This window comes from Vidua macroura, chromosome 3 (genome assembly GCF_024509145.1).
Source record: "Vidua macroura isolate BioBank_ID:100142 chromosome 3, ASM2450914v1, whole genome shotgun sequence".
NCBI lineage: Eukaryota > Metazoa > Chordata > Aves > Passeriformes > Viduidae > Vidua > Vidua macroura.
Window position 1 is genome coordinate 27,276,309 of NC_071573.1, and position 288,358 is coordinate 27,564,666.

A 288,358-nucleotide genomic window follows, 5' to 3' on the forward strand; every position below is an offset into this window, starting at 1 on the left:
CATCAAAAGCACAAAACCTTAATTTGTGATCTCAGTTTTCCTGATCCTCCTTCTAATCTTTTAAGGATTTGAGTATCAAGCTTCCACTTTTGAATAAAAAAATCAGACTGTGATTTACAGTATTCAACCTCAGAATAATTCTATGGGCTTGTCATGGTGTTGTTCAACAAGGATTTGTCAGGGATACCTGGCGAGTTGGTGAGCTGGGAGCCCTCAAGCCGGGGTGAGGTCCCGGCCGGCCCAGCCGCCCGCTTGCTGCTGTCAGAAGAGGGAGACCTTGCCCTCTCTTCCCTGCCCGCCGAGCTGGCTCAGCTCGCCAAGGCAGAACACTATTCCCTCTCTGGGCTAAGTTCCTGCCATTTTGGCGAGCTTCCTGGGAGATCAGCACAGGGGGAGCTGGGGGCCGTGGGGTGGGAAGGGCCAAGGGGGAGCCCTGCAGCAAGTTGGCACGGTGGCTCAGCTGCCTTCGAAACCCCCCAGTGCTTAGGAGCAACACAAAAGCAGCAAATGTCTTACAGTAACTGCCATCACTCTGTCACAGTCTTGTTAGCAATTAATGCATTTTAATTTTTTTCTAAGCGGGGCTGTTTCAGAAATGAAAGAATTACAGAAGTTTAGAAGTGACAGAGGTCTCTGATCATCCTCGTGGTTCATTCCTTTCTGGCACAGAATTGCTGTGTCATTATTTTCCCAAATGCCTTAGTTTTTATTAGAAGGCTTTGCCTTGAATTTGTAGGCTTTCCAAGAAAGACAATGCTGAAGAAAACATACTGTAGCTGTGGTAGGAGGCAACATACTTTTGTTCAATAACTAGAGTCATTAAAATAAAACCACTTCAGACACCTTAAAAAAAATCACATCTATGCAAGTATCTTACTGGTCAAGGTCACAGCAGCCAAAATACAGGTGTTCATCCAGTTTATTGGTTTTAGATGCCTCTTCCCAGGTGGAATTTTGAATTGTGGATGTTATCCTTAAAAAAAAAAATAATAATCAGACTGTAATTATCTGAGTTCATTGAACAAGACTAATGACAGGCTTAGATTTGTTTCAAGGGGGAGCTTTTGAGCCATAAATTGTACTGATGGATTTCAGTTTAAAAGCAAGTTCAGTTTCAGAATGTGACATTCGATATAATGTGGACTTTATATTTGTAATTGAGATTATGGCCTTATTTTCCAGAAAAAATAAAAGCCATTATGGAAATTTCAAGAGATGACAAATCTGCCCTTTGGTACCTGTTGTTTTGGTGTAATTACTGATCCACTCCATGGTTAAATGCTTGACCTTGATTTTTGTTTTCAATTTGTGGGTTTCCCAGCATGAAGTTGCTGGTTCTTTCCTTTCTAAATCAGGTTAGTATCATGTGAATGTCTTGGATTTAGTCAGTCATTTGTCTCTTTCCTTTTAGATGTATAAGACACACTGGAGTCCTACAGGAGAGACACTGGTAGAATAGTTTTAAAAAGCCAAACGCATGTTTTCTGTGATAATATTCCCTGTGCATCAAAAGAGAAGTAGACACAGCTTCCCACAACCTGAGCACACACACAAAAAATACATTCTTATTGGCAATGGGCTTGCTCAGAGAACAACAAATGCATAATTCCACGTTGTCCCTGGAAACATTACCTCTGCTTTGTTTCAAGGTAATGTTAACAACCCTGCTCTTGCCTTGGTGCTCTTGCCTTTCATGTACGTTAGGGTGTGGTGTTTCTCCCTCTTAGGTCCTGTCATCAGAAGGCTCATGACATGGAGAGCTTCCAGGATAAAATAGCTTACCCTCTTCAGTGTCACTTCTGACTCCATCCATTGCAAGTCAGAAAAAATGGCCAAGGGTTGAAATGGAGCTGAATAATTTTTAGTAGAAAAGCATCAGGACCCCAGCTACTGCAAACTACCGTGTATATCCCTTTGTCTACTTCCACCACTCAGGTGAGAAGCAGGCCTGTGTCAGAAGAGCAAAAACCCAGCCTTGCTGGTCCAAGTTGCCTCTTGTCCAGTGAAGTGGCTGCTCTGATTCCAGATATGAGGCAAAGTCATGTATTTCACTGGCAGCCTAATATGATCTCAGACCATGCTGCTGCCATTTGAAAACTAATCCTGGAAGTAAGAGTTTTTAATTTTTTTTTTCTTTCAGCCAGATTGGTTTGCTGATTGCAGAGCATAAGGAATGGTGCAGGAAATGTGCCAAGGAGGGGAGAGGATGAAAGCATGCTGCTTTCATTCAGACTGCTGGTGAAAGCCCTGCTCATAGGGCCCCTCACGACAAGAAAAAAATTGAGGTGCTGGAGCATGTCCAGAGAAGGGCAACAGAGCTGGTGAAGGGTCTGGAGCACAAGTGTTATGAGCAGTAACTGAGGGAACTGGGGTCGTTTAGCCTGGAGAAAAGGAGTCTCAAGGGAGACCTCACCGCTGTCCACAACTACTGGAAAGGAGGCTGTAGCAGGGTGGGGGGGGGTGGTCTCTTTACTCAATTAACAAGCAATGGAACTAGAAGAAATGGCCTCAAGTTGCACCAAGAGAGGTTTAGAATGGGTATTAGGAGAAATTTCTTTATGGAAAGTGTAGTCAAGCATTAGAACAGGTTGCTCAGGGAAGTGGTGGAGTTACCATCCCTGGAGGGATTTAAAAGATGTGCAAGATTTGTTGCTAAGGGAGAGTGGTGGATTTGGTAGTATTAGGTTAATGGTTGAATTCAATGATCTTTTACAACCTGAATGATGCTATGAATCTTTCCATGAATGCTAAAACAAAAGTGAATTGTGATGGCTAAGGTCCTGCTATCCCTTATGCAAGTTACTGCCTCCGGCTACATGGGTTTGCCTCCTGTTTGCACCCCATGCTGACACTACTTCCCCGTGAGCCAGATCACCTCCCAGTGCTGGCAGAAATGTCCTGTCATTTTTTCCCAAAGATAGCTTCACTGAGACAGCCAGACAAGCAATAGAAATGGAGGCAGGACTGTGTGCCTAAAAATGGGATTTACAGCCACACCACTTTAAATTGCCTCTAATTGTCTCAAAGCCACAGCTGCTATCTCTTCTGACAGATAAGGTGCTCTCTAAGAAGGTCAGTCCAGGTAGTGGACAAAAACAAAAGGAAAACTGAAGCTGCACAGCTGTTTGCACTGCAGTCAGCTCTGGAAATCCACAAGCACTAGTTTTCTATCAACATCAACCTCAGGAACATTTTAGCAAAGCTTACAGTTGCCCATCTTTAAGTCAGTCACTGAGCTATTGAGGTGCTCCTTCAGCACAACCTGCAGTAGCTGCTGCACCCCTGGGGCTCTGGCCCAATGCTGGTGGAGCCAGGTGCTGCTGGATGAGGGATCCTCCTGGCAGCTCTTGGTGGGACATGGCTGTGACCTTTCTGCATCTCCCTGCAGCTGGGCACATGGGAGATACAATGCCACTTCACAGGGATGCCCTGAAGCAAATTAAACCATGTAAAGTGTTTAGGAATATTTTGGTAAAGAAATTACAGATAGGCAAGTGAGAAATAGTGATGACTTAAAGACTTTATTTTTCAGTAACACTATTAGTGTTTTGCAACTGTATGTGAGCCCTAGTGAGGAGAAAGAACTAGAGACATTCTTGCTTCATTTGGTTTGTACCAGTTCCCATTCCTCTTGAAAGAGTTGCTTATACGATCATGCTGTCAGCAATAATCTTTGGGCATATACATGTGTGCACAAGAGACACAGTGACATGGGCCATCTTGCAGGATCTTGTCCTAGTGAGCAATGCTCCAGTTTGTGTGGCTTTTTCACATGCCAGAAAAGAGGAAATGTTTTATTTTATACAATACACTGACATATGTATTTGTAAATTTACAAATTTGTTTAATATATACACATTACATAAATTATATTACATGCGTTTGTAAATTATGAGTGCATAAACATATAAAACTGATGTATCTTTATAAAACTAACATGAGTGAAAATATTTTTTAAAATATTTTCCAGATTTTAAGTTGATGGTGTGGTTTGAGCTATTCTGCACTTTAAAACCATTGACTGTGGATCTGAGTTGGGAATACAGTCAGGGGCCAGTAATACTGTCTCCATTTTACGGATGGCTAAAGCAGGGAACAGAGGTGGTCCAGCATCATCCAGGAATGTAGCTGCAGAGATAAAGTATGAAAAATACTCTCCTAGGTCTTTGCACCTTGTTATGTCTTGAAGACTGACCAGTATTGTTCAAGTAAATCTTACGTCCAATTTTGAATGATTGAAGCTTTGGCTGACATGCAAGGAGTTTTATCCCACTGGCTTTGTACGCATGCGCTCCTAGTGGTAACAGCTGAAAACTGCTCTATGAAGAAGCACACCATACTCTAAATCTGCTGCTGTTGTACTGTTGGAAAGAAATACATAGTCCTGTTTGCAGACAAAGTTTCAATTCAATTACACTATTTAATGAAAACTGCCTTTACAGAGGCACCATCAACTTGAAATCCAGTGAAATCCAGTGAAATGACAGATTTAAGGTACTGTCTCCTACTACTTTTGATTAATGCGCTCACTAATCTTTCTGAATTGTTTTAGCTTGGCTTTAAAAATCTGCTATGTGGTAAAATTTATATATAAAAAAGAGGTTTTAGGACGGCTTGCTACAGAGAGCTGTATTAACTTCTGATGTGTTTGTTGAAGAAAAGAAATCCTACTTTTGAGTACAGAAGGAAAAATGAAGCTGATTACAATCAAAAGTTTTCTAAACATAAAAGGTTATAGAAAAGACGTATGATGAGAGTAGAAGGAAGCCTGGCATATTAACTTCCAGTTACAGTTAATCTAAGTAACTTTCTGTAACAGAAGGATAATATCTAAATACAAATATTATTAAGTCACTGTGGTTCTCTATTGCAACACACAATGTGTCTAAGTCCACACTGGCAACTGATATCAAGATTAAAGTTTTATTCCTTTTTCAGAATTTTGTCTGTTGAAAGTGGATGCAATATTGGCAATAGCACACTGCATATGGTATGGAAAAGCACAGACAGTCATCTGTGATCAGAACTGTCCCTGTCATCCCATCACCCTACTTTCAGCCATTTCTGTTTTCTATTTCATATTCCTCAGCACAGAAACAAATTATTTGGTTGATTTAATTCAAAATTGAATGTACCCTGTGTAGGTTTTGTTGAAGGAGTTTTAAACAGCCATCCACATCTTCTGCTCTGAACTTTCCCATTCAGAACTGTAACCTGAATTTTATACAAGTCTTTTATAGTCATTTATACCAGTTACTTCAAGGTCTCACTGTGTCTTACTCATTTGTTTCTTATATATGTGACAGTGGGCAGATATGCATTTAAACTGTAGGGATACAGCTGTCAAGATTTAAAAATGCTATTAACTCACATGGCTAGACTCATACTATATATCCAATATTTATACAGTATATTCTGTTTATAGTGATGTAGGGCACTTTACATCATCAGATAGAAATAAGCTGTACTGTTTCACAATTTTACAGTGATGGGAATGCACTTACAGTAGAAGACAAGCTCCTTTACATTTCTGTGTCACTGTTTTCATCTGGTGGCCCCAAAACACTTGAGGAGGTGAGAGCTGCACAGAAAAACAGAAAGCAGAAAATGCAGTGAAGTTACTGTACATCTGCAGTAAGACAGGGAACTGCAAGGAACCCCTATAAAGCAGGTTAACAAAATTAATAGTAGAGGAAAACCAATTTGCTCTATAGCTGAGAGAGTTTTGCCAGCAGCAGCTGAAGGGCAGCAGATGACAAATCCAGGAATATGTAAACACGTGAAGTCTTTCAGATAGACCAATTTTGCTTCTAAAGAAGAAACTATCTCCATCACATTCAAATGGCCTGTGAATCTCCAAATTAGTATGGAAGTTGGGAAATTAAACAGGGGATCCTCAAAACAATCTCCTGTAGTGCTCCTGGTGCAAGCTTAGGTCTGTTAGACTAAAGTTCTTGGACTTTTGGGTCTACTCTGTTGCAAAAAGAGGTAGTGGTGCAAATTAGGCATGAGATTTTTTTTCAGAGGTGAAAAAGAAGAGACCTTCTTTTGGGTCACAAAAGCATGGAATTTTCCTATAAAAGTCTCCAAAGTTTTCTTCTCGATGTGGGTAGTATGAGCTGGTCCTCCCATATCTGTGAACTCCCTGAGAACCCACCAATAATTACTGGATAACCTAGGGACTAGAAGGCTCATCTTTTAAGTCTGCAGTACCTACAGCATTGCTAGCTTGCTAGAAAAGCTTGAAGAAATATGGGGAGGGAAAAGAGGTTTCTCAAATCAACTTTTGCTTTAGTTGACGTGTTGGTCTGCAGAATCCATTTCACTTTATTCAGAAATTCTAACCACAACAAGGCATACATTTGTGTTTCTCTGGGTGTATATTTTACAGTTTATGTGTCCTCTTATCATGCCAACACATCCTCTAAACCCCTTTGGAAGGACAAGTACAGCTCCGTGGATGAGTCCTATGCCAGTTGACTGACTAATCTAGCTGAAGATTGAAGCACTGATAATTCCTCTGCACCTCAGACAGGGGCAAAGGAGCTAATTATACTTGGATTGTCTATCAGTTGAGGAAATCCCCAGATAAGGAGTTGTGGGTGTATTTCACTTTTCATACATTACTTGAGTGATGCTCTGGGAACAGAGGAGTGCAAAAAATAAATTGAGCCCTAATTACTCATACTGAACTTGTGGCCTTCTTAAACTATGCTCAACTCAAGAAGCAAACCCAGACTTGGGTTAAGACTGTGCCATTAGAGGCTGTTCTCACTGAAGTGTCTGCCAAAAACCTCTTGAGTCTGTGTTTAAGGAGCAGTCCTGAGTGGAGGTCCTTCCCTGGTGGTGTGCCAGTGTTTTTCCCTTCCTATTAGAAGACTATCTGAAGATCTTGGACCAGTTCCACACTTAAACTCCAAGCATCTTTATTGTCTATCTGTCCTTGCAATATGATAGGCCAGAAACTTTTACTGTCTGGCCTTTTGTAAGTCATGTTTCACAATCTGGGTAATATAGATCTCTCAGTTTCCCATCTCCACTTCTGTAATGTTTGTTATATTCAATTGTATGTCTTGGGGTTCATTTCTGCAGCTCCTGCCTATGCTTCATGCAATTTTTCATCTAATCTGCAATTGTCATCTATACTTCCAATCAGCTCATCTCTCTTTATTAGTAATAGATCCAGTCAGTTCTTATGTTTGCATACACTCGAGGATGGTAATGTTTTGTCTTGCCAGCAGACAGAGATTTTAAAGTTGTGATAACATATATGCTTGTCTGAGGGATGTGAAAATAGTGTTATGAATGTTGTTTATGAAAATTGGGGTCTGCAACCTTCAGTTGTTTTCACATACTGTAGCTGACTGCCCCCAAAGAAGTGACAAGCAGAACAGACAGCATTGGCAAGCCCATCTGATCCAAACTAACTAACCAGGAAAATCTTCAGCACTTTGCCTCAGTTACCTCTATGTAGATACCACTTTGAGGACAGTTTTTTAAAAAAATCATTCTACACTTTCTTTGCTCCATTTTAAACTCTGATTATACCTTATTTCCTCTTCCTAATTTTTTCTTCTCCTGACCTCGCACTATGCATAAACATTCTTCATAGGGAAATTAGTGAGCTATTTGTTGTTAATTTTTTATGTCTTAGTTTTTGTGCCCAGTACATAATGATCCACTTACATCTCAACTTGCATGCTCTAACCTCCACTTTTGACTTCTTCTCTTTCCTGCCAACAAATCAAGTTTATTTTCTAATGACTTAAAATACCTCCTTTTATCCTTAACTCTCTAAAGATGCTTTCCTCCTTCTTTGTTAATTAATCCTCTCTGTTTCCAAGGATCCTCTGCCTAGGATTGTGCCTGAATCCTTCTGTGCCATGTTCTGCTCTGAGATGGAAAGCAATAGGTAGGCGCTTCTGTCCCACTCCCATTCCTGAGCATGGCAGTAGAAGGATGCCAGCTTGCCCAAAAGGGGCTCTCGGCCAGTTTTTGAGCAAGTGTTTTGAAAACTAGTTAGGCAGTTTTCCCACTGTAGACAGGCTCGTGGAAGGACCATTAATTACTCACTGCAGGCTTAACTATGGGCAGAAAAAGGGGGCTTTTGTGCAATTGTCAAACCCTCGCCATTATTTCTACATGTTGGTTTTGTATTTAATAGGATTACATGACTTCTTTGCTCTATATGCCAAAATGGATGGTTCCTTTCAGTAATAAAACAAAACCAATAACCTGAAAGGAATCATGGCTCAAAAGCACAAACTTGACCTCTGAGTGACCTTGACATTTACAGACTAAAAAGAACTTTTCTTTGAACAGACAGAAGTCAGGGAGCCAGCAAGAACCAGGAGAAAATGGTTTTGTTGCTTTCTGATTACATTGTTTAAACCAACATACTACATGGTTTACAATACTTCATTACAATGTATTAGGGCCTGGAGGTGATTTAATGTCTGTTTATAACTGAGACTAATCTTGAAATAAACAAATGAATGTTTGGAAAATGGATGAAGCTGTTCTGCCGGAGACAGCGTTAAATGCATCTCTGAAGAGTAAATCATGACTGTAGAGCACTTAAATGCTTTTTATTTCTACCTTCAGTTGTATTTCAGTAGTTTTATCTAACAAAATTAATCATGGTGCAGTAAAAGATTTCTAATTGGTTAGGACTGCCTAGCAGCCATACATTCTATAAGAAATCCACAATTTAAAAACTGTTTAGCCCTTTAAAATCAGGGAAAAAGATAAACTAGAATATAATGTAGCATTATACTAAGCACCATGGTGATCTAAATTAAATCTGTTACAACCTGTTCTAATTTAAAATTGCTCTGTTGTGTGAATGAAGGGGAAAAGAAGAAGAGTTAGTTCACTTGTTAAAAGCATTTTCATATTCCCAGATAAATCTTTCATCCACCCTGCTTTTGCTTGTGAGCTGTATGTTCCCATTTCCTTTGTGCATCCCCTGCATAACTACACACAAATGTGGCTTCAGACAGAGTCAAGAACTCTTTCTCCAGTGGCTTACTATCAGTTCTGGTCTCCATCAGCCTAGAACAAGCACTGTCACCGAGTGTCACCATCGGATGCCCAGCTGCTCCCGACACTCAGAAGCTCCTCTGCTCTGCAGTGCTGTGGCAGAGACCTTGCTACAGGAGGTTGCTCCACTTTCTTCTCCCAAAGGATAACTGCAGCACTCATCCTGCCATACATCTCCGCATGCAACTTCTTGGCCACTTCTGCTTTCTCCCTGTCCGGCCTCTCCTACCACCCAAAGCCCTATTCATGGCCCCCAGGCACTGCACAGCACATTTCTCTTCTTCTAACATCTGACTAATTTCAAAAATGCCTTGAATTTCCCGAACTATCAGCTACTAGGCAGTTAACGCTCGATTTGGGGGGGGGGGGGGGCAATAAAAAAATGAAGTCACATGGCTGCTCCAGCCGCAGCACCCTCCCACACCCTTCCGGTTGCAGGCTGGAGGGAGCGGGAGCTGGGAGCGCAGGCTGGAGCGGCGGGAGAGGGGCGCTCCTGCACCGCCGTGCCCGCGCCGCCTGCCGGCACCTGGCGCCGGCAGCGGGAAGAGGAAGGACAACCGGGCTCTTCCCTTGCCTCTCGCCGGAGGCTCCTGCAGGGAGCCACCACAGCGGGCATGGCTCAGCAGGAGCGCTTAACCTGCCTACCTCACCACACCCTACACCCGGTGGAGCAGCTTTGGGGCCCCGAGCTTTGACAGTGCACTTGCTTGCGCTGCAGTGGATGCTAAACACCGTGACTGCTCTTTCTTCGTGCAAGGGTTCTAAAGGTCTGGTCCTAAGGCCACACAGCGTCAACAGTTGCACTTCATACACTTCATACGGCTGACTGTCTCTCTGTATGCCTTCCTTCGTGCCACTTTGTTTGCCACGCAAACACAAGTGGCAGAAGTCTCAAGAATATTTGAGTTTTTTCAAACTTGAAAAGTAGTCAACCACGTGAAAGAAAGTCCTACGAAGGGGAAGCTTGCCAACATAAGCCTGTACGTTCATTGGCATCCATAAATGCAGGGAGAGGACATTAGCTATACTGAACAAATTTCAAGTGGTTCTTGCACATTCCTAGGTGTTAAAGCTGACCACCTCTGAGCCACAAACATCGACTTTCTTGTTACTGGCTCACAGACTTCTTTGTATCCTAAAATGATAGAATGGTTCAGGTTGGAAGACACTTTTAAAGATCATCTAATTTGAAACCACCTGCTGTTAGCAGGGACACCTTCCTCTAGACCAGGTTGCTTAGAACTCCATCCAACCTGGCCTTAGACACTTCCAGGGATTGGATATCCACAACTTCCCCAGACAATCTGTTCCAGTGCCTCACTACCCTCACAATAAAGCATTTGTTCCTAATACATAACCTGAACCTACTCTCTTTAGTTTGAATCCATTCCCCCTTGTCCTGTCACTACAGGCTCTTGTAAAAAGTGCCTCTCCATCATTCTTGTAGGATCCTTTCAGGTACTGGAAGGCCACAATTAGAGAACTCTGAAGCCTTCTCTTCTCCAGGCTGAACAATCCCAATTCTCTCAGCATTTCCTCCAGGAGAGGTGCTCCATCCCTTTAACCATCTCGGTTGCCTCTTCTGGGCTCCCTCCAACAGGTCCATGTCCTTCCTGTGCTGGAGACCCCAGAGCTGGACACAGCACTGCAGGAGAGGTCTCAGCAGAGGAGTAGAGAGGCAGAATCCCCTTCCTTGGCCTGCTGCCCAGGCTCCTTTTGATGTAGCCCAAAACACATTTGGCTTTCTGGGCTGCCAGTGAACATTGCTGGGTCATGTCCAGCTTTTCATCCACCAGCACCCCCAAGTCCTCACCAGGGCTGCTCTTGATATGTTCATCCCCCAGCCTGTATTAACTGCTATGTCTAAATACACACTAGCAGTGTTCTGAATTTACAGTGAAAACAGATGAGATCAGGCACATTTTTGCATGTGTATTTTTTTTTCTCCTTTGCTCCCATGTTAGTTTTTCCCCCTGTGCAATTCATTAGATACTATTATCTTAGCTCCTGTTAAATCTCTTTTAGAAGTTGATGTTTTAACTTACCAGCTTGAGCTCTAGACTGCTGACAGATTACGCTGCAGAAAGCAGTGAAATTATCATGGACTGAGTTGGCACTGTATTTTTTCTAAGGCACTGCGTGATGAAAATAAATCATGTTGTCCCCCTGACATGATCCACTAATGAAGATGCACATCCTCTTGCCCTGCCTTCTTACTGGATGTGAGAGCCCTTCCTCCGTCTTTTTTCTTCATTTCCACTGTGGAAGAAGCTTTCTAATTCTGCACATCAGTTTGCTTAGCAATATTGCTGTTGCCTAATGCAATAAAAATCAGTTATGTAACAGCCTTTGCTAGACTTGCAGAGAGTGTTCACCAGACGGGAACATGGCCACAGTATCTTTATGCTTTCATTATGCCTCCTATATTTGCTGTTATTATGCAATATGCTCTGCTTTCAGTATATTTTTAAAAATAATTTTCCTTGACATCATGTTTAGAATATTATACACTTATAATCTAAGCTCATGCAAAGACAGAGCGGGGAAAAGAAATAAGCTTATTCGGATTTATTGCTAAAAGGGCTAATATTATAGCACTAGTGCCTCTGAGGAACAAAGAATCGCCTACAGGTTGTCAGACAGTATTTTTAATACTCTAATTCTGAACCAAATTCCTAAAATAACCTGTGTTTGCAGATTACCGTGTGCTCTTTTGTTCTGAATAATGTCTTGCTTAGTGAACTGTGTCTTATCAATCCACCAAGTACTGGGTGTCATTGTTCACCTCATTCACAATTCATCTTTTAATTAACATTATCACAGGAAAAGGTCTATTTTGGTCAGCATAATTTGTCTTTGGAATTGGCAGTACAGAAATAAAAGAATTACCATCTGAATTTATCTGAAGACTATGAAGGAGATGGTGACTACAAACCCACCTCATCTGGTACTGAAGAGGAAGGGAGGGAAACCATGTAAATGATAATATGATAATGGCTTTAAAAATTGTATTTGCTATGTAAAAATTACTACTTTGGTCATTCAGTATCTACTAAGCAAACAGTTTCATCAAAATTACTGTTACTGAAAATACAAACCGGAATTCTGCATTTAGATACATGCTTTTTTTTTTTTTTTTTTTTTTTTTTTTTTTTTTTTTTTTTTTTTTTTTGTGGAAAGGGTTGCTGACTTAGGGAAGATTTAGGAGATACAAATGTCTTTTCAAAGTGATGTTTTTAGATACAGGTATGTAATGTGAACTTCATGCAGCAAAATGCTGATCATTTGCTTTAATAGTTAAACGTCAAATTAAGTTGCAAGTGCATCATTGTTTAGTGAACAGCCACAGAAGTGCCTTTAAAATGTTTTTTAACTGTACCAGGAAACATTTCACAGAGAATTGAAGCATTTCTGAATCCTTGTCACAAGACTCCCCTTTCCTCCATTAAATAGCATGTTGTTTTTCTGAGTCGTCTTTATAGACATTTATCCCTTCAGTCTAGATATGCAGTATTTTTCTATTTACATTCAAATTAATACAGTGATGTCAAATCGATTGCATCTAAGGTACAGTGAACACACCAGCAAATCAGCTGCTTAAAAATTCCCTCCAACATCCCTTTACCTCTTGATTTCATCCTTTTCTAGTTTCAAATGCAACAGGCCCTGAAGATGATCAGGTTCAAGCAGCATTCAGCCAGGATAACAAGAATTATTGCATGCTGAGCCCTCTGGAGTGTGCCCTACTGGAGGTCCTTTCCTCTTTCAAACCAGCTGGGCTTCAGCTTGGCTGCCATAGGTGAGTTCTGGTGCATCGAGAAGCAGTCTTCTAGTGGGTGTTTCATTAGTACCTTCTAAAACAGATTTAAGAAAGGAACCATCAGACTCCCCTGTGACAATTAATATTTCCTCAATTATGCCTATTATGCTGGTTTACGATGGCGTAGAGTTATTTTTCTTCCCAGTGGTTCTCTAGTATGGTGCTCTATTTTGGATTTGTGCTGAACACAGGGTTGATAATATGGAGATGTTTTTTGTTATTGCTGAGAGGGGCTTACACAGAGACAAGGTCTTTTCTGCTTTTTGTGCTGCAACGCTGGTAAGGAGGTTGGGGGTGCAGGGGATATTGGGAGGAGACACAGTTGGGACAGGTGACCTCAACTGACCAAAGGGATATTCCAGACCACAGGACATCATGCTTAGTGTATGAAGTGGGGGACAGAAGGAAGAGGGAGGAACTTCTTGAGTGATGGTGTTTGTCTTTCCAAATAAATGCTACATGTGATCGAGCCCTGCTTTCCTGGAGATGGCTGAACAGCTGCCTGCCCTTGGGAAGCAGTGAATTGATTCCTTGTTTTTATTTGTGCAGCTTTTGCTTTACCCATTAAATTGTCTTTATCTCAAGCCACAAATTTTCTACCTCTTACCCTCCCAATTCTTTCCCCAATCCTACTGGTTGGGGGGGTAAACAGGTGGCTGTGTGGTGCTTGGTTACTGTCTGGGGTTAAACCAGAGCACCTTTTTACACTGTGTTCCTAATGGACATGGCATTTATTAAAAATGCTGGACCTCAATTAAGTTAATTGATCCCCAGTCAAACTACCATTTGGGTTTTGGTTTCTTTTTTTTTTTTTTTTTTTTTTTCCCTTTTAATTTTTAATGGCAGAGGCAAGCAGTGCTTGAACAGACAGGTCAGGAGAAGAAAGAGGTATAGATGACATCTACATCTTTCATAACCATGGTCTGTAGCATTCTATGGGCTATCTTGTGTGTTGAAAGCATGGTGAGACCCAGAAACATCTCAACTAGAGCAGAGAAATGCCACGAAGGTTTACTATTAACCCTGCTGAAACATTAAAATTGCCTCAATTTCTCTTTTTCAGTTTCTATCTGATAATAGACTTGGTAAGAGTTAGGCTTTTTGGCAGAAGATAAAGGCAGTCTCCTCAACCTTAATTATTACTCCTGAGTTTGAATAGTGGCTTTGCTTATGAAGTAAATGACACAGGCTAAATGTTATGGAAAATTCTTCCCAAAGTTGTAAAAAAAAGATACTCAGGAAGCTATGTTCATATTGAAATAATAGCTTTGCAGGCTAATTTCTGTTTGTGTTGCCCACTTTACTAGGTAAAATAAGATGCCTTTCACATTAGTAAACTCCTGGATTTTTCTGACATTTTCTTCATGCAGCCCAGAAAGGGAAACAATTAAGTCATGCAGCTTTCCTTCACCCTGTGCTATTTTCCAAAGAAAATATTATTCCTTAGGCATGCACAGTGCATGAATGAGAAACAGTGTGGGCTTTACTGATCTTCTAAGGAATATATAATTATTTTCCACGTTTTAAGAACAATTACTTAAGAAGTGGCAAAGGAGATAAAAATAAATACAGTAAAATATGTACCCTGCATATAGGAAGGGTACATACAAAAGGAATTTATGCTTATTCTTGGGAAATTTGATACGTAAATTATTAACTGAGGGGAGAATGAGGAGAAGGGAGAGGAAAGGAGATTAAAAAAGGGAAGAAGCAACTATGCATACTCACTATGAGAATGCTTAAAAAGTTTTGAGGAATATAAGATGTGAAGCAGCACTCACTCTCAATGCACAGCTTTGCTGTAACTTAGCACTGTTTGGCAAAGGCAACATTTTAAGGTGCCTTCAGCTGCAGGCACCTGCAGGCAGTTATGACTTGGTCTGCCTTTCCTACCTGTTTATTCCCCTCCCATGCATTGCCTAGATTTGGAAGTGTAAATTCTCCAGAGCAGAGATTTCCTCAGCAGGATTTGCTAGGTTAAGGTCCTGTTGGGTGGGTCCTTATCTCAGCCATGAAGGCTGATAGGACATGCAAGGTAGAAAAAGTACTCAGTTTGTGCACGATGCTTATGTCCATGCAGAAGTTGCCAGCAAGTGAAGGAAGGTGTGTTTTTAAACCTCAGCATGCTCAGGCACCCCGTGGCTGCAGGCACAGTCAGACATGTCAACTTGGTTTGGACCCAGCTGTAATTACAGAGGTGCAAGGCAAGCCCATGGGTACAGCAGTGGTACAACAGGTTTTCAGAAAGGCCTTGTAAGATACTGAGCCTGTATGTGCTGAAAAGGAGTTATGGAGGATAATTGTTTGCTGGGTTTGGTGGTGATGACTTGTTTTTTGAGAGGCAGACCGGCATCCCCACTTGAGTGAGCAAGCCATGCCTCAGTTCGGGTCCTCCCCTGGAAGCTGAGCAACAGAATGTATGGCTTCTGCTATTTAGTAACACTTGTCTTAAAGCCATAGTTGCCATGTTCATATGATTTACGGGTTTATTTTTCTTTCCACCCGCATGGAATATTGGAGGCTTTCAGGAAGCCCTGGCACTGCCCACTGGCAGTGCTGACAAGGGCATTTCAGCTGAGGGGGCACCCAGCTTTGCCAGCCACACTGGAGATGACCCCAGCCCCAGACATCGCTTTGCACTGGGGAAGACTGGTGAACAACAAGCTGGTGGTGCTGCTGTTCAACAAGCTGTCCATGAGCCAGCAGTGTCCTTGTGGGCAAGGCAGCCAACAAAATCCTGGGGTGCATAAGGAAGAGCATTGCCAGCAGGTCAGGGGAGGTGATCAGCCCCTCTATTCAGCTCTGGTGAAGCCTCATCTGGAGTGCTGTGTCCAGTTCTGGGCTCCTCAGTACAAAAGAGATGTGGAGCTTCTGCAGCAGGTCCAGCGGAGAGCAGTGAGGATGACTGAGAGGCTGGGGGATCTCTCTTATGAGGAAAGGCTGAGGGAGCTGGGCCTGTTCAGCCTCAAGGAGAGATGACTGAGAGGTGACCTCGTCAATGTCTATCAGGATGTGAAGAGAGGGTGTCAAGAGGGTGGAGATGGGCTCTTCTCAGTGGTGCTGAGCAATAGGACAAGAGGCAAAGGGTAGAACTGATGCACAGAACTTCCACCTGAACTAGAGAAAGAACTTCTTTACAGTGCAGTGGCTGAGCACTGGAACGGATTGCTCTGAGAGGTTGTGGAATCTCCCTCACTGGAGATACTCAAGAACCGTCGGAAAGAAAACCTGCGCCATGTGCTCTGGGATGACCCTGCTTGAGCAAGGGAGGTTGGACCAGATGTGGTACCTTCCAGCCTGACCTATCCCGTGATCCTGGGATTCCGTGAGGCGAGAAGGGCGGGCGGCCGGCGGAGGCGGCCAGGGGGCGGGTACCGACCGCCGGCCTGGCCTCGCAGGTCCCGCAGCAGGGCTCCGGCCACGGAGTGGGGAAGGACTGCAGCCCCCAGAACGCGGCGCGGCGGCCCCGGTGACGTGCGGGAGGCGGGGCGGAAGTGTGTGTTCCCCGGGCTGGGCGGCCGCCCGGGCCCCGTTCCGGCTGTCCCGGCCTCGGCCTCGGCGGCGCGGGGCAGGGGGCAGGAGGAGGGAGAAGATGGCGGCGGACCTGGAGGCGGAGGTGCAGGCCATTGACAAGAGCCTGCTGGAGTGTTCCGCCGAGGAGATCGCCGTGGTGAGGCGGCGGGCCCGGCGAGGGGAGGGAGCGGGGGCTCGGAGGCCGCGGCAGGCACCGGCCTGGGGAGCCGTTCCCGAGGCCGGGGCGAGGCCGCTCCGCGGGGCGAGCGAGCTCTCCCGGGAGGGGGTGTCCCTGCCGGGGCTGGCTCTGAGGGCACTCCCGGCCGGCAGCGGTGTCCCGCTGTGGCCTCGGCGCGCTGTTGTCGCCAGCGTCGCTGTTGCAGCAGCCGAAGTCCATGGCAGCGATCAGCCAGCTTTTCCTGTTGTGCCGGCTGGCGCAGGTGGCTCCCTGAAAGCCGCCTGGACGTGGCCATCCCCTGCCGGGGGCGGCCGGGCATCTCGCCCCTTCCTTAACTGCTTCCTGAAGTTCCCTTCGTCCGCCTCTGCTGCCCCTTCGCCTCTCTCTGCCGGCAATCGCGCCTAGACCTGAGGAGATCTCCCTATTAATTTAGGTGGATGTCTGACCCCAAATACGCTGTACAGTGTTGACGTGCCATTACAGGATTCTTCCTTCCTCCCCACTATTTAAGATGCAGTTCTGGAAAAGCTTGCAGTAGTTAATCTTGGGATTATTAGAATGGGGCGTTTGTAGGTGAAATAGTAGTAAAATCAGTGTAGCATTTGAAGAAATCTACTTCTGTTTATATACTTTTCCTGCTCTTACAAAGAGTAGTTGAAAGAGGAATGTAGTCTCGAGGGTAAAGTCTTAGGAGGAAGTTTTGTTTCTGACATAAATGTTTGTCCATTTAGACACTTGGGCATTTGAGGAACTGGATGTATGTATTAAAATATTGAGACTGCTCATGTGCATATCAGTAGGATAAAACCTTGAAGAGCTGTCTGTGTGTGTCTCAGTAGGAAACACATTGGCTGCTTTCCAAATGAAAATAAAAGACTGTTATAATTCAGATTATCCTCAGATTATGCTTGTATATCTTCAGTGCAGACAAAGGTATGATTAGATGGGCAAATGTGCATAGTTAGCTATATCCTAGCTAGTTTAGCTCCAGGATTAGTCTTCCTTCTTCTCTACAGCAAACCAAATAATTTCATCAAACATTTACAAAGTAGTCCAAATTGAGCCCCAAATTACCTTGTCTGTGTGAATAGCAGATGGTTTTTTTGGGTCACACTGTAGGTAAACTCAAGGCAATCATGCACCCAGGGCAGTGCATTTAGGAATTTGCTGTAGGTAGCAGTGCTAGCTTAAATGTAGTCAATTCTCATTTTTATTATCTGTCATCACCTGCACAACCTCCAATTCTGAAATCTGTCATTCAAATCTATTGTGGTTTTTCTGCCTCCTTTGCTGATAGGATTACTTTGCTGATAGCCCAGTATTAACGAAACAAATACCATCCCAAAGCAATAGTTGCAGCACTTAAGACTTCAGTTTGTTGTGGCAACAACTTAATGATAAACTTCCAAAGAACAAAAATAATAAAAATACGTTCTCTTTAACATAACATGAGCCTACATTGCAAGTATTTTTTTTGTGTGTTGCTAAAAAACCCATAAACCATAGCTTTTAGCTTTTGAAACAGAGAAGTGAGTAATTTTATGACTTATTAGTATTCTACATTTTGTTCTCCTGGTGTCTCTTACTTAGATGGAAATTTAACAGAAACCGTGATGAACCATTATGTATTTACTTATGTAAGGTGTTTGATCAATACTTTGCACTTTTTTTTTCCCCAGGGCAGTTAAAGTTGTTGCAGGAGAGTAAGTGTGAGGAGGGAGGAAGTGAAGAGGAATACACTTCCATTTTTAATAAAAAACCTCTCTTGGGAGAGTAGAATATTAGCTTTTCTTGCGTGTGGTTTCAGGTTAGAAGATAGACAAATACTAATTGAAACCTTGCCTAAATGCAGAATGCTTTTATGAAAGAGCAAATTCCAAAGTTTTGAGTAGCTTTTCTGGAGTTCAGCGCTCCCCAGGTAGCGATTTAGAAAGACAGTGCAACGTATGTATACCTATGTATATATTCCTATTAACAGTCTTGTACAACAGACCTGTGAGTTGCCTTCCTGGCAGCTCTTAAAGTCACATCTCTTTCCTTGTCCTAGTAGCCTGGATTTCCTTCTGGTATTATTTCATCCAGGATCTGATTTCCAAAACTGTATGCGCAGTTGTGTGTATAGAACTGGCTCCACAAACAGTTTTAGGTGTGATGATGTTCATCATTGCCACACCTAACTCTCAGACAGCTACTCCCAGAATTTTTGGGATGGGAAAGCCATTTACTCGAGGAACAAGAATTTTCTGTGCCTAGGTATTTGTCTGAGCTTGTAGTGTAGCTAGTATGCGCTGTGTATTTTCTAGATAGAAATTAGTAATATACTGCTGAATTAAAAGACTGACGTTAAAGATATTTAGCTGAAAAAATCCTGCAGTTTAATAACTAGCATATGCTATAGAAAAGCTTATTAAATGGAAATCATGGAAAAGATTAAGTCACTGCCACTGTGATTGAGTTGGTTCCTGGCAGTAGTAGCAATTTGGCAAAACTGATGAAAGGAGAGGAAAAGATGAATGAACTGGTGGGAAAAATAAAAAATTTATTTAAAACTTTACTTTTTAATCTTATTTTTCCTATGGTATTCTCTGAATTGTGGTGGGAATGGTGAGATAATCTGTAGACTTCTAGATTCTTGGCTAAGGCTTTTTGGCAACCTCTTCCCATGGACTTCCTTGGGAAAAAACTGGGCTTTGACCATCAAAGCTAGATGAATATAGAAAGATTTAGCACTTCAGTCATGATTCTAAGAAGTCAAACTTAGGAAAAGAGAAGTGAAGAAAGTACCCTGATGAATTAGGGTTTTTTAAAATACGAAGTTCTACTTCACAAAAACATATCTAATAAATGAGACTACTTCAATATATTAAAAAAAGGCAAAAATACAGCCAGTCTGCACAGATGCTCAGCTGACTCTGAATGCCTGTATCCCGAGGAACTTACTACAACTGTATTATCTCAAACATAAGTTCTGTGGAGTGAGTTATAAATAATTCAGAGTAAATCAAGCTCTAACATTTGATCACCAAACCCATTTATTTTGACATAATGAATTCTGCATTTTCATGTACAGTTTTAGGTTGATTTTGAACTCTTTTTTTGAAAGTTGCCAGGGGGTATCTGGTTGTCACATTTACAATGAGAAATGGCATGCTGAGGCTGTTTATGTTACACAAGATTTAATCAGTGGACGCTTGCAGTATCTGCTTGCTCCCGTTTGTTCCTTATAAAAACCTTACAGATTTAACTTACAGCTTAAACCTTTCTAAATTTGTTATCCCCAAGGCAGAAATAAAACTAATGTTATCCTAGAGTATTTTTTTTATTCTGTGTGTATGTACCAGAGGGAAGAAACCAAAGTAGGAGAAGTTGTGAGATTTTAAGTGGTTTAGGGCAGTTCTGTGGTTTGATGCCTTTTAAAAACTGCCAACATTGTTTTTTACCATTGATTGACTAAGAGAATTGTAGTGAGTTGGCCTTGGCTGGGGGCCAAATACCCACCAAAGATGCTCTCTCACTCCCCTCCTCAGCGGGAGAGGGGAGAAAATACAACAAAAGGCTTTTGGTGGAGATAAGGAGTGGGAAAGGTCACTCACCAATTACTGCTATTGGCAAAATAGTCTCGACTAGTGGAAAAATTTATTTCGTTTATCACCAATCGAATCAGAGTAGTGTAATGAGAGACAAAACCAAATTTTAAAAACACCTTCCCCCCATCCTTCTCTTCTTCCCTGGCTCAAGTTTACTTGTGTTTTCCCTACCTCCTCCCCTGAGCAGCACAGGTGAATGCAGAATGGGGGATATGGTCACTTCCTCATGTTGTCTCTGCACTCCTTCCTCCTCAAGGGGAGGACTCCTCACATCCTTCCTTTGCTCCAGTGTGGGGTCCCTCCCATGGGGACAGTCCTCCATGAACTTCTCCAGTGCCAGTCCTTCCCATGGGCTGCAGTTCCTCATGAGCTGCTCCAGCCTGGGTCTCTTACAGGGAGTGCAGTCCTTCCGGAATAGGATGCCCAGTGTGGGTTCCCCGTGGTGTCACCAGTCCTGCCAGCAAACCTGCTCCAGCATGGGTTCCTCTCTCATGGGTTCACAGGTCCTGCCAGGAGCCAGCTCTAGCATTGGCTTCCTACTGTGGAGTCACAGCCTCTTTTGGGTATCCATCTGCTCTATCTAGCATGGGATCCCCCATGGGTTGCCAGGGGATCTCTGTTCCCCACTGGACCTCCATGGGCTGCAGGGGGATTTCTGCTCTGGTGTCTGGAGCACCTCCTGCCCCTCCTTCTGCAGTGATTTTGGGGTCTGCAGAGCTGTTATTCTCCCATATTCTTACTCACATCTCCCAGCTGCTATTGCTCTCTTTTTGCCCCCTTAAATATGCTATTCCCTGTTAAATCTGTTATCTTGGAAGTTGTACTGCTGTCTCAGATGGGCTCAGCCTTGGCCAGTTGTGGGTCCATCTTGGAGCCATCTGGTGTTGGCTTTCTTGGACATGGAGGAGATTCTGGCAGCTTTAATAGAAGCCAGCCTGTAGCCCCCTTGTTACCAAAACCTTGCCTCACAAACCCGGTGCAAGAATTCATGGATCTAACATCACACTTGAAATACTAATTCAGATGAGTTATTTTGGTTGAAGGAGAAACCAAAACTCCCTCATTTTCACAGGTGATTCGTGGAAATTACATGAGACGGGCTGTTACCTAATGCTGTGTTTGCTTTTCTCCATGTACTTTTTGTCTCTGTTCCTTGCCAACTCCAGGCTCCCATTGATCCTGTGTCCCAAGCTGGCAACATCTATCTGTGCTCCAGAGAAATGTGACCAACGTAGTCTAGGCTGTATTCTAAAAATCACTGCCAGCATTTTACTGGAGGAAAATTTTACTGAATTTTTCTCTTAAATCTTCTGTATGTCAAACGGATAAAATGTGTGAGCAAGGAAACAAATTATTAGTTTCCTAACGTCTGTCTTTTGTGATAATTTAGATTTAACACTTAGAAGGAAGCATGACTTCCTAGTTTTGGAATGACATTTTAGATATTTCATGTAGAAATAAAATAACCTAAGTGGCTAGAACTGTGTTTGGTGTCTTTATTAATGAAGAATTTGTGTTCTCATTTCTTCTAATATAAAAGAAATGGCTGCAAGCAAATGACCTTCAAAAAGAAGTCTACCAGCATCTGGCCTATTATGTACCAAAAATTTACTGCAGGGGTCCCAACCCTGCCCCTCAGAGAGAAGATATGCTGGTACAACACGTTTTGCTGGGACCAATGGAATGGTATCTTTGTGGTGAAGATCCTGCATTTGGTTTTCCAAAGCTTGAGCAAGCAAACAAACCTTCCCATCTGTGTGGCCGTGTCTTTAAAGTGGGAGAGCCTACATATTCTTGCAGGTAGTTCAACTTAACATTGTGAACTATTTATGATTTGTGAAATGATGGAACATTTTACAATAAGAATATACTGTCCTAATGAAAAGTTAATAACTGAAATATATTTTTAAAGTAATCTTGAAGTCTTTCATGACAAGTGGGATTGTGGAAAATTAACACTACACATGTATAAATGGAAAAATATTAATTAGTATAATGTAGAGTGTTTTCTGTACAAAAGAAATGCAAGATTAAGAAAGAATTTGGGGTAACCTTTCAGGGTGATTTAAGGGCATTAATCAGAAGTAAGTGGCAAGTGTATGTGTATATATTTTGGGTGTTTAATATCAGCTGTTAGTGTTGATCTTGTCTTTTAGACCTCTTTCTATGACCTGCTAAACCAATCTATCAGATGCTTAAAACAAGCATATCAGCTTCTAGATCGTTCCCTACCTCTGTCTCTAGATATCTCTAAAAATACTTGTACTTGAAAGAGAACAGGAAGTTCCTAACCAATTACAAGTCTTTAAAAGAATCTTCAGTTTTAAGCCATTTTATTACAAGCTGTAGGTTCATTTTCATCTTCTATATTCTGACCTAGTTTAAGTTTTGTTTGTGTCACGAATTCCTGTCATTTTGTGTGGTTTCTACTGAAAAGTGTCTACTGGGACACTTGAACACTTGGTGTGGTGACATGGGGACTGAATGTCTGTCTAATTTCAAGGGTTTATTTGTCTGGGTTTCCATCCCCTTCATTTACAAGGAGAGAATGGTAGTGGAAGAATTTTTCTTTCTAGTGCTCTCCTCTTCTAGAAACCGAAGACCTTACTGGCCTTTGGGTTTGGAAATGCTTTGAGACCTCTTTATAACGAGAGAGATAAGATTAAACTGGTGGGTACTTCAGATTCATTCTGAGTTGTTGGTCTTGAAAAAGCAAGTGTGTTTAGAAGAAAATGACAGAAATCCCAACGTTTTTGTTGCTCCATATGAACAGTGTTTGATCATTAACATACTAATGATGGAGTCCCTCTTTTTTTTTGTTCATCAAGAAACATTTGATTCCTGCTGTGTGTTAATTTTCTGTAACTTATGGCTGGTAATGAAGAATAACGAGAGTTTAATTTAAGCTTTTGTGGAATACAGCAAAGAATTATTTTCTAAGTCCACATTAAAGCAATGGATTTTTCTATGCAGTTTTGCAGCTTCCAGGTCAGCTTCTGCTTTAGGTATAGGCACAGTTACTTGTTTGAGAAATTATTTGACAAACGGTACTGAGTTTTTAAGTATGCTGCCACAAGTTTAGAGCTCTGAAGAGTCAACATTCAATTTTGTAGAACTGATCTACCAAATCCTGCATGCATGTTGTTGCATTAAGTGGCAGTTTTTTAATCTAAAAAAAAATAATGCCATGGACATAAACTATTCTAAAAGAGAAGAGCTTTGTATAATTTTGCTTTGACATTTTCATCTTTAGTGGCTCCTCTGGAGAAAACACATGTGCATCGTAAGTCATGGTTGCCTGATGATCTTCCCATCATTTGTTTTGGTTAAATTAAACTAAGAGAATTTTGATAATGAGATTTTGTGTGATCTCTAGTGTTTTCTTTTAAACAAAATAAGTTGTTTCTCTGAATTCTGGTTTATAATAATCATTGTCATGAGACAGACATTCTCTTGCTATTTATTTTTACATTGCAAAACCCACCTGCCTTAATCTTGAGGTGCCTTGAAGTCAGTTGCATTACATGAGTTCATGCATTTTCAGTGTTTTTCAGGGAGACAGTTAAATATAATGCTTAATTGTCTCATTTGGTTTAGCCCATTTTACTAGAAATATTCCTTCTGTCTAATACAGGAGTGTTTGTAGACAAGACCTTATTATGGTCTCTGATCTCCTGGTTGAGAAAATTGTGTTCTTGCAGCTCATCAGTGAGCTTGTAGGGCTGAACTTGGAAGCAGAGGTTTGATTTAGTCGTTGTGCACGATCTTTCTTCCCAGTGTTCAGTGAAAAATGTCTTCTCTGCTGGAGATCATTAATGCTGGTACTCTGTACTTGAGAGAACTTACTTGGGTTTATTCTGGGTTATGTAATTCATCTGTTTACTTGCCTATATACTTGTCTCACCTTTTTAAGGCAATGTCTGTATTACCCAAACTAGACATACTACCCACACAATATTTTAAAGGCTCTTCTGTTGTGAGAACAGATTTTTTCTATTTAATTTGTTTCCCGACTTTAAAGCCAACCCTTTCCTCTTTCACAGTAATATATACATTAGTTAGAAGGTTGATATTGGTGGTATTTGAAAATTATCTGTTGTAAAATGTGTAAAGGCAAAAGCAAGTGTTTAATGCTTTTTTTTTTTCTTTCTGTTGTTGCTGTTCTCAGAGACTGCGCAGTTGACCCAACTTGTGTGTTGTGCATGGAATGCTTTCTTGGAAGCATTCACAGAGAGCACCGATACAGGGTTAGTGATCCTACAGGATAATGACATACTTATTAGTGATTTTGTGTGTGTGTGTGAAACAGTTTCAAGTTTAAGAATGTATACAGAATTTCCAAATGCTGAATGAAAACAAAGTTCTGAATGTCTGCAGTAATCCTATGTGAACTTGAGTGTTTTCATCTGAGTGTAACTTCTGGAAGTTAACCTTTAAAATATTGAGCAATTAAATTTTATGTGCAACAGTTAAGTTTACAAATGTATGTTACTTCTAACACATGCCCTTTAGTGAATTTTACAGGTTTAGACTTGGGTTTTGAATTGTTCTGACTCTTGTGTTTGACTGTTTTAAAAAGCTATTGAAAAACCTTTATTAAGAAGCCACTTGTGTGTAAAGCTTAAACATAAAAGAGAAAATGAAAACCGTAAATGCTGTTTATTTTAGTAATATACTGTTATTAGTAGTATAGATTAGTTTAAAACATCCTTCAAAGAAATCCAAGAAGGCCTTGGTGTGTTTTTAAACTAAGAAGTGAAGTGAAAACTACCAGTGCAGTCTTTCTGTAAATCTGTTTTTTTCAATACTGCACTGCTGCTAATGTAATTCTGTTTACTGCATGGTTACACTGAGCACTGGGATTCAGGAAAAAACTCCAAGCACAACGACTTTTATCAAGAAACCCAGCCAAATTTGCTGATATCAGCTTACTTCTTGTACACAGGTTTTTACTTTTCGAGCTATTGAATTAACAAGTCTAGGTAACATCCAAAAGTGTAAGAAAATGTTCTTTCAAATGTCCATCTAGTTTTCTTGATACTATAAGATGTGCCTGTATGTATAGAGTATATGAGATATGCCAAAAGTTGGTGAAAGAATTCTTCTATGCATCAGTTAATAGAATCAGTGATTCAAAAAAGATGTATTATTATGCTTATTAACTTGAGGTGGTCTTTAAAATAAATTTTATTCAAACAGTGTAAATACTAAAAAAAAATTAAACCATTAAAATTTTCCAATGCTTTTTTTCTGTGCCTACATATGTGAAAAGTTTAAGTCTCTCAATTCCTTTTGTCATAAAGCACATTTTTCACTCACTGTATAATAGTGCCACGTAAAATGATTTAACTTTGTTCAGATTAAAACTGTGAGATATATATCTGTACATAGTACAGATGCCATGGCAAGTAATAGATTCAGAAAATCTGAAAACTTCAGATGGGGCAGAATGGAGGTGTTTGAAGGTGTTTTGCTGTTCAGGGTTTTTTCTTCTGACATAGGCACACTGATGAGGTAGATAGGCTTTCAGCCGTTGGGTGTTGTCATCATGTTTTTGTAGTACAGCTGTGACTACTCATTTCTTAATGTGCATATATGATATATGTGCATATTCACATAAACTGCTTTGTTTTTAAATAATTTTAGATGACAACATCAGGTGGAGGAGGTTTCTGTGACTGTGGTGATACAGAAGCTTGGAAGGAAGGTCCTTACTGTCAGAAGCATGAACTTAACACTTCAGAAACTGCTGAAGAGGAGGTAATTACAATTGAGGCATCATGTTTCAAAACATGGTTAACTGTGTATATATGTGTGTATATATAAATCCTTCACTTGAGGTTATTTTTATTTAGTATGCAGGTATTTAGTCTGCATGAGAGGCTGTAGGAACTTTAATAGTAATATTTGAACTACAATGTTAGACAAAAATTAATATCTTAAGAAGTTCCTTAACATTTTTTCTACTTAAAGGCTTCATTTTGTATGTTCTTGGTCACCTCTGCAGTTTTAGTTCTACTTGTTTCTCTCTGTATTCCAAGAGGTCAAGGGATTCTGCCACATGCAAAAGAAAATAAGTCTGTATGTAATCATGTGCACCAAGAAGCCAAATTCAGCTGTCTGTGCAACAGATATTCTGATTCTTACCAAAGGGAAATGCACAGATTTTTAAAACTCAAAGTATCTTGCTGTCACAGGAAAGTCATAATGGAGATGTAAGGCAAAGGTCTCTAAAAGACCTTGTTTGGTATGGAGAAGGTAAATAGAGAACACATCTTCACCACAGAATCAGAGCATAACAACTTGGACGTATTAAATGCAAAAAGACATGCCACATCTTACAGGAAGAACTCAAGCTGCTGGACTAACCACTGCAAATACTATTGTTAAAAGTTTATACATGTTTGAAAGGAAATTTAACATGGTTGTGGAAGGAAAAATTACCAATGGCCATTTAAAATTGTAGGTACCATCTTTGGTGTGGGAAGTGTTAGTGTCTTAAGTTGCTAGAGACTAAAGAAGCATTCTGTCTTCTGCTTATAATCTTCTTATCTGTTACTACATCTCAGGAATGAGTGTGGCTAATTGGACTTCTGACCTAGCCACTCACATCTGTTCTTACTTAGTATGACTTCTGTGAGATTTTTTTAAAAGGGAAAATCTAAGGCAAGCACTGGTAGTAGTTTTGTTGATCTGATGGTTTGAGTGAAGCAACTGTAATTGTATTTTCAGTGACAGTGGTCCAATATCTGTTCTCACTCTCTCAGCCCTAAGACTCTAGCACTGTTGCTGGACTCACCACTTGGTCTACATGCCAGTTTACATTAGTCAGCAGCCTTAGGAAACTCTTGTTATGAAATCTTGAGTGGCCTGCTACTTCTGTGCCCAAAGATTCTCACACAGTGAGTGTGCCTGACAGAAAAATCAAGGTTCTGGGCAGGCTTTGTGTTTCTTCCCCATAAACCATGGAGATTGGGATCTCTTATGCAGTGTTGTTTTAGAGGTAGATTAAGGATGGTTTGTTGAGCCTGTTTTCTGCCTTGCCCAGATATGTGAAAATGCTGGGAGTGGAGGGATTGCTGCTGCTTATGGTTTGTGTTTGCTTTTGGTGGCTGATAGTTCTTCATACCCTAGATAATTTTAAAATGAAGGAAAAAAAAAAAAAAAAAAGAAATGGCAGTTCTTACCACTCTTGTAAAGCTTCCAAATGTTCCCAAACAGTCTTGGGGTGGAGGGGATAAACCTTATTAGTACAGGTGAATCACTGACTGTCAAGAGTCTCCTTTAGATCTTTAGATGATGCAGACTTAAGTTGAGAAATTATTATTGTGATCCTTTTTATACAACCTAAGCTGTAGTGAAGCGCAGATTTTAGTATTAGGTAATCCTAAACCAGAAGTTGGGCCACTGTTAAATATTTTAATTGTCTAGTAATTACACATATATCAAAATATCAAATGATGAATTGAGTCGGTGACCCAGTGTATAGTTTATATCCAGGTGACCTGCAGGCCATGCAGCATTCCCTTTCCAGGTTTGTAGAAAAGGAGCTAGTTGTTCTCAAAATTTCAATACAGTAAAAGACAAAAAGAGATGAGGTTTATAATGTTTTCTATTCACCATCCTTTAAATGGACTGTGATGAAATGGCAGTGGTGCCTGCACTATCTAATTCCGAGATGCCAGTGGTTCTCAGTTGCTGCTCCAAAAAGTGGTCCTTTGACTTGGCAGGTCTCCTCTTCCTCCCTCCACATTCCCATTCCCCCACCTGAAGCAGTCTCCATTCTGTTCTAGCGCAGAGAGCAGGACAATTTTGTAGGGGCTGCTGCAGTTGTCAAATGGTGATCACAGAGTGGACGCAAATGGGTGCACGGTCCACAGACAAAAGGGGAGCAGCTCTCTGTGAGCAAGACTGAGATGTGGACAGATCATTATGAAACACCTATTTACATTTCAGCAGTTAATTATTTATATACCACAGCATATAAGAGACGTGCATCATAAATCATGATGCCATTGTGCTGCATGTTGTATAAGCCTGGACAGATAAGACTTATGCCTTTTAATGCATGCTGCATATAAAACAGGACAAGAGATGCATGGTCGTTTGTATTCTGCAGTTTACAAATTTTGATAAGTGGAACAAAAGGTACAGGGATTTGAAATTATGGTTTGGAAGGCATAGCAGAAGAAGCAGTTTTTAATACAGCTGAGGTTAAAGTTCTTCCAAAGAACTATCTTAAAAGGTGTGCAGGAGTGAGAAAAAGGAGAGTGAGAATGGAAGAATGTGTGAAAATGTAAATGAGTGATCAGAGGCAAGTTAACATTCAGGTACTGAATGTTAGATTAGAGCTTTGGTGACTGTCAGTATGGAACTGGAAGAAGAAAACAGGATGATTATTGACTCTGTTCCTTTCAACTGAAAAGTCATTTAAAGATATCATTAAAGGTGCTTACCTCATCTTTGATAAAGAGAGATGCAAGTTTGACAGTTTGTTTTGAATGTAATTTAATTTCTCATTTGCTATTTATATTTACTTTCCAGGATCCTCTGGTGCACTTACCAGAAGATATGGTAGCAAGAGCTTATAATATTTTTGCCATTACATTTAAATACGCAGTAGATATATTAACATGGGAAAAGGAAAATGAATTGCCTGGTCTAGAAATGATGTAAGTATAATACTTGTCTTCTGCCTTTTAAAGGCGTACAGATATATACAGTTGAAAATGGAGGTTCTGATTTTAAAAAACTTTTCTGCCTTTCTTAAAATTGTCAGAAATATTTCGTATACAATAATTGTAGTGGATTTGTATTTCTCATATTTTTTCCTTTGCTCTTGCTTTTACTTTTATCATTGCTTTAAATGACATAAATTCAATCCTTGCTTTGAATGACATAAATTCAATCATTGCTTTGAATGACATAAATTCAATCATTGCTTTGAAGTGAGAAGAATGACACTTACTACTGCATGCTATTTAATGATGAAGTCCATACCTATGAACAAGTTATTTATACTCTTCAGAAGGCTGTCAACTGCACACAGAAGGAAGCCATTGGTTTTGCAACAACAGTAGATAGAGATGTAAGTGAATTGTTAGACGTTTTAATTACCGTGACCTAATGCTTGTTTCATGACAATACTTACTTTAGTCTGTTTTCCCAAAGCATGTGGTTAATGTGAGTCTGTGAGTCCTTTGTGTCATACCACCATAAAATGCCTTAATACGAAATATTAAATGTCTCAGTGCCTAAATACCATTTGGCCAGTCCAAACCAGACCTGATACTGAATATGTTTCAGTGTAAATGTATTCTAGTAGGTCTTGTAAGCGTAAATACCAAGGTGTTTCTCACTCCTCTGTCAAGGACAGGCAGCAGCTTTGGCCCTTCCCTTACTAAACCAAGGAAAGGAGCTGACATTGAAAGAGCCCCTAAATGTGCTCCAAACATAGGAAATGCTTCTCAGAGTAACACCAGTTAAGTGTGAGGGATAAAATCCATAACTGACCGCTTTTGTTCTGGTACTTGTGGAACTATTCATGGTTTGTGGTTTCTTTTTAAAATTTTATTTAATTTTCTTTTTTCATAATTGTCAGATTATAGTGGCAGGAAGAGGTAAAAGCATTTAACACAGTTTTTAGGAGGAACCGTGAGTTCAGAATCACTGCATGCTGAATATAATTGTATCTAGTATTTCAGTTTCAGAAGCACTCTGCCAGCTGTGTTTGTAGTGTGGCTGATATGCATTTTTTTAAAGAAAGTGATACTTCATTGGGTAACTGCATCTTGTTATTTTTGCAATGAACCTGTAAGCAGTTGACATGAAAAAAGTGTCTTTTTTACTTATTGACTTGTGCCTTTTTTGTGGGGGATGGTGTGGGGAAGAAATCTTCCTAAATGGCAATGGGAATGTCATTTTGGGTGGTTGAAGTACTTCAGGGAGGTCAGTGGAGCAGGAAACGTAACCACTTCATATTACTCTAACACTGAAGTAGATTTTGGTTTTTGTGTTACCACTGCTCTATCTTTTGTGATAGTGGTAACCAAAAGATTCACATCTGATCCCTGAATATGAGCTGACCTGAGCATGTGCTTGTGGGATACACTCAGATTTTTAGAAGGATACACTTGTGAGATACACTCAGTGCTTTTTAAAAGGTACTGAAATATCTTCAAGTTATATCAAAACTAATGAACAATGCCTTTGTACTAATGTTTTCAGTATTTTAGTAAGTGTGGTTCTTTTCATTGTTCCTCTTAAGAACAGTGTTATACACAGAAAATTTAATGTAACAGGTAACTGAATATATGATCCAGTTTTATCTTCTTTTAAAAAGTACAGGGTGCATTTGGGAAATCCAAGTGTCTAACTATATATAGTACTTTAAAAAGTGAAAATAGCATGAAAGGCAGAGTAGTTAGCATGCATCTGAAGCTTTTATTGTGTTTTTTTATACTAATGTAAAACACAGAATTGGGACTCCTTGTTTAGGAGCTGGTGGTAATGTTACATCTTTCTGAATTTGCAGGGCCGTAGGTCTGTTCGATATGGAGACTTCCAATACTGTGATCAGGCAAAATCAGTAATAGTGGTAAGTAATGGTGGTAAGGGATGTTATCTCCTTACTTGCCTCATCTTAAGCAAAAGGAGGCTTTGCTACCCAGTTGAGTATGACTCATTATATTTTAACGATACAAAGTGTTGGAGATACTATTTACAATATAGTAGAGGTATCAAAATACTGGTTTATGGGGTTTTTGTTGTTACTGGTCTTTTGTTGGATGTTTTTTTCCTACTATGGCCTACCTGACACCCAAGATAATTTTCTAAAAGGAAGTTTGTAGACAATTTTTTCCTTCATAAAACAGATGTGGCCAGGAACTTTGAATGTATCTTTTAGAATTACATGCTAGTTCAGATCAGTGAAGTTAAATTATTACAGTTTTTCTCCTATAGTGTGAAGTTCCTTATGTCTTTCACAGCAACAGTTATGGAAATTATTACTCATTGAATCCAAGTGTGAAACTGCAAATATTTTTAATTTTGCATCTATGCATTTATATATGTCTATATATTAATATATTGCAAGATTCTTCCATGTAAAAATGGGAGAATAATGTTTTCTTTTAATTTTTTGTTAAATGCTGCAGTGCAGTACTTAATCACATGAAATAAATAATTTATGTATGATACTGCAACCGTTGAAAAACAAATGCTGCAACTAGAATTACTGTTCTTTGACTATTTAAGGTATTTTGAAAGCATTAGCATATTTTTAAAGATAATGTTTTGCAATATTTTTAACTTCCTGCCCATGCAGGCAAAGAACAAATAGCTTTTATGTGTAACATCTAACTATTATGCTTTCTAATACATAGATGAGGGTAAATTCTTTCTTGTTTTAACTCTGTGTATTTAATTTCTATTTTTGAAAATAGTCTATGCTCAGTCAGTTTCCATTATGGGCTGGTGTGTGCCTGTCATGTTGAGAGGGACAAACATGCATGGCTGTCTTGGGTTGAACATGGGATTGCTTATCAGTAAAATGCAGCAGATCAGCGTGAGCATTGATAACAGGCCAAGAGTGGAAAATGGCTTCACCTAAGTATGCTGATATTGCATAAAAAGGTCCTTCAAATATTAATAGGATAAACAAAATTCAGACTTTTTTGTTTTTGCTATGTAGGTGTTAGTAATTAAAATATGTATTAATATTATAAATTATCAAAATTAATCACAGAAATGCTGCATTTCTGTATAGAAGTATATGCCAGTCCTCACTTAAATATGCATTGCCTCCTTTTTCCTTTTCTTTTTAAGAGAAATACCAGTCGTCAGACAAAGCCATTGAAAGTGCAAGTTATGCATTCTTCTATTGTTGCCCATCAGAGCTTTGGTCTGAAGCTCCTAACTTGGCTTGGCAGTGTTATTGGATATTCAGGTGGGCAAAATTGATCTTTTTTAGATAAGTTAGAAAATATTTGTGAGAGGAGCTGATTTTCTGAAGCAATTTTGTCTACTTATTTCAGATACGTAATGTATAAGGCGAAGCTATTAATAACTTGTCAGACTTCATTCTATTTTCTCTTACTGGAGTGCTGTTCTGAATTCTAACTTCCATGTGAAAGTGCTACCAGTCTCATGTAGTCTTTTCTGTTTAGTTGCTGTTGAACAGAAGCTGAGAATTGCTGTCAAATGCAGTGTGCCGAAAAAGCTATTTTTTCAGTCCCTACTTCTTTTTAAATGAATGCTGTAAGCTGAAAATAACCTGTCTGATTAGATAAAACAAAATTATTCAGAAGTAATTTGATCAATGTAGATGAAAGCAATTGCTTCAGATTTTTTGCTAAGTAGAACAGAGAACATGTAAGGAACTGTGGAGGATTTTGGTAAGTATAAAAGCTGACAAAGTCTTAATCAGATTTTTTAAAAGAGGTTTCTTCAAAGGAATCAAGATGCACAGTATCAGATTTTATGGGAATGCTCAGTTTTTGTTTTGACTTTGTTCCCCCTTTGTCCTGGTAGATCATAAGATTGTGAAGATGTAGGGTATGAGAGGAAATAAAAGGAAAAGTGCCAAACTGCTGCTATGGAGAAATGTAGATACAGACACCCTTGCAATTTGTATTTTTTTCATCTGGAAATGTTAGCAAGAAATACTAGTAAAGCACACTCAGCTGTCATATTGCACATATGTTCTGAATAGGTGCATCATTTCTTCAGAGACTGTATGTTTTATTAGACTGATAGTTGTAAAACCAAGATTTCATGCACAGGGTCTTTATAACGTGTTCTTGTTTTTGAAACATAAGTAGTTTGTGTTTAAATTTTAAAGATAAGTAAATCAAACTTTTGAACAAAAGTTATGGTAGCAGTTAGTAAACAATAGGTATTAGGAGAAAGGAGTTATGAAGAAAGTTTCCTTCTATAGGAAATTTTCCTTTCAGTGAAACATGTAGGCAGGCACTGTCTTTCTCATTTTAAGCCCAGTCTTGTGCCACGTCATTTGTGCCAGGTGCCAAAGTCATTAATTTTCAGCACTGAATAACAGTTGCAAAAAAGTAACTTGAATATGTCATTCGTGTTTCATATTGCAGAAGAAAGCGCTGAATTTTGCGTTTGTATGTAGTGTTTTGAAGATCTGAAGAGTTCAGGTTGTTAAGTGCTGAGTTCTTTATTATTCAGAAGGGCAAAAGGCATGTTTGTAAACAGCACACATACATTTTGTCTGTGACCAGTGTGCTCAGTTACTTGAACTGCCTTCCATGTCTTGGGATGCAGTCTTGTACTCTGAGTCTGGTTTTGTGAAATGCACTTTTGAAAGAATTGGTTTCCCTTAGCTTTTTAACAAACACACCTAAACAACTAAATTCTGCTCAGTCTTTTAAACAGTCTGCTACCCTTCATCTGTAACATGGGGTGATAGAGTTGGTGCTTGGGTGGTTACACTGAAATGTCCCCGAACAATGGCTGAGTGACAGGTAGAGGGATCTTCTGCTGTGCCAGAGTTAGGTTGGATGATTGCTGTCAAAGGAATGACAAATTCTTGTCATTAAAAAAAAAAAAAAGCCTGAAGAAACTTCGCTATGGAACTTAGAAGTTTGACCACTACCCTCTGCCTAGCAAATATCCCTTCTTCTGGAATAAGTGTCTGTTTGACAATTGCTGAATGATGCAGTAGTTTTCATTAATTTGTTGTCCTTCATAACAGTAGTTGGAATTGAACTCTGCAAGGCAAAAAGGAATAACCCCAAACTGCTGTAGGGGTTCTCAGAGTGTATATTACTGCACCATGCAGTGTACACAACACTAAGCCACTGCCCATTCTGCCTGAGGAGCTGAGATGCCAAGCAGGGTGTGGAAGTAAGGGCTCTGTAAGTCCCATAGTTCTAAGGGAATAGGCATTACCTGCAGTGCAAAGCCAGATTGAACATTCTTAACAGGAGCATGTCTGGGTTGTGCTGTGTTTCAGATGCAGGCTTGTCTGCAAGCATATGACTTACATGTTCATCTGATTACAGTTATTGCTCCTTTTCATTAGAAGAAAATACGCAGATAAGCCTTAAAATGTTAGCATGAATATACAGGTAATTTCATACATTAATTATATTTCCCTTTTCATAGGAGTCTAATCAGGAAAACTAAACTCTGGGAAATTGGTCTGCTATGTAACTGTTTCTTATTTTAGTAAGCCATTTTTAAGGAACCATATTTTAATTTCATAACTTTAAACCAAATCATTGCGTTTGGTAATTTTCACTATGTTCCATAAGGCTAGCATGAAAATTGCAAGGTGTGAAATATTTGTGTTTGTATCTGCACAGTATGAGTACTGTTATTAAGTTGTCATGAAAAAGGGGGCAGTGTGAGGGCTTCTGTGTTGTATGAAAATTTCAGGATGTCAAAATAACACACGTTTGTGTTTGAGATGTAACAACTTGTACCATTTCTCTTCATTAAGATGGCCTTCGCCGAATATTGTGTCAGGTTGGTTTGCAAGAAGGGCCAGATGGTGAAAATTCTTCTCTTGTAGATAAACTGATGCTGTATGATTCTAAACTGTGGAAAGGTGAGTTTTCTCAAAGCTCTGGAAAATGCTAGAGAATGCTATGCCTAAGTTTTCCTTTTGCTGTATCTGCTAATGTTTGATCATTTTTACTGTGGTGTATTATGGATAATTTTGCCTAATTTGTTATCCATTCCCAAGGGTATTTAAGACAAGAACATACAGAGACCATTTGGAGATGGGGCTGGTTTTAGGTCTAATTTTTCAAAGTGGTCTGAAATTAAAACTGACTTGAATATGGAAATGATAGTGATAGTTAATGGAAATTGAGTAAATGATAGAGAAATTGGGGGTTTGTCTGCTTTAGAGGATCTCAGCATCCATTTCATATCTACCAAAATGCCTATTTTTAAGGGATAAGGCAGAGTCTGCTTTGAATCATGTTTGTGTTCATGAGGTATTCTTAAGTGTTCTGAGAACATTCAGTGAAAATTACTGTTCTGTTGTTTTAGAGCTCTTGAAACCTTGAAAAGCTGTTTGATATAATGGAATTAGCTATAAAAGTTGTAATTTTGAGGAAAGGGAGGTAGTTAATTTCTATTCCATCATTGATTCTCTGTCTGATTTGATATCCTGAAAGAGAGTGTAAGGCGAGGTGTAAGAAAGAGAAGCACAAAGAACAGGTCAGGAATTATGCAATATGTCTGCCTGGGGAACTTCTTGGAGTGGCAATAAAATAAGAAAGAAGTAAGGTGGAAAATGGATGTAGTATGGAGAAAATTATTATTGTAGGTTTTATTTATCTAATACCTTTACCTTGAGAAAGAATTCTGGCACTGCAAGTTTTGTAATGTGAAAAGTACTGCATTTGTGGAGAATTACAACATTTTTAATACAGGTTTTGTTAGGATAATGTCTTTCATGTAAGCAAGGGGTAACTTTTGCATCTCTATTTCGACATCAATATTTGCCTACTTTTTCTCATATTCCATAGTTCTCTGCATTTAGGAAATAGTGTCATGGCTTTTGACTAAAAAGTGATCTACAGAAGAAATTATGCATATATGCATTTGTTTCCAAGCTACATAGAGATTAATATAATTTGTATTGATAATACTTTCTGGGAGGCTGTCCAGACAGATTAGAAATTCAGAGATAGCTTAGCTGATTACTTTATGGAGATATTCCCAACTAGGAAAATTTGTTGCAGTTCCCAGGACTTCTCATAATAGTATTCTCTTCTTTTCCCATCTAAATCCCCTGTTTGTCGTGTAGAGGAACAGAGTTCTATTCTTGTTTTGCTGATTTCCCTTATATTTGATGACATACATTCCCATTCAACAGTGTTATCTTATATAGAAGTAATAAATAATGCCTCTTGAAGAATTTTGATTTGTTATTCTTCTTTATCCTTTGCTACCACCTTACAGACTTAATCAAATCAGCTTCTACTCTGAAATGCACATTTACCTCATTCTGTAGAAGTTTTCTTTTCTAAATGTTTCCATAATACGTTGATAGAAAATAGTGACATGCAATATTTCATTCATTTTTGTTGACAGGAGCTAGAAATGTGTATCACCAGTTATTCATGAGCAGTCTTCTTATGGATTTGAAATACAAGAAACTTTTTGCTATCCGCTTTGCGAGAGTAAGTATCTTTCTTACAAAGAGCCATTAAATGCCAAAACTGTCTAGTGAAGAGAGTCTAGTTAGCATATAGTGATTTAAATGAACTGTTACTTAATTTTTTTTCCTTTTTATGGAAGTGAAAATTTGAAATTAAATGCTGGGAATCTTATTTTACTCTTCAGTATATTAGTTATAATGGCATCTCATCTCTTGGGAAGGAAATGGTCTTTCAGATGCCCCAGAACTAAAGCAGTTCAGATGTTCTTGTCTTCACCATCAGCTATACAGGCTATCACTTCTTAAGAGCTAATCACTGCTCGTTGTTGAGGTGTAAGCTGTTAATAGTACTGCTTAGAAATAGTGCTGAAATTCAGTCATGCTGATTAGTATTTCTGCAGTAACTGGTATTCGAAATGCTTTAAATCAGCACTGCAAAATTCTGCTCACTCTGCTGCAGACTCTTGAGTAGAAAATAAAATAGTAGCCTTTATTGTGAAAATGAGAGTGAATAGATCTCACATGTGAGCAGATTAAGTTGTTGTATTCTTTGTGCAAAATATCATAATAATAATCCATTAGAGCTACTCTTCCCTTTTTCATGGCATTAAAGTTTCCCAGAGCAGACATTTAAGTTAAAAAAACAGGCCAGTGTGGATTAGAGGTGAATTTCCCCTTGTTGTTTAGAATTACCGGCAGTTGCAGAGAGATTATATGGAGGATGATCACGAACGGGCAGTATCGGTGGCTGCTCTGTCTGTCCAACTCTTCACTGTACCTACTCTGGTGAGTAGTGCCTGTCTTTCTTTTAAAAACTGATAGTTGGCACTCCTTGCCTTTTTTTGCCTCCTTCTTAATAGAACTATGAGCGATTGCAGAGTGATTTTATGAAAGATGACCACGACAGAGAGTTCTCAATTGCTGACCTCTCGATACAGATATTCACAGTGCCTTCTCTTGTAAGTACTAAAAGACCAAAAAAGGAAATCTTTATTTGTTAAAAGCCACTCAAGGTTCATAAATCAAGGCTGCAGATTTCTTTAACATTACTGTGGAAATGCAGAACAGTCAGACTGTTTGCATACATTGCATAGAAGTGAAAGCATTTAGCATTGGGAAGTTTCAGACTGGCTTCCCAGAGTGGGCTGGCTGTTTCTGGTTTTTCTTTTTACATTTTTCTTTTACTTTTTTTTTTAGAAAGGTGCTTTCATATTTATTTAGAGATACATATACATAACATTTAAATTCCTCATCATACTGAGCCACACTTACTGTTTGTAGAAGTCTATATTATGGTTTGTATATCATGGTTTCACAGCACCATTCTGGTGCAATTTTATAAGTGATCCACTTTGTGTTAATTTTCCAATCAACACAAGTGCAAGCAAGAATTGTCTCATGATACTCCCTACTTCCTTTGGTACTTTGAGTCTCAAGACAGTGCCTACTTTTAGATTTCCAGTTAACTTTTGTTTTGGTGCTGCAAGCACTGTGACTTCTCCCAGCTCACTAAATCTGCTGGTCCTTCACCAGCTTGTTTGGGAAGCTTTTTTTTTTTTTTTTTTTAAGTCCGTCTTTGCTTGTATTATGAACTAGACAAATTAAGATTTGAAGCTGTACTGGAATAAAAGTCTGATTTTCATACCCAGAATTGTTTAAAAAAATAAATGCTTCTGAATCTTTCCAAATTTAATAAGCTTCATTGAGCTCTTAAATTCAATAGTAGCATGGCATTCACAATACTGAGCAAACTTCTTCAGTTTCTTAGGGATGGATGATATTCATGGGAATTCATCAGGATTTTGTTCCCATGGTTCAGGACAATATTGTATTGCCTCTTTTAATTTTGATGCTTTCAGTAAGAATGTTGCCAATATTCAGACTTACAGTTAGACTTAACCAACTAGTATTCAGATGGTTATGGTATTTTTCCCTTTGGCAGATGGGGTGGAACAATATTACTTTTTGAAAAAGCAATTTCAAACATTTCCCAGGGCAGAGTAATTGCAGTGCCCCTTTTGTATGTGTTCTATTTTAAAAGCATGCAAAAAAAACAAAGCAAATGTGTTTTGACTGTTGTGCAGAATGATAGAATAGACTGATGACATGAAAGTAATTATGATAAGCTTCTATCACATGAACTAAGTATTATTTTTTAATATATTTATAGCCACTCATTCTTAACCAAATGAATAAGTCAAGAGTTTAAAACACCCCACCATCCTCCAGTAACATTTTCAAACTGATCTTAGTAATTGAAGAGTTTGAGCTCTCAAGGAACTGCGGTATTTTGGTTTGAGGGTGGATGGACAGCTCTGCTGGTGATGATTTTTTGGGAGGAAAATGTTAACCATTAGATTATTTTCCCCAACTGCAGTAGCATTTTAGAAGCTATTTTGGATTATCGTTAGCAGCTGCAGAACCTGGAAGTTGTAGTCAAGAGCCACAATGTCATTGTGGTAGATCAGAGTGACCAGTATTGTTGAGTCTACTAGCCAGATCCAAGGATTGCAAGGCTCATCCCATTTAACCTGGAGAGCCAGCAGAATGGGGGAATTGTGGAAATGTTCATGAGTAGGAGCTGGCAGTAACTTAGTGCCCCCTCCTCTCTTGTGAAGTTGGCTTAGGTTAGGCTGGGTGATGAAGACAATCTTTGTCAGACTTTGCTGATCTGTTTCATGCAACACATGGATATATGCAGCAGACCTTGAGGAAAATTAGAGGTTATTTCATGACATTTCCATGTGGAAATTGCATGTGCAGTTCCTTACTGGCTCAGAAGAGGCTCTGCTCACCACAGCTCTTGACAGTTTGTAAACAGAAAACAGAAAAGCTGTCACTCCCCTAAAGGGCCTCAAACTATATGAGAGGAGACAACACATACTTAAAGGGAGGTACAAGTTAATTATAAGACACATAATAATATGTCTTGTGCCATAATTATATAGATTAGCAGGGGCCTTACCATAGACAGACTTCTGTACAAAAAGGATCTGAAAAAAGAAATCTGGCTTATGATGATTTTTGACTAGATTCCTTTTTTTTGTCTTCTGTGATTCTGTGAAAAGAGTGCTTTTCAGTGTTCTGTTCTAATTATTGATGTGATTATTTTGGATTTTAAAAAATGTATTTTATAAACTTCATGGTGCAGTGTGAGAATCTTGTTAGCTGTGTCTGCTAATTACAGCAAATTTCAATGTACTTTGGCATAGGCTCGAATGCTAATAACAGAAGAGAATCTCATGACCACTATCATCAAAACTTTCATGGATCACTTAAGGCACCGGGACATCCAAGGCAGGTTTCAGTTTGAACGTTACACTGCTCTGCAGGCTTTCAAATTCAGGCGTGTCCAGAGCCTTATTTTGGATCTCAAGTAAGTATACCAACTATGTGCTGATTTGAGAAATTGGGAGTTAAAAAAAAAAAAAAAAAAAAGAATGCTTGCATCTTTCTAATCTCCCCAGGTATGTGCTGATAAGTAAGCCGATGGAGTGGTCAGATGAATTGAGATGCAAGTTCCTGGAGGGTTTTGATGCCTTCTTAGAATTACTCAAATGTATGCAGGTACGTAAATCTGTGAATTACAAAATTTAAGCAGGAAGTTAGCTGTTATGATGTTAAAAGAGAAGAAATTTGATCTACTCTTCATTTTATAACTTCAATGCAGTATCACTTTTGGAGCCATTGCATTTTCCTAAAACATAACATTTTGCCTCACTTCTTAAAATGTTGTTGTAGAGGACAATAAAAAGGAAGAGCAGTTCAAAACAAGAAGTGTCATTTGGGGCATATTTTGCACTTGTAGAGGCAGACAAGACAATTAATTCTGTGAGCAAAATCTGGTTCATCTTAAGTGTCAGCAGAGTTGCTCCTTGTATTGAGGAATAAATTGTTCCTGACATACAAATAGACCTCTTCACTTGTGGTTTCATTCCCTTTCATTCCCCCAAGATTCTTTTTACCTGTTGCAGCAGCAATATGTTTATAAGGATAGCTAACCACTGTCTCACATCTCTGCTGTCAGTGTATTTCAGTGACACAGTGATACATTGTTGAAATGTATAATTATTCTTCTAGGGTATGGATCCAATAACTCGACAAGTAGGACAACACATTGAAATGGAACCAGAATGGGAAGCAGCATTTACACTGCAGATGAAATTAACGCTTGTTATTTCAATGATGCAGGACTGGTGTGCATTAGATGTAAGTTCCTTTGGAATTGTTTTTCTTTGTTAAGAGGGATAAAACTCAAATATTAATACATGTAAATACTGACCTAAACACAACTTCACCATAAGCCAAGGGCATCTTCTGTGAGGAAATGCACATCTTTACTTTTTATTTAAACACAAGTGTGGTTTGTACTGACCAGTTCAGAAGAACATGGTTAAAGCTTTTACAAATACTGCAGAGAGTTTTGTCACACATCTGAAGATTGTGATTATCACAAATCTATCTGTTTATAATTTTCAAAGAGGAGGGAATGGAGGAATAGGTCCTGGATCTACCAAATACTGCTTGATTATAAATCATGTTTCTGCTCCCTAAGTGTTTCAGGATTTCAGAACTTGAGCATGGTAAAATATGGCTGTGGAATAAGTAATTCTGGAATACCTGAACTTTCAGATTGGTTTTAATCTGTTACTGGTAGTTAATGTGCAGGTTTTACTAGCCTAGCATGATCATTCCTCAGAAAGTTACTATAACGTCAGTTACAACAAAACCCCAAACCCAAATAACATCCTAGTGGGTACTTTTCTAATCAGACATACCGGTACGAGTTTTGCAGTTTGTGCCCTCCTTAATTTGGCTCTTTTGTTGGATTCCTTATCTTAATTTTTCAGGACTGTCGTTAAAGGTAAAACTCGCAAACCCTTCAGGGTTTATTTTATGTTGTCTGTATTATTTTTCAGACCTGTGGTTTTTTTCATGATCTCTGTAAACTGCAATCTTTCTTTTAGGAAAAAGTATTGATTGAAGCTTACAAGAAATGCCTGACTGTGTTGATGCAGTGTCATAGTGGGTTTACTGATGGAGAACAGCCTATTGTCCTCAGTATGTGTGGACATTCAGTTGAGACCATCAGATACTGCGTTTCTCAGGAAAAAGTTAGCATTCATCTCCCAGTTTCTCGTTTACTTGCAGGTATGAACAGTTAAAAAATATTTTAGGAAATGAGAAATGTTCTATAGGTGTGATTTGCATTTGTGTGTACATGAAGACACACACAAGCATTGTTTAAGGCCTGAATAGGATCAATTTTGGCCATTTTCTAGCTGTTTGGTAGCTTCTAGGCCAGATGTTCTCGATCACTGAAAGGTTGTTATCATTCAGGCTGGGGGAGATTGTCTCGTGCTTCTGGATTTGTATTATAGGCAGCTCCTGCTGCTTTTGCCACTTGAGTGACGCAAAAGAACTGTGACAAAATATGGACAGTGGTTGACTGTTTTGGAATATGTTTAGCTGTCAGCTTGAATGGACTAATCAACATTCTGTTAGAGAACAGATTTATAAAACAGATGTGTCACCAGAAAATTAAGCTATGCCTTTCTCTTCATATTGTGCCTATCTTGTTCAGCTGTGTTGAAAAAAGCTTTGTGAATTTTACTTTACAGAATCAGAAAAAATGTGATAAAAATAAATTCCCAAATAATGAAGTGAAGAAGGTAATTCTTAGGTAAAGAGCCATGCAGCTCAGTGTCAAATGGCTTTGAATATTTGAATCTTTGAGCAAAGTCCTTGTAACTTCAAAAGAAAGCAAACCAGAAAACCTTAGTGTGTTTTGTAGGGGCCTTATTCTAGTTCCTGAGGTATTTTATAAACCCCCCAAGGACTGATAAAAAGGATGCTGTTGATGGTTTGTTCTGACAGACCAAAGACTCTTGGCTCTCACTGTGGGGACATGACAGGGTTCAAAAAAAGGCAAAAATCTCACTTGTACTCCAAGGGTTATACAGATACAAAGGGAAAACTTCAATTATCTTAAATTGTATCCTTTGTAACATGTTTCCTCAGGAAATAACTGTGTAGCTCCAAAGTAATAAATTTGGAGACTTGTTGCTGTGTGCGGAAAAATGGTCTGAGAGTAAATTAAATGACCTCTTTTGTACTGTTTTAATTACCTAAAATATTGTATGTAATATTCTGTATTTTTTTCATGTCTTTTTGTAGGCTTGCATGTTTTGCTGAGTAAAACTGAAGTGGCATATAAGTTTCCAGAGCTGCTACCCCTGGTATGTAATTAAATGTTGTATATTCATGAAATATAATTAATGCTGAACATTAAATTGGTCATGTAAGTGTAGGATGATATTAAATATAACAAAGGGCCTTTGTACTGTGAATTCTACTCAGAGAGAATAACTTTAGTATGTAAAATTACCTCTTAAAAGATTAATATCTAGATATTCATGACTAGAGCATAGGCAGGCAGTATTGCTCTCTAAAGTAATTAAGAATCAGGTTGCATAACCTCCTTTTTGTAATAGAAACTGTTTTTAGGAGCCCCAGGTAGGATCTGATTCCTTCTCCTTGGGCTGGGTTCTAATTTTCTTCCCCAGCTGTTTCTTGCTTTCTGCCTGTTCTTATTGATACGCTGTTTCTTTAAGGGGTAGTCAAAAAAGGTGAAATAAAAGAGGATAAAACCTAGCTGAGAGAAGAAATTTCAGTGTCTTTGGAAAGAAGTAGTACTTAACCTTTGAATGAAATAAATGAAATTACAGTGTTGTTAAATTGCTGCTGTTGATGTTATGAAATATGAAAGCTACTGTCTTTAGGAATAAACTAAAGCCCTTGTGCAGTAGCTGTGTGGAGCAAAGACAGAATGTAAGGGTGATTAATAACAATTTGAAAGATTGTGAATAGGCTCATCTAACTAGTTTGTTGGATTTGCTTGTGTTTTGTAGTGCCCAAATATTTTGATGATCACAAATATCATCTTCCTTCATTTCAGTCCCATTTTCTTTTATTTTCTCTGTATACATCAAAATATTGCATTTTCTTAATGCAGAGTGAGCTTAGCCCACCCATGTTAATAGAACATCCTCTACGATGCCTAGTCCTATGTGCCCAAGTGCATGCAGGGATGTGGAGAAGGAATGGCTTCTCTCTTGTTAATCAGGTAAGTGCACAGTAGCTGTAGAATCACTCTTTTCTGATAGCTCTCTCAGGATAATTTCACAGAGTCAGTTAGGTTGAACAAGACCTCTGAGATCATTGAGTCCAACCCTTGGCTAAACACCATCTTGTGAGCTAGACCACAGCACTAAGGGCCGTGTCCAGTTACTTCTTGAACACCTCCAGGGACAGTGACTCCACCACCTCCCTGGGCAGTCCATTTCAATTTTTAACAACCCTTTCCATGAAGAAATTCTTCCCAATGTCCAACCTGAACCTTCCCTGGCATAACCTGAGGCTGCGCTCTCTTGTCCTGTCGCTGGTTGCCTGGAAGAGCCTCAATGCATTTCTTGAAGTGAAGGGCCCACAGCTGGAGACAGCACTCGAGGTGGGACCTCACCAGTGCCAAGTATGGAGGGAGCTCTTGGTCTTTCAGACTCGAAAACCTTCTGTTTCTGTATTGATTTGAAATTTTACTTAAGTCAGGCTTATGGAAGGCAATGTGAGGTAGGTGTTTTTATCAGCACTGGCATCATTTGAGTATTTTTGCTTTTAAACTGATCTTTGATTTTTTTTTAGTCAGAAGTTGCTTTTTTATTTCAGGACTGCTGCAGTAGCCACTGAACTTAGTGCTTGGTGTGTAGAGTTTTAGTTAATGCAGTCAATGACTCCTAGCTTTTTTACTGTGTACTTGCTGCAGCAGTTGGAAGTGCAGAATTAGATCTGCGCATCCGTGGTAATGCATTCATCACCTCCACATAAAAGTGTCTCAGATATAAAAATATGCAGCATTATGGTATTATGGCTATTTATATTTATAAAGTAGTTGAAATCCGAAGACCCCACAGAAGCATTAGAAGCAGTGTAGAACAAAGTGTTTCTTGGCTTTTAGCTCTAATGCTTCTGGAGACTTTAATTTCTAAACTTATGTTCTCAGTGTTTGTATAAATTAGGTGTTCCAAACATAACAGCTATAAAATGGGTACTGTGGTGTCAGTACCACCCACCAGGGTGATTGTCTCAAGTGATTTTCTCAGCAAGACTTAGATTACAACAGGAATAGGGTTTAATTCTGTGAGGTGTTAACTTGATTTATTTGCAAGAAAATTCCTTCAGTTCCGTCAGCCCTCATGTCCATTAGATAATTGCCATGTATATTTACTAGGAGACTGAATTAAGCTGCTCAAATATATTATATTCTGACACTTCTTGACTCTTGAAGGATCTTTATAAGGTGGTGTCCTTGTTGTCATTACAGCAAAAAGAGCTCTAGTTTTTTACAATTATAGCAGTGCCCATAGTGCTGTAGACACACATCAAATCTGGAATGTCAGACTAGCTTTTGGTAGTGAAATAAGTCTCTGTGTTAATTTCCCCTCGTGGTCAGGATCTTGCAGTTAAGAGCTTCATTTAGTTGAGGTAACATAACTCCCATAGTCTGCAAGTCCTTTCTCTTTACTTTGGCTATGGGGAGAGGTCATGTTCAGCCAGCTCCTTTTGGATCCTTCCCAGATAATAGGAATGGACATCTATATGTGTGGATTATAAGGACAGAGAAGAAAGGGAAGGCATGCCTAGCTGTTGTCATGTAATTCTGGTGGAAATGGTATGTGTCTAGAGGAGACTGTAGCATGCTGAAGATTTTCCAGACCTATGCAGAAACTTGTCAGCCCTATTTATTTTCCCTCTATTGCGGTAGAACCAAACTTTCCCACCTTTCAGTGCCATGCAGTGACTGTGATGCTGCTGCTGCCTGCCTCAGTCCTGTTGAGTTCCTTCCCATGGTTTGGGTTAAGTATAGTTCTGTCACAGTATTAACATTTTGCTGACACTGGCAATTCCTGAAAGATGGTATCTCAAATGATTAAAGAGCAATTCATGGAGCGGAAAAAAAAAACATTTCTCCAACTGTGAATTTCTCTCCTGTGAATTTCAAACAGTTAATTGCTAAACAAATATATTAAAACATAAGCTAAAGAAGCCAAAAAGATTTTTGCTTGTAGGTTTATAAAATTCAGACATTGCATCACTACAACCCAGCCAGCAACTATATGCTTTATAAAAAAGATTTTTGCATACAGATAAAATTGTATAATTTTTTCAAATTACAGATTCATTTTTTGTTTATGAACACAGTATAGCAAAGTTTATTTTTTACAGAAGTAAAATAATTTTAGATAAAATATAAGCTTTGTTAATGATTGTGGTGTGGTGTTTTGGGTATTTTTTTCAGATTTATTACTATCATAATGTGAAGTGCAGGAGGGAGATGTTTGACAAGGACATAGTAATGCTTCAGGTAACCATGTATACCAGTTTGCATTTTTTCAGGTATTTTCAGGATGTTTTCGTGTTTATATTTATCTTCATCAGAACTTTTTTAAGGAAAAAGTGTCTGTTTTTTTGTGGAAGGATTTAAATTTTCTTATTTTATCTACATAATTATGGAATACTTTTAAAAGAAAATAACTATTGTTGTAATACTTGTTTTTTAACTACAATTTGAAAATTGTGGAATTTTCTGTTTAATGTATATATGCCACATCTTCAAGAATGTAATATTTTAATTAATGTACTGGCAGTTGCACGAGTCTGCATGTTGTCAGAAATGCAGTTGGTGTATGTGTTGATTTTTTTTTGTTTTCCTCTTCAGAACGGATTTTGCAAATGTGGCAGTCCATTTAGCTCTATGACAGATGCAATACTTCTACATTGAGAGCAGCACAATCTAAAATTTGCAGCTTGGGATGCATAGTTCACCTGGACAGCAAAATATTTTCTCAGGAAGCCTCAAATCTTAACTAGAGTTTGCAATACCCAATAGGATAAAGATGCCCTGAGATACTTCTGCTTTCAGACATAGTTCCCTAAGGCTTGACCTGCCACTGATTTTTAATGATCATTTTCAGCTGCCCATTTGGGTAGATATCCTAGAGCTTTCTTGGAAATTTATTCTGTTTTAAAGACGGTCCCATTAGCAATAGTTAACTAACAACAAATATTTGTAATTGACAAACATAGATACCTTGTTTAATAAACAGAATAAACTTCAGCCAGTAGTTTTCAGAAATGGAAGTTTCTGAAAGTCAATGTTTGTTCTGCTTTGAAACTTCAGTATTTTTCTTTCCAAGAAGTTTTTGGAAGCTTTGCTCTGCAGTCTTCAGCCTTTCTTTAGAGGATTGGATTTTGTTGTTAAAATCTTCAGTGGTATATACTAAGTAATATTATATTATGCCTGCTAGAAGATAAGCTAGCAGGAACAACATTTTAGAGATAAAAACAACCAAACAAAAGTCTTTCACTGAAGTTTGCTGAGACTGCGTAAGATAGGAGTAACCCTGAATATTTTGCATGATGCCCTTAAAAGGGCCTCAGAAATACTTGATAAAGTATAGGATTCTGCTTGTCAAATAGGCTTACACTTCTGTTCTTGGTGTCCTAAGAGAGTAAACTTAAATGTTAAGTCTTCATCCATAGGATTGAGAGAGGAATTAATTTTATGAAGAATTTACAGTGAACATAATATATAAATATGCAAACATGCTCTGATAACACCCAATCTGCTTTCTCTTTATAATTTTTTTTTTTTCTTTAATAGACAGGTGTGTCTATGATGGATCCAAATCACTTCCTGATGATAATGCTGAGTCGCTTTGAACTTTATCAGATATTTAGTACTCCAGACTATGGCAAAAGATTTAGCACAGAAAATACTAACAAGGTATTTTATGCACTACTGCAATAGAAAGTCTTCAGTTTTGTTTTTCAAAGTGTATCAGATGCTGTTGTATTGAGACAGAGCTATTTCTTGAAAAAAAAGCAAAACTTTTTATTTTAATTTCATTTGGCCAGTTTGAAGTATGCATAAATGTTTTTACCTGTCAAACTGGTAAATGTCAGAAAATGTTGCATTCTTTTTGCACTTATGACTGTATTTCAGCATAGATCTGAAACTTAGTTTGGGAGTACCAAGAGTGAAAATAGGCAATGTTTTGAATCACTGAAAGTATTTTCAGCATATGGAATAATTATTGAAAAATGTAATTTTATTGTTTTATTTCAGGATGTTGTTCAACAAAATAACACTCTTATAGAAGAGATGCTATACCTCATTATAATGATTGTTGGTAAGTTCAAAACATATTTAATTAATTTTTTTCATTTAGGCTTTTTAATGGTCTGAGCAATTTTTTATTGCTATCTCAGGTTCAGTTCTGTTGTGAACATCCTGTAGCTCTCACTTCTTTCCTAGGAGAAAAGCCTTGGAACTGGCTTAGATCAATGTAATGAATCTTTGAACACTGGTGGGTAAACACAAGATCTCACGAAAGCACCCTATTTTTCAGCCTTTAATTTAGAGAAAAAGATTAAAAAATACTTAAAAACAACAGCAAGAAAAAGGTGTATTTTATTTCTACAGGTGAAAGGTTCAGCCCTGGAATAGGACAGGTAAATGCAACAGATGAAATCAAGCGAGAGATCATCCATCAGCTGAGCATCAGGCCAATGGCTCACAGTGAATTGGTAAAGGCACTCCCTGAAGATGTAAGTAACGGGGTGTGGAGGGGGGAACCAACTTCCACTTTATAAGATTGATTGCTGAAAAATTGTCTTACGCAAGTTCATGTCACTTAATGTGGAATGAGAGCAGCATGATTATGCTCAAAGCAAGGTTAGCACGAGTACAGGTTAATAGTTCTCGTGGCAAGGGTAGGAAAGAGGCAAAGAAGGAACAGCATATGAAAGAGGGAGGAGTCTGAGAGCTTCTTCAGCTCCTTTCTCTTTTTAATACTGTTTCTAATCAGGCCATCTGGCCAGTAGTCTCTGCAGGCTGCTTGTACACCCTGAATTAGATGTATGGAAGTGGGTTGTTAGAACTATCCAGAAATATAAGCTGTTATATTTTAAAGCCTAACAATAAGTGAAAAGACATGGAATCAGACACTGTATTATGACTTGTGTAACATAAATGCTTCATTTGCATGAACAGAATAATTTCTCTGAATTCTATTATAAGTACTTCTGTAGGACAGCAAAGCTTGCTTTCCTTTCTCCTTTTAGTATTTTTTGAAGCAATCTTTTAAAAATTATTTTTGAAGACAGTCAGAATTCCAAAGTTAATGTTTTATTGTACTGATAATAATTTTAAGGATAAATTATGAAATATTTTTATTTTTTCTAAATATTTTAAAACTGAAACAATTTGAAAAGTCAGATTTCAAAATTATTTAAGAATAATTTAGGGTTGCATGAAAGAGCAAATTTGATTTAAGCTGGAATTATAAATTATTTGTCAGTCCTAAATACTTTTTCCCTGGCCTGGTAACTGCAGTGAAATATGTATTCGAGGAAGGGGATGGGAATATTGAAAGAAAATTTGTGTGTGAAGTATTGTTACATATTTGAGTTGACGTCTCATGCTGCTTTTTGTGGTTGTTTCAGCATTTTTCAGTAACTAGTCTTTTTAGCTTTCCAGTATTTATTTAAATTTCAAGGCCTAGAAATCAGAAATACTGGCTATGTATTGTAAAAATGTGCTGAGCGAGCTAACTTAAGAGTTTCTTCTGATACTGTTACATCCAAGTTCATTATGACAGGGAAAAGCAGTACAAATGAACCACTTAGAATGGCATGACTTTTTCAAAGAACCTTTTGCAGAGATCGTGTTCCTGAATGTATTTTCATGTTATGTGGATTAGTGTTCTCTTGAGTGCCAGTACAATGACTTTGTACTACATTCACTACTGCATGCTTTCTCTAGTATTGTATGATATTTGAATGTGTTTATTCCAAGAACTACAGTAACACAATGTCTTTCCTTTTCACTCCATGTAGGAGAACAGAGAGACAGGGATGGAAAGTGTGATTGAAGAAGTGGCATGTTTCAAGTATGTTTCCCTTTATTCTAATGATTCAACTTTAGGAATGGAATGTCTCAATTAGTGAAAATGAAAGAATGAAAGAAAGAGGGCTTAGCCATGGTGATTTCCCAAGGCTTTAATCATGTGCAGAATTCTTAATACTGTTACTTAATTTCTACAATGGCTGTTAGGCAGTGTTTGTTAGCTGTTCTAGTTAACTATTTATTCTCAGATGTTAAGAGTCAGTGGACATAAAGTGTTTTGTTTGCTTGGGTTTTTTGTAGGAAACCTGGATTAACAGGCAGAGGGCTGTATGAATTAAAACCAGAATGTGCCAAGAACTTCAATCTGTATTTCTATCACTTTTCAAGGGCAGAGCAATCAAAGGTAACTACTAGTTTAACTTCCTGGGGCTTATTTTGTGCCCTTTTTTTTTTGTTTGTTTGTTTGCCTTTTTCCAAAGCTTACTTCTGTGAAGAAGTATTACCAGCTGGATATTTGAGAATTTGCCCAAGATTTTGCAGTGATTTCTGTGCCACTGGATCCTGTGCCCTATACAGATCTGCTGAAATCAGTGGGCATTCAGGAGCTTGTCTGTGGGTTCCCTTGCATCTTATTTTACTGAAAATATTTAAAACAATCTGTATTTTTCCTTACCTTTATGGAAATTGCCATTTTAGCTCAAACTGGCCTTACAGTTTTATGCTAGGAAAAGAATCCAGGCTGGCTGTAGAGGAAAGATTAATTTTGAAGTTGCATGCCCTACTTTACAAGTAGAACATAAGACTAACTGCAAAGATTTGAAAGCTTTAATGTTTATTTAAGGCTGGGAAAAAACAGTAACAATGTAGTAAAGCGTGAATGCTTTTTTTATTAGTTTCTTTTGGTACAGATTTTGAGTAATGCTGGCAATGTTCTTCTATTTCAGGCAGAGGAAGCACAGAGAAAATTGAAAAGACAGAACAGAGAAGATACAGGTATTTATTTTTGAGAGGAGATGGGAGAAGAGGGAATCACATATCAAGCTGTGTATTGCCCTGACATTTATACCAACTAAGAGCCTATTCCAGGGCTAGAATAGAAGTTGGTTAGAAATAAAGCAATTTCCCTTATGTCTCCCTGGCTATAGCCTGGGATCTGATTTGTCATGGAACCAGCCTTCTGAAGAGCTTATTCCTTTGGCTTTTCTCTTACACACAAGCCATGCTGAATGCTGCAGCCTGTATTGGTAGCACTGTTTATCAAGCAGCTGTGTTCTGCCTTAGCATCATAGAAGGGTTTGGGTTGGAAGAAGGCATAAAGGTCATCTGGTTCCAACCCCCCGCCTTGGGCTGTGCTGTTAAATCAGACATTTTAATTGGGTGTTGCAAATTTTGGAGAAATGTCAAACACATCAATTTCCCTTTCAGCACTTCCACCGCCAGCTCTTCCTCCCTTCTGCCCACTTTTTGCCAGCCTGGTGAATATCCTACAGTCTGATGTCATGCTGTGCATTATGGGAACTATACTGCAGTGGGCAGTGGAACACAATGGCTATGCCTGGTCAGAGTCCATGCTGCAAAGGGTACGGGTTTTTTGATTTAAACTAATGCTTATGCTAATGGAGGAGTGTTCATTAGAACATTTTAGCATGATTTTATAGATTTGAGTTGTTTGCTTGATGTCTTAAATACCCAGAATACTGTGAATAATAAGTGGTATTTCCTGCAAAACTAGGGAAACCCCTCTGCCTCTTGATGCAATTTATTTTTATAATTGATTGGAAGACCCAGGTAAATTTCTAATGGGATGCACATGACAGGGAAGAATTCTGCTTGAATCAGTGGCAGTAATGTTTATTCAGGTAGAGAAGCCATTAATCTGAGTTGTTGCATATTAAGCAGATACTGATTTTTTCTTGGTGTTCCTTTGCTTATTTTCAGTTTAGGCTAAATCACTTTAGGAAAAAACCATGAAAGTGCAGAAAATAATTTTATAACTTGAAAATGTATCTGCTTTGGAAAATTTAACTGAGCTGTTTGTTCCTTGCAATTTATAATGATCTTTAGAAACATGGAAGGTTATTGTAGATTTTGGTGTTGTGACTACCGTTTTCTGAGGTGTGCAGAGATGAGTAGTAAACTGCCATCCAGGGGCTGTTTATATTGCGCAGGGCTGTTGGTTTAAGGTACAATCCAAACTTTTTAAAAGTATTGATGGATTTTTAAATAACATTTTGCAGTGAAACCCCAGTTTTGAAACTGAGTATTAATTTTTTGACATCCAGTCTTATTGAGTGTATATTACCTTTTACAGCTAAGTTTAAATTAACACGAGCAGTTCTGTATAACACAAAAAAAGTTGAAAGTGGAACGATATATTGGTATTATGAATCACAACAATGTAGTTATATTTAGGTAATGTAAGAATGCTAGGTTTTGGAGTAACTTTGAATAAAATTAGTTGGTTAGGTTTTCTTTTTTTGACTGAACTAAAATTCAGCCATTCTCAAAACTGTGAAATTCATTAGGGACCTATCACTTGCTCAGAAACTTGTGGCATTTCTCTGTGATGGTGCCATGCAGTTGTACTGCGTCTTTCCCAAGTCAACCACTTCTGTCTTGGAAGCACTTGAAAAGGTGGATTTGAGACATCTGCAAGAGATGGCACATATCTAGTGAGATCTTGTTAAATAGATGGGATAGACTGAGGAGAAATTAACTGTTGTTTATTAAAACACATTTAAAAAACTTCAAGGTTCTCATCAGGTTTTGCCACTTTTTCTGTAGATACTTGGTCTGTTGCATTCCAGTTGTGTTACAAATTTTTGGGTGATTAGCCTTTCCTTACAGGGGTGTCAGTGTTGATTCCAGGCATCAGTAAACCTTTGTGTCTCGAGCATCCTGCCAATTTCTATAGGGTTGTGAAATGGCTGATGCAGCATGACAGAGTTTGCCACCAAGAATGAAGTATCTCAGCTTCAAAATGCCATTCAGACTATCATGGTGCTAAATAGGGTAACTACATTTTTTAAGTCGAAGGAGATTACAGCTCTTCACTGACCTGAAAATTAACATTATTTTTAAATGTGTTTCTAGAGAGACCAAATTTAACTTAAAAATTTTAATTTTTTGTTGCTAAACTTTGCGTATAAAAAGGACTTAAAGCCTGATTTGTGCATCTTCTGTCCAGAGACTTGCAATAGTAACATGCAGGGGGTAGGGAGAAAGATGAGAAGTATTGACTTCTCACTCACTAGTCAGGACAGCAAACAGAAAGAAGCAAGTATTTAATATGGATTTTATATGGTTTCAAACACTGTTGCTCCTGTGTAATGTAGCTTTGGAATTCTGTATATAGAAATAACTTCAAATATATTTGTAACATATAATTGTATTATATGACTTTCCTGTTTCTTAATGAATTACTTAAACTATATAACAAGATTATATGAACTATGTAAGAAAAGAACTCAAATTTGTGATTTTTACCTAGGTTTTGCATTTGATTGGAATGGCACTACAAGAAGAAAAACAACATCTGGAGAATCTCAGCGAGGAGAATGTTGTAACATTTACCTTCACTCAGAAAATATCAAGTATGCCTTTCTTTTCAAATGTATAGAAAATTTGAAATAACTGGAGATGCCAGGATCTCATATTTTATTATTCTGAAACTGTATTTACCAGAAGAGTATATTTGTTTATCCATCAAAATGTTATCGACTATAGATAATGCTTTTTACTTGTGTAGATTCTATGATGGTATAATACTAAAGGCATTTTGTAGAGGAGAAATCCAGAAGTTTAATAATTCCCTCTAGATCTGATTCTTAATATCTTTAGCATCTCAATAAAGATTGCTGCACGTGATCAGATGCAATTGCAAAAATCATAGTTGTATTCTTAAATAGTCTTTTAATCTTGTCTCCCCTTTGTATCGTCCGACTAATGCCTCTAGTTTTGCTAACATATGAAAGTTCCATTTAAAGTAGTGGGAAATAAAATATTGGAGGTTCCCAAAATGAAAACAGCCAGGGACCACATACAGTGCATTTCTTTTGTAACAAAATACAGTCAGTCAGCAAAACTTTTCAGGATTTAGAGGTTTTTCATGAAAAGGTTTGCAATGGGGGAGAATTAAAAATTACGTATTGTGTCTATTTGTTGAAGGAATTCTTCAGTTGCTGAACAAGCATTGGGGTTTCTTGTTTTTAATAGTAGTGGGTGATTAATTTGCCAGTAATGGTATAATCAATTCTCATTGTAATTTTTCTCTCAGAACCAGGAGAAGCACCCAATAACTCCCCTAGTATACTAGCTATGCTAGAAACACTGCAAAATGCACCTCATCTGGAAGTGCACAAGGACATGATCAGATGGATATTGAAGGTAAATATATTTTATATAAACACTGAAAATAATGGAAATAAGATTTTTGAAACTTCCTAATTACATTGGGATGATTTCCTTGTTTCCCATGTGTATTTGTTGCATCTAGTTTTACTCTTCTGGATTCCAATACTGCACATTGTATAGTCAGGATTATAGCATATACAGTTGAATTCTCATGTACCAAACAAATTAAAGGCTTTTTTTTTTTTCTTACAGACATTTAATACTATTAAAAAGCTAAGAGAAAGCTCTTCTTCAAGTCCTGTGGCCGAGACAGAAGGAAATATTATGGAGGAGGTAAAAACTATCTGTAAGAGCTAATCTAGAACAGATCTGGGTGGTGACTAGCAAAGGACTATATTTCTAATTGTAGCTCTAAATCAAACATGGGAAACAGCAATGACTTCTGAAAATCTGTCTCACAGTTTATAGATCAGACTCGTTTGTTTGAAGAGCCTAAGCTGTGTTTCTTTGTTTCGTATATTGTAGTCTCCAGATCTTTTGCAATTCTACTCCATAGAATTGTGTGCAGTACAGTCACAGCATTAAATGTTTTTGATGTTCCCATAATTTCAGACTCCATGGAAAGTTGCTAAAAAAATGGTTGTCTATATATTCTTACCATGCAGGTCGTTCCAGAAAAGCTCTGCCAATGTGTGTAGCTGGACATGACATTCTAAGTACTGCACACAGGCCTTGGAGCACTGTAGTGCTCCATTGGGGAATGCAGCTGCTGGGGAGGGAGAGCAGCACCAGAGATGAGACATGTCACTCTCTTACCCTTTTATCCTAGGAGTGGTTAAAGGGAAGAGAAATACAAAATATAGTTAAAGGTTGAGGGGAAGAGGTTTCCCTTCTACATCTGCAGTTCTTTTTGGCATGGAACACAAGCTAAGGAAAAGAGGGCACAAAATAACTCTTTGGTAGACTTTACTTTTGTCTTTTCTGAGATTTTCATTGTTTGGAGGTTAGTAGAAGTTCCACATGGCAGTAGCTAAATTAAATAATCTGTTGTAACAAGACTTCAAAAATGACTGAGCGAACAATACGATTTCAGAGTTCACGTGATAAAGACAAAGCTGAGAGGAAGCGAAAAGCTGAGATTGCCAGACTGCGCAGGGAAAAGATCATGGCCCAGATGTCTGAGATGCAACGGCACTTCATTAATGAAAACAAAGAACTCTTTCAGCAAACTCTGGAGGAGCTGGATACTTCAACCTCCGGAGTCCATGAAAATAGGTAAAGGCATCTTGTTTAAATTTTTTTCTCATTAGTGTTTACATCAGATTGTCCTATTGTTACAGCTTTAAAAAGCTCTTTTTTTCCGATCCTGATAGAAAAATATTCATTAGTTTCTGAGACAAAAAACCCAGTAGTAAATTGAACGCTTCCCTCCCCCTCTCTGTCAGAACTGTGGGATAAATAGAAACATAAACAGGCAAATAATTTTTTGTACAAAATCACCCAGTGAATTATTAATAATGCTGAAGAGACTATGCTATTAAACATAGTAAATTGGAAATAGCTGATTATATGTCTGTTGAAGATCTGGAAGAAAATCTGTTTGGTAGTTGGAAATACGAAGTAGAGAACGCTAATTATTTTGTGGGGAAGTGGAGAGTTCAAAATTCATATCAGACACTTAAGGAATGGTGATGATGGAGGGCTGCAGATAGATTCAGTTTCTGTGTTAAACTGGAGTGGGTTATGCTGTTGGGAGGGTTATCAATTTTTTGTAGAAAATACATTCTACTTCTGGGCACATAGGAATTGTTACATAAACGCCAAAGCTATTTTTTTGTCAGGGAGCATTTATCATAAATTTAAAAAACTCACTAAGCACACGCAAGTCATGATCTGAATTATAATGTTTTTCAAATAATTTGCTCACTAATATTCTTTAAATATTCTAGCCCTGTAATTTCAGATGCAAAACTCACAGCCTTGGGTCCAGAGCAAACCAGAGTAGCTGAACCCAGACAGGTTGTTATGTGTATATTGTGCCAGGAGGAGCAAGAAGTTAAAGTGGACAGCAGGGCTATGGTCTTGGCAGCATTTATTCAACGATCAACTGTATTGTCTAAAAATAGAAACAAAATTACTCCAGACCCTGGTAAGTACTGTTCATAGTTGTCTTAAATATTAAGGAGTGTTGGGGTTACTGTGACAACAACATTTTTTCATCTGAGACAGTCACATAGTCTTCTTACATTAACTGTTTGTGAATGGCTTCATTGTAATCAGTGGCAAAACTCTCATATTTGGTGAGGTAGAAATATGTGTGCTGAATAATGTAGATCACAATGTGAGGCATGAGCTCAATGTTCTGCCATTCATTTGTGACAAATTGTTTATAACTGTTGAAAAAACCCTGAAAATCAGAAGTGTTTGTTCTTAAACCATGCCTGTAACATCAGAGAGAGGAGGTGTTAATGTAGTGCTTTAAAAGCAGAAGATGTACATTTTCTTCCTCTCAGCTATATCATCTGAAATGCCTCTTAGTGATAATAAAAAATCTTGGATTTAGGTACTTCATGAAACAGATCAGTGAGCAAGGGCATTGTTACAAAGGTTTCTCTGGGTTCTGTATGTGTAAACAGATAAGAGTGTTTGTGCTGAATTGTTTTGCACTCTCACTCTGAAGATCAATGTCCATTGTTTGATGGCGCTGAACCACCAACACTGCAGGTTGATCTTGGGGATTTGTACCAGGGCCCAACACCGCTGAAAGCTTGGTTTGAAGCCTTTAAGTACAATACTACACTCAATACACTCAAACCAAAGTAAAGTGATACTTTTAAATAATTTAAACAGTTTAGGCTGTTACAGATTAGTAATGTGTTTTATGCTTCACCAAATGAACTACTCTTCTGTGATAAAGTTAAATAATAATGCAAATGTGGCAACATTCATCTGCCATCAAGTCTTTTATAAATGTTTATTTCAAAGTTCTTTGGTTTCTTTTCTTTTAAATACAGAAAAGTATGACCCCTTATTCATGCACCCAGATCTGTCATGTGGAACACACACGGGTAGCTGTGGACATATTATGCATGCTCATTGTTGGCAAAGGTAAAAGGCTATATTTAAGTTTTTAGTTCAAATAACATGTTATGTTATCAGTTTGCCTAATTGCACTAATTTTAATGGCAAAATTCCTACCATGTAGTAAACTTGAAAAGGAATTTCAGGAAGTGATTAAAACAGCTTTCTGTTGGAGAAAAAGGAGTAGAAACCAAATGCTGTAAACATACTCAAAATAATTTTCATTTAATGTCATCTTGGTAAAGAAGAGTCCAAAGCCATACATGGCAGCTTTCATTCCCTTTCCTTGTTTATCCTGATGCATAATTCCCTGTGGTGCACATATATCTGGAGCTCAGATTTTTTGGGGTTTTTTTTGCAGTTCACTGCTAGGCATGCTTTTGCTGCTTCTTCTGCTCTCTGCTGAGGTTTTATATGACAGTGCATCTCTTGCACTCTTAATTCCTCCAACAGATTTAATTTGAAGTAGAGACATCAGTGACCTAGTTTAAGTTCATCTTCAACATAAACTCATTTTTATCCTTTGTTTCCTAGCATTTTAATAGTCTTTTGCAGTTATTTTTTATTCTTTGATTTTGGAGGCAGATAAACATGCTTAGTGCTGTGTGGTGCTAATGCCACGTGACAAATTCAAACCATTCATGCTTCTGACTTTGATTTGCTCCTTGGCATGGCTTCTGAAGTGCCTAATTTCAGATTCTGCCTTGTGTATGAAGAGTGTTAGGAGCTCCCAGAGATTCTGTGGCTATTACCACACACAGGTTTCATTTGTGGTCTTTGATGTCACTGCTCACTGAAGATAGGTTTTTAATCTTCTTGTATAGCTAGTGTACAGTCTTTTGTGGTTACCATAATCTCCTGGAAATGCCTGTAGGTGCCTGTATTCAGATCATTTTGGGGTCATCACTGGGCATGCTTTAAACCACATCAGAGGCTTCTGGAATAGCAGTTACATTTAGCAAAGTGGTGAATTCAGTTCCTTTTTCATAGAGGGTTCAGCCAACAGTTTTTTTGGCTGCTGCTGTTTTGGTTTTGGCCTGTAATAGAAAACACCCAAGGATAATGCTCATGGCATCTTCCTAAAAAATTATGTAAAAATTAGTTGGGTTTTTTGGCTTGGTTTGCATTTTTTATTGGTTTTGTTTGTTTGTTTCTTTATTTCTTAGTGGTTTTTGTTTGTTTGAGGGCCTTTGTTTGCTTGTGGTGTTTTGGGTTTTTTTTGTTTATTGGTTTGCTTTGGTTTTGGTTTTTTAATGCTTCAACTTCTCTCTGCCTCATCCACTTTTCCCTTAAATGTACAGTTCAGAGTTAAACATTATTTTAACAGCCCTGTGAACTTCAGCACTTTAGGGTAGATTTTAGCAGCCAAAAGCACTAATACTTTATCAGACAGAGAGTAGAGGTTTTTCTTTCTGATAATAATCTTATCTATATTTAAGGAAAGGCAAAACTGTGCCTTCCTGAGAATATTTTAATTTCCATGTTCAAGTAATAATAATTTGCCACTAATGTCTTCTCTTTTCTAAAGGTATTTTGATGCAGTCCAAGCAAAAGAGCAACGAAGACAACAAAGATTACGAGTACACACAAGTTATGATGTAGAAAATGGTGAATTCCTTTGCCCACTTTGTGAATGCTTGAGCAACACTGTTATTCCTCTGCTTCCTCCACCAAGGGTTTTGTTTAACAGGTCAGTTTGGTTTATAAATGTAGTCAATAAATGTAAAAAAAAAACAAAGATGCCAAACCGGCTACACCCCAGAAGACCTTCCTGAATGTTTGTTGTCTTCTGTTCTGATAAACTCAAGTGGATTACCTGTCTTCTTATTTTGGTTTTTGGATTTTACTTTGTTATTGTATATTATGAAAGCCTAGGACCTGCAGAAAAAGAACTGAATGTAGAAAAATGCATGGGCAGCAGAGAAAAAGCCCATTGAGAAACAGATGAATGATGTTGGAATGCTTATGAAATACTAATTCTGTCTTACAGATTGTTTTAACAGTTTTTGGGGGTTTTTTTTGACAGGTTAGACTTTTCAAGCCAACCAAACCTAACTCAGTGGATCAAAACAGTATCCCAGCAAGTAAAAGCCCTGCATTTACTACGAAATGAAGACTGTGCAAGTAAGTCTGAAGAAATCTGTACGTTTGTATGCAAAAATGTTATTTATATTCATGGAAAAGATCAAGCATTTTGCTTCTGCCACAACTGAGTCGAAAGATGATGGCATAAGTGGCAAGAACAGCTTGGGATTTCAGTTTCTGGTGATGGAATTTCAGATACTGCTTCCACACCTTTCTATAATGTAGAAAGTACACATGGGTGAATAATCAATGATTTATTACTTTTTGTTTGTACAGGCCATTCTGGTCATTCAGAACAAATGGATCAGCTACAATTACCTGAAGGATTTAGACCCAATTTCAAACTGAAGTATGTATTTACATATTAACATATCATTCATCATGAAATCATAACATGAAAGTAGAATGTAACTTCAATGCTAGAAGGTCTCAATAATTAGGGCAAATATAACAATTTTACTTTAATTAGAAAAGTTAATATTGTTATGATGATGACATTGAAGTCCATCCCAGAAGTCCTAAGTAATTCAGTAGAATTGCAGAAGTGAATAAGCTAAGTCGTTGTGCAGAAACATGCTGCAGTTATATAAATTGCAGCATGAAGATTAAGATTTGTACTACTTGTAGCTGGATGAAGGATTCATCATTATAGCCAGCACAACATGTAAAACATGAAGGAAGACTATGAAATGGAGAGAATGTTAATGTGTAATTTCATCTCTAAAGGTGTATTTGCATTTGGATCCACACTCTCTTCACTTAATGGAAAGTAACAAAACTTGTTACGTGGTGCACACATTGGTTTGCCAGCTGCACACAAAATGCAAGACTCTTATCCCAGCTGATGACAGATTTAGCTTTCAGTCACACACATTTCTTGTAATTTAGCCTTGACTTTATTGTCTTTGAAGACTAGATATTCTTAACTCTAAAAATGAGATTGGTTCCAAACAAAAAATCAAAGAATAATTGGGGATCTGTCACAAAAAAAATGAGGTTACAGAATACCAGATCCAAAGAAGGATATTAGAGTTGTCACTTAAATTTTAAAACTCCGGTAGTTCATCTGTGGGGTGAATGCTTATCATTAGAGGTACTATGCTGCCAGTGGAGGAAAGAATGAATTAGTAATACTTTTTCTTTATTTCAGGAATCCTTATTCTGAGAGCATAAAAGAGATGCTGACAACTTTTGGTACAGCAACTTACAAAGTAGGCTTGAAGGTTCATCCAAATGAGGAAGACCCACGTGTACCTATCATGTGCTGGGGCAGCTGTGCTTACACAATACAGACTATAGGTACTGATCTGTTAATTTGTCTCCTTAATAGGAGATTTTCAGAATCTGTTTAAACTCACAACAATTAATTTTGGGGTTTTTTTCCAGAACGAATTTTAGCTGATGAAGATAAGCCATTATTTGGTCATTTACCTTGTCGACAGGTAAGGAACAAGTAGCAATTCCTCTCTGAACTGGTGGAAAAAAAGAGGGACTTCTGCTTCATTAGTGAGGAATATCTACATTTTAAGTTATGGTTATTGGATAGTTTTATTTGTTGGACCCTATTGTTTAGTTGATCTGTATCTGATCATTAAACTATTTTAAAACACATATAGCCAAACTGTTACTTTTTTTCCTATAAACACGTAATTTATTAAGGCTGCAGTTTCTCGTGGTAACAGTCAAAATAAGAATGCCAAAAGGAACTTGCATATTTGCATAAACATAAGTATCTGTCATATACTTACACAATCAAACTGCCCCCATAAACTGCAGTTGAGAGGCCTGAAAAAAATGCTGTTAAGTCAAAAGACCTTTTCATCTTGAAGACCTTAATTAACTGTGACAGTGTCTCTTTTTCTTTATTTTTACAGGATGACTGCCTTACGTCCTTAACAAGATTTGCAGCAGCTCACTGGACAGTTTCATCTCTTTCAGCAGTACAGGGTCATTTTTGTACTCTATTAGCATGTGAGTTTGCCACCTTATACTTTTTTTTTTTGTGAAGAATGCTTTCAGAATGACTGTTAGTACTGATTAGAAGATTATTTTATGTAGTGGTATTAAGTAATAAACCGAGAGCTGCTGTTTCCACCTGTATGTGTCGTGTCAAGAAAAAAGACATTCTTTTGGACTGCAGCTCCAAGCGAAGCATGGATATTTTGCTGTTAAAGAGTTCTATTGATTCTTCATTAGCAAAAGATACCTAGAGCAAATGAGAAGGAAATGTGGTCCTTCACAAAAATAATCCATTGGAGCTTTAAAAATGAAGAAATTAAGATTAATGTAGTGTGGAAAGGGTATTTGCAGAAGTCTGTAATATATCTGCAAACTTCTCTCTCTTGGACAGGACTTACTCTATAATGTCATATGTTAATTGAGAATTTTAATGAGAGAAGCCAAAATGTTCCAAGCTTGAAGCATTAGTAGATACAGATGAAAAGTCTGAAGTTCAGCCTAATGAAGTAATTGCCCATGAGAGGACAGTTCTGAATGGGTATTATAAAATGGGATAACTTTAACGTCTCCAGTCAGTAGAGCAGAGAAACTTTTAAAATGCATTAATACAGTGAAATTACTAGTAGATGGATACCAGCTACTTCAGCAAACAGTTGGCAGCTTTATGGGGAAAAACTTAATTGACGTCAGTTTGTAGCAGTAATGGTTGAGCTGTTTTCTATGTGAAGCAGAAGAGAAAATGCTGCTGACTGTTTGATGGGAACTTTGCAATATATGGTGTTCTGAGTGTTTTGGGTTTTCTTGAAAATTTGAGTCAATATTTCTTCAAAGCTCTCCTACCTTCCAACTGACAGAAGCAACTGTACTGCTTTTATTTTTATGAAGGAAAAGTTTCTTCTATTTTGTTTTTTTAAGCTAGGAACAATATTGGAAATTATGAGCCTTTGATCTGTCTATATTCTGTAAACAATACATAAAGATGATTTCTTGAAAATAAGTTTGGTTTTGGAAGTCCTTTTGCTCTGGTCATGTTTTTGATACAGACATTTTTCACACTTTTGAGTTGAGTTCTGTGGCTGTATGCTGACAAAAGGAAAAGCATTTGAAATCTGAATCGTGGTGAAATGTTTGCTAATAGAAATAGCTTCCAACTGTCACATATCTTCAGCTCTCAATTTTTTTGGCCAGCAAGGCAGCACTCTTCGACTGAAGTATTTTTAAGTTGTCATGATGAGACTATTTTTTAATCTAGTAGTGTTTTTAACTTGGCAGCTTAATACTTATAGCTGCATTGTAAAATATACCCAGAGCTGTAGCTTTATTACAAATCAGATTTTACTGCTTGGACTAAAGAAGTAAGCAACTGTTCCTTGATTGTTACTTAAAATGTCTTATAATGTTTTTCAAAACACTGAATTTTGTGTTTACTTTTAGACGAAGTTGCTTGGAATTCATTAAGTGTATGAATTTTTATTGTCAGCTGGAGTGCTTTGGTTAATACTTTGTGGTTATTGTAAAGACTACACAGAGAGACCAACACCTAGCTCTACTTTAATTAGAGATAAAGTAATAAATTGAAGAGACTGTAGCCATGAATTTTTGAGTCAGTAAGGCAAATGATTTGTGTAAGGCACGTTCAGGCAGTCTTGTGAAGTTAAGCAAATTGCACGAGTTTTATTTGAGCAGCTGTCCAGGAGACAACCATCAGTGTTCCTGTTTAGTCACTATTGTTTTGTTTTAGTGCAATAAAGAAGTCAAGACTCTTTTCCAATAATGTTGAACAGTTCTTGAATTGACTCTGGCCAAAACAGGTACATTTGTATTTTAAGTTCTTTAAGCATGTAAATGAAGGAGTTGGCTCTCATTTTTTAAGTGAAGTACACTAAAATCTTTTCATGTATAAATGTTCAATTAATATTTTTTTTCTCTCCAAAATACTTAGCACTGGTGCCTAATGAAAAAAATGGGAATCTTCCTTGCATACTTGATATTGACATGTTTCATTTATTGGTAAGTATTTCTTAATATATATTAATAATGTTTTGATCCAGTAAGCACTACATAAAAACTATTAAAAACTTTCTCTTTACTCTGGGTTAGGAGCCTTTCAAAATATTCAGGTTTTTAGTATTTTTTCACTACTTAATACACTCTGAAGACTTTTAAAATTTAATAAAAGTATTCTTAATAAAAGTATTAAATTAAAATTATTGAATAAAAGTATTCTTTTCTATAAATTAAAAGATGAGACATAATGCATACTCTGTCTGTTAGAAACCCCAAAATACATGAAAACCAACCCCCCCCCCCCAACAAAACAACAAACTCAAAAAAACCAAAGGGACTCAACACTTTCCTGATAGATAATTGTTGTTCTCCTAAATAATGTCTGTGTAACTAGCTTAAAAATTAGCCTTATGTAGTATGCTACCTCCAAGGGGTGTAGTTGCAGAGAAAAGGGGATGATTCAAAAGGCAAAGGAATATACCAACTTCCTTGTTTTCTTTCACAGGTAAGCTTGGTGCTCTCTTTCCCTGCCATACATTGTCAGGATTTTTCAGGGGTTAGTCTTGGCACTGGAGATCTTCACCTGTTTCATCTTGTCACTATGGCACACATAATACAAATTTTACTTACCTCATCAACAGGTAATGCCACTTTGTCTCAACTTCTATTGAAACAATTCCTCCAATCTTTACTTAGGAGAAAGCTATGGTGCTGCTGGTAAATGTGCGCAGTTTACAGTTACAAAATAGAATTGTTGGTGCTGTCTTTGAGCCCACAAAGAGTATTGATAAATTTTACTCATCAAAGTTCAGTCACGTTGTCTTTATTGCTCTACTCCGGGAGTTTCTTGGAGCACAGCTATTAATTAATCCTGTCTTTCTAGCTACTGTAGCAGTACCTGAAGTGTTTATTGCAGGCTTGGCTTAGGCATTGCCAGATGAATGAGTTGCAGTTAGCAATGTATCTCCTGGCTAGAGGAGCTGGAAAAGACATTGTTTGCAAAAAGCAAAGAGCTCCAAGCAAGTATGTCAAGAAACCAAACCAATTGAACAACTAAACCAGCAGCTCACTGGAGCTGACAATAGCACAAACTTACCACATAAGATGTGCAGCAGAAAACTGCTCTCCAGTGCATCATATTCTGTCTCAGTGGAATACTTCATTTAGTTTGGGCATTCTTATCAGAACTTGAAAAAATACATTCTTGTTATGTAAACATGTATATATGAAACAATTTGTTAATTACTTATTTCTTCTTCAGAAGAGAATGGCATGGACCAAGAAAACACTAACAGTGAAGAGGAAGTAGCTGTCCTTACACTATATAAATTTCTTTGCCAGTGTACAGGAAGGTAAAACCATGATCTTTTGATAAAATTTTATGTTATTTTTCTCCCTCCTGAGCTGAAAATTAACTACTGACTGAATCCTATATACTAGTGCTGTCAAAGATGACACTTTTAACTTGGGAATTCTTACATCTTGTTTCTAATCCAGCACTTCTAGCGTCACTTAAGTAACTATTCCTGCAAATTCATCTGTGATCAGGAGGATAGCCACTCATGAAGATTGTGTTTGGAAACAATTTTTTTAGTCAGTTTTCAGAATCTGGAGTTGGCAGTGTCTGAGTACAGTTAGGATGGGAATGGCTTTGAACAGAAAGCAAGTAGGTTTTAGATGAAATTAGGTGTTGAGAAGAAGTTGTTTCCTGTGAGGGTGTTGAGGCACTGGCACAGGTTGCCCAGAGAAGTTGTAGATGCCCCATCCCTGGCAGTGTTCAAGGCCAAGTTGGATGAAGCTCAGACCAACCTAGTCTAGTGGAAGGTGTCCCTGCCCATGGCAGGGGGATTAGAATGAGATGGTCTGTAAAGTCCCTTCCAACCCAAACCATTCTGTGATCTGAAATGGTTATGCAGAATTCTCCTTAAATTACCGTCCCAGTTGGTTACGTTTTTTTGAATCTCTAGTTTGTTGTTTTTCTTTGAGTTTGCTTTGAAATAAACACTTTGTATAATGATTGTTTCAGCTAAAGTCAGTAATTTAGTATGCAGTGTGACTGAAGACTTACTAAATATATCTCTCAAACGTAAATGATTAAATAAAAGCAAACTTTTCTTTCTTTTATTCCCTTAAGTGCCTTGAAAGAAATTTCCTCAGGCTGGCACCTGTGGAGGAATCTAAAAGCTGGAATCATGCCTTTTCTGAGATGTTCTGCTTTGTTTTTTCATTACTTAAATGGAGTCCCAGCACCCTCGGAAATTCAAGGTATTGTCTGCTTTGTATTAAATCAGTTTTCAAGACATAAACATTAATGGTCAAAATGAATTACATTTAAACACTCTTGTCTGAAGAAGCTGATTGAATGGATGTGGGCTTGTTACCAGTGCGGCATCATATCAGCATAATGAAAAAGGCAAAAAAAAAATGTTTGTTTTTAAAATGTATTTTTAATATAGAGGTAAATGCCATTCTAGATTACTTAAAACAGAGTTTGTTTGCATTCTGTTAATAAGGGAAATTTTGATTGTTTCAAAGCTCCTATGGATTGCTGTTTTCAAATGAGACCTGCTTTTGCTTGCATTGATTTCATTCAATCAGCTTCTGGTAATAATTAATATTAAGGCCAGGTAGGATGGAGCTTTGAGCAGCCTGGTCTAGTACAAGGTCTCTCCACCGTAGCAGGGAGGTTGGAATGAGATTGTCTTTAAGGTGCTCTCCAATCCAAACAATTCTATTATATCTCTGTAAATTCACTATGTTACACCCCAGATAATCAATGTTGGTAACATTCTTTACTGTCCTCCACATATAGCATATGTCGGGTAGAATGTAAATCTGAAGGTGGTCATAATAAACATTGTAAATATGAAGTTATGAGAATTACACCTTTTTTGTTTTTCAGTAAACGGAGCAAATCAGTTTGAACACTTATGTAGCTATCTCTCCTTGCCAAACAACCTCACTTGCCTTTTTCAAGAAAACAGTGAGATTCTGAACACATTAATAGAAAGGTGAGTTGTGTTTTTGTGCTTAGTTTTAATATAATAGAGAATGTGCACAAGATAGTAGTGTAAGTATTCTCCCAGGAATACCTATGGAAGTGAATCAGATTTTGAAAAATGTTTATGAAAGTGTTTTGAGATAAACCATTTTGGTTGTAGTGGTTTTTTAATAGATGTACCTTGGATTTTTTGCTTATTTATATTTCTAGCATCTATTGAAGTTAAAAGCCAGTTTTTTTTCTTATAGTTGGTGCAATAACAATGAAGTAAAAAGATACCTGGAAGGCAAGAGACATGCTATCAGGTAAACATAAAGCGATTTTAAGCAGAGATAGGGGGAAAAACTTTAATGCTGCAGCTTTCTCCAAATAATTTTTCTATTCAGTGTTTATAATAACATAATATCTGTTCTGCTTTATTGAATGATAAAAATATTAGGGAAAAAGTGATTTTTTTTTTAATATTGCTTAAATAAGTAGATTTTAAAGGCAAAGTTTAATAGTGGGGTTTTATTTAGACTGATGTCCAGGAATTAGAAGTCATTAAATTGCATCTCATGTTTCCTATTACTTTGTACCTTCTGATGCAAAAAATATGATGTTGCTAAAAGATGTGTATAACCTTTCTTTAAAAATACTAGGCATTGAAGAGCTTTTTAAATAGTCATTTTAAAGAATCCAATTCCTTCAGTAAAGCCAACACCGAGTCAGTTGCTGAAAAGGAAATGAGCTTTTCATACATTTGTTCTTGCTGCACAATTACTTTGAATTCAGAATGCATTTAATACTTAGTGGGTGTAGAAAAGCATTTAGGGTGTTGTTCTTTCTGAAGGCTGGGTAAAAATAGTGGTTAACAATTATCCTAATAATTAGAAATGAATGTGAAGTTCACAGTGCTGTCATTAAAAACATATCCCTGCCTTTTCATTTCCTGTGCTAAATACATAAAGTCAATCTTTTAACATTATGCATACAATAAGGCTGTGATAAAAATAAAAATTAATCACTTCATCTGTGAAACACCAGACCATTAACAGAATTTCTTACACAGTAGGAGTATTCTGGTTGTGTAATTGATTTCTTGCTACATGTGTTAGTTGGGATCTTTTCCATGTGTTCCTTTTGCTGATTCTTACCTGCTCTTCCCAAGCTTATGTCTAACTTGACAGTGATAATTTCTTTTTCCTCTCAGCATGTCCTTGTACATTGCTTCTGTTACAAACTTCTGTCTGCATTTCACAGTCTAATTTGCATTATTCCTAGAATTGAAGATTATTAGAATTTTGTGTATAGTATCTGTTAGTTTTAAATATATTTCAAATATGTAAGTATTTGACATTAAATAGGTCCTTTTCATGGCATGCATATTTCCTTCTTTTCAGGATACAAGTTCCCTAAACTTGAAAGTCAGACTGTTTTCCATTCAATATTAGTGACAAAAAGAAAATACAAACAAACTTATACGGGAGAGAAAAAATATTTCTTTAAATCTGTAGTGACCTCCTAATTAGGTTTGCTAAAAGCATACATACAAATGACATGTATTTTCCACCTCTGCATTTTCTCAAATTCATAAAAAAACAAGACTAAGAAAAGGGGAGGTGGTTTATTTGAGAGATGTATTGTGTTTGTCTTTTTATGTGCTACCATTTTACTCAAAGAATGGCAGAAAAGAGGGAAACTTTAAAAAATTAATTACTCACAGATGCTGTTTAGATGAGTCAGGAAAACATGAATGAATTTGAAGTCGTTTGTGTATTATTCATTGAAATATGAGTGCTGATTTGATTGCTTTATTCTAGCTATGCAAGAGAATCCAACAAATTAATAGACCTTCCGGATGACTACAGCTGCCTCATTAACCAAGCATCCAATTTCTCGTAAGTTGCATGCAATTACAGTGAGCACCCCAAAGTCTACTGCTTCTTTCATCAGCTGGGAAACCTTTAACCTGAAAGTCTCAGAAAGTTGGGTATGGAATCATAAAGGACACATAGCATTTATCAGCAAAACTGCCCTGTATTTCAGTGAAACAGTGAAATAGAAATTTTAGCTGTTAACTGTATAAATGTTCAAAAGTACTTCTGAATTGTTTTACTGTCTGGAGTTTACACATACAGTGGGTTTCTTTTTCTTTTTTTTTTCCCTAACAAAAGGTGTCCAAAATCAGGTGGTGACAAAAGCAGAGCCCCAACATTGTGCCTTGTGTGTGGGACCATGCTGTGTTCTCAGAGTTACTGCTGTCAGACTGAACTTGAAGGGGAAGATGTTGGAGCCTGTACTGCACATACATACACTTGTGGTTCTGGAGTGGGCATATTCCTTAGGTAAGCAGCTGAACACCTAGCCTATCATTGCTGGGTTAGATGGTGTGTATAGTCATTAAATTAATAGTTCTACATATGTGATTGCAGGCAGTGTTTTGTTAACAACAGGGTTGCCTAAAAATTAAAGTGTATTCATCTTCCTATGCTTTGGTGTAAGGTTTGGAGGTTGCTGCTTTGAAAATAAAATTTCAAAGAAAGTTCAAATTTCATTTTCAAGGGAATTTGTTTTACATGTGCATTTATTTCTACTCAAGTATTACAAAATGATGAAGGTGAATACTTTGGTTTTGTTGCTGCTATTGCTCGTGAAAACATAAAAATTAATTTTAGTTGTCTTCCTGCATACAGGGAAGGGTTAGATAATGTCTGTTTTCACTTTGGCAAAGATTAATGAGAAGCAAAATAGTTTTATTTTCGTGTAGTTCTCTTAAGTATTTTACACAGCCTGCAGATACTAAGACACGAGACAACATTGTTTTTAACTGCTACTGAGGAGTTATAACAGGAAGAGAATGAGAAATGTAGTTTTAAAAAAATGTGCTTTTAAAAATCTGTACGTGCAGATTATACAGAATGAAAGTAGGTAAGAACTGGAAAAGCAGTGTCAATGAAAGTATGAGACACTATCCACCTCAAAATCAATACCTAAAAATCTCTCTGTTTCTCTCCAGAGTACGAGAATGTCAGGTGCTATTTTTAGCTGGGAAAACAAAGGGCTGTTTTTATCCTCCTCCTTATCTTGATGACTATGGAGAGACAGACCAGGGACTCAGGTAAATATTTTTTAAATTGCATCTTTTAAAGACAGGAATTATAGAACTATCCATAATTAGGAAAAATAACTTTTTATGTTATCTATTTATTTTAATTATATTAGTAACATTATTTTTTGATATTGCTGCTGTATCTAGTTCAGATGTTTTAATGTTAGTATGTGGGTTTAGGTCAAAAATATTTCATGGATGATCTTCCCCAAATTAAAAACAGTTGTCTTGAAAACTGCTTAGTTAAATCTTTCTAGCATCTGTGAATTTGACTAGAAACTAAGGCTGAAAATTTCATTTGTATCTAGTTCATTTGTTTTTATAACCTGTGTTAATTTGGTACCAAGTGGAAATACTATGATATTTTTTTTATTCCATGTGGTAGTTCTTTGTCTTAACTCCTATCTCTGCTTCCTATGTGAGGATAATTTAGGGACTTGAGATTGTTAATACTTGCTATTTCTGAAACTGGCCAAAATCAGAGAATATGAACTGGTTCAACCTAGAGAGGTTGCTAAAACCCTGCATTTGGAGTTCTGTGGGCTGGATTTGAGGTTCCCAGAGGCTGGAGGGAACTGTTGAGCTGTAAGAGAGGGGCACCTGTAGCACTGCAGGTTACTCATCCAAATACCTATTGATTTGCTCTGATAATACTAATAATATTATTAATAATAATTATGAATAATATTAAAGGGTTATCTAAATATTGTAGTATTTTATAGGGTTATCTAATACTTAGTATGTCACACCTGAGTGTTTGTGCTTAGTTGCAGTGTTTTATCATTCCTGATAAGTGTTATCTCCTTTTCAGACGTGGGAATCCCTTACATCTGTGCAAAGAGCGATTTAAAAAGATTCAAAAACTCTGGCAACAGCACAGTATTACAGAGGAAATTGGACATGCACAAGAAGCAAATCAAACTCTAGTTGGCATTGATTGGCAGCATTTATAATGATTATCTGCTGAAGACTGGAACTTTAATAAAGATTTTTGTAATTCAGTAAGCTTTTCAAAGGAGGGATGAGGAAAAAAGTCTAAGGAAAATACCCCCAACAAACTCAGTCCTGTTATTTAATCTTTGTTTTACAATGTATTTCATAAAGATACCAATTAACATTAATCAAGTAAACATCTTTCTATGTAAGCAAATTTTATTAGTCCTATAATTTGCACTGTGCTTCCTTCACAGAAATGTCTTGGGTTATGAACCTGGGCAAATGAACTTAAGTTTCTGATAAAAAAAAAGAACGACTCTTTTTGGAAGTCTGACTATGATTTTTCACATGAACTGAAGAGAAAAAGACTGCTGAAACAGAAACTAGATAGAGCACAATTCTGGATTGTGTTTTGCCCCTTGCTAGTAATCTGAGCCGGTTTATTTATTATTCTGCATTTTAATACTTATGCTGTGTGTACATGCAATGGAATGAAGTAAGGAAGCCAATAATGTAGCAAATGGATGTTTCTGTCTGCATCAGTGGATAATTCACTCTTTCACGTGCTGTATCTAAAAAGGATTTTGTCATTTGTACTCTTGCAGCTTTCTTGCTTCCAGTTGTTTTCTAACTAAAAAAACCTAACAGTAGCTTTACAGGTAAAATAATTTAATTTAAAGCTTTTTCCAGAGCATTGCACTCCTTAGAATTATGTAGTTTTTTATTTGAATTTATCTGGGAAACCCTTTCACTTTCAATTACATGATTGGTTATTGATATTCAAGGGTTGACATTGTGCTTTAGAAGTTATTTTAAGATAACAATAATATGTAAAAGTCACGAAAACTAATTTTATGTTAATTTTCAAAAGCACAGAAGATATTTTCTTCATTTTTGTTAGCAGTCTAATTTTAAGGTGCAAATCCCATCTTCTTTTTGTTGCAGATAAACTGAGTGGTTTCCTCTGGCTTTGAAGGGCCGCAATCACACTACCCACATTTTTGATTTTTTTTTTTTTTTTTCCTGTTGTCCCATCAAGTATATTTACTTTTTGGCTTGATTTAAAGCTCTGTAAAGATGTTTGCATATAGTATATTTTATAAATATATTCTATAACTGCGCAGATTTGCACTTGATATGAGGGTGCCTGAAGGCAGTGAGTTTTCTAGTTGTATGTAATTAGACCTCCAAGGTGTCTCTAAAAATCACATTATGCTTACTGATTTAAAATAAAATCCATTACCTTTCCCTCTCCTATCTTCTGACAAATTAGTAAAATCTTAATTTACATAGTTCTATTTCCTTAACAGTCTGTGGTTCTTTTAGTTAAGTCTTAATTTCTGACTGCATCTCAGCCCGGATAAACAATTCCCTTCACTGTCTGCCAGGTCTTCAGTTACACTTGGTCTGACTGAATTGTTCCTATTTTTACAGATTTAATGCTTCAGATAAATTTTGTATATTCATGGTGTACAGGACAGTTTTTCAAACATTCAGTAATAGTATTGAGTGAAGATGTGAAGTATCAAATAAAGAAACTTGGCCAATGTGGATTTCCTTTTCTTAACATCAGTACAGACTGCTTTTGTCTCTGTTACCTGTCATAGATTGGATCATTTAAATATTGCTGTCACTTTTTAGGAAGAGACATGGAGAAGTTGCAGGGGAAAATGACATTTAATGCTTTATCTTTGCCCTTCCCTACTTAAGGTGGTTGACATACCAACGATTTTCTGTGCATGGTACTTAGAAATCCCACTTTTTTGATGATGTTACTATTCCTTTGCTTTTTAAGCTATGTGCCACAGTTTCAAATAATGTGTAACTGCATTGAAAAACTCTTTTCCTGTAATCTTAATATTAAAAAGATAATCAACAATTCTGACAGATTTCTCTGTGCAAACCAAAATACTGACAGCAAGGAGTTTTTGGTTTTTGTCTGGGATCAGAGTTGGATACAGCAACCACAAATAGTTGCAAAGTATACAGTTTATTATTTTTTTAGCAAATTGGTCATCCTTAACTCAAGACTTCCCTTTTCTGATTTATTTTGCATGTGTTTATATTAATGCAGAAATATTTATATATAACAATGATTCAGTATCAGGGAAACAATATCTGTAATAAATTGGCTATAACTTTAATATTTATGGGTTATGTGTACAATCTAGAATATATTATGTCTGTGGGGGAAGGAAAAAAAAAAAACAAAACCTACAAAAAGTCCCAGATAAAAAAATGTCATAACAAAATACAAAACAAAGCTGAAAGCATCAAGTGTGAGCTTTTCATGTCAATGTTCAATAAGTACTTTTTAAAGGTTGTTTTTAGAATTTTGCTGAGCTTGTTCCTTCAAGTGTGCCCCTTGTTAATCACAAGCTGACAGAAATACCTGGATGTGCAACATCTGCAATTTCCTGGCTATAAGTGTAAGATGATTATATTATTAGTGTCACTTGCTTCAGTCAGCTAAACCTTTCTTGACCTCTACCAAAAAGTCTAATCGTCTTTTTAAAGGATTATAAGTTACATTTTATAAAGGGATAAGGGTTGAGGTGCATATCAGTAATGTTATTTACTCTGTTCATACTAGAAGACAACACTTTTTACTCCCCCCAGTCTGCCACAGGAGGCTCATTTTTACTCTGCTCAAAGTCTGTAACCAAGATAACAAACTCCTGATGCCTTCTGACTTGTCCCAAGAGCCAGTGCTGCCACAGCTCTCTAACCACTTCATGTGATGTTACAGGGAAATTTGGCTGAGATGAAGTGCTCGTGGATTCTTAAGACTATTTCTGTTTTCAGCTCTCCTCTGGTTCTCTGCAGCTTCTTCCCATGTCCCTCAAACCAGTCTTCAATGCTGATCACTAAGCAAGTAAATTTCATGCCTTCCCACTTTATTAGCACTGGGAACAACCTGGACTTGAAGGGTTCAGTTCAGTCCTTTTCCTGAGACAGTGGACATGGGGTGAGCAGCTGCACAGACCCTTTTCTGTCCTTTCTCATTCAATGTGAGCCCTGGCCAGCTCTCATGCTTGAGCCCTGGCATCTCATTTTTAAGTGTATTTTATTTTTTATTTTATATTAAATGATGGTGTTCTGTTTAGAAGCTCTGTCATGAAAATTTTCTCTGTGGCCTGAATTTGTAGAGGAGAAACTGGATGCTCAACCCACGTTCAGCTGGGCCCAGCTGTTTTCCTCTCTGGACAATTAAATTGTACAAGGGGAGTTGCATCTCAAATCTCTTTACAGTAGCATCGTGTCATGATCAACTGAGCTTTTTCAGTCAGTCTCCCTTCTGCCCTGGATTCTCCTCCTTTTCTAGGAATTGCCTCCAGCGGGAGGTGGTGACCCTCTGTTTTCATTCTGCTGTTGAGATTATTGATTATAGAAGTCAAATATGGCAGTATTAAACAGTTTGGGCTTGAATATCAGCCCCTGTGGAATTCTGCTTGCAACTGGTTTGCTTCCAACTGTTCATTGCCACCCTGTGAGCCTGAGAATCCAGCCAAGATTCTGTTCACCTTGCAGTCTGCCTAGTTTACATCTCCGCAAATTGGTTATGAGGATGTCAGAAATCATATTGGAAGTTCTTCTAAAGTAAGACATTTGCTGTACAGAGAAAGTGTTTTACAGCAGCAGAATATATAAAAATAGGCACCTCTGGTAATAGCAAGAGATACTGGGCTCCTCTTTGTGGGGTTCTGTGGATTTTGGGATCTGAGTATTTTTGTATTGGAATCAGCTTAGCTTTTGTTGAGCCAGTTCTGCATCACAGTGGGAATGGAATGGTGCTTTTCATATCTTAACTGATATTAAAGGAACTTCCATAGGCAGGCATCTCCTTCTCTACCATTAGCTGTTCAGTTCCTCAGCTCTGTACAGTGATGATTGCCCCAGAGTTCTTGATGCTGCATGGAGAAAGTCGCAGACTTCATGGGAACAACACTGGATTCAGTTATTATCCAGGCTTGCCTTTGGCAGGACTGCTTCCAGGTGCTGAAGGAGTGGTGCAAGCCAGGGAGCCTGCCAGCCACCCCTCTGCATGCACAGCTAGCACGTTGCAGTTTGGCTCTTCTTTCTCTGGGTAGCTGGTTCAAGCTGTATGGAATGGCTTCCACATCTCCTCAGGGACAGGCACACAGAAAGGTTGCTTAGCAGCGACGGGAAGTCTTACAGGCAACTTGTCTGTAGGGAAATGTCTCTCCTACCATGAATTATTCTTGGTTTGGTGTTTTTTTCCTCTTGGGATTTGAATGTGGAGGAATTAGAGTAGAGTTGGTGTTTCTTTTTGGGCTGTGTTCATGCAAATGCAGGAATAATCTCTCAGGAAGAACTGTATATAAGTATTGCTGAAACAAAAGCTGTCCATCTCTTAGTGACTGATGGAAGCCACATGGATGCATGGATAGCACACTTTCATCTCCAGTTGCTGATAATTTCAAGTTATGACTGAGCTTTACCCTGTGGGTGTGTCATTTGTTGGTTTGGAGAACTGGCAATGACTGATGGAAGGGCATACTGTAAGCCTGGGATAACTATATAAAAACCTACTTCCCTGCTTGGCTACTGGGACTGCAGGGGAAACACACACCACAGGCAGCTCTGGAGCTTGGAGGCATGGCCAGGAGGAGCTGGAACCTCCCTGCCTCTCCTTGCTGCCAGCCAACACTGCCCATGGAGTCTGGGGATTCTGCTGTTGTGGAAGTTAGAGCTGTTGGGTCAGGGACAGGGAAGAACTTGGGGATCCCAGCCTTGGCTGAGGCTCTCCATCTGTCATTGCTTTCCCTCAGACCAGGTTCTGGAAATTCATCCACTGAAAAACTCTCAGCGGCCTGACTGAAAGTCCCACAGAGCTGTGCTTTTCAGACATTTAAGCAGCTTTTTCCAGTAAGGGGAAGAAGGAATTTCATTTTGCATTTTATTCCAAGGCTAAGGGACAGGAGAAATACTGATTACTGGTTCTGTTCTGGGAGAATCAGTCTCTAATGGTTAATGTGACTTTTATGCAACGGCATTGAGCTAGTTTTGTTGATAATACTGTTTATCACCTTATAGTAGTCAATGTGTATTAGTTAAATGTGTTGCAGGCTGATAGAGCCTGTAAGCTGCAGTAAAATAGTTCAGGCTTTTACAAAGCAGAGCCCTGTGATTAGAACACATTGGGCATGCCTTGTACCCCTCTGCTCATGTCGGGAGTGCTTTGATGCTACTCAGTGCCCCTTATCACCAGCTGGCCCTGAGAAGTAGCTGAGCATTTATGATGTATTTATTTATGAAAGCTCAGTACTAAAACATCCTCTCACTTAAGCTTGAGACACTATAGAAGGGTATGATGATTTCTCTTATTGAAGTTCACTGTAGCCACCCACACACACCATGCACACCAAGGTGTGTGTGTCCAAACAGTCTGGCAAGGACTAGGTGCTACAGAGGACACGAGCAATGGCTTTTGGAAATGTCTTTTATATTCTTTGGGATTCAGTAGGACCTGTAGGGCTGTGTTTTGCTTCAGTATCCTGCTTCACTCATCCTAAATCTCAAGTAAGGCTGCCTGTTGCCTTTTCCTGTTTTGGGTGCCTTGGCTGGTATACTAACGTGAAGAGGAATGGCACACAGCACGCACTCTCCCTCGCGTTGCCAAAGCACAGGTCTGCTGCTGAGAAGGCGACTGTACCCCGGCCATTTGGAGCTCGGGCTTCCTGGGCTGGGTGGAAACAACACATTTCTCAGCATCTTCCCACTTTATTGCTGTCAGTCACATCCCTTGTTATCCATACATCTGCTCTCTAAAGGCTTGCTCAGTTATTTCTTCTGCTGTTTCATACATGCACGTTTCTATTCATACTTCATTCGTGGCAGTTTTAACATTTCTTCTACAAATCTTTGTTCCACAGATAAAAACTGCGTTGCATATTTTTATCTTGAGTCTTTTGCATATTCATCCTCTTTTTTTTCCTGCTCTTCTGCCACCTTTCCCCCTCTCCTGGCATGCAAACATTAGATGCCCAAATCTTACATCTTTGATGGAGAGATTTGTCAAGCACTCCTCTCTTGGAGGAAAAAAGAAGAGGGAGAGTATGAGGAGTTTCGCAGTGCGCCAGGTGTAGGAGCTACGAAATGGCAAGTACTGATCTTCGTCTCCATGACAGCAATGATTAAATGTTACTTTTTCATCAGTTTGTGAATATATATTTTCACAGTCTCTTTTCAGACAGCGTGAGCTTGGAGGTGGTAAGTTTTCCAGCTTGTCCTTTGCGTGGGATCCTGGAAGGAAAGCCAGACTGGGTAGAGAGCCCTGGGCAGGGTGGGACAGCTGAGCTCAGGTTAGGGATGGTGTCTGTGCAGACCAGTGCAGAATATTTTAGTGACTTATAAAACCCAAGTGTTGATTTGAAATCAACCATGTATTTGAGGAACAACGTGTGAAACGTATTTCTGTACTTGCAGTACTCTTAAGTGTGGAGGATGGTAAAGTGTGTTAATGAATAGGAGACAAGATTATATAAAAATAACGAGGGTGAGGGGATCAGCAATGTGTTCACTGATGTAATTCACTGGTGTCCTCTAACTAGAGATGCCTGCATTAGAAAGGTGCTGTTTGTTCCCTGTAAAGACTGCTCCAAGAAGCCTTGGAGTATTTTTGCAGTGATTGTATCAGTGTCTTGGAATTAATGTGCAATTTAGCACCAAATACACTAGAAGAAGAAAAAAAATCTGCAGTAATTGCTAAGCATCTACTTAATGCTGTTGAAATAGTCAGGCATCTCATGTGTGTATAATAATTCCTTCCAGGTCAGGTTTTGGTAATTCATAAAGTGCTCTAATAGCTGAAAGCTTGGAGCATGGCATGAACTCTGAAACAAAGAACTTTGTGTGTGTTTTTCTTTTCTGTGTACTACTTCGTAATGCAGTCTTTAAGATCCACTCTGTCAGCTTGAACTGGATGGAGCTGAAAGCAAGGAATTTTGAGTTTTTTTTTTTTTTTTTCTATTGGAGTGGTAAGTGCTCTACACTAGCAACATGGCACTTGGAGCATGCAGAAGCACAGAGTGTTCAGCTGGGAGGCTGGGGGTAACTGCTTCTAATGCCATCATGTGTGAGACAAACATTTCTGTGTGGGCAGCATTTCAAATCGTTGGGCAGATGTGGAAAAGCAGTTATCCAGGCATTGAAAGGTGTCACATCCATTTAGGACAGCAAACCCAAGACCTCATGTGGTGGCTTCACTGCCTTGGAGCACAGTGGGTGCTCAAGGTGGGATGCCCTGCTCCAGGCATGGCTGTTGAGGTGCACATGGTTTCTAGGGCTGCATCAGCAGTGGTTGTGATGAGATGAGGAAGGGGTTGAATCCTGCTCTCAAAGATTTGGGATCTACTTGTAAACCTTCACCAGTGACAGAGACCTGGACCTGGCTGTGCAGTATTTGAGGAGGGTGTGTGGCACTGGGAATGTCTACCTGTGTAAGCAGCACTCCTGGTCGAGTGCCACCTTGCAAAGAGGGAGGGGACAGAAAGTTGTTTTCTCCCATTGGAGTCAGGGATATGGTGTGGTAGCAATTATTTGAAATCTAGACATACCACTGCAAGTTTTTCTCTGAATAAAATGTCTCCTGAAATGCATTTGATCCATTTTTAATACTACCTAATCTCAAAAATAATCTAAAATACTCTAAAATAATAAAAAAACAACCTAGAGAAGTAGAGGATAGATTTGAATTTTAAGTCCCAATTACATTTAACATTCTGGGGCAAAACCAAGAAATACTGTCAGAATTTACTTAAAATATGCCAAAGCAATATTACAGAATCAATTTTACTTGTGCTCTTGATTAATTTATGTAATTAATGAAAGATTAATTCATACAAAGTTGTGAATTAATCTTGTCCTTGTTGGTATGTCCCCTCTGTTTTTTTTGTCATTTTAAACCTTAGCTTGTTATTTGTGCTGGAGAAAACACGTGTGTAAATGGGAAAACTCATACCCATCTGTCTAAGGCAGAGCTGTGCCACCCTCTGGACAGGTTATTTGGGTGGCAGGGAAGGCAGGAGGTGATTTGTGAGAGGAAAACTTTGTGTTTGGGGACTGGGTGTGCCCTGGAACTGATGAACACAACCAGAGTCTCCTTCCAGCTTGTGTATCCTGACATTGCTGCCTGGCTGGAGCGAGGGCTCTGTGCATCTCCAGCTAGGAAGGACGGCATTTCTTTGGTGCTGCTGTTAAATTCTGCATCATCACAGACTTCAAAGTGACTTCTGTGGGTTTTTTTTTCAAGAACTAAACATCCTATTACCAATGGAGTCAGTGTGGGGCATTTTGTGCCTGAGATTTAGTGCTTTGCTCTCCTTCTTTCATCACCCTCCAGCTGCAATTGTACCTTTCCAAGTTCCACATGCCAAAGTCTCCTCACATCTGCTTTGCAATGTTTGACCCAGTTTTGCCCGGGGATGTGGTGCTTGGTTGCCTGGTGCAGAGGGTGTGCATCAGTCTGGTGGCAGGCTGCAGACTTGCCCTTTGGTCCTGGTGTCACTGTTTGACTGGTTCCTCTGATTCCTGCACCACCCATTGCTCTGCAGAGCTTTGAGAACAAACTGTGGAAATGTATTTCCTCATGGTTTATGGGCTGTCCTCTTAGTAGAAACAATCAGGCAAGGGTAGTTGTTTGTATGTGCTTTGTGGGGAGCTGGTGGGATGGGAGGTGGGAATCCTGCTCAGCCTCCCTCTGTGGAGCCCTCCCAAATATTAGGGAGGAAATGCAAAAAGGGGTGTCCCCCAGGACAGGGTGCTGCCGAGACTGTGATGGAGAGTCTACAAAGCTGAGCTCCAGGCCAGGCTTTCCTCCAGCTGTCCCACCTCACAACTGTGCTTTGGATTCAGATTCAGAAATACCTGTGAAATGACATGGGAGCAGCAAATGCAGGTGCTTTGAGAGATGTGTTTTACTACTTCAGTGTTTCAGTCAGTCACTGAACACTATAGGTCTGATATAAATCAGAAAATGTTCCACATAGGCATGACTTCAGATATGAGATAACTGCATTGCTGTTGCCAGAAATAAATTTGCCTAAGCCTGTGTCTTCCCCACAGGGGGCTGTTATCACATGGTTCCATTCTATTTTTCTGGCCTTATCTCTTAATTAACTAATCTCTAATAATGCTCTTTTTTTTTTTTTTTTTTTTTTTTTTTTAATAAGCATTTGTGATCCGTCCCCTTTTTCCATTGTTTATGCTAAGAACAGCATTGGCTTCTTTCACGAAACAAGCAAGTTGGGTGTAAATCAGGAACTGTTTTGCTGGGATTCCTTTTTCTTTATATCAGCCTTGAAAATCTTCCCAGCCCATCAGCTAGGAGGTCTGTGGTGCCTGTGAGCCCGATATAGCATTCCCATGCTCTTCGCTAAGCTGCACACTTGTATTTGTGTGGTATTATCAAATGCCCAAGCCCATGTAATGCATGGAGGCTAATCTTGTCAATTGTATTAAGGCTACTTAGGAACTAATAGCTTTAAGGAAGCTGTTTATATTTCCTCCTTTAAAGCACTTTAGTCAATGTTCTGTGTCCCTTCAAATAAATGTCATCGGTAAAAGAATGCACTTTTTGTCATTCTCTTAAAAGTGATATTTCTGAAGAGTTGACACTTCAAGGACTTGGGCTGACACTGAGATCTGGGTACTTGGATTTAAGCTGCTAATCCATATGGAGGTACCTAAAAAGAAGTGGCCTGGTTTGGATGAATTAAGTTCACATCCTTCTGAAGTTTATTAGTTTGAAAATCAGGGCACAGCTCTGGAAGTCGTTGGATTGCTGCAGGGAGATTTGACTTTGTGGGCTTTAGGCTTAAATTTTAAATAAGAACAATGTTCTCAAAATAAGAACAGTGTTCTTTTGAATGTCCATTGCAAGTTAGATTTAAACAGGGGGAGAAAAAGAGGTTATAAACCCAGCTGATTGTCAAAGACCCTGAGGATGCCAGTGGTTTCACTAGTTCAACATGAGCGGACCATCACGTTCATGGCTGTGAAGATGTTTTAATTCCTATGTACTACAAGAGGATGCTATTAAAATAGCACAGCAAATTCTGTTTCTGGTAAGAGGCAGGTGATTTGGGGGTCTGCTTGCACATCCTGAGCTTAGCTGGGCACATGAAAAGAGGAATGTTTGCTTTCTCTCAGAGCATTATATAGAGGTGGGGAAAACCTTGCCATGTATAGGGACACATAAAACAGATCCAAAAACATGAATTCGGAAGAAAAAAGCAGTAATGCAAATTAAAGAAATCTGTATTAAATTGTATATATTTAAACATTTTCTTTAAAGAGATCTTTACTTGCAATAACATTTTAATACCTAAATTTACATTTGCAGTCAGCAGAAATATCTTTATCTAGAACAGCATTTGCAGTATCACAGGTAAGTATGTGTAAGATTGGATGAGTGATATATTACATGTGATATTGTACAAAGCAGTCATATTACAATCTTGTGGTAATCGTAAGATGTCACAAAGATCTTCATCAACCAGGAGGCTTTCTTTTAGACAGCATTAGCCCATATACTCTTTGTTCCCTGGTTCTAGTGCTGTTCTTCATAAACCTGTCTCAGATGGTCTCTTTATCTGCATGATACCATTGCTCTGGGAACTGGCTTCTCCAGTGTGGCATTGAAAGAATGGTTTGAAAATATGTTGCCTTAGCAATAATCTGATAAAAAACAGACACCATGAAAAATTTGAGAGTCCTGTCTAAATTAGTGGCCTAAGCCAGATTTCTAGGGCAGCAATAAATCTAGATCTCTTTGAAAAGTCAGTCTAGTCAAATAATGGGTATAGATCACAGCACACTGAAGCCTCACAAGGAGAGACTGTGATTAATCCTTGTAACACAGCTCCTATCCACATGTGACTCCTCTGAAAAGCTCTTCTCTGGTAGATGTGGCCACATCGTGTGCCATCCACAATCCTGTTCTTCTCTAATGGGGCAGCTGGCCCCAGTGACGTCCTACTGGGCAGGGAGGAGCTGCTCTGGCTCGTACAGTTCTGTCCCTCAGCAGAGCAGGAGACGATGGGCTGTGGTGAGTAGCAAGTTGGCCTTTTTTCAGTGCCCTTGTCCTAGTCTTATGCACAGAAGAGGAGAGTGACTTTTTAATTCATTATTGTAACTAAATTCATGATCATAACTAAAGTTGAAAGCTTTGACCAGCTTTGAGAAAGTGAAAAGACACCACAGACACCTGTCAAAATCAAACCTTGAGTGCAGGTGGCCTGAAACACCCTGGGCACTGAGATGGAAACTACGGCGTGATGTATGGACAAATCCCTACTTGTCCTGCCTTGAACTGATCTGTCCATCCTAGAAGGAATTGGGACAGAAGCTGAAGGAGCTGAGTGCTGCTGGGGCAAGTGCACAAGTGATTAAGAATGAAAACCAGTGGGCTGTGCAGTGGTGACACAGCTGCAAACACTGCTCCCTTTGAGGGGCGGCCACCAGCCAGGGAGAGGGGACCCACTGAGAAACCTCTCCCAGGTACACCCCCGAGAAGTAGAGGGCTTGCACAGGCAGGGTAAAAGTAAGTGTGGTGCCTGGCTTGCAGGGAGGAACTGAGGTGTCTGCAGTCATTGGTGCAGGGGGATGGGGCTTCAGGTTCTCTCAGGTTTCTTTCCCTTTAGTTGAAATTATCTGGCAAAATAAATTCAAGATGAGGCTCTGTTCCCTTATTAGAGGCTGCATGCCACAGCAAACTCTTTTCTTGTTTTATTCCAACTTAAGAACAGCATCCTCCAGCTATGACATTGTGTTTGGAGAGATGCAGCATATGGAAAATGTACCTTCTCTTTGATTTAAAAGATATAATGAGGAGTACCCCATCAATGATAAAGTAAAATTTTTACATTGGGCTTTGATTGAAACTTAGTTTTCCCTGGCCTGAAAGGGTGAGGCTTGATGTATTTGTGGATGAATGGTATCCACTTTCTAGGGCCCTGGAAAACACTTAAAGTGTGAGTTCTAAGTGGCCTGTATTTGGGTCTGGATTTGGGTTTGTCTTTTTCTTGCCTTAAAAATAATTGGGCTTGAATATTCTGTAGCAAGTTATGAGATGACATACTCTGTAAAATGTCCAGAGTAACCATAACTGGCACATGCTCATAGTCTGGATTCCACACACTAAAAGATGAATCTTCTAAGCTTCTGCAAAGAATTTAATTACAAGGTGAAGCATAAGTATACAACACATACATTCAAGATATTACAGCTTGCAAAAAACCCTGAGAAATAAACCCCCTCAATCTTACCTGAATGTTGTTTTTATGATGCTTGGCTGCTTCATTAAATTACAATTTTTGCTTAGTACATAAATTCTCAGCAAAGTTTGCATCTTGTTCTACATACATCTTAAGAATACAGCAGAAAATACCATTGCTTAGCACATTAACAAAAATCACATATGAGAGGTTTGTCAAAATACCTGTATACTAAGTTATATACAATTCTGGAAATCCTTCCTTCTTTGAATTCTATCATGTTACTCTCCAGAAACCAAATCTGTTTGTCGTTAAAAGCTGAAGTACAGAAAGTATGCTGATGAAAAAACTTGAGCAAAAAATACTAACTTTTCAAATTCCACTTTTAATTTCAAAATAAGATGAAATGTGATGCTGGCAATTTTTTTTTTTTTTAATTTTTTTTTCTTAAACTAACTGTCTCTGATAAGGGAACACATCAGTATTGCAAGTCCTAGTTAAGGTCATATTCCCAAAAGGGTATGGATATGGTGTACTCACATTGTGGATAAGTGTTTTATCCCAGGGTGCACTATGTTATATGCTCCCATGTACAAAAGTGAACACGCGTAGAAATGTGTGTTCTGGTGGTTGATACATAGCTTTTAAAATGTAGATATATTCACAATTCTCAGTTCGTGTTGTTTTCCTCTGAGAAAAAGTCCACCTCGATGAGCAGCTCAACTGACTGTTGTGATGGCTGGCGTCTTCCCACCTTCCTCTCCTTCGGCCCCTTCGGCTCCTGCTTCCACCTGGTTGAACTTACCCAGCTTTTTCAAGTTCTCCAGCGCGGATTTGAAAGTGTCCTTCAGGCTGTTCTCCAGGACCCACCCTTCGCTTTCACATTCGGGGTCTTCGGGATTGGCAATGCTTTCCAGGGAGGTGTGCAGAAGGCGCAAGCCAACCATCACCGACATCTGTGCCAGGCAGCGGGAAAGGAGAGAGCGTCAGCCAGGCCTGGACACTCCCGTCCCACCCTCCCTGTCCCCTGCTGTGGGCAGCCTGGGCTGCTGCTCCGAGGGGCCTCTCCACAAGCCCTGTCAGTGTCGGTGCCCTCCCGGGAGGCTTTAATGCATCCCTGGCTGCCGTGCACTGGATGTCCACAAGGCAGTTTGGATGTGCAACACTGCCCTTGGCCACCACCCACTTAGTTTTAGCTAAATGTTTTGACTTTGCATGACCTTAATATGTTTGGTGAGTATATTAAGCTGATCAAGGAGATATTAATGAATCAGTGTCTCTGCAGAATGGAGCAGTTAGGATTTGAGCCATTAGTTTTTCTGCTTCAGATTCTGATTTTGTTTTAATATAGGTATGTGCAAATAATGAAACCAAGGCAGCAGGTGATCTCTCCCAGGTTCCACCTAAAACAAATTTTATATTTCTGATTAAATATTACCCAGCAGTCTTGACTGAGACTTTTTCTACTGTACTGTGTAACACTGCTGACACTGACAACACCCTGCACTTGTCTCCAGAGAGAAAGAGTGTTTTTAGCCAGTCTCCTGCCTTCTAACACCATTCAGAACAATCTGACCTCACCCTTGTGGTGCTTGTGAAGGAAGTGATTGATGAGTGAAGTAGAGATGGACAGAAGAGCAGCTTCCAGAAGAGGCAGCCTGGTGACGTGCTAGAGCTGGTGGTTGGGATGAGGCAGCAGTAAGATTGGTTTGGTCCTTCACGTGCTGGATAAAGCTCAGATGGAGAACACCTACTGCTGTCAGGACCTCACAGGATTTGTTCTCTAAGGGAAGTAGGATGCCTCTGTCACACTACCCAGTTTCCCAAGGAACTGATTACCTTGGTCCTCCTCAGCCCTGATGGCTAAAGAGGCTGGCAGATTTGAGGTTGGGATTCAGCCACATGGCAAGGCCAGTGGCAGAATTCACATCTGGCTTCTGGACTCGAGACACTGCCCAAGCATGTGCTTCCATGGACCATCCATCAGCCTGTCTACTGTGGTCATCCTACTGGTATATGATGTGTCTCCAAACTCTTGGAAGACTAAAGCTACACTTATCTACTATCAGCATTTGCAGATGTTTGTATTTCTCTGCCTTCACTCAAGATCAGAACAGGAAAAACATTGGTCAAACAAACAAGTTTCATCAAATACTTCCTATCCAAAGGCAAGTGTTCACACTGCTTAACACAGGAATGTATGACTAGCCACACTTTGGTCACTAAGGAGGTTTCTAGTGGCTCTGAGTCTGGAAATAGTCTCATCTAGTCAATAATATGATGACTTAAATCAGTTAAAGCACTATTCTATAAAAGTCACCACAAGTGACAAATCCCATCACGTTAGTCTTGGGATTTAAAGCCTTTGACATCTTCCGTCTACTCTGAGTCCCAGTTTTGCTGCTCTCACTCATGGGGCTGATATCTTTGAAATCAATGGCTGTTGCAAGTGCAGATTAACAGGGCTGGGTGCAGGAAATGGCCTCCACATGCTCTCTACTTGTGCTGCCTCCAGCCGGAGCTTTGTTTTGTGATTGACCTGTCAAGTGCCCCTATTTGACAGCCCAAGTAGGTGGACTGGCTTCCTGGATAGCTCTAAGTCACTAAATATTATCGTGCTTTTAAAAAGGAAGGTGCTTGTGCAGCACTGAGCATCTGACCCGTCCTTGTAAGAGATTTTGTGATATTTTCTCTCAGTTTAAGACTTTGTTTTCTTTCTAAGCATGATTTTGAGTCCCTGAAGCTGAGATTCCTTAAAAGCAATGCAAAATGTCTGTCTCCTTGTCACCTCCACTGATCTGCGCCTGCCTTCTGTGGCAGATGAGAAGAGAGCCCAGGAAGTTTGAGACAAGTATCTGGTAAATTAGTCTATCTGTATATGATCACAAAGAGTCTGGGACTACCAGTTTAGCTGAAGTCTTGCACCGGGGAAGGCATAACCCCATGCATGTGCTGGGGGTGATTGGCTGACAGCAGATTGGCAGCAAAGGGCCTTGGGGTTCTGGGTGACACCAAGCTGTCCCTGAGCCAACGATGAGCCCTTGTGGCAAAGTGGGAAAACGGTATCCTTGGCTGCATTAGAGGAATAATTGCCAGCAGGTTGAGGAATGTGATCCTTCTTCCCCTCTGCTCAGCCCTGGTGAGGCCACAGCTAAACCTGCAGCCTTAACCAGTCTGTGGGTTGTAGATTTGAGCTTAACCACAATCCAGCACAGAAGGCTGCGGTGTCAGAACCCCAGAGCAAGGCCAATCTTGCTGAGGGATGATTTCCCTGTCATGGGAACTCATGTCATTTTACAGCAACTTTAAAGTGCCTGGAAGATCACAGCCACAGTGTTTCTCCGGGGCTATGGCTGCACGGGCTGGGCTGGTGGATCCCCTGTACCCCACCACCTTCAGCCTCTCCAGCTGGGCCAACAGCGCGAACTGTGTCTGTCTGAAGGGTCCCTGCTGCCTGTGGGCTGGTTTTGGAGATCACCAGGAGTTCACCCCTACTGTTAATGCATCAGAGAGTTTACTCTCCAACACAGGACATGCAAAGTGCCTCCTGTGAATGTCTCAGTGCTCTCCTGGAGCTCAGCCTGGGCCCGGTCTGTGGCACATGGGAGGTGAATCCCAGGGTCTTGGCTGTCGCAGCAGCTGTGACCTATTGAGATCCACATGTTTGCACAAGTGGAGGACCTGGAGCATCTTAAGAACCAGCCTCAGCCCTCTATTCCTTTTGAAATTATTTATTCAAGGCACCCTTGAACCCCTCTTTTCCTCTTTGCTGGCTGAGGCAGGTCAAGAAGACATCCAGGCTTGCTCTTCTTGACCTTCTGCAGAGAAGCCCATCTGTTTGCCAGGGTTTAGCCTGAGGCGGCTTAGCCAGAGCAGGGTGTGATCTTTTTTTGTCATCCTCATGACTGGTTGTCACACATGGGAAGTCTACAGCTTTTGTTAGGAAAAGAAGCTTCTAGATATGAGCATTCTTTTCAAATAGAAGTTTTGATGTTTCAAAATAGGTTCATTCTTCCTTGTGCCTAATATAGAAAGGTGAAATAGACATGGCCTTCCCTGAGGTCCCTGTGCCTGTTTGGCATGTTATCTTTTTCTACAGCTCAGAATAACATCTGTGATTAGTATTTCCCCTCCATCTTCTCTCCTCCTTCCCACACCTCAATTCCAGCAACCCAGCTGGAAGAGTTGTCCATGGCCCCCAGAAGGGCTTTGTTGGAGAAGCACCTGGTTTGAGTCCATGGTGGCTGCAGGTGTAAAGCAACTCAGAATTTTGCTTTTGCACTTTTCTGTGCCTTCCCAGGAAGTCAAAATGGAAATGAGAATTACAGAGTCAGCACAACCACTGCCCCTGGGCTCACCCTGCTCAGACCCACACTTACCTTGTCCAGGAGCTGGAACCTCTGCTGCCCTCCTGCTCAGCATAAAATTGTTTCCTACCCTGACTGGAATTTAAAGGGAGTTGTTATATTTCAAGGGAGACTAAATTAATGCCTGTTTCCTGCTTTGCTTCCTTCCTTCAAAGTTTGCCTTAAAAGCAAAGGGAATTTCAGACCCAAATCTGGTCCCTTTATGGTAGAATATCATTCAAGTAATAAATATTCAGGAGGGCAAGTTATTGTAACCCAGGATCATGTTGTTTCTTTCAAGTTTTGCCCTAAAAGTCCTCTGATTGCCTGAAAAAAGTCTTACCTTCTATTTTGAAAAACCCAAAGAAAAGAAGATCTTATTTCTCATTATGCCACAGGCTGAAAAAAATTCCCTTCATTTGAAAATACTCTTCATTTTTTGAAGAGTTAGACATAAAATACTGTATTTTTATCACTGCTATTAATGTTAACATATCACTGTCATTAATCTCTTGCAAGTTAGCAGAGGTATGTTACAGATTCCTAGTCATGAGTTTTTGCAGCTGGCATTGGTAATTTTGTGCATTTTTCCCCTGAGTTTTTCAATTTCTTTGACTTTTGAATACAGTTGAAATTCCCCTCTCTTCAAGAGCTCTGCACTTGAATCTGGGCTAAAATAAAGACCTTCTCTTTTTTTTCTTGCCAGAATAACAGTGCAAAGAGGTAATACATTTCTCTGCAGTTCGGAGCAGTTATTTTTAAAACAACGCAACATGGAGTAATTTCATGATTTTTTTTTTTCAGTTCACAGATTTAGGTAGGTGTTTATTTTCTAAAAAGCATCTTCATTCCTGGAAGGCTGTAGGCCAGTGCTTGTAGCAAAATGTAACTCATCTTTTTTTAATTTGCATGTATCTAAATTTTTTAAAAGGCAGCTGAATCACTTAAATTAGGCAATGCTATTTGCAACAGCCATTCCAAGGATAGGAAAGGATCTGCTGCACCCCAGGGAGCTGCACCCTTCCATTTACCAGCAGGTCCTGCCTGATCTCCACATCCAGCCCTTCACGTTCCAGCCCTCGTGCCACTGCCAGCCCACGCTCCCCGAGCATTAGTGTTGATTAAACACCCTGGCTAAAAAACTGGCCTTCTCCCAGAGGCAGGGGATTCATTGCATTGGATGAACAGTATTTTATCAGCCAAGCTGCACTTTGGGTTATGGTGCCCACAGACACCTGCCCTAGGCAGTGTTGGCACCTGTTTGCATTTGTGTCATGGTTTTGGGAAACAGTATTAAATGAATTTAATCCACTTGCTCCACCTAAACCACTTTTTCTGACCAAATACCTTGGTGGAGCTGATGAAGGTCCACATGCTGCCTTGAAATCGTTCCACTGTGTGTGGCTTAAAGCCTTATTTTGTTTGGGGTGTAAACCCTTTAACTGCATTTTCTCTCCCACTAATTACTGTCACATCTTTCTGATGTGCTGCTTTTTTGTATTTCCCGTTCCCCACAAATGGTGACACGTGTAAAATTAATGTGTCTGGACAGCAGAGCCCTTGCACTCTCTTCCCTACTAAGGTACCTTGCCTTTGACAGAAAATCACTCCCTTTTTCCCCTCTTGCTGTGGGATACTCAAGGCTCTGGATCACAGAGACCCCCTAAGAGGGTGATCCCACACCCACTCCACCTCTGTTTCCAGCCCGGGACCTTTCAGCCCTTACTCAGCTATCAGATATTTTCTCAACCTAACAATGGGGAAATTTATTTTAAACAGATTTGATTTTCACTCAGAAGCCCATGCTCCTGCAGAGCTGGCACTTCACTGCAGCGTGTGTGGGGGCAAGGGTTACCTCGAAGAGCCAGACGAGGAGGATGACAGCGCCCATGGAGCTCATCATGCCGCTGTAGTAGTTGAGCAGCGCTTCCCGGCAGCCGCGGCGCCACAGGTTGAGCTCCTCGGTTTGGTAGTCGTAGCTGTAGTGGGCAGAGTTGTTGGTGACCTGGTACTGGATGCAGGGCCTGGGGGAGCTGGGGTTGCAGCAGCTGAAGGGGACGCCGTCCACCAGGTACCTCCCGTCCACGTTGCTTTTGATCCGGCTGCGGGCAAGGGCAGAAGGGAGCGTGAATACACACACAAGACACACAGACATACACACACATGCACAGACAGACACACAGACACACACACAAAGATATCCAGGAGCAAATTTGCATGAGGAATGAAAGCAAAGGCAAGGAGGATTTTCCACCATGCCTTTTCTCTGTGTCCCCTCGTTCACACAGCGGTGTTGGTCCAGGGTGTCCTTTCTCTCTGAAATCCTTTTCTATGTCAAGGCTACACTGCGTGTGTAATTAACTCCTCCTGGTGGAAATGCACACCTTTGGGTCACTTCTTCAATGAAATTAATTTTTAACAAAAGTGAATGGCAGAGACAATTCAGGAGGGGCAGTCAGAAAAGAGTGATCACAGCATCGTTAGGATTGGAAGAGAGGTGCTGGAGCTGAACTAGGAAAAGAACTCAGAACAGCCTTGGAACCCACTATACACATTGAACAAGCAAACTTAATAGCTTCTTTTTAATGATAACATCTCCAGGGAGGGGTTGTGCATTTATTCTTGGCTTGGGAAAGTAGCCAGTATTGAAAACATGAAATGTGCTTCAGCAACAGGATGTTGCAAAATTTCCAAAGTTCTTGCAGGAGCTCCCCAACTATTGTTCATCTGACACTGTGGTTGTTCTCTGTAAACAGTCATCTAGCCTGGTGTCTTAGGATATGTTTAGATGCAAGATAACTTAGAAGGCAAATAGTTCCACTGACTCTGCAAAAGACTATAATAAAAGGACTGCAGTTTTAAAACAGGCCATTTGGCTTAGAAAATCACAGAATGGAGAGTCCCAGTGGTGTAGAGAGGCAAAAAAAAAAAAAAAATCTGAGTGTATCTTGTAGCTTTCTATATGGATATTTTTAAATTGTGTCAAAGAGAGAGAGGTGATTCCAACAACCTGGTGAAGGGAAATTCAACTTTGCAATCATAATCTAAATATATCTAAACAGCAAATGCAGCTGAGGTTTTCTCTCTAAATGTTAAGTGTGCTCTGGATTGGGTCTAATTCCCATTCATGTGTAAATGCTCCACCAGTTTCAGAGAGATTGGATATTGGATCAGGCCTTTGCTCTACAAATAATATAAAAATCCCACTGTGGGGGAATGTGCTTACCACAGGGGACAGACTCCCTCCTTCCTTGGAACTAAGGGGAACTTTACTATTGGCTTCAAAGGGGCTAGACTATCCTGCCAGGAATGGGAGCAGAGATTGTGCACCACCACATAGTACAAACCTTGAATTCACTAAAACCCATTTGTAGATTTTTAATGCCCTAGTTCCTGCCTCAGTAGTACAAAGAAATTACCCTGAGTCTCAGTCCCAAACAAGGCATCAGTTATTAAGGACAGTATAACCCTGTTTTCCCTCTGTCCCTTGCCCTTCCACTGCTGCTGGATTAAGCTACAGCTCTCAAATCTCCATATAATGCTGGCAAGGTTTTTTCAAGTAGTTATTTATACCCATGGGCATACCTTTGCAATGGAAACACCCCCTTATTCAATGGTGAATGTATTTGTTATAACATCCTGCAGTGCTATGGGTTAAATCTCTAACAGTTTTCACTAAAAAAAGTCCTCATGCAGAACTGCAAAAACAACCAGACCACCCAACAAGTCAAAAGAACATGCAGAGAGACACACACAAATGAAATACCATTTACACAGTCAGGCAGGGATCCCAAGAGATCCCAAGAGATGCACAAAGCTTTTTTTCAAAATTACTTCAGACATTTTTAATACAGGCAGTATACTTAAAAGGCAGATTGCTTCCCATTTACAGGACCCATTATGCAACCACAGAGCATAGACGTTAATGAATGATGTTCCCAAAGAACCCAGATTAACCATTTCTTTCCCCAGTGCTTAATTTTTTATTAGGTTGTATATGCCTAATGCTACTTTTTTAATTTCAAAAGTTCATTTTGTTCTCATGTTTATTTTCTGCTTGAGCTTACTGCACCTAACCTGATTTTAGGATTACTGCCTCTTTGGGCACTGACATCAAAGCCATTAAGGTGTTTCTGGTCAACAACCTGATCTGGTTTGTATAGAAACAATAAACTAGTGCTGCTTTCATGTGAGGTTTTAAAAAATTAGGCACAGGACTTAAAATACATATGGCTACGAGGGCCACTGTGTAAAGCTAGGAACACCAATTGATGCTCAGTATTATTGCAGCACTGAGGCAATCCATTGAGTGAATATAAAAATAAAATTCTAAATCTTAAGGACCTAAAAGACATGAGTTATTGGCAAAGTGTTTTTGCCTCTATTTATTTCCATGCAGCTGATTAGCTGCCAATATCTAAGTGGAGTTTTAAAAGTGGTATCAACAGTATATCTCCAGGGAATTCTTTTTTTAGGAAATTAATAAATCACATTGACATCTGCTTAAGGATTAAAGTTCTGATACTTTCCTGTTGATTTTGGGAGTGTGGCTCAAGGTAATGGGTTTATAAAGCAGTAAAAGACAGTAAAAACTATTTAGCCTGTTTATATCACACTGAGTAAGAGTGGGAATTGTAGTTTGGTGCTTTTTATTTTCTTTTATTTTATTTTATGGATGACTTCAGAGGAATTTGTCAGGGGAGGAAGCAATCCAGCTGGTCATTTGGGATGCTTTATTACACAAAACCCCATTTTACACAGACCCCCTTCCAGTCAGCGCCTCTTGGCACTTGAGGACAGCATTGATCAAACATCGATACTACGTGATACAAACCCCACCAAGTCACTTACTCTTTCACTTCTTTGGAGCTGAAGTCCAGATATCTATTGCTGATCCACTGGATTTCAAACCAATCTTTGTAGCCATTGTTGCCACAGCACTTGAACTCAATCTGGAGCATGTCAATGGTCTTCTTCATGAAGCATCTTCCGGGGGTGTCTGTGTCCCGGTAGAACTTCATGCCATTCTTGAGCCCCTGGGCCAGGGTGCTCTCCAGGGAACCCCGCATGAGAAAGCAAATCAGAGCCACAAAGAAAATGAGCATGTTAAAGACGCAGCACAGTGCCAGGTAAGGTTTCAGCAAAGGCTTCCACTTGGCAAATTTAGCGGGATCCAGAGAATCGTAACAAATTTTTCCAGCAAAACCATTGAAGGCGCAGGATAATATACCCATCAATATCAAAGAATTGGGCACAAAGTGGCTTTCAGAATTGTCCATCACTTCGCTTCGCTTCCGGAGCTCAATTTTGAGGAACAATCCCATGCTAAAAACAAGGATTCCAGCAAACACCGAAAACCAGTTCATGAGCCATAGTCCCTGTGCTAGTTTTACCCGTTTCTTCTGATTGAATTTGACTTTCAGCAGTGCCATCTTTGTAGTGGGAGATGTTGGAAGATTTCACAGCCTGGACCCCTCTTCTCAGCGTAAGCAACTTGAGGCAGAACCATTCAGGCGTCGGAAGAGATCCCAAAGGGCACGTTGGGAAGCAAGCCACTGCACAGTCCTTCCATCTTGAAGACCCCCGGTTAGGACTCAAGTAAGTAAAATATTCAAAGGTCCCAATTAACAATTTCACATTAGTGAGAATAATGGGCAATTAGCACCTACAACTATTTCTGGTGGTTTCTTCCAAGCAAAGGAGAAACACTCTCAAGGTTTCAAATGATTTGATCTGGATCTGCAAGACGTCATTCTAATACCTTTAATCATTTGATCCAATTTGGAGAAATGTCTGTCAACAGATGAGTGGAAGTAATCCCTCATTTTACTATTTAGTAGATTTGTGCTCTCCTATGATAGGCTGCTGGGTGGAATATGAAACCCCAGAGATATAAAAAGATCTTTGTTGCCAGAACAATATGGAACCTATAAGGAAAAAGGAAGAGGGCTCTGAATTAAAAAAGGCTGCTTATGTACAAACATACACTTCCCCACCATGATCCCAATATATTCATATCTACAGCCAGACCTGTGTTCTAGTCCTTATCCTTCTGTGTTGACTTGAGATGATATCCTGTGGCTTATGTATTCTGAAAGCAGATAAGCGTGTAGTTTATGGTGACCTAAAACAACTGAGCTTGGCATTTTCTATTTACTTCCAGGGCTTGTACATCTCTGGGTCTTGGCAGGAGAGCAGGAGAAAGGACAAGTGCAGAGAAACTCAATAAATAAACCCTGGGCTGAAGTCTAGAGGTGCTTTTATAAAAAGTGAGCTGGCATGAGCAGCTTACTGGATAATCACCGGGCTAAGGAGGGGAGCAGGGCTGCCCAAGGAGACCCACCCGGGAGCTTACATCAGGGAGGAATTCAACTCAGCAGCTGGAGAGGGACCCTGGAGACGTTGTATCTGAGTGCAAGGGAGGCATCCCGGGGGTCCTCTGGCCCTGCTGAAGGACCTGCAGCTGGCTCTGCTTTCAGGCTGGAGCGGGCAGAGAGGAGGGTACGACTCCCTCCTGCAGCTGCCGCCTCCTCCCTGCGGCACTCGGCGGTGTCAGGCAAGCAGCGGTGCCGGGCTTTCACTCGCTCCACTGCTTGAGGAGTTTTGCTTGCTTTGAAATATCATCTCTCACTCGCCCCGCAGGGGTTTGGAGCTGCTGGGAAATTCCTGCACTGCCTCACCCCTGCCACCACAACACAAAATTAACCCCAGCAATGGAAAACATTCCTGCAGAAGTGTGAGGGCACGGGTGCTAATGCTGCAGGGGAGAGAGGAGCAGCCCCAGAAGAGGGGCTGGGAGGATCCTTTCTTGCCTGTCAACCAGACCTGCTGCTGCCACCACCCAAGTCCCTGGGGACATCCTCTAGTGGCTGCCAGCAGCATGGCCACCAGTCCCCGGGGACAGAGCGGGGAAGGGATGTGTTAGGAGGAAGGCAAGTGTGAAAAATAATAACACAAATAATTAAAAAGCCCAAGCACTGAAAAATAGCGTTTTGATGGTCTGCAGCTCTGTGGTACCGTGGACGCTTCTCATTTACCATTTGAGATCCTGGAATGCTGAAAGTTCCTTCAGGAGGGACAAAGGCTGGCAACTCACTACTTCTTCCTGTCCTGATAGAAGGTTTTTGTGGTGGACCTTTTTCCGGCCATCCTGGTGCTATTGCACTGAGCTGGAGAGCAGCTGGTAACTGGGGTTTTTCTAGAGCAAGCCTGGTGGTTTGCACTGCTGCTGCCCTTGCTGGTGAAGAGTGAGTGTGTAAGATGAGAGGGAAGGTGATTATCCATCAGAGACTATTCTCTCCTCTTGCCGTGAAGTGCATGAGAAATGCTGTTTCTTGAGAGAGCCAATTCATGGTTTTGTGCAATAAGTAATGGTTCTGAAATAACATCTCTCCTGGCAAAATATCCCACAACCAATGTAGCACGTATTGTGTTTCACTGACTCTTTCAGGGCTCAGCTAAGAGACTTGAGTTTGGAAAATGTATTTATCTGACCTGGAGTTAATTCTAGATAAAGGAATTTGAAACCATTTCCTTTCTTGTCAGTGATGACAGTGAAACTGTAATTAAAGTGGAAAATAATTCTCTACCAGGTCTGCAGGTCGTGAGGATATACAATGAAATACATCGTGCCCGCAGCAGATGTAAGCCTGGTGCTGCTCTGGATATGGGTAATTTCGTATACAGGAGCACAGAAGAATCTGAATACCTGTCAGCTTAATAATTTAACATTTAGATACCCATGATAAATCTGATGCAGCAAAATCACATAAGTGTATACACTACGGTGTTTCCTCTAATTCAGGAATCAAAGTATTGAAGTAGAACATGCAGGGCATGCTTCAGGGCTCACTGATCCCTTCAGATTTACTCTTCTGCCTATAACAAAGGAAACGGGAGGGGTCCTCATAAGTCACTGCTAAATTGCTAGCGTTAGCTGGGAGATCAGTAAAAATCCCGGACCTGATGTTCAGGAAGGGACACTCACCTCCTAATTAGACCCTGGAGACTTCGGGTGATACTTTAAAATCATCACGGAGAGCAATCAGCACTACCAAAAGAACCCGGATTAGGAAAAGCGCTGTTTATTTAAGTAGCTTTCAACGACTCAAGAACAGCTGGGGACTTCAAGTGGCAAAAACTACCCCACCTATTACCCTGACTCGCCGCGCTTTGGGGTTTTAAAGGGGATTGGTTAACATTTTTTAAAGTGGGAATGAATGCTTCCCCATTGTCCCAGACACGGAGCAGGCAAACCCTGTGCAAGCATCGGCACAAACTGGGCAGCCAAGGCCTGTCTCTGGCAGAGCAGCCTGGAGGAGAGGAAGGCGATGGGGGATCATCGAGAAGCGTTTTGGGGTGGGTGTCAACAGTTTAAAAAAGAAAGCTCTTTTTGCCTGGCATCTGCTTTTCTTAAAAAGTTTTTTCTTGGCTGCGATTCGTCTTTAGTTTGGCACTTACTACCACTTCAAATAGAAAATGCTGAAATTGATCCATAGCAGATAAAAGCTAATTGCTGCAAGAATGTTTGAGTTAATGGTCTCCTCAAAGGTTGTCTATTAAATTCAACTGTATAATTCATATGCCAATATTGGGAGAAAAAATGGTAGAATAAAATGTTCAAATTATTATTGATTTCACCATGAATCTTTTCAAATTCAAAATCTAGTTAAAAATTATAATGTGTATGTATAACAATACAATATTGATACCTTTCCAAAAAGCTATGCCTGCTAACCTACATATAAGGTACAAATTATCAGTTAAGAGAGAGGAATGTAAACTATTTAATCTGGTATTTGTTAAACAGTCTGGTGCTCGGCCCTGGACCAATCTTAATCTTTCCATCTTCAGGGATGTAAGATAAAAAGTACATAAATGCCTAAACTGTGGAAGTGCCCCGGTAAAAAGAATAATTTCCTGGCCCAATCATTCTTTCACACTGCTCTGTGATATCAAATGTGTGCCTTTCTGAGGCTCTTTTTTCTCCCCTTTCCCTTCCCTAGGAGTGGTTATATTTCACTGCAAGAATAATGATGACTAGTTTTACCTTTGATGGGAAGCTATTGTAGAGAGGTTTGCTCATGTACCCACTCTTATGGTTTTGCTTTCAATTGTAACTCTGCGGTGTGAACAGGAACGCTCCCAAGGAGCAACGTGATAAAAATGCTGTACCTCACTGTACGATTATCAGGTGGAGAAAAGGCTGATTTATTACTTTTTTTTTTTTTTTAACCTCCTTACACAGGTAACTTGGTAGGCTACTATTTTTGTGGCATGTGAGGTGACTGCAGGTTCTGAGGCTGGAAACAGAGGCAAGTTCTAAATTAACTGCTGGTATTGTTGTAAATCCTGGGAAGGGTGATTTGATCTGCGGTACTCTGTGGCTCCTGCACTTTGCTGGGGCACACTGTGGGCATTTTGTTGTGGTATTGCTCTGGATAGAATTTGAGAATTTCAGCCATCATTCATGTGTGGTGTGTAACATGTTCAGAAAACACAGCTTTTTTTTTTTTTTTTTTTTTGACCTCCAAGATGGTCATTATGAGTATTTGTATTATTGGGATGCCTGGGGTGTAGCATTCACTGCTTAAAAAATAAGAGTTAGAAATCAAAGTTTATATTTGCAGAAACAGGAAAGAAATATGTTGGGAATTAAAAGAAGCTTACAAAAAGCTCATTATAGTCATTACTGTTGGAAAACATCTCAGCACAATAGGGGGATCTTCCACTCAGTCAGATAAATCAGATAATGATGTGAATGGAAATGCTGAAATTTCCCCAAGTTGCATAGATTCTTTTTCTTGCTATTCCTGTCTTTCCTTGTATGTGATGAAATTGACTGTTTAGTAAAACCTGAAGCAATTCCAGGTAAAACCATTGAGATTTGAACCTTTTCTACATACAGCTATTGCTTAAATAAGAAACTTCAAAAAAAACAATCCAAGCCTTCAGAAATATAATGCTTAAAAGTGTGTAGAAAATTGTCTTATGCATGTATTTCTTACCCATTTTTTTCACGAAACTATTCTACTACAGCTCATGTCAGAGTCTATTTACATGAAAGAGAGCTGGCTAAAGATAGAATGTAAATAACTCCATTTCTGTTCCTTTTGCTCAGAGAAGCAGGGGCAGACAGAGGGAAATGCCTGGACTCAAAAGGGAACCGAGGTGGGGTTGATCCCTCTCAGGACAGACCTCTGGGTGAGGGGATGGCCCCATGGAAGCAGCAGCAAAGCTCCTGGCTGCTTCTCTGGATACAGGTTTTGGTCTGTGCCACCCCTCAGTGCCTGGCAAAGCTCAAAGCTCTGTGTGTCCTGGAAAGTGGCCTCAGTTTTCTCCCACGGCTTCAGTGTTGTGTGTCTTTGCATAGAACTGTTTTATTTCCTCCACAGACACACACAGGAGCTTTACAAGGCTGAGTAACAGCCCTGTGGTGGACTAAGGAAGTTTCACTGGCCTTAAAGATTTTGGTGAGGCCACTGGCTGGAGGAGGTCTGTCCAACTAGACTGTCTTTCAAAAATGTTTGAAACAGGACTGTTTTCCTGACTCCTGTGGAAAATGGTTCTGCAACTCAATTTTTATAAACTCTATTTTTAGAAACTTTCTGCCTGTTAGCTTCTCTTCAGGGCAAATTTGTACAAGGTTTGTGGTGCTGATGTTCTGTTATTCCATGCGGTCGGCATTTCTTTTTCAGCCCCTTGTGATGTCTAGCATCACTAATTTCTTTAAAGTGCATGGTTTTTAAAGAAGTTCCTGGTGGAACTGTGATGCAAACCAGGGCTAGAATTCTTGAAGAGACTTTGTTCACTTCAGTTGTACATTATGCAGGGTGATTGTTATCTGATTAGAAATACTTAGGGATTTGGCTTCTCTTTCTTAGACCCAAAAAAGTTGCAATTTCTATACTGAATAGCCCATGAGCATGCTAGTAAACCTTTACTAGTATTTAAGTTCTCATACAACACTAAGAGACTGTTGTTTCAAAATACCCTTGAATTTCTGATTCTACATGAGGAAACTGTCATTTAAAAAAGGAATATGGAAACATGTGCAACTCTGTGTGTGTATATATATGAAATTGTTTGTTTAGAACTATAATCACATTTAGGTATTTGCCTGACCAAATTTTTCTGGACTTACTGTTCTCAATTTGAATTTCCTTGTTTCATGCCATGCCTGAGACCAAGAGCCAGTTATGTGTTTTGTATTACAAAGGTAATGCTAAATCTTTAGGGTAATTGTCTGGCACCATGTTCCTGAAGAGTATTACCTGCTAACTGTGGTTTGACCAAAGCTAAGTATTTGGAGGAAAGAAAACATTATGAGCTGGGATGTCAGTAACTGGTTTGTGAAGAACATCCCCAAGGAAGCAATTTCAGAGAGAAATTGAAGTTTAAACTTCCATGTTTTGACTCCTGCTCTGTTTATTCAGGCAGTACTGCATGCCATGGGCCAAGAGCTGGAACAGGACATAGCACTTCCATGTGAGGAAGGCTGGGAAGCCTCAGTGCATCCCTGGTACCTGCCACAGCCACAGCCTGGGGTCTCTTTCCCTGTCTGGATCCATCGCCACAGGAAGAAGGTGTAAATGTTTAGAGCTTTGGGCAAGTAGAGCAAAGGCTTACCGTAGTTCTTACAGGCTGAACATTTTGCAATCTCAAGGCTAGAAAATGCTAACAGGATTGATCTGAAGAACAATTAACTACAAAATCAGGTTCTGTACCAAGATGAATGTGTTAAAATACTTGAGCGCCTCAACAGATCACATCCCTCTAACAAAGGATATAAATTATGTACATTAAAGTAAGACTGAGGGTGTATTCTTTAAATCATTTTATGATGCTGTCACTGCAAAGAAGACTCATTAGTAAAGGAACAACTAAAATAATTCAAAGCAAATATATTTGAAATGCAAAATCCAATTCAGTCAAAAAAATATATATTAACAGAAGTAAACAAAACTAAAAATCATAAGGAATATTAAAAAAAAATCCATTTTGCCCTCCCCCTTTAAATTAAATACGCTGAAAACAATTTATATAAAAACATTTTCTGCTCAAAACCAGACAAGCACCTAAGTGAAGTTTCAGGAACTTCTCCTGGCAGTAATGCAGTTTTTGATGGTTCAGCTAGGATTTAGTGTCTGTTAGAGGCACATAGATGATGGCTGCACAGCATAAACAATTTCAAGTTTTACAATAAAGCTTTATGCTAAGGAAAGAGAAACAATTATTTCTTGAAAAATGTCACAAGTTAAGGAGGGGTTTTAGAAACCTAAAACTGTTATGTATATTTTATATATGGACAGTGGTCACTTCAGCACCACTAACAGGGCACTGTAAAGACATTGCATTCCATAGTGCTGCTACTTTTTTATTTTTATTTAGCAGGAGTGAAGAGACTTAAACTATTCTGCACTTTATGCAAGGTAACATGCAATTTTGGAATTGGAATATAGCACCTCATATTTCTGTTTTACTGACTCTCTCTGCCAACACTGCATGTATGCAGCAGCAGAGTGTCGCAAATTAGGATCACAGCACACAAAGCCTGTTGTCTGGAAAACTAGTGGGACATCCCTGAACACCTCTCCCCTGAAGCTTCAGCTTGCAGAGGAACAGTTAACCCAGCTTCTGTGATGTTCATCAGCACTTGCTGGATGCCTCGAGCTGCTTACAGAAGCAGCATCCTTCCGCATAGCATTTATAGATTGTGAAGCTTTAGTATTTATACAGACTCTATAGGTTTCTTAATTTCAAGTAATCAATATATTAGGAGAGCATCAGATGTTTATTAGAACCTTTTTCCTTTAGACTTCTCTCACTTGAAATAAAAGTCTAAAGCCAACTTATAGATTTAACCTGAATCAACAGAAGCTGGCTCATTGTTGTATCATAGCCTAGGTTGCATCTCAGTCTGCTGCACTGTACAGTTACAAACTCTCCCTTTAAATGAACCTTTTTTCACCCCATTACCTCACAGCAGTACTGCTCTGCACTCCCCCTAAGATACACTGTGCTGTTGTCAGAACATGAGAACCACAAAAACATGGGAAATTTGGTACTTCATCTTTTCATTCCAGTACAGTTTGCACTACTTGCAGCTAATTCAGTCTGCCAGTGAGTGAAAGCAGTACAACAGCTCTAACAGAGGCTCACTGTTGTTTGTGTATCAGTGGCATTTGTCACACATAAATAAGTTATAACTCACAATGAAAGTTATAACTCACTTCAGAAATTCAGAAATCCCACAGTGATACATACAGATTATAGCAGCAATTTGTGCAAGAACAGTAAACTCTATTTGACTGGTATTCTTCAACTAAGAAATCCAGCCATATATTCGAAATTTGAATACAGAATGGAATCATTTAATGGCATATTGGGGATTAAGTCCCACAGTTTGTGGATCAGTGCGTTTACACGAGGATCTCTTGCACAGCAGAGCTGCCTCAGCAGTCAGTCCCAGCTTGTCATTCTTTCCTGCTCGGGGATCAGGCTCCAGTTGGGTGAAGGCTTGTCAGTCGCCAGCCAGTCAAAGTCATCCACCAGGTTCCAGTTGTTACGGTTTCTGTCCAGCCCAGACGACTCGAAATCTCGCTCAATACCAGGGTAGCTCCAGGAGTAGGGGGCGAAGGAGACATCAGAGCAGGCCTCGATTACGGCCCGACTGGTGACCTGCACGTAGACCCGGCAGTCGCGGGTGCGGTGGGTGCGGAGCTGCTGGCAGGCCATCGCCAGCAGGCAGTCGCTGCAGCCGTCCACCAGCACGGAGGTGGACACGGGCCCGCAGAGCACGGTGCAGCCGCTGCAGTCGCGCACCCGCAGCGTGTTGGGGTTGCCGCGGAGCTGCACCCGGCAGCCGCGCAGCTCCGACAGCAGCACGTCCCGCTGCAGCAGCTCCGCGGGGCCGAGCTCCAGCTCCTCGTCCTGGGCGCCGCTGAACCCGCACAGCGGCGGCCCGCCCGATTCGCCCTCGGCGAGGTCGGGGTCGGGCGCGACGAGGTCCGGCGGGGCGGGCTCAGCGGGGCGCGGGGCGCTGCCCGGGGCCGCTTCTTTCTTGAGGGCGCGGAAGGCGAATTTCTTCTTGGGCTGCAGCTGCTGCCGTCGCACCGCCAGGTCTCCCTGCAGCCGCGCCACGGTCTCCTGCCCCTGCCGCACCTCGTAGGGCGCCAGGAACCGCACGCTGCCCGTCAGCAGCTTCTGCAGCGCCTGAAGGCGGGCGGCAGCCTCCTCCAGCGTCCCCTCCGCCAGCAGCGCCTCCACGGCCTCCCGCTCCCGGGCGAAGGCGGCCAGGAAGAACTCGCTCTGCTCCTCCTTCACTACCTGCGCCTCCTTCTTCTGCCGCTGCCGCTCTACGCCCTGCTGCCGCTCCGCTTCCCGCCGCTGCAGCCGCTCCGGCAGCACCACGGCGGAGGCGGCCGAGCTCGCGGCCGCCTCGGGCTGTGAGGGAGCCGCCACGGCCGCTGCCTCTCCCGGCGCCGCCATCTTGCCGCTCGCCTCCCCTGCGGTCACCAAGCGGCGCGCGGATTGGCTGCCCGCAGCCCTGGCTGCGTCGCCGCCGCCGATTGGCGGCCTGGGAGGCGCGCGGAGGGGGAGGGCGGGAGGGCCGGAGGGAGGGGTCTCCCGCGGTCTTAAAGGGGCCGCCGCCTCTCCGCGGGATGGGGTGAGTGCTGTCGGCAGGTGCCGTGCGGGGCGGGTTATCCCGCTTCCCAAATTAGCGCCCGGGATATAAATAAGCCCCCGCCCCGCTCCCCCGCTGTGCCCGCGCGGAGCTGCCCGGTTCTTCCCGCTGCTGTGCTTACACCCACATCTCCCCGCCCGGGCCGCGCCCGTCGCCGCTGGCCCTGGGCGCGGGGGCTCCCGCGAGCGGCGGGGCCGGGGCGGGCGAGGGAAGGAGCGGCTCGGTGTGGGCTCGGGCGGGAGGCGGAGGGGCCGCAGCCCAGAGCTCCTCCTGCCCTCCCGGGCGGATTCGGGGCCGCGCCAGGCGCCCCGTGCTGCCCCGTGCACCCGAGGCTCCGGGCAGTCCCGGCCCCCCTGCCCGGGTGGGGTCCCCTGGCAGCCTCACACGGCCGGCGCCTTCGGGAGGCTCCGTACGCGCCGTGCTCTAATAAACCTTCCCTGCTGTTTCCCTCTCCCGCAGTGAAGTGGCTGAGGAAAAGGCTGCTGAGCCTTGCAGGTAACTGCAAAGGTGTTGCCAGGTGGATCGATTTCTTCCTCACTGCTTATTTGGCTTCTGGAGTGTTTTGTTCCAGAAGAGAGTTCGGTTCTTGAGGGAAAAGTGGGAGCACTGCCAGTGGATTACTGTGCTCCAGAGGGAGGACTCTATGAGCAATCCACAGAGGCCTTTATGGAAACATGGGAAGGAAGGCTTTTATAGTTAAGAGATGTGTTTAAAGTAAATCTGCAGTAGGAACTAGAAATTAAGCACACTGTCTGCAAAGTAAAAAAGTGACCATTGCTTTGCTGCATTCATTTGAGAATTGTTTTTCTATTACTTGGATTTTAGTTTGTGCAAAGTAAGTTAACACTAAGCACTCTCTTAGAAATACGAAAACAAATTTCACTCCTGTCCATTTCTACAAATACCATCTCCTTTCCCTTGTCATTTTGAAGTTACTTGTAACAAATTGACACAGGACCTAAGACTATCCATTGAAACAAAAGGGTGGTAAACCCAAAGTAGATAATCTGATTTTTGTCTTCTGTTTGGTAATAGCATGAGTTTTTTGCTGTATGTTCCTGTTTGGAAGTATAGGTTGTTACGTTCCTTAAGGTTAGCCTTTCAAAGTACCTTTAACTTGAAATTAGCTGTTGTTTTCTGTTTCCTGAGAATGTGGTTTAATTTCTGTGTTAGAAATGATATAATGTTGTTAGAATGTATGGAGTATGTGAACCTTACATATGGTAATGTCAGTCCAGTTTGGATGACAGAGGAAAGGCAGTGAAATGCCTTTAATCCTTGTAAAGGATTCATACTACAATAGAGAATATTCTTTCCTTAACAGTGTTAACATATAAACTAAGGGGATTGCAAGGGATCATTATGTAACAGTAGCACTTTGGAGCAGGGTGGCTGGGCAGTGGGATAGGTGGTGTTTGATGCATTACAGATCTTAATATGGCATTACATCTGTTGCAATATTGCAATATTCCGAATTTTGTTTCTGAAGGATTAGATTGAGTCTTAAAAATTAAAATCTTACTCTGTAGAAGGGGAGTGTGCTCAGTCATGAAAAAGGAAGGGTATTGCAATATTCTTACTTGATATTTTTTCCTACCAATATGTTTAAATTATACATTTAGTAGTAAATATTAGGTATTTTTTTCTAATAAATAGTCAAATCCACTTCTGCAGTTACTGCAGCAATGCTCCAGCAGGCAGGAATATGGTGCAATTAATTCTCTGTAAGAAAAAAATCTTTATTGCCATGTTATTGAAAGATGTGGAAGTTTCATTTTAGCTAGCAGGCTCTGTTTGCCTTATGCTCCCATGAGTCTAGCTAATACAGGTGGTAACAGTGATGGAAGTGCTTATCCCATACGTGAGGATATTGACAGAAAAAGGTTTTTGCTGGTTTTCATATGCACAAATATTCCTGGAGTATGACTTTGGTCTTGTTAACGCAGATGGGAGCCAGTAGATGAACTGCATTGGGTAAAAGAACTTCATATATGGAAGGATTGTAAGCAAGCATTAGTGTACACAGCACAGAATAAATGTTAAGTATTTCATGCTGTAGTATAATTACTCCTTATTGTATCTGGGCACTTAGGATGCTAGGTGTCCTGAATTGTTTTTTGTATGGGTGATTGGAGGTTTGAATGAATGAAGACCAAATACCCTTGTGAATAGGAGCTTCTGGGAGAGACTGGAAACTTTTCACCTTGCTAATGTGCACAATTGTTTTTTTTTTTTGTTAAAAGCAAAAATATACCCAAAATATACCCAAACACAAGAAAGTGAAATGTATGACCATAATGAAAAATTAAAAAGGGAGCTGTAAAAGTCTTCCAACTGTTTTGTCCTGATGTTCCAAAATTGCTTTCCACACTTACAATTTGAGGTTTTTGTATAATTTATATTGGCATGTACACTTTTTTTTGGTGGTCATATAAAGACTGATAATTTTCTTCCTGACTTTGCTGGCAGCAACTTCTATGTTTTAAGGCTGCTTAGTGTGCCAGACACTAAGTAACCACCTGAATAAAATGTAAGCCTTCTAGCTCAGGCTTGGAGTCATTTGGGTAAGCTGTAACAAGTAGTTTGGCTGTTTGAGGATATGACAAAAAAGTAAGGCACATCATTCTCTGTGTTATATTTTTTTACTATTTTTTCCCTCTTGAGTGTGCTTTCATTCCTCTCTGGTTTGAAAGTAGATAACAGTCATTTCAGTAAGACCTTGTGCTTTTGTTTGGACTGTACAGTGTCATTTATTTTATGTGAAGTTGCAGGTTGCACTTGTTTACTTTGATCTAGTGCTGTGAAACTCTGGAAACGTGAGCTCTGTACATGCTTCCAGGTTTAAATCTGTGTTCCATGGTTATCAGTCGTAAATGCTATCTGCCTGAAATATTTCCTACTGATTTGGTATAGCTCAACAGCATTACCTCATAGCCTTTTAAGTGAGATGTATTGTGTAGTTCCGCTGAAGGTTCAAGATCCTGTCTCGTTCCATCATTATTTTAAGAAGAGTGGGGAATAAAAGTAAGATCCACAGAGGCAACTGTGTGTTCAGCCTCATAATAATGGATTCTTACCCCTGAGGTTCCTGTGCTTGTAAAAGTCAGGGAGCTCATAGATGCGGCGTGATCTCAAGATGTAGATTTGCAGTCTCTCAAGCAGAGGAAGGAAGGAAGTAGAGTTATTCCTTATCATCAGTATGTATTCCCAACACTGACAATTTTTATTCCAAAGCGTGGTATGCATCTACGTTGCACGGTCACACACAAAAATGCTCTGTGTGTTTTCAAGAAAAGCAGCAGCCTCGGTGCCTTGCATGGAGCCCTTATCTGATAGATATGATCTTTGTCTGTTAGATTGAGTTTCTGCAGCAGAGATTAGCAGAGCAACGTAATTACTTCTGGCTACAAAGTAGGTACTTCAGCGGCTTGTGCAACCAGCGTTTCTACTGGTGGTTTTAGTAAGGGCTCTTTGAACTCCTCTGGCACTGTGATCAGGCATTAAAGATGTAAGCCATATTATGATTCATTTAAGATACTGTAGGCTGCACATTTGTCACGCTGCAATGGGGCTTCATTAAAAGTGAATGTTGAGTTACTGTATCTCGGTTCACTTGGAAAAAAAGAAATTCTTTGAACGTTACATTTGGCATACTGATTTTTTTTTTTAAAGCTTTTGTTTGCACTAAAATGTTGTACTTTATATATCTGTCCACATGGAAAGCCAGTACAATGTAAAATACATGTGTTTTTACATCACTTATTGAGTGTTAAAGCTAAAACTATGAAACTTACTTGGTGCAACTTAATTGCTGTGAGTAATGCAAAAGCTTTGAATGTAATCCTTGGGAATGCTTAAGATACTAATTATATTCCAACCAGTCAAGGTGCACTTGTTTTGAAACTAGTCTGAGCTGGTCCCTTCTGAGAACCTGGTATTTCCAATGCTAAAGGTGGAGAAACAGATTAATTTCTACGAAAATGAGTTATCCTTCAAAACCAGGGATAGGCTTCAAAGCATAGTACTTTATGACAAAAGGTACTTTCAGATCAAAAAAGCAAGGCCCAAATATGCTAAACACAAGAGCTCAAGAACAGCAAATCACTTAGGTTTGGTCCAGGTCTAGCTGCTGACTGCTATATAGAATCCTAACTTGCTAATTGACTGTAGTTAAATTCTGCAGATTTAGTATGTAAGCTACAGATACTGCTTTATGGACTCTCCCTTAAGGCAATTATTTTATTTGTTATGGAGTTTCTGAGAGATTTTTTTCATTGCCTTGCTTTACACTTCAGATACTTTTACAATTGTTTTTTAAAATGCATTTCAGAAAACTGGTTACTGGTCTAGCCAGTTCAATGGACCACCTAGATTCAATAGCATATCAAAGTTTTCTATTTTGGAATTGTGAATCTTACTTGCAAACATATTCCCTTTATCTTTCTGAGTAATTTAAATAGAATTAACTCTAAGTCATATCCAAGTTTTCCTATTAGCTCTCCTGTAGTATATTCCCTAGTGGATAAAACTATACTTGTATTCTTTTTGCAATTTATTCATCTTAGGAAAAAGTCTGTCAGCTATAATTTTGAATGAGGGCTTCCTCCTCCTATTATTAGCATTTGTTCTTCAGTCTAAATCTGAGAATAAATTCCATTCCTATTGATACCCTTTCTAGTGATAATATAAAGACTTCTTTTACAGCAATCTTCATTCATATCCAAATCTTACCCAGTTGATTTCATAGCAGGGACTCAGAAATGTCCAAGTAAAACTATTCTATCTCAAAAGTTCTGACTTAGCTGGCGCTTTATTCATAACGTCCCTTCTGTTCATCCATTTTGTCTTGTGCTTATACAAGTATAGCTTAGCAGGTCTGTGTTTCTTTCAAGAACACAAATGCCTTTGGTATAATTTACTCTTCCACCATGTTTCTGTAGCCCTATATCACCTATTTCATGTTTTAGGCCTCCTTTTTTTGCTTAAATTCCTCCTATTTTATTTTTTTTAACATCATCTGAAACACCTCAGTTGTATTAGGAATGCTTCTTTTGTTCGTTTCATTGCCAGGCAGCAGTTTTTAATTACTACTATGTTAAAAAAAAACCAAACCAAAACAAAAGACCCAAACCCTTGTGTCCATTCATTAGTATACTAGTCTGTATTTCTGTATTCTTACTTATCTGATTTTTTTCCCCATTATTTTGTGCTAGCCAAATGAGCTATGAATATGATAGAAGGTTGTCCCAATTTCTGCCATCATTTTTAGTTTAAATTCTTCCATCAGTTTTGGCAGTGTTAGTTAGGCAAGATTACCTCTCCATTATTTCTGTAGTAAAGCTCTGTCTCCAGAGGTGAGGGTATTTTTTTTTTTTTTTTTTGATACATTTCAGTGGCTGGATATCTTAAGATATTCTAACTTGGAAGTGAGAGCTATTAATCTTTCAAACTTAATTCTCCTTTTAGGGTACTTTAAGCTGAATAATATGAGACTATATTTAAATAACCTAGAGAATCATAGTAATTCTTGATCTGTTCCAGTAATAATTTTGAATTGCCATTTGTTTAAATGGAACCTCCAGTCACCATGTTTTCTTTGCTTTACATAATTGTCCTCTGTGTGTCAGATCCCCATCTCAGAGAAGCACAGTTCTCCCAAATCTGCTTTTTAGATTCAGACCAGCCCTGTTGGCCTTCACACAATCTCCAATCATAGAAACCTGTCTGTCTTCTGGTATTGGAGTAAATCTCTTGTTCTGAGGTTCACTCTTCATTACCCCCTCTTACTACCTACGTCCTTACCAATCATCCCTTAAAATACCTTTGGTCAAGTAGTCCTGTCTTTGGTATGATGATTGATACTGGAATCATGCAGCTTTGCAAATTACATCATGCAATTATGACCCAGGTTTTCTAAGTACTGTTTTGGGTAAGGAAGGCATGGTATCAAGGTGAACATTGTAATGTTTAGGTAACTTTTATGGGTGAGTCATCAAAATAGTGGTGGTAATTATTCAGAATTTGGTGGTTAATATGGATATTGAACAGAATTTTGCATGTGGTATATTACATTTATATTCCAAGTTGAAGTCCTTGTCTGCCTTTGTGCCACTGCATTTGGGTGCCCTACTTTTCAAGTGACCTCTACCTCTTATTGCCTGTGCCCTTTAATGATGACCGATCTGTTTCTGTGCCTTCAAGCTTAGTTATTTATTTTTATTTAAATAATTAAGCCTTATGTAGATGGGTAAAAGGTGTGACTGGTGATGAGCTGACGTAAGAAACACGTTAATGAATGGAAAGAGAAAGCATGGGAGGAAGAAGTGCCATCAATAGAGCTGAAGGATTCCGTCTGAGGAAGCAAGGCTGCAGTGAAGCAAATGGCATTCTTTTCCATGTAATATATCTCTGAAAGGATGCAGTGAGTAGAGGTTAGAAACCATCTATTCATGCAAAAACCTTGGGATGGCTGTAGAGCGAGCCTTTAATTCCTTTAATGCACTAGCTAAATCCTTAAATTCTTCATTATGAATCTATCGCTGCCTTACCTTCTTTTGGGGTACTAATTTATGATTGCACAAGAATTGGAGTGCATGTGATGCAGACCTCAAAAAATGGGCTGAATATCAGCAAAGAGTCTTGATGTAGGAGAAACATGGAGACAGAATGAATGAGGGTGTTTTGTACCCCCTTATTTTCTCCCTCTCAATATCTAAGCATAGTTTTCAGTTCTTCACAGTCTGTCATTTCAGAGCAATGTATCAGATCACTCCAAATGTCATTTGGTGTCTTTGCACACCTATGACAGTGGTATTTGTTAAACAGTATGGTCACAGTTTGACAGCTGGTGTCAAAATACAGCCAAGTAGTTTGTTGTGTGATGAGTGCACATGACGTTCCCAGTAGCTGTTTTTATACCAACATCTCTCTGTCTTCCAAAGATTTCTCTTCTTCCTTTTGACACTGGTCTTTCCTTTCTTGTGCTTATTTTCCCTTCCTCCTTATAAAGCTGCTACAGGAAAATTTATTAATGTGATTGTGAAAGCTAAAGAAAGGTAGCAACTGATTGATTGTGCATTGTACATAGGACTCTGGTTGAAGATGACAGCTCTGAGTAGGTGACCTTGAGGTAGAAGAATGTTGACATACCAGAGTCTTTTGTAGTCATGCAGTAAGGCAGTGAGAAGAGGGGCAACCTCTTGCGGCAGTGACACCCAGTTCTGAAACACCACATGATGCTCTTAAAAGAGCATGAGAACCTGCCAGGAAAAAGTAGTAGTTCTTTACAAACAGTCTGAGAAATTCTGTAGTACACATGAAAGTGGTAACATTACAGCTGATGACTGCATTCAGACCTCTTAGAATTGAAGGTAACATTAAGTGCGTACTTCAATATGACCTACAAAGTTACATCCAACCCTTGATTTTTTTTTGGTAACCATTTCTACCAGTGAACATATATAGCAAATGTGTGTAGATATGGAGAAATCTAGTTACTGCAGGGTGCTTCACTGTATAGATGATGTTAGTTCTCCTTCCCTTTTTGTACTGTACCGGCTTAGTAATGCTATTGTCAATGCTGCCTTGAAACATCCTTCAGGGAAAGTAAGTTATGGTATCATCATGGAAAACTTATGTAGGATTCCTTGTGTTTCTTACGGTAACAGAATCCATTCAAAATCATTTGTCTTCCTTTCTCCTTCTTTGTGTCATATTGCCTACTTCCTATTTGTGGTTTCTGTAGGACTGGGAGAGTAATAATAATGACAACATACTGATCAGATGTTTGGCCTTGTAAACTCTGAAGCAAAGTTCCTTCCTGTTAACCAAATGAGAATGCTGGTGGTGTTCCTCCATACAAGCTCTCGCTTGGGCAATGTTCTCTAAAACCAGTGAAGCTGAGTAGGTTTGAATTCAGGGCAGAGTTTGGCCTTGAAGCATTTACTGAAGTTATGAACCTTGAAGTTTTGGCCTTTTGGATTTTCAAAAGGCTGCTGGTGTCAGGAGTATAGGCTTACAGCTCTTGCAGAGCTCTTTGGCATGTGCTGTTTCTGTCCATACTGTGGCTGTTGGGGTCCTTGCTGCATTCATAAAAAGTGCAGTTAATAATCTGGCTGATGGCTGAGGCACGGCCACGTGCAGGTTCGGTCTGGGCTGCACAAAGGATCTGCTGGACTGGTGCTAAGGTTTATTTGCCTGGGCCCAACCCTTCTGCTTTGGGAGTGATCTGAAACTTCACCTCAGTTTTCTACTGGGGGTATGCATGTAAACAAGGTTTGTAGGTGAGTCTTGGCTTTGGCGAAAGTTTGGAATTGGTTGAATAATTAAAAAAATAATATAAACAGATTCTAATTGAAAAACAGTGCTGAGGTGCTGAGATTTTCTTTTTAAAGATAAGCAATCTGGCCAACTTCTTTGAGAAGGTCCACTTAGTACACTGCCCATAACCATTTTGATGTAGTTGCTCAAAAAACCTAAGACATTGTAAGAGTTCTTTTTGAGCTGTGTGCTGCTAATAAAGAGGGATGTGCTACTAAATAAAGTCTTCAAATCCTTGTCTCTAAGGAGTTTTAACAAAGTTACTTAGGAATAAAATAGTAAAGTCCTTGGGAATTACCATTACTAACAGAAAAGAGTCTTAGAGATTTTTTGTTGTTTTAAAAGCATTACCACACATATATCTGCATGCTAAAATCTGCTTTCAATCAAAATGTTTTTTTTTTTTAATAAACCAGGCTTCTCTGAATTATCTGCAAAAGTAATTGATTTTTTAGAATTAAATTGTTTTCAATGAATGAATGATGTGAATGGTGGAAGTTGGAATAGTTTTCTATAACAAAAAAGCTTTGAATAAAGTTATTAATGCTTTTAGCTGAAGTAAACTGTAGAATAGCATTAATGAACTCTCAGTGCTATAACCTTTGACTTCAAATTAACATTTTTGTTATCCAAAACTTTTTAAAGTAGTTGAAGTTCATGTAATTTGTTTCCAGCAAGGCTGATAAGAACATATCTAAAAATACTTAAAATATTGTAGATTGCCAGGGGATCAAATATTATCTTTTTCAAGGTGACCTTGCATTTATTTTTCTGGGGACGCTTTCCCACCCACAAAGCTTATAGTGATTTACAGCTTTAATATGAAGGAAATCAACCAAATTGTTAACATTAACGTTAATTTTAATAGGATAAAAACTTTGTTTTACTTCCCTGTAACCCCAAACATACCCCCAACTTTTAACCTAAAGCCAGTAGTCTAGGCTAGGTCTCCAGACCTACGGCTTTCTGAAAAACACAACCCCCCCCCCCCCCCAAAAAAAAAAGAGCCGAAGTTTTTAAAGGGCCTGGCTTTAAACGCGGAGCGAGGATCGGGCTGGGGCTGGAGACTCATCATGCCAGGGCGGCGGTGCGTGTGCCCGGGCGCCGGTCTGCGGCGTTGTGTCCCGGCGGAGCTGCGCGGCCGTGCCGTGCCGTGGCGGGCCCGGCGGTGCGGTGCCGGTGGCGGTGCGGGCGCGGAGCGGAGCCGAGCGGAGCCGCGCTCTCCTCCCGCTCGCTTTCTCTTTCCCCCTCTCTCGCTCGCTCCCTCTCCCGCTCGCTCTCCCCCCTCCCTCCCTCGCTCTCTCGCTCTCCCTCTCTCTCTCCTACACTGCCAGCCCCTGATGTGATGGCGAAGAAACCCCGTTGACAAGGCACTGCTTTTTCATGACGGTGAGTTTCCCTTTGAGTGTATTATAATTTTGTGATAAAAATTTCAAGGAAAAAAAAAACACACAACCTCCTTCCTCCCTTCCTTCGGGGAGGGAAAAGAGAGGGGGGAAATCTATCTCCAGACAGACAGAAAAGAAAGAGGAGCAAATTAACAACCAGGAGTTGCCAAAACCAGGATATTAGGTTTCAGCCCAGAGAGCTATTGGCTCTGGGGCTATGTATATAAATATATATCTAGAGAGAGAGCGAGCGAGAGGGGAGACGAGGGAGGAAGAAGAGGGATATTTTGTGGGTGGCTGTTGTTTGGGCAGATGTGGATTCACATGGAAATGAACTATATATATTATTTTTTTTTTTCCGCGAGACTGGTGATGGTGGCTGCTGAGGGCACTTAAAAAAAAAGTTGTTTCTTAAAATAAAGGCGCGGGGGGGGGGGGTTGAAGGGAGAGATAAGGTTTCAGGTCCAGGCTGATAGCTGCAGAGAGGGGAGAGGTTTGGGGTGGGTTTTTTTTTTTTTTTTTTTTTTTTTTTTTCTTGCTGATGCCATGCAAATTCAGGAGAGGAGGGAAGAAAAATCTCTTTTAATGACTCATTGATTGAGCCGGTTTAAAATTAGTTGTTGTTGTTGTTTTTTTTTTTTTTTTTTTCCGCCCCCTTGATGGCCATCAAGAGAGGGATGGAAAGAGGAGAGGAGGGAGAGAGAGTGTGTGTGTATGTGTGAGTGTGAGAGAGTGAGAGGGAGAGAGGGGGATAGAGAGAGTGTGTGAGGGAGAAAGAAAAATAATCTTTTCAAATCTCCTCCCTCTTTTTTTTCCCCCCTCGTTTCTTTGCTTTTCTCTAAAGCTCTGTGGTCTGTGAAACAGTCTTTTCTTCCTCCTCGTCGGGAAAATGGAGACACTCCGTCTCTCTCCTGGCTGTGCAGCTGGGAAGGATTTTTCTTTTCTTTTTTCCTTTTTCGCTCATGGCTTGAATTTTTTCTTTCCCCCGTCCACTCGCCACCACCCTAATCTTGTCTTTTCTTTGAGCTTGTGTCTCAGAGTTGTACCTGCTGGGGATTTATTTTTCACTCATTTCCTCGTTTTCGGTGTCGCCACTAGATTTGATTTGATTTGTTTGGTTTTTTATTTGCAAGTTCCTCCGAATCGCTCCGTGCCTCCTGCTTTTAACCGAGGAATGGAAACGGTGCCGCTTTTTGCGGGTGCGCGAAATGCTCGGGCGGTAGGTTTGGGCTAATGCGCTTTTTTTCGCCTTTTCGGGATCAAGTTTTTCGATGTGCCTTTTATTTTATTTCTTTAATTTCTTTTTCTTTTGGAGAGAGAAAATATTTATTTGTAACGCCTCTAAACACAATAAAGCGTCTCTTTCTGGAGTGACCCCTTTGGCTTCGCTGTAGAGTGGATGTGAATCCGATCCTTTGTGCTGCTAGGATTATTTTGCGTAAAAGAAGCAATATTTTGTAAATATTTTTTTTACTTGTGGCTTAAAACAGTAGTTGATTGTGAAGGGGGTTTTCTGAAATAGTCACTGTTCACATTTATTGAGTCATGGGCGGTATTCAGTATGTAAATTATACTTTGCTTTTTGGTATTAATTACAAAATTCAGTTACAGATGATTGCAGAAAACAGGTGTAGAGATGTTAAAAGCCGGGCAAAATCGAACGACGTATAGAGGGCACGTTTATATTTACTTAGAGCTGCTCCTAATTACTGTGGGGAGGAGTGAGGTGGGGAGGCCTCTGCCTTTCGCCATTCCCTGCTCGCCGCTCTTCTACTTCCCCGGGCTGGGCAGCGCGGCGTGGCCGAGGGACTGCTGGGGAGAGAGGAGAGCGGCTCCGGCGGCGGCCCTGGCCGTGCCCGGGCTCGGCGGGCAGGCAGCCCCGGCTGCGCCGGGGAGCGGGAAGATGGCGCTGCCTGGCTCCCTGCCAGCGTTTGTTGCGCAGTTTCACCCGCTCTCCTCCCCCACGGGCGCCATTTTAAGGTCCTTTCTGCTGTCGCCGCGCCGTGTGGGGCGGTGCCGTCGCGCCCAGCTCGGGCCATATTTCTGTGTCTTGTCTGGGAAGCGTTTCTGCTCTGGGCTTTGGGAGCCGAGATCTCCCCGAAATCCTACAAGTCTTGCTTCCCTCTCGTACCCCACACTCTTTCCCTAGTCCTTGGTCACCGTCTTGAGCAGCAGTTAAACAGGCTTGGCTCGTACGGGCCCATGCGCGCAGCTTCAATTCCGCCAACGTCCCTTAAAAGCTTGTGTTTTTACCTCGGAAATACGTATTTCTTGTCATTCAGCTTATAGCAATTTAAAACAAGATTTGAAGGAACATCTTTTTCTTAACGATGACCAGAAAATAAAACATGACATTAAAAAAGAAATCCACCTTTAAAAAATGATCCGGTGTAGTGCATAGGGCAAGGTATTCTTCATTGAAGAGGCTTCAGTAGTGCTTGCAAAAATAAAAGCATATGTAATTTTTTGGTGGGTGGTTGCTCATTTTGTTGCTGTTACTGTCTTTGTAATTTTTTGGTGGGGGGAGGGATTAGCATATTTTCAAGTTTTTATTGCTCCTTTATGTCTAAGAGGAAGCTGCTTTTTCCAAATTACTTAATTTGGCAGCTCCACCTTAATATATTTTTAAGTTCTGTTTTAGTGCTGTTTTTAGGAAGAGAACTGCAAATATCTTTTTTATTCAAAACCACCTTTTTTTTTGTTTTGTTTTTAACACTTCTGTACAGTCTGCTCGAAGCTCATGAGACTTGAGTTTAATGCCAACATTACTCTACTGGGGAAGAGCAAAGTGTGCTGCCAGACCAACTTATGCTGTGCCCGCTAAGGAGTGTGGAATGCTTGGATTTATGTTTTTTGACACATCAGAGGAGGGCTTCTTCCTATTCTCATAGTTCATTCCTGATGGAAGTGGGAGATTTTTAAAAACTCAGGAATAATCTCAAGGCTGTTTAAATTTTTTGCCTGTTGAAGTTGAACGGTTTTAAAAAACATTTCTGTGAAATACACTCATTGCTTAGAATATACAAAAAAATGTCTGGATATAAACTGTCTTTTTAAAATACTTTCCTGGGGACCTGTTAACATTTTAGCTTTGAAAAAAAACACCAGCTGTGAAACTTAAATTTTTTAAAAATATTTTGAATGTAGAATACAGTGTTTGTTCACATATTTCAGAAATCTTACATCATTAAATTCACTGCTTCTTGAAGTGATTATTTTCATTAACAGGAATCTTGGGATCAAGGTGGTAAATTCTTTTTTTTTTTTAATGATAGCATACTTTTAAATAATAAAGTTTCTCTCTTATGCCTGAATGTCTGGAAGACTGTGTGTGATTTTCTTCATTAATTTGTGAAAATAGTGAAGAAGTGGCAGAAATGGGATAAAAACGACCGGTTTATGTTCTCTCAGGGCCTAGTATTTGCCAAATGACTAAATATAATTTGCACACTGGCCTGCTTGCATTAAAGCACAGTATATTCTCATCTTGCATTGAAATATTGTTTGGCTACTACTTAAATATTCCAGACCTGTTCTTTTTAGATGTGTTTTTGTCTGTCTGAACTTAAGTTTGTGGCTGTTGTTGCAGGTAGCACTTTGCCTTGGTGTCGCTTGTTTACATTGCTGGAGGAATGCAGAGCTCACCATGTTGATACAGTAGCTTGATTGTGCTCCATTGATATACCTTGGCTTACTCACTCGGGTGTGTGCTTGTTTTGTGCATACTTGGAGTGCTTGCTTTGTGTGTGATACCTGCATCCTCGAGTTGAAAGTGCTCTCGCTGAATGTGTGGACTCACTTGAGGTCAGTGCTGCAGAGATGGCTGTACTGTAGCAAAGTATTTACATCACTTTATGGATGTGCAGCTTTCCTGCCCCAGCTCCTTCACATGTCCCTTTCCAGTACAGTTTATGTATTTAGTTTAGTTGTACTGAGAGGAACGCCCCGAAGTTGTGCTAGTATAAGCTGTATTTCCAGTTTCCTCCGAGGTCCCTTTCTGTATTCATGAAGTTCTCCAGCAGAGGTAAGCCCATAGGCTAGAGCTGGACAGCTCTGCAGTCAAGGATGCCTGGGTGTGCTGCCTGCTGCCTTTGCAGAGTTTCACTGGTATACTTCCACGTGGGTTCCAGGGAAGTTGTATCTGCATAACTGCAGTTGGGTTTCACAGCAAGGCTCTAATGGTCAATGATCATGCCTCTTCATGCTGCATTAGGCTTGTGGTAAATCTAATGGCTGCTGCTTTTTAGGGTAGATGTAGCAGCCAGCGTGAAAGTGTGTCATTCCTGTCTAAGTGGCTACAGAGCAGGCATAAGAGCCTCTTTGATAATGTAGTCACTGTTCAAAGAGTTGGCAGAATTGCTTACAGTGGTTCTGCTGGAATAAGCTGCGTCTGTACTTGAAAGGCTTTTTATTGCCATATACCCTGGTCCAGCATAGACATGGGGATTGTCTATAAAAACAAGTGTGTTTTCCTTTCTTATGGTAGAGGAGAAGCAGTGACAGTAATAAACTGTTGTAACATTCATTGTGACCTGCCACTGTTTTAGTTTGAAAGTCAGAGTGAGCAGTTTTGGGAAGGCCCTTGTTACACCACCATAAATGCATAAGCACCAACCTGAGCTGAGGTTTTTTCCAGGTCATCACATAGTTAAATAGGTATGTGTATGTTTTTTTTCAAGTGTTAATTTGTTCCTGCTTTCATAGTGGAAAAAAACCCCAACTACTCTGTAATATTTTGCTTTATTTGAGAATTGTTGAGGTTTTAGACAAAATAAAGATTATCATCATTAACTAACACAGAGAGACTATCAAGTGTCTTTTTATTCCTTTCTTTTCTTGCACTGGTTTAAAAATGTTCTAGGGTTAAGGGAATCTTTACCAAAAGAAATAGAAAGAAAGCAGGCAAAATTGCTGTAAAAACATAACGCAGTAACCTTTCTCTCACTGAAGGTTTTGAGAAGGGGTGGTGAAATGAAGAGAAGGAAGGTCTGGAGAGAAGGATTTAACTTCATTGCAAGAGACGGATTGATTTTTTTGTAAAGTCTGATCTTACGCCTTGCCTCAGGTGGAACTTGCAGTGGTTTTACTGTGAACTTGATCCAAGTGTGGAATTTCAAGATCTGGTGTTGGAGCTTGAATTTATTGAGAAAAGTAAATTACAGAAGTTATCTTGGTCCCACTGAAATAGGTGGCGAAATTTCTACTGGCAGTCAGCAAGGCATCCTTCAAGAAGGACAGCATGGAGAATTTTCAGCTTGGATTTGGGGTGTTGATATGGGCTGCAATGCTGAAGTAGTTACACATCTGCCAATTAATCCTATTCAGTTTTCAGTAGATGTCCCAAACATAATAACTGAAAGGAGTATAAATGGCTGTTCAGCAAATTATTGGTAGTTGTTAGCAGATACTAGCTCATCTGAACCATGCTTGTGGCAGAGTTTGGTTTTTAAACTAGTATGGACTAGATTGGCAATGAAAAGGTATTAATTTGGCATTGGTTTATAAATCAGCTGGGAAATGTTCAGTTCATAAAGAGGTTATGTGCCTCTGAAAACTATATGCTCACAATGAGAGGTATGAAAGTTGAGTATTTTTGAGCAGAAACAAGGTAAAAACCATCTGAGGGACTGACTGAACGTTTCTTGGAATATTATTTGGCACAAAGATCATATGCTAACAGTCTGTTCTATAGCATACAGTATTTTGTAGAAATGCTTAAGAGCATCTAATACCTTCTGGGCAGGTGAATGTTTCCTTCCTAAGAAACTGCTGACATGATGCCTCCTGTGTGTCTTGTGGGATGAAACCGGGACCTTTCAAAATGTTTTATGGATCTTGAAGTTCCTGAGGAACTGTGTATGTGGTGGAGCAGCTTGGAAGACAGAGCCCAAAACAGGCTGTAGCATAGTGATCAGGATAGTCACTGCTGGAGGAAAGGTCCAAGCCCAGCCTTTATCCTGGGAAATCCCATGGGATAAGGAAGCATCCTGACCTTCAGGCTGAGGTTACTCTTGATTTTCTCTGTGTGGGTTTAAAAAAAATCTATTTCCTGATAAAAGTCTTGTTAAGATTTTGATATTGCCAAGAGCAGCTGTGGATGCAGTAGGAAAACAATTGTATTGAATAAATCAGAAATTCTGTGCTGAACATGTATATCTCAGGGAAACCAACTGTAGACAGCCACACAGGGCATTCACATGTGTACTTGGTGTGTTGACTGTAGCTGGATTAGCCATTACTGTCATACATAGTGTTAGTTGAACTGCACATTTCCTTTTTTTCCCCCTAACATACTAAAATGTCGCTGTAGTTTTTGGAAGTTTGATAAGGTACCACATTTGGCAAACTCAAATCAGTATTTTTTTTAGTGGTGTACTAAAGGGAAATGTAGGATTTGGCCTGTTGTAGGTTGTCTGTGGTTTTTATTTGCCCTTCTGTGTGTAGACCTGGATGTGTAAGGATCCTGCCTGTGCTCTTAGGTGTTCGTCTGCCAGATCTTAAAAATCATGAAGAGGCATAATGTTGAGTCTAGCAATTCCTGAGAGGAAGCACTTTTGTGTTTCTTTTCTTGTTGCTATTTTTCTGATTCCTGAATTGTTTCTATTTTTTAGAGTAGTTTTTCTTAGAAAGGTTTTCATCATCCTTTTGAATATTTAAAATTACCAATTTCTTCTCATACTCTGTTGCATACAGATGTCTGAAATATTGATGATTAAATTCAATTTTACAGCTAATTTCAAGCATTGCAAAGTCATCTTAGAGGTACTATTCAGATTTAGATTCTTGGAATGAAAACTTATTTTTGAATATTAAGAAGGTAATGCTTGCAAAATACACTGTGTTATTAGATTAGAATTCCAAATTTCTTCGTTTTTTAGCTGTATTTTAGAGCACAGTTCCTGGTAGATTTTGCAACAGTGTAGTAACTGTTTCTTTTGATTACTCTGGAAAAGAAAATATTCATAAGGAGTAATTCCATATTGTAGATATATGTACAGCATAGTTAGTTTATGAGTGAATAGTAAGTCTTTGTATTTTACAAAGTGCATTAAATTTTTTTTTTCTTACTTCTGTTGTCTTGAAATGACCATTTTTGGATAATTATGACTTCCGAGTGAGGTTTTAGTTTGCGATGAATTTTTCAATATTTACTTCTTTTCCATTGAGTACATTATTCTGCATTGAGTACATTTTCTGTGTCATTATTCTGCAGCATATAATTTTTTCACAGTAATGAGAGGGGGACCTGGAAATACCTCTTAATATCAATTTTTGTATTCCATCCATGTAAAAATCAATTTCTTGAAAACAGAGGGTTTGACATGGTAAGCAGCTCTTAAGTTGATTATAAGATAGAGTCTTGGTTACTTACAAGAATCTTAAATTCACTTTGCAAGATACTAGATTGCTCAAAAGTAGTATTGACTTGAAATTTAAGAATAAAGTACGTGGTTATAAGGGTTTGAGTTTATACTCTTTTCTTACACTTCTGTGTTGCAGAGAATGCAAATGAGGTCTGGTTGTTCCTGTGTAGGACTTTCCTTCACTGAATCTGAAGCTGCCTGTTGGATAAGAACCTGAGAGAGATCTGACAGGGTAAGGCAGGTAGTGGTTTACAGCACCTTAGCAATCTGAAGTGCACACTAAGATGATACATTATCCAGTGGATGATGAAACAGCTTGGGTTTTTTCCCCCTAGTTCAGAAGCACATGGAGCAAAATATTAGCACTGTGGAGATTAATGAGAGTTTTGGTGGAAATTTGTGCTAGGGAAGGACTTCAATTCTGGGTGTTTGATCTCTGCAGTCAGTGTGGAGTCACTTAATGCTGCTGCAATCCTTTTATGTAATTTAGCAAGGGATGGCTTGGGTTAAATAGAATTATCTTACATCCGTGCTCAGAAGAGTTGTGAGGGATGAAAATGCCACAAATTTGATGTAGCATGCTCAGTTCACAGCAGTACCATTCTCTGCAGTGACTGTTGCAGTAACTGATTTGTTCTGGTTTTGTTGTTGTGGTGATTGTTTTTCCAGTGGCAATACATTTCTTCAGATATTCCATACTTCTGTTGAGATTGTAGATTAAAATTCTGAATGGAGAATGGTAGAACAACAGAACAATTTAGAAGGTTTTATAGGACAGGTTCATTGTAAAGCATGAGAGAGATCTTGTCAGAATTCCTGCTGACAGGATGTGTATGAAGGCATACTGAAGTTGTGAGGATCAGTGGGTGTATGTCATGATTCCAACAGTAATTGCTTCAGGTGCTGGGTATGTTACTGTGTGCAAGTTTGATTATCTCCCATTATAAAGGTTTAGCTACAGCAGTCATTACCTTGCTTTAAAGCATCGATTTCCAAAGGTCAATGTTCACTCTCGGGAGTCATGCTTGCCACTCAGGAATTGATCTCGTGTATTTGCACAAAACTTTCAAGTCTGGATTTTCCCAACAGTTTTGCAGATAGACTTATTTATGTGTGACTTATCAAGTTTTGATGTTGATTATATCACACTTTTTGGAAATTATTCTAGATGTTGCTTTTCTAAGCTATCCATTAGCTTGTGCTTTTTATAGGAAGTAAAAATAGTGGTTTATTGCTTTGTATCTGAAATGGTCTATTAAGGCTGTATGAAATTATAAGTGACTTTGAGAAAGAAAAATAATTATTTTGTTGCAAGCTTGAATATAACTTGAGTAAATTTAAAACCCAGTGTTTACAGCTCTTAGAATATGGATACTATGCAAAGCGTGTGTGAATAGTTGGACTGCTTCCGGGCAAATCTGGTTTTAATGGCGCTGCAGGTTGTAGACCCTGTGTGTGTTACATGATACTGTGGATTGTGTAGCATGTTGGTTAAAACTTTAAGGTGGTAAGGACCACTGGGGGTTACCTGGCCCCTGCTGTAAGCAGAACAAGCTTCACAGTTCACAGTTAGAACAGGCTGGTCAGGGCCATTTGAGTTTTGAAAACTTCCAAAGAGGGTGATTCCACCCTCTTGCTTGAACATTCTTGTTTGTGAATGTTTTTCCTTGCATCTGGTTGGGATTTTTTGTGTTATGTGTTTTGGCTCTTGCTTTGTGTCTTGCTGTGTGCTGATGACAGGCGACCTGCTTGGCTCATCTTAGTGCCTCTTTTAGCAGGCTGCAGGTAGCACCTGGGCTTGCCTTCTGTTGACCAGGCTGAAGAAAGGCAATTCCTTCACGTGATCACATGATTTTACTTGCACTCTGTTGGACTCCTTCATGTTGTTTTGTATTTCTTTTAAGAGCACTGTCTGTGGGTAAAAGCCAAACAGATTGTAGCTGGGAGCTCATGAGTGCTGATAGAAAGGGAATAATTACTCCACTGGACCGCTGTCCGCACTGTGGTAATGTGAGGGTGGTGGTTGTATTCACATGTGTGCTACAGCCTCACACGTGCTTTAAGCTGACTGAAGCACTGCTGCCTTCCCCTGTGTTTAACTACCCACCTACCTCATTCCCTCTCTTGTGTTGGCTCTAGCTCAGCTGTAGCCCTGTGGCAAGCCAGAACCAATCAAGAAGCTCATCCTAAGTTGAAACAGATCAATGTATTTTATCAGATCACTTTTTTGTTCCAGATGACTCTTCAAAGCCTTCAGCTGACCCAGGGAAAGTGGATGAGAGGAGGGCAGGACTGCTCTATTCATCTTCTATTGCTCTTTGCTCTGTAGCAGGTCAGAGTGTTGAAATGAAGGCTTTGAGGCCAAGTAATAAGTCTCCCAGAGGATTGGCTTGCATAGCTGGGATTTCCTTGTCAGTTTTATTACTTTCAACTTCTCTTATGTTCTGTTCAGGAGCATGTGATAAAGGGCACTCTGGTTATTTCCCAGAAGGGATAGACATGGCTTCTTGCACAAGTACATGTGATCCAAGTTGAAATACATGCTGTATTCACCAGTGTGGTGGCAGAGGTATGAAATAAAATAGTAGGGGCTTTGCTAGTAAGCTACAGGGAATATCTGTGCTGGGTTGTGACTAATTACTGAGGATTGCCCTTTATAAATTAGTTGGATGCATGAACAGGGCTGAATTTGGCCTACTTCTTATAAGCAGATTTTTTGTGGCTTCTTTGTTGTGGTTTTTTTTTTTTTTTTTTTTTTTAAGACACTGTAGACCAGTATTCATAATTGGATATTTGCTAGGCTGCATTGTTAACAGTGTTCTGGCAGGTTGTGTGACTCTTCCCAAAGCGTATTTTCCCCAGCTATCGCTAGTGTGGGCTCTGGCAGGGCCCTGGATGCATTGATGGGTCCCAATGGTCCAACCAAGCCTCACCTGGAGCCTCCACTGGCTGAAGTCTCCAAAGACTTATCCAAATACAGAAGTGAGTCAATGTTTAAGGGTCTAGACCAATGGTCTCCAAATGTTTTTGATTGCATTCCCCTATTGGTAAGATTTTTGAGCATGCATCCCCAATATATTTATATTAATTTGCATATACAAGTATATGTGTGTATATTAAAACTTCATATACGAGTGAAGTTTTAATATTTTCTTCTTACACCCCACTGGATTTTCTTGCACGCATCCCACTTCGAAGACCACTGGACTAGGCTTCATAACTCTTTAACTCCACTCATTGTGGCAGGTTTTATTTTCAAACTCTCACGGCTTAATATGTTTATACCCATTACATACATCACTCATTGCTTTGGCCCACTGCATGTTAACAAACAGTGAAGAGGACAGAAAACTAGAAAAGATAGTTGGCAAGAAAAGTGACAAACTTTTCTATTGTTTGTGCAGTAGAAAAGGCTTTAGGAAAATTCCTCAGGACAGGCTTGCTTTTGTCAACACACTTTTAAATTATAATCTGTGTCAAGGTCACATGTTGCTCAAATTCCTCTTTTCTAAGTAGACCGAATGACTACTTTTGGGTGAATTTCTTTTGGGTGTGCAAGTACTCTGTCTGATTGTTTGCTGCTGCCTCTGTTGCTCTCCTGAAATCAACAGGGCCCTAATCATTTGGTAATCCTTGTTGAAAATAGGCATTAATTAAAAATATTTAAACCTGCAGTGTCCTGATTTTGGCTGGAACAGAGTTGATTTTCTTCCTAGTGGCTGGAACAGTGCTGTGTTTTGTCTTTAGGATGAGAATAACACACTGATGTTTTAATTGTTGCAAAGCAGTGCTTGCACCAAGCCAAGGCCTTTTCAGCTTCTCATACTGCCAGTGTGGGGGCCGATTTGTATTTGCAAGTAATAATAAATACTGTGACCAGGACCAGAGGGACCCTGCCTCCAGCTGGGTGAAGGAAGAGGACTACCAGGTTTGACTGCCAGGTTTATTGGACTGTGGATTTGGCACATGAAAGCCACAGGATGGACAGGATTCATTTCCACAGCAACCTCATGGACACCTAGTTGAAAAAGTTGGATATATCATCTTCCCTATCATGCATCAGCCTCTGGGAAAATCAAACAATACATTGGACTGTTAAAGGCCACTCTGAAAGCAAGGGATACTGGGCCATTCAGACGTTGGGATGTCCATTTAGCAAAAGCCATCTGGTTAGTTAACACTAGGGGATGTACTAAATGGGCTGGCCCTGCCCAATCAAAACTTTCATGTATTGTAGAAGGGGATAGAGTTCCTATAGTGCACACAGAAAATTGTGTAGTGGAAGGCGATCTTTGTTGTTCTTGTCCTGGGCAAAGGCGGACTCATCCATGGGATTGCATTTGCTCAAGGACCTGGAGGCACTTAGTGGGTAATGCAGAGTGATGAGGAAGTCAGAGGGATTTGATTTTGGGTAGAACAACCAATGAGGATGTTAATTGCTGTATAATACTGTATTTCATCACTACTCTGGTTGCTTTATGCCATATCAATGGTATTGCTGTAAGGGTTGCTCAGATTAATGAAGAATGAGTGCTGATGAAACAGAGCAAAGTGCAGCTAAGATAGAACCAGACAAGTACAGCAGTGATGGAGCCAGACTTCAGCATGTAATAATCCCAACAGCATTTACCATCTCTTTCACTTTGAAGGAATGATATGACAGATGGAGCCCAAAGTCCCGGGCTCCATCAGGATGAACTCAGTGGACATCTTAGAGGGATGGCCCATAGATTATCGGCCTGTATGTCTGCATATATGGCAAAGGACAGGAAAGGTGGTTGTGATTACGTGGGATGCATTGAAAAGTGTGGGACCTGGGCATGATGAGGTTGGTATAGAATAAGGGGTGGATATTGTCCTGGTTTTGACTGGGGTAGAGTTAATTTTCTTTCTAGTAGCTGTGTTTTGGATTTAGGATGAGAATAAAGTTGGTTACACACTGATGTTTTAGTTGTTGTTGAGCAGTGTTTGCACCAAATGAAGGACTTTTCAGCTTCTCACAGCACCCCACCAGTGGAGAGACTGGAGATGTGAAAGAAGTTGGGAGTGGAAATAGCCAGCAGATCAGACCCCAACTGACCAAAGGGATGTCCCATACCATATAGCATCATGTGGAACAATAAAACTTTATTATCCATGGTAAACTCGTAGGAGTTTGCAGTATGTTGGGTAGATTTTTCTTGTATCACGTTTAGCTTGTAAAGCCAAGTATATGTTCAGTAATGTGTGTAATAGTGAAGATTATGTGTTACTATTAGGATTTTCTCACACCAAAAAATGCACCATTTTTGCATTTTTCTCACATGCAAAAATGTATTTGTATACATTTTATTTTCCTCCTGATCATTCTATGCAAATTTTGAAGAATTCAGTGAATTTAACAAATTTATCTTAATTTGTGTCAGTTGTTTTAATACTTCCAGAGTATTAATTGAAGAAAGTTCTGTGGTGTAACTTCAGCTAATGGTGAACCCTTATTATAATAAAATCACGGAGAATATTTGGTTATGTAAAGCAAAGACATTTTATGGTGTCTAAATAATGCTGTCAGTGTTTCCATAGACACATGGCTTGGGATATGCAAAAGTAGATTTGCAGTGTGAAAACAAGGATAAATTTGACTTTGTATAAATTTTTGCTTTTGGTTAGCTAGGAGACTTTGGAACCTTGTTCTTGAGACATGGGTGTGCTCTCAGCAGTTAGAGGAAATAACAGCTTTCTGTAAGTAGTACTATCAGTACAGTTAAAGCAGAATGCTAATTGTTTATTAATTATTCTTAGTAATACACATTTATATTTAAATTTGATGACATCATTCTATGCCATGCCATTTGCTTAGCATTGAATTGCAATATCAGTGCTCAAGCTGGTGGCTCTATGCAAGAGTAAGCAGCTGGAACACTGAATCATGGGAGAAATTGCTTTTCTTAATGTGCATAATCACCTCATGAATGCTGATTTTTGTCAACATTGAGGTAATTCTCTGTAGCTGGGCTTTGTTTTTCTGTCCTCCCTGAGAGGTGATACTGAATGATCCTCACACTGACATATGCTCCATTTCTGCTTCACCCTCAATGTAAGCTAAAGCACAGAGACAGAAAAAATCCAAATAAGGCTCTGCAGTATAGAGGACACAGTACCCTCTGCTAGTCTACAATATAAGCTATTTTCAGAACCAGTGGAGTATAGAAAAATTTCAGGAAAGAGGTTACAGAATCACAGGACAGCCAAGGTGGGAATGAATATCTGGGGATTGTGTTATCATCCCCTGTCCTGCTCAGAGCAGACTCAACCAGAGCAGGCTGCTCAGGGTCAGATCAGGCAGGCCAAAGCTGTGGTCTAGCTGTATCCTGGGTATCTCCAAGGGTGGAGACTCCATAACCTTGCTGAAAAACATGTGCCAGTAATTGGTTACCCTCACAGTTTTAAAAAAGGAAAGTTTTTTTCTTTTGTCTTCGTAGACTTTTTTGTTTATTGTGTTTTGATTTGTGCCCCTTGCCTCTTGTTCATTCCCTGGGTGCCACTGAGAAATGTTTGGCTCAGTATTCTTAACACTCTCCCACCAGGTATTTATATACAAGATAAAAATTCCCCCATGGCTTTCCTCAGGCAGAACAGTCCTGGTGCTCTCAGTCTCTTGTATAGGAGGTGCTTCAGTTCCTTCATTGTTTTTATCATTATGGAGAACAGGATGAGGAATCATTCATGTGGATGTCTGGTCAGGGAGAGTAAGTCTCTATTTGTCAAGAAATAAGAGAGAGAGCAGAATGAGTTAAAGCCAAAACAGTTATAACTGTTATAACTGTGTTTCAACATTTGAGTATGACAGCACAATTTTTAAGGGAAGTTGAGAAAAAAACAGGCATGGAATGCAATGATCAGCTTGATGTGAGTTGATAATACGGTAAAAGAAAATACAGTAAAGATGAGATTGGATAACTTAAAGGAAGCCACGGTACCAAGAAGTTTTGGAAACACTAACATCAGTTGATAATTGAACTAGTGGATTAGATGGGATGGTCCTGACAGTTACTGACAAGGACAAGGGGGATTCTGAGGCAAATAGGGGAGCCCAGAATATGCAAACAGAAGCTTTGAAGGAGCAGCAGTTGGAGGGGAGAGTGAATGTGAGAGTTTTTGGTGCAGCAGTCCCTGGTGGAGTAGGCAGTGTGTGAGGAGTTGGTGGTTGTGACACTGTGAGGCTAAAAGTGCTCTGCATTGGATACTTGCCTTCAGGTTAGGCAATGCACATAAATTCCCACCCGTACCCATTGTTAAAAGGACTGTCAGAACCCTGTACTGTTAAACACAAGTTTAAGTACACTCCTGAATATTGCTGAAGAGAAACTGGAAGTGGCCACATTGACACTTAGCTATTGCTAAGAAAGGTCTGTTAGAAAACAGTGTTTCTTTTAATGCTTAGTCATGTTTTGGCTATAGTTTTGATTGTAGACTGTAGCAGCCTCCTTGTGACATTGACCTAAGTTTATTTACCTTTTTGGCCGCTCAATGCTACAGCCACTAATTTTTGTAACAGTCTTTGTAGTGTTTGGTTATTCCCTCACTGGGATTAACTGGGAATAAATTCCTATAGAAACATTTTTATTGGAGCCTTAGATTGCATTCCGTGTTGATATTTTTACTACTTTAAATTGTAGAAGTTATTGTTAATCAGTTTGGTTAATAATTTGTCTTTCTGTGATTTAAATTTCTAAAACCCCCCTGGATTTTAAAACACTGTATGGGGTTTTGTAAATCTTCGCATGTGACTGAATTTGATTTTCAGATAAATCAGCGGACATCTGTAGAAGGTGCAGGTCTACTTAAGAACTTTGTCAATAATAGACAACTGTCAACTTCTTAAATTGTTTATTAAAAATACTGAGATGCTCTAAATCGGTTTTGTTGTTGAAAACAAACTTTTGTGTGATACATATCAAATATCCATCCTCTCGTTTATTCTAGTTGTCATGGATGATGACGATGATGAATCCTGTCTCCTTGATCTTATTGGGTAAGTTTCCCTTAAGAATTACTACAGAAAAGTTGGGAATAATAATTTTGCAAAATCATCTTCTAGAAGGTGATTCTATCTTGATATTGTCTGAAGATGAGGTGACTTGCAATGAAATGAGCAGACATGCTTCACGTCTTCCACATGGAGATGTGTGGATTGCAAAGCCTTCGATCCCGATGGATGCTTGTTGACATTCTCCACAGGAGAGGCTAAGGAATGTGTGTTCATGGAAAATGGATTCTCTTCTCAGGTAGTGGTAATACCAGATCAGTGCTGATGCATGTTACTAGGGATGCTACTACAAACGTCACAGCAAATAACTTTTTTTTTTAAATCAAATCCCCAAAGATGTCAGTTTTTCTGAGTAGTGGAACTAGATAATTTTTTAATACTGTGCTTGTATTTTAAGGGCAAAGTAAAATTATTTTTTTCTTAATTCGAAATACTTCAATATTTCACTTCTGCTAGTCATACACATTTGCATCTAAATGTTAGAAAAAAAGAATAGGTCTCTGTCCTGTTTCCTATCTGCAACAAAGAATTTACCAGCATTTTGGTCAGAGATACTTGATTTTAATAAAATCAGGGATTTTGAGTGGTCATTTGAGTTGTTGGTGGGTTTTTTTTGTTGCCCTCCCTCACCAATTTCCCTAACAGATTTATATGGAGTTTTATAATTCTATGTGGCAATCTCCAAAAATAATTAGGATAGCTGAAGCATGAGCAAGTTTTGTATGGATTGTATATGTGACAAGTTGACTTCCTTTGGGTATCGTTCATGTCAGTATTCAAGAACAGATAATATGCTATAAATGCATATAAAACACAAGAGGAGAATTTAACTTTTCATGCCCAAAACTTTGTTCAAACTCTGGTAGAAATTAGACTGGCATAAGTCTCATAGCAGCTGCTAAAAGATCATTCCCAGTTCATACAAGAATTTTTTACTGTCTTAAGTGTAGGAAATAATTAGGCTTTTTACCTTTCTCACACACCTGAAAACTTCCAGTGAAACCAGTGAGAGCTGTAACTTCAGAAAGACCAAAACACCCCCAGAGTGGCTGCTGTAGTTTGAGAGTTGCTCTCAATGCTGTAGCAAAAGCAGTGCCAGTAAAGGCTCAGTTACATTCTGTGAAGTAACTGTTGTGTGAGGTTATTGATTGTGGCCATGTGAAAACACTTCCTACTTGGAACATGAGCATAAAGATGATCATGTGACAATTAACTGCTTTGTCATGAGCATGAATCATGAGGATCCTACTACAAGATCACAGGTGGTCCAGAAAATGAAGTGCTCTTTGTACAGATGAATGTTTGTGTGAAAAATTACAGTGTTCTTGCTGCTGCTGGCAGCAATTATTGTCTTAAGCATCTAGAAGAATGGAAAACATTTTTTTTAATCTGATCTGTGATTTGGTAGGTGCCATTTAAAATTCCTTCCTTACTAAAGACAATATTTAAGGTGATGAAGTGGTCTTAATTTTTAATTGCATTTTGCATGATTGGAAGACAGTGAGGGTGATTAGTATTAAATGGCCTGATTATTTTACTGATAAAATTCATGAGCATAATAGAACCCTATATGAAATCATGAGTTCTGTGCTCCTTAATTTTTGAAATTCTGTGAAATCTACTATGAAAATGACATTTCTATTTCAAAATATATGTAGCCACTTCAATATTGTAAGCATAATAGTAAAAGAAAGTCCCTGCCAAGTACAGTTATGTCTTTTGACTTCATGCCTCTTTATTTTCTAGGACCATCAAGCAAGAAGGAGGCATTTTTAGTTACTGCTTTTTTGCATTATAATCTGCTTCTAAAAAATGTTTTATTATTACTTGTTGATCAATAAACATGTTTTAAAAATCAAAGAAATCCATGTCAGTTTACTCTTTATGCTAAGGGAAATGCTTTATAATTGTTGCATTATAATAAGCCCATGTAACACAGCCTTTTATTCTTTTTACTTGGTCTATATATACAGCTAAATTAATATATTTGTATTTGTTTGAATTCTGACACTCATCCTATCTGACTACATTTTTAATATGAGTTTTAGTTAGTGCTAGTGCTAAGCTAATTAAATACACTGAAAATCATAATATTTAGTCAATTATTTCTATGGTTAGTTTTACTTGGAAAAGGTGCCAGTTTTTCTTCGTGAGGGGTCTGTTACTGTGGCAATCATAAATTTTTATTAACTTGTGTCAAAGATGTCAGAAAACCCATCAAAGAATCAGGTTTGTAAATACCCTATTAGATGCTAGCTAAACAAGACATTACAGTTTAGCTGTAGAAGAGGTGGTACCTGTTTTAGTTCTCACATTATTTGGTGGTAGTATATTCCTTAGGTTTTGTGCTGTGTGCTGTCACAAAATACCGTGTTTTTCAAGAGAATATGAGGATCACCCTCATATAAAGGGAAATGCAGTAGAGTGCAACTAAAATTTTGTGATCAACATAGTTTATTTGCTTGAAATGCCTTGTTACAATGGCAGCAGATATGATCAGCATCTGGAAGTTGTGCTGATACAGAAGCACAGAGCCTCAGATGATACAAACTTTCAGCTTTGCATTGGATTCCATGAAAGATGTGTTTTTACCAGAGATCTGATTTATATGAGTACAGTATGTGACTTAGTTAAATTAGCCTCATTAGTAAAAAGGACTTCTAAAAAGTGTTAACTTCTTTATTTTTTTTCCCCCTTCAGGGACCCACAAGCGCTGAATTATTTTCTACATGGACCTAGTAGTAAATCTGTAAGTAGCATTGCTGTGTATTAGGCATAGATAAGCTTCATTGAGTGTATTAGTTCTAAACATTATTTTTGTCTTTTACCAGAGCAATGAAGACTTGACTAATGCAGAATATTCTGTAGCCAACTCAAATTCAATTTTTGCCAACTCCAATGTAAGTGGTCAGAGATAAATTACTTTAGCACTGAGATTGCATGATTCTATATGGCTTTACTTGGCTGTCATAAAACTGAATGAAGTAGATGTGGGTTTCAGCTTTTTCTTGTGAAAGCTCTGAATAGTAACATAGAACCTATCTTGTGCTTGTTAGTATTTTAAGTGTTTCAGTGGGGAAATAATTAAAAAATACTGCACTGTTGGGATGTGTTTTGTAAATATGTAAAGCAGCTTGCTGAGCAGTGAAAATGCTCTCTGGTGTAATTCTCCAGTAAACTGCATTTGTGACTTTAGTGATTGTAGGAGTAGTAGTGCTCAAAGATAGACCTTGAAAGTGAGTAATTCGTATGCTTTCTGTGTATGTTAGAATGGCTTTTGTTTCTTACTTTATGTAGATTCTGAGCTGGCAGGTTTGTTTTTTTTTTTTTTTTAATTAATGAGTGAGTTGGTTGTTTTTCTCTTTTTGTATTTATTTTTCTTTTGACTCAGGAGCTAATTTGGGATGTGTCCTTCCTGTAACTTCAGTGTTAGGGAAGTTGATTTAAATTCATTAGGTGTTGCAAGAAGTCTTCAGTGTTCTTCTTGCCAGGAGTGTTTTGCAGCCCTGGACCACGTTTCACACAATGAGGTTGTGGAATCCCAATCAGTCCTTGGTGATAAATTCAAGGCTCTAGTGTAAGTCATGCTTTCAGTCGAACATTGGACTGGATGACTTAGGAGATCCCTTCAGACTCACATTTCTTTGGTTTCATTCCTGTGTTTTTTAAAACAACTGAATTGTTAATCCCACAATTAAGTTATTTGTATACATAGAATAGGATTTTCTTGGTAACTCCTCTTTCTATTGTACTGTTACCTTGACTCGTGTCTGTTTGTCTCATGTTCATAACAGATACATGGATACAGTTGTAGGTGTGTAGGGACCTTAAATAATTGGGATGAAGAAATTCTGAAAACCATTAATCTGTGTGTGGAGAACTAGTGACTTTCCTGTAAGCACAGTAGTGTAAAGTGTTTGTCCTGTCCTTCCCCTTTCAGGGTTGCTATTAAATATTGTAGAAGAAACAGACAAGTGGATTGAGATAATGATGAGGGAGTAGGGTAACAAGAGTAACAGGACATGCCCAGTTTTCAGCTGATGGGGAAGAGTGGTTTCAACTTGGTACCAGGCTGTGGTCATTAGCAGACAGCAGCTGCCTGTATGCAGCACTGGCAGAGATGGGGTTTGAGGACTTAACCTAAGAAAAAACAGGTTTAGGGAAAAAAGGGTGATGTATGACATGCATTTGTCATAGCCTAGACTTCCTAGTTGTTCTCTGTAGACATCCTTCTGATGAGCATGACTAGGTAGGCAGGAGTAGGGTGTTTCTGGTGTATTTTCAGAAAGTGAGTTTCCTTGAATAATTTTGAGGGGCAGTGGGAGATTCTGGACAAGGTGGGTTTGTCACCTAGGGATTAGCAATTGGAAGAAATAAAATATTTGGTGAAAGCTAGGAGCTTACTCGTGTATGAAATTGGAGGTAAATAATCTAGAAGGCAGGTGATCAGAGGAGCAGGGATTCCTAGGATGACATACTACAGTTTAATTCTTAGCTTGCTCTGTCTTCATCCTTTTATATCTTCATAGGGAAGACCAATGCCATCTTCTCTTCCCTCCTCCCTCCTGTGCTGACATAGGTGAAGAATGACTTGATTACAAATACAGGTTCTTACAGTTCATTGGGAAGGAACAAGTTTTAATATAAACAGATCGTTTCACAATCTCTGCTTATAAAATGGGATACCTGAAAAGTTAAAAGCTCCTGAGGCTTTTGTCATTAAAGTTTTTGCAGATACTGAAAGTTATGTCTTTGTATATATTCAGAATTGCTACCATGAAGTAGGATTGACTGTCTTGCTGCCCATCTCAGCCTTTCAGTGGCAGAGTTTACAAATTCAGTGTCGAGGGTTCAGTGCCTCAGCTGGTAAGCATGCTCAGCCAACGCCTAATACAAGCAAGACGAAGTTCCTGCTGACTGAAGGAAAAGACAGCACTCTTCCCACTCCCTTATACTGCTCCCCCATGCCCCATCCTAACCTTCCCTGAGTTGAGTCTGTACCACCTCTGCTGATTCCAGGTTGGTTTCCTGTGGCAGTCGTTATGAGAGGCTTCCCTAGCCATTGCCCTGTTATCTGGCTTGTACTGGGTGGCTGCTTCTATTCTCCTGTTACAGTATACGACAGCATAAGAGAGCAGAATATTGATGGAACCAGTTAGAATAAGACTCTTGTTGGGCAGCAGATTCATGAAGCTGCAGAGGCTTTGGTTTCTTCTTGAAATTAGCATGGTATTCTGCTGGCTCTTCTGAATCTGGACAGTAATGATTCAGATGTTAACTTGGAAGGTTACAGTTTTTGCATATAAAAATATTTTCTAATGTTAAATAGTCCTGGGAGCAAGGAATGAAACTTGGGATTCTCTGTTCCAGTTGGAGAGTTTCAAGCTATTAATCCTGATTGCATGTAATATTATTTATTAGTGTTATTATTGGTAGTAGTAATAGTGGTATTGTTTGTACTAACTGGAATAGCATTAGTGGAAGATTTCAGTTCGGTTATTTACTTGGGGACAACTTAGAAATGCAATAGGGAATCCCCCTGAACCTGACATTAAGAGTCTTAATTATGGCCTAATTAGTGATTCCTTTTTACTCTGCCCAGTGGTAGCTAGGTACAGTTGAGAACCTGATTTGTAGCTTTAGGTGTTCCTCAGGTTCAGACACTGAGACATTTAAGCAGTGGTTTAATTCCTCTATTAACAGAAATGCTAAAAGCTTGCTGTAGTTCAATAGTTGTAACTTGAAAATATTTCATCTAATCTTAAGAAAAATATTTTAATATTTTAAAACATGACTGAAATTTCAGAAAATACAGAGTTTTTTCAGAAACAGATTGGGGTAAAATTCTGAATAAGTATGCTTGGGGAACTGAAGTTAGGGTGGTGATATCATTGCATGTGATAATTATGGCTTGCAGCATCTTCACACTGTTTACATGAGGTGAAAAGAAGCGTCTATGACCTTTAAGGAGTGAAGACTCAGAGTATGAATGTGACTGATAATTGCACACCCACAGTTTCCATTTATCCTGACTAAAAAGAAACTGGTTGTTGCTTCTGAATAGCTGAGATGTGATCATGCAATTTAGAAAGGTGTACTTTGCCTAACTTAAAACTATCATGAGTGTTATTATGCATTTAAATTTGTCATTCTATCTGCAGAAACCTGATGCTTGTATTGTCTAGAGTTTCTGGACAGAATTTTGTTTTAGGAAAATCTTGACAGTAGGCCAGAGTAAATAGGTTTTGATTTTCCTTATCATGGTGTTAATAGATGTGGATTTGATGGATTTTTTTTCATTAAAGGTGCCACTTAATATTTGTGGTAGTTCCAATGTTTATAGTTTTCAGTAATCTTTTTATGAGCATAAACCACAGCCTGTAACACTTTTTTTTCTTACTCCCTTGTTTCTAAAATTTTTTTAAACAAGGAATTAACATAATGCCTTAACTTTATGAATAATGGTCACTAGTTTTCGCTAAGTGATTATAGAAATGCTGGTAGGATTTTGGAGGCGAATCTCATTTGATAGAAGTCAGTGGAAGAAAAGCTTTCTTCTGCCTTTTCTCTGCTTCTACTGTTGGTACTGAAGCCTTGCCCCAAACTGAATTAGAGTGGAGGTGTTTTCCCTCCTCGTTTCTCTTATCCTTTTGTCAGTAGAGTGCTCAGCTTGAGGAAGGGAAATGGCACTTAGACAGCATTTCATGTCCTCTTGAAACAGTGCAGCTGCTGAGCTAAGTGCTGTATATTGAGAGATTTGAGAAGGGAAAGGAGAGAAGCATCTCCAGCAGTCTGAGGGTGTGAGCAGGGGGAATCCATGACCTTTTTGTGCTGGCTCACTGTACAGGGTCAACGTCACCCTGCACATGCTTTGGGAAGAGTATAATTCTGTATAGAAAGAATGCTTGCATGGAAAAATAACTAATGAGGAAACAAAGCAGATACTAGAATTTCTGAAAGTGATGTATTCCTTGTTTTGCGTTTCAGAACACTGATCCTAAGTCGTCTGTAAAAGGTGTAAGTGGTCAGCTTGGAGAGGGGCCTAGTGATGGACTGCAGCTGTCCAGTAGCCTTCAGTTTCTTGAAGATGAACTTGTGTCTTCTCCTTTACCTGATCTTACTGAGGATCAGCCTTTTGATATTCTTCAGAAGTCCTTACAGGAGGCCAATATTACTGAACAGACTTTGGCAGAAGAGGCATATTTGGATGCCAGTGTAGGTTCTAGCCAACAGTTTGCACAAGCTCAGCTTCATCCTTCTTCATCAGCATCCTTTACTCAGGCTTCTAATGTTTCTAATTACTCAGGTCAGACGTTGCAACCTATAGGAGTTACTCAAGTGGTACAGCAACCTGTTGGAGCATCTTTTGCAAGCAATACAGTTGGTGTGCAACATGGCTTTATGCAACATGTCGGAATTAGTGTTCCTGGCCAGCATTTGTCTAATAGCAGCCAGATTAGTGGTTCTGGGCAGATACAGCTGATTGGTTCATTTAGTAATCAGCCTTCCATGATGACCATCAATAACCTCGATGGATCTCAGATAATACTGAAAGGCAATGGTCAGCAAACACCTGCAAACATGAGCAGTGGCCTCTTGGTTCACAGACAAACTCCAAATGGGAACTCACTGTTCAGTAACTCAAGTTCAAGTCCTGTAGCACAACCTGTAACTGTTCCATTTAACAGCACAAATTTTCAGACTTCATTGCCTGTCCATAATATCATCATTCAAAGGGGTTTGGCGCCAAACTCAAACAAAGTTCCTGTTAATATCCAACCAAAGCCTGTTCAGATGGGTCAGCAGACTGCTTACAATGTGAATAACTTGGGAATACAGCAACATCATGTACAGCAAGGGATTCCATTCGCTTCTGCAAACTCACCTCAAAGTTCAGTAGTTGGTCCTCATATGTCCGTTAATATTGTTAATCAACAACAAAATACAAGAAAATCAGTTACACCTCAGACAGTTAGCAATGCTGGAGGTAGTATTGTTATCCATTCTCCTATGGGACAGCCTCATGCACCTCAAAACCAGTTTCTCATACCTACAAGTTTGTCTGTTAATTCAAATTCAGTTCATCATGTCCAGGCCATAAATGGACAACTTCTTCAGACTCAGCCTTCCCAGCTGGTTCCTGGCCAAGTGTCTGCCGAGCATGTAATGCTCAACAGGAACTCTACAAACATGCTGAGAGCCAACCAGTCGTATTCAGGACAGATGCTGAATAATCAGAACACAGCTGTTCAGCTTGTTTCAGGCCAGACATTCACAGCTCCTGGAAACCAAGTTATAGTAAATCATGGAACTTCCCAAATTGTTGGTGGACAGGTGCCACTGCAGCAGGCGTCACCAACGGTGTTGCATTTGTCACCGAGCCAAGCTAATGTTTCTCAAGGCAGATCGAGTTTTACCACCATGTCACCTGGGCAGTCCACAGTCTCAAATATGTCAGCTTCTGGTCGATTTGCTGCTGCGAGTTCTTCTGGTTCAGTGCACCCCAGCTTGGGAGCATCCGTTCAGTCTGTCGCATCGGGAGGGAACTTTACAGGAGATCAGCTGGTCCAGAACAGAGCTCAAGCTGCCGTCAGTGCATCGCATCGTCTTCCAGCATCCTCCTCCAAGTCTGTCAGCACCTTTAGTCACACGTCTGTGGGAGTAACACAACAACAGTTTGCCTTTGGTCAGGTATGAAAGCTGCTTGAGAATGTAGCCAAAGAAAAGCTTCTAAGCTGTGCTAAAATCTGGATAATACACAGAATGTTAATTTTGCTGGTTTGTATTGTTACAAATGCTGTGGAACTGCTGAAAATTACTATAACCCAGAGTCATCATTTCACTTGGTATTTTCTAAATCTGTCACTGAGTGAACAACTCTGTCACTTTGATTAATTCCAAAGATTTTGTTGGTGATTTGTAGTATTGTTTTCAGAAGTGCTTAGCACTGATCTATGTCTGCTCCTGTTTAAAGGAATGGGCATTGTAAGTTTATACAATTGTGAGCTCTCTTGTAAACCTTACCATAGACTAGATGTAAAGGCTCAGGTTCCTTCTTAGCACTTAAAAGTCATTTGACCTCAGTAAAACCTATGCATTTTCATGGTTTGACTTATTGAAATTAGAGATGAAAAGGTTTCTTGGGCTTCCTTTTTTTATTTATTCTATTAGCACTTTTGTTATGTATGTCTGAGCAGTTAGAAGCTTTCAAATTTGATGCAAAGACAAGAAATGTTTCTTAGAATCCTTAAAAAGAAATACCTTTTAAAGCAGTTTGTAAAAGCATAACATGAAAAAAAAAACTCTTAAGAAGTCAAGCTAGTAGTTAAAAAAATCGGAATTCACTTTAAAGGTTTGATGTTTTCTGTTTTGTAAGTAGATACACTTGAAGTATATATTCAGCTCAATTTTTTCTCTTTTCGTAAGTGAACTTATAAACAGTCAAAAGTTCAAAATAAAAAATCCATAAAGTTCCAGAGTGAACTGCCAATTTTAACTCAGTGACTTTTAACGCAATTAGCAACAAGCTATTAAATTTTTGTCCTTTTTTAACTTTTTGTCATTTTAAAATACTGGTCACTCTCTCAGAATGCATCTGCACGAATTAGATCTTTCTCTTTTTTATTCATTTACATAGATCTTTCTTTTTCCAAAGGCCTGATGGATTTTTTTTTTTTAACCAAACCTAAAATCTGCAGTGAAATGTCTTAGAAAATAATGTGTATTTAAAAAACTAGTACGAACATGCTGTAGAAACACATTTGTAATCTTTTCCAAGACTTCTGGTGCAGGTTGTAACATTTTGTTTGCAGATGAGTAATTTGAGGCCTGTCTGACTTTCTCTTCATGTGTCTCTGTTTTCCTGTTTGCAGGTTATGTGCTGGGTCAGTGAGTTTCAGCAATTATAAAAGCAGAGTATTTCTTATTACTGTAAAAGATAATTTTGTTCTTGCGCTGAAATTTCAGAGCTGTAAATGGGAACTTACAGAGTACAAATGCCACTATTTGCCAGAATCTTTTTAGTTTGTTTGTACTTGCATTTTAAACATTGTACTTTATACTAAACCATGTATCATTCAGTTGCTAAGCAGTGGAGGGTTTGTTCCACTGTGGGTTTTTTTTTGGTTGGGAAAGCAACTTCGTCATCTTGCGGTTCTGAAACTCTGAGAAGCTGTATTTTCTGAGTTCCACTTGTAGTAGGAAATCAGGGGTCTTGTAGAATGCAACTGGTATATATGTGTGCTGTTAGTGTAATTTCTGTTCCCCTCTGATTTACTTTATAAAATTCTTGAACTTGGAGGGATTGAGATGTGTGAAAGTTCACCACTGATGAGTTTGAAGTTAAAAAAGTATACATGGAGATTAATTTTAAGTGCCTTTTCCTTGTTTTTCTTAAAGCTTTCAGTAAATATTTCACTGTGATTTTTAAAAAAACTTGTTCTTTATTTTATGTATGTGCCACAGAAAAAGGCCGTGAACCAGACATCACCAGTTTCTGCATCGAAGACACAGGACAATTTGAGACAGCCTCAGCTAACAAGTCTTCTGAGCAACACACTATCAGGTCAACTAAGGTCTTTTTAACATAATGTTCTTAATTTTCTGCAGCAACAGAGATTAGTTCTTCTTCAGTGTGTCAGACTTAGATGCCTCATGCTCATAGGGTTCTAAAGGTTGTTGGAATTTTATTTTTAGAAGAATTCAAGCTATATTTTTTCAGTTTTGAATGTGTGCTTTGATTTTTCTCAGTCATGGCACTTCATTTTCTAGAGAGAAAAGTTGAATCTTCACAATTAGCAATTCTCTCCTCTGTAAAAGCCAAAATTGTACCTTCTTTCATTTTGCTTTTTTTTTTTTTCAGCATAGGAAAATAGAAATACTTAATTTTCAAAATACAGACATCTGGTAAAATTCCATGAAACTTCTAGAATGTTGAATGTGATGGCTGCTTCAGTTACAGAGGGAAGAGAAATAGGTATTACAAGGTTATGTGCAGGCTGTCATCACTCACTTTGTTCTTGAATGCATCCCTGTCAGTTAGAATAGTTCATTCATTGTTCATGGCAAAACAGCAGCTTTTCAAGCAGCACCGTGCTACTGAGAGAGCGCAACCGGTGCGTTCAAGGCAAGCAGAAGAATGCAGTAACCTTCCTGTTCTCTTTGTACATAAGTAACCTTTTGAATAAGGTCCTATACTCTACCTTGCTTTTTTTTTTCCCCTAGTGTACTCTTATGTATAAGCTGTCCAGGCAGTTCTATACAATCTGCACGGTATGCTGGGTGTCTTCGGGGAAAAGAAACCTAATAAATTTGTACTTGTTTTGGTTGTAAGGTAGCATGACTGATGAGATGCTGTTTGGATTATGAAGCAAGGCAATTGGAGGAAGTTTGCCTATCTAAAAATATGTAGGGGAAAAAATATGCTTGCTGTCTAAATACTTCCAGGAGCTCTAGAAAAAATTGGGTAATACACTTGAGGGAGGATTGGTATTAAAACACTTGATAAAATTTACTGTATGATTATGGGTAAATTGTTGGGACACTAAACTTAGAACACTTGAATTTCTTCTTATGTTGCAGTACCATGGTGAGATGTGATTTCTATCCGAGGATTTTTATTGTTTTCAGGCAAAATATCAGTCGTGTTTAATTTTTATGAGTTGGTTTCTCCACGGCATAGTTACATCTTATGCTTAAAAGCATTAGTCAGCTTTCCTTAAAACTCAAGTGAAATTATCCAGATAGGTAGCCAAAATTATTCTCTTGCTTAGCATGACAAGAATCTTTTAAATTTTTTTTTATAGGACAGGACTCTGGAGGAAAAATCATACAACAATCTCTAGGAGCAGCACAGCCACAAGAAAAAGTGATAGGATCGTCAACAGTTCAGCAGAGTATACAGGTAGAGAACTTCTATTTATATGTTTCCCTGTCTGTCCTGGTCTTGTCTGGGATAGATCTCATTTTCTTCTTAGTGGGTGGTGCAGTGCTGTGTTGTGGATTTGGGATGTGAGTAATGTTGATAACACACCAGTGTTTCAGTTATTGGGCAGTGCTTACTCTGCAAGTCATGGCCTTTCCAGTGCCCCATGGTGTGCCAGTGACACACACAGGACAGCTGACCCAAACTGCCAGAGGAATATCCCATACCATGGAGCATCATGTCTGTGTGTAAATGTAGGAATTGCCTGTGAGCCTCTGATCACTGCTTGGGAGCGGGGTGGGCATTGTTCAGAGGGTGCTGAGCAATTGCACTGTGCATCACTTGCTTCTCCTGGGTTTAATTCCCCCTTTTCTCTTTTTCATTACAACTTTAGAATAACTATCATTACTATATTATTTTGTTCCTGTTTTTAAACGGTTCTTTTCAACCCACAAGGTTTACTTTTTTTCCCTGTATCTCCTCTCCACTGGGGTGAGGGAAGGTAGTGAATAAACAAATAAGGAATCATTGCGGGTTTTTTGTAGAGTATATGAATTCCCTCAAACTTGACAAATTCTACCTTGACATAATAAATGTTGATTATTTTGCAAATTGATACACTGAATGCTGCTTTGAGATTCAGTTCAGTAAGTGGAGTCTGACTGTACTGTTCCCTGAGATAATTTTGTATGACATAGCGATTCTTCATTGAGTTGGTCAAACCTACTTTTCTCATTATTTCTTATAAACTCAGCTGTTCTCTAGCAGACTGGGAGAGTGTGGTTTGTGAGAAGCAGCAGAACCATTCCACCTGGTCTTTGTCTGTTTTATTTTTTACTGCAGTGTTCTTTTTTTACCATCAAAAGTTCTCTTACATAATGCAAGTATGTACAAAAACACTGTCCAGGATGAGTTTTTTTTGGAGAGGCTCTGACTTAAATTTTTTGTTTGTAAATGTATTTATCAATGCAGTAGGACAGGAATGTTTTTCCACGTCTTACTGATGTACAAGTAGAGCAGAAGGTACAGTACTGCTCAGTTAGGTGGTCAGCCTGGTTGTGCAATAGTTGGTCAGATATTCATTCTGCTTGGTGGTGAGAACTTTTGTGCTCTCAAGTTGGAGGCTTTTTGAGGCAAATACTCTTCCAGTGTGCCTGCCATGAATCTTTACCCCATCAGAGAGTCTCCGGTCTTCGGAGAGTGTTCCCAGGAAAAATCTTGATTTCATTGAATATCTAAGCAAAGGACAAAATGACGTAGATTTCCACCTGATGGACAATATCTGTAGCAGTGACACTGAAACAGAATTCCTAGAATGAATTTTACTGCTACCACCCCCCCCATCCACTGTGGCTTTTGAGAATTTAAGTGCACAACCTTAGCCTGCTTTCCTCACAGATACTCTAATCCATCAATATTAAATAAGATGACATCTGAGAAATGCAGAGACAGTTTGTATGAGCAGATTTATTTGTAAAAGTTGTTAGTTGTATCTTTCCTTCTTTGCACCTGTTAACTTTGATCTTCTCATTCTTAATCACATACGTATAATGCACAGCAGTGGAATTTGTCTACAAAGAGCGTTTCAGACCTTTGGTTTATGTCACTTCCCTATTTTGTGGATACCCAGTGCCCTGTGAAAATAGGAGATAGTTGAAAGTGTTTGTATTTATTTGGTGGTTGCAGTTGCTGTTGGTAATGTACCTAATTCACAGAAATAAATCCTGAAACTTAGGTTTTGCAAATGAGACAAATGTAATTTGTCTTTTATTTTGAACTTAGGTTGATGGTCATTTAGTTGGACAGAAAAGGCCTGCTGCTAAACAGTTAACTAAAGGAGCTTTGTAAGTCATGATTTCACTTCAATTTTGTTGCAGAAACCTTAATTTTTACTATTGTCAATGTAAAAACTCTGTACAGTATGTTAAGTATATATCATTAATTTTTTTGTAGTATTCTGCAGCAATTACAGAAGGATCAGGTACATGCTGTGACACCAGATAAAAGTCGGTTCAGATCATTAAATGATGCAGTTCAGAGACTCCTTTCATACCATGTGTGCCAGGGATCATTGCCAACAGAAGAAGATTTAAGAAAAGGTAATTTTCTTTCTAAAATTTGGCAGTAAGTTCGTAATCAGTGTATTGTGAGAATTCTTAATGTAAATTAGAGTAATAAGAAAAGGAACATTTTAAAATTTGTGCAGGTTATTGAAGAACAGTGTTTGAAAGTGTACTTTGTCTTTCTAGTGGACAGTGAATTTGAATCTGTAGCTACACAGCTTCTGAAGAGGACACAGGCTATGCTGAACAAATACAGATGTTTGCTTATAGAAGATGCAATGGTAAGGTGTAGAACCCAGGTATACTTTGTTTATGGGATGGGATTTAGTTTGTTAAAACAATACCTACAGAACAAGAGCATGAACTTCTTTGCTTCTGCTTTGCTCTTACACTGAACAGGTTGCGATAATCAGGAGGGTGATTTCTGTGTATTTCTGTGGCTGATGAAACCTGAAATAGTGTTGATGTTGTCCATTCAGAGGCCTCCAGCCATATTATAATTGGAGCCAAATCATATTACAGTTTAGGAAATCATTGTCCTTAAAAGCTAGGTGGAACTTCATCAGAAGTGCTTCTTTAAGTGCTTTCACAATCCCAGGTATGAGGGAAAATAAAACTGACAAAGTTAAAGAATGTATTTTACAAGGATCAGGAAATGCCATTGTGACTTCAGATATGCTTTCAAATCTGGAAGAGTTTTGAATTTGAGTATAATAGGCATTTAGATATTTAGAGACAGGAATCCATAATATAGCTGTTAGAATTAATATGGTTTTAAAACTAGCAGTTGCATTGTAAAAGATCCTAGCCATTAAATATTTGCAAGTATTTGCAAAAACAAGATGGAGGTTGAAATTTGTTCTTTTAGCATCTGGTATGTTGTGTGGCAAATCCCATTTAGTAATTTTGAAAAGTTTATTTCACATAGCATTCATGTTTGAAACTAGTTGCCTATGTTATGGCCAAGTGCAGTGAACACTTTCTGTGATGGATGGATCCAGCTGGCTTGAAGGCATTGTCAGCAAAATGCAGCTCTGCACCAGCTAGTTAGAAGGATAGGAGAGAAGTGCAGGGAAGATAATAGAGTGGTCCCAGTTCAAGATTTTTGCTGGCTGATCTCTTAAAAGAGAAGGATATTGTATGAAGTAAAATTGTGGTATACTATATGAAGGAAAATTATGAAGTAAGCATACTCAGTCCTGAAAAAATACAATTTGTACAACTGGAATAGCAATTTCATGTTTTAAAGTCTTTCCCAAATAAAATTTGCATTACAATGTGAGTAATACTTCATGATTGAGTTTCAGTAATGGTTGGGTCAGAGTCAAGACTGTTGAATTGTGAATGTTCTTCGCAAATACATAATAAAAGAAGTTCCTTTGTCTGAAATTTTAACTAAGCTATCAATGTTTTGATTTGATACCAACATATGAGTCACTACAGAGATTGATTGCATTTTTCCTTTTCCTCCAGCGGATAAATCCCTCTGCAGAAATGGTTATGATTGATAGGATGTTTAACCAAGAGGAAAGAGCATCTCTGACCCGGGAAAAGCGTCTTGCACTTGTGGATCCTGGTAAGTAACGCTTAACTTCTAAATTAAGTGTAGAGTTCTTTAAAATAGTTGTGGCCACAGTGAGGCACTGATTGCTATGGATTCCAGTTAGCGAAATACTGAATAAGCATTTGCAAGATAACTTTTTATAACTCCAAAATTCAGCAATCCAGAGACACTGTAGGGTTGAAACAGTTATTTGTGGGGAAAAAAATATTTTACTTGTTTGGCAGAGAAATGTTTGAATTTCTTTTGACAACAGTCATGATGCCTGTAGTGCTTCCATCCTAGCAGGGAAGAACCTCTGAGTTTGCGTGCAGCCAGAAAGACCAGCACTGTTTGAAGCATGAATACTCTCTTTCATCTTAATGAAGTGTTGCTCTTGGAGTGTCATGGCGATTTAAATGGCAGCATTTTTACCTGGGATATTGTTAAACATAGCACCTGGAAACACATTATTTGTGTAAGATTACAGCCACAGTTTGTTTAAAGGTCCTGCATGATCTGCATATTTTAAAAGATATTCACAGGTTGTGTTGTAGAAAGTATTAATCTTCAGAGACCATATTTGCATATTTAGAATGCTGGGAAGTGGCCTTAATCTGATTTTTACAGTGCACATAAGTGAGCAGTGTGCTGATTAATTTAGTGCTAATGTCCTGCACTGTACGCAGCAGAACACTTAAGCATATGAACATCTCTTAAAGATCCAGATCTGTAAGCTGTGGATGTTATTTGAATTTCAGTACACAGAAACTGCGTTGGAATGTCAGTTATTTGGATGTGTAGGTAATTTTAGTAAAATCTTGCTACTTAATTTTCAGATGGTTATCAGGCCGATTTTTGTTGTTCTGCCAAGCAATTTGAGAAAACAGCTGAAGAAGCACAGTCCAGCAGAAGTGACCATCAGTCTAGCAAAACATTACCTTCTCGAAGTCAAGCTACCAAAACCCAAGCCAGAGACCGACCAAAATCCAGCTCAGCAGAGTCCGCAAATCACAGTAAACTTCCTATAGTGCCTAACAACATTCTGACACCACAAGAAGGAAAAGCTTCTACTAAAAAATCCGAGAGCCTCACTAAAGCTTTAAAGTTTGAAAGAGCTAATTGTTCTTCTGAGAGCCAATACGTGGCCCTTTCTGAAGAAAGGATGAGTGGGAAAGATCTTGCCAAGCCCACTGAGAATTCTTTGAGTTCTGAAGACTTGTCAAAAATAGTGTCAAGAGGCAGTCATGGAACACACAATAAAATATCAAGGAATGCAGTTCAGTCTTTCTCAAAGGTAACGTGTAATAATTCACTTCAAGACAACACTCTGAGGAGCTCTCCAAAGAATGAGGTTTTGCATCCTGATAACAGGAAAGGCTCTGGTGAACCCCAGGAAGACTTACTGCTCAGTAAGAGTTTAGAAACTACATTTAAAAACATCTTGGAACTTAAAAAAGCTGGGAGGCAGCCACAAAATGAAGCGGCAAGTAGTGGCTCAGTTGAATTAGAGTTCCCTAATTTTTCACCTATTGCTTCACAAGAGAACTGCCTGGAAAAATTTATTCCAGACCACAGTGAAAGTGTTGTAGAAACTGACTCTATTTTAGAAGCAGCTGTAAATAGTATCTTAGAGTGTTAATAATTACAGTACCATGGACAAGTTCTGTTTCTCTTAGCAGAAGCAAATGTGAATGACACCACAAGTACAGCCTGACATGCATTTAAGGTTAACCTTTCTAAACTAGATTCTGTTCTGTGTTTGAGAGCAATACTCATTGTGGTTACAGTGAGATATCCAAGTAAAGTTAATCCTTGTTAGAATGCAGTCTGTTAGGGCCTTACTGTTTCAAGTATTATTATGATAGTGCTTTTGATTATTGAGCAGTACTGCAACGTAACAGGGTTGCAGGTTGTTAGGCCCTATATAATATGGTAATATACTGACAATCACAGTCATTTGAAAGGATATATTTATTAAGAAGATGTTTTTAAAGAGTGATGGAAGCAACAATTCTCCCCTACCCTTCTCTTCCACAAATCATCAAATTTTTAGTTTTTCTGGAAAACCCACTGTACCTCGATTCAGAAGTGATTATTTGCTTTGTTAATGAATCTGTATTCTAGGATTCTTAAGTTGGAAGGAAATCAGCAGTGTGTTTACAAGGCTTCATAATTTAAACTTTAAGTGCTTTTCTATTGCTTTCTGAGCAGAAACTAGTACTTGATATATTTGTAGTGGGTAACTTTAGTCTGTGGGATGATATTATATGATCTTAGTCACAGTGGCATGATATGAAGTAATAAATGCTTGACTAAGGAAGGTAGAATGGAAGCCAGTAAATAGCAAAGTGTACAGGATGAGGCCATGATAGAGCCATGAATTTATATATATAATACATATATATGTTATCTCTTGAGGAAAAGATTTTGCATTTTATAATTGGATGTAGTCAGCCTTGAGTCTTTCTGAAATGGTATAAATTTTTTTTGGTTTTTTTTGTTTGTTTGTTTGTTTGGTTTTTTGTTTTGTTTTTGTTTTTATTTTTTTTGTTTGGTTTTTTTTTAGACCAAGTGTCAAAAGCACTTTGATTTGAAAACTGTATTTGTAGCTTATATTTTAAGAGGATGTTAGCCTTACTCTGAGTAAATTTAAAGGCCAGTGTTTATTTTTGATTTTGTTTTGCTTTTTGCTGTCAGAGAATGTTAAATCATCCACCGTAGCAGTCATTATTATCAAGATATGTACAGACCAAAGTTGATCAGCAATCCCATTGTTTAAACATATCAAAAAAATGTGTAATTATTAATTCATATTGTAAAGCCAAGTGAAACCATTGCATGGTTTGCATTTGGCTTGCTGTCATGTTGTTAAGATAGAATCTTATTATTTTATTTATTTATTTTAATCTATGACTCTTTTTTTCCTGCCCATGCTGCTTTGTTCAAGTTTACTTTGGTCATGAGTGCTTTAGTGCACATAAGCGCGCTGACATTGGTCACGTGTGTGTAGTACATATGTCTGCTCAGGAGGATACAGCTTTTGTGGTTTCTAAGATATGCTCATGTTCTCCCCCAGAACTTCTCCACCATTTCTCAGAAACATTACCAGCCATTTTCCAGACTTGCTGATTATGATTTTCATTATGTAAGAGGCTCGTTGTGACAAGCTGTGGTTGTCAGTGAGATTGCCAGGAGAGAAACCAAAAGGTTTTGCTGGTGTGTAATTCAGTCCATCTCAATGGCATGGAAGGAAGCCGAATTAGATCCTTGGGATAGTAGAACATTACAGTGCAGCTCAGTACTGAGCTACAGTCCACTGTCTGACCACTAAAGGAAACCAAATCTAGAAAGCAATGAGAGAAAGATGAACTTCCTTAAAATTCATTTCCCCTTCAACATGAATGGAAATACTGGTTTTATATGTTACTAATTGCCATTTTAAAAAGTTGTGCCAATTTTAAAGTACATGTTTGTAAAAATCCAACAGTCCCAAGTGTTGTATGAAATATTAATAAGTATTGCCAGTTTTAAATTTTTAGTTGGGTGTCCACAGAATAGACTTTCAGGCAGGTAGTTGTTTTCTTATTGGCAAAACTGACAAGATAGTCTTCACCTATTGCCTTTTTAGATTTAATAATATTCTCATGGCTGTGTATCCTGATGCATATTTTATTTTATCATTTTGGAAATTTTATTAATTTATCATTCTGAACTATTTAGGAAGGAGAGCAGTAAGTTACACAGCTGTATGCTAGCTGGTTAAATTTTTCTTCTATTGAGGAAAAAAAAGGTGAAGTTGCACATTCATCAGTCCCTTTGCTTGTTGTACCACCTTGAAATGGGTATGGGGTTTTCAGCCTCTCTACAGCAAATACATAACTGAAGTATCAGGTTATGTGTCTTCTATTGGGTCTCATTGGGAAGGGAGGACAATGGCATGTAAAAAATGACAAATTGCAAACAGTAATGGTGATTGATTTGGTCAGACACATTTCTCTGAACTGCTGATGAGAGGAACCCCTTGAACAATCCTAGTAAGATTGATCTTAGATTGTTAATGTTCTGTTGTTCACTCCTTTGAATTCAATTTTAAAGGAATTCTGGTACGTGGTGAAGCAGTAAATGAAATAATTGTATTTTTGTGGTGCTTAAAAAAAGTTTTATTAATCATATGGGCTCAAGTCCAGCAAAGTATTGTGAATATGCATGACTTTAAACATGTTTTCATTATTTTGCTGGATCAGCATTGTGATTTCAATGTTATTTAATACTGCCTAATATTAAAACAAATTTTAAACTGGCAATTAAGAAAACTATGTTAATTTTGAAGATTTTGGTATAATTTATCTGTTAGAGTAGGGAGGCCTTACAGACTGACTTCACTTAAAGAGGATGTGTCACTTATTGTCAGCGTGGTATGGACTTTATTTGCTTAAATACCTTCATTTGTAAAGTATGTCTCACTTGAAATTGCTTTGTATACATTTTGTAAAAATATTTATAAAATGTTTTGTAAAAAAAAAAAGTATAACAAATTGCAGTTTATTTTGTTATGTTGGATAAATACTGTTAAAAGACACAAGTCAGTAAATATATTGTTAATCCATGGATAGGAAATGTTTAGTTGGAGATGACAAATTGAAACAACCATTGCAATACAGCCAAAGATTTGGGAAAAAATGTCTACCTGTGATTGTCTTGATTTAACCAAGTTGAATATTTCCAAAAGATGATTGGTGTCAATTTTAAGTAATATGACTACAAAATATACTTACTCCTCTGCTTTTCATGATGCAGCTCTGTTGTAGTATACTTAGTAGGCCAACTTTCCATACTCCTTATGCATCTTTCTGAACATACACTATTAGGATTTGGTTCATGTGGCATTATAACTACATTCAGTAATGTTAATCTCCACATTACAAAAGAGCCAATGGTTCTGCCTTGTTGGTATTAGAAGTCTTACCACAGCGAGGTTCTTGAGACATGCTCTCCTTCTCTGGTGTATTTTCACAAGGTAGAGGCTCATCTTCCTGGTGCCTCAGGGGGATGGAAGACGAGAAGAAGGCTTTTGGATGAAGTGGCCACTGCATCCACGCTGCAGGTTTTGACTCATGTCAGCTGCATTTGATTATAAATACCTGTGTTTGAGTATTTTGTGAGAAGATGCTGCAATTGCACGTGGTACGGGGAATCTTCCTATTTTTATTAGAGAGGTGATGAACCTGTTCTTAATGTGATTGAATTTTTCAGAGAGTATGCTGAGACTCCGATCTTGTAAAGCTCTTATGCCTGGAACTTCCTCACTTTTATTTTTGGAAGCTATGGAAGTGGAGCATTGGTGAAGGGCACTGCATCTCATCTTGAAGTAGGGCCTGCACTGTTGAAAGGTAGAAATCTTCGTGGTTAGTATTTGTTATTTTGTCAATGAGACAAAATAAATACGCCTTTTGAATGCTTGCTTCCCACATGCATTTAGACAGGAACAAAATTAATAAAATCAGTTAGATGCTATTTTAATCTTTTTTTGGGTTAGGATGGCTAAGCATCTTGGGGTTGTTTTTTTTTTTTTTCTTTTTGTCATATCCCTGTAGAATCACCAGGCAAACTTTTTGTATTCCTAAACATTTTATGTGATGTCTACTGTGCAGGTGTCTTCACTCGAGACTTTCTTTTAAGAATTTATGGTGTATTTTTAAAATTGCTTTTCAATAGCATTTTTATACTGGGGCTTGTTACGTTTATTCCAACTTATGGAGCAGAATTTCTGAAGATTTGGGTACGTGTGTTAATGGTTAGGTGATTTAAGAAAGTCAAAACACCGTTCATTTTGAGGATCTGAACGAAAAACAACCAGAATCAGATTGGCACAAGGAAAGGTAAGTGTAAACAATTTTAAAACTTAGAGGAATTTCTCTCTTCTTCAGCAATAAGCCTTTGAATTTTTCCTTTAAATCATGCACACGTTTCCTTGGGGGTTTTCACGGCAATGCATTTGTCGGACAGCTTCAAGAAATGGGAGAAATTGTCTTTGTGACTGTGGTCAGCTCTCACTTTGGCTGAAGAAAGTCACTGAAGCAAGGTCTGGTGAAGATCTGCTCATAGCAGCTCTGGTGCACAGATGCAGTGCATGTACAGATTTCAAATGAGTAGTGGTGGGTGTACCGAATTATGTGTGATTTATGGATTGGCAATTGTGAGTGCTGCTAATCTTGCAGCTGGTCATTGTATTGGACATGGAAAAAAGTGTGCATAATAATGAGTTACAACAGGTAAACACTAAGTAAGCTTGAGGGAACCTCCTGTACTAGGGGAGAAAACCTGCAAAGGACACAGAGTGTCCAGCTGAACCAGTATTTTTGGTGTAAATCAAAAACCTTTGAAGTTGCCCTGCTTTGTGCTGTGGATAAAACCCCATTTTATTTTTTTTTTTCTAGAGTTTGTATCTTACCTGTGGGGAAAAAGTGTTCTATAAATGGAGGAACTAGCTGCGTCAGAATTTAAGGCTCTTCTGTATTTTATTTTTTTAATATATGTGCACACACATATGTATATAGGAGGGTGTGGATTGACCTCTTCTCCCAGGCAGCTAGTGACAGAACAAAGAGTCAAGCTGTGCCAGGGGAGGTTCAGGCTGGATATACCAGGAATTTCTTCACTGAAAGGGTTCATCGCTGGAATGGACTGCCCAGGGAGTGCAGTCACCATCACTGGAAACTTGATAGAGTTCATCTCACAGCGAGGCATTGCTGGGTGTATCTGGGGTTGACAAATGGCCAACAGCATAAAAATGCATGGAATTATTACTGAGGTTGAACAATTCACATTGCTTTCATGGCAAAATTAATCAGGGATTTTGGAAGCCTCTGTTAGCAATGGCAAGTAGAGTGTCTGCTGTGCCTGTGGAAGGCTCTCTACTGAGTGCTCAGGAACAGGGACTTGGAAACCTTTGTGTCCAGAGAAGGAAATTCACATGAGGCTGAAGGAGATGAGGCTCCAGGTTTTGGAAGAGATGAGCAGGAAGGTGAGTAGGTGTGTGCAGGATGGATTTTTTGGGGATCTGAGATTTAAATGACTTAAACCTGATTTTAAAAACGTGTTGTAGACACAGGAAGTTTTATACTACTGTATCTGTTCATATTAGAATTAAAAATACTAAACACACTGCTCTTTCTGCCTTTGCACCTGGGTGAAGAATAGAATTAATGAATATTTTACTCAGGATTTGTGTGTCTTAACAATTGCAAGGATGGGCTCACACTGATATTGAAAGCTGTTTGTGAAAGAGCATATCTAATATGCAAGGTTTGATGTTAATTTGAGCAAGAACATTGCTAAAAACTCTGAGCCAGTTCCAAAGTATTGTGGAATGGGGGAGGTATTTTCATGCTACTGAATGAGTGTCATTGACAACGTAAGTCTTTACTATGAGGTAAGGGAGGTATGGAATCTATTTGTTACTAGAGTGTTTTTTTTTTCCTGAGGTTAAATTTCCCCCAGTGTTTTGATTGATTTTGAGTATTTAGTGAAAACAACATGCAACATTAAGATACCCGTAGTAATTAGAATTCCCTTTATGAAAATGCATTATGTTACTCTCCTCTATTCTCCTCAGAGTTAAGTCTCTGAGAGTTAAGTCTCACTTCCCTGGAAGTTGAGGATTCCTTTTTTTAAAGTGAAATATTAACATATATGATTTAGTTAAAGCTAAAAGGGAGATACCACCCCACTCTGATTTTGTTTTATCCTTTGGCAATCAAATTTTAATCTAAGTAATAAAGCATTCTTGGATTCTTTTAGTCTTAAGTCACTTTGACCTGTTTCTTCAGAAGCATTCTGTCAGAGGCTGCATGGTTTGTTTCAAAGCCATTTTGATGAAGCAGGATCCCACAAAAATCATCATATTTTACCTGTGCTCTCATTTTCCATAAATTTTCTGTAACTTTTGGAGGAATTAGTATTTATATCTCCAATTTGTAAACTCTTTGGCTAAGATGTCCCCTCTGCTATTTGCAGGCAGATGTGTTTAGCATCTACCCCTATCAGAGTGAAGGTATTTTCTTCCTTACCTGGCTGGTTTGGTAGAAATAAATACCAGGGCAAGATTATAGATGGCAGGGAAAACTGGATATTTTTTTTTTTTTAATTTGAGACTGAAAACTGGATTAAACCATGCCACAAATGGGGTGACCAGGAGCCTTAGAACCTTATACCCAAATACAGACTTGCTTGTTTGTACTGCAATCCAAAAGCAAGATTTATCTTGAAATCCACTGTTGTATGTATGGAGAGGAAGAGGAGAAGGAGCAGATGTAAATTGTTAAAGGTCCATTGTTTTTTAGAACAGAAAAAAAGATTATTTTCACTAGCTTCCTCTGTCCCCTCATTTACTTAAAAAGGTTGCAGAAGCTTTGACACTGGTGAATTGACAATGTTCTGTAAAAGGTTTAAAAATGAGAAGCAGGGTGGAAAGCAGAATATGCAGCTCTATTTGTCCATTCCGGAGGTAGCTCAGTAACTTCAGGTTCTGTGCAAATAAACAGTAGGTTTCAATTATCTGCTGCTAATTATCACCCAAATTTGATTTGCACTCTCTTCAAAGGGACTCATATCTTTCCATTTAGTTATTTATTTCAGTGCAATAAGTGAGTTTAAATAAAACCGAACATAGGTCAATTTCCTACTAGGAAAAACAAAACAAAAAAACAAACCAAAAAAAAAAAAAACAAAAAAAAAAAAAACAAAAAAAAAAAAACAAAACCAAGGAATCCACAATCATATCAGTTTAATTTTAGTGCAATGTATGTGGTGATTCACGGCCTCAGTGGGGAGGTGAATTTGTGCCAGTCTGTGAATTGGCTTTGCCTGTTTGGCAAGTCTGTAAAGGGCTTGGTCAGTTTTAGAAGGTCTTGAATAATTGTGCCAAATGGGGTGGTTCTGGTGGGCTCTGAGTAATGAGAGGAGGTTTTAACATTTTACAGATGTAATCAAATCTCATTGTGAAGACTTTTCCCCCCAGATATTATTTCTCTTAAACAGCATCGAGCCAGCTGGTCTTTCAAACAGACTTTTTTTGTACTGCAGTAATTATCCTTTTAATCTTTATGGGCTGTATTTATTCCTATGTCTGTAGTGGTGCAGCCAATGGTCTCTGGGGGCATTGAAACAATAGTCTCATCCCTTTCCTTCACCCAAAGCACCTACTGAAAACGATAAGCTTAGGGAAGAAATGAGGCAATTTAAGACGTGTCTGATGGTGTGATTGACTAAGACATCAAGCAGTGCTGTGGAAATCCTGCAGTACAGTGTCACATGGACACTGTCCTAGGAAACATGCTCCAGGTGACCCTGCTTGAGCAGGGGCCCTAGACAAGGTGACCTTCAGTCATCTTATTCATCCTTAACAACTCTATGCTAATAATATTCAGTTAACATTGTGGAGAAAGGTTATTTAAGAGTGTAGTACTGGCTGCAGTTTTCAATTGAACTTTATGGGATCACACAGGTGATGGTGTGTATTGAAAAATGCATTAATTTTTGCTTTTTATGACCTAGAAAGAGAATTTACTGTGAGAAAGGTGTTAAAAGGTTGTTACCTGTCAAATGGTTAGTATTTTACGGAAAATAACAACTGTCAGAAAAGTAGGCATCATCTTCAGCAGAGCTGTCTTGTGAATGAACATTCACCAAATGCCAGCAGCTACTGGTGCTCTGCTGGGGAGTCTCCTACACGCTGTAGGAGACAAAATGTTCACTGGATGCAGTGAATGCTCTTCATTTTAACATGTCTTGTCTCTTTTCACCATTAAAAATATTCTATGTCCATCCTCATCCACAATCTCTTTTACCTGGTCTGTTACCCACTGCTGCAGTAGCTGCCAGCTCCCCTCTTCAGTCTTGATCTCTTCCTTCAGCTCATGGTGAAAGCAGAGCTGGCAGCTGCTCTCTGAGCACAGATGGCAAACTTAGTCCTTGTTCAGACACTTGAGCCTCTGCTTTTTCTGTCCTTTGTGGTCTGTCCCTTGTGATAAAAGCATTATTACTTAGTGCCTTTGTGGTGTAATGGATGCAGCCAGGGGGCAATCTGCCATGCAGCTGGCTAGGCACAGAACAGCCACAGCAGGGAAAAGGGGAAATCCAGCTGGGAACTGCTGCCTGTAAAGGTGGCAGTGAAAGTGTTGCTAGCCCTGGTAATTGGTAACAGCCACTTACAGGGGCAGGGAGTTTGGGTACATGTACTTGCTAAAAATTGCATTCAGTATTGTGCACTCCTGCATGTGGGAATGGATAGACCCTCCAGGACAGGGCCCTCACAAACCAGGGACATGCAGCACTGGCTGGGTGTGGATGTCAGAGCCTGCCCTGACTGCACTGAGCCTAACACCAGGCTCTGACCTCCTTTGCCCTCAGCCAGGTGAATGGGTTTAGGCTGAATTCACTGGTATCCCCAGATAAAGAGCTTTTAGGGTTTGTTTTGTTTTGTTGAGGTTTTTTTCAACTTTCCTTTTTTTTTCCCAAGAGAAGGAAGAAGGAATGGAGGACTGGTAAACACCAGAATCTGTGTAAAAGTTGAAATTTGCCCTGCAGAGCATTTTTATTCTGCATTTTGACTACCTTTCAGAAAGAATAGTATGTATACATTCTGTAGGCAGACAGACACAATAGCACTGCAAAGTGTGAATTTCTTCCAGCTGTCTTGATGGAGTGTTGATTTTAAAAACCAATTTCTCTGCTGCTTGCTATGCAATTAGCACACAGTGAATACATTGGGTTTGTTCAGCTGTGTGGCCCTGTATTTTGTGTTGGGGTGGGTGTCATTATGGATACTTCAATTAAAACATCTTTGTAAGGTAAGAGAGCAGTCAAAGAGCAAACAAAATTTGAGGCAATGAAAGCAAGAATATGCCAGGAAAACTGGTGATATTTAAATTCTATAAATATATATTTGAATGGAGTGTTAATTACTCTTATACAAAAAGCCCCCCCAGAAAAGCCCCATCAACCCCCCCTAAGCCCCACCCCCAAAACAATCCAAACAAACAAAAAGTCAGCGAAAATAGAGTTGAGATACAGGAAATTTGAAATCCACAAAAGCATTTTTTGAAGGTATCAAGTAAAGTAGAATCTAACAAATGGCCTGATCAGGAGAAGATGAATCTGACATTGTCATGTAAACTTGAAATAAAGGAGAATAAGACAGCTGATGAAACAAAGATAAGCACCAATGAAATAAAACCACTTTTATTAAGAATATAACAGTTCCAGAATACTAGTGAAAGAGTCTAGTGTAGTAACAATATTTACTGGTACAAACTTTGGAGCACAGTGAGATGAAGAAACTCACCCAGAGGAGATTCTCCCCACTTTCTAATGATGAAGCAATTCATAAGTGTTGTAACTTTCCAAGTAGCTTAAGATCTGACCATTCCTTCTCAGTAGAGATCTCTAAGTTGCTTCTCTGACTCTCTTGTTTATTTAATGATGTTCTTCACTAATAAGAAAAAAGGAAGCTTTTAAGCACTTATGATAGATCAGATGGAACAGGAAACTATTTCCAAAAAATCTGGAACACTCTGGACCGGGGAAAGGATTTATTTTTTTTGTTTTAAATATTGTGTATTTTATCAAATTTTGGTGTCTGTGGTTTGCAGATCATTCTCACGATTCTCCACGAGGTGGAGGAAGCAGCTTGTGCTTCGTGCTGCGGTGCGGGAAGGGGCTGCGGGCGGCGGTGCCGGCTCCCGCTGCCCGCCTTTCCCGCTGCCAGCCCCCGCAGCCCCGCTCCGTGGAGGGAGGATGCGAGGAATAGAAGGGCTCGGAAGCGTTCCTTGTTGGTTAGCGCCTTCTAAAAACGAGAACGCGGATTTCAGTATTGCGATTCATCAGGAGGTCTTGAAGGGCTGCACAGAATCACAGAATGTGCTGAGTTGGAAGGGACCCACAGGGATCTGTGAAATCCAGCTCGTGGCCCTGCCCAGGGCATCCCCAGGGATGTGCCTGATAGCCTTGTCGGAGCGTGGAGGATGACGAGTGACTGTGATGGGAGAAGCTCGGTGTCACAGCTGTGTGCTGCCTATTTGTTGTCATACAGCCAGGGCTGGTGGATAAACCTGGTTCTCTGAGATTTGCTGTGCTGCAGTGTGTCCAGTCCTACAGGGTTTTTCACTGAAAAACTGCTGTTCTTTGTGGATAAAGTACAACTAGGGAAATTAACAGCTGGTGTCTGTAATTAAAAATGTTGTAACTTATACTAGATTTCTGCTAAGTGCTCTGGTTTGTGAGCAGTGTTTCAGGTTTTCTGTTGACTGTGGTGAGATTTGGAAAGACTTACCTTGCACAATTATCCCTAAATTGTCTGTTGCAGAGTCCTGTATTTTCAGTCTTTGCAGCTTCTAAAAATCAAACTCCGTTCAATTTGTAATTTCCTTTCCTTGTCTGAAGCCCTCACCCAACTGATTTTTATTTTTGCCTCTGATGAAGCATGTCAAGCCCAAAATAAAAAATACTAGTTTTAAAATTCGATTCAGTGGATTTCTGTTGAAAAAAAAAAAAAAATTGTTAATAGTCTTATGTGAATGACACAATAATGCTTGTGTTTTACCTGATCATCTTACGGCAGATCACTTGACTTACTTTTCAAGGCATTAAAATGTGTTTGCAGCTGTGCTAAGGTTGTTTCAGCATTTCAGGCCCAACTCAATTGTAACCAGATAAAAAGTCACTGGAAAGGGGTGTTATCAAGGTCATTTGCAGTTAGTCTGCACAAGAGCAGAACTGCAGACTGAGATATTAATTGCTTGGAAAGAAGGCTGGAAAGGGGTGTTGAGGAGCTGTTTCATCCTCCATACCTGATCCCCTGAGCCTATCCTCTTCTTGGCAGAAGCCTGTTGAAGATTGCTCTTGTGAGCTTGCACAAAAGGTCCTTTTGCTTCCTTTTAGTCCAAACATTTTCTACCAGCTGCTTGCCTCTGTGTTCCCACAAGCATTGTGTTCCATAAATGAAGCATCTGAGAGCTGCAGTGTGAGGTTAGAAAGAACTGGGATGTGAGGAAGGTGTGGACTTCATAAATAGTGTTGTGTCAGGGGAAATATCCATGGAGATGTTATTAAATGTAGGAAGGAATGTATTCTGTTATGTCCCAAATCTTCTGTTTTCCAGGTGGAAGGGCAAATAGTTGGCTGGTTTAGTTGATGCTTGTTTTTTTATTTTTCTTTTCTTTTTCCTTTATTGGTATTATTTGTGGCACTTCCTTAAAGGAAATACAGATTTTTTTTTTTTTTTTTTTTTTTTTTTTGGCCAAAATACACGGGGGGTCTTCTTCCAGCATAGCCTTGCCAGTTAGAGCCGTAATTTCTTCTTGAATCTGACTGATGCACCTGTGATAGTAACTCATCTATCTCACAGGCAGGACTTTGACATTTCTAGCTAATTTGGATATATGATCTGTACTTCAAGTGAGGTTTGGTCTCTCCTCCTTTATATGTGTTACCTTGTGACAAGCTAAATAATCTTAACATAAACTTCTGAAAAAGATTGACAGGATCAAACTTTGCCAGTTTCTGTGACAGCTAAAAGAATGTGTTGTGTTATTGAAAACTCAGTTGACTTAGAGGCAATCTGTTAGTGTGGTAAAGCAGTCAGATGACCAGGCCCCAATTCCTCTTGAGAGGCTTAAAATTCAGGTGACCATACTTATGATTAATAGCATCTTAGCTTTAATAGAAATAATTCTGCTTTGGTAATCTGGAAATTTAATGGTAATATGCTTTCTCTGGGTGGAGGGGTAAGTGTATGGGAGTGCTCTCTAAATTACTTGAAGGAAACCCACATTAATTCTGAAGTACGTAAACTTGTCCAGAGATAGCTGATCTCTGGAGCTGTGCTAAATTATGTGAGCTATCTGTCCCCAAAGAAGCAAAACTTATCTCCTGAGTCCTGAAAACATTGTTGGCTTTGCTATTTTATTTTTGATAAAGGACTCATGTTGGGCAATACCTCTATGGGAAGCAGGGTGGGACAGCAGTCTCCTTAAAGCTTCACTCTTAAGGTGAAGAGTTTTCTCTCTGAGTGATGTGGAAAGGGACTGCTTAAAATTCTCTAGCAACAGCAGATTTAGAGCAAAAACCAGTGAAAGCTGTGTGGCTTCCTTATGGGGTCAGGCTGCAGCAAAGACCAGCCCAAGGGGCTCTCTCTGGCAAGGGATGGCCCCTTGCTGATCCATGCTCAGGGCTGGAAACAACAGTACAGCCTCTCAGGAGGTGCCCTTGGTGCTTCCTGAAATGACCCAGCAGCCTGCACAGCCTGGGGTGCTGCTCTTGCTCCCTTGCTGGTAGACCTGCACGGGAGAGGGGTTCCTTTCTCTGCCCACTCATGGCCATCCCCCCACCCCCGTTGTCATGGAAAATTGCTATAAAATGGGGCAATAAAAATCTGTAGGAATCAAATTTTACTGTCACAGGTCTTACCTCTAGCAGATACAAGTGAGTGTGGAATGAACACTGTCTCTTCCTTTTGGAATGAAGCCTTTAGTAGCTCAAACTGGGACCATTCTCCTGATACAGGGAGATCTCTGTCTTGAGGATTGAAGTTTTTTTGTTTTGTTTTGTTTTTTTTCCTGTAGAATTCATTATTCTGATAGCTATTTCCCTTTATCCAAAAGTTCTATATTTTCTAATATTTTAAAAATCTTTATCAGCCTCCTATTCAGTGGTAGCTCAGGCTAACTGGAAAAAAAAAAAAAAAACAATCTATAAAACATGTGGTGAAGTGAAAAATACACCAAAATTTCACTTCAATGCTCTGGCCAAATCTATCTTATGGGAGTTGCTACTCTAGCCTGCTCTGGGCTGGAGAGGCATTTTTCTCTTCTTCACTTGTGCTGCACAACTGTGCTTCCTCTTACACCGAGGCCAAGCACATCCTGAGAAAAAACTGCTTGGTTTGCCAAACATGCAGCTGATGACACGTATATTTATGCTCCCTGGCAAACTAAGTTAAACAAACAGGGACTAAGTTGGGCAGACATTATAGGAGGTAATACTTCATTATAACTCAGCTATGAGCTGCTTATTCTTCTTCCCAATTATGGCATCCCCATGCATCGCTTTCCCGAGAGGAGGAGTATTCTGGGGAAAACCCAATTGCAACATATAAAACCTTGGAAGCGCAGTAACTGTACAGGAAGGGACAGTAGCTGGAATGAGGGGTCTGAGCACATGTAATTCTGTCTCATTTTGTTCAAAGCATGGTTATTTCTACCTCAGATACAAAACTGTTAAATTAACTCCTGCAAACTCAGTGGCTCGGTTCACACTGTGCCTGAATTCAAGCCGTGTTTCAGTAACATCAGGTTCTGTGCAAATAAACAGTAGGTTTCAATTGCCTGCTGCTAATTATCACCTAAATTTGATTTGCACGCTCTTCAAAGGGACTCATATCTTTCCATTTAGTTATTTGTTTCAGTGCGATGAATCTTTAATTCAAACCAAACGTGGGTCAATTTCCAACTGGAAAAAAAAATGCAAGGAATGTGTTTATCCATGGTCATATCAGTGTCTCTCTTTAGTTTAATATATGTGGTGATTCATGGCCTCAGTGGGGAGGTGAATTTGTGTCAATCCGTGAATTGGCTTTGCCTGCTTGGCAAGTTTGTAAAGTCAGTTGTAGAAGGTCTTAAATAATTGTTCCTAATGGGATGGTTCTGGTGGGCTTTAGAATAAGGAGTGCAAGCCCTGAAGTTACACAGGCATAGAAAAATCTTGTTAGACTTCAATTCCCATCCTACCTATAAAAAGCTGTCTGTGTGAGAATGAAATGGGGAGAGATGGGGTATCTAGACTCTTTCCTACTGCTTTGAATCTCAACTTAAAAAGGTGTGTGTTATGTTTTACACAGGCTCCTTGGTTGTCACCGTGACCCTCTGGCTTGTGCACAACCAGAAAATTTCAGTCACAGAACTGAAGGATTTCTGGACATTTTTCTTTTTAAAATAAACAGAAAGCACCGAATGCAAGCAAGAGGGCTACAGCAACAAGAAACTTTCATTGTAATAAATACCACATGTGATCACGATTTACGAAGCAGACAATAAAGAGTAATTTAAAAAGAGAAATCCTTCTATTCTCTTTCATGTGGCTAAAGGCAGCATAATTTCTGACTGTCTTTACTGGAGATTTATCCAAAGATTTAACACCCCCTTCTGTTTTTCTTCTCCTGGAAGCTCAGAGGAGGACACTTTATTAACTTGCTATTCTTTAGATTCACATCTGACCTCTGATGTCTTTTAACATGGAGATAGTTGGTAGAAGTTCTGAATTTTTTTTTTATTTAAAGAATGCTTTCATGATATTTCAGTAGTATGATGTTGTGTTTCCTGCAGCTTTTTTAGATTTTTTTTCTTGTGACTGGAGTAAATACCAGTATTTTTGAAAAGTCCATGAATACTGAAAGCACCTTCTCAAATTCTGTATGTTGTCTTTTGATACTTTAAAGATAGGTTATCTAATGCCTCTGCAAAAGAAAAACCTGTTTTGATTTGGTGCTCAAACAGTCTGAAGTGGTGACCTAATGTAAAAATGCTTGCTGTTGGAGTGGAGGAAAGATTTTGACTTAATAGCAAGTATTTCTTACACCTCCCTGTTCTGGGCTTCTGCCAGTCCCAGTTAAAATCAGGGTGCTTCTGAAATGGAGCTGCAATTACAAAATGAACATCCATGTGCATTTTTACTGTGGCTGTATCTGTAAGGTATATCTCAACAGGGTTTGATGTGGGGAATTCTTCTTTTTCAGATGGAAACTTTTCTGGTTGGATCAATGTTTCTGGATTCCAGTGCTGTGTGACTGGTTAATCTCTGTAGTATTTTTATGGTTTATTTTCAGTCCTGCCAAATCTAATCCAAATAGCTATATGTTTTCTTCCTATAATGGAGGTAGAGTATGTTCTGGTACAATTGGTGCAGCATAAAAGACACATTACAATTTATAGGATAGAGGACTTATATTTAGGTTGTCTCAACATTTGTTGACAAAGATGAGGGGTCTGATGGTTTAGAAAACCCCAAAGTAAAAATAAACTCCTGAACAAAGTTCTCTCCTGTCACAATAGAAGTGGAATAAATCTTAAGATAAGGACACTCAGATTCATAGATGTATTTAATATAAATTCTGTGTGTGTTTTGTAAGGTTTGATTGTGATGCTTGTAGGCACCTCTTGTTTCCTAATGTCTGTGTCTATTCTGCCTCGGTGTTGAAGAGCAATGTGAGAAAAGCTTTGCTTTTCTGTATTTATAGGGTTATCAGATGATTTATTAAAATTATTTGTCTCAGAGTGAAGCCCTAGATAAATGGTTACCTCTGTGCTGAGATTTTGAGAGTGGAAAATGGTGAGCTTTTTAAAGTTCTTACTCTGACTATAATTTTCATTCAGCTGGAGCTTACTTTAGTAGAATCTGAGCATTCACCTTTTTAAGGATGATCTGTCTGCAGATTTTCTGTCTGGAACAATGTTTATACCACATGAAGCATGATACCTTTGCTAAAGTATCTTTGAATGGTGCTATTTTGTGGAAGTTTCTCTGTTCCCATCCTCAGGCCTCCAAAGCCTTTTAGCTGAGACTCTGGAAACTTGTGAATATGATTGATACTGTTTGAAATTAACAGTTCTGAACGAACATACTGGGTTTTTCTTAGCCATTGCATAGTAATAACTAGTGTCTTTAGGGATTTGCCTTGCACACTCTTGTTTCACAGTTCTTGTCTAGAATTCCTCTTTGAATTGAAAATTCAGAGAAAACAAGGGCTTGAAAATGGGTATCAACTCATATTGCTTTCCAGGCAAGGGAAAAATCATGGGAGAACCCCCTAATCACACATTTTTCTGGCATTCAGATAATCTCCTTGTTGTGTATCTAGCTCTAAGTACAACCATTTCTGTGGGACCAGTTCAGAACTTTAATTCATTTTCCTTCTTTCCAAGAGGAGGAGAGTGACTTGAAATTCTCTTTTAGCCAAGTAGTGTAGAGTAAATGGCTTTTAAAGATATATTTTTAAAGATATGATTACTTTAAAATTCTTTTACTTCAGCAACAAGTCGGTTTGTTGTTTATTTAAAGGTACCAGAATGCTTGGATTTTCCTTAATACTTGCTGTTCATAACATCGTGGAGAAGGAATCTTTCCCATTCCTTAATCTTTCACTCACTCTTTCTGCCAGTGTGTCTCCCTAGATAGCTTCTGTGACCCCTTTCTCTTAGAAAGCTTTTTGACTGAAGTGTTCTTTTGATGTCTAGTTTTCAGCCAGCTTTGTTACTTGGCCCAGGAACTTTGTGTTGTTGACTCATCACTTATGAGGAAGATAATGAACTGCAAATACCCTGATGCATCCTTGGTAATTCTGCACAGAGCCTGTGCCTATATGATGCTGTACCAGTTCAATCATAGAGGAAATTGTTATAGATCTCCAGACTGGGCAAGAAACTAAAATAATTCTTTGCTTTGCGTGTCTAGTAATTTTATTTAATTGACTAATTTGCTCCAGAGTAATTTGTACCCCTGCTGCATGTTACTGCTATTAAATTGGTGACAGAGAAAATCTGTGTGTGACAGCGCTTTTGTACCTGGCCTTGTGCTGGGCATTTGTAGCTGCACTATCTGAAACCCAAATTGCCATTATGTGTGTAGGAATCTACTCAGCAACATTTGTTTATTTCTGCTTTTGATCCAGCAAGTCGGTTAGAACCAAGGGAAGTATTTAGATTTTCCTCCAGTCCTAAAGAAGTATAAAGATTTTCCTCCACTTTGAATTGTTCGTGTAATTACAGTCAGAAAGCAAGTAACAAAAGAAGGAATGTAGAGAAAATCAGCTCAGCTATACATGACTTTAAATAGATTAAAAAAAAAAAAAAAAAACAAACCAAAAAGCTGGTTGGTACAGCTCAGTCCTGAATTGAGAATGTGAAGAAATTAGCTGACTAAACCTTAAGTGGGGCATGGCAGAAACAAGCTCTCAGAGAACAGAGACAGACATTTTATCCACTAAAATTTCCCAAGTATATCCTAGTTAATCTTCACACCTGAGAAGTTTTGGGGCTTCTGTGACCCCCCATGCTGCTTTCACACATAGGTAAATTCATTAATTTTGCCAGGGTGAGGTCAGGAAATTGTCAAAGTACAGACCAGGTTGATAATCAATCTTTTATAAAGGCTCCAAGATTAGTGGTGTCCAGGGCATAAAAACACTCTGAGCAAAGTCTTTGACAAAATATCCATGTCTTTACTCCCCTTATGCTACTATTAAGAAAAATGGGTCTTTTATGTCCAGTGGAGAAACCTTGTCCCAGCTCTCCATGCCTCTGACACCTTGATGCTGGATTATGTTATCGCCATGCACTCCACATGGAGCCGTGTGCTGAGATCCGTGGAAACTGGAGCTGGTGCTGCACAGTGTGGAGCTCCATGCCAGGAACACTTGAGATCAGCCTTGCTTGCTGTTAATAAGTTCCTGGGAAGAATTCAAGGTGTTAGTTGGAACCTATAAAGCCCCAAATGGTTACCCAAGAGGCTGCTTCCCTTCCTGCAGCACAGCACTCGTATCTGGAATCAGCCAGAGACACCTGACCTTGGCTTTGGAATTCACTTCCCACATCCGCCTTCCTGGGCTGGGGTCTGTCCAAATTTAGTGTGTGCTGGAAGCTCAGCCTGTCGTGCCTGATGACCTGGTAGGGGATGGTGTGAGGTACTGGGAATTTGCTTTCTCCTGGTGGTGGTGTGTAAGTTTACCTACTGGTGAGTACTTTTTTTTTGTCTTTTTGTTTCCTTTCTCTTCTGCTAAAAAACCCAGTATATTGCTTTTTGACATGAAACCATAGCTACAGTTTATACCTGCAACCCTAGGGCTGGAACCAAGGCATTGCCAGCTGCCTTTCAATTAATTACATTTCTGGTTCCATCAAAATTAGTGGGCGTATGCAACCTATACCTGGCATGGTAGGAGCAAAACATTTGAGGTCAGATATGAATCTATAAAGAAATTCCGTGTCAAGATGGATGAGATGAGGAAACTCTGATAAAACGGCTTCTCTTTAAGACTGAGAGCAGTGATGAAACATTATGGAGCAGAAATACCAGCAGGAGAACACAAAGCAAGGACAAACAACAGCGTAAGGAGAGGCAAAATTCGTGTTGGTGTTTGTTATGGGATATGCCTTACTCTCAGCTGGTGAAACCAGGTGCAGAAAAGGGGAAGCTGCAAGGGGGTGGGATGTGCTTGACCTTGATTTCTGATGAAGAGAGGCAGGATGTGCAGTTTCAGCTCTGCAGTACAGAAAACACAATGTGCAGGCTTAGCTGACTCTTCCTCAGTGCAGATTGTAAGAGGTGCCATGATAGGGTCTCAGAGAGCACATTAAGGAAATTAAAATGGGAAACCAAACCGGGATATTTGGGTCTCTGAATAATTTTGCATGGCTGTGCTGTGCCCTTTGAGAAAGTGCCTGTAACAAGATTTTTGTGTCTGTAATAATGTAGTTCATGGACAGGAAGAAATTATGACAATTTGTTTTGTTTAGCAGTATAAATAATAATACAAATAATAACATATACTAATAATATATAACTGTTTTAAGTGGAGACTCCAATGACTTAATGAGAGAAAGATCTGTTGCTTTTCCATTTCACCAGGAACTGTCAGGATAGGGAGGATAAAGTGTTAGAAAGCTGAGAGTATATATAAATCCAGAGGCTGCAGTGTTTTATTCACCAGTGGCTCATCCCTAATATTGCTTGGCTATAGACCAAAGTTCCTATCTGACAAGACAGGATGTAAAACTCTGACTAATCCATCCACCAAACAGCACAGGCCAGCTTTTTCTGGTTTTGTGTGTAAATAGTTTGTCCCTGGATTTATATTCCCATTTGTTTAGACAGACCCCAAATTTAGGTGTAACACGATGTGGTTATCCATGGGTGAGAGGTACTGTATCCCCAGTGAACCCTGTGGGCCTCCCACCCACAGACCCCTGAAAGCACCAGGTCCCAGTGCAGCTCATTCTTTCATAGAGAGAATATTCCAGCTGCTTGATCAGCCCAAACTTCACCTTTTTCTGCTTTCAGCCTCCCAGCTATGGGGATATAGCTCTTTCAGGCAGCCTGGAAACCTGCCTCTCCTTAAAGCCCCTAAATATTTGCACAGTGAACAAGCCCCACACGTCTGTCACGGCAAAAGGCTTTTCTTCAGTGCTTGAGCCATCCCAATGCAATTGTGATTTTCCTAAACTACTCATTCACTGCCAGTAAAGAACCTTTTTCCCCCCCTAGGAAAATACGATGTCCCAGCTCTAGTAAGTTTATTTGTAAGTCTGATTGACATATGATGGGACGAAGCTAGACTGACAGTGAGTGTTTCATTGATGTGAAATTTTACACCATATCTGGACATAGTATATACTTGGTTTATGATCCAGCTGGGCATGCTTGTTAGTTATTGTTGAGGTCAATCAAAGTGTAATTGTAACATAGGGAAAGACGGTCCCAGGGCTACAAAGGTTTTCTTCCAACAGCTGCTATTCATTATTCATTAAACTCTACCTTCTGTTTTTGAAATTAATAACCCTTGGCTTTCTAACAAGGTATCAGATGTGCAGAATATAGATTTAAAAATCAAAGATGCACTGGTTTCATCCCCAAACAAGAGAGAGCACAAAGCACTTTAGCTAGCAATAGTAGTTGGCAGCAGAACATAGTGTTTCTGTTTGTGGAAAACCAGATGTGAGTTAATTAACCTGAAATTTTCAGGCACTGTATGCTGCGTGTGAGAGAACTGACTGGAGTGCAATAAACCCCAAACTTATGGAAGTCAGGGGGGACACTCAAAACTTCAGTTAAATAAAATTTCATAAAAATTAGGGCAAAGTATATCGCAAGTCTGCAGTGGGGGAATATCAGATGAAACAGAGTTCATTCAAATTGGCACTTCCACCTCCTTTAAGCAGTGATTTTCCAGCATCCATTCACAAATTTGTTTGAAGTGTAGCCCAAGCTTTAGCTCAGGACAATGGCCAAAGCAGGCACATGTTTCTGTCCAGTGAATCCCATTCCTGTGTCCCTGTGAATACTGTCTGACTGAGATGGCACATGAGAAAGTGTCAGGAGAACTTTGGAGCACGACTGGGGCCAGGGTCATTCCCACCCAGGTCTAGGCACATTTTTTGCATTTTATCATTTTGTCATCTCAGAGGGCTAATACAGTGTGTCAAAAAATATGTACAAAACACTGCTCTGAGTCTGAGTGTCTCAGTGCAGGCCATCTGTTGGAAATATGATTAACTATGGTGCATGATCACAAGACCAGTAACTATGGTAGTATATCATAAGGTTAATTAAAATTGGTCTAAGAGTGTTAACACAGCCTTCTTCCTACTCTCTGAATCAGGTCTTTGATGTCCTTTCTTTTTCTGTGTAAATTCTACTACTTATTCATGTGGGGTGTTTTAAACCATCACTAAATGTTACATTTATGGCACGTTTCTAAGCAAACATTGGGATATCCATTGCACATGAGCATGTTTCCTCAGCTCTGCTGGCCTTGTTGGGCAGCTTATCTACTGTTCTCCCTAAGTCTGACCTTTCATGTTTAGTTACTTTAAAGACACTAGAAAACCAACTATCTACTCAATTTCCTTGTAGCTCGGGGGTAAGGTTAAAATATCATGTAGCTACCGTATATTTGACATTATACAGCAACAACTGATAAGCAAATATTTTCTTTTTAAATACACAGTACATGTTGCAAGAGTACATAACGAGTGTTCTCATTCTTACTCTTTGTCCTGGAGAAGGCCTGATGTTGTTAAATATAAAAAGTTGCCACTGGTGTTTACCTTGCTGAATCTGCTCACATCAATTGGTTCTGCCTACCCCATATTTCAAAGTGAAATGATGGGGAAAGGTCATATAGATTGCCCTTCTCTTCGCTTCTCAGCTTAAGTGTGTCCTGTTTGTAATTAAGGAACAATTTCTTTTGTGGTGGTAGTCAAGAAATTTCTCTTTCGCTCCCTCTTTCTCATTTTTTTCACATAATGTTTGGAAAGGCATGTGAAAGCCAGAGAACACATAATGCAGTTGGAAGATCTGTCATTCCAGAGGTGTTTTTTTTCTTTAAATAAATCTGAAACAGCTTCTGTGTATTCATATTCAAATTCAAGTCCATAGACTATCAGCAGTGAGTTTGGAGGTGACAGACTGAAGGCAAAGGTTTTGATTGCAAGGCCATCTGGCATTGTTATGAGAAAAGTTCTTGAATGCTTAAAAGAAACCAAAACCACATTGCTCAGTAGGTGCTGACTCCAATGAAATTGAACCGTCTTAGTGCAGATTTGCTGTCTGACTTGTTGGAGAGACTGTGGGAAAATCAGTTATTTCTATCCTGATGAAGTGGCTGTGGCTGAGAATTGTGATTTTACGGGAAAAAATGTGAAATGGAATGTTTGGCATGTTGAAGCAAAATGTTTTAAAATTGTAACTAAATGTAACTATTTTTTTTTTTAGCTTCCTGCAAGATTCATGCAAGATGTACCTTTATAGAAGGCCAGAAAGAGGTAATCAATATTGTGTTGCTTCAGTCTGGTCTTATAGAGAGAGAGACTGAAGAAAGATAAAATCTGTTTACTGTCACAGAATGGTCTGAAAGTTAGCAATACAGAGAAATATTATTTTGGAGAATATGGAGAGTTTTACTGAGGTTGATTTCCTGAAGTCTGGGTTTTTAGATTTCTGTGAGACTTGATTTGTTTGCCTGCTTTTCTTAAAGTTCATGTCCTGTGTTTGCTAATAGGCCTCACTGCTTGGATGGAACCGAAGGGATTAGAGGTGGGATGTAAGGGCTTTTCAATCTGGGTCAGATTGGATTTAGCACTGACTGAAAATGACACCGGTTGTTCAGTGTTCTGGATCAAATGTACAGTGGCCAGATCCACAGCAGGCTGGGTCATCTGAGGTCACAGTGCAGCCAAAGTTGAGAAAACATAGCCCCAGCTGAAGCAGGGCATTTTCAGCCTGCTAAGCACGGCAGAACAGCACTGACTGTTCCCACATGAGGTTTCATTCCTATGTATTTCCCCTTCCTTTTTTGAGGCCAAACACTTTATTCCTAGATGCCACATGTAATGCATTTACAACATAGGAAAGCATGTGACGCCGTTGAGCAGGACGGGAACAATGAACTCTAGATCAGAAGGCTTTATTTCAAATGCACTGCTCTATATATAGAGAACATTGAGAGGACTAATTTCATTGGTCTTAGAGTAAAAACATGTCACACCATTGGTGGGCAGTGAATGACGCACAGTAGCAGAACATATCTATAAACAATATGAATAACAAGATAGATTAGAGAATTATTTGCATTCTTTCCCAACTGTTTCCCAGGCTCTTGCCTGGTTAGAAAACCTTTCTCTTTCTCTCTAACTAAGCTAAAAATATCCACAAGCATGCATCAGGCCAGACATAAATCTGATATGTTTTTTTTTAGTTCTACCTTTTCCTTTGCTCAGCAGAGAAAGGAATAGGAATGGGAAATAAAAGGAACTGGTTTCTGCTTTGGCACTGCGGACCTGCCTGCACAGCAGTCTGGTGAAAGGCAAATGCTGTTTGTCTGGGTCTCCTTTGCCCCAGATTGGGATGTGTCATGCCTTTGGAAGAAGGTTCAAGCTGGAATGCACTGAGTGACAGCTAACAGCCCAAAATCAAAAGAATGGACATTTAAATTTTGTTACCTGCCTTCTACATAGCAAGCCATGTGTGTCTATCATGCTTGTTGCTGGGGTATCTTAGAACTACAATTCATTTGTTGTTTGCAATAGTGCAGCCCCGGTTCAAGGCCTTAGTTTTGTATGGGTAAAGCAGCTCAGCCATGCAAAAATTAGACTTCTAAGGTTTATAAATTTAGCAAAGTGTGGGACACTCTCAGTAACCAAGGTCTCCTGCCAGTGGACAGTGCGCTCCAGTGACTGTGCAGCTGCAGACTTGCTGAGCTGCATTGGTAGTCTTATTTCATGTTTCAGGCAGAAAAGATGTAAATCTTCATTCTCTCTGTGATAAATTGTGTGTTAATGAAGATAGACCTTGCTTTGATATGAAACCAGGTTAAAAGAAGAATTCTTCTGATGAGGCAAATCCAGAGATAGTGAAAACAGCAAATTAGGATCCAGGAGTACTTATGGATTCTGAAGAGGAATTTTTGTGTGGACAGTGTCACGTTCTGTGCAGCTGTGCTCACATATTTTCAAGATTTGAGTTAAGATTTAAAGGGTGAATTCACAAGCTACTAGTAGAGATAATTACTGAAAAATTTGGTGCTGAATTTTGGGCACAAGATCTATTTCACTATGAGCACACCTCCTCTGTTCCTGTAAAAACAGACTGTCTCTGTATGTATAAATGGTCTTGCCTTATTCCACAAAAAAGGTCTGCAAATGAGTAACTAAGTGGGAGAAGAGACAGTTCACCCAAAATGCTGTCTGGAGGGTTTGCTTTGAAGCTCTCCCATATCTCATGTGCAGCATGTCAGGAAATGAGCCCTCAAATTGGTTGATAGGTATGTCCTTGGTTTGACTTACTGCTGCATTATTCCAGTTTTATATTGATGTATCACCATGGGAGTGACCTCTGAGCTTTTTATCTTTGTGTCTCATCAAGGCATTTTTTAAGCATCCAGTCTCCTTATAAACTGAGTGCCTTTTGTCCTGTGCATAAGACTGGAAATACTAACAAGGGCAGAGTGTGTGTTGCAACTGTACATCCACTCCATCTTCAGGACCGAATCATTCAGAGCTTGGTGGAATCCAGAAAATCTTCTGATATCTGCAGGTTGGTCACATATGTCCTAGGACAAAGCACGCTGAAATTACTGGGGACTTTCTACAGACTGAAAGACCACCTTCAATGATGATTATTCCCTTTTTACAGCTCACCTTCTGTCACAATCAGGTTGCATGTTTTGATGTTGCTTTCGTTTCTCCCACTGCTATTGCATGTTTTAAGGAAGGAAACAACTCTGGTCTCATCTATTGTTCTGTCAGATGCTGAACATCAGACCGGTCCCTGAATTATCAGTTTCATGTGGATTATGTTACCTGGCTGTGTTGTGATCTGTTTCTGTTTTCCATCTGATACAGTTGGTGTAGGGTTTTTAATGATATAAAAGCTATAACCTGGAAGAACCAACATTAATTTCCTCTGGAGCCTTATGAAAAGTATCAAGGGTGCGCCTCACTTGTGGTGACAGAGCTTTTCAGCATACCCTGAGAAAGAATGGCTTCTGGGCACACATGGCAGCCAGATATGGCTTACACGCACAGCGGCCTACACAGAGCACCAGTTCATTAACTTTCCATCCATGGATATGCTAACCAGATACTTTAATTGCACTTCTAATGTACCATCACATGTCTGGGGTCAGACACTGGTTGCCCCCAGCTGCAGATCAGGCTGAGGTTCCATATGACCGCAAACAGTAGAGATAAGGTGAAAGCCAAATACCTTTAGTCTTATGAACCCTCTCTCTCAGATATTATATCAGACATTCATGAAAGGACAGACAGAATAAATTAGTCAATGTAAAATGTATATGAAAGACTGAGATAATCCTATAATTCCCAGTATTATCCCTAATAACATGACTGTAGAACCAGTGATGAAATGGAGCAAAGAGGTCATTGCATGTCAGGGTTCAGATAAGATCTTTTGTGGATTCTTTCCTGTAAGATCTAACCAAAGAAGCTGAAAGTAATTTGAAAAGAACTCTTTAAAGTAGTCTTTACTCTGAAGGGATTAGGAGCCCACAGATGAATATGATGTTCCTCAATCTCCCTGGAAAAAAAAAAAGGCATTGCTGGGACAGCCAGCAAAGAAACCATTAGAATTCAGAATACAATTCCCAGGCACAATGCAGCACATATTTGATGTGATTAAGGAATGGTAAAAGGGGACTTTAAATGGACTCTACACAGGCAGGTGATTGAAAAAGCCTTGGGAAGGGTCTTGCATCTGGGTCAGGTTTCTGGGAGAAGGAGAGCAGCTTTTAGGAGTTACCTATATCTTGCTCCTAGAGCTGCAGCAGTGGTGGTGAAGGTGTGCTGTGGCTCCCAGAGAAGGGATCTCAGCGTGGTCCTTGGCTGGAGTGTGCACTGTGGCCTGGGGAGCCGCCTGCTTGCGGCTCCTGTGTCCTCTGGTCCATGTGGTGGCCTCTGTTGACAACTGCACTATTGTTTTTATTTTTGTGTTGGGACAGGTCCCACCAGGAGGATCTGATGGATGAAAGGAGGCTGAAGGAAGTGGTTGATGTGCAGGCTCAGCTGATGTTCAACTGGTCCTGTGCCCACAGCTGCGTATTGAGGATATGGGTGCCTGTGGCCCTCTGGTTCTTGGGATGCTGGGATGGCTGTAACAGAGGGGCCACAGCTGGGACAAGAGCATCAGATGGACAGGTCACCAAAAGTGTGGTGGTGCATGTCCTGAGCTGAGAATACAGTCTGAAACCAAGAAAACCTTTGGTTTTCTTTTCTTTTTGCAGAGAGAAGGTACCAGAGTGTAACCAGTTCCAAGGCATCTGCTTATAAATTAGTGGTGGTGGTGATGTTTGCATCTTAGTACCACAAAGTCCTCCTTGAAACCACTTCTTGTTCATTCTTCCCAGAGGATCCCAGGAGAAAGGGTAAGCAAGGCTTTCTGGTTTCCACTGGAGAAGACTATGAATGCAGGAGGACTTTCTATGATTTTCCCTGGAAAGGAACTGTGGTTGGGACATATGTTCTTCTAATTTGGAAAAATGTAATATTTTCCAGGGTGCTTGCCATAAGTCAGGGAGAGTTTGGGCTCACAGGAAAGATGGGTGGACAGAAAAGGTTGGGTTTGTTTTTTTTTTTTTTTTTGTTTTGTTTTTTTTTTTTTTTTTTTTTTTTTTTTTTTTCTCAGTTTGATTTGATTTGATTTTTCCAGTTTGGGCTTTGACACACACTGACCCTTTGTTGACTTTCACTCTGTTGTTTGAGATTTTACCACTAAAACTTTGGGAAGAAAGGAACCTTTTTCCCCGTTGCAAAGTTGGTATTGTTTGGGATATCCTGCTGGGCTTCTGAAGAGAAGTGATGACAGACACCCTGTGACAGACATAAAAACCAGCTCTGGAATCTGAACAGCAAATCCAGCGTGTGAGCAAAAGCTGCTCTGACTTGTGTGTGTCTCCATTGTCGCCTGCCAGTTTCAAACCAGGCTGTGTCAGTGGAGAACTGTAAAAGCTTCTTGGGAGAACTGGCTGCTCTAAAGAACCGAAATGGGGAACATAACTTACAACCCTGAAATGGGTAGTGCAGCTCCTGGAGAAACAATGATTGCAACACAGGGATATGGAGATCTCAGCTGCAAAAGCCTGTAAGGCAGATAAGCCGCCAGGGATTTGCTTGTACCGTACTGGGAAGATTCCTAGTCCTCAGTATGGATGTGAGATATCCAGTGAGAAAGAGCTGAGCCCTTCAGACAATTATAATTACATCATTAAAGTTAAATGCTAGACTGTATCTTTATATTGCAGTAACAAAAGGGTAGTGAGAACCTCCAGTAAAAGTGTCAGATGATGTGCTATTCCCAATCTATGATTCCTATGGCTTATGGGTGAAGTCACAGCCAACACACAGCATATTTCCCATGTGAACAGGTCTAGTTTCACAATCACCACTGTGAAACAGACACAGGACTCTCCGAGAGGCGAGCTCTAGTCTGGTTTGGTTTGACAGCAGAGATTGATTCCTGCATGGAATAATTTCCAGTGCTGTGGAGTTTGAGGCATGCCGTGTGCTGACCTCACCCCACTGAGAGCAGAAGGGTGGAGATGAATGAGTAGCTGGACTCATGGCAACAGAAGAGGGGGAGAAACAGTGTAGACCTAATGTGGTTAACCAGGCTTGGTTAGCCAAAGGCTGTCTGGGCTGTAGAGACAGCCTCAGGGTGTCAATAACAGCTTTCACTCTTCATAGCAAATATAGCTTTGTCCACTGGATATATCCATCCTGAAGGAAGAGGAACCCTAGGCTAGTACATGTCTTCACATCAAACAGCAAAATCAGTCACTTGGCACACCTGAAATTGCTTGTTGAAATATTTTCTTCCTGTTTTTCTTTCTATCTTGATAACCATATATCCTTGCATACTTAAAAGTTTTACAGGGGTTAACTCATTGGGACTACCTTGGGGACAGAAATATTTGGAAGCACTGGAATTCCTGTTTCCCCAAGTGTGAGTGGATGTTATCTGTTCATGTCCAACTGTGTCTTTGATATCTTCAGATAGAAGGTGATGTTGACGCCCCATCCCGTTCATGCCAGCCATATATCACCCTTCTGGCACCACCACTCCTCTGACATCTGACCTGAGTACTATCAGTTGCAGCACATCCAGTTGTCTACAAAAACCAGCTTTTTGCTGTAGGGAATACCATTTCCTGTAGCTCCTGGCAGACCTGCGGGGCCAGAGCAATCCCTGTGCAGCACTCTCCCCTTGAGACTGTCCGAAATGCCTTTTTTCACTGCAGAAGAGTTTGTCTCTATCTATACATAGCTTGCACCTTAGGGACTGCTCAGCCTTGCACAGGGGACAGGATGGTCAGCACTCCATGGATGAACAATTATTCAGAATCTCTCTTCATTATTCTATGTTTTTTGATGGCTCTTTTGGGTCCTATATGTTTCCAAAGCATCCTTTACTTATAAAGCCCCCTCTTTTTGTGGACTTCTTATGGTGCTGATTGTGAAGTTACCTGAGACTTTCATATCAATGAATTAATTTTTACTCTGCCCTTGTGAGGGGTGAAAGTGGCCCAAACCAGTGGTAGATGGGATTTTAGACTGCAATAGGGATGTCAAGAGTCTCCAAAAGTTTCAGCTGGTTTTGTGAGCGATAAGCACTGTAAACAAATCTGGTTTAGACTCTCACCTCCAGGTGAGACTCCAGAACTGGTGACATGTGTGGGGAGCTGGCACTGCCTGAGCTGCTTGGAGCCACCTGAAAGTGTTGCCCTTTGCAAGAGCAAACTTGAATTGCTGAGAACAGCATTCATGTGTGGGAGCCATGAAAGTGGCTCTCTCTGTACTCACTCTTTGCCTAATGGTCTTCCCAAAAAAAAGGCAGAATGAGGAAAAAAGCAACAGAGCTGTAAGTATCTGTGAATGGTAAATAGGTAGTTGATCTCTGTGAGTTTTGTTTGCTTCTTTGTCTAAATTCCCCTCCCCTCCAGCAGCGCTGATGTTCCACAGAGATTCTATTCTGCTAGTACAAGTATTTTTTTTGCCCAGTATCTTCAGCCGCAGATTTATCAAACCTACTGGCCAAATCCAAATAGTTTTGTACACCAAAACACTCTGAGTGCTCCAGTTGAGAGCCTTAATTCTCTGACTTTATTTTTAACAATTATACTTTTTAGTGTGATTCCTGGGAAATTTTGCACAAAGCCCTTCTCCCTAAGCATTTGAATGTGAGACTCCCCTGTGATCAGTCAACAGCTCTGAACTGCTGGAGCCAAGCACAATCCTGTCTCGTGTGAGACAATGTTGTACTCTATGACAAAAGATGCTGCAGTCGTTATGAAACCTTGGGGAAGACTCCCTAAGAGCACCAAGCTGGGAGAAAAGCCAGTACAGGAGATTCCATCAGTAGCCGTAGCTGAAGATTTCCTTTTGCCAATGGGCTTCCCAGTTAAATGTAAACAAAGGAGGGCTGTTGGCTCCCAACTGAGAGTTAGTGGCATAGGAGAGAAGGACATTTCTTTCAATATGATCCTGACAGTAAAATCTACTAAGCCCCAGTTGGAAAGGCTCACAAAATGACCTCTGACAGTTGATACCACCTGGACCACTGATTTTTTTTTCCCCCCCTACATTTTAAAATTAAATATTCAGTGTTTTTTTTTCTTTTTGAAGAGTGCAGAATTATTTTAATTTTGTTAATACTAAAAAGGAAAATAAAAAGGAAAAAAAAACTTGCTTTTTTCCCATACACCCATTATTTAATAAAAAACAGTTTTGTCCATTTGAGAACAACATTTTCACCAAGGTCTAGTAACTGAGTTCTGACTTTGTTTTTAAGCCATATTTAATCTGATGTTGGGAGGGAGTGTACTCCTTTGCTCCTCTGTAAGTTAGGACTCATAAAGAAGAAAGACCAAGCTTTTCTTGCTGACAGAGTACTTTGGAAATTTATGTTTGGGGGTTTATATTTTTAATATTACCATAACATCTAAGTAAATAGATGATGAGGATTTTTTGTCCCCAGGAGGAGAAATGGCAAGGAGAGATGAGAGAGAGTTCCAGATCTCAGCCTGACATGAGTCTCTTGAAAATGGCACTTTGAAGGGCACTTTCAATCTGGTGATTTGTTTGATCTATTATAAAATCCTCTCTACCAGTGTGTAGCTACCACCCACTTATATTTATTATGCAGTTTTATTTTTGCTTGGTAATATTTTTCTTGTGTTTATTTTAAAAGGTCTACATTTTGTGGTGACAGTCTCCCATTTTCCAAATTAACTGCTAGCAGATGTTGCTGTGTGGTGTGAAGCACACACAGCAGCTGAAACCGGCAAGGTCTGGGTATGGGCTTAGGAAGAAAAAATCTTTATGTTGTTCAAGCAAGTTTCAGGAGTGTCTATAAAGTGCTTATGTAGAATCTTATTCAGAAAATAAATTACTGTTGTTTTTATAGCTTTTAGCTGGTTTTAGTGCTTGGAATTACTGCTGAAACCTCACAAGTCTCTACCACGTTTTAAGATGTGAAATATCATTCGGGCAGTGTTCTTTAGGAAAGGATTGGCTGCCGGTACATTATATACAGGCAAATGCAGGTAAGTCCTACTTAGAGCTACAGCTGCCTGGTTTTGTCCCATCTAAAATCCCTGCTGCTCTTGTATATGTTCTAAACCTTAGCTTGTGGACCCAAAATCTTCAGTGTGAGCAGAGCACTTTGAGTAGGCTGGTTTTGAAACTATTGCTGAAAATGAGAAGTGAGGGGTTGTGCTTTTCCTTTTCGAATGAAGTATTGCAATTTGATTGGGTCATTAGGTATGCCCGTGTTTGGTTCTTTGTTTGTTGCATCTGTGAAATTTCACCCAGTTTTGGACATGTCATGATGCATTTGTGAGAAAGTGAGGATGTGTGTGTTGCAGAGTTGACTGGCTAGGCACGTGACTAACCTGCCTGGACCATTTATATATCCTGCTACTGCAATTGCTCATCCTGGTAAATAGGTAAGTTTTAAGCACTCCCTGTTCTTCATGTCTGTCATGAGCAGGGCAAGAGGGAAAGAAAAAGTGTCATAGTGCAGCAAGTGATTGACTGCCCATCTGGGTGCTGGAGTGCTCAGGAGGAAGTGTGGTCAATGTGGCTGTGGCTATGTCACAGAAAGATTTTAAGAACTATTTGTGTGAGTTTTTGTTAAGACCAAAGCAGGTATTAGAGCATTGCAGAATGGCCTGAGTTGAAAGGGACCTTAAATATCATCTAGTTTCAACCCCCTGCCATGGGCAGGGACATCTTCCACTAGACCAGGTTGCTCAAAGCCCCATCCAACCTGGCCTTGAACGTGTCCAGGGATGGGCAACCTGTTTCAGTGTCTTGCTACCCTCATAGTGATGAGCTTCTTCCTAATATCTAATCTAAACCTACCCTCTTTCAGTGGAAGCTCCTTGACTCATCATTATCTCATGCTGTAGTTGGTTCTGCATTAGAGCAGGGAAATGGACTAGGAAAACTTTAAAGTTTCCTTTAAAATCTACCATTCTCTGTCTGTGCCTTGCTCAAAGAAACTGGAAAATTAACTGGATTTGCCCCATTAGATGTGTGCCTGTAGAAGAGCTGCCCACTAGATGTCACTGGTACTTCGCTGAAATAAGATTTAAACAGCCTTTTCTGGTAGGTAGCTAAAAAGAGATGAAGCACAAGTGGGCATCATCCCTGTTCTTGTACCCTTCTCGGCTCCACTCTTGTGTAAGGGCTGTGATGCCTCCCACTCCATGGGGCATGCGGTCTTGACCCAAGGAATGGAGCTGTCCTGGGCTTGTGGTGCGCTGGCTAATTCTTCCCACAAGCTTAAGGCTTGAAAACTGGGCTGTGTTAATATGCTCAGGTTTTGAAGAGCCTGTGGATGGCTACAGGAATGCTTTTGGGATGAGCACAGTGCATACACATTTGGACAAAATGTGCACATTTCTCACATTTGACTCTTTGTCAAAGTATTTCGGCACTGCTCTATTCACTAGGACTGCTACGGATTTTATTTCCCTTATCTTTCAAAGGCAACAGCTAATTCTGCATTTGTTTCCGAGGCAAAACTCCATGCTGATATGGCTTATGCAGACTTTTGTCTGTAAGAGGATCTGCATGTCCAATAATCTTGTTAAAGAAGGGTTGTCACAAAGATGGGAGATACACAGAAGCTGGTCTTCAACAGTATTTTTAATGCAGAAGTTGGACAAATTATATCTGCTTTATTTCACTTGACCTACCAGAGGTCCCTCCAGTTAAATCACCTGCAGTTGGCTTATAGCTGACCCTTTGTTGACTTATTTAATCATCTGCTGGTTTTCAGAACAGGGTATGAGCATTCAGACTGAAATCAGTCCTTGAAAGGGTCCTGTCACTGGGCAGTGAGCCTCATACCTGATCATCTGCCTGTCACATAATATGAGCACAGATGACAATCACTTACCTCTTTTATGTCATGATATAAGGCTAAAATTGTCTAAAATGAGGAAGAAAGCCATTATTTAATCAATGGAATTGCGTCAATTGAGTAAAATTTGTCTCTAGTGTAAACAAATGGAATGTCTTTGCGCTTTGTGAAAACAAGACTAAATTACTTGCAGATCTTGCAGATAGAAAAACATAGGAAGTGGACTTGTAGGCTGACACATTATGGGGTTTAGAGTATGCATTTAAAATAATTATCCAGATTACTCTGGATTACTTAATATTTTTTGCATCATGTGTACGCACGTTTAATTTTAAAACAATAAAAGCAATATTAGGTTTTTTTTCAGTTGTTTGATTATTTGAGATATTCCTCAGAACAATGCAGGACTATTACCACTGAATGCACTAGCTGAATACAAAAATGCCAAAACCCAGTTTTAACTTTTGCAGGTGAGTTGAAGAACAGTCCTCCTAGACAGAGAAAGTTTTGGGACATGTACATATAAGGGACTTTATGTGAGAAAATGATCTTTCATTAAAAAAAAAAATAAAGTAAACCTAAGTGCCCCACTGTGTAGCCCCATATCTATACAAATAACAGAACACAGCAAAGAATTTAATGATTTTTAGATTCATGCTTTTATCCAATTACCCAGGTTTTGTAATATGAACACTCAATTATTAGTGATTACAGCCTGAAGACCAATCTGAACATGGAAAAACAGGAGCTGGGGGGGGGGGCTATTGGGTATCAGACTGCAGGTATTTTACATATCCTGAAGTTTTCAGGTTCAACAGAAGAGAATGTGAGTGTGTTAAAGATGTATCCTTCTAATCTGTAGAAATTCTTACTTGTTAAAGTAAATTTTGTCTGTGCTTTTGTAACTGGTCTTAAGTGACCAGCTGGAGTAAGATCAGTCATGTGCTTGACCTGGTGCCTCTAGAATGCAAGATATGCCTATATAAGTCTTTCTTGCTGATTCAAAAGTTGGGATTGCTCTGCAGAGAACTTGTTAGAAGAAGATAGTGTGGAAACCAGGCTTTTAATATTTTCTTTTTTAAATCTTCGGTTGTGGCCTTTTGGAGACAATATTAGATGATTCAAAGAAACACTATGGGAAAGGCAATAAACTGTGTTTAGATCTTGATTCAAGAAGCTTCCAGGACAGCCCCTTTATTCAATAAATGCTTGATGAACCAAGCTGAAAGGCATTTAATAATCTCAGCACTTCATAGGGCTGGTCCTTAATTGTGACAGGTGGTAGCTGAGAGGCAAAAGGTAGAGAGGTGGGCAAAATTTCCACACCAAAGATCACAGAAGTGGTATAGTAAATATGCAATATGTTACTCTTCCCATCCCTCTTCAAAGAGTTGTCTGGAGTTGTAGTTCTGCAGGGATTTTGAAAAGGTGGTTGCCATAGGAGGGAAGGGATCATCAGCTGAACAAGTCTGCACCTCACTGCTGTGTCTGCCTTGTGTGTCCAGGCTCTGGCTGAGGGAGCTGCCTGCCTGACATCAGCTGTGTGCAGGACCTCCCATCAGCACGGGCCAGCAGGGCAGGACTGGTCCATGCACAGGCAGCACTGTCTGGCTTCACCCTCATCATTTGTCAAGCTAGACCCCATGGAAGAGATTTGAAGGATGCTGTGCTGCATCTTTTTCCCCAGTTGTGGTTAGGGAACAGTGGTTGGGGTGGTGTTGCATTGTCAGATTGATTATCAGGAAGATAAATGCAGAAAGAAAAGGCATCATTGCAAAGCTGGAGATTTGGAGTCAATACAGGAGTACAAATTATGAACCAAAATTATGGAAGAAACGGGGATTCCTTGCTGCCCTGAAGTGTTGGGTCTGTATTTCTGACAGCACTCAGGAAGGGAGCTCAGCACCATGTAATCCTAGAGACCTCCTCTGTTCCATAGCTGCTCTCACTCACTGTGCCACAGACATTAACCCCCACAGAGGGATTATGAAATTGGAGCTCCTTTGGTTTATTTGAACATAAGACATCTACAGCTCTGTCTTCACTACCAGCCCTGAAGTCCCAACCTGACTGAACACCAGTCAGCAAATTTGTTGCCAGTGGGGTTCCTGTACAGTGTTTCCATGATGGCAACTTTAACTGGACCTCAGACTCCCCAGGCGGCCTCTTGCAATAGCGTGTGCTCCCTGGTTTGTGGTGCTGGTCCTTTCTGCAGGCAAAGTCTATGGGAAAGGGTGTGAGTGGCAGGCCTTTGGGGAGGGGGAGGTCTGTAAAGCCTGTAGGTTCATATATTGGACTTAAAAAAATTAGTAGGAAGGCAACTGCCAGCTCCAGTTTCATTAGGGTGATGCTCCCTGGAACACCCTTGGCATTTGGCTTTGTTTACAGGTCAGTGTAATGATAAAGTTCACTTCCTTTCATTGCAGGTGTTGCTTTGGTTATCTGAATATATTTATTCAGAAATGCCTGACATAGCTGATAAAGAAAACACTATGATAGTTTTTAGTAAAATAAATGAGTCTAATAGCCAATAAGCCAATAAAGTGACATCTCCGTGTGAGAATCTGATTCCTACAATTTCTAATTTCAGGGTTTAGGGTCTTGTTTCACTTCTTTTGTCATTTAAGATAATTTGTTACCTTTTAACTGAATTTAAAAAAAGCTCTTTATTGTTATGCTCTGCATAGTAAAGCATACTTAAGCAGCAAGGTAGAGAAATCTGCACCTTGAGAGAGTATCATGTTGTGCTGAGACTTCTGAGAGATTAGCTTTTGAAGAACCTCTTTGTTTTTATTCTGAATATGATCCAGTCCTGGGAATTTAATTTGCTTCTCTAGATCATTATGTTTGCAAGTTTTCTTATCAAAGGAGGCATAAGTTTAGGGCATGAGCCTGTAAATCTGTTTTCACATAATTTATTAAAAGTCGCATAGTACCGATACTGTTGAAGGGAAGGATTCTCTTTATCTTTTAACTCAACAGTGACATTTAGTCCTTTCAACATAGTTTTCATTTTTAGAGGTCAGTGCATATCATACACTATGATTTTCCAGGGATTGGTGGATTTGTGAATAGAATTCACGTAAATTTTGTTTTCTTTCTGCTTATTTTCTCTCTGTTCTGCATCTTCTTACAGTACCCTTCATCCAACAAAGTCAAGTTGCCTGTTTTAATGCAGGATTGGCTTTTTTGCGGGATAGTCTTGGCTGGACAGAGGAGCAGAAGTTTAGCAGCCTCTTTAAGTTGCGTATTTTTTCTCTCAAGTCAGCCAACCTCCCATGTTCAGAGGCCAAATTATTATGCTTTTCTTCAAAAGACTGTTCTTATCCATTTTCCACGAAGAACTCTGAAGAGTTTATTGTTTCTGTGTTGTGATCCTTTAACAGTTGATGAGGTTTGTGAGTGACTTTTTCTATCATTTCTGAAAATCCTATGGAATACTTACTGGGATTTACAGAGGAAAGTTTCTGATTTCCTTCTCCTTCCCTCCATTAACACTGAATATCCCAGGGAGTGAGTACAGCTCTGTTCAGAACGACAGTCTGTAAGAAATGATCACGTGCTGGCGGGCGTGTTGTGGCAGCCAGGGGAGACTACTCATATTTGGGGCTGATCCTATCCTTCTGGGGATGGACAAACAGCTTGATTCTCCTTGTACAACCTGAAGCCAATTTTGACTTCAAAGGGGGTGGAGGGAACAGGACCAGTCAGTTTTGAAAGTTGATTTGAAAGCTGTGTCTAGTTAATTTGGATGCCCTTCTGTTTTACATCTTTTAGCCTTAAGAGATGAGGAGTGATTCCTTAAGGTCTTCAGCTTCCACATCCATATCCTGTTGATATGGGGATATCCTGGGGAATGAGCTCAGGAGACAAAACCAGTAAATGTGGCCTCTGAGGGTGAGTTTTGCTGTGATTTCCTAAGCATTTTTATCCTACTGGGAAACTTTCAGACAAAAAACCTAAAAAGCTTCCTATTGCCAAAGGTTCAAATACTGCATTTAAAAGGGGCTCCCTCCACGTTCCTAAAGGCAGCTGATCAAAGTGTGGCTTTGTGCAGAGAGCACAATACACTTCACTTGTGCCCAAATGCAGTTGCTCCCCTGTGGCAGCAGCAGCAGCATGGCTGAGTGCAGGCTGGTGCTTCCCGGTGAGCCTGCTTGCCACGTTGCTCTTCTTCCCTGAACAAGCAGCTCTCAGCTGCTCTCTGGCCAGGCTGCTTTTAGGAAAGTCTAGTGTTAACAGTGGGACTGCATTATAGTTGTGTGGAATGAAGTGCCAAGGTTTTTTTGAGTGCTTGTAATGTTAAGTTGTAAATTAAGTTGTAGCAGGCTCCAAAGACAGAAATTCTGACCCATCAGTTCAGGGGCTGGGACTCCTGTTGGACATTGTCTACTGAGCTTTGACATAAGCATGTAAATATCTTGCTTGGAGCAAGAGGGGCTGTGCTCCAATGGCAGCTTTTGGCCTGGGTCTGAAACCCAAATTTTCATAGGTTTGAAGCAGCCACAGCTCCTGCTAGCATCAACAGGAGATGCAGGTGCCAGTATTGTGAATAGCAAGACTTAATCCAAGTTGGATACTCTTGGTTTCAACTTGCAGTTGAAAATGCTGCTTCTACTGTCTCTCAGTGTCTCGTGAAGGTGTGGGGTGCTGTCAGGCTTGGCTGGCTGATAATTTGCCAGCAATTTCAAGACCCCTCAGAAGTTTAAGCAACTGTATATTATGGTTGTTATTAACAATCACAAGGTATTTATTTTATTATGACTTGGGCAGTATTTCATTCAGAGAAGCTCATCTTCTAATATTTATGAGTTATGGTTTAGTTCCTTGCCGGTCAATTTTCCAAGAACTCGTTGCTCTCAATCTTACTTTGCTCAGTGAGACAGTCTGAGCTCTTCTGGCTTTGGAAGTAGTGGATGTAAACATGTGACATTTCATCTCACAAATGGCATCATTTTTACAGTGGCAGGGTCTGGTTCATCTCTGTCTTTCAGGTTATGCTGCCATAATCCCATTTATTTCAGCACAACTGATCTGCAGTAATGCAGCTGGAAGTCAAAGAAGTTGACCAAAATGCCTGTAGGCCACTACAAATGATAAAAAGTAATACAGAAATCTAACTCAGCCTCTCAGATGGCAAAAACTCCTTTGCTGCATTAAAGTCACATGACTGGGATTGTTGGATCCATCTTAATTTCTTGCATATTTTATTGTGTTTAAAATGGTATTAAGGGAGAGTTGGAGAGTAAGGTAGAAAATACCGAATGCTTGAATCATTAAGAGACAGAGAAGATTCACTAAAATGTGCTTTGCAGCCCCAAACCCATTTCTTGTCCATTCTACAGAAACACAAACTGCAGTTTCTTTAAAATCCACTGCCAAGAGGACAAAATGTTGCTTTCTTTCACTTTTTACCCCCCTATACTTTCACTCTCTCCTGTTTAGTCCTGTTTTTTCTTTATGAACAAACCTGACTACATATCCATCCTCAACACTTTTGGGCCTCATCCACCAAACAGATGCTGTTTAATTTCTTCTGATTTCTTTTCCTGGTGAACTTCTTTATTGTCTGTATTGTTACAGACAGAATTTAATTCAAGCTTATTTCCTGGTTTCTTTTCAAAAGAGAATCAGGATAATGATTTATTACTTGTATGATGTTAGGCCTAAAAGCCCTTTCCTGGCTCTTACTCAGTTGTTCCAGGAGCTGTATAAAACCAGAACAAAGGCAAAGTGTATGCTATTGCACACTTTTAAACTGATTCTTCTAGAAAGGCAGAATTTCTCCTTAACTATGAGACAAATTCTCTTCTCCTCAACTCCATTAGTTGTATACCAGGATTGAAAAATCTGACTGTTATCATTTAGTTGTAGATGCTCTTTATGCTGTCCTTGATAACTGCAGTGGGGAGAAGGAATTAGAGCTTGCCTTTGTAAGAGGTTGCATTTCAGATATTTAATTGATATTTAATTTTTTTAATTCTTCATGAAAAGGACACCTTTCATGTCTTAGTTATTTCCCTTGTAGCAAATCTGGGGTCATCAAAGCCTGATGTCCTGCTTAGGTAGGTTCTTGATTCACAGGAGACTGAAAGTCTGGGCATTGGGGTATCACAAGAAGATTTTGAAGGGGCTTAAACATGATCCAATTTAGTAAATATTATTTGTACTTTTGACACCTAGCTTTCTAAGGCACAATTAATTTTTAATCTAGCCACTCTTGCTTGTGTAGAACTTCTGAGTTATTTGGAAGCCTTTTCTACTAATAATCTTTTCTGACAATATATAAAACCAAATACTGGAAGACAGCAGAGCTCCTAGAGAGCCATCTTGCTTGTATAGCTGCAGCTTCCCTGGGTATCTGCCACTGCCTCCAGGGAGCAGGATGCAATGAAACTGTAGACGCTCCTTTGAGGGATTCTCACTGAGCTGTTGACAAGTTCTTCATGGGCTGTGGACAATATACCACTATGCACTTGTGTCACACCACAGGGCCTCCCATTGACGCTTATCCTTTTCGTTTGGCCTCTGACCTCCACTGCTTGCCACTTAGGGAAGCAGCAGTTCAGAAAAGAAAGCAAAAGTCAGACCGAAGTAGCTTTCATCTACCTTGGATAGCCTCGCTTGTACTTTTTGCTGTTTTTCAAATTGCTTGTAATTAATGCAGATCCTGTATTTTTTTCCCCCATTTTGAAACGAAATCCATTCTTGACTATAAATGAACAAACCAGCATTGTTTCACTGCTACCCACATGTGTGAATTTTCACCCTGACATCATTATTCTTTTTTAAATTTTTTTTTTCATATCAGAGGTAATCCAGAACTAACCCCAGAGAGTTAAAAAATGTACAAATGCAAATTCACACGTTTAGTCTCTCTGCAGTGTCTGACTTTCACATGTTAGTGATCTGTGCTTGGGCTTAACTGAACTGAAGGCAAAATGTAATAGAAAAGTACAGTTTAGACAATCCATGCAGCAATGATTTTGCATGTGATCTTCTCAGTCATCTGGGTAGTTAAAACATTCCCTTACAATTGGTCACTATATCAATGCCAATATTTAAGTCTGGACTGGAAGTAATTATATTACTCTGCCTCCTGACTGCAGAGCTACAGCCCCCCCCATATGTTCATTTGGTGATGCCAAGGAATAACTTCAGTGGCTTCCAAGTCCATTAATTGAATTAAAGGAGTGCTGAAAACACTGTCTTTATCCGTGTTTCTGTGGTATTGAGGTGTTGTACAAAATCGGAATGAAAAACCACCCTTTATGATGTGTGGGTTGGCAAACAACCCACGAGGCCTCCTCCATTCCTCTGCTCAACCCCCAGTAGCTGCTTTCCCCCTCCCACTGGCTCTGGAAGTGGTCATCAAATGAAAGGGTTGAGCTAGAGGGAGGGAAGAGGGTGATTTAATTAGAGATCTAAGGGGTCATTTTTTTCCCCCAGCATGCAGTATTGTTGTAACTCAGCACTTATTGATGTGTGATGATTACAGACAGCCAAGAAACTGGCCTGCACACACTCTCCTAGACTTACGATGGCAGACACACGACCCTTTGATTTCCAGAATGAACAGTTTATCCTCTTTTTTTACAGTTAAACTCGTCTAGAGGAACAATTTAATGAAAATAAAATTAGATGACACATACTGGAAGGATAGCCTGAAAAACAAAGCAAATGTTAAAAATTGGCAGTGGTCATTTACAAAAAAGACAAAGCTTTGTTGAAAATACATCCATAGATATATAGATATATATGCAGCATATATTTTATCAAAAGTCAGCAGGATTTAAAATCTAAGCCCCATATAGAATTTGGAGTATTTTCTCTGGTGTTTATGCTTCAGTTTAGCAAAGATAAAAATAATTTAAAATATTTAGTTTAAAATTTTAAGATGTAGAACTTTAGGAAATGACCAATTTAGTTTTAAAGATGTTTACTTACTAAATCTTCAGTTCTGATCAGAGGTTTCACAGTTTTAGCTGGTGGTCTTCAGATGTTACTTGCAAAACTGCTTTCATTCCTTCAAGAAAGAAAATAAGTTTCTGACCCTTAATAGGCTGAAAGAGCTCATGTTTAGAAACTATCTTGTAAATGAGAGTGGAGGGATTCATCAACGATTAATGGATAATCAACAGTTACATGAATATATTTTAATACTTGCTTTTGGCAGGAGCAATACTTTAAGTGAGAATCAAACCTGAAGTTTCTTAGTGATGATTAAGCATCGAGACACTAGTGGTGAAAGGAAGCTACTGGATATCCTAATGATTTAAGTCACTGCTGTAATCGAGTTACCTTTTGCTGCTTCATTTCATGAGGCTACAAACAGTGGAGCACAGCTGAACATTTTAATCCTTTTCCCTGCCCCACAATGAATTAAGAAGGTGGTCCCTGCTTAAAATAGATAGACAATTATCAGACCACTAAGGCAGCCAGTTGTAGCTTTGTTCACACTGGTTCTCCGTGGATGCCAAGAGTTTGCAGGATTGAGGCCAGTATTTATAACTGCAATCTACTGCATAGCTCTTTTTCAGTTCTTGATTCTTAACAGGTGCTCTCCTCCTGCCCAGTCTCTACTGACTGTGAAAGCAATTGAAGGTATTATGGTTAGACACTAAATATATCACAAAGATTAACTTGATAAATGATCAATTCTGGCCTCATGCTTGAAATTTAAGTCAATTGTCTGGATGAAATGTGTAAATCCCTGTATAACAGACATTTATCTCTCTCCAGACTTTTCAGTGCTCTGCACAAGATGAAAGCCAGTGAGTGGATAATTTTTTCTGGAGGTGATGCTGTATTTTTTTTCTTCTACTAGGAATAATTTCCTGGGATGTGGTATCCAGCTGTGTTTATGAGTGATATACTGAAAATAAGGGACACGGTTACTTTGGAGAGTGTTTCCAGTGGTGAAGCTCTGAATGGCCTGAGATCTGATAGACACCCCAGATAGAAAATGGGATCTTGCCTTCCAGGCATTGTCTCCAGTGTCCTTCTGGTCACACCCCTGTTCTTAGGGCTTGCCCCTGACAAGAGAAATTGGAGTATTTATTCTCCATAACAGCCTGCAGACATTGTGCTTCATATGCTTTAGTGGGAATATTTCCTTTTTCTCTTACCTCTTTCCTTTCTCTCTTGATTCTGGCTTCTCCCCTTCTTTTACCTTATCTGGATGGGCTGTACAATTTCAAAGTTTAAGGCTTTATTTTTTTCCCATTATTCCCTAAGTGGCATGGCTGAAGTGTTACAGGCCAGTTATCAAAGTGCCTATAAAAAGGGAATTGTCAGGGACTCACATATGTTTGAACTATATGTCTTTGCATAGTGATTTTCAAGGGTTATCAGAGAAAAATATGAGTTGCTTTGACAGTGGTCCCATCACAAGCTCTTATCTTCAGGAATTCAACCTCCTACTTTTACAGCCTATTCACAGTCCCTTTGGAAGTTTTAAACATAGCATGTTAGGATGTTGGTTAACAGCAAATAAACCTGTGTGCTGACCTGCCCATGTGCTAATAATAAGTCATGAGTCTGTTTTTTAAGAAACTCTGTCACAAATGGTGGTTGAAAAAATAAATGAAAGGCCAGATTCCTACAGATAAGGCCATCCAGATGGAACTGCTGGGGGATAGGTTAATGAGTTGGCTCTGTAGCCTTGACAGTCTCCTTTCAAAAAAAAAAAAAAAAAGGGGGCACGTGTTGTTCAGACAACCCCATGGCCTCTGTTTTTAAAAAGTGAAATTTACCATGGAGTGAAGGGCCAGTGAAAGGTCTCTGTCTTGAGCTCACATGGGATTGGAAGAACAGATAAGGTTTGTGCCGGTGAACCTCATTTCTAGGGAGCAAACTGGCCTTTTTGGTGAGTTCCTTAAGAGTAATTGAGCCTAGGCATTAACATTTTGTGTGGGCTTTTGATACACTCCTGGTCCTTCAGGATTTACAAAGAGACCTGCATTTATGGATTAGGGAGATACATGGTTATCTTGCTCATACCTTTAAGTGAGTTCCACAGAGGTTGCATAGGTGGGAAATACACCATTATTTTTTGCAAGAATTGAATGGTTTTAATTTTTAACTTCATTTTTTTGGTTATATCACTAGAGTAATTAGTTCCACTTTTCCATAATACTAATCAGTTCAGCATTTTCTGAAATGACTTTTGTATTGCAGAAATTACTTCCATTTGCATGGAATGTTGGATTTGCCTAAAGTAAGAAATTATGGGTTTTGCCAGTATTATTATCCCAGACATTTGGTACCTTTTTTGGGGTGTTGGGAGGTGGCTAGAGAGTAACACTAATAAAAAACCCCAGTTATATGCAGCTATTATATATTTTGCAACAGCATTTTGGTTTTTAGTATGTGGTAACTCTGTTGCTTTATTTTTGGACAAAACCAGCATGGATAGCAACAACTAAACTCCTTGGTCTTGGGAGTTGCTTCCTCTTTTGGCTGACAGACAATTTGCAGAGCTAGTTCCATGATTTCTAGTGTCTCAAGAGTGCTTTAGAGTTTCACAGCAGGAGATTTGTAAAAGGGAAAGGAATGGTGTACAGGGAATTAAAAGGTCTGTAAAACTAGAGGCTCACTCTCCTGCGAGGAGTGATCTTGTCTAAATCAATAAACGTCCATGGTCTGTGTTTTTCAGCTCTGATTGTTAGGATTGTGTGTTCAGTCAGTGCATGCTAAGCAGAGCCAATATTGACTTAATAACACCAAAAAATGTATTTACAGCTATTTGTCCAAATTCTGAATAACTGTTCTTTTTGTTCTCTGTCCTTTGCTATTCCCAAACCATAATGCAAACAGATTTTGGCTCTGAGTCCAGTGAAGTATTTCTAAGCATGCTTAACTCCAGGCACATGACTACTCCAGCAAACATTTGGAAGACTTGCTACAGGTTTAAAGGTAAGCACACACTTAAAGGATTTGCTAACTGCAAGTTTTGTTTTTCCTGAGTATTTAGGAGAGCAATATTTTTAATGACTGTGCTACGCACAATAAAAGATGCTCGTGAATAAAGATCAGTATTACCTGTCATTAATTTGCCATTATTCTATAGTCATCATTATCTGTGTTTCTGCTGAATTGTTTATCTGGAATCAATATTGCAGTAAAGGGGCATCTGTGAAAAGTTGCACTTTGATACACAAGTGGTCAGAAACAATGGCTAAGCAAAAAATCTTAGGCATCCAAAATTTATTTTGCAGAAATGCAATGTAAATACATGGAAAAAGAAAGAAGGAAATATTGCTAATGAATAAGAAAGGAGGAATGAAGTGGCTCTATGTATATTTTTCCTGCTAAAGGGTATCTCTTTACTGCAGCTTAACTGGTGCCTGCTAAGTCTTGTCCTGCAAGGTCCTATGGGCACTGCAGACACCACACAGTAGCTGAGCAGGCTCAGCTCTCTCACACACAGCCCTGGCTGCCTTTGCCCACTCTGATCTCTTAGAAAAACAGTAGTGCTCAACTTCTGCTAAGGGGGATAGCTAACTTTTAATACTGTAAAGTTATGCAACTACCAGAGTAGTATTGGCAGTGAACGAAAGAAAACTATTTGCATTTTTAATGATTATGAAATTGGTTCTAATTCCAGGGTAGCAGTTAGGGAAATGGAATTCAGAGGCATTAGGCAAAGATGCAGTCCCAGTTGAAATTTTGATTTTTAAAACTTAGAACATGAAACTAAAAACCAACTGTCTGGATATGAGGAGGACATGTTCTTTATGAGCTGTTCGCTTACATTTTCTGATGATTCATCTCCTGTGGAAATCCTTTGCCATGCCTTATAGACTAAAATATCATTCTGAAGATAGAGGCAGGATTCAAGCACTACCATTCTCCCCAGATATCTTCTGATGAGGTGTCAGCTTCCTTTTGGCAGAGTCTGCAGGATAGATAAGGGACTGTGGCTACAGGCACAAAGGGCTTTTATGACAAGGTGAGAAAGAGAAAGTTTCAGATTAGCAGGAATTTGTATCTTTATTGTGCTTTTAACTTCAGTTTCAAATCTTAAAACAGATTTTTGCTGGTACATGAACTCAGTGAACTAATGTCCTATTGCATTTTAATTTCATCACTCTGAGTCTCTGACTTCAAAGCCTGCTCCAAGTCTAGAGAAAAGTTTGCAATCTGCTTGATTTGGCATACAAATGTGGATTTCTTGTATGTGGTTACAAAACAGGGAGAGCTCTTGAAATTCACCAGCCATGACTAGAAAAATTCAACTATGTGTTTTGGAAGATCCATTGTATTTGCACCTGGATGAAGAATAATCTTACCCAGCCCTTTACTGTTGAAGTGAGGATTACTAATTTTTAGGGAAGCAAATAGAAGAAGCCTCAGAGGTAGACTAATTGAAAATAAAGTGAAGTATAACAGTAAAACAATATAAAAGGATTTATTTCTTTCCTCTCCCTGCCTTTCTCCCATATTTATCTTATTTTATGGTTTTATTCATGCAAAAACTTTTTAGATTTGCAAATCTCTCCCACAAATTCATGTTTTGAAGCTTTAAAATTATGACCTGTCAGAGTTCATTCTAAGCCTGAGGGATAGATCACATTCCATAAAATTGTTAAGATTGTCCACCAGATCAGATGGAAATTTAATATCTCACCACTTAGGAATCACACTCAGCATTTTGTGTGGCCATCTTTTGAGATAAAAGTCAGTGGTGTGTGAATTCAATTATTTCACATACATAAAACTTTCCAAATCTCTCCCGAGTTCACATGTTTTAGATATACCCATATCTATGTTACTTTGGGGAGTGTCAACTGTACTTTGACTTTGTGGGAAATTAGATCAAAAAGAAATAATATTTGGTTCATTGGAAAAGGACAGTTAGAGGGAGTAGCTGGTGAAAATTAAGGAGGGTAGGTTTTAAATTCTCTAGGCTGTTGAAATAATCCACGTACACCAAGAAAAAGGTGTTATTTCTAGCATTGCACCGTATAGAAACTGCAGAGCAGAAATCAGCGAAGGATATTAAGACCTCAAGTTTTGGCCTGAACATTTCTCAGAAGTGATAAGACACTCAGGTCACATTCGTCTTCATGAGAAACTGGATGTGTCCAAATGTAGCACCTGATTCAGGTAATAAGCCAGGTGCAATTATTGTTCTTGTGGTGGCCCATTAGATCTATCAGTCCATTCTCATTTCCAGGGGGGTTCTCTGTCTAGTAACCATAATTTGATCTCTGGTGCTTTGGGAGAATGTTCACAACATGGCAGGTAGTGGCCAATACTGAACATTCCTGAACTCTGGTTCTGGATATGCATATCAGTCCACAGACCCATCTCCATCAGGATCCACAAAGATACATCAGTGATGTAGTGCTAAAAGTTGCCACTTCTTTTTGTGATCCAGGAGGACTGCTGGGTACTCAAATGTTTTTTCAAACGAAGACATTTAAAAACATAAAAATAGATGCAGTACCTAACTTCAGGAACTTATCTCAAAAGTCCTGGTGGTACATATTTGGGCAAAGCAAGTATCGAGGTCTTTGCAGTTTTGGTGATGTGAAGGCTGCTGGATACGCATGTGGCTCTTTTTCCCTTACTCAACAGCAATTTGTTTACATCTGCTATATCTCACTATGCTCATTCAATGGCAGATGAGTATATAAACAATCCTAGGCTGGTCTAAACCAACAGCATCTATCAAGAGTCTGGCCCTGTCTGCTCACTGGCACTCTCTGAATTTCTCTAACTTTTCCTTTTCTGTGTACTACATAGAATCTCTTCTCATATCTGTGGAAGCAGATTTATTTGGCAGTAAAAATGTCCATTTAAATTGAAAGTTCAGTTATTTACTTTCTAGAAGTGAATAGTCTTCAATAAATCAGTCTTTCTTATAATTATTTATTGTTTACATCTCTGTAACAGACATATCTCCTGTAAAGCCTTTCAGCTTTAATCCACCAAAGCAGGGAAGATGTGATGTTGAAGTGCAACTGAGGCAAAGGAGCAGTCAGACCTCTGAATTTTATTTCCCACTGATGGATAAGGGGCTGCCCTATATGATGTCATCTATCAGAAAAAGCAGTTGTCATTTACTTTTTGAGGCAAGAATTATTGTCTCTTTCAAGGGGTTCTGAGGGCTTAGGAGAGAAGAGCAAGGGTCCCTGAGAGATATGTGTGGCTGCTGCCACGGAGACAGTGGCACAAAGTAGGCAGTGTGCTGCAGTAAAAATGCTGTATAAGCCTCCTAGACAGTTAGAAACATCTTGTGTAAAAGCCAAAATGCCCAACTGTAACCCAGATACCTTTGTGTTTTTAAAACATGAAGTGTCTTCTGGCAGGAAGATTTAGGTTCCTGGCCACAGCTGAACGCCCTGTCCCTTGGAGTGCTCTGTCATGGTGTGGGGATGATGAATCCCATGAACTCAGAGAAGATTTGTGGCCCTCAGGTAGAATGTAGATTACATTTATTTTATATGATTTCTGATTTGTACGTTGGAGGTGGTAACTTTGTGTCAATATAGGCATTTATGATGTGATTAAACTGTTTTCTTATTTAACCCTATTTAACCCTGTTGATGTCTTGGGTGACTTCATCTCTTCCGTAGATGTTTCACCTCTTTGTCTACACTTATTTACTGCTTCTCCTGCTGAGAATCATTCAAGTGCACCACTGACTGAAATTGCCTGACTAAACATTTTCTAAAGAAAAGCAGGATAAGTCTGTAACATTGGTTGCAAAATGTACTTATCAGCGTGTGCTGTGGTATGGTAGGTACTCTGTGTCACATGTGGCAAGAATCCCTGCAGCTCTTCCTTATGTTGAAATTGCTTTCAAATCCAACGTTATTTCTGTCTTTACTTTTGGCAGCAGGGTTGGCAAATTTAAATTTTGAGAGTCGGGGAATGAGAGAGCGACGGAACTGGTTTGTGAAGGGGTCAGAAAGGACAGGCTAGCTGGAAGCAGGCGGGACTGCTCATGGGGCAGAAGAAGGTGAAATCCTACATGGAGCCCAGATGTCCCTCCCCGACACTTTCATCTCCCCCACCCTATAGGCTTCGTGTCAAAGCTGACCTCTTCCTGCTGGAGGACGACTGAGGCGATTCCTTTCAGGGGCTGTCAGTGCTTCTCCCATAACTGCCCTGTGGAGATGCTGTTGAGTGACACGAAACACTTTTTCTCCTGACAGGATTAGCAAGCCATCTCTCCACACTGCCCAGCTTCCCCTCCGCCTCCACCAGCTCTCTCCATGTGGTCAAAGAGGTATGCTTGTGTCTTGGATAACCAAATAACATTGGTTCACTTCTCCTATGTTTGCTACTGACAGAGGAACTTAGAGAAAACTTTCACTCTTCACACAGCTCCATTTTTGGAACAAGAACAGGATCTGTTAGTCTATGTCCATTTCTTTTATGCCTCTCCATTTCTATATGGTGGAAGCATAGGGATTGTCCAGTGTTATGGCCCTTCCAGATGCATTCCTGCTCTGTCCACAGTCTTCTCATCAGGTGTTCTGTAGGAGTGAAAAGATGATCGTTGTGGTTAGCCTATCCCAGTGGAAATACCATGACTAATCTGATAATTGAAAACTTCCCTGTTTCTGGGAAAATGTATGATGAAGCTTTGCCAATAGAAGTTCCAGGATGAGGATTTTTATCCTGGATGTTCATTTTGACACCCCAGGGAACAATGCAAGACAGCCAGGGAGCTGTTTTTCAGGCACTCCAGTGGGTGATGAGTCTCACCACCTGCAGGGGGGTGTGGGGGGGGAATCAAGGAACCAGTAGTAACTTGCTTCTCCCAGGCTGATGCTTGGTGGTTATCCCATCCCTTTCTCTCTTGTCCCCTGACTGGTTTGTCTTTGTTGGGTGACTCAAGCAGATCTTCTCTTTGATTCACTGCTTTCCCCCTCATCAAAAAGCTTACTGTACCTCTTTTGGAATGGCTGTGCTTTTGTTAACTGACATCAACTAAAGCATGCCAGCCAGGTCTTAATCTTCCCCTGAATTTAAATGTATACTTCTCTTATTGCAAAAATATAGATACGAATATGTATGAAAAAATACATTTTCCCCCCAATTGCATATAACACAGTGAAAAAAGGAGCACAATTTTTCTTCATTCCATATGTAGTGCTGTTAGTATGTATTCAAATAATTCATTCAGATTGCAGTAAGCATGTGTATTGAAATCAGTGTTGGGTCTCCTTATGGGTTGAATCTGGTTCTGCACATTTACTGTATTATATTACTACATTACAATACGCTGTCATGTTCAAATCTCTGAATTTATTAAGCAGGATGTAATGTGCCAGATCTTTACAAATTTCTCAGTGTTTTGATACTTGTTGTTGGCAGCATTATCATTAACATAGCAAGCCAAATGACCCTTGCACTAGATTTTCTAAGCAGATGTCGATGCAAGAAACTAATCTCAGTTTATCTGAAATTATTCTCTTTTCAGATGGTTATTCAATCCATGAAGTATGGGATGACCCATATTCACATTATCCCAAGGGAAGCTCTTTGAAAGAACTGTGACCTCTTTGCACTTGAAGGTTAGAGGAAAGCATTTTCTCCCAAAAAAAAAGCGCATTTTCTTCTTTACAGCTCCGCTTCTATACATTGCTAACTCTATTAATCTTTTTGCCAAGGAAATATTTTTGCCCTGTTACTTTCTCTCTTATTCTACCTCTCTTTTGTCTTTTTCTGGGTTATTTCTAGGGAAGAGGACTTGTTTCTTCTCTAAAGCAATCATTTCTTACAACAGCCACTCATGTGTTATGGTCTTACCATGACTTGATCCTTTTGGAAACACTGAAATGGGAAAAGGGGCACTTGGATCCCATGGGGATGAGCAGGCATAAAAACACTTATGTTGAACAAAAAGACTGAGTTGCCAAGTTTTGTGGCTTCTATTTGGATTTTTTATTTCATTTAACCTGCAGTGTCAACAGAGCCAAAACTCTGAAAGGCATTCCAGACAGGAAAAGCCAGCAGGGAAATGATCTGAAACTGTTTTTGTACTGTTCTTTAAAAGTGAGTATTTTTATTGTCTGCAAGGCAGTGGCTACAGACAACTATTGCTGTATTGTTATTAGCTGGTGCAGTGCTGAGGATTCCTACTGAATAGTGTCATTTCATGTAAAACTAGAAAATCCCAGAAAACTCTCATTTCAGACTTGAAGTTTTGGTTTTCCTATGGCAGGAATTTGTTGTGTCACAGGGACTTTTCATCAGACTTTTGAAATCAATTATGAAACATGCTGAAAGGACTTTGAGTTCTTCAGAGAATCCTGATTATTTTCCTGACACAAGCTTCCTATATTGTCTAACCAGCATCACTGAGAAAGATGGAATGGTTGTCTGTTATGCGGCAATAATGCCATAAAAAGGGATGAGAGAGGCAACAGCATTATAAACCTACAAAGAAAACCACATGTAGAATGACCTCTCTTGATCTTTTTTATCAAGGCACCAAGTATTGTGTCTTAATGTCCAAATCTAGCCAAATTTAATCTATACGCTGTCTACAATATTCCCTCTAGGGAATGCAATGCCAAGTGAGCACACAGTGTTCTCACACTAAAATCTTCCGTCGGCATTGCTGTGGGTTGTCAGGCAGTCTCTTTGTTGCTCTAGCCTAAAAAAGAGGCCAAAGTTCAAGAGTTTCATTAATTCCTTCAGGAAGAGAGGAAAGTAAAAACATGTATTTTCATTGATTGTCCATGTTACATTGATTGTCCAGACATCCAACTCACTTGGTTGTCTCTTTCTTTTTCTCCTTCCCCCCTTTTCTCCTTCTAGAAATAAAGGGGTTACAGACTTTTAATATCAGAAATGAAGATACTTTTAAATCATTCCATACCCAAGTTTTTGCTTTAAACTTCTTGTCCTTCATTTGTTTATCTGATAATAATTTTTAAGCATAAGCCCTTTATTTGATTTTGGTTCTTAATCCACTGAAATTTTGCTAATTTTCTTTTCCTAGTAGTCACTGAACAAAGACTGTGTTTAAGGAATGCTGTCTGCTTTGCAGAGCCCTGGCTGTATGAGATAGCTCCTTCTCTCTCAGAAAATGCAACCTCACGTAGCATAGAGCAATTAAACTGTTGGGAAATCTGAGAAACCCTGTGGTCACAGGAGATGCAATCCTACATCGGCTGCAAAACTCCCTGCCAGATGAAATAAAAATAGCTATTAATTTCACTGTGTTATGAGCTAGGAGTGCACACGGGAGCCAAGCTCCAAAGCCATCCCTTTGTACGGGCTTTCCTGAAATGTAAATGCAGTCATGCTGTCAAATAAAAACAGAGGCAGCGATAGTAATACTAGGCACTGCTGTCACTCTTGCAAAATCTGGAAAAAATGTTTTGTCTGAGGCTGATGTGTACCAGTTTGAGAACCCCACTGGAAACTCAGGGATCACATTCATTGTGCCAATTCATAGTTCACGCTTTCAAATGCACACAAGTTACGGCATTGAGGCCAAAGAGATGAAAGAAGGGCTGGACTAGAAGTATGGAGGAGAGCAATAGATTACCTTGGTTAACTTGGTAGTTCAGGAGTTCATGAGAAGTTTGTGACTGCTGTTCTTTGTTTTTCTTCTGCAGAGCAATTTCCCCTGTCCTCTTCCGCCTCTTTCATGTTATTTATTTTCTAGTAACACCGACCTTCTGCACTGAAGGACTCTCCTACATGAAAGGATTTTTCTTGAGCTCACATTTTGTAAATATATTTTCTTGCTGGTTTTTCTGGCTTGTGCATAAAACCGTATTTTACATTTTAAGTAAATTCTTTAAAAGTGCATTACTTGAAAATCTACATCCCCTTGTTTTCATTAAGATCTGAATTAGTCTCTTAAGTCAGATTCAAAAATAAAGCTGAGCTTCAAAAGACACTTAGGTGCTCTTCAGACTTAATTTTAGGGTAAATCCTGTGAGCATTTTTTCCCCTGTGTATTGTTTACTATGATAATCTAATGTTTAGCCAATGCTTGGCTGTGGAACAACAGAGAGTTGTGAGATGACCAAGCTCATTTCCTGAGCTGCATCTTTTTGTTTTCATAAGAGCTCTTTATTTAAAATTTCATTTAACAAGCCTTGTGGACTATCTCTTGATTAGATTCCGTGTGTTTCCTGCCACTTGCATGAACTGAGAAATGCAACCTTAAGGCCAGAGCCAATATAAATATTTTTTCATAGAGTGATGTAACAACCAGCTTTGAGTTTCACGAAGTTCAGACTTGTTAAGAACTTTGAAACTTTCCTCCATTTTTGGTCTGTCCTGAAAAATCATTTCTGTTAGTTGCTTATCTAAGTGAAGAAGCTGGGGATTTAGCATTGTAGAAAACTGCTGCAGAGACACCATCAGAAAATAAGTGGTTAAATTTTCTGAAGGAAGATTGGGATATCAGCATTCATAGTGTTATGTTAAAAAAAATGACCTAGAAAAACCTGTGTATACTTCACTGAACTGTCTGTAAGGTGAGAGTCCCGTTGTATTTTTTGTTCACTCTTTTGTATATTCACTGCTAGGCAGACAAGTTATAATAAACTTAATCTAATCTGCCTTGCAGTCAAAACCAACTAAAACTGTTCCCTCCTTGAATAATTTTTGGATTTAGTTGCTGATTTGTGGGGCTAACTTTGTAGGCCCATACTCTGCTCTTAGGCTTCATGGTGGAAATCTGGACTGACTTCGGATGAGTGAGGTTATTCTGTGAGTGAGGTTATTCTGTGAATGTCCTTGTGTGAGACCAGCAGCTAGTCCAGAAGGAGAGTGTCATGGTAGGTATTTCTGGAGAACATGGAAAAGAAATTGTCGATCATGGTAACATCTAGACCAAGAGAAGAAAATGGAACTCTGTGCTATAGGCATAGTTTTGGAGAAGAGGCCAGCTGAGATAGTCAAGACTAACGATTGTCACCATGGGATATGCCCCTGAGAGGTTCAGCCAAAGGACTTGAATGCTGGAAGTTTTTCAGGTTTTTTTCCCCTCAACTAGTGTAAGATTAATTTATAGTATTGGGCAGGGGGGAAGTTGGGAGATGGGGTCAAATTGATGGCAAGCTGCCAAAATCTGCTTAACTTCTTTATCAAAAGAAAAATAAACTTTAATCTGCTTTTCTGATGTCTTTGAGTGTGAAAATAGGTGTATTGCAAAATGAATGTATAAGCTGCTCTTTAGCAATGAATTTGAAATTCTTTAAGTTTATGAGACATTATTAAACCTGTAGTTATGGTGGTATGTTAACAATTACTAAGTTTTACTAACTTTGCTTGAGTTCACTTTAAAAAAAAGGAAAAAATCTAGGAGACTTGCTGCTGCTCTTAGTTTCAAATGGTCAATGTTCAAATGCTGCTTGGATTTCTCTCTGATTCTCTCTGATTTCTCTCTGATTGTTTTGATTTGCTTCTCAAAGGCCAACATGTAATTTACTCACTGTGGTTCCTGAGTCTGATTATGATTTTTATAGTGCCATCTCCCTCTCTCAGTCTTTGTAGGATTTTTTGATTGGTGTAAGGCCATTGCAGCTTGGCTTTCTCTCATGAACTTTCAGTGAGATGTGCCAGATCTGCAGGATGGTAATACTTTTTTCCCCTTCTGTCTGATTGTTGTGTAACTGCATTTATTCAAGTATGCCAAAGCTCCCAAAATATCCTAATTTACTCTTTGGTATCCCAATTAATCATGGTCCTTATAAGTTCCCTAGTAACTGAATTTGCCTGTCTCGTCTCGCAGTTTTCATAAAACTATTTTTATAAGGCACTGTTAAATAAGACCCATTTTTTAGTCACTTTGGTTTGCCAGTCTTTAAATGGTAGCTTTAAATTTTGTCAGGTGTCTGCATCAAGCAGAATGTGTTTGCTTGGACAAAAAAAACACAGCACCATATTCTAACATGTTTCAGAGTAATGAAAAGGAAAAAATGTACCCTGTTTCATTTATATTTTAATTCTTAAGTATTAAAAAGATAAAAAAAGTTTAGCCACAGGCTTTGAATCAGATATCTTACAAAGCCAGCGGCTTGAATATTTGGGCCAGAAATATGTTTTTTGACAACCCCCTTGAAGAGTCTTACCTCATTTGATGAAATTATCACCTTTTAAAGAAATCTGAATTGAATTTTTTTTTCAATGTTTTAGCTAACGGAGTCTCAATTATATGAAGCATTGATATTTTATGGGTGCTGAAAATGTCTGTTTTGTTCGGTGCTACCAAGGTGATGATCTTCTTTGATATTATGTGGTAAAATGCTTTTGGATATCATATTTTGAAGCTACCAGTACCATTGAAAATTCTAAGAAGTCAACTCCCAATTCTGATATCTGAAAGATTTTAATTGTGGATGGTAAAAAAGAAAAGAAAAGAAGCCGTGTGTCACATGAAGACACTTTCTCTTCACTCATGGTGGATGTGGCAGGGTCCAGTGGTGAAAGATGCCAGCAGCCATGCAGTTGATGGTCCTGTCATGTAACAAGTACACTGGAAAGACTGAATGAAAACACTAGAAAAGGACAGATAAGGATTTTCCTAAATGGGTTTGTCATGGGTAAACCAGCTTGACATGGGGAATTTTGGTTATATTAATTGTAAATTAACACAAAATTTTAATTGCTGGTTCAGTTGTGGTGCTCTACCAATAAGCTTCAGTTTTGAGGTGCTCAACAGCGATGCTGGAGTAAGCAGGACCTTATGGTGACCAGCCCTGGACCTCCTTCAGAGTCCCTGCATTCCCTGGCTACCCACATCCTGCCATTTAGGTCCAGTAGAAATTTAGGAGCATTTCCTAACTTTCAGTGTAGGTGAGCATAGCCTGAAATCTGAATCTTGCAGAGCTTATGCAGATTTGGCCCACTGGGTAGAGAGCTGACTCTTGTGTTTCCCTGCTCCAGGGAATTTTGCTTTACTTGAATTTTTAATGCTTTTTAGCAAAAGCTACAATTAAAGTTTTGAGGAGAAAAAGAGACATCAGATATATTTTCCAATATTTTCTGGTTCTGGGACTGAAAAGCTGCTGCAGCTAATTTATCCCTCTAAACATTACACACTGCTATTGAAAACATGCAGAGAGAAGTGGAATGGAAGTATCCAATAAAAACATGACTTTAATGGAAGATTTAAGAATACAAAACTTGTGGAAACAATGTTGAATATTATAATGTTTTCATCCTACAACATTGTTATGTTGATTTTTAAATGCAGTTCTGATGAAAATAGCATCCCAGCTTACAGTTGAACTGCAGTCAGCTCCCTTTGTGCAAAACACCAATTGATATGGATGACTTATGCCAGCAAGAAATAAAGATAGAATATGTTATTTGAAAACCATGCTTGTCAGATAAAAGGGGGAATAAATTATTATGTACCTTTGAAAAAAAAATACATTAAAGATACAAACAGTGAAGAGAAAAGCATTGGGTGAAGAAATACAGTTAAAAGAGCACATCTGTTTCAAATTCTTATTTGGGGCGAAAGATCCCCACATATGTTTTTATTTTAAATTTGCATGTGTGTTGTTATCCTTGTGTTAACTATTAGGTAAATAAACGTATTGAGAATCCATTTTTCAGTGAAGTTTGGTTAGGAGTATTTGTACACACTGCGTGAGAGATAATTTGAAAGCTAATTGAAGCTTTGTGAGGAACCAATTTCCCACATGTCCCTTAACCTTTAATACCTGCTTTTAATGTATTAGTACTGATCAAAGTAATTTATTTATTTTGGAAATGAAATAATTTTCCCCTTTGGTTTGTGTTTTTGACATGCCTTACTAGAGAACAGCATAACACAGAACCACGTCACAGCTACAGCTGTAGCAAGAACTGAACCGTAGTGGAAACTCATTTGGTTTTGGTAAATGAGAATCATATATTCAGCTGTGATTGGCTTAGATAGTGATTTTAGATACACAAAAACTGAAGTTAATAAATGTTCTGTTGAATAGCTAGGGGGATCTCATGCTAATAAACGTAGCTGTTTGGGCATAAGTAGGAGAAATTCCAGTGCCATTGAAATCTTTGGTTAAAACTATCAGTTTCCTTCAGTGGAACTCGAGTTTTACTCTGCAGCCCTTGTACAGGTCTCTCAGTCTCAGACTGCACCTTTATAAAGATCCGTGGTGAAAAAGTATTCCCTTTATGTTGCAAAGTCCATGTCATTAGAAAAACTACTGCGTGAGCAGAACATCCTCTCCTGCTTTTGTCATCAAAGTGCCAAGCTCAGGAGCCTTAACCCTTTCCAAGGCCAGTGAAGGCAATTTTTCCCACCTGGGACCCGATTTATCCTCTGGATGTGATTCAGGAGGGAGCTGCCTCATACTTGCCCAGGTGGGAGAAGCTGGGCTGTGGAGCTGCCCATTAATGCTGTGGTTCCCTGGAGAGCCATCCTTGGGTGGTCCAGGGAGCATTGCTAGGCTCTGTAGCAGGCACTCTGAGTAACAGTTGCAGGAATATCACAAAATAGAAGTCAAGGGAACATTTCAAGTTACTCCTCAAGTATCTGGGCAATGTGAGTTCTCCTTCTGATGCTGTCTAGGGGAGCACACAGGTGAGAAAATTTTTACTGTTTGTGCAGGAGCTAGAAATGCATTTGCCCTTTGAATGAAAATTACTTCATGGACTAATTATACTCTCTTCTTCACTGCAGAAAAGTTAGTGATTCAATATAATTGAATCCTCTGCCACTTTATTGCTCCAAGAAATAGTCATAAAAAGTAGCAATAGAGTCATTACAGAACTCTATTAAAACCATCACTGTGCCTCTAACTGCTGCAAGTAAAGAAAAAGGCTTCTGGGCCAAAGTTTTCTGTCCAAGATTTTTGCCCTCTGTAGAGACGAAGGAGACTAAAAAAGAAATCCCTGTCTGTAGTTCTTGCCAAATAGGCATGGCTTCAGTGTTTGGAGAGTCCCTCTTGGGAGATCAGGAATGGCTCGATGTAGAGAGATTTACAGAGACTTAAAACTTATAATGAAACTATTATCTTTGCTCTCTCTCCTCTTCCTAAATCATACAAAGTCAGGTGGTGTGTTCTCACAGTAGTATTAGTAACTGTCAACTCAGATATAAAGCAAAAAATATTCCTGACTTGGGTAAAAGTTAGAGCTGAGGATGAAAACTGTCAGTGGAGAAGAGATTTTTGTGTTGTCTCCAATAGTAAGTAAGGTGTTGCTCTTGCAAATAATTCTCTATAAGATAATCTGGTGCCAAGTCTCATTAATTTCAGCAGGAGCTTCGTGAGAGCCTGGGGATTCTGCCTTTCAGAGCAATTTACGTGACTGAGGCTGAGATGGGGAAACAGCTTTGTGTTGGAGGACAAGGTGGGGAGCTGCTGGCAGGGGAACTAAGCAGGGAGGGAGCAAGGGGGAAGCTAGAAAGGTAGTAATGCCATTACAATCAGAAGAGTTTTCTTGAGTTAAAATCCAGCTGAAATACATTCCCTGTACTGCTTAAAAAATACAGCCCTAATAATCCTGGATTGCCAGGGATCAATCTTGCCTCCACTGAGAGCACTGAAGTCTGTTGGTTGGTGTTACAAGCCAAGGGGTTTCAGGCCCTGTCAGATCATTCACAGACGTACGTTTCTGACTTGCACAAGGTTGCCAGAGTACTGCAGGGTTGGTTTATACCCTCCCCTATTTTCACGCTAAGATGGAAACATTTTGAAACCCAACCCAGCAAAAGTGAAACTCTCAAAGAAAACACAGAAATCCCTGTTAAATACTCTGGAGCTCATCTTGTGTTATAAAATTCTCTAAAGTTGGCTTGATAAACATGGGAGATTGAGGATGCATCACCCTATTTGTTTTTAGACTTTCCTCCCCTTTAGCCATCAACAAATTGCTGCTGTGGTAATCATTGCAGCTGATGCTCTTAGGAGGAGAAACTCACATCGTCAGACTGGGGCATGTGGAGAAAGAAAGTGAGATTATACATTGAAATACACACTTTTCCTTTTCACCATGTATTTTTCTATAAAGGAAAATTTGTTCTTGGGTTTTTGGTTGGTTGGTTTTTACTTTTTTTTTGCCCTGTTTAAAATCCTTAATTAAAAAGTTTATTTCCTTACTGTAGGAACTAGGCTGCTAACCTCCTCCCCAGACCAATCCTACCTCTATTTCACAGAGGTCAGCACCATCCATGCCAGAGAAGGTTTTGGAAGTGACTGAGAGATGTGTTGCTGAAAAACCTGTCTTTATGGTAAGTTTCTCCTTTCCTCTCACCCTCTTTTATTAAAGTTTTGCTGTTGTCGTGCAGTCTGAGAACTTGTCATTAATAATAATAATTAAAAAATAGTGTCTACATGTTTGAAAAGACTGATTGAAAACAGGACTATATGTGAATTCTGTGCATTCAGAGTTAATACCTAATCTATATGTGCTGTATTAATATAAAATTGTTTCAAAGCTTTGTTACTTTCAGAGACTTGCTGTTTAAACTTTTTTCCCCAAGTCTCTAAACACTTTTAACCTTTCTTTTCTAAATCTTATTCTCTGCTTCATATGTATGAGATCTCATTTTGAATTCTTATTTTTAATTTTTATGATTGGTGTAAAAGAGAAGCATGGAATCCAGGTCAGTTGGACTGAATCCATGGGAAAATGCCCCTAAAAATTAATTTATGATGAATGAGATTGATGCTGAAAAGGCTGACTTAATTTGTTTCATTATGTTTGGAAAATGAATCTGAAGGCTTGACAGCAGCAAACTGAGGTGGGCACAGCAAAGCCCATTTCTTGGCAATCTTCACTCATAGCTTTGTCTGTGCATCTCTCTAATGGTAAGTAATGTGCTGATCTTTGGCAGCTCCTGAACAAAATCCTGAATTAATTTTGCACCCAGGGGAGAGTACAAATCACCAGCGTGTTGTTGTTCGTGGTGTTCATTTCTCAGAAACTTCAGTAGTGCAAAGAAATGGCTCTGAAACAGAGACTGGTGAAGGGAGGGATGGGAGAAATAGGGTAGTCAGAGTAGGAAAAGAGGGTATTTCCTACCACTGTATTCAATGAAAAATGGAGATGGAAGCTTGAAGACTGGGTACTGCTTAGTACCCAGGAAAGCATAGGTCCTTAGCAGGGATTTGTACTTCCACAAACACCATAATTGTCCAGTGGTTCATGAGCAGTGGTATGCTGGTGACAAAAGGATGTCACACATGAACTTCTGTTTGGGAACGCAACCATCCTAAAGCTTCTGAGATGACAGCATTTCTCTTCTCAGCCTTTATTGAATCAGATTAAATGCAGAACACGTTTTTTAACTTTAATGCCAGAATAGCTCTCAAATATGTTATTGTGAGAACTTCTGTCATGAGCAGAAGCATTAACTGCTGCCCCTTCTCATTTGACTAATGAAGGGGATGACTAATGAAGCGAGAGTGCAAGGGTTCATGCATAATTTCATTCTATTTGAATTTGAAAATGCTGGGTTACAAAAGTGTTACGAATTTCCATTTGTGGAAGAAAGATAACTGTTAGAACAAAGCTCCTACTTCAAGCTTCCTGCAGGGATTTTCTTTAGTGTTGCTTCTTTTGTTGTAGGGAAATGTAGAGATTCTGAAAATATTTTTCCATTTTAAACAAAGGGAGCTGTGTTTCTGGGTTAGCCAATGCTGGTGCTGTCTGTGTCTTTCAGATATGGTCTTGACACTCTGGATCTATCACAAGAAAAGCTGAGGGTCTGAAATCTGAGTAACAATGATGGGAATCGACCTTGTTTGTCATTAAAACTTAGTCTGGGGAAAATTAAATTTTCCTTCAAAATAATATATTTAAGCCCATTTGTAGATTAGACCAAATTTAAGAAATAAAGGCATGAGTACCTGCTGGCACCTTGCAGTGCATCCAGCAGTAATGCTGTAAGCTGCTGTTACCCATGAAAATGGGGTTTCCATATGCAAACATGGAGAAACCTATTGACACTTGGGTGTTTACAAGCACACGATATCTGCATGTCTATGGCCATGCAACGGTACAGCGACTTTGGCCACAGAAATGTTGTCCATAAAGTGCAAAATCATGGCTGTATACATAAGTGCATTCCCTGCTGATTAGCAACCTGCCATAAACCCCTGTTGACACAGCTATTGGTTGTGTGTAATCATGGTGCGCGTTTTTTAGCCATCACATTAAGATTCCCAGTTTCTTGTAAAATCAGTCAATGCAGTATTTTTTTTTTTTATTAATACCTGTGTGTATGAGGTGTCTGACAGAGTTATTATCCACTTTGGTGATGAAAAACTCCTACTGAGGTCCAGGGGAACAGGATTGCAAAGACCAGCTCGATGTCTGTCTTATAAAGCGCTCATTCTTCTGACTGACCATCTGTGTGTGAAAAAGGACTGCTCTTACGCAGCAGTAGTTTTGTTGAGTTTGGCCTTGATTTCTTTTTTCCAGATTCTGCCTAGCAAAAAGGGAGGGAGAGAAGGGAAAAAGCAAATTTCATTGGGGAATGGAGGATGTGGGGGTGGAGGAAAGGAGAGCTGAAAGCTTGAAAAATGAGTGACTGGTGGAAGAGTACAGTAAAGTCAGTGAATAATTTTACTGTCCTGGTCTAGCAGCTTGGGAATGTGCCATGTTAAACAATAACATCTTCCAAGTGAGAAAGGCAGAGGGGGAGGGAAAAGTTGGGGTGAAGTGAGAGGAGGGGACTAGAGGTAAGAGAGGGATTGAATCCTTGAATACAGTCACTGCCAGTCCTTGGATCAGCTACTTTTTATTTTTATTGGTTTTTTTTTTTTTATTAAATATTTGACACTGAGTCAATGCCCAGGATATAAAAATCTGTACTACTCTGTTACCATTTCTTGACAAATAAAATTACAGATAGGCTGCTGGCTTCAGGTTTTACCCAAATAAATTAAATCATTATTGCTTCTTTGGGGCTTTATGGACCTCACTTACCTAAAATCATTGTATTGCATTGAAGGAAATCCAGAGGCAAAGATGTAGGGCTGCCATGCATCTTGGCCTGGATCTCTTTTCATTTCTCTCCATTCACCTACTGAAAATGCTATCCAGAGGCTTTTGAAGGCTTCACAGATTTATCCATGTTTTCCAAAGGCCTAGTAAAATTATCCATTGAGACACCTGCTGCCAGTTTGCTCTTAGCCCGGTGCACCTCTGGGATTTCAGCACGTAGGTTATCTTGGTCAGTGTGATGATCTGCTAGGAAAAGTTAAAGTAGCTGGGGGCTTTGGGAAGCTTTGAATAAACCCTACAAACAATTTCCTCCTGTGTTTTCTATACCTGGTTAGCAACAGTGCTGTGCTGCAGGAGTGTTGGTTTCAGGTTTGCCACGGAGGAAAGAGGGGGCTTTCAGGGCATGATGACCCAGAACAGAGGGGCTGTCAGTTCGCTGCTGGAGAAAACTTCTTATCCTGACAGAGATGGTACGTGAGGCTTGGGCAGTGGCCACCCTCAGCCTGGGTTTGGGCTTGCACTGAATGCAGTTTTTGTGGTGTCTTGACGACATCTGGTTGGGAGGAAACTGATGCTGTGACTGAGTGGGGCCCTTAGTTCTTAGTTTAATTAAGAGTTGAGCTCCAGCAGGTCTGATGCACCATCTGGTGAGAAGATGTCCCGTGTGTGCCTGGCTATTCATGTGTGGTGTGCCCCTCCTCCTCCCCAGCACCAGCACACCGGGACAGCCACTCCCACCTGCTGCCACAGCCACAGTGGATTTCATGCTTAAACCTGCTGCCTTTCATCAGTGGCTGCACAGACCCGTGAGACACATTTCTCCGGAGTGCTGCAGCAAATGGGAGCTTCAGCTGCCTGATTGTCTGGGAGGTTTTTTCAGGAGGGTGTGAAATTTTAGCAGCCCCAAGGTTTATTGTGCAGGAGGGGAGAGACAGGACCAAAAACCCAAGAACATTTTTGGGATGTTGGATAATTTCAGGCATTTGAGCCCATGCTGGTAGGAGGCAAGCCTGATATCAACACTGAACCTGTCTAAAAAAAAAACAACCCTCCAAAACCAAACCCAAACAAAAATAAACAACCAAGAAAAACAAAATATATATAGCTGAGCTGAGCTCAGCTGAGCTTCCTATAACAGGTCCTTTTTTTGAAGAGCTAATTTATCATAGTATTGATGGACACCCAGCAAGAGGTAAGAAGGAGAAAGGTGTTGCTCTTCTAACTCATAACTCATGTCAGTTAAGAGGTACTTCATGCTTTCATGGTGATGGATGTGGAAAGCCTCCAATAAATGAGTGAAAACAATGTAGAAAACACTTCCCATATAATCTAGAACATCACAATGATGCAATAGAGGGAATGGCAACCACAGGAGTGGAAAGTTAGTGACAAAAATCTATTTCATGTTATTAAAATTATTCCTGATGTAAAAATGGGGACAAGCAGTAAAAGGACAAGATTTGCTAAGGACTCAAAACTATTCAGGAAAACCTAAACTTTAATCAACCCTGGAGAACTGTAGATACTATTAGGATGCTGAATGACTGAATCTCTTTTCTCAGCTTATTTTCTCATCTTAAGATATGAAGAGTGGTGAAACTAGCATCAACTATATATATGCCGTGACTAACAGGAAATAGCTACTCCCACCTGGGGGGAAACACCTCAGGTGTAATTATGGCTGTCTCTGAGAATGTCACCTCAAAATGATGGCAGAGTCATCTAGAATGCTAGGATTTGGTAGAAGGGGAATGGAAATCAAAGTATAGAACAAGAGCATCCTGCCACAGAACATTCACACCTGATCTTCTATGTGAAACTTTGAAAACATTTAATTTAAAAATCCTAAGGATTTTCAGAAAAACACCCAAAGATATGGATCATAAGAATGGTATGGAGTGACTTCTACATGACAAAGGGCTTGATGGATTTTCTAGGCTGGGAAAGAGAGTCTGTGGGGGAAAGATTATAGTTACTTTTAAAAGCTGTAAGAGTGAATGAAGGATAGAGAAATTAAATAAGGAACTATTTCTATATTCATTGTTTCTCACTAAACAAGGACTATGAACAAGCAAAAAGAAGTGCAATGAAGTTGTGGACCTCATTGGCACATCTTGTCCTGGACAAAAGCCTCAGCAGGTTCAGAAAGGGATCAGGCAAATTATAGGAGGATGGGTTTGTGAGTTCCTACCAAACATGATGGTGCAGGTGCCAAGTCTCAGTTCAAGGGGTCTCTAAGCTGGTACCTTCCTGGGAGCTGGATGTATACAGCAGGGAAAGAATTACTCTACATACCCCTTTTTCTTATAGATATTTTTAGACTGAAGTCTGTAGGCCTTTGATTGATTCAGATGGTAGTGCCAAATTATGAGAGATGTTTTTTCCCCACTAGGTAGGATAAGAAATTTCTTCTTGCTGGCCTGGTACAAGTGATACAACACATCACTGAGTGAATGGGGAGGGTGTTCAGTGAGGAGGAAGGCTCTGCACAGCCTGCCAGGGCAACCAGGCATGTGGCAAGGGCGCCCATGTTCCTCTCTGGCTGTGCAAGTGGAGAGGATGATGGAAAGTGCCACCAAGCAATGTGTTCTTTGTTTGATATAGATCACCTGTCTTAAGTGATCCAAACCATATTTTTACACCAAAGAAAAAATGACTGGCCACAGCTAATTTGGGAGATGGAAGTCTGCTCTGGGAAAGTGAACAACGGCCGATCAGAGGGTCATGTTCTTGCTGATAATGTGGCTGCTGATGTTTTTTCCATATCAGTGTCAAAGAGGAAAACCAGCAGCTCATGTGCCAATGGGAGGGATATCTGTTACCAATGTCAGTACTTTGTAAACTACTTCACTGTACTCCTTGTCCTTTGTCTCTTCTCTTTACCCCCTAATCTCTGCCTTAATAAATATTTTAGATGGAGAGATAGTCTCTGAAAAACCTTAATGTGCTGGGTAGATGTACTGTAAATGTGTAGAATAACAGAGCCTCCCTTTACGACTTGCTCTGGATTCCACTCACAAAAATCTGATGGTAAAAATGAATAGAATGGACTGGGAGAAGTCAGGTGAAAAAGTAAATATGCTCTGATTTAGCCATAAAAGCTGATATTAAAAAAAAAAAAAAAGATCAAAACACTTGATAGATCTATGTGAAGAGAGGATGACTTTCAAAGTGTAACATGAGTTTTGCTGAGATTCTGCAATATTTGGTTCATGTTGTGGTTTTTTTTTTTCCATTTCTGATTTTTGTCCAAAACTGGAAGTGCAGGAAATCCCTCAAGAAAGGCAGTTCTGGAGATTTCCAGCTTATTTCGGAGCTCTAGAGATTCAGATAGTTTGGGTAAACCTGTGAACTTTTGGATGTTTATCTGAACTGAACCTGAACTCTAAATCTTCTAGGGTTCACCCAGCTAAGTCAGCGGGAGGAAGGCCTATAATGATAATTTTAAATGATTATTTTCTCATTCAGCCATGGATATGACCCTTCTCAGCCTCCTGAGAATTTCTTTGTGCTGCATGGAACAATGAGAAAGCTAAATAGTGTGTATCACATATGCACAATTAAACAGTGTATGCCCCATTACGGCTTCAGCTGCTATACATCCCATTTGCTGGTTGCTGTCTTTGTAGGAGGATTTAGCTAGAAAACAGATGACTGTTTCCAGCCTGGCATTGTCTTTAGCAACATCTTTCATGCCACATGAAGATAACTTAGGGAAAATGCACTAGAAACAAAATTACTGAACTACAGTAGGCAAAGCCATAAGAAGAAAAAAAAATCTTAAAAAAACACATAGGTGAATGTGTAGTGTTCACTCTGTCAATTTTAAGAGGTGACTATAGTTACATTTTCCTTGTCTGACTGTGTAATCACAGCATCTGAGTTCTTGATGTTTATCTATGGAGACCTCTGGGAAACAGAGGAGCACTTTATAATAATCTCTATTCCACAGAAAAGAATTTTCTATAACACCAAAGATAGCATCATACCTTTCCTGATGTCAAAGGCAAGGCACCAGCTGATTTTTCTTGCTGCAGGATTTTTCTTGTAGAAGTAAATGTAGGAAACCCACAGCAAAGTGAGGAATGGAGTCAGGATTTCCCTCCACTTTGTCAAACTATCCACACATATCCCATTATCCTCAAGAACTACCACTAGGTCAAATTTGTACACTTGCATTACATGTCCAGTCTGAAAAGACACAGAAGTGCTGCACTGGTCTAGCTCTCGTGTCTTCTGTCCTTGTGAGACTGTATCAGCTCTTGCACACACTGACATACAGGTGTGGTGAAAACAGAGTGTTTAGAATTACAGTGTCCTTCCAGATGCAAGAGAATGAATTGCTAGAAAAGTGCACCACTAAATTTCATTTGGGGAGCTGGCAGACAGGTGCTCTGGTCGGAAGTCTGGAGAGACACTGTGCTTTATGCTAAAGCTTGCTTCCCAAATGCCTTCTCAAGTCATGCTTCTAATTTTTGTGAAATCACTGTGACTTTCTTACCACATCAGCAATCATTTATGGCTCTAGAGCTGCCTGTCACTGCAGGGGAAATTCAGAAGAGCTCATTTTATTTTTCAAGGGAATTTGGAAAATATCAGTGCTGTGTTTGAGCTCCTGGGTTTTTCACAGGATTTGGCGTTCAGCAGGGCTATGCTGCTCTCATCAGCTTCTCTCCATGGAGCAGCTGCATGCTGAGACATTTTCCAAACTTCAAGGATTGCTGTTAGGTCCTTCAGGCACAGGAAGTGTCTCTTGCTAAGTTCAGACTAGACTTGTTCACAGATTTTTGACAGGACTCTCAAACGAATTACAGTAACTTTATACTTTTGAACAGAAGCTATGTGGGATTTGGTAATTTTATGGGATTTTTTAAATGGGATTTTTGAAATTTCAGTATCTCTCTGTTTTTCTCTGAGTATGCAGACATGAAGTTCATAAAAATAAAGTTCTGAAAGCTGTACTTAAGGACTGATTTTCACCAGACCTTGTGAATGGAGTCTTCCAGACTGGCTTACCTTGGTTCACATTGTACTCAGTCTTTCTAAAACATTGCCTTCTGGAGAGTATGCTTGAAAAAAACACACTGTCTAAACCTCAATCATCTTCTAGGAACACCCTATTGGAAAAGTCTGGGGATTTTTTCTCCTATTGAAGCCAATGCAGTGGAACACTAAGTGAGAGAAATGTGTTAATGAACAAATCCTCTGTAGGGAATGGCTTAGAAATGTCCATGCCAGGAGGATGCAGGAATACCTCCTAGATGTATTTAATCCCAAATGTGCAACTGTGTTTATACAGCAGATCAAAGAAAATGAGCTTCTATACACAAGGTCCGAGGAGATCTGAACCAGGGGAATGATACTTACTTGAAGGTTATAGCACAGTGAACTTTTTATGATCAAAGACTGCTTTGGGGCTTTTCCTACAGATTGAACTCTTAGTCTTAGCTCAAGCTGTAGGTATAAAATTGATTCAAATGTTCACTGTCTGAAACCTTTCTGGTTTATCTAAATATGTATTGTTCCTCTACTTCTGTCTTAATATTGGTAATTATTTTGTCATCCAAAAAATGGTCATGACTTTCTTTTGAAACCAGAACATTGGATGCAAGTTTACAAACTTGAATCCTTGCGAAAAATGCTTAGATGTGAGTCTTGCAATGTCTTTTACTCTGAAAATGTTTGAAAGAGAAGTCCAACTGCAAGAAGGACTCCATCATCAGTAAGATTCTAGTGCTGATGCAGATTTTTCTCAGAGGTAGAGAAAAGCCAGGGAATAAAATGGTATTATCAGTGGAAATGAAAACATTCAAAGGAGTGAAGCATAAGAATAAGCACTCTCTTTTATGTGCCCTTAATAGACATCTTTCAGCTGGGACTTCACATAGGGAAACATTTCCAGTAGAGGTGCAATTAGGAGAAATAATTGGGTTGGTTGAACTCTGAGTTGACCCTGAGCCTCATTGTGACTTAGGTCTGATACTCTCTGGAGAACAGATTCTTCCCTGAGTCCCAATGCCACAGGTTGAAGCACTGACTCTTAAAAATGCCAACCAGTGGGGCAGCTAAGATCCTGATTTGGATCTGTGGGGATCCAAATGGTGATCTGTGCAGCATGGTTTGGATCCCCTTTATCCCCAGGGCACTTTAGCATGCTGTGACACTTGATTTCTTTTGTTGCACTTATTTATTTTGAGTTGTACAACTCTGTTAGCTCACAGCCCCATTCCTTCTCTCCTGATGAAATCTGAGTATGGTGCTTAATATCTTGTGTTTAGTTGTGCCATGAGTTGCCATAGAAATGAGCTTGAGGTTGCAAATCTAATGAAGTCTCCTATATTGTGGAACAAAGAGGAGCAGGAAGTGGTGACACTGTGGGCAAGAAGCCTCACGTGAAAGTCTCTTGTCTGACATCAGTATAGGTCAGCCTGGCAGTCTTGGTGCTGCCTATTTTTGTCTTGCAGCACATCAGGGAACCTTACTAGGACTTCCTCTGATTAGGAGTCATTAATTACATAAATGTGGATTTTAGAGCCTTATTTCCTATATGCTTTTTAAAATAAGGGCTGTGAAATTCTTGTTGCTTGCCTGCTTAAAATTTTTTACTTGCTGAAAAAGGAAGAAAATACTACTAAAAGCAAAAATATATATGGGTAAAAAAAATCAAGAATGGCTGAGAAAAATGCCAGCACCCTCCATTTTAATGCAGGATGCTGTTCTCCATAGTGCTGAGAAGATGTATAAAATCAGAGCACTGTTAGAGTAATGTTTTAATTGTTAAACTGTCAAAACAGCTATTAATCTGCAGTGGAGGGACTTCCCAGGGAAGGGGTTGTGTCTTGACCTTTGTGTTTTATAGTCAGTGGTCCTCACTTCCTTCACCTCTAATAGGCCTCAAAAATATACAGAATCATGCAGACTGAAAGAAACACAGAGTTATTAGGAGGGCTGGTGCAATCTCTGAACAGCTACTATTATTGTTTCCTAGTCAGTCATGCTTCCAGGTGTGTAGGAAGCTGAATTCTTCTTGTACCAGTATTCCCCATAATTTGTATCTTAATTTTTACTATGCTAAGTAAAATCTCTTCCTTTCCTGGGGTGGGCTTTTTTCTCTTTGGGCATGTGAAGAGGCTGGAAAAGTGTATGGATAATGCAGTTGTTCAGTGCTGTCCTCTTCCGGAACTGTGCTGTGTGCAGGATTGTGCTGGGAATTTCCCTCCTTGTGCTTGAGCCCTGCCTACGATTTATAGAAGGATGGAAGTCTTGACATTTGGAACACAGCAATGTCTATTGCTTATTTCCCAATAGAACTTTCAACTTAAAAGATTTAGATGCTTTTCTTTATTAAATGGAGCAAATACTTCAGTGTTTTCAGCTCAAAGCCCATCAGCATATCTCCATATTTTGTCAGGGGGCCCAGCTGCCAATTCTCAGTGGAAGTGCTGTTAGCAGTGGTGGTAATCCAGCATGGTGGTCTAAGAAAAGGATAGGAGCCAGAAATTTGTGCTCAGGCTCCAGTTTTCTCTCTTGTTATTTGGCTACAGTCACTGAAACCAAAGCTTTGAAAAAAAAGTGTCTGGTTTGTGATAAACTGGATGGTCACCCCAGAGTCAGGACCTGCCCCCCCTTGCTTTTGAAAATGTTATCCCATGCCTTTGTACCTCTGTTTCTTAATCCATCAACTCTCAATGATGCTATATTTCTTAAAACAGACTGGTCTGCTTGCAGTGCAGTGGTTAAATCTAAAGAAATAAATGTGCAGATGGTAAAGTAGGTTGTTAATTTTGGTCTGTAATTGCAAACTGAGACTAGAGTAGGAAAAGTCATGCAAAACAGGAGTATATGCTTGAGACTTTAATGTCTGCCTTTAAATTTCCATCTCTGTGTGTCTCTTTCTCTCCCTCTCTTATGAGCACATGTCCCCAGACCTCATATTCTGGCATCCAGCTCATCCCTGCTGTCACCACAGTGGCATTTGGCAGTCCCTGAGGTGAGAGAGTGAGCTGAAAGTGTGCTGTACGGTGTCCTGCAGCTCTGCCCTGATGCAAAACACATTTCCCACCTCTAGGATGCTTTCTGAGTGTTCCCTCTTCCCTTATTCCCACAGGACAGCACTCCCTATCCTTCAAGCAAAGTTTTATATCCAGATGACTAATTTTAACCTGATTATTGTTTGCAAAACCAATAATTGGAAGAAGTCAGTCATTGCTTAACAGCTTTAGTGGTAAATCAGTTCCAGCAGCTTGCTGGGCTGCTGCTAGCATGAATCCATGTGCTTCTCAGCTAGATGCTCTCGTTCTCTCTCCTCCCCTCTCTCTCTGAAATCCTTTGCTGGGTCCATATGGGTTTGGGGATGTAAGCACTTCAGAGGAGTGTTTCAATAAATGGTTATGATTCTAATTTTTGGCATCAGCTTTTTATTACAAGTTGTTGACTGGCTGGAGGCGTGAGAGAGTGGGAGCAGGGAGGGTTCTCGACCATGTGTGAAGCGAGGAGTCAGCAGTAGCAGAAATAGTACAATAACTCCTCTCTGGAGCATGAAAATGGGGTCTGGAGCAATCCCCTTGGCCTCTAATCTCTTGCTAGCTGTGGGGTTTATAGCATGGACCGTGACAGTTTTGCTGCAAGGAGGGGTCAGGATTTCAACCACAATAAAAGTTGTAGCTCAAGTTAGGAGCATGTAAAGTATTTTGGTCTGGCAAAAAAAACCACACTTAAATTATGAAATCCAAACCTCTGTTTTAAAATAGTACCTATCCTATGTACTGGTGTTCATTTATGGTATTGTTTTGAGTTTGATTTTCTTGTGGGTCTAAAAATGCAATAAAAATATAAGCAGATGTGTTTATATGACAATACAAAAAAAAAAAAAAAAGCTCCTGAAATGCAGAAATTTGGTTTGTATTTTATATTATGCATTAGTTGATAATTTATAAATAAATTAGTAAATGCAACCATATTTCCAAACAAAGCCATTAATAATTGTAAGAGATTGTACAAAATTATTAGTAAATGGCAAGATGCAGAGTAATATCCTCTGATTAACAATTACAGAACCTGGAGATCAAAAGCTAAAACTAAACTCAAAAAGGAATGAAAATACTTCAGGGACAGAACACTCACGTTCAGGCTCTGTGCTGGAGTGATCCTGTGTAGCTGCCTTACAACAGCAGACATCATTTCTGTGTGTGCAGTACTACCCACAGCTCTCCCTAACAAAGCACTGATGTGCCACGGTTGATGGGAAAACCAGGATAATGGAGATTCCCTAGGGCACAAGGGGAGCAAAAGTATTGGACTGACTTAGCATGGAGCCAGGTCTGATGCAGCTGAAACTCTTAACTCTTGTCCAACACGAGCCCTGCTGAGCATAACCTGGTCACTTTGAGACTATGAGGCTCCTGCACACCATGTTTCCTGCTACTCTGCCTTGTGCTGGTCTTATAAAATAATAATAACCCGAGCAGCCTTTTTGAGCACCCAAGGGCTGGATTTGCTGGGCCGTTATCACGCTGAAGCAGTGGGATGAAAGCTCCCAGGGGGTAATACTGGAGATCAGAGGATTCCACCAAGGTGCAGGTACTAGGCATTTGTGTCTTACTCCCAGGTACTTTTGCGTCCTCACAAACTACATGGGTAGCTGAGCTACCTAGAGATGCCACTTAAGAGTCAGCAGTGAGGTGGACCCTGTGATCTCATGTAGAATGCTTGCCTGTAAGAGAAAGTTTTGTGGTCTGTGAAATTTTGGATGAGTTTTGGGGCTTACTGAAAGTAGTTAGGGAATAAATGAGTGTACAGAGTCCTTCTGAAGGAGAAAAGGATGAGAGTATTCCATGGAGACATATTAAAGTCAATCCAAAGTGAACTGATGACTTTACAACCCTCAAGCAAATTACCTCAGATAATTTGTTTTGTGCAACAGGATTGTGTATGAAATATGAAAATGTGTACATGACCTTCTTTTAAACTTCAGTGATTTATTACTGCCAGAACCACGAGGGAATCAAAATGAGTTTATGAAGAAATCAGTGTTATAGGGGATTGCAAAATGATGCTGGGTCTGATGTGAATCCTTTCTGAAACCCTTTAACCACAAGAAATCTGCTTCTTTACTCAGATTTTGCAGAGTGGATAAGTCATCCACTCTGATTCCAAATAGACTTAGGTCTCTAAATGATTTTCAGGATGGTGATGTTTGCCTTTTTTTATTGTTCTGTGCAATCTTCTGCATGCACTTATGTTTTGTCATCATGTCTCTTAATTGATGAGAAATCTGAATGATGCTGGGTTTTTTTTGTTTTTGTTTTTGGTTTTTTTTTTTTTTTTTTTTTTTTTTTTGGCTGCATAAAACAACCCAAATCACCTTTTTCAGATTTTTTAGCAACCTTTATTTTCCTTGCTTTGATAAACCTGCTTTAGTTTAAAAGCGACTATATTCTTTCATATTTATAATTTGATGTATGCTTTTCCCATTTTCCCATCCTTCTCAATATCTTAATTCTGCAGCTCTCTTCAGGTGATAGTTCTGAAGCATGCAGAAGAATAGCAGGGAGAACAAGAAGCTTTTGTTTTCTTTGAAGAAAAGAAAATTCTTTGAGCTGAAAAATGGGACAGCACAGCCTTCAAATCATAATACAACTACTTGTGTTTGGGAAGGTACCACAGACTCCTGATTTTCATTGCCTATCAGTGTTTTGTATAGTATAGGAGTAAATCTATTTGATGTTTTAAACAAGGTTTTTATTCTCCTTTTCTGATTTCTGATGCTGACTGAAATCCTTTGCTAATGAAACCATCTTTGGTAGCAGGTTTCCCTTCTTTCCAGAAGAGGAGGAAGATGACACTTCCTTCCCTGAAGCTTCTGGCCATGCAGCCTAGAATAGGCAGAATCTCTTCTTCTTCTCGTAGAAAATAGTCAAGAGTATGCATGACAGGGCTGTGTCCTGTATGGACTACATTAATTCTGCATATGTCTCGTCTTGAGGTAAGTCCAGCCTTACTTACCTTTACTTTGGGGATGAAAAAAAAAAAACAAATCAAAAACCCCAACAAAAAGCTTGACCAAACCAAGAAACCCCACAAAAGCTAACCAACCAAGAAAAATTAGAAGAACTTTGTGCTCAGACAAGATTAGTGCTTTAAATAGTTTCATATATTTTGATGAAAACTCATATCCTGTAATGTTTATTTTATTATTATTGCCATGTGTTGTTGCTAGTGCCATTGTTTTTAGTCAAATCTCTGAGTTTGTTTAGGTTTTATTTTCAGAAGCATGTTTTGCCTTGGGACCACAATTTGAAATTGATTTTTTTATTTTGTGGTTTGATTTGGTAAACTACTGTCCTTCAATAGGGATGAAATGAGCTCAGGAGGGGCTTGGTTCATGTGTGAAGGACACAGATTTTAGGGCTGGCCTTAAATCAGAGGATTAAATTGACAGGTTGCACTTTGTGTCCCCTCTCTCTGCTCCCACATTCTGCTTGTGTGAGCAATTGGTGCTGGGGAGCTGATGTCTGCATGGAGCACATTTCAGGTGCCCTGTCTTGAGCTGTTTCCAATCTAGGCCTGGCGGCTCATCCTCATAACTTTTCACAGTGCAGTAGATGCACCCCTGGAGTGGATCTTCCAGTTTAGTTTCATAACCCAGTTTGTGAGCCCTAAGTGCGAACCAGAGGATGGTAAGTGTGATGATGGTGGCATTTGCTTCCAAAGCTTACTCCTGATTTGAAACAGAAAATTCGTGGAGCTGAACTTGATTTCTTGTGGTCAGTGATATCTGACACATTGGCCTCTATGTGACCATCCCTTGCATGGTTAAATGTTCAGAAATGCACCTGTGGTCTCAGGTAAACTTAGGCATTTTTGACCTTTACACATGTAAAAAAACAACAGCAACAATAAAAAACAACCTCAAAATAAAAATCTAAGTACTTTAAGAATTCATGTGCAAAATATACTAAAACTGTGTGAATGGTTGTCCATCCCATGTTTCAGATCACATACAGGTCATCTGGAGCAAGTATCTTGCATTTTCATCAGTTCAAAATGTGGACTTATTTTTCAGTATTCAGTAGCCTTCAGCAGTAATTTTTCACATTCCCATCCCATGCTATCTACAGTGTCAGCTACTCTATGTGGCCTGGATTCTTTTCCACTTGCATTACACCTGCATTTCTACATACACTCTACTTTTTCCCTGTTTTGCCTTATCGGCGGTAAAAGATGCACTTATCTTCTGAGATAAAAGCACAGCTGATAAAATTGTGATTTGTCTATCCATCCCAGCCCAATTCAGATTTGGGAGCGTAACACGTCCTATTATTCAGGATTACCTTCATCTATCAACCACTGGTGTAGGTAGAGCTATGAGTCCAAAGAATGTAATTCTGTATTAGCCATATTTTTCTACATCTGTATGTTTATAGGAAAACTATAGTCTAATGTGCTTGATGTTTCTAGTGTGTTAAATATATACAACAAACAACCGTTAATGAGTTTTAAAACTGTGATGCCTTTTCAGTCCACTCAGTGCTCTTGAATGTGAGCCAACATTAATTCAAGCTCAGTTGATCCTAATAAGTAACTAAGGCCCCATTTCATAAACATGCAATTCTAGCTTGTTGTTTCTGGCACTGCCATTAAGCAAAAGTCTCTACCCTCAGAATGACAGAATTAAGGGATTAAGGATAAAGTGAAAATTGTGACTAATTCACAATTTCTTCCCTCTTCTCCTCCCCATCAAAGGCAATTCTAGAGGGGCTCAGAAACTGCTCTCAATTATACACCTTTTCTTCTGGGAGTTATGCACGGAGCGTGACCTGCCAGTGCAATGAGATTTGCTCATATGAGAGAAGTCTGTAGGACCTGATGTAATATCTGATACTTTCTCTTGTCATCGTGGGTTCACTGGAACAAAGCACCAACGCCTGCACTAAAAAGTACTGCTTACATTTATCCATCCTGAAGGGGAACTTTATGTTCCCCAGTGTGTGTTGTCCCAACAATATGTATGTCTTTTCAAAAGAAATCTATGACATTTTCTACTGAGATGCAATCAGGGTCACTCCTTACCCTGGCCCTTCATGTAATGTAGAACATGTGCTCTACTTGTTCCTGGAATAGATTTTCTCTTCAACTTCCCTGATTTTGAAGAAAGATATTTGATAAAGATCCTGCCGAATATGAGAAGCTTTGCAGTAAATTAGCAGGAGATGCCTTTTGCTACATAAAATCCAGTAAAGTAGGAGCTCACATTAAAGCAACATCGACTGCACAACAATTGTATTTCTTAATGCAGACATTTCTTACTCAACCTTTATCTCTGCCATGCCACTGGATTCCAAGCAGCTGTTGAAGCCCTAGAGCTGTATTTCTAGGACATATGGGTTTGAAACCATCCTTTCATGTGCTTGTCCAGTGCCCAGTCCCAGGTTCAGTCACTCTGACCTTGCAGGCTCTATGGTGATGTGGAAGAGAGGTAAGGAAACACTTTGCTTCTCTCCTACAGTGAGAATTACTTGCATTTGTGAAGTCTGTGTTGCTAACACACTCTTTTGCTCAAAGGCTGAACTTTCTTGCTGATGCTAAAATGGTTGTATAATGCTGCTGTATTGTTGCATCCTTGTGCCAAAATGATAATAAAAATATTAAGTTAAATTAAAAATTGGGATATTAATGGCCTTATAGACTTACTGTTTTTATTCAGTACCAGTGAATGGCTGTGCTATTGGTAGCACTCATTAATATTTCTCAAGTGGTTGCTGATGTCGTTATTATTATGGGCTTTCTTTTTCTTCATGTGCAAATATTATTTTTAACAAAGCATATGAAGAAAATGCTGTGCACACAGCTGTGTGAGGAACAAATTCAGAAAAGGCCAGATCAGTTTGTAAGAGAAATCAGGTGTGTTGCCATCAAGTTTTGGGTCAGTAGCAGGGCGCCAAGTGACTTGGCTTCCTTGAAAAACAGAGTAAGGCTTTTAATTTCCGAACAGAATGAGGGAATGCGTGCAACCCACAGAGACTGGAGTCTCTCCAGGCCTATCTAACATAATGAGAGAATTCTTTGTGAAATGCATGAAATGATGACATTTTAGTGGTGAGTGAAATACTTGATTACTTTTTCCATAACCTAAAATAATTGGAATGTTCTTATGCAGTCCCATTCCCAGTGAGGACTAGGAATGTGTAATCTCACCATATATATTCCTGAGAGACATCTCTGGGGCAGAGTGTGGTGATATGGAAAAATGCATTGGAAAGTGTTTTTAAGCCCCAAGGATAGGTTACAGGCATGTTCATCTGAGAAAACATCCAGAAGACGAATTCAGAGTCATGGTCACAAGTCTGAGGGGAGAAAGGTTGGTCTGGACAAGGTTTTCTGAGCTCCTTGCTGGCCACTGAGATAAAGGCGAGTGCCTGACTTAGTCTCGCTTGTCCACATGGCTGTTTGTAGAAAGAGGGAAGGGACACAATGCATTCTGGCACCTGGGGACAGGGTGACACAACCCTGGTCCAGGGGAGTGAGTTTTGGTGCGAGTCTGGATGGACTGACTGCCAAAAGGACAGCTGGGGTCTGAGCTGCCTCTTCATCCTCTTTCAGCACACTCTGTTCCCTGCCACCATCCTGAGGGGAGTCCACATCCATGCTGAGTGCTCCTGGGGCTGCCATAATTTCTCCTCAGGTTTGGACATGGAGGATTAAGTGAATCATCCTCAAGGGATTTTGGTATTTTGCAAGACAGTGGAGATTTAAAAAAAAATTAAAATGCAATATCTCTGATTAGCAAGGGCTAGCATGATCTTTCACAGAAAATATTTTCTGATAGATTGAGAGGCAGGATTTAGCATTTTAGAGGGGTGAAGAAAAATGAAAATATTAAAATGGCATTGAGGACAAGTATGCTTCTGCTCCTGGGTACTGTGTTAGGGCTTGTACTTGATGCATGGACACTGAACAGCTCTGTCACAGTTTACCATCACACTGACACAAGCTATAGCCAACCAGAGAAGAAAAGGATAATCTCTACTCTGTGGAAATGGCAACTGGACATTCAGGAGGAATCTCCTAGGTTGAGATTCCCAGTACACAGGGAATTGCATTGGCATTTGGAACAGGAACAGACAGGCATTGGGTGATACCAGTTTGAACAGCTTGGGGTTGCTTTAAATCTACACCCAATCTTTCTCCTCCCAGTAACATCCTGGTCCTGCTGCCAGAGGGTGTACTTAGTCACTGAGGACAGTGTGCATTGCTCAGCATGGCTGTTTTGTCAAACTCAGTGGATAGTTCTTTCATATTTCATGTTGTCTAAATAGAGAAAGTCTATGAAGACTGATTTGCAAGTATTTGACACAGCATTTTGTGGGGACACACAGTACCCAGAATGGCTGCTTCTAATGCAAAAACCTTGGAGCATTTAAAGCTGGACCAGTTTCATTGAGGAGTTGGACCACAAATAGTCCTGTGCAAAGGAGCTAATATCTATAAGAGATTGAAAGACTGGAAAGGGGTGGTAGAAATTATATATTGACTGAAGATGAGCCAGGCTACATCATGCCTGTTCACCAAATTAATTATTTGTTTCAATATTTATAAAAGTGAATAGGAAACAGATGGCAGAACTGGAGATGCTTGTTAGGTTTCTGTTATGGAGAAAGGAAAAAGAGCGGAAATCAGAATCTCACCATAAGAGAGGAACAGGAAATTAAAATGTCAGACAACTGACAAAACTGCAGGACCACACACAAATATAAAGAGTTTTTCCACAGGATCTCCAAAACATTTTAAATTTAAGTCTTTTCTCTTTTACCACCCAGAAATCAGATTTTTTTTTTTTTAAGAGGAAAGTCTAAACACGCACCCTCAATCCAGTTGTTAGAATACAGTATATTGAAAAAAATTTTTGAAAACTTCTCTGAGTGGTTCAGGAAAGTCCTACTGAGATATGTAATGGGAAGACAGAAAAGAGATGGGAGTTGCTGATTTGTGTATTGAGTATTCACATCCTTGTCCTTGGCAGAATTCATAGTCTTCATTTTGCAAAGACTGGTGGTGTGACTGGCAAAGGCCCTGCAGATTGGGGTTATCAGGGACCTCAGGGTTGTGTTTGCCCTCTGCATTTATTAAGAGCACCTGTGGCTTGTGGTCTGCCCTTGAATTTGGCTGCTTTACAATTAATTTCCCCTGATGTGCCAGATGTGGGCAAGGGAGTCCTTCTGGCTTGAGGGGCAACCTTACAGTGTATTTTCCACCTAGAATGTTGGAGTGGGGGAGAACAAAAACAAGGGGATAAAAGGACTGGGAATTTTCACATTGAATAGATTTGGTGGAGTTGTGCCAGATGTGTTAACTGAGGGTCAGGGATCCTGAATTCATGTGGGATTCTGATAGTCCACCTGCAGCCAGCACACAGCAATGTATTCTCCATACATGTCAGTAGAAGAGAGATCTGGAAAGCCAAGTTGCACTTCACAGAAATCTGTTTGTGCTGCATCTTTACCTGAATCAGCTGGATTTGGAAAGTGATTGAGAATCCAGATAGACTTACTGGTCTCTTCCCCTTTCAGAACTGCTTCTAGGTTTCAGTATCCTTGGGAACACAGGGAAATATGTGCCTTGTCCAGTGCCCTCCCAGATGGAAGGGTTTGCTGTCACTCTAATAATCTCTGCTTCTTTAGCTGCCCCTGCTTCATATTCAGCAGTCATCACTGAGTAAGGGCTGTCTGCTGACCTTTCCTTCAACAGTACATTCTGAGCCACCTGTGCTGCTCTGCTGAGATATGGACTTTTTTTCTTTTTTTCTGTCTTGTGGTAGGGTTTTCTATGTCTCACTTTGACTTTGGCCAAGTGCCTCACAAGCTATGGACTCTGAATGCCTGCCTTATTTGGAGAACATAGGCTTTTCAGTTGGCTTGATCTCCCAGTAAGTTTCCTATTCTTTGACCAGCTTCTGCCTTGCCAGTCTTTGCATTAGGCTTTTTTTCCTCTCTTTCATTGTATAAGTTCACTCATCCTTCTTCCTTCCCCCCAAAATAGAGGATAACTATAATGGTTAGCTGCTGCTAACCATCGCCCAGTCTTTCTGCTGATGTTTGATGTTCACCCCAGGGATAAGGAATTTGCAAGGTCCCATTCACACCACGTCAGCCAATGCTGCTGCTGAGGATTATTCTGTAACTGATAAAATAGCTTTTTTGGACAGGTGTGTCTCAGAAAATTGTTGCCCACTGCATTTTAGCACAAATTGGCAAATCCAGCCCTTTGCAAGCAGGCTCTATAGTCAGTCTGTTCTGTCTTCAGCTTCCAAGAGTCAGCTGTTTGGGTTAGTATTACTGAATAGAACTATAATTTTAGAGGGAAATGCTGGTCCCTCAGTTGGATCAATGAGAGCAAGGTTAAACCTTTTAGATCAACTGCAGACCACAGTCTACCAGAAAAATGACTTTGCAGGCAGCTCCTTCTCCAGCTGGCAGCTGGTAAACCACTGAACAAAGTGAGGAGCAGAACTTGACATGGTAAAGTCCTTGGCCAATGACAGTAAGATACCTGCAAAGAAGATGGGTTTTGTGATTTCCCCTGTATTTGCTTTCAAAAGGAGAAGCATTGGAAGGAGAGGTGAAATCATGCAAATCAATGGTGAGCAGTTCAGGAACAAGCAGAGAGACAGATGGATTCATTCTTTATTTGTCTAGTGATCTAAAAGGTGAGTTTTCCATAAAGGCAGGGCTTTTTATGGCACTTGTTTTACACAGGTACTGTAGGAGCAGCAAATATATTTGGTTTTAGCTGGGTGCTAAAAGGAGGAGTTAGCACTTTGCCTTTTGCATTCCTGCCTTCCTCCAAACACTGGGGGCTTTACCATGTGTTCCTTTGGCAGGTAAGTATCTCAGGAACCTGGTGCTTCCCAAAGGTCTGAACAGAGCTTGTCTGAACTTGTCAGCTTGTCTGAAGTTACCATTTACTGAGCATGTGATGAAATCAGCAATGTTCAGGTGAGGGACACTAGGAACCTGTGTCTTTGCTGTTCCCTGAGTAAAATGAGACTCACCTGTGAAGCAGGGTACAAAGGAGGTTTGTTTTACAATTTTCATCTACTCTTCTGACACTACTTCTGATAAAGCCAAATCTAAATTCATCCCAGGGGCTACTCCAAAGATGAATTGCATTTGGTCCACTGAATTTGTGACTTACAGGCTAAAAGAAGACATACCTGTTACAGAAGTGTTGCCTGTGACTGACTGAAGAGTAAAAGTAATTCATTCTCCCCCAGAGAATCATAAAATGGGTAAGGTTGGAGAGGACCTCAGTAGTTCATCTGGTCCAACCTCCCTGCTCAAGCAGGGTCACCCTAATGCACAGTGTACAAAAATGCATCCAAACTGATTTTTTCAAGGATCTGGCTGAAGCAAATGGACAGCCTGGAATACATCTTAAAGGTACTTTCTTCCTTTCCTCTCCTCTCCCCTTAATGGAATCCTGACATGTGTTTCCCTGCGTGTCTCCCCACCATTGTGCTGCTGTTACTCACAGAGCACTGTCACTGTGATGGACAGGACACCAACAGGAGTGACCTGGTGGAGGAGACATGCACTGGAAGACAGAGAAGGGAGAGGAGAAGGTCAGCATCAGCACAATATCCAAGGAACTGATGCCTTTTTCAGAGCTGTGTTTATCCCTACTCTCAAAGCAAGCCTTTCACAGTGCTTCCTTCACCTGCAAGCCTTGCAAAGCCCAGCCTCTGGTGGGCTGCCTCCCTTTGCATCAGTCCCCACGTTACCACACAGCCGCTGCTGTCTGTGTGGTCTTTGGAATTCACACGGCTTGGTGGCAACCAGTAGGGAGGGAAAATAACGTGTTTTATTTATTTAGAGTCAAGCACAGTTTAAAGTCCATTCTAAATAAATAAAAACTCTTAGCCAGATTTATATAAATAAAAAAGCAGATTTTCCCCTCTCTTTTGGCTGCTGTTGAACAGCATCAGAAGACCACACAAGGAGCTGTGTCGACAGCTCAGAAATGTGCAGGAGAGGCAGAGGTAGGAGGGGTAGGAAGGACCTTGATAACTTGCTTTGGGTTTCTAATGCATGGAGGTCCCCTGTGGACATTAAGGAGTAGCCCTTACACTATGGTGAGTTAAAATGTTAGAAGAAAACTGTGAATATCTTAGGTATTTAACAGGGGAATATTTCTATAAAAAAACAGTTTTTCTTCAAATGCTTCATCCACCCTACCAAGGCATCTGTGGTAGGATTAGTTAGCACAGGTGAGCACTATTTTCTCTGTCTCCTAGTTTAGCTTAGAGGTGACTGAGCACCCATTAGAAGCAGTGATTTGAGGAAGAAACATTTTCATCTTAGGAGGCTGACACATTTAGCTTTTGGGGCTTGGGTCTGTGTTACACAAAGGTTCCCAGTTTCCATCAAATGGTTCTCTCACACAGGTGCTGACAGTGTTGTGTCTCCTGTTACAACCATCACTTAGGGAAACTCCAAGCATGGTTTCATTTTCTTGGGAATGAAATCTATTATGTCTGCACAAGGTTTCAGATCTCTCCTCACTTGAAGACCTGCCAAGATATCAGGAAGGGTGACAAACAGCTGCTGTGTGGAGCACCTGGGTTTTGTTACTCCAGATGAGAGATTATAACAGGCCTTAAATAGTTATCTGCTATAGATGGGTTCTCCTTGAGACAGCATTTACTGTGTTGCTCATGGATGAGGATGGGCTGGAGAACATGATTCTGCTGGTTGCAAGATTAGGCTGAGAACAAAAAGAGCCCAATTAATGATTGTTATTTTGTGACTGGTCAGAGGCCACTCCAATTCTGACAAAGAAAATCAAAGAAACACTCTTGCAAAGCAAAGCTTTTCTCACAGTTCATTACCTCTTTCACATTCTGAACTTCCTTGTGCTGGCGGACAAAATGACCAACAGATGTTAGTCACATTGAGGAAAAATTTCAAAGAATAATTTTCTAAACATGTCCTTTTATAGCTTACTTTACCCACTTTATACATTATATTTAAAGCTATGTATGGTCATATATCCCACAATACTTTGGGTTGTCTTGTTTTGTTAGTAAAACATCAGCTCACTTTTCTCTTCCCACTTAATGACACAGCTGGGGTCACAGCTTGTCAAAGGCAATGGCATCAGAACTCCTAAACCTCTTTTCTAAACCTTTATTCTGAAGGAAGCTAGTACATCTCAAGGCTGTATTGCTCTGTGGCCCAGTTAGCAGTAAAATGACGTTTTCTTTGCACATATGAGATCATTATACAACTTCTGCCATGCCAACCTGCAGACGGTTGCTTCAGATACCTGAGACCTTTGATACAGCAAATGGTCTTAGCCCCAGCCCACTCAAGCCAGAGACATGGAGAGTTTCCCTCCTGGCTCAGTCTTCCTCTTTGAGAACACTCCTCACCTCACTGTGAAAAGCAAACACTTGGAAAATGCTACTTAGGAATTATTATTCTATTTACTTCTGATTATTTATACCAGTTAAGCAGCAATTCTCACTAGTTCTTTAGCAGCTTTGAAGGTATCCAAAGTGGGCACTTAATGGTGGACTTGGCAGTGCTGGGTTAGTGTTGGATCTTGATGATCTTAGAGTTCTTTTCCAGCCTAAGTGATATTATGATTCTCTGATGCAGGAGAAAAGATAATGTGCAATAGGCTCACATTGCTTTCCTGCATGAATTTCAGGGCCCCACAAGTTGTTCCATGCATAGGGGAGTGGATTCCATTTTTATGTGTGCATATTATTATTTCAGGAAATTGTGCTGCTTTTTGAAAACCTGCATGTAGGAGAGCTAGGACAAATAGTGCAAAATACTTTCAAACTTGAATTATATTTATTTTTTTCCTTCTTTTAAAAAAATATTGAATGCTTTCCACTATGACTGTATAAAGTCAGTGGCAATGGATTGTATGTGCAATAAGCAGATTTTTGTGTTTATTAAATACCCCAGCCTTGCAATTTAACCAGCCATAAGTTCATTTAATGCATTGCAAGCTGAATGAAGGATATCACTTACTTATCACAGTACTCAAAGTAATCACACCAGAGGTTATTAATTTTCACAACAGAGAATAAAAAATATTTATCTGATTTTTAACTCTCAATAGTAATAAGAAATATTTAGGCCTTATATATAATTTTTTGGGTGAATTTAAATTATTTTCTAAAAAGGATAGGACTGAGCAAGAAAGCAGGTGGTTCTACATCTTTTTTTATTGGTGACTACAAAATATCATACTATCTGGCAAGAATGGGCTCCTGGAGAAATTCTGTGCAATTATACACAGAACAACAAATCTAAGTCTTGGGACTCTCTGAGACACAGAGCTACTTACTCTTCCATTTAAAATATTTTACTGGAATTCAGTGTAAATGTTAATTCTGAGAAATCATAAAAATTCTAAGGAACAAAAAAAAAAATCCTGTGGGACGCCGTGTTTTAGGAGACTAAGCATAATTATCTGTGTGACTGTAGGCAGGCTAATCTGGTACTGATTCTGAACAAAAAAATTAAAATCTTCTTAAGACATACAATTAGCTAGAGATTAGAAAGTAACTGCTGTCACTGAAGATTGTATTTAAATCTAATTTCATGTATTGTGGCCAAAATTAAATGTGCTCACTTAATAAACTAGACTGAGATAATTAGTAGGAGATAAAAGCATTCCATATTGCAAGGAGTAAAAATATTTTGTAAGAAGCATCTATAAAAAGGTTATCATTATCATAAGGGTAAAAAAGTGGTTTTTAATCAGGAAATCAGTCTAGCTGATTGCTAGTCCAGTGCTATACAAATGACTTTTTTTCCAGTTCTTTATAAATAATTATAAAGTTATTGCTAAAAAAGTTATTTTGATGTTTTTTTTCTGGTAGGACCTTCTTGAAAAACATGGGGGGCTCTTTGATATGGGTATGTTTGGAAGAACAGAAATTTTATCTCAGACAGATGTGAGCACAAAGGCCTGTATCTTCTTTAAGAGGAAGAAAGCTCTCCATGGAAGATTTCTGCATGCTAGAAATTGGTGATCCTGCAAGTCTGAGTTCCTTGTAGTCACCTAATTTAACATGAGATTTTAGGCTGCTTTTAGGAGCATGACTTCACTCTTGTGTGGGCAGGTGGGAGAACACTGTATAGGACTGCAGACCTGATTATTCTTATAAATAGGACTGATGAGCTCTTTGATAGAAAAGCAGGTTAATTTCTGGTATCTGTTAGCAAAGAGGATAATAAACCAAGGAAATATGGGAAAAAAAATCCCAGGTATGCTGTAAGGGTCTAGTGTTAATAGAGATATTTAAGACTCTCAAATACACAGTGTGTAACTTGCATGTATTACAGATATCATATACCAATATATATTTTATAACATTGGTGCTGTAATAGATATATTATAACTAGGGTTATCATTTTAGCTGTAAATATATGAAGGTTTGTATAAAGGAGTACATATGTATATGAGATGTATATGAGCCTGTGTGCTTGAGAGATTTGTGGTAACACAAACACTTCTTCTCAATTACAATAGCATCCATTGGAAGATCTAGCCACTTAAGAGAACAAATTAATTCTTCTATCAAGCTGCTGTAATTCAGCTTGCTCTACCTCACATAATATTTCTGTGCTACGAATATTCCATGTGGCTATGAATACAGGCTTGTCTTCTCTAAATTGAAGACGTTCTGCTCATACCACTGGAGAAACAAACTAAAAAATAAGGCAACCAGATGTTAAAAAATGTTGAAAGTTCCTTTTTTTGGAAAGGTAGCTACGTTAAATAAACATTAAAATGCTATTTTTTCTCTATAACTATTCATTTTAATGTCACTGCAAGAGTTCATCCAAGGGTCTTTGGGTCACCTGGGAGAATGTACAGTATATTTTGGCTTCACAGCCTTCAACTTGCTACAATAGGCTAATTCTTCCAATTAATAAAATAAATGTTGCTGATGTAGACGGATTGACAAATTAGTTCAAAGGCTAGTTTATTGAGGCAGATGGCAAGTCTGATAGAGCTAGAATGCATAAAGAGACTTCCCGTGGCAGGAAAAGGAGCCCTTGGAAGAGCTACAGTGGCCATTCACCCCCATTCGCCTGGTGGCATTTTTTCTGTCCAAGCGGAACTGTGACAAAATTAGAAAGTGTGAAGACTTTTTGTCCCGCAAGACTTTCAACACGGCTTTTTGTTTCAGGTGAAAGAAACTGATTCAGACAAGATACTCAGACAAGCTGAGGTAGCTGTAGGTCCGGTAATCCCTGTTGGGCATATTGCAATTTGATATAGAAAATCAGGTTAATTTATGGTGCCTGGTAGGAAAGGTAATCATAAACCATGAAAATATGAGCAAATAATTCAATGGAACGCTCTGAAGTTTATTGATACTTGCTCTATGATCAAATTCTGAAAAGCTAAACAGAGCAAGGAAGCCAAAGGGAGAATTTCAACAACTCTCTTTATGTGGGTAAAATACTCCTGGAAAGAGAATGTTTTCATTTTGAAAAGACATTCCTCTCTTTGAGACAGCATTCCAAAGTAGCTGCATTTTAATTCAGTTTGCAGCAGTTTATGAGAGCAGATGCATTGCAGTGTTGATATTTCAGGGGTGGATCAGCTCCGTGGATTAATGCATTTATGTGCTTCAGGAATGATGGAAGTGGGTTACTGGACACCTGAGACCCTCTGTAGGGCACACTGATGCCTGGCTGCAATTTCTGAGCTTTACAGCTTTAGCTAACTAATGTGCTAGCCTCTGTGTTTCCAGACAGGAAATAACACTCGCTGTCAGCTGTGCTGGATGTGGTGATGGAAGGCGTGTTCCTGCCTTCATACCTACAGACATAAAGGGGCCCACATAGAAAAGTTTGAGGCTCTCAGCTGGTGCCCATCAGGGTAACGTCAGAGGGTGTAAGGTGATACAGGATGTTGCACACTGCAGTGGATCTGGATCTACCACAACTGGCTGGAAATGCGCTACCTGATGTGCCACAGTCGATCTCCCTCACCACAGTGCTCAGCCAGGTCTTTGCCAGGGCACAAGGGTGGGTGTAGCAAATGCAGGGATCCAGGCTGGTGGAGCTAAGCTGCTTTTCTTCCCCATGTGTTTGCTTGTTTGAGCCTGGTCAACTCTCTATATTCTGTGCTGTGCTAGACACCAAAGATAAAGATCACAGCTGGGCAGAGGGCAGCCATCCCTGCAGTGGGATTAACATTCATGGTCTTCAAGTCCAGCTCAGTGAGAATAATAACTCCAAGTCATGGAACTGAGTTGCTTTACTACTGTATGAACTTTAATGTTAATTAGCTGTGTGAGTGGACATCTGTGCAGAATTAGCTGAACTCCCAAATCCTAACTGGACATTACTCCATGGGGAAATACTTGACCTCAGTCTATGTAGATAGGTGGATTTTTTTCTTTCTTCCTGTTTATGCAGAGGAGCTTGTGGAAGCTGTTTTATTTTGCATCACTTGGAGCTCAAATATGAGCTGTCAACCTGCAGAACAGTATAATATGGCTGTTCACTGCGCTCCAGAAGGCTGAATCACCTCTTTTTAAATATCAGCTTTCATTGTTAGTGAAATTTGACTTTTCTAAAGAAAAATATCAGGAATACATGTAAGAAACTTGCTTATCATTTATGTTCCGGTAGCAGCTTAGTCATAAAAACAATTGTATTTGCAGTACACATGGATAACCTCTTATAAAGTATTGTTTAGAGAGCCCAGAGAGAAATCTATGGAAAACGCCAGTGCAAGAATTTTGTCATCCCTTCCCTTAGGAGAAAGGCAGTTAAAGAAAATAATTTGCTGTTTTGAGAGGAATCTATTTACCTTCCAAGAATAATCTATGAGATTGATTACTGTCATTAGCCTATTGCTGCTGCAGACTTTTTGCTTTGTTTCTTGAAGAGAATACTAAGTGTGGTCGTATATCTCAAACACATGGGACATGAAGAGTATGGACTGGCATTAAAAAGACTGCTTTTCTGGGCTGAATTTATAGAAAGATGTTAAGAAAGCAGCCAAGAAGGCATATTCACCAGAGAAGTTTGTGTGCTTAATAGTCTTTCTTTTTATTTCCTTTTTATTTTTTTTTAATTCTTAGACTAAATAAAACACAATCCCATTTTTTTTCCAGCCATGCTCCGTCTACAGATTGCTCCAGAATTTCTGTGCCTTCAACCTCAATCCTCTCTCCCTTTTTCTTTTTCTCCATCCAAACACTTCCAAGAGCAAAGAGGATAGTTGCTGGGATGTGGTGAAGACTCTGAAAGGAAAAAATAAATTAACATCAAATGGGCTTCTTCTCCTCCCACTCTGCATACAGGAAGTCTTAAGGAGACCACAAGACACTATTAGTACTGCCTCCCAACACATTCTGTATCCCAAGAACCCTTCCTATTCCTCTGCAACCTCCAATAACTTCACTTAAAATAAAACTCCTCATTTGGTGTTTCTTGTGTGAAATAATTGGTGGTGTTCTCTGGAAGGTGCAAATTGATTAATTCCTTCGGTTCCTCTTAATGTCTTAAAGAACTGTGATTGTAAGACGATTTTTGGGGTCTATTTAAGGACAGCCTACTTTAATTAATACCAGTGCATTCAGCTCTTGGCATCTGCTGTTTTCTACTGTTAAACACACTGGTATATGCTTGGTGGCACCTTTCTTGTCCAGGGTACCCTACTAATGTGTTTTCTAGCTGGCCTACATAATAAAGAAAGAGTGTCAGTAAAATGTCAGCACTTACTGCATTGTCGTATCACTGAATATTCTTTAGCAAATTAGAGGCTTCGGGTTACCTTACTTTTCTCAGTTCAGGCAGCAGAGGTGAGGACTAATACATGGAACAATACTCTCCTGGACAGGGCAGGCAACTACCTGTGGCTGTAGCTGCATTGTGTGTCCTCCCTCAGCTTCACCAGACACCTCTGAGATACTGCCCAGCTGACAAAAAGGTGACTGTAAAGTTCAGTGTGAAAAGATGGGATTTTTTTCTGAATTGAATTACCAACTTGTTTTACTGTGATTAACAAGGAAAGAAACTCCTGATGCTTGTGGCCGAGAGAGTGGAGGGACAGCACTTTAGCTGTGCTGTGCTAATGTTTGTAGCTTTTCTTTGTCCTGTACAAGAGAAAATGTCTGTGTTTAGATCTCACTGAAAGCAGCCAAAAAAACCTCTTGTCACTATATTGTATTAGCTTTGATCTGGTGTATTTGATTATGTTGTGCTTTTTTGTTTATTACAGGCTCTCAATTTTCCTTCTTTGCTCTAAAAACTATACTCAGAATATTGAATCACTTTTCTCCATATCAGTGCTTATTGACATCCTGTTAGAGGCCTGTGCAAATAGTCTTCAAAAAGGAATAAATGAAAGACATCGGTGAAAAGCAAAGTTTGACCAGAGGGCAAAGTTCTGTCAAAAACGCTTTATCTTTCTTTGTTACTGAGACATGACCAGATGTTTGTTTATAACAAAATGCCTGCATTGGGGTTTTTTCAAAGCCCAGATGAGGAAAACTGTATCTAATTGCTTCTAGGAATGCAGTCATGTCCTAGCTGCAACCTGGGTCAATGTGTCCTCAAATCCTATTTCGAGATTCTGGGAGTGGAATGAAAGTGTCTGTGTTTTTGCTGAAAGGAGATAGGGCTGTCAGTTCAGGCACACACTGAACATCTGCTCTGCCTGAGCCCTGTGGTTTAACTAGATTAAAATGCCACATTAAAATGATCATCAGTCAATCAGAACACTTCCTCACTCTCAGGAACATAACATCACGCTCAGCGCTGCAGTTTCCAGGGAAGCCAATGCATCATGCTAGGAGAAAAAAATCACAGCAATGAAAGCCTTACAATTGTGGTTTGTTTGGCCTGTGTGGCATCACAGACTCGTGTTTAACCTAGGATCAAACAACTTGGAATTTGTTTTCCTAAATGATTTTAAATCTAGCTAATTATTTGTATTATTAATTTTGATTATTTTAATCTTGGTTATTAACTCTAGTTAGCAAAATGAAATGTAATTCATGTTCTCTAGGTTTGGGAGAGTTTCCAATCAATAAATCTGTATCACAGACCACAAATTTGTGTTGTTTCAGTGGCACAGAAATCATTTTCCTTTTATTTAAACCCCTGGATAGCTATTTAAGACTAGCAGACTACAGGTCTTATAAATTATAGAAGTAAGAATTGCCAGGAAAGCTCTGTTTTATTAATAAAAGAAAGGCAATACTAATAGAAAAAGCAACCCAGACAAATTAAGATAGTCCCCTTCAGCTGGCTTTTAGCTGTGAGCAAGTTGTCTATGGCGAAGGGTTACTTCTATAAACAATAAACAGTTTGTTAACAGTTATGTAAATGTTGGTCTGAAGTACCTTATGTGATGATTTGCAAGGCCTTTTGCTGTAGATTTTGAATTGCCTAGAATTAAATGCCTGCTTGCATTTATTAAAGCATTTAACTAATTTGGTTTTGGATTTTTGGTGAAGCAGAGAAGATAGAAATGCGTATTTTCTTTTGCACAGTTCATGTAGCAGTATAATTTCTGAAGTCTATTTAATGTGGACCAGCCATAAATGTATTCATCATGTTGAAGCACAGTGTTAATGAAAAAAATTCTATAAATCAAGGTACAGCAAGTTGATGTCCCCTTTCAGAAACACCTACTGCATGCTGAAGAAGCATCTGGTGCAATTTGGATTTTTTTTGTCAATTAATTTAATAACCAAATGTGGAAAAGTATTTCAAAATTTTGCTGATGGAAGTTACAGATATGAATTGAAAGACTGGAATCAAGGGACAGATTATGACTTTTTGGAGCCTGAAGTACCTTATATCCTATGGCTCCTGAGTGTTTCTCCTGCCCCCCTTCTCATTCCTTCCCTCTCACAGCCCTGGAACTACAGTGGGAGGAAGGCTTCCTTCTTGGGAAGCACCTGTGATCTTTTCTCTTGCAGACAGGGAATTTCTTGGATGACCAGACAGCTGTGCTTCGAAGGCCTGGCTTGGCCTGGCCTGCTGCACCTTTCTCTGAGTAATATTTGACCACTCCTTTATTGGGGTGATGCTGAAAGAGTCCTTGCAGTGACAACTCTCACTGAGATGAATGAATGTTCATATTGCACTGAAAAGATCACACTACAGTGGATAAATGCCATGTTGCCAACTTAAAAAAGAACTAGTGTGCTAGACTAATTTGAAAAATTAAAATAAGAATTGATAATCCAGTATTATCAGATGATCTCATGATTAGGGATGGTAAGAACAGCATTTAGGTGTCTGCACATTAATCTCTCTGTAGTGGCTCCAGAAAGTCACATTTACTGGCAACAATGTCATTCTGTGTAAAGTTTTGAGGAGGAAAGCTCTGTTCCTTAAGGGAAGATGATGGTTAATGTACTGTAAAGTTACTCCTGAGCTTGCCTTGTGATACTTTCTCTATGCTGTGACACCTTGTTCAGTATTTTACTTACATTTGAGAATTTCAGAAAAGCCTGTAGTAATTACAGTGTATTATCATCTGCATTTCTGCTACATAGGCTCTCATAAAATGCCTCTTAAACAATTTCTTGCATTTGTTTTCCTTTAAGGGTTGCTGCAAATTACATCATTTTTATGTGAACTTCAGTTTCCAACACCTTGTATGGTAACACCTTGTAAAGTAGTTTAACATGACAGAAATACTTAAATAAAATTTGGGGTTGGTTTCAGAGATGTCCCCTTTAGGATACTTCAATAAATTCAGCCCCCATACTGACACCCTTTTCTCTGTAGAAATTTAATTTTCCATTTCTTCATGGTGCAAATTAATTGCTTTAAAAGGAAAAACTGCAATAGTGTTATACATCTACAGTGGCTTTCCCTAGCCTTTGGAAAGTACATGAATTTACCATTAAGCATCAGGTATGCTCTAGTCTGTCACATACTTGGGTTTGTTATATCAATTAATAAGAAACACAATCTCCAGTACTCAATCTTTCTCACTATTTACATCTTATTTTCATCTCACCCTTTTACCTTTGGCTTTAGTTTTCTTTCACTTTGGCCAGTTTATTTGCAACCACTAAATAGAAATGCTGCCACTCCTGCTTCCCAGCTCAGCAGACAGGGAATGGTGGAATCACTGTGTTGGGTTGTGCCTATTCAGCCTCTGCTGCTTGTGCCATTTGTTATAACTGAGCTCCGTCCATCATACCTCTAAAATCCCTGTGAATAAAGTCTGTCCAGTAAGGCCAGGCTCTTAAAATGAATGTGAATACTACAGGTTTCTTATAGCTCTCTTTATTCTGCCAATGAAGCACAATTGTTTTTCACAGTATGCTTCTTTAACCCAGTATAATCCAGCATGTCGCCCTGGTTATCAAGAGTTTTCTAAAGCCTTCTGAGTTTACATTCTTGTAGAGAACTTTCTCACACAACTTTCTGTAAACAACCTATTGTTTTGCATTCTTTCATAGAGGCGGAGAAATTTGATGTACAGGTAGTTTGTCCAGTGTCATTGGAGAGGTGGCACGTTCACCCTCCAATCCACTGGCATCTTTTGAGAACTATAAAAGATTGGAGTCAGAAAAAATAAAATAGTCTCTTTATCGTGACCAAGGTTGTGGTGCGTCATTTTTGCTTGTGTCATCTGGTGACACAGCACTCTCCAGCCTGATGTAATCCTTCAAGTTCTGGGCAGGACCGAAGATTCTCAAGTGATTCACTGAAATGTCATGTATTTTCAAGCCCAAAATAGAGGCTTTGTTTTAAAAACACCTAAAATAAAAAAAGTGAAAAAACAGAAGATACTAGAACAGAATAGATTCTTTGCATCATTTCTTCTCCCCAGGTTCCAACTAACCCTGGATGGAATGGCATACATAACACAGGGATGACTTTTGAGAGCAGGGAACATTTCTCCTCACAAGACAGGAAAGGGAAAGGACTTCACCCTGTTAGTCACTGTGGTGGTTAGAACATTTGGTGGTTTCAGGGAATGGTGGCCTTTGCTGCAGCCCATTGTGTAATAGGCAAACTCAATTTGCAATCAGCTAGAAACTGCTCTCTAGAATGAAGCAGATCTTTAACAATATCTCCTTTGCCCTGGGCAATTGCAGGTGGCATCCACATTGATATCGAGGAGAAAAAGTTGAGAGAGAAATAGGGGTCTGAAAGTGGTCCAAGGGAAGCATAGTCAGAGTTTGCTGGGCAGACCTCAGAAGGAAATTTCTGGAGAAAAACCAGGATGCTGATGTGGATATTTTGGTGAATCTAAATTCTTACAAAGAAAAGGCAGAAAATCCCAAGGCAAGGGAAGCCAAAGCTTGTTTTTTTGGCAATCTTGAGTCTCAGAGATGCCTGACATTTGGAAGGGATAGGAACTGGAGAAACTGCCATCACCTGGAGAGAGTTTGGAAGTGTTCATGGAGAGTGCACAGCAGGCAGGAGGGGGAGTGATAAAAGTGAAACAAGGGCAGTTCCTCAGGGGAGCAATGAACACTAGGCAAGGAGATAAATTAATCGGGAAACAGTTTGCTAAGTGTTGGCTGGGGGTATAACCAGGGCAAGGACTCAATACAGAGCCAAGAGCTGCTATTTGGCCAAACTGTATAGCTGCATAAAACATGATGCAGGAGCCTCCTGTGAGTCTGAAGTAGGTACAAAACTTCTAAAGAAAGCAGAACACAGGCTGAGAAATGCCACTCTCTGTTTAATGTCCCTATGTTTATTTGCAGGACAGTTTTAGAGGAGCACTTTCAGTTTAGGTGTAGACAGTGTGGAGATGGGATCAACAGCCTGGGCTTTCAGGAAAGGCTGGAGATAACAACAGGTGAAATGTAAACACATGTGTTTCTTGGCATATATGGGTAAAAAGTTGATGGTGACAAAGTTTGTAATTGCATTTAGGAGAAAAGGTATCTTTTACTGCACCAAAACTATGCCAACCACTTCAAGAGGGTATCCTTACTGGAAACACAGGGGACTTCCCTACTGTAGCCTTTGAACTCATCTTTCAGGTAACAGGAATGTTCCCTGCAGGGTAGGAAGTGGTCTGAGGACTACCTTCGATGGAAGGTGCATCCCTCATAGACCAAGTAGCTGAACTGTGCTGTCACGGTGACAAATTTGGGTTCCACTTGCCAGGGAAATGGGGTAATTTGGCTTAACTTGCTAGCATGGGGTGAGGTTTTCTAAAGTCCTGCTTTGCTCAGAGGATTGCTTCTGGGAGCTGAGCAAAGCTTTTAGGCTTTTCCATCACCTTGGTTTCACCTGAAGAACTTCTGCTAGCCCCAGTGAGCTCCCACACAGAAACATTGCCTGACACGTGCTCTGGTCTCATTGGGTGGGAGCAACAGCCCAATCCATGGGGGAAGGGATGAAGCATGTTGGGCCACAGCAGAGCAGCTGGATTTCCTCCCTCCCTCCTTACCTCCCTCCCTCCCTCCGCACAGGCAGTGCAGCACACCCAGCCTTGCCCCTGTGGAGCAACCTCAGCCTTTGGGACTGGGAATTTCCAGGTTACAGTAAGTTCAATTAGAGTTAAGGTTCACCCCACGCTGCTGATGAGCTGGCAACCACTGCCTTGATGATCTGTTTGCGATTATCCTACTGAGAATTTAATTTAGTTTTATTTTTGCCAGTCGATATTTGCTGTCCCAGGGGCAGAGCATTGCATCGTGTGCTCGGTATGCAACCTCATGGTTGTTTTTCAAATATGTAAATAGAGGTAAGTTATTTCTCTCCAATCTCAAGCTATTAGAGCTCATTTTTAGTGCTACATACACTTACTACAAATGCCTTGGATTTTGAAGTCCCTATGTCTGTTCTCAAGCCTCAATCTCTATTTAAAAGTATTATTAGAGTTGATTAACTGTAAGGAAAGTAAATATTGGTTTTGCTGACTAAAGTAATGCCCCTAAACACAGAAGATAGATTACTTTCGATGATGGATTTGAACACCTTCAGGGACTGCTTGGTGTCTCTATTTACTATTATCAATGTTGTAATTTTTTTATCAAGACTGGCAGTTTCTTCTCACAGAAAATCTTTATTGCAAGGCTGACCTGCCTAACACCTCCCTATTGTAACAGAAACAAATAAGAGTTGATTGTTCAGCTGCTGTCATTTAAAAAGACTAAATCAACCTGCCACAAAAGAATAATTCCCTCTGGTAACTTTATCCATTTGCCCTTGGTGGTGACACTGTGGATACCACCCTGGTTGAACTATATATTAGTTCCTAGAGAAGCATTTCTAAATATATAGCTCTGCACAATGTTGTAATTGAAAAAAAGTAAATAGCTATGCATGGTTCAGCAATCTGAAAAGAATGCAAAGGTTCTGTTCTAATTGCTTAGAACAATTTAGTACCATTTTGCTGTGCTTTCCAAATGGGTTTATTCTGCTGCTCTGTGTATATCTGTTATACAATATGGCAGCACTGCCTATATACAGGCAGCTTTGTTTTTTAAAAGGATGTGTCAGTATTTTTATTTTATGTTTTGAGCACATTTTTAAAAGACTCACCTAACCAAATGACCCACACTGGGTGTCTGCTTATCCAGAGTCCTACAAAGGATGCAGTAACCTGTCAGATGAGTTATGAACCTGATTTTAAGCTTATTCATTAAAGCTGTATTTCTTTTATCATCTTGGAATCAAGTCTCTATGTTCTCTTTGGATTGGAGAATCTTTAAAAAATATTGTGAAATATGTACTTTTTAAAAATTAGATTGTAGCATCCACTGAGGTTGACTTTTATTTATTTTGCATGCAATTCTTCTGTATGCTTCTAGATATTAAAGCCCATATACTGCCTATCTGTGAAGAGCTGTTGTTCTGAAATCTAATGAAGAATGACTGAATACTCAATCATTGGACTGGAACTTCAGTTTAGCTTCAAATTGCTCTTTTATTTTATACAACTGACAATTTTATTGTCACATTTTGCTCTTAGTGCATTCCTCACATAAATCCTACATATAGTATGATTATATTTGAGACTAATTAAAAAAAAGTCTAAAAGAATTATTAATATTATTGATATCTATAAATATCCCAGATACTAACTCACCTTGCTTCTTTTCAAGGTAAATTATCATACTGCTAATAGGGATGGTAATAAAAGTTAGTTAAGATGTAATTCAGAATCTGTCTGTATCTGTCTGTCTATCTATCTATCTATCTATCTGTCTATCTATCTATCTATCTCTCAAAGCTTTTCTTCCAACTAACTAGAGGAATGTTTTGGTTGGTGGGTTTTGCATCTGGTTATTTCAAAGTTCCTGTGCTGTTTTTATAATGATATGGATGAAAAGAGAGTTGTACTGGGATTTAAAGCAGGCAACACCAAAAGGGTCAAATTGTTAGAAAGCTTAGGAAAAACACTTGCAATATTTTTCAAGGTTTGTATAGATGTGTATATGCAAAAGGCTTGAATATAAATACAATCACGCATTTTACGTGTGCCAAAATGTGTGCTAGTAAATATTACGGTGCTTTTGGGAGGCTTATTGGAAACACAATCCCAGATGAGGAAAGTGTGTGGGAATAACTCTATTGCCAGACTATCAAGACGTGAATTGTTCAATGGAACAGAATGAACAGCAGAGAGAAGCAATTTTCTATTAAAAAGTAAATTTAAAATAAAACTAGTCATCCATTTTTGGTGGGAAAATTAAAGACAAAGAGAGATCAAAGAAAAGAGAAAATAAAGAGAAATAAATTAAGATAACCTGAAGTAAAAACAACTGATGGTTGATAGGAAGCAGAGATTGAAACTGTTTTTAGATTTCACTTAGTGGAATTGCACAATGATCTTTGTTCTAGGGCAAGGAAGCCTTAGAAAGTCTGTAGGAGACGTGAGGAGTATTTAGATGTTAGTCTTTTGTATGAATATCAGTCTCCAGGTAACTGTAGCTGCAATTTTTTGAATTATCCTAACTTTCAGCATATTTGTATCCCAATGATATTGTCTTATTATTCAAGAATTAAAGTCTTACACAAACTGATTTCTAATTACCTATCAGTATACTGATTATAGGATATAAAACTGTTGTTAGGACAGGTATTCCTTAAAATTAAGATAGCCAGTAGAAATTTTCTTCTCTCTAGCCTATTTTGATTAGTCCTGCAAACAATTTGGGACTGATTACTCAAATGTTAGCTAAGATGGTCAGATCCTGACTGTTTTCTGTGGAAGCAGAGAATCCACTGAAGGTTATTTTACTATAGCTGAAAAAAAGAAGCTTTGAATTTGGAATCAATAATAGGGTATAGAATGAAAGAGTTAACTTCTACATTTCACTGCTATTCTTCTGTTGCAGGGACATTATTAACAAAGGCTTGATTGTTGTTTTGGCTACAAGCATAAAGTACAAGAAAACTTTATGAAGGTCCCAGACACAGACTGGCATCTAGACTGACTGTCCTTTTCCAAAGCAGTTTTCTATTAAATAAATCAATTATTACAACATGGTAGCTTTAATTAAATCTCTGTAATCTTCCATCAGGAAAATGACCTGTTAGCCAGGGAAATATGGTAAGTCCAAACAGTATCCCTGTTATTATTACTTGATTGTTTGTTGGAGAGTTTGATCACAGGCATGGAGATTGGGATGCTGTTGTACAATGGGGCTGGCCCAGTGCACTCAGGAGTGTGTGTGTGCTGGGCTTTATAACAATTACAACTCTTTCTAACTACTCGACCTGAAATCCTAAAGACTGCACAAAATACTGCTCCTGTACTGCTCTAGCTCCTCCTTGAGCGGTTGTGGCACCACAGAAGTGCTTGAACTAGCATGATGTATTAGCACATGGGAAAACAAAGAAGAGTGTAAGATGCATTTACCAAACATAAATGTGTCTTCCCCTGATGGTTATCCAGTGCTGGAAACTGTACTGTATATAAACAAAAAAAACCAACCTGTATATAAACAAAAATCAAATTATCATTTTTTTAAATTTATATTTTGGTTAGATGATACTAAATAACTTGATTAAAAATCACACCTTTAAATGCTGGTTCAGGTGTTGAGATCAGGAGCATTTCTAAGGGATTTCACTGATCTCTCTTGATAAATGCACTACTGGGGAGAGCTGCTCAGGTGTCTGTGTCATCAGACAATTCTTTTTTCTAGGGAAAGGCAGTAAAACAGAAGAGCATGGTGCTCTTTTTGCTAGAAGTCCACTTTTCCCTGCTTCTACTGAAATGATTGTCAGCTGCTATTGACTTCAGGGGAATGAGAATGAAGTCCCATGTGACAAATATTAAAATTATGGTAGTCCTAGACTTCTGAGTTTTATAGCAATGCAATTATCTTAAATATGGGCTGTTACTACCACCACAAAAAAACAAAAAACAAAACAAAAAAAACCCCAAACCACCAAAAAACCCCCAACCAACCAAAAGAGGGGAGTGATGCAATTACCCAGAGAGCAAGTGGCATGCTTTTCATTGATTAGACTGTCCTGTTCGATTAAATTCCTCAGTATTTTTAATTTTCTAGCCCTAATTGCTGCCTTACATTTTTCTTGGGTCCCTTTGTTCTAATTCATCTGCTTTCAGGTCCAGATTTATTTTTTCAATTCATTCAGATTCTCCACAAACTTATCCTGTCATTATGTGTTTTGTCTCTCTCTACAGATGCTTATTTGACAGAAAGTTTCCATTGACTTCAGAGAATGAGTCCTGTAAATACCGTTTGTGGTTCTCAGATGGAGAAGTTGCAAAATGGAATTGATTAAAAGGTCAAAAAACATTACCGTTGCAATGTCTGAATTGCTCCATCAAAGTGTTAGTGGGACAAATGTGTGCAAATTTTTGCAGACTAATCTGGATTAAACCAAAATTCTATCTTTGATATCAGCTTTCTGATGTTTCCCAACAAGAGAGACATTTTCAAATTATAGCTAGAAACTAGTGTTTCTTCTTACACTATTGTCAGTTATTAGGAACTCTGGAGGTAATGAAGTTCCCTTAGTCAGAGTTGCAGTAGGATTCAGAGTCAGTATGTAATCTATTTTTAAAACTCTGGAAATTCTAAGTTCAAAGTAGCAGTTTTGAAAACAATAATTTTATTAGTATATCTAGCTAAGAATTCTTGCAGAAAGTGGAAGTAACTAGAGCATACCTGGATCTTTCTACAGGAGAATCACCGATGGGAAGCCAGTGAGCATCAGTAACCCCAGACTTGTTTCTCATACAGTGCATGGCACAGGAGAAGAGGTGGGTGTGTGGTCTCTCTTGCTCAGCAAGCCACGGAAGGCCAGCAAAGTCTAAAACGTGATGATCCTAATTTATAAGGGTGTCATATATGAGGCTTGGTAAAAAGTTAATTGTCAGCTTATTTCCACAGCAGCCTTCACTGTCTTTTCATCTAGCCATCCTACAGGATGTAAATTGCTCTGCACTTATCCCACAAATAATTATTGGCCACTACATCCTGGCTATCTGCACTGAGTCTTGACAGAGACAACATAATTGTAAATTTTACTGCCAGCTAGGTAAGCCCCATATGATGCATCCTCCTTTTGATTTTTCTAGCAGCAAATGTCAGAGCTGAAGTGAACAGCCCATGGTAAAACACAAACCTTTGCTTCATGATGAAAGCAAAACCTTGCTGTATATAACCTCAGAGTCTCTCTGCTCACTTGAGAGCAGAGAGAGATAATTTACGTCTGTCTGCAACATCTTTCGTGAACTGAGCACTTGAACTAAGCCTCAAGAGCCTAAATAGGGAGCTGTTTCTACCTCTTCTTATCTGCTCTTGTGAATGAAAAACTTATTTTGGGATGTAGTAAGTCACTTTGGCTCACTCCTGGTTTAGGTAGGCAATCAATGGGCAAGAGGATTGTACACAAATTCCTTGTAAAGTTTGTATGTGTCTTGGGTGAATATAAGAATAGACTTAAAATTTACTTCAGATTCTCATTGCAGATTCACAGGAGGACTGAGGCTGGAAGGGACGTGGGGAGGTCATCTGGCCCAGCTTCCCTACTCAAGCAGAGCCAGCTGCCCAGGTCCATGTCCAGAAGGCTTCCAAGCATCTCCAGTGAGGGGGGCTCCACAACCTCTCCTGGCAACCTGTGCCAGTGCTTGGTCGCCCTCACAGGACAAAAGTGTTTCCTGTTGTTCAGAGGGAACCTCTTGTGTCTCAGTTTGTGCCTGTGGCCTCCTGTCCTTAACTGGGCACCACAGGAAACACCCTGGCTTCACCTCCTTTGTGTACTCACTACAGGTATTTATGCACATTGCTGAGGTCCTTCTTCCTATCAAAACAATTTCAAAGCAAGTAGTTTTTTTGAGGGAAAATAATTTTGCCTACAGATTTGAACAAAACTGTTTTTTGCATGAATCCTGGGAGTACCTGTATCTGTAGGATGTATCAGTGGTGCCTAACCTCCACTCTGTCACCTGGAGCCCCTGCAGACCTGCCTTTCCATCACAAAAGAGCTCATTGCTGCACGGACAGCAGGGCTGGCTGGCACGTGCACAGTTTGAGCCACAAATCTGAGGCATGTTGTCACATAGAGGGTGAAGGGAAAGATGGTAAGAGCAGCCAACAAGCACTGAATTAGTTTATGTGACTAGAAAGTGGTGATGTGCCAGATGAACTGTTGTGGTGGGCAGATGGCAGCCCATAAGCCTGGGGCCTTATTGAACCAGACATATGACCTTGTTTCTTGAACAGTGAGAAGTATTCAACACGTCCTCTGGAAACATTTAGGGATTGCTGGTGTTATTGCAGTTTATCTAAATTATTTGGATAACAGAAAGTATTTGCAGAGAAATGTGACTTTGCATAATCTTAAAGCACTATGTAGAGACAGCAGAAATACTGCAATTCAATGGAACAGGAAAATCAAATTGTAAATGACAGGACAGTCCGTATCTGTATTTTGCAGTGTCTAACAAAATGATAGATTGCAAATGTTAAAGGTAGAACACACTACTATATAATTTTCTAAACCACTTCTAGTTTCTCATTAGAATTATTTCACCATTCTTTACCAGACTATTATTTCCTAGCAACACTATTGCTTCCACACAAGCTCCTTTGGATGAGTGTAGGCTGTAAAGTAGCACATTGCCAATTTAGGAAATAGGTATTTTTCAAAATAAAGTCCTAGAACAGAAGAAAATAAACACACAATATCAAGGAGCCAGAGAGGTTCCCCAAATTCTGTGACCAGTGGAGAGGAAGAGAAATCTTTTGTCTTTTGTGTTTTTTCCGGGCTAGCAAGAGGAGCTGTACACAAAAGCTTCCCCTGGTCCCTTTGGTCTACTGTCACACTGCTGTGCACTGGGGTCAGGTCTGCTCTCGCCTGGTGCCCTGTACATTCACACTAACTCCTGGCTGAAGCCTGGCTGGTCTTGAAAAAAACTCAGGGTCTGCCCAACTGGTGGGCAGTGTTCCTGCATGTGTTCTTAAGGTGCAAGTCCTTACCTTTTAACCCTGTTTCACGTTCTTCTTCAAATTTAAATCTGCTCCCTTGGTTTTAGTGTGAGAACCTGAACATGGGAAAGAAAAATACAAGCAGGTAGACAGGCAGTGCTCTGTGATCTGGGTGCTGAAGCATGGCTGTCATCCCTCCAGTTCACCTGCTGAAACAGCTCTGGTGGCTCTCAGGTACCACATGTGGCCGTCATGGCTTTGCTAGCAGTGTTGGTCTGGCCTCGTACTATTCACATTCTGTTTTTGTTTTGGCAGGCTGCTCACACTCTCCTGAGGAAGGAACACATACAAGGGAAGAAAAACAGTGAATTCAAGAGCATGGAGCTGCTGAAAAACAAGGAACCCTCCCCTATGATAACAATGCTGTGAGTAAAGCTTCATCACCAGTGTTATGCACAACTATTGCAGCACAGAGCTGTCAGCTCTCGTTATTTAGAAACTCAGCAAATGGATTGCATTACTTCTTCAAACAGTCTTCTGAAATCAGGCTGTTGAACGGAACAAGAGGCACCAGTGCAGCTAGAGACTGTCACATGGTTTGAATTGAAGCGATCATTTTTCCTCCACTCCCCTTGCAGCATCAAGGAGTGTCAGTGTTGGTGCACGACCAGGCAATTGAAATGCAAAATAAACGTGCTGCTTTTTTTTCTTTTGAGTGGAAGTTTAGAACTGTTCAGTTGGTCCAGGGCAGAAGTAAAATATTCAGTTAAGAATAAGCCTCACAAATACAAAAATATAATGAAGACTGTAGCAAGCAGTGGACAGTTTAATCTGTTTTTTGGGTTTCCACTGTGTCATGGTAGTCTGTGAAAAGTTTGAAGTTTGTGAAAATTCCAGTAGCATCATCAAGTCTGTTTAATGGAAATTCGTGTCCCTTTGTAGAGCATTTGTAGTAAATTACCAGACAAGGAGTACCCACACATTGGAATATTTAATTCTTATGATGCTCTATTATCATTATGGGCCTTTCAATATTTCATCAGTGACTTATAAACTTGCCACTTATAAAATGAAGCAGCAGTAGTATAGAATTCCTTTTGGCCATAAGAGGGCAATGGCTACAGAAATCCATCCTTTAGCATGTAGAACTAACTTACAAATTAATATAATGATTTCTTTTCACAACCTAATTTTTGTTATATGTGTGCTAAACAGCACTGGAATCGCTGTCCCTAAAATATGCTCTGTGTGACCCAAATACAAGACTGTTTATAACTAGTTTATAAAACCTGTAGATATTTTGCTTCTGTGGGACTTCTGCGGTCAGTAGCACTTACCTCTACTGTTTGCTTTTGGTCTTCTGCTTAGGGATTGTGTAAAGCCTAAAACATTTAAAAATAAAGTTTAATGGAAAGCATCTATTTGCTAACAGTGCCACCTTCTTACAGGTCTAATTTATGATTAAAGGTGTGAGAAAACCACTCTGCATATAAAATCCTTTGGTATCACATTGGTACCAGTTCTGTCTACATGCTGCCTTTACAAGCTTTTTTTTCCAGTTTACAGATTGGCAGATATAGTTTGTCCTTTCCAGTGTCAGTGACAAGAGCTGGTGGGTATGAAATATGACCATGTTTGTGTTTAGAAAAGTCAAGTATTTTTTGCTTAGAAAATGTTTATTTTTAAGTGAAAATGAGAAGAAAGCTGAGTTAAGAATAATATAAATAATTCTTGTGTTTTAAAAGCACGAAGACCACCTTATTAAAAAAACAGTCCCTTTGAGTTACAGAGCAAAACCTAAGTATACCTTCCTTTTATTGGTCTGATGCATGGCAATTTCTTTCCCTAATCATATACTTTGTTCCCTGAGTAGTCTTATACTGCTCTCATAAAGCATGATGCTGCAATTTCTTTCCCCGATGTCACACTTTTGTACTGACTTATTCATGTGTCTGGCAGAATATGATGCAGAATGCTGTTTTATATTTATGACTAAGAGTCAAGTTTTAGTTCTTCCTATACTGCCTTCTCTGAGGTGTCATGTTCAATCAATGAGACTATGAATAAGTTGCTTCAAGCACATATTCTTTTTTTAGTATTATTTATTTTATTTTGGCGAACGAGCTAGACAGAGTAGTCTAAAACTCAAGCATGGATTCATTTTCTGCAGGTCAGCTTGTAATAAAAAGTTTAACTTGTTAGAGAGAGGCACATCAATGAAAGTTAAGGGGATTCAGAAGTCTAGAAAATTATTTTTCTTAATCCAATATGGCATATATATGCTCTCTTACATGAATTTTAATTTATCCTGTTTCTAAACCAACAAAATACTAATGAGGGGAATAAAAGTGACTTCCAGGTACACTCGTTTTGTCTCTTTTCCACATCACTGTTGTGATGCAAAAACCCAACAGATATGCAACACCATCGCAGGCACCAGAGACAACAACTTGAAATGCATAATAAAAATTCTCAGCTTATTAGATTTGTCCTTCTGTGATTAAAAACATATCTTAACAGCAGACATCTGTTGGACAACTTAGAGGGTTCCTTTTTGTCGTGGTATGTGAGAAAATCCTGCAGGCTGTATTGCTCAGCCCTGCTAGACCCCAGCACGCTGCGGATGCACAGGAAATGAAGCATATGCTCAGTGGTGGAGCTGTAATAACATGCAAGTTTGGTGGAACCTGTTGAAAAGAAAGGGTGCCATTCTCTATGATGTGCCCTATGGAAAGGAAAAGGGGGCAATGCTAGGAGCCCTCTTTCCTTGCCTGGTACCATGTGATACCTCTGGTTGGTTGTGAATCAAGTTTGACAGAAAAAATAAGTGTGTGATAGGCAGCATGCCAAAATCAAAATAATTTTGCATCTACACCTTTTAAGCCTTGTACTGTAGCTATTGCATGGAAAGATCACTATAAACAGAGAAATGCTATGGAGCAGAGCACCACTCTCACTAATTTTCACAAGTGAAGCTAGATTATTTTTTTTCCATGCAGTAAACATATGTCCTTCAGGCTTTCCTAAATGGGGTACCTCTTTCCTTAGTAAAAGTAGTTTTCTTCCTGTGGGCCCAGCTAACTCATCTTTTGAAAGGTGACTGCTTTGAAGCCAAAAGAATAATATATCACCATGGGCCACCAGCATGAAGCAGGTTTTGTTTGCGTGTGCTTCCAAAGCAAAAAAGACCTTCACTGTTCTAACAAAGTGTTTCAGGGCCAACTTTGTGTTTTGCAAGTAAGTATGCAATGAAGCCCGTGAGAGAGTCACCAAGGACATAATATTTATTTACATCTGAAATATGGTTCATCTGAAATTTGAATGCTACAAAACTTTCAAAACACATAAAAAGTTTTATGAGGTAGATTTTCAAAATTTGGAAGATTCATATGAGTAAAGACGTATTTGAACCAATGGTAGAGAAGGTTTAAATCTTCATGTTTCAAGACACAAAATAGCCTCTATGGAATTTTAGGAAGGAACTCACCTTGAGTCTAAATATACAGTTTCCTGGTGAGACACTGGGGTCTTTCCCCCCAAATCCAAGTCAAAGAAGGACTGTGAAAGAGCAGTAGACTAGTTTGATATGCTGTGTTGATTACCACAATTGTATTTCCGTGTACATGCAATAGGACATACATAAATATATCCTGTCCTTGCTGAAAGCCTGGAAGTTGCAGGAAGCACTGAAGCCTTTCTACAGTGAATATTACATTATCAAAGCACTAAGATTCAGAAATTGGGCTTTGTGCCTTTCCAGGATGTTGACAACTGCGGTTAGGCCTCTAGAGCTCAGGTCTTGCATCAAGGTAATGTCATCAATACCAGAAAATGCAGAGGACGAAGGTACATGCGGGGCACTTATCAGTCTCCTCAGGACCAATGATTATTGCTGCAAAAATCAGAGTTAATGAAGTACCAAATAAGTGGTGACTTCATTTCTTCGCCTCCTCAAGTCAACATTGGACACCTATTGGCAGATCAGAGTGTGATGATTCCAGGATCAGATCAGCTGGGTTAATTTTACACGCTGTGGTCTACCTGTACTAGAGAGCATGGAATTCAAACTGGAGGATTTTAGGACATTGTCCTGTTGTTTATGGGTAGGTTTGAGAGAGGCCTAAGAGAACGGCCTCCCTGTTGCCTGCATCTGGATCCAAAGAGTTAATTTGAACAGGAATTTCAGCTGGATTCACTCTGTTGGCTGTATCTAGTCTGAGTGATAGAGAAATTCCTTAGAGCTAAGCTGTGAGTGTAACGTGAAGAAAAGTCAACATGTGCTGTAAGAAATCAGGCATGTCTTTTCCCAGTGTTTTACTTGGTTATGTTGTATGAATGAAGAGTCTTCCTGAGACAGTGCGAGTGGTATGAGAGCGTGTACGACAGCTGGCTTTAAAGCTTGGCAAAGAGTGAGTGAAGAAGGTTGAGAAATTCTCCTCTGGGAAGTGATGAAGAAGTGATTCATACCTAGACAGTTTGGAGAAATTCTGTCTGATTTATAGTCTATAGGACAGGAGCTCCTTTGGGCTGTGTTCTACTGAATTGCATGAACTGAAAGGAAATTATATTTTTATAAGATTTCAAACATTTTTTTTACCAAAGTCTTCAAAACAAGTGTTTGATAGCTAACCCACAGCTTCTATAAGTGGCACCAGTATTTTTCCATCTACAAGATTTCCTTTTCCCATGTTTTTGTTTAATTTTCTCCTGTCTGATTAAGCAGGTAAATTAATTTGTGAAGTATAAAAGTAAATATAAGTAGTATTTTTTTCCTAAAATGAAGGTCTTTGATAATGTTACAGTTCTGACAAATTTAGTAACTGTATATGCTACTTGATGTCAAAAAATTTACTTTTTTTTTTTAATAGCTACAGCTAAAGCTGATTTTTATGGCTACTTTAGTCTAAATAAATATTCCTGACTCAATGAATCAAGATAAAACCACAATCTATAGTTGCTTCTTTAACAAATACCAGATTGGGACAGGCCTTTGCCCACACATGGATTTTTTTGGCTTCTTTCTTATTTGATGTTTAGCCGCAATTAACAAAATGTCTAGAAGAAGCTGATGCTTGATTTTGGACCTTGGACGAATCTAACCATATTCTGATAAGGAAGATTTGAAGCAGCAGGTATGTATCTAAATTTTATATTTTCAAGTAAAGATGTGAGGATAGACATAAGTCACACAGCACAGAGGCCCTGCTTTCTGATGCAGTCACAGTAAAGATGAAAATATCAAAGTCTTTTGATCTACAGAATTTAGAAGGTATCAAACAGGAAATCTTCAGTAAAATCAGAAATTGCTCCCGCTCCTTCAAACTCTGACTACCATGAAAATATTTATTTTTGTATTTTCCAGTTGACTAAGTTATTCCAGGGGATTTTCCCAGTGTAAGGAAGAAGTTGATCCTGAACATGTTTTTTTGTAGTATCATAATTTCCATTACAGAACTAGAAAGCTCTCTTTTTTTCTTTTTTTCTTTTTCCCTGGAAGGGAAAAGCCCCCCACTTTTTCGTGTGCCTCCTGATTTCTAATAATACCACAGACTTCTTTGCCTTGCAGTGAACCAGTTCCACAAGGAGGTTGCCACATCAGATTATATGAGTTTGCTTCATTTCCAGGCAGTGCTATTTAATATACATCTGCTATGTAATAGATGCAGCAAACTGAAATGATTTTCAGTTGGGTTAGCCTTTATTGGATCTGACCTCTGGTCCAGGAGGTGAAGGGAGAGTGGAAAATGAAAGCTGATTTGGTATTAGCCCACTATTCATATTAGAAAAAGTAAATGCTTTTGCGGTTTTCCTTACAGAGGTGTCTTTATTCATTTGACATGCCTTTAATAACTAATTCTAGTTGTCTGGTTGCCAAGATAGATTTCCTACAGGCAGACTTAAAAGTGATTTTGTCCTCTTTGAATGCATGGCTTCAAATGATCCCAGAACAGCAAACATTAAACTTCCCCCTAGACCTCGAGATTTTTCTGAAGCACTGTAATAACATAAAAGGATAAGACTATTAGAAAAAAATAAATAAATGAATTAAGCATGCTTCATATGATATGAGCAGGACAATAAAACTCCTTGTTTTTCCATGCAAACTAATATCTCTTTTCTACTGTTGGCCATATGCTGTGGATTTCTCACAATTCTCATTTTATGCATTTTGGTATCATCATTCATAGCTGCCTGGGAATGAGAATGTTTTGTAGGCTTCATCTGAAAGCAAGGAGCCAACAGAGCTCAGTATTTTCTTTCACAGATGGCTTTGTCAGTGTTTTTTACTCACATTATCACAGAGCTTTAAATGTGTATCCAGTGTATGTGCATCTGTGAAGCAGGTATGTCTATGAGCACATGTAAACTGGCATGGGAGCTGTGAAGTAGGATGACTTCCTTGTCATTTAACTGGGCTGTGCACGTTAAAGCAACTTTAAAACTTGGCTTCATACACAGCAAAATTGAATTTGGGTCTGCTGGTTGCTTAGAGAAAGAGCATGAGAAAGAATACTGTCATTTCCAGGCATGAACTCACACTCTCAAGGGATGTATCTGCTATGGGGCTGTCTCAATGAATCTTGAGTTGCTAGGTCAAAACTTGAAAACTGTCTCTCTAGTGCACTGATTGCCAAAATCCACCTTTTCTTTGGGTTACTGAAATCTAATAAGATATTAATCATGGGTAATTGCTACAAAGCTTTTTACCCCAGCTGAGTCTTAAATCAGCTTGGTTTGGTAATAAACAGAAACAATCTTTCAGCTGAGACAGAATTGGACAGACGTCATTTTTCAGCTGAGGGTCTTGGTGTTGTGATACACAGGTTGTGCTTTCTGGCCAGGTCACCCAATTCAGTGCAAGGAATTTCAACCCTGTCCTGCATTGCATTGAGCAAGCAGACAAGTCCCTACCTCTCCTTGAAGCTGAGTTGTTTAATTGTTACCTTGTGAGAGGTGATTTCATAGGATGCCCACACTCTTCCTCCCAGGCCACACCCACCAGCTATTTCTCCACTGCTCCTTTGGCCCTCTTTAAGCAGTGTTGACAAGATCAATATGTTTTGACATAACAGATCACAGCAATAACTTGTGAAGTGCTCAAACATTTTCATTTCACTGTAGGAAATATCTTGTGCATGAGCCTTGGGTCCATCCCATTTAGCTTTTGGAGTGGTTACATCACAGTGACAGCTCAATAGCATTATGTGATTGGTTTGAAACATGGGTCCATAGAAACAACCAAAGAGGACAAATTTCTGGCAGCTGAATGCACCACTAAGTTCTTGTTAATTCTCCTTTAATATACTATATTACATCTGATACAAAACAATTTACTTTCTTTTGGGTGACCTCAGCTGGGGACATCAAGGCCTTTTGACATATCATTCTGACACTTCTGTACTGCCAGTACCATGGTCATCAGGAAATTTTGTCAGCACAGTTTCAGGTTTTTGTGCTGAAGCCATGGCTATGAATATCAAACATGCTCAGTCCTGACTGTAAACAACTCCCTGAGTAGCCATGAGTGGGCTCTGATGGAACTGATAACATTTCTCAGCTACTCACTACTGTTAGCCTGGTCTCTTTCACTCTGGTGTTTGTTGTGGGGTTTTAGTTTGTTTGGGGTTGGTTTTTCTCCAGTATTTCTAATACTTTAGTGTCCATCATGGTATTGAATGTGTACAGAAGCACAGACAGGTGAGATTTTTCATTATCTGGGACACTGGCTTACTTTCTAAATGAAGTCACAAGGTCTGTCTGGATGATCTGCCTTTGGTAAAATCATATTGCACATTTCCTATATAACTGTGAGTCTATTTTTTTTTTCTTAAAAATCTGTGGCTTACTTGGCACCCATGGCCTATGAAGTTCAGGACTACTGTATGACTCAGCTCCCTTGAAAACTCTCAATGGATCAGAAATCTTGTGACATAAATTAAATTTCATTTTGAGAAAAAAACAAAGTCATGCTAGACCTCCTTTGCTGCAAAAGCACGGGTTTTTTATGCCAGTGATAAGATGAAATGTTCTAGAAACAGCCTGCAGCTCATAGCATTACCCTGCCAAAATGAAATTATGAAAGCTAACATGCACACTACAAACCTGCTTAAGGAATTGCAATTTTAAAAGCAGAACAGTTGTTTGAAATGCAAATAAATATTTTGGAAAGTTTCTAGATAGTATTGTGTTATTTTTACAGGACACTGATTCTCACGCCATGGAAGTTATAGCCATTTAATTGAATTTTATATGGTACCAAACTTTCTGCCAAAATCTGGTGTTGGAATGTTTTTCGTTGTTACGGGTCTATCAACATTACATCATTTACTGACTGCATCATGTGTGACACACATGTCTGTGCTTAACCTTTACAGTCGGGATATCTTTAATCAAATGTTACACTGCCAAATGGGTGTTATTCTTTAAAGCTTCCTTGCTGAGGAAACAGGTCTGAGTTTTTGTATGCACACCCGTTAAAGGTTGCTATCAAATTTAAAAGAACTTAATTAGCAGCAAATTGGCATTTAGTAGACCCCAAAATTTAGGCTTGGTTGCCTTTTTTCTATTAACTAAACCTTTGTTTCTATAGCAAAAGCTATGGACAGGAAAATGCATATCCATACTCTCAGGAAACCAGTAAGGCTTCTTTGCAGAAAGAAAAAGGGAGAAATGCTGGAGTTGTTCAAATGCAAAAATTTCTTCCCCCTCAGAGGTGTCTGTGGATACCCCCAACACATTCTGCCTGTTCTCACCGCTATTGATCTTGCCTCTTCAAACAGCCCTTTCAGTGGTGCAGGGGACAAAGCCTTTGGGGTTGGATTTCACACCCCTCAGGGTAACTGAGAGCAAGATTTGGTCAGTTGTTGAACAGCACAATTGGCTATCAGTAACCTGCCCCACAGGGGCCTTTCTTCTGGAATCCCTTGATTAAGCTGATGACTTTCTCCAGTCTGAGCTTTAGGTGGTAACTTAGGCTGCAATTTATACCATCTTTTGGGAAACCCAGATACCTTGGAGGGTTTCTTTGCTGAATATGGCTGTCAGTAGTGTGGGAGGAGATGATCTTTATGAGCACCTTTAAGAACAGGAGCAAGTAATAACCTACAAAAGAAAATCTTTGGCTTAGAAAACCCTCTCCTTCCTCTGTCTTTGCTCAGCCTGCCCTGTGTTGACTGTTGACTGTGAAAGACATACACAGAGCAAAGACTCTCCTAAAATGCAAGACTATGGTGGGATTCCTACCAAGTTGCTACTTCCATTGCTTTCAGTAATGTTCAAAAGATAGAGTGTATTACAAATCCCAGGCCAGGACTTGCCCATGGGGGTGGCATCAGCTGTGCTGGAAGGACACGGAGATGCCCCTGGATGTGGCCCTCAAGTGGGCTCGTGTGGGGTAGAGCTCCAAAGGTAGCAAAAAGGGCTCTGCAGGGTAATTCCATCCGCCTCTGAGGCAGAAGAATGAAGCCACTGGTCTCAAACTGATTTCACTTGCCTGAAGTAAGTACTAGACTTAAGTATGTAGCAGGGTTTGAGCTAAAGGTTCAGTCCTGGTGTTGGTGAGACCAGCGGAGACACCTCACACAGCTTCTTAACAAAAGCACCAAATCCAAGGCTTTTTCCCAGAAAATTATGCACATCCAGCTTCTACTGCTCTGTGCCAATTGAAATACAGACTTCAGGAAGGTCAGTTCAAATCTGGTGTGATACAAATGGAGACAGTCATTTATTTACTTGTCTGGATCCTAGAAAATTCTTTGCATCAAAGACAATATAGAGATACCCATCTCAAACTGTTTTCCCAGAAAACAAGGAAGAGAGGGCATGGGTAAACTGTTTAGTTAAAGATCCTCTCTGGACCAAAGGTGGTTGGTTTAAATAAATAGAGATTTTAAGCAGCACTATAAGAATATATCTTTTCCCAGACTGTGTGCTTGTAAATATTAAACATTAATTGAGAAAGACTGTTACCTATGAACCTGGGGGAAGCTGGAATTATTGAAGGGTGGGTTGTGGGGGGTTGTCTGGTTTATTGCTTGACTAATCAAAACATTTCTGTGCCATTAATTATTCTCAATGACTAAGCCTGTATGTGGGATAAAGACTTAAAAATTATCTGATTTGCAGCTCTTTTCTATTTCATTCTGTAGGTAGTGTAAGTGACTCTGTGTCATGAGAAAATATATACAACACTGATAAATCCATAAAGTATTTGACCTTTAATCAATCCTAATATTTGCAATCCACAGAGCCTTCTTAAATGCCTGTAACCTTGGCCCTTCCACTCCCATTCATCACAATTAGTGTTTGAGCTGTCTGATGCAATGCACAAAGCATTGCATGTTGACATTCAATATTTTATCATTAATAAAATAAAATCTAAAAAAATAAGAGAAATAAGAAACATTCCAAGTATTTTTGCTGGTTTGATATTTTCCAGTGCAGTGCCAGGAGAGGAAAAGGAACAGTTGTGATTTATGTTAGTGCTAGCAGACATTGTTAATTAGTGTTTACTGTTAGCAAAATGTAGATGTAGTTGGCTCTCCAAACAAGTTGATTCTTGAAGTTATGCTGGTTTTCAGTGATTGTTAACCTTTTCATACTGAGAATACTGTTTGTAAAATCCTTAGGTAAACAGTATGGATTGGATTTTAAACAAGAGTTTAAGGAATCTGGAGCAGGAGCATGTATGAATTATAACAGAGCTTTGGACCAAACCATGCAGGTCTCATTCATGCTGTAATACATGAGTTAATGCTAGTAGGACTGTTACAAGAAAATGAACATTTTCTCCTATCCCCCAAGACTTTTATTTTTGTCTTGATCAAAGAACACTGTGGTGATGGATGGAAATACTAACAAGATTTACCCTCAGAGAAGTTGGCTTCCGTAGAGAGCTGAATGATTCAATGCAGGGAACACTGGACTCCTCGTGAAGGAACTTGAAGTTGTGCTCTGCATCCAGACAGTTGCTTTATTTTTTTGGGGGGTCCTTTTACTCTCTATGTGGCTTGTCAGTAAAAATTTCAAAACTCTTTTTCTTGGACAGTCTCCTTTCACACACGTTCCTGTGTCAAGTACAAAGAATAACACATTAGGATTGAGATAAGTATGATAAAAATAATATTACTGAAATTTCCTCTTGTAGCATTGTGTTTCACATCACCTATGATTCACAACCCCCATGAGGGAGTAGGTGCTGCCCAGCATTTTTGCTGAGAGTGAACTTATATTTCCTTTGCCTTTGGAATGAAATATGAGTCCTTGGATCTCTGCTATATAAAAGAAACATTTGGATGTGTTATCATACAGCTATTCGTCCAATTTCAGACCTGTAATATGCTCCCCAGACCTCTCACACCCAGTACCAAAATACTCTTCCACTGGAATCATAGAAACATTTATGTTGGAAAAGATCCCCATTAACCCAGCACTGCCAAGTCCATCACTGAACATGTCCCCAAGTGGCACATCTCTACATCTTTTAAATCCCTTCAGGGATGGTGACTCCACCACTTACCTGGGCAGCCTATTGCTGTGCTTGACAACCCTTTCAGTGAAGGACTCTTTCCCAATATCCAATCTAAGAGTATTCTTTACCCACACATCTTTATGTGCACACTTTTATATATATAACACTTTTATATCTATATATCTTTCAGAATAAGGAGGTATAATGATTATTTCAACATCAAAAGGTCTAAAGTGCACAGAAACAACAACATTAAAACTTTTAGACATGTAAGTTCCATCTCTAGGGTTTTATGTTCTCTTTCTCTATCTTGAAGGTTTTTCTTAGCACAGTTTTTATAAGTCTTAAAAATTTATTAGCAGGAATTATACTTTTAATGGAAATCATAAAAAAATGACATGGGAATATTATCTAAGTCCCCATTCTCTCCCAGTGATATTTCTCTTTTTTTTTTCCAGCTGTTTTGCCAAGGCAAATAATGTTATTATAACTGAGCACTGATGTGTAAGAATTAACATGCTTGGCCTTTGCAATGCTGGATGGGAGAACGAGTATGATTTCATTTTTACTGCAGTTACCACACAAACTCTTTCTGCCTTTTTTTTTTTTTATTTTTTTTTTCCCTGATGCAATTTTCACAGGAATGCCATGGAAAGATTTACAGACATATTGGCCAGGTTGACCACTTGTCTCTCTGGCATCCTGACTCTGTTGACAAGACTGTTTGTAAAATCTCAGCCTGCTCCAGGGAGCTCAGGGATCACATCATTTGAGTGTGGGAAATATGGGCTGTAGCATTATTGTACAAGGGGTACTAAAGGCTAAAGCACCAGACCTTCAGTTCTACACAAAAGAGGCTCTGAGAGAAAATTGTAGGTGCAGAGGCTGAAAAAATGAGTTCATTCTGCTCTCTTTAGTGGAACTAGAGAATGCTAAAGGAGCTGATAACCTATTCATAAATAAAAATTGTGGCAGGAATGAAATTCTGCTGAGTACTGAATATCGTTAACTCCCAGAAGAAAATGGCTAATCATCAAAACTCGTGTTTTCTACCATTCATGCAGAGAACATAAAGTTCAAGAGGTCCCAAATAACATCCTTGACTTCATCCATGCACAAAGCCTCCATTGTGCAGATTTTGCACATTTTTATAAGGTTTAATCAGATAATACATGTAGCTTTGTTTCAACCTGGCATAAAACAGAGTGGAAAAGATATTTGTCCCTGTCTATGATGATAAGTCATATCATGGACTTATCAGCCCATGATGGAAAGTCTGCAAAGAGGTCACCTTAAGAGCAATCCCAGGTATGAGACTGAAAATAGCTAAGTTCAGGTTGGAAATATTTTCACAGTTTTGTGGAACAATTAGGTCATCTCCATAGAATGATGTAGGATGCTAGAAGTAGTCTCAAGTATTTACCAGCACACATCTGTTTTCAGACAGGGGCTAATTGTGTGGATGGTCTAGGACTCCACTTGTGTTTCCATAAACACTTACACACTGCCCTGTGGAGGGAAACACCTAAAAGCAGCTTTTTTACCATGCTGCTGGAGAGACTTTGACTGAAGATCTGACATATATTGAAGTGCTGTGATCTGTTCCTTCCTCTCTCTGACTTTGCAGACATATACATCCTCTAAGAAATATTTTTATTAGTCCCATGTTTTAGAGGAAAAACTTTGCCAATATTGTGAATGAGTACTATTCCATAGCTTTTGATTGCCCAGCGTTCAATCTTCTGCTGGAACTGGTTTTTTGCAGCTTAATGTCAGAGATTCAGTGCTGGTGAGACTTGTCATAGGCCTGTATTCATTGGTGTCATTGTACATGGAACATAGAACTGCTGCTGTGGTGCTCATTTATTGCTGCATGAAATTGTGCCAGCTCTCCAGGAGCAGATCTGTGAAAAATGCCACTGGAAGTGTTTATATAGGAAGTAAATAGATGGGGAATGAATTCCACTGCCTGATACAGTCCTCCATACAGGCAGATGTTATGATGGTGTATTTGAGCCTCTGCATGTGGCAGTCATTTCCCCCAAAGTCTTCCTTCTTTTAAATCCCTACCCCACTGCACACAGGAACTGTTCAAGCCGAGCCAGGGCACCCTTTCTGAGGACAAGAGTGGTCATAAGTTTGCTCCTTAGGCAAGTATTTGGGATGTTAATAATAGTGTTGCCTGAGTAAATGGAGTAAGGTTCATCTCTCACACTCGACTCTCCTGCCCTGAACACATTTCCTTAGGGCTTGGAGTCAGTGTCCGTTCTCTTCCCATTCTCTGCCTCCTGTTTCCTCTCATACCCGACACTCATTTGAAACAGTCAGCCATATACAGACACTGGAACTGTTTATCTTTGTAGAGTGTGCATTATCTGTGCTGTTCAGCTTTTTGCCTTAAATCTTTTGTGCCTCCTTTTTCTGAACTTGCCTCATTTCCTTGAGTCTTGTTGTTTAGCAGCCTTTTTATCCAGATACTTAATTCAGAACAGGTGACCTTTCCCTGCAACCATTTTCTCTTCCAGTCTGAGGTTTCCTCAGTTCACTTTCTTTTTAATTTTTTTACTAACAAGTCTCTTTTCTGACAAGTCCTGAACCAACTTTTGTAAGTCAGTGGCCTAGGTCATTTGCAAGTGCTCAGCAGATACATCCTCAGGCCAAACCGTGGTTTCAGATCGGAGAAAAGAAACCTGGTAGCATGGTAACAGTAATTCCTGAAGGTGAGCTGAATCATCTATTACTGCATGAGCTTTCCATAGTTTTAAACTGAGATTTCTCACTGCAGTTCTTTCTTTCAGTCTAAAAGTTTTTACAAGAGTCTGATTAAATATTATTCTTTCTGTGTATTCTGACTTGGGAGTTTAGGCAGTCCTCCTTCCCCTCTTTTCTGCAAATGGAAGGGAGAGGTAAGAAGGTCTATGTGGCCCAGCAAGATGGAAGCTTCTTTTGAAGCTATTTATAGGTAAATGTTGTGGTATGTGAAAGTCTCCTCTTGAAAATTCCTAAAAGTTTGGTTATCAATGGCTCTTGAAAAAACTTGGGAACCCTACAGTAAAAGCATAGAAGTTTTTAGTTTGTAGGGTTGCTGGATTTGCCCTGTGGATTTGACAGTGCAGACCACAACCAGAAGAGTTGTGTGGGTGATGATACATCACATAGAAAAGACAGTAAAATAAGAAGTTGTAGTTCTCTGCCAGGAATTAGCAATAAAATGAAATTTGCATCCAAGTTTCTGTGAGTGAAATGATACTGTTCTTTTCCAATAGATGAGTCTACAGAGCCATTGTGGTTGTTCACATCCACACATCTTTATATATGGTAGCTTTATCATTGAAATATCAGCAGCTCAGAAACAAATATCAAAGTAAATACTTTTTCCTTCATTTTAGTTCAGTGAATTGTTAACAGCTGTTGCTTCCACTGCAATTTGGGAATATTCTGTAATAGGAGAAGAAGCTTCATGGTCGGAAGTCCATTCCTTTATCAGAGGTTTATGACAGTGGCTTGTCCATATGTGGAGGGGCTTGAATTTCCCCCTGTGAAGCTCACAGAGCTCCAGGGAGCCTGGGCTTGGATGGGTCTGTACCTTATATCAGCTTTACACTGTTGCTAAATGACTGTGAAGCTCATCTGTACCTGCAGACCTTTGGACAAACATGCTGTGGCAGACAATGCCCTTCAGTTTTGGGACTCCCACTGTCTGTCTTACGTGGTGTTGGGGAGGAGTGCAGTGTTTCCCAGGAGGAGCTCAGGGTAATGTGGAATGTGGAATGTGCAATCCAGTGCACAAGGGTTTCTTGGGGTACAGGACCATCACTCCCAGCCAGTATGTGCATTTACCCACCTTTCTCATATCCCATGGTACTGGCTCTGTGATTGAGAGCCTTGATGTTCCAGAAAAATTGTCAAAATCATGTGCCATTGTGAGATTTCACACACACAGAGTCACGAACTGTGAAAGCACGTACTTCCCCGAGCTACAGGGCTCGGCAACCCTGTGTCTCTCTCTGTTATAAATATATAAAGCTGTGGCTGACCCTTCTTTTATTTCAAATACAGGTGGAATTAGTTGGAAGGCTATAAAGCTGTTAAGAAGGCATTCAGTAAGACTATGTGAGACTAACCATTCAGCACTATTTTCTTGGAAAGCTAGATATTGTATAATTAGTCTCTTCTATTTGTTTTGCTTCTGATGGCTTCAAGTGTGTTTGGGTAATTTTTCCTCATTACCACATGGGATAAAATTTACATTCCTGTAGAGCAATAAAGACAAAACCAAAAAAACTGATCTTGCTTCCAGAAGCTGAAGATGTAAGAAACACCAAACACTCAAGCCTGTAGTAAAACACTGAGTTGGCAATGCTGCTGCTGTTCTCTTATACCAGGATATATAATACATGCTCCCACAGAAAGCAACAGTGTTTAGCTCCCAGGGAGCACCCAGACTTCTCGAGGAAACCCAGAAACCACAGCAAAGAGGCAGATTGAAAGGATCCCCTAATGAGTACATACATCCAGGGCTTTTAGTTCCCCATCTGCTGTTTTGACAAATGCATGTGAGCTGTTTTGCCAGCAGATATCACTATGTGTGTCCAAATTACAAGTGAGAATGAGAGAGAAAAAGCATTTCTCTGCTTATAAGCGACAGGCAGATTTAGGAATGTCTGCTGGAGTTTATGTGCATTATTAGGCACATTTTTAATTCTTTTGTCAACCTCTATTATGAGGTCATTTCACTTCAGTGCAAATTAAACCATAATTTTTCACCTTTGTATGTTCTTTTTTTTTTTTCATAATATATATTTTTAATGTGTTGCTCAATCACAGCCCTCTAGAACAACCTAAAAGCCTTAACTGTCTGAATTGAACTACTGTGGCCTTTCTTGTCAAAAAGAGCTCCTGGATTTATTTCTGTGTACATTGACACTATAAAATGTTACTTTATTTTCTCTCTTCTGCAGGCAAAGAGCTATAAAAATCAAGTTTCATTGTCATTTCAACCTTTGTTCTAAAACATTATGATGTGTAGAAAATTGATTATACTGGAATTTAGTATATACAACAAAAGGAAACTTTGTTGAAATCCAGAGGGCCATTTCTGTTCATTTGATAAATGTATTAGTTTTTTTGGTTTCCTGAATTACCAGGTAAAGGGCAACATTTTCCAGATCTAACTAATTTCACTGAAACATATGAAAGACAAATACCAGAAGTCAAATCTAACATATTCTTCCCATGGGCCTTAAAAAAAACCCACCCTAAACTCTTTATTTTGAAAAGCTAAAGTAAGAGTTCAAAATTAAATGGATGATTCATGTGAGATATGTGAACTGAACAACACATCAAGCTGTTGCACCAGCTGATATGGCCTGGGTTTTCTCAGCACTGCTAAAGAAAAGAAACAAGGGGTGAAAAAAATTGATTGTTGTGCTACTCCATCTACTCAAGCGTCGCCGTATCTCAGGGTCACAGCAAAGCAGACCCTCTGTGAGGAGCTCTGTGCCAGGGTGAGAGCTTTCAGCTCCATGGGTACAGGGCCAAATTTTGCTCCTTTTTTCTCCCCCCAGGCATGGAGGAGCTGAGTGCTGGACACTCAGTAGGCAGAGGGTGCTGCTCAGCGGGGGTGGCCCTGCAGAGCCTTTATTCGCACTGGCAGCCCCGCTGCTTCCACAGCTGCAGCTCTGAGCCATGGGTTACTCCTCCATTAATCTGTTCCCTCCTGCTGGCCCCTTCCTGGTGCAACAGAAGGCTCCCATCCATCCCATCCCATCCCATCCCATCCCATCCCATCCCATCCCATCCCATCCCATCCCAATTGTTGGATGTATGTACCACTGCTTCAGAGACTCCTGATCTCATGGTCACACGCAGAAGGTCCTCCTGGGTTTTGCCATGGATCTTGCCAGTATGAGGGATGCAGCAGCTTCTGCAGTCAAGCAGCAGGAGAAAAAAGCAGTTCAAATTAATAAGAGTAATAGTTATCAATTCACTGGCAAAATCACAATGTGTTATATTTCTTACTGAAGGTACTGAAAGAAAAAAATCATGTTCTTGTGTCTGATATAGCAGAATGTAAACATGGTAAAAATTATAATATATGCAGCTGCCTTTTTTTCTTTTTGAGTAACAATAACTTTAAGCAAAGGGAAATGTTCCCAACCAGACAACTAAGAATCCTTAATTTAATCTACTATCTGAGAGATGTTATGGTCCCCAGCAAATATGAACCTCTGCCTCTGGATAGAAAAGAACCCCTTTGCCTGTATCAGTCACATTTATTTCAGTCTAGACGAAATAGCTCCTTGGTGTTGTAGGGAGAAACAATGATGTCTGAGTACCTCCTGGAGAACATTCAAACCTTGAGCATATTTTGGTTTGTACTGGAGTTGAACTTGATGTGATAGGTCTGGAAAAATATAGAGCTGACAGTCTATATACACAACCAGGTTTTTAGTCCACATGGATAATGAGACCTAAGCACCCAGCCACTTTTTTTTTTGTGCCACTGTCAATTTAAAGTGCATTTTTAAATGAACAGTGGGGTTATTTGGGTCTATTAATTACAGTAATTGTTTCCTGCGTGGAAACCACATGTATGAGATGTGAAAGGCGCGTGTGTGTGAGAAGGAAAGCTGGCGTGTGTGAGACTGGAGCAATTCCCCTTTGAAGATTTTTTTTTAATCCCTAGAGAAGGGGCTTGTAATGAGCAACAACATTTACACTGAGGACTTCAATGCTCCTTGTTGCCCCATTCGTTGCCTTGCCTTTCACATGAAGATTAAAGTCAGTGGTTGAAGCTGCTCCTCCTTTTCCCATGTGGCTGATATAAATTCTACATCAAATGCAGAGGAGGAAGGGCAGGTTTTGTTGATAGCAAAAAATGAAGGAGAGGTCTGAGAGCGGCAGGAGCAGGGGCTCAGTTCTCATTAATCTGGAGGGCAGCAGAAGAGTAAACATAAAACCTTGGGAGATGCCTACTGTGCCCTTTATACAAAGAGCCTGTGATTGGCATAATAAGAATCACAGCGCTGATGGATAAAATGGGAAAATGCTTTTCCTAAGGTTTACCTGTTAATAAATATGATGGGAAACTCATGCAGATTTTTATAGTTTGTATAAAACTTGAATGCTTTGATTTGTGCATTAAGCAAGTACAATAATGATGTTGTAGTTTCATTTCTAACCTGTATTCTGTTTCAGGTCTCTCCATTTTAACTTTCACAAGGAAGTTGTCTTTCTGCCTGGTTATGGTATTTTAGTGCAGAACAATGCCAGAGGGAAAATGTTTGGGCAAAGTTTGGGATTAATCTCATATTCTTGAAATGCAGAATGTTATTTCTCCTTTTGCATCTCCTTTTGCTGCAGTGGCACATCTCAAATGTGACTCAGCCCATGTGTTCCCCTACAGTTTTACCTGTGGAACAGCTTAGTTTGGAGAGAAGAGGGAAGGGATGACAGAGGCCAGCCAGACAGCATGGCTTTATTTTAGGGAAGAGCTATGCTGGGAAGTGAGACAGTAGATCTCCTGAGACATCTAAGAGCAGATAGTTTGTATGTTGGAGTCATGGCATGGGCATAAATCCCTCCTCAAAGGCAGTAGGGTTCATAGTTTATATTGTCATGCTCTCAGCTTGATTTTAGCAGCATTTGCATATTCTCTTTTTTTCTTTTGTACTGAGGTCCTGTTCTCTGCTCATTCACACAGGAGCTGAGAGGCAGAGACTCTGTTCTGATGTACCTAGAAATATAACATCAAGAAGAGTAGAGCCAGCACGAGGTTTTTTATCCAGCAGTTAGTTTGGGAAGGTCCCTGTGCATGAACATTGCCAAACTTACTCCTGACACAACTGGGACAATAAACAGTCAGAAATCAAAATTTTAACTTCTCTAATCAGTCCTGTTTCCTTTTTTTTTTTTTTTTTTTTTTTTTTCCTGGGGAAATATTTATATTTGTTTATACCCTTTTACCTCTTCTCATCCCATCTGAAGATATGTGCAAATACATCAAGGTTCAGAGACAAGGCTATGAAATAAAACTCTGTTAGTTCAGCTAGAAACTTGAACCACCACAGAAGATTATGACAAAAGTTTTAGGCTGAGGTAGTCTTTGGTACTTTTTGAACAGAAAGGAGGTTTCTGAACATCAGAAAAGATTTATGTCAGCAATGAGATCCAGTAAGAGGAAACCACATTTTTCTCTCTCAAAAACCCTGTTGCTACCTCATACTGTTTACTGTTTTAGTGAAACCATTTCAGGATTTTTCCAGAGTTTAACAAGAAGGTTGATGATATTTGAGGCTCTGCTGATTTTGATGAGTAAGAGATGATTTCTTTGAAGCCACTGCTTAACTACCAGGTAACATCACGTCACATGAGCACTAAATATTCAGCTAGGCAGAAAAAGATGAAGATCTTGAAAGCTCATTAAGTTCTCAGTATCAGAAAAGGAAATTAAGAAAAAGATTAATCTGACAAGGAACCTGTGTTTGATTCTAGCAGGTGTTTTGAGTGAAATTGAAAAATAAAATATGTTCTTCCTGAAACTTTCACCTATTTTAAAACACTGTATATTTTGAAGTATTTTTATGATGACAAAATAATCTATGCAAATATTAATGTAGTAAAATTTAATTAAGATTAAATAGATCAATTAGTTGTTTTAAATGCATAATTTAAAATAGTGTCTTCAATCAAATAATAAATATAATAGTCCCTATCAGTGAACTACATCAACCTAATGGCTTGCTAAATTTTTATTTGCTTTATTAATGATGAGAAACCCAAACTTCTGCATGAGTTATTTTATGTTTAGGCATGATTAAAGGTTCTTGCAGCATCAGGGGATATTAACAGGCAATTATATTTTGAGTTTATAATGGATTGATTATTCCTTCCTGAGAGAACAGCAATGCACAGACAAACTGCATAGAAATAACATGTCAGCTATGTCATACTACTGTACAGATTTTAAAGATAAATTTCCATCTGGCAAGCAGACATTCAGGAAGGAACTTCTGTTAATGTGGCTTTCACACAAAGTTCATCGGGGATAAAACCCGGCTTGAAGATTCATTTCTACTTTTCACACTCGGCAAATGTTAATTTTTTCTAGATGTTTCTTAAATAGATTGTGTAGGAATAAGGAAAAGATAAGGAAAAAGCTGTGTTTCTTCTCTTGTTCCACTGGAAGTTTTGGACTAATCAGATGGTCCTCCTAAAAACTGAGAGCCAAACAGAAAAACAAATAGAAATTAAAAAAAAAATGACAACTACAAACTGAGAACAAAAATACTCTGCAAATATTAATATGTCACTGAGAACTTCAATATGCTGACCAAATAAGAGTTAATTTAACCTCTGTGAGGAAAGAGAAATACTAAAAACCTCATTCACAAATCAGGAGGCAGGAAGAGAACCCGAGCATATTGGAATGACATCCCTGCTGACTTCAGTAGTCTTTGCAGAAGGTCTCCTCTCATCTGAGCAAGGTCAGTGCAGCTCACTGCCACAGCATGCAGATGAGAGCCAGGTTCTCTTCTGTCTTTCACCCCAGCATCACACAAGGTAAGATAATGGAATAATGCACAGGTGTTCACTAGAGGACACATTGAGTTTGTTTCCCTGAGGTACATACCACTGATAAACATGAAGAATTATACTCTGCTACTGTACTGTCACTTGACCCGAGATGTTCAAGGACTATTTGCAAAACAGGCACTGCATATTTTGGGAGGGAAGAAAAATCAATCAGACAAAAAACATAACGATACTTTTATTAAGCATACTTTAATAGAAAGTCATCTTTGCACATGGAATTAAAGTTACTTGTATTGAACTGCTACTGGTAAACAAAGTAAATATTAAATCCAGCAGAAGAAACGAATAGAGATGGTTGAAAACCAGAAATTTAAACTGGAACGGCAGCTGGAATTTCAAAACTTACTTCATCCTGAGCTGAAATGAAGTGTCAGTCTCAGAAATTTATTTATATAGGGAGAAAAATATTGACAATTATATTAAAATATGTTCAACTACATCGAAATTTTAAATTCTGATGAGATAAAGTGTTCATGCAAAATATTTTGACATTATTAGCCTATGTTTTGTAAAGGAAAGAAGATTTCCTTTAAGTGTTTGATTGTCATTTTTATTTTGTAATAGTGCTTCAGCTTCATAGTTTTTAAGGAATAGATTTGACTGACACATGCTTAGTCACGAGGAAATATGCATCTGATTCATAAGCACCACTGGACTTTGTCTTTAAAGGCCAGTTGTTCAATACTCATCAAGCTTGTTCTGTGCTACTTATGAGATCTCTCGAGATAAATAGTTTAAAGTAATACGGACTGTAGTCTTTGCCACTAATAGGAGTTACCTAAATCTGTCTAAGAAAGAGAGTGCCTTTTGGATATTTTTGTATTTGCATTGCATATCACCTTTCCAATGACCACTGTAGGTTTGTTCCCCATTTTACAGAAAGCTGATTTATGTGCCAGTTGACTCTCTGTGGTTCCCTGAAATGAAGGCTTGTTTTAAAAGTGAGCTATATTGTAACTCAACCTGGTAAGTGTGGGAGACAGCTGTCTGCAGTTCATATTTTGAAATATTGTTTTAATAATTGTTTCTTTCCTTTTCTTAAATCAGTGGTAGAATATTGCCATTATGGGATTTTAGGTAGAAACACCCATTTCTTATAAGAGAAACAGACTTGCAGAGCATGAGGCTTGGAGATGGGGCACCTGTTAGCTATTTTCTCAGTCATAAATTGGGATCTGGATTCAAACAATTCCTCAGACACTGGGATGAATGGAAAAAAGAAGTTAGCTGGTAACAACCAAACTAGAAAACTGTCTCTGGCTGAGCAAGGAGCTTTAAAATAGAGGAGAGGAGGAACAAACAGGGCTGATTTTCCCTGTGAAAAACAGGGTGAGGCTTGCTTAGATGGAGAAGCCAGGTTGGGCAAGTAGGTCAGAAAATGCAGCTACAAGTCAATGAACAGTCTGAAGTCAATGAGCAAGATGCTGAAGTCAAAAGTCATTGGTTTCTGTGCTGGAAGTACTCAGAGTATAAAAATTTGTCAACCTACTTGGCAATCTAAGTATACATTAAGTTGCCTAATATTAGCTAGCCAGGTTTCAACATTTTGACCAAAACCCCATTTGTTTTTGTAGTCACCTACAGAATTACTGCAGAGCATAAAGCTCTGAACTTAACAAATTCTGGGTAAATAAGGCCTTGATTCATCAGTATTTGCCAGATTAAATAATTTTTTAATACACATCCTTTAGACCCCAAGATTTCTTATGGTCCTGCATAATAAACTGTTTGTGCAATTAGCAATAAATTTGTCACTGTAAGTAACTCTTTAAAGCTGGGAACAAGTATAACATTTATCAGTGTGTTAGAATTTGCCGTTAAAAATAGCCATCCTGTTTTCATATGGCCAGGGCACTTTCAAGCTTGTTTTCTCCAGCTCTGTTGATACAGGGAAGGTAACAGAATCAGCACGAGTATGTGATAGAGAATGGTATTCTTTGTACAGAAATGAAACTTATTTGCTGAAGGAAAATCTGTTTTGAATTCATTGCATCGCCACCTCTGTCAGCATTGTCTTTTGGGCTTTATCAAATGTTTACCACCACCTGTTATAATTGCAATAGGCCTTATCTGAAATGTGCAGTCTGGTGGTATCAATGTTAACACACTAAACAAATGTGCAAGGTTAACACATCATGCAAAGCCAAACAGCACCCAGTGCCCAGCACGCAGCTGTAGCACTTAGGAATTCACACACAGCAGAGGACTTCCTTCACACTGGGCACTCTGGTCCAACACGGGCCCCCGAGGTGCCAGGCTGGCAGATGTCTCTGCACCCGACTCCACGGTGAAGCTCCTGAGGCTGCTGCCCACAGCACCAAGAATGGCATTTAGACTATGTAATGTCACATTTACTTTCACAGCCTCTGCCAGAACTGGTGGTTATTTATTTGGAAGTCTCAGACATGAGGTGTTACTTGATTTAGGGAGTAGTCTGTGTAATTTAGATATCATTAGGCTCCCTAGAAGACACCTTAATTAATACCCTTTCCTTGATTAGCTGATTCCTAATTAAATTTTGTGTGCTCTATATATTTATTTAATTTGCAGTATGTTTTTATTTCCTTTGGTTTAATTTTGTAATACATCTTATAGGCCACTTATCTCTCTATTAGCTTTACAAAATCAAAACTGATGCAATATATACAAGAAAGAATTAAGGTGACTAGAAGCTTCAACCTGTAAGAGGTCTCTTTTATATCAGTAGGGGAAGAACAATCTGAGCCCCACAAAAATAATATCTGACTTATGTGTAGGGGGTAGTGCTGGGCAAAGTTGAAGTCTGAGAAGGAAAAGGGGGAGACCTGGGGCAAGAAGGATTCCAAAGAAAGGATTTAATTATATTGGAATTAACTCTAAACCATTCAACTAGACTGAAACAAAATTAATTATAAAGCATTTGTTTTGAAGAAGCTGAGCCAGAAAAAGCACAATGCTGCCAAATAATATTTAATAATTGTATTCAAAAATTAGGAAAAGAACCCTTTGGGACTCTTAGTAGATCATTGAAACCAACTGCTCTTTTGATGAAGTATGTGTCTTTCTCAGATTAAATTACAGGGGCTGTCTCATGTTCTCATGAGATTCCGTAAACCTATATTACATTACTTTAGTAAAAGCAAAGTAAAAAGAATTAATTGGTGATCATAGACTTTCTAAGGAAGGGCAGAGCAGAATTTTAACGAGCAGTTACTCAGCTGTCTGTTTTACTGCTTTCCCCCAACCTGAGCCTCTTGTTTTCTATGGCACTGGGAGAAAGTACTTTTCTTGAACAATTTTACATTTCCTGGCCCTGCTCATGTCTTGCAAGTGATGACGTGTCTTAGAAAATAGGGCAACAGAGAAAGAGTGATGGCTCTTGAGTGAGTTGGGAAAAAACACAAGGAAAACTTAACAAAGAGAGAAAGTGATGTGTTTACCTTTTGCTTTGGCTTCAGCCATGTCTAGACACAGCTTTATGTGCTTAATGGTAACCTCAGGAGCTAGGAGAGAGTCATCTCATCCATTAGTGCCTCCTTGAGCCATTGTGTGCCACTAAAACTTCCAATATCAGGTCTAGCAGGACCTGGCAGTGTGATTTTGGCTTCTAGAAAACAAAAGTCTTGAGTGCCATGGATGTGTGCCTCAAAATGCATCTAGCTTTGGTACAGGCGGTTCACAAGCAATGAAATTGTCCCTTGAAACTCAAATATGGGTGCATCTTCACTGCTAACTAACTTCAGGCAATGCCTTAATATTTGTGTTGGTTTGATGGATAAGGCTTTCTGAGATGTTTTGTGTAGAGAACTCAAATGTAGTCACAAATGGGAAAAATGTTAATTGGATCAGACAGCTCTCTGTTAGATCTCAGGTGCCCCACAGCTGTGAGTCTTTTTTCTTTTCAACAGTGTTTAAGTCAAGAAGTGGAATTAATGTTTGGTTTGTCTTAACATTTCTGATTTTTTTTTTTTTTTTTTCTGCTTAACATGGCTCCTTTCTTACCCATTTTGAGACTCCTACCGGGAGATAATTGAAGTTCCTCCTGGGAGACCGGGGAGTGTTTCTGTAGAAAAACTGTGTGTTTTTTCAGACTCTTTTTCTCAGTTTTGCCTCACTTAAAATGGATGGAAATATAGCTGGATGCATTGATCAATTTTTACTAAGGCTATGGGTGACAGAAGCAGGCAGGATGGCAGATGTGCAGTGCTTTCTACTAAAGCACAGCTAAGGCTCTTGGATTTTTATGCATTAGAATCATAATTTTTCTACTGTGTTAGACAGATTTTCATGTCTTAAGTTTCATGAAGACATTTCTTGACAACATACCCTGTGAAGGGTGGGCTGTGTGTGAAACAGCTTGGAGGATAGAAAGATTAATTTAGCACTTTGGGATGTGGGCCTCTTAATGCTGTCCTAACCACTTCTCCTTACAGGTATGCTTCTCCCAGGATGTTTCTGCAGTAGGGAAATTCATTCTGTCACTTCCAGATTTTAGTGAAAGAAAAGCCAGTGCTTAGTGTCCTGACTTTGCCTCCACACAGAGGTGTTAAATCTTTGTCCAAAGTTCAAACCAGGAGCTCTCCCTAAATTAAGAGGGGTCTGGCAATCTTTCAAGGGTTTTTCAGCTCTCTACTGCAACAATGAAGGATTATAAAATTGTTTAAGTTGGAAAAGACCTCTAAGATTAACCCAGCACTGCCAAGTCCACCATTAAATCGTGTCCCTAAGTGTCATATCTACATGTCTTTTAAATCCCTCCAGGGATGGTGACTCCACTACTTCCCTGAGCAGCCTGTTCCAATGCTTGACACCCCTTTTGGTGAAGACATTTTTCCCTAATATCCAACCTAAACCTCCCCACATGAATTTCATGGTCTTGGAAACCTCATGAAAATAATGCTGCACCAAGGTGAAGGAGTGGAAATTAAAAAGTCATGGCCAGGTTGATAATTGCTGAGTGGCATTTTGTGTATGAGTACTTAGTGATCATCCACGGCTCTGCTCCTGCTGAACAGTTTAGGCCCATTTGGGAAAGGCTCTGGATTTACCAGAGACCTATAACAGGCACTGTCCCTTAATCTTATATAATTTCTTTCTTTTTTTCCCCCACAAATTTAATGTTGTGAATCAGAAATAAATAACAGCAAAACATGTCTGGAAGCTGAGGGACAAAATGGAAAAATATGAGAAAACATGTGGGTATATCTTGATCCTTGCTTTTCAGAAGAGCAACAGTGCTTTCCTCCAGGTAAGGAACCTGTATGGCTTTCTGCCGTGCAACAGGCAGGGCAAAGAAGACATTTCAAGGGCATTTTAAAAAGCTGTAATTGCTTAGAAAGCCTGGTAATTCTTGCACATCTCAAACCATCACAGCAGGCTTGGATAGAGAGAAGATCCCAAATGGCTTTCTCCAGGGAGTGGGGGCTCTGCTGTGCTCCTCAGATCGTGCTGTATCATGGGTAACTGTCAATGGGTGGAAGTAAATATTTTCCTGTGGCCATTGTAATGTCCATAAAGGGGCTATAGAAAGAAAGTAACACCACAGCACTGTGGTCTTGCCTTTGAACACACTCTCAAAGATATAATTAAAACCACCAAGCTTATTTCAGCCCAAGTTCGTAAGTGATGGGTCTGGCATCATGCCGATTGCAGGAAGGCTAATTACATCATAAATTAAACTTTTTTTTTTTCTAACCAAACATTATGACCTTTAATAAAATTGTTTTTACAACCAGCTGTCAATAAATCATCCAGGAAAGCTAGTGAGAAATGTACTGTGAACACTCCACTTCTGTGAATTTCATTAGCTGCAGTTTATTTGATTTTTTTGTGAGCTATGATGGTTTTTAAATCTCAAATTAAAAGCCCCAAACCATAAAAACTAATTCAAGAACATTAGCATCTTGGTCTCTGAAAATGAGCCTCTCTAATTGCAGAAATTAGTCAAGATTGTATAACGATCAGGAGGTCATTAAAAAAAAGAATAGTGGGTAGGCTGTGTTTGACCCAGCTACAGCAGCTCCAGAAAAGTTTTTTTTTTTTTTTTGAATGCACCCTTAATGGAAGAAAACTGTCTCCTGGTAGATCGATTTAAAAGCACTGAGAAAGCCTTTTAACCCAGAGGTTTGATTTCTGAGACATCACTTTTCTGGCCTTGTTTATTCTCTTAGGCGCATCAGGACTTGAGCTTGGACACGTGCAAGAAGTTTTACTGCGTGTTGTACCCTTGTGTCTGCAGCAGTGAAGTATGAGGTAGTGTCAATAGGCTTTACTTCAGGACCTCTTTTTGTTTTGCATTCTTAAGGCTCCTGTACTACTTCATGGTAATTACAAATATTTGTAAGAAATATGCTATACTGCTTGATTTGTGACTTTAAGATGGACATATTTTAAAGTGAGGCATTTTTATTAGACTGGTACCAGAAAATGAAGCTGTTAACATTCTACTCCTCTGCCTCATAAAGCTCTTCTAAGTAGAGGAGTGGGGTTATTTTGTGATGTAGAAACATCTAGAAAGCCTTTAGGTTTGAATCTGATATGAAAAGATGGCAATCCTTATTCTCAGCTCTTTTTTGGAACTGCAGATCTCCTCACATTTCTGTTTTCCTCTCTCTGTTTTTTTTTTTTCATGATAATTTGAAGCCCTTCTTAACTCTTGTTGTTCATCTGACCTTCCATTGCTCATTTATGTGGAATATGTGTTATAAAAATGAGATACACCTTGCTGATCCCATGTGGCTTCCAGGAGTCCCTGTTCAAGCAGTTTCTGACATCTCACACAGACATCTCTATTCCTGCCTAGTGGTATATATTCAGAAGGTTCCCCAGGAGCTCATCTGTAAGGTGTGCCCAATCCCTCATCATATTTTGTTTTAGAAACCCCAAAATGAATATTTAATTTAAAGGAGAAGATGATACTTTCTAGCATCTACTTTTTATTAGTAAATTTTAAATATTACCTATTTGCCTGTACTCTCCCTTTCTTCCCTTTCAGACATTTTTATCCTTTTTCCTGTCTATTGTCACAAGCATTTGTGCATTATCTGAACCAAAGGTCTTTTGTCATGTTTATACCAAAAATATGAGAAAATAATGTAAAAAGATTTTGAGTCTTTATTTCTCATTTCAGGTTCCCTGGGAAAATTTTAGGGAAGTTTTGAGATATCCACATTCATTTCACGAGCTCTTCTGAGTTTCAGTCTGAGACACCAATTTCCCTGCTGCATATTTTCCTCCTCTGGCTCTCAGGAATAGGTCCATTCACTTACTTCTTGCCATATGTGCATGTACACTGCCAAAACCAGCCTGTCAAACACAAACACTGTAATGTTGTCATTCACATTGTTCCCCAGCTTCCAGCCCCACATGCACCTATGGAATAGTGATGGAAGTGACAGTTTTTATTGTGAGATTTGATGTTACAGTGTGGGTTCCCTTAGTCTGCTAATATATTGTAGCCTTGTCATTTCTGAAGCAAATAACTTTCTGCTTATTCCTCATATTTGATTTTTAGTGATACTGCTATTATGGTTTTTCTGATTATATTTAATATTTTAAGAATTTCAGTTGAAAGGGGGGAGGGAAGGGAGTTCTGCTGGTGTTTATGACATTTTCTCATGCCCATATGAACTGTCACTTAAATGCCTTGGCAAAACAGTTTGAACTACTGTCCCACCCAAATTAAACACTGAAACAGAAACTCTAAACTTTCCTGTGAGTAAAATAAATCAATTATAAATTAGCAAGATGTAGGCTACTGATGAGGGCAAGAGAAATCAGAATGTATAAATATGAGTTACTTGAACTCCATGAAACACACACGCACACGTGTCTGCATGTGCACACACACATAATGTTAAACTTGATCTGGACTTTTTCCTTCTGGCTTCATTAATCAACTGGCCAGTTAATCTGAAATATTTCACGTCAGCTTCATAGATCTGTTTTATGTATATACATTTTTCAGCTTTTATTTTGTTTGATGTTTTTTAATATTACTTGGCTTGCCCTTCCATTATTCTTGAACATTTAAGGTTGAAAAAAAAGGAAATTACAGACCCCCATGGACTGATGCAACACAAGAAGGCAGATGTTTTACACTAGTCTCAGGTCACACATTGTTTGTAAATGAAATGTAATGAGTCCAATAAAATGCTTTACAAAAATTACCAATTTCATATAGTGGTAGGTATCTCATTCTGTAACCATGTTTGTTGTATGTGGAAGTCATAGTCACTTCAGGTGAACAGCCCCTATTTTGTCCCTATTAAGTACTAAGTTGAATTTATATAGCTCTATCCACATGGAATATGCATCATATGTATCAAAATTGCCTTGCTGAGCAGTATATAGTTTCCATAAGTTCTCTAGTTCTCTACCTACTGGTCTATTAATCTTTTTTTTTCTATCTATCTATCTATCTATCTATCTATCTATCTATCCATCCATCCATCCATCCATCCATCCATCTATCCATCCATCTATCCATTTATTCAAATTACAAACAACTGACTTTTGAAAAGGTACTGTACTTCTCAGTTAATATTTTTTCCATATTGATCTAACAGGTAGTAGTATAAAGAGCACTCTCTTCACACATTTTCACCACAGGTGAAAATGGACACCCCGGTTACTGAGAGAAGAGTGTCACTCCATGGGACTCTTGCTCTGTGATATGACCAGCTTGTTAGCATTTTGTATCAAACTAATGCTGCTTTTTTGTTTTCTTTTTCCTTTTCCCCCCCTTAACCCCTTAGCATTAGCAGGACTACTGTTTTCATTAAAACTGGATCTTTCTTATCGTTTGGCTTTGTCTTACAGCAAGACTCAAAGTTCCTACAAGAGACATTACAAATACTAACTATATCAATAAAGGGCTACATCTGAGGGATAAAAAATGTGGCCAGCTGCAACATTTTTGTTCCAATTTGCATCAGAGTTTTCAAGTTTGGAATGTTTTTAACTTGAGGCCTTATAGCAGGAGTGGATTCACTCAGCATTTTTAGTGAAGATGTGATTCCCAGCAGCCCCAGGCTCATTATCAATTGTCCAGTTTTAAAGATGTTGCCATGAGATTTTTCTGAGTTTTTGAACTGTTGTCCTTTTATTGCATTTTACTTGTGCAGGATATAAAAGACAAGTATTCCTTTTGTGGATAAGATTTTTGGTTATTGAGTGTGTACTCATTACTCCATACCCACACTGCAATTTGCCTTCAATTCTGAAGTGAAAGTAAAAGGCTTTTCACACTGCTGAAAAAGTCCCTGGACTGTGAGAATGCTCAGGAGAGCCAAGATACCAAACACCTGTTTTTCACTAAACTTGAGGATGTTGGGTAGGTCAAGAGGGGATATGTGGGTTAGCTCATTCCACTGTAAAGCAATGAAAGCCATAAAATATTATGAGCAAAAAGCCACCTGTTCTTGAATTAGTGCTTGCCATCTACCTTTGTGGTTTAAATTGAAAGTTCAGTATCTAGGCAGCCTGTTTCCTTTTGCTCTGACTTAGCCACAGTGTATCAATTTATACAGTGCCTTCCCAATCAGCTCCATCTCAAAACCCTTTGCAAAACGTAAATGCAGGTGCACAAATGCATCCCTTCCTCTCCCAGGCACACCACACTAACAGGAAAACAACTTTTCTATAAACAAAGCAAAAAATAGGTGAGTGTCAGAAATTATGTTCAATACCAAAGTATTGGAGACTAATTTCAGAAAGATAAATCTGTTATGATGAATGGCTGCAAGACCACTCCTTGATTTATTCCAGGTGCTATATTTTACAAAAGTAAATGCTTTCCAAGTAGCAGCTCTCCTCTGTCAGCTTCACAGTCCTCTTTTATTGGACAGGAAACTTGATGGTCTTGGTTTGTTGAGATTTAAAATACAAGTGTGGAAAAAAGAGCTGATCTTACAGAGGAGCCATGTACCTGACAGAAGTACTCTGAAGTCTGGAGGGGTCTTTCTATCCTGTTACTACATTCACCAAAAGACAGCTGGCTGAAGGCAAAAAAATCAGCTTGAGAGAATTTTATCACAAGATGCCTCAGGAGGCTGTAGCCTAAACAGATTTACTCTGTCCTGCTCTAAAGGTAATGTCTGTACAGCTGACTCTCAGGGACTAAATGCTGTATAGGTATGTTTATTTTGGGTTTCAGTGTGAATCCTTTGGCTCTTGTTCTTCTAAAAATGCTTGTTATTACTGATCTCAGTGATCCCTCTGTGCCTGTTTTTGCTTGTGGCATAGGCTCTTTAGCCTGTTGTATTTGCTTAGTGTGCATGCACTTCAGTGAGCTCTGGAAGGGGAGCCTGGAGTGGCCATGTTATGTTCTCTGGAGAAACTTTTTCATTAAGTCCATGGCTTTTAGGATATTCAGGACAATTATTTGCTGTCATTAATTTACCTATGATGCCCAAGTGAGACCTACACTCATCCTCCCCTTCCTACGTTGTCAGTGAAGAGAGAGCACATCCTTGAGGTAGTGACCCAGGTATCACCTCACAGGGCTGAGGCATCATTTCTAGACATGCATCTTCTCTCTCTTTCTCTTTCTCTTTCTCTTTCTCTTTCTCTTTCTCTTTCTCTTTCTCTTTCTCTTCTTGCAGCCCAGCTCAGCCCAGGTTCTTCACTGTTATCATATGTTTGCCAAGCAGTACAAAATTCCCAGGAAAAATTCAGCTTGCTTTTGTTTCAATGGGTTGATACTTTCACATTCCTCTGTGGTTTTGTATTGTCCAAAGGAAAATATTCCCTCAGATAATGCTATAAATTTTAGTCTAGCTCTGATTCTTCTTATTTTGGTAACTCTGTCTTATTTAAACTCCAGGATCAAGTAAGACACGTTTAGTTTTTCAAGCAAACAAATAGGTAAAGATGTTAGGAAAATGGCAAGAAGTCATTTCAGTCTCTGTAAGAACTACACACAGATTAACTGATGGATTTTAAGGTCAGTATTTCAAAGTTAGCTTGTATGACTTTTATTAGAAATACTTTAGAAAATCCTTTAAAAAATCACTAAAAGACGAATGAAGTGTCCACTTGATTTAGTATTCACACAGACTGCTATGTACCAAAAGAAAAACCTCATAGTCTGTTCTGCATACTCCATGTCCACTTCCTAAGTCTCTGAACCTGTGCTACCAACTATTTCTAAAGCTCTGTAGTAGCACCATTAATAATTCTTTTGATATTCTTTTCTCTAGTGAACATAAATCATCATGAACTCATTTGGTATGAGAATGTACATTATAAGCCTTTCTATGGTATTCCATCACTTTATAGAAACACTCAGGTGTGATTCTGGCTAAAACTCAAGCAATATTGCTGTGGATGAAAACCTGAAGGAATCCCATCTCATGATGTGAGCATGGGGGCCATTATGTGCTGTGATGTGAATTTTGTCTGGATTGTGGCAAGTGAGACAATGAGGGAGATTCACAACTGTTTCCTGCCTCCTCTGAGCTTGGAGAAGGCTCCCTGTAGCATCCCAGGAACACACTGGGACTCCAGGCACAGGGTGTGAGCCCTCCTGCACACAAAGGCAGGGCCAGTGTAGCTGGTCCTGTTCTTTTGTTTCTCTTTTTTGATTGCTCAGGTTAGTGATGGCAAAGGTGTGTCCTTCTTGGATGGGGCTGCTGGCTACAGAGCTGGGCTGCTGCTGTTGGGTCTTTGTTTCTTGTAAAGCTCCATTTCTCAGAGCTGAGATGGTGTATGTGAATCATGGCTCTGATATTGTCAGGATGTGGACTTTGGCTGTGAACAGGCCTGAAGTCGAAAGAGGAGCAAGAAGGTCCTCCTCAGATGGCTTTTCAGCTGGTGTAAGTTGTGGTTGCTCTATGAGAATCCAAGAATAATTTCCACAAGTGAAGGTTTGCCTGCTTGGGCTTTTAAACAGACCTCTTCATTCGTCTAAGTTGGAACTGTGCTTATGCTTCACAGCATGGGGCAGCACCACATGTGCAGTACCTGTGCAAAGGAGGAGCTACTCATGCTCTGCTCTTCTGGTCCTGCACTCCAAATTTTCCTGCTCACAGCAGAATTTCTCCAGCTGTGGGGACAGGAGAAGTGATGGGCAAATATTCATGCAGTATCACAGCATATTCATTGCCTTTTGCAGGAGGAAAAAAGGCAGGCCTGAAAAACTTAATGAAGACAACTGGACCAGGATTTTCTGGTTTGACTTTGAATTAGGTTTAGTACTTGGCTCTGAAAACTGTGGGTGCTAGTCCTTATGGCAAAAACTAAGCCCTAACATAGATTGGAAAAAGATTAAATAATGTCATTTCAGTCCAGTATGAACTACAAAGATGGATTGAAGAAAAAAGTAGAATGACTCATCTAACACAGCAAACTAGAACCCCTTCTCTACAGCAAACAGACATGTCACTCCGTTGCTACCTCAAAAATAAAGTCTGTATTGAAATTCCTGACAGACAATTTAAACTCTTCTCTTGATTCATACCATGTCTTTATAATGATATTTTAAGTAAAGTTTTTCTTATACATTTTGGGTTTCTTTTTGAAGGATTAGTTGTTTACATTTAGGCCAGGAAGGCAGAAGGCAGGCTGGTTTACAAGCTTCACATGGCTGACCATTTTTTCATACAGTGGGATATTATTTTGGCAATAATTGCAAATGATCTTTAAAGGTATAAAATGTCACATTCTCAACATCTGTTCAAAGGAAGGAAATATGCCAGCTTCTTAATGAACCCAAGTACTGGTCTGCATGATGTGATGGAGGTAAATTACATCCTTTTAGGACTCAAACAATTAAAATAGTTTATTTCTTTCTGTTAGCCTTTTTACTGTGGTTAAATGTTTTTCCTAAACAGCTTCTTCTAATATCTTTAATTTGTAGTACTTTTACTGGTGCCAATTGTTCTCCTGAAGTTTTGCAAAGGATTTAAACCACAGTGGTTTGTTCATTGCACTAGATACCTACAGATTTCTTTTTGTAAATGTGCTGCATAATTTTTATGTGAAATTGATTCTGTACAACTGTAACTAACAGGATTTTCCTGGAAACAATCAGAACATCTTGTACCAATGTTTGCAATAAATATATAAGAAGAAATTGATAGCTATCTAACAGTTTCCAGGAAGATGGGAATTAATACAAAGCCAGCCTCTGAGTGTTTTTCAAAGAGAAAAATTGGGGTTTATTTTATTTCTGTTGAAACTTGTCATGTTATTTGAATTCCCTGGACATTTTTTCATACTTCAGAGCCTTTTTAACATTGTCCAACCATCGACCATTCTGGCCTTATGTGGTGCCTGGGAAATGTTAATTGAGCAATCCTGAGTTTAACCCTTCCTTCACATACTTTGTAAAAATACAGCTGTTAATAACGTTTATTTGGCTTCAATTTAGATATGAAAAAAAATACATTTTGGGAGGTTACTGAAAAAAGATTTAGACTTAATATGTGTTCCCCACATATTAAGACCAATGGCATGTGCTGTAAAGAATAAAAACCACAACACACAGACATCAGTCCTCATGGGCTAATGGAAATCTAGACCTGATTAAAAACCCATTTCAGGGCCTTTTTATTGCAGGGGTGGGTTTGATAGCTGTCAGTGTACAGGAAAATAGCACATCTGGAATCTTACTGTGTACTTGTGCTGGCTGGTATAACTCAACCTGTGTGTCAGATTTTTTTTTTTTTAATAGTCAAGATTTATTTGGTTTCTATTAATTTTTTAAAAGTCTTTGGTAAGTATGCTTATTAAGTACTAAATTTTTACCCTCCACAAATTAAAAGCTATATTTTAGTAGTGAGCAGTTTCCTTTAGAGAAAAGGAGGAAAGCCAGAAATAGGCATTAGTAATGTAGGGAGTTATTTGATTACAAACGTTCCCCAGTGGCTTCTCAGGGATGACTATTTTGCAGTTTGTTTAATGAAAGTTGCATTTTTCTTGTGACTTTTCTATCTAGTTATGAGAATTCTAAAAGGAGATATTAAACAAGTAGTAGGCTCTGACTACTATTATATCAAGAGTTATTTTCCCATTAGGAAATTGTATATGTCTAGGAAACTGTAACTGTTGTTTAAAAAACACTTGGATTGCTTGTAAAACATGAAACTCCAGCAAAGAAGAGGCTTTTTGGCTTGGAGAAAATTGAACAGTCACCTACATATCAAGAACTTCAGTGTTATTTTTACATGTTTTACATGTAACCATAATAGTAATTAAATAAGTGAATTTGTAATCATCCTTAAGTTAAAAGCAAGAACAGAGCAATAAACATCTTTTGATGGTCCCCCACAGCCTGAGATTTATTGTCTAGTTAAAATTTTAATAGTGCAGTTCTAGAACTTTTATACTTTATTTGCTCTAGAGAATTGTACAGCTGAAATATTTAATATATATATTCATATATTCAAATCATGGTCTAAAATCAACAATAATCTGGATGGTGCCTATCTTGGATGGTCCTAAAAATCTCAAAAATTGAACTGTACGTGAGTTATTAATGTTTTGGTGGTGTTATTTTAGTCTTGTTCTACTTGGCAAACCCACAATATTTGGATGTTCTTGCAGGTTAGAGTTACCAGGGCAAACTGTAATTCTTCAATGGGAAGAGAGCCAGAAGGGGATAAATTTTAATCACATTCTATTATCTTCAAGATGACAGTGTTTTTGAAGCAAATTATATACTATTTATTCCATTTATATACAGTATAGATGGACATGCATTTAAATGTCATTCCAGTGTGCAAATGACTCGTTATAAAAGTCATAATAAAGGACCTCTAGAGTGTCACTACAATGTGCCCCAAAAAGTACAGCTAGTTCATTTTGGCTGAGGTGGAGGAAAAAAAATGTGCACCTTTCTGGGGCAGAGTCACCCACAGGAACAATCATTCATCAAGTACTCATACTCTTGACACAGCAGAGTGTCCATCAATTTTATTTTCACCAAAGTCAAGTGAAATACTTGTGCATAAGAAATTTGAGGATTTGGTGTGATACCCTAATTCTGCTCCCAAACATGACAGTATTTTCAGTTTCTTAAAAGGATTAGAGTAGGGTTCTGTAGTGACTTAATAATTATTTATGTTTTAGAAAATGTACTATGTGCATTTCCCAGTACTTTAGAAAGTATTATGCTTGAGAACAAACTGTGTTTGTTGAAATATATGAGCAAAGCATATGTCATAAAGCAGTAGCCTGGCTTTTGCTTTTCTTTTTAAACAACAATTTTCAGAAAATCCTTGATTTTAGAATATTGTGATTCAATGGGTGGTCAGTGGGAGATATTCTGGGCTTTTTTTTTTTTTTTTTTTTTTTTTAAGTTGAATGATCCTGGCTTTTGCTGGGCTCTTTCCTGGGCTCTTGCCCTGTGTTCCTACCTTATATTCTTCATTAGTCTTAAGAGGTGTAAAGCCACAGACAGAAAATTATTGAGAAGCAAAGTCAGCTTTGCCAGACAAGATCCCTCATATTTTAAGTCTCTAATCCAGCTGAGAAAGCTATGAAGTTACTGAGAGGCTTGTGGACTTTGTAAGGACAGGAGTCTGCAGTTAGAAATTATTGGGAGGTATCACTTTATTTTGTCTGTGTAACAAGACACTTCTCTGATTTTTACAAGTAACACCAACTTGAAGTTGTGCATGAGTGGACAATTACTATTAAAGATGTGAAAATATCCTTACAAGACTGCAGCTTTTGCATAGATTCCTGGATTTCAAGAGAGAGGACAGATCCTATCAGTGACTCTTAACCATTTCTGCCAGCTATTCTCACATCAAGCTTGTAGATCTGAATTAAATCAAACATTATTTTTTTAGGAAGACATTTGGTTTTGCTATTAAGTTTTCAAGTGATAGGGAATATATTATTTTAGTGCTAATTTACCTACCTAGTAAGAATTCACATTATTTTCAGTCTGATTTTTTTGCTCTAGCCATTGGACATTTTAATATCCCTGTCTCCAAGCTTAAAGCAGACTTGATGATTTATAAGATGGGAAATATTTTTGGCATGGATGAGCTCGTAAAATATGATCAAGTCAAGCATTCAAATTACCTTGGATAAGTTGGCATCTATAGAGTCTTTCAGGAAAAGACAGGTTTTCCAGCCACAGCCCCATTCCTGTAACCCTTTTCTGAGCTATTCCCAGTTTCTGAACATCCCTTTCAAGTAAAAGGCAGCTGGAGAGCACAAGCCCAGAGATTCAGCTTGTCTCGTGCTCTTTTATTACTCAAAGTAATTTACCCTGTGATCCTAAGATGCCTGTAGTAAAAACCAATTTTTCTTTAAAAAATTGTGAGCTTTATAAACCTTACAGAGCTCTCTTTCAGGATGGTAATTCTCATCATTTCAGCTGTCACATCATATTTACTGCTGTCACTGTTTTCTGTAAAAATAATGAAGTGAAACAATGCCCACAATTGTTAACATCATCGTGAGTATGAAACGTTCACATTTCCTAGCAGATCCTAAACCAGAGAGAAGTAAAGTGAGGAGAAAACCTTTGGCAACCTTGAAAACCATGAGCAGGAAGTTGCAGCCTAGAGCCAGTAAAAGGAGACAGAACATGAGGATGACAAATGGGAGTTTGTGTTGGTGACACCTCAGGGGATGGCTCTGAAAAGCTCTTGGGTAGGGTGGGATCTCCCTGTGTCCCAAGATGGAATGTTTGGGTGCAAGGGCGTGCTTGGCAAAACACAGTTGCAAGAAGGAACATTTTCAACCCCCTCTTGGATGCAGCAGAGTTTCTGCTTCTGAAAACAATGTAAGAAGTCCTATAACAGCCTTGTCTGTCACCATATTAGCTCTGCCACAGCCTGGTAGATATTGGGCATTGGCCTGCTGGTGTTAGCTCTCATCATGCTTGAAGACTTATTTATTTTTAGCATTCACAGTACCTCCATTATTGTACATCTTTATTAAATTTTATATTCCGTAGAAGTGTCTTCACTTTTGTTGTTTACAGATATTTTTGCCTCTTTGGAGTAAGTGATCCTTCCAGCCCTGGACCTCAAGAGACTGAGGAAAGAGAAGTTGGTGTGAAATGCCTTGAGGGTTTTAACCCAAACTGAACTGCAGGTCTCTGTGGGTAAAGGATATTCCTTTGTGAATGGAGGTCTAGAGACATGAGAGTAAAAGGACTGCTCCTGGCAGATTTCAGAACACCACACTTTAGTTACAGTTAAAGGTAATTTTTATAATATGGTAATTTATTCTACATGGTTTCTAGTCCTGCTCCCAACTTTTGCTCATTATCCCTTTGCTGGCTTCATTATTTTCTCAAATCCCCCACATTTTTGACTTTCCCAGGACTTTTCCACTTAGCTGTACCAACAGCTAAATGTATGGGTGGAGAAGAAAGGGAAGCCAGAATGGCTCTGTTACTGTAAAGGTGAATATTCTAAAATATACCAAAAACCCAAACAAAGAAAGAGGAAACTCCAATGTAAAAATTATACTGATGGGAGTGTTCTGAGCTTGTAAGTAAATGTGCAGATTGCTGCCAGAAGGGGGTAATTGTACAAATGCCTCTAATAAGCAGTAGAGTTTAATTCCTTGAGTAGAAATTTGAAAGCTGAAATAAATATTTTCTTCCCAAAAATATCAGTTTATGACATTCAAAGCTGGAAAGTACTATCCCTGGTTTATAAAAGCAAAATTAAATTCAGAGATGATTATGTGATTTGCCCAAGATTTTAGAGATATGTGGAAGAGAACTCAAGTGTGACAACAGTTCCAAGGAGAAATGAGGTCTCCAATATATGTATACAGTCAGTTTAGCTCCTTGATGCCTATGAGCCCTACACTTCTGCACTTAGTGGCTGTGAAAAACATCCAGTCAAAACGTCAGCATTTAGAGTATGTTCACTCTTCATGGGTGCAAATGGAAACACCAGATGGAATCTAAAATTTAGCTGACTGTGGATACTTTAATGACTGTCTCAGGCATCTTTTTCTTAGGAGGACATAGATCTACAGCTACTTCTCTCAGCAGAAAGGGTCACTGAAAGAGTTCAAATTGATGGTGCTTTTCTAACTGCTCTGAGAGAACTGGCTGCACTAAAATTCTTCCTGACTTGTGTTACCACAAAAATTGTAAAAACAGCTTTACAAGCTGTTGTGCTTTACTGCAAACCAAACACATTAAAAACATTTAATGACCATTGCTTCTTTCATCTTCCTGTTAATTTATGTAATTTAGCCCTATAAAAGAACTGAGAGCGGTTTGGTTGGAGTAGCTCAAGGTGTTTATTAATATTTGTTGGTTGTGCTATACTTGCAATGTGAGCCTAGACAGGAACACACAGCTCTCAGCACTGTGCTGGCAAGAGAAGTTAACTCTGCATTTGCATAAGCACATAGGAAATAAAACAGTTATGATACAGTGAAATGGAGTTAAGTTTTTTCTATTGGATCATTAACTGGAATTTCATATTCTGGTGATGTTCATCCTCAGACCCTGAGCCTAAGGTACCTCCTTCCAAAGCTGCGTGATAGGCGCCTGATTAGAAGGTGATTTGTGGTGCTATGGATATGGGATGGGCACCTGACTAGAGTGTGACTGGGGAACGATAAGAACAGGGTGGGCACTGGATGAGTGCAGGATGTGCGTGGGATGGGCGCAGGATGTGCGTGGGATGGGCGCGTGATTGGCCGGTGATGGATGAGTGATGGCCACTGGTTCCAATTAAAGCTCAAGTGCAGCTGCAAAATTCCAATGGCACCCACATCTTAGGCACAGCTTCCCTGCCTCTCTTTCTATATCACCAGGTTAATTTGCAGTATATGCAACTGATTTGGCAGATACATGGATTCCAGAACTTGACACCAGCTGTACATATTATTGGCAATTTTTCAAACTTCTCCATTCGTGTGGATCTCAAAGCTGGTCTCGCTTCATTTGTAAGTGCAGTAATTTGCCCAAGTCATGCACGTTGCCCTGTAATAAAGTTATTTCTCCAATAAGTTCAGACCTGTTGGACAACTATGTGCTGGAATTAATTATGCTTCCTGACACACACTGAGGAGTGACTCCCAATTTGCATATGCTTGCTTTGTGTCATAATTCCAGAACTGTCAATCAATCTTTTTCTATATATGCTGTATAGTCACACTTTACAGTAATGTGTTTTTTCATAAGTCATGTAAGTTATGCATTTTATCATCTGTAGTTTCTTTGTGTCAGAATATTTGTGCTTCTTTTTAATATCCCAGATACAAATGAAATCCAAAGGTTCAATAAATGAGGCTTTATGAATACTGCTGAAAGCTTTCTTCTGTGGAGCTTTAAAATACACTAAAAGAACACAGTATTTCATGTCTTGAAGTTCTGCTCAGGTGGAGGAGAAAAATGATGAAAGTGGAGAGAAAGAAAATGGCTAGTGGTGAGAGAAATGTGAAGACATGGTACAAAGGAGACTGGGGCATCAATTTCTTTTCTCTCAGCTCTTGCACAGGGCTTGCACCCTGTTCTACATGCTACAGAGTTACGTTTGATACGTTAGTGAAGAAAAAAGGAAAAGTTGGGCATAAATTTTAGGCTGGGCATAAATTTTAGGCTGTGTTTCTGCGTGGTACCCATTTCTCCAGTGTTGTTCTCTATCTTTTATTCTCCCCTGCATCAATCATGTCAGCCAGTACTTACTTTGAAAATTCTACTTTATTCTGTTATGAATGACCAGGCTTGGTCCAGTTCAGGCTGGAATATCAGGCAGAAGCAGGACACGTGAAACTAAATTTAATAATCACATGATACTTTCTGGTGGCCTAGATTTACTAGGAAAAAAATGCGGTTCCTACATTGAGGTTAAATAGGTCTGCAGGTGATATTGCTGGAGCAATAACACACCATCTAATTCACTGAATGCAGCTTCTGATAGAAGTGTGATGTGCCAGCTGGATAGAATCCTGCTAGGAATGGCTATAAACCTTTTTATTAAACATGATTCAGCTTGTCTTTACTTCCCTCTCCCCTCTAGTTCTCAGAATTGCAATTTCTATCTTTTTATAGGGTAGGAAAAATAAGGCAAAGAATGAAAGATTTCATCTGGATTATGAACCTCTTTCCTCAGACCTCCTAAATGGAAATTGTTCCTGGAAAGTTTGGACAGTTCCTTTCTTTCCCTTAATAACTGCAAACACTAAACCACCACAGCAGAAGAGAGATTTGTATTGCCATACACTACTTGGTGATTTTCTGTCCATTATGACTTCTCCCTGTCTCTTTCCCTTGTCTTCTAGTGCACAGCTTGTGGAAATATGTCACATTTCTGTGGTGCAGCAGAGTGGGAGGCAGAAAATCTGGATCTTATTACCAGTTTGGCCATGGTCTTCCTATGCGAACATGGGTAAGTAATTTATTTCTGTACTCATAATACAGCCATGTTAATCACCTACTTCACAGGGCGAAGGTGGCTGATCTGTACCATTCTTGAAATCTTTAAGCAGTTAAGATGGGACTCCCAAAGTATGTAAATTATGTCTTTGTACTGTGTTTGGCTAGTGTGGATACTTCTGAGCAACCTGAAGCTTCTGCATGGGACAGAACAAGTGGCTACAGCTGTTCGTGCTCCTGCCACCCAGATGTCCTGGGATGTGGCTGCACAGCAGCCCAGACCTGCTTTTCAACAGCTCCGCAGGTGAGTCACCCTCATGTTCCACCCTGTTAAGATTTTGGTATGGAACATGTAGGATTAGCAAAGTTGGCAATCCCTCTTATGTGAAAATAAAAGGAAAATACTCTGAGCCCTGGTGAGAAGAATGATCAGAGCAAAGCAGGCTGGGAGAGAGCAGGTGGTCCACTCCCTCCTGCCAGATGCAAGTTTATACCTGCTCGTCTGTTTGAGCCATGCTTTCTAACATGCCACTGCTGAGCCAAGCTGGTACCAAAGTGCAAATATCAGGATTGATTCATCTTATAATGTACCTTTCAGTCATCTTCTTGTTTTCCAAAATAAACAAACTGCATGGGTTAAAGAGTGCAGTCCTCCCATGCATGTCAAAAATCTCTGGCTCACTCTGTTTGCTCAGTTCCTCTGATCCTATAAATTACGTGTACTGTGTTCATCTTGGACTCCTACTACCTTATTTTCCCACTTAGCTTGGCAATGTTAGAAGGGACATATTTCTCCTCCCCTTCCTTCTTTTTCTTTTTCTGGCTGAGCATTTTATTTAACTGGGGCTGTAAAATGACAGCATTAATTGTTGGTCTGTCACAAGCCTCACGCTTGATTTGATAGCGGGCACTACTTACATCAGTGTGTAAATGCAGCAGAGAGTCCTTCTAACCTACTCCTTCGAGTGCAGCTTGTCTGTTCGGTGTGTGTAAGAAAAAGGCTCACACTTGGGGCTGACAGGGCTTGAGAACAGATCTGGCAAACCTTATTCTTCCCTAGAAGCTGAACTGCCAGAGTGAGCAACCTCCAGGCTCACAGGCAGCAGCCGAGCACCAGACTTGGATTCAAGCTCCATGCAAAGCTGATGGATGACACAGCCTAGAAAAAAAAAAGGGGAGGGAAAGCTGCCTCTTGTTAAACAAGCTATTCCCCAGTTGATTCTGTTTTAGACCCACGTCCAGCAAAGGCTCCTGTGTGCACTTTGTACACTTACATAGTCCCACTAAGTCAGGTGTGACTTCGGGGTGCTGCCCAGTTAATCTAATGTAAAATTATATCTGAAGATTAGGTGACTTCCAGTACTGGTTCTTTACTGACAATCCTTGGATCATTTAGGAAAAAAAAGTATCTTTTCAGAGCAGTTGAGACACCAGGAGGAACTGATAATATGAAAAATGGACCTGTTTTTCCTCTAATTTTCTAAAATTAAACATTCTCAAACATTTTATTACAGTTTTTCACTTCTAAGTCTTCCTTGCTAAACTACACTGAAGAGTAAAGCTTTTTGAAGGTGGAGGGGTGTATGAACAAGTTCTAAAATTGCATTAGTTGGTAGGGTCTAGCTGGTTCACCAGAGTTACTACCAAACAATACTTAGCTTCCATACAAACACAACGTGCAATTAAATGCATTCAACTTGTTCATCAGACTGGAATTGAATCAACTTCCAGAATCTAATTGTGTTTGATATCTGCACATAACACGAAATGATCTCGAAAAGGTTTGCCATGATACTTATTTTTGTCTTTCCCCCAGCTTACTGGGAACTAAGGGAGCAATTCTAAGGGAGCAATTTAATCAGAATATGGGGGTCAGTGACGGGAATTTAAAGGAAAAGACAGGGTTATTAAGGTGTTTTATCTGCTGAAAATCATCTTAACTCCTCAAGCAAGACTTCTGAAACTTCTGCTTTTGCAAGTATCATTGTGGGGCTTCGTAGCTGGAAACCCGATATTGTCTGTGGCCTTCATGGGTGAGAGAGCGAGTATGACATGCTCACCTTCTATCGATTTTCCAGATCCAAGGATGCTAATATTTTTCATATGCAATCACACTGGTGTTTACATTATTTTGGGATTTGAAGTCTGTTTTGATGCTTTATGAAGTCTGACATTGCCTGAATAAACAAATTCTTAATAATTGATTAAAAGGCATAGCTGTACCACTTAGTCTGTCTGCGCAAGAGGCATTTTTCCTCTGGGAGAGGACCAACCCAGCATTTAGTTAATCAAGTTTTAAAAGCTGTGAATTTAAGCTCTTTGGGATATATACATTACCAATTGCAGGAAGTTGGGAAATAAAAGGAACTTTTCAAATAAAAAGATGTCAATTTAATAGCAAAGGAGCTAGAAACAGATGTTTCACGCAAAGCGCAAGAGTTGTGTCATTCCTTTAGGTTTTCAAAGTCACTTCTTGTCAGATGCATTGGTTAAGAGAGAAAATTAATGAGCTGTGTTAAGTTTTATTACACAATCTTCTGATGTGGGAAAGCTTCCCTGCAGGAACAGCTCTGTGCATGGCTTAACTGATTTAGGCATGCCTGGTGCAGTATTCTCCAGAATGTGTTGGAGATCAAAGTAGGGAGAGTTATTCAGGTTTTATGGCAAGGTAATTAAAAAAATATGGGGATTATTACATATAAATCATACATGCATGAATTTGCTGGTAAAATAAAATCTAATAAACACATTTAAAAAATGAGATCAGGAAAATATTTGGCCACATTTTTTACCATTTCAGATGTAAATCTGCATCCTTAAGTCTAAAGAGTTGACCTCTTTCTTCCACAGTAGAGAATTTGGCCCAGTTGCATGCTAGTGGTGTTTTCATTTACTTAAAAAAAAAAAAAAAAAGGCATACTGAGCAAACTGAGCTCTCCTGCTTTGTGACAATATGAAGATGGGCATTTTGTACCAAACACAAAGTGGTCCCAGGTAGAGCAGTTGCTGGGTTTCTAAGGTGATTTCATCTGAAAATTCATTCTCCTAGAAACAGACTTTTGTGTCTGAAATTTGTTAGCATCTGTTACAGTGCAGACTCTAAGTGAAGAAAAGGTTTTGATCAACAGCTTCTGGTTAAAGGGGTTAAAAAAAAAACACCCTAGAAAACTGCAAGGACTTTCTGTTCTCATGGAAGTGCATACAAGCTCAGGAAGGATTGTGGCTCATCCTCTCTGGACATGTACAGGACAAATGGATGCATGCACTATACTCCAAATAGGGCTCAAAAATCCCAGCCTAGAAAGAGGGAGAAATGATCCAGTTGTAAATATTGAAGTACTGATCATGAAATGCAGAAAACATTTTTTTCTGAGTGGGAGAGAAATGAAGACTATTGTGAAACTTCTGTTTAATCAGAGGAGAGCTTCCACATTTCTGTCACATAAATATGCAGAAAGGATAAGCTTATAGCTTCAGCTGTCCTCAATTCAGTGATACCATATGATGACAGAACACACATGCACATGCCTGTATAAATATATACACAGCTGAAGTCAAAACATATAACACTGTCAGGACTGAGCTTTCTCTCTTTAAGGATGTGCATATGCCCTCTTTAGTCTAATTGGGTTTATGACTCTTCATGCATGTGTATATGCAAGAGATATAAAATACAAGCACAGTAGCTTTTGATGTGAAATAACATTTTCTTGTACCAGCTACAGGTCCCTGAGAGACCTATGAAGTTCATGTGAAGTTCACAGTGAAAGCTCTGCAGCTGAAACCCTGGCAACAGAATAAGTGGAACACACTTGGCTGTCATTTTTCCAGTCATTGGTGCAGTCCTAAATTGCATTAAAGGGAAGCTATTGACTGGCAACTCTGTGCAGATGAAACAATTTCAACAAGGAAATCCTGTGTGAAGTTTCAGGTGAAAATCTACCCATACTTTGCTCTTCTGGGTGATGAAATAATTTCCTGAAGAAAGAAGAAACCACCCCATAGTGTCAAAATGTTTGAAGGCACTTGATTGTGAAATGCTGAACATCTTGGTGTTTGCCATGGTGTTCTCCCACTTCTAATGCTTTTCAAAGAATCAATACAGGCTGCATCTAATAATGACAATGAGTGTGTATTAGAGATATACTACCTGGAACTGTAAGCTGATGGGCAGACTGAAAGTATTGCAGAACTAAGTTTTATCTGCATGCTCCCTGAGTATGCAGAGCTGTTAATCACATGTGCACAGTCTTGAAGACAAGGACCAGAAAACTCTCTGAGATTTTGAAACAACAATAATGTAAAGCCCGTGGCAACATTTAATATAAATTCTGAACAGTATTCTGTGATGTATCTGGTTCTTGTTTGATGTACTTCTACTGCCACAGTTAATACAGTGTTTGCAGTGCACACATAAAGCAGATATGCCCAGATTCCTCTCTAAAAGAACTAAATTATTTTGTAGTTATGCAGGCTGTCTTTTCTGTTATTTCTTTCCAACAATTTCCGTAGGCTTTATTTAGTTTTGTAAGTTGTTCTTAACAGCTTTCAACATAATTTGCTTTAATATAATAGTAGCGATAGAGGGTTATAGAGAAGGCTATAAAGATTCTTCTAAAAAAATTTCTAAGAGTGAAGTCCCTCTTTCTTGGGTCTTTCCAAAGTCTGAGAGAAAATAATCCTCAAATGAGCTATTCAGAGACCAGCTTTTCTATTCTCAGGTGATAATGATTGTGTATTTTGCTACAGCAGAATAAAAATTGCTCTCCAACACACCATCAGTTAAAGTTTTCAAAATATTTCAGCCTCCCAAAAGTAGAACTGAGGTATCTAAGCTTTCCTAAAGGCTGGTGCCAGTCCTTCAGATATGTAGTTCAATTTCAGCCCTACTTATGCTTGAAAATATCAGTAAGCTGAGGATTTTCTTGCCTTTGTTACAGACATGCTGCATGCAGGTGTTTCATGCAAGATCTACAGAAAGAGAGGAACATACAAAGCCTATTGCACAGGCTGTCCTGTCTGGCTAAGGTCATTCTGACTTGACTGTTCCCAACGTATTCCCTTCTTCCCAAAATCAATAAGAACCCTTGCCTCAGTTGTGTTAAGGTCAAGGGCTGGCCAAAGCTGACTACAAGCATTTAACTACTTAATACCAGTATTTCACCTTTCATAGAATGGCATAGTCATTGGGAAAATCCTTGAAATTCTTATCTAGAAGCTCCTTTAAATATTGGAATGTTATTACTATTAGGTTACAGTGGAACAAGAAAAAAATTACCCTGAACTTTTCTCAACTGTGTTTATGACTAGGAAGCAGCCTACATGAACCTG

General features: G+C 39.4%; 4 protein-coding genes across 11 annotated transcripts; 2 read left to right on the plus strand and 2 right to left on the minus strand.

Moving 5' to 3' along the window:
- Positions 1–16,313: 16,313 nt before the first annotated feature.
- On the plus strand, positions 16,314–71,650 carry UBR2 (ubiquitin protein ligase E3 component n-recognin 2). Of its 2 annotated transcripts, none has more exons than XM_053973032.1 (47): positions 16,314–16,532; positions 21,681–21,940; positions 24,309–24,387; positions 25,787–25,900; positions 28,685–28,812; positions 29,090–29,228; positions 30,675–30,737; positions 31,967–32,087; positions 34,608–34,715; positions 36,215–36,303; positions 36,969–37,067; positions 39,494–39,657; positions 39,749–39,848; positions 40,362–40,490; positions 41,249–41,432; positions 42,459–42,520; positions 43,297–43,407; positions 45,637–45,702; positions 47,002–47,124; positions 47,467–47,530; positions 47,824–47,948; positions 49,239–49,291; positions 49,549–49,651; positions 50,193–50,241; positions 50,674–50,828; positions 52,739–52,841; positions 53,525–53,634; positions 53,854–53,934; positions 54,695–54,876; positions 55,551–55,750; positions 56,616–56,709; positions 58,211–58,372; positions 58,709–58,806; positions 59,044–59,116; positions 59,918–60,066; positions 60,154–60,209; positions 60,642–60,738; positions 62,669–62,736; positions 63,239–63,374; positions 63,995–64,085; positions 64,868–64,998; positions 65,636–65,744; positions 65,983–66,039; positions 67,537–67,614; positions 67,891–68,061; positions 68,733–68,834; positions 69,637–71,650. In XM_053973032.1, the coding sequence occupies exons 1-47, from the start codon at positions 16,455–16,457 to the stop codon at positions 69,776–69,778; spliced, it is 5,256 nt and encodes a 1,751-aa protein (XP_053829007.1). In that variant the 5' UTR covers positions 16,314–16,454; the 3' UTR covers positions 69,779–71,650. The 2 variants fall into 2 exon arrangements, with proteins under 2 accessions (XP_053829007.1, XP_053829006.1); XM_053973031.1 differs by lacking the exon at positions 36,969–37,067 and adding an exon at positions 37,142–37,240.
- A 10,855-nt stretch (positions 71,651–82,505) lies between these two features.
- PRPH2 (peripherin 2) lies at positions 82,506–91,808 on the minus strand. The gene is made up of 3 exons (XM_053973041.1): positions 91,198–91,808; positions 88,202–88,448; positions 82,506–82,956 (listed from the first exon to the last, which is right to left on the minus strand). The coding sequence occupies exons 1-3, from the start codon at positions 91,776–91,778 to the stop codon at positions 82,720–82,722; spliced, it is 1,065 nt and encodes a 354-aa protein (XP_053829016.1). The 5' UTR covers positions 91,779–91,808; the 3' UTR covers positions 82,506–82,719.
- A 6,426-nt stretch (positions 91,809–98,234) lies between these two features.
- Positions 98,235–100,891, minus strand: TBCC (tubulin folding cofactor C). The gene has a single exon (XM_053973042.1). The coding sequence runs from the start codon at positions 100,834–100,836 to the stop codon at positions 99,808–99,810; it is 1,029 nt and encodes a 342-aa protein (XP_053829017.1). The 5' UTR covers positions 100,837–100,891; the 3' UTR covers positions 98,235–99,807.
- Positions 100,892–100,979: 88 nt separating this feature from the next.
- BICRAL (BICRA like chromatin remodeling complex associated protein) lies at positions 100,980–146,343 on the plus strand. Of its 7 annotated transcripts, none has more exons than XM_053973033.1 (13): positions 101,734–110,740; positions 111,873–111,958; positions 126,069–126,117; positions 128,833–128,881; positions 128,964–129,032; positions 133,120–134,823; positions 136,597–136,696; positions 137,937–138,034; positions 139,838–139,899; positions 140,009–140,154; positions 140,305–140,399; positions 141,592–141,694; positions 142,498–146,343. In XM_053973033.1, the coding sequence occupies exons 3-13, from the start codon at positions 126,074–126,076 to the stop codon at positions 143,298–143,300; spliced, it is 3,273 nt and encodes a 1,090-aa protein (XP_053829008.1). In that variant the 5' UTR covers positions 101,734–110,740; positions 111,873–111,958; positions 126,069–126,073; the 3' UTR covers positions 143,301–146,343. The 7 variants fall into 7 exon arrangements, with proteins under 7 accessions (XP_053829011.1, XP_053829008.1, XP_053829009.1 ...); XM_053973035.1 differs by lacking the exon at positions 101,734–110,740 and adding an exon at positions 110,747–111,239; XM_053973036.1 differs by lacking the exons at positions 101,734–110,740; positions 111,873–111,958 and adding an exon at positions 100,980–101,014.
- Positions 146,344–288,358: the final 142,015 nt, after the last annotated feature.

Bases quoted from the DNA above. Each gene is read 5' to 3' on its own strand.
- UBR2 (XM_053973032.1), top strand. From the start codon at position 16,455: ATGGCGGCGGACCTGGAGGCGGAGGTGCAGGCCATTGACAAGAGCCTG. The intron at 21,941-24,308 runs GTAGTTCAACTT...TGCTGTTCTCAG, and splicing joins GAGCCTACATATTCTTGCAG to AGACTGCGCAGTTGACCCAA. The intron at 49,292-49,548 runs GTATGTTTCCCT...GGTTTTTTGTAG, and splicing joins GAAGAAGTGGCATGTTTCAA to GAAACCTGGATTAACAGGCA.
- PRPH2 (XM_053973041.1), bottom strand. From the start codon at position 91,778: ATGGCACTGCTGAAAGTCAAATTCAATCAGAAGAAACGGGTAAAACTA. The intron at 88,449-91,197 runs GTAAGTGACTTG...CCTTGCCCGCAG, and splicing joins AGCTCCAAAGAAGTGAAAGA to CCGGATCAAAAGCAACGTGG. The intron at 82,957-88,201 runs GTAACCCTTGCC...TGCCTGGCACAG, and splicing joins TCCTCGTCTGGCTCTTCGAG to ATGTCGGTGATGGTTGGCTT.
- TBCC (XM_053973042.1), bottom strand. From the start codon at position 100,836: ATGGCGGCGCCGGGAGAGGCAGCGGCCGTGGCGGCTCCCTCACAGCCC.
- BICRAL (XM_053973036.1), top strand. From the start codon at position 126,074: ATGGATGATGACGATGATGAATCCTGTCTCCTTGATCTTATTGG. The intron at 136,697-137,936 runs GTCAACTAAGGT...TTTTTTTTATAG, and splicing joins TCTGAGCAACACACTATCAG to GACAGGACTCTGGAGGAAAA. The intron at 139,900-140,008 runs GTAAGTCATGAT...ATTTTTTTGTAG, and splicing joins CAGTTAACTAAAGGAGCTTT to TATTCTGCAGCAATTACAGA.